The sequence below is a fragment of the Mirounga angustirostris genome, unplaced genomic scaffold (genome assembly GCF_029215605.1).
Source record: "Mirounga angustirostris isolate CCGP_5_RB_7025 unplaced genomic scaffold, mMirAng1.0.hap1 SCAF_3, whole genome shotgun sequence".
In the NCBI taxonomy this organism is placed as follows: domain Eukaryota; kingdom Metazoa; phylum Chordata; class Mammalia; order Carnivora; family Phocidae; genus Mirounga; species Mirounga angustirostris.
Genome location: NW_026991711.1, coordinates 2,115,542 through 2,389,618, shown reverse-complemented (window position 1 = coordinate 2,389,618; position 274,077 = coordinate 2,115,542). Strand labels below are relative to the sequence as shown.

At 51.4% G+C, this 274,077-nt stretch overlaps 3 protein-coding genes and 2 long non-coding RNA genes across 15 annotated transcripts; all 5 read left to right on the top strand.

The window, feature by feature from the left end:
• Positions 1-36,357: 36,357 nt before the first annotated feature.
• LOC135363806 (uncharacterized) lies at positions 36,358-58,515 on the top strand. The gene is made up of 3 exons (XR_010409874.1): positions 36,358-36,482; positions 49,158-49,361; positions 57,132-58,515. It is a non-coding gene; the product is annotated as an uncharacterized LOC135363806 (long non-coding RNA).
• Positions 58,516-75,274: 16,759 nt separating this feature from the next.
• Positions 75,275-76,282, top strand: LOC135363725 (uncharacterized). The gene has a single exon (XM_064585757.1). It carries the CDS (start codon positions 75,275-75,277, stop codon positions 76,280-76,282), a length of 1,008 nt encoding a protein of 335 aa, XP_064441827.1.
• Positions 76,283-79,255: 2,973 nt separating this feature from the next.
• Positions 79,256-210,227, top strand: ARHGEF7 (Rho guanine nucleotide exchange factor 7). 11 transcript variants are annotated; one of them, XM_045869716.3, is made up of 22 exons: positions 79,468-79,737; positions 109,985-110,071; positions 136,965-137,049; positions 140,975-141,105; positions 150,207-150,408; positions 160,426-160,514; positions 173,081-173,175; positions 173,391-173,486; positions 175,850-175,972; positions 181,595-181,733; positions 182,479-182,538; positions 183,146-183,292; positions 185,430-185,516; positions 187,871-187,949; positions 188,143-188,282; positions 190,953-191,177; positions 193,171-193,264; positions 197,682-197,771; positions 200,600-200,776; positions 208,550-208,649; positions 208,841-208,895; positions 209,777-210,227. In XM_045869716.3, the coding sequence occupies exons 1-22, from the start codon at positions 79,573-79,575 to the stop codon at positions 209,897-209,899; spliced, it is 2,589 nt and encodes an 862-aa protein (XP_045725672.1). In that variant the 5' UTR covers positions 79,468-79,572; the 3' UTR covers positions 209,900-210,227. The 11 variants fall into 11 exon arrangements, with proteins under 11 accessions (XP_054362386.1, XP_045725671.1, XP_045725674.1 ...); XM_045869721.2 differs by lacking the exon at positions 79,468-79,737 and adding an exon at positions 109,769-109,830; XM_045869715.3 differs by lacking the exon at positions 136,965-137,049 and having other exon boundaries at positions 79,449-79,737.
• Positions 141,118-149,906, top strand: LOC135363805 (uncharacterized). Its single transcript, XR_010409873.1, has 2 exons — positions 141,118-148,914; positions 149,440-149,906. It is a non-coding gene; the product is annotated as an uncharacterized LOC135363805 (long non-coding RNA).
• Positions 210,228-213,802: 3,575 nt separating the features above from the next.
• On the top strand, positions 213,803-252,381 carry TEX29 (testis expressed 29). Its single transcript, XM_064585895.1, has 6 exons — positions 213,803-217,996; positions 221,780-221,890; positions 232,395-232,464; positions 233,150-233,313; positions 234,042-234,194; positions 250,918-252,381. The coding sequence occupies exons 1-5, from the start codon at positions 217,939-217,941 to the stop codon at positions 234,080-234,082; spliced, it is 444 nt and encodes a 147-aa protein (XP_064441965.1). The 5' UTR covers positions 213,803-217,938; the 3' UTR covers positions 234,083-234,194; positions 250,918-252,381.
• Positions 252,382-274,077: the final 21,696 nt, after the last annotated feature.

Genomic DNA, 274,077 nt, shown 5'->3' with positions numbered 1-274,077 from the left:
TTATGGGTTATTTCCTTACAGTACTTTTCTTACCATGTAGTTTCATTTGTATGTATTCTTTTTCCATATATATATTGCTTTCCTTGTTTCTTTCACAGAATTCGGAATCCCAGTAATTCAACTTTAAGTAGGGAACCGGATGTCTGGGAAAATAATGGTGCATTAGATATCAGCTGGCAGCATTAGCCAATAAAACAAGAAGTTGAGCCCCTAATGCCTAACGAAGGGGAATTAATTTATGGTGTAAATGTACAACACAGTCCTCTATTCATACAGCAAGCGTGTTGACATGTGAATGCTGCACTTGGGGAGGTGCTCCAGATACAGGAAGTGAGGAAAAGCAGCAAGTTCGGTTCAGGGAGCAATTACTAATGCATGGGAAATGTGAACGAGACAGACTCAGTCTTCCCTCAAGGGGTTTCTAGTCTATTAGATGAGGCAAGAAAGACTATTTCAATAGTTGAAGCAATACCTTTTTTGTTTGGACCAGAAAGGTGGAACTATGCTGTCAACTCATGGCAAGCTTGGTCCACTCCAGAAGTCAACCATTTTTCTTTGCATAGACCATGCTGATTTTAATCTAATTATCTCTGTAAGGTGTATACCCTGGTAATGACTTCCATCCTTCCTAGGAAAGAGGAAGAGGAAAGAGGAATACCCTTTCCCATTTTGCAAAGGACGTGAACATGCCTTGTCATCTGTAATATCGAGGGGGAGGGACTACTCCACTGTGCCCGCTGCGGTTGACAAAACTGAGACACAGAGAAGCTGAGCACTTGCACAAGGACAAACCGGGTGCCTGGGGCAGAGCTGAGAATAATAGCCAGACCTAGTTTCCAAACCAGTTAGATTTTTTTACCCTTGGAATTTATTTTGCGTTAAGAGCCTTAAGGCCTAGGAAAATAAAGTAGGTTAGAGTGGCACCATACACAGATGTCATAGACTTCCTGGTTTTCAGAGTTACTAGGACTGTGTATATATTTAAGTAGCTGAAATAGATCAACACAGATATGATGATGGGTCCCTGCATGATAATTGTGGATATGAGAATTATAAGGGCTTCCAAATGCCAGTGTTCTAGTTGGTTGGTCCCAAGTTCTGCCCAACTCATTATTATTACCAGTTATATATTTTCTTCGGGATTCTTATTTCTAAAAAGCTCTGGGGGAAAAGGGGGGGGGACTAGATTCATCACTCAAGTGCTTCAATTTATTTGACAAAACAACCATAAATATGTGACAAAACATTCTCTCCTTGACTGAACTCTACTCAGGCTCCTCCGAATTTCAGCCAGTCTTAGACTTTTGGACTTGGGTGTTTGTCTCTGCATTGTCCAATTTTAGCAAGACTCCTGCTAACTCGGCTTAGCTACAATTCCCATCCCCCATACCTGATCGTCTTTGATATCTGATCAAGTTCCTCACCCCCCAGGCTCCCTGGGTGATGTCAGCTCACCCCTGCCTGCCTTCAGCAAGAATCCTGCTGGGTCAGTTTAGCCAGAACTAGCTGGTTCACTGGCCCTGGTGTTTTGTCCTGGTAGCATTTCACCCTCAGTCGCCCACCCAGGGTAAAGAAGTTGCCCCTGCTGTACTCAGAGCTGAGTCTGATCTTTCTCCCTACTACAAGGAAAATTGGGGTTCCTGCTCCCACTGCCGCAGTCCCTGAGTATAGTCCACTTTACTATGCTTTAACAAGTCTCACTGAACAGTTTGCTTGTTTTTAAAGATTTTATTTATTTGGGCGCCTGGGTGGCTCAGTTGGTTAAGCAACTGCCTTCGGCTCAGGTCATGATCCTGGAGTCCCTGGATCGAGTCCCGCATCGGGCTCCCTGCTTGGCAGGGAGTCTGCTTCTCCCTCTGACCCTCCTCCCTCTCATGCTCTCTGTCTCTCATTGTCTCTCTCTCTCAAATAAATAAATAAAATCTTAAAAAAAAAAAGTATTTATTTGACAGAGAGAGAGAGGGAGAGAGAGAGAGAGTGCACAAGCAGGGGGAGTGGCAGGCAGAAGGAGAGGCAGGCTCCCCGCTGAGCAGGGAGCCTGATACCGGGACTCAATCCCAGAACCCTGGGATCATGACCTGAGCCAAAGGCAGACACTTAACCTACTGAGCCACCCAGGCATCCCTGAACAATGTTTTTGAATAATAATCTTCTTCTTTAACATAAGCAAACTTTGGTATTTGAAGATATGATTCAGATACATGGAAGCAGGAAGACTCAAAACTCAATGTAGCAAAACGAAATACAACAAAACCCCTCTGCGTTGAGGATTGCATTGTGCGAAGAATTGCCCAAATGGGGCAGGGCTCAGGTGCAGGCACGTCCCAGTCAGAGACGCACAGAGGTGCCCACACGTTGCGTAGACATCAGTAGGGCTGTTTTCACACTTGGAACAGGACACGTCAAGGCTGTGCCACGGGAGATGAGATTGGAGAAGGTAGGACCCTTGGCCGTGATCGTAGTGGTTAGTCCTCGGCGTTGTGGAGAAGGTAGGACTCGGGCTATGCGCCATGCTGAGGAACCGCATGGGACTGGTGAGGGGCTTTGCTGTGGTGCCAGCTGAGGGGTGAGGGCTCTGAGGAAGGCCACGTCCCATGTGCAGCTGGCTCTGCGTGGGCAGCCCACTCCGACAGGGCCCGTAGCCTGGAAGACACGTGGGACAGTAGCCTGACTGTTCTCTCGCCTGCGCCCTCCCCACCATCCCCCTTCCTCCACGTGGCCAGATCCACCTTTTAAGAAGGCAAGTCAACTTAAAATTGGACACGAGAGCAGTGTCTTGGTCTGTCCTGGCCTCCGAAACACAGTGCCACAGACTGGCGGCTTTAAACAACAAAAACGAATTTTTTGCAGTTCTGGAGACTGGAAGTCTGAGATCAGGGAGCCAGCAAGGTTGGTTCCAGGGGCTGTGTGTGTGGGGGGGCTCTTCCTGGCTCACAGGTGGCATCTTCTTGCTACGTCCTCACTTGGTGCGGAGGGAGCCACGTCTCTGGTGTTTCTTCTCCTGGGGTCACTAATCACATCATGGGGGCTCCACCCCCATGACCTCATCCAACCCTGATCACCTCCCAAAGGCCTCACCTCCAGAGAGCATCACATCGGTATGAATTTTGGGGAGACCCGGACATTCAGTCCATAGCAAACAACTTCCCAGACTAACGGCATTCAGATACCACCCCCACGTGGATTTTCACCACATCTATGTGGATTTTTGTATCCACGTAGGATCTGTGCTATTAACAATTTTCTTAAAATAAGTTCACTTTTTAAAATTACCAACTTTATTTATGTTCTCTTGATGAAGAAAACATCAATGAGTTTATCGTACCAGTTACATTTTCTCACTACTCATTGAAACAAATCCACAACAAAATAGCATGTGTTCATGTGCTTCCCAAATCGCTTGGGATGGTTGGTGGTGCTTCACTGTGCCTTGGAAATTGCTCCCCAGAAATTGCTGGGCTTGGTTATGGCATCCCCAGGACACTGGCCCGGCTGGGCTGTGGAGGCTCCCCCATGGCCCCCAGCCCGCACTGCCAGGAATGTGCTCTACTCCACGTGCTTCTCCTTCCCAAAGCCTCCGCCCGATGACAGCCAAAGCTTCCCCTCCACTCCAGGAGTTCCCAGGTTTCTAGCATTTTCGTTTCCTCTCACCCTTAAATGAAACAAAAAGCCGGGCAAGTAAATGTTGCTCATTTTTAATCATAAAACCTTGATTGTGAACAGGTGTGCCCTGAGGTGGCCTCTTCATATCCTCTTGATGTGGCCTCTTGACAAGTAGAAACGTGCCCCAAACATGCTTCTGGTGGCTCCGGGTGGGGAGGTGGGCCTTTGTCTTCAGAGGTGGCCTCTCTCTGATCTGAAAGGGAGCCCCCAGGCAGGGCCAAGAGCTTGCTCTGCAAACAGGTGCTCTCTTGAATAAAGCACTAGACGGTGCCTTTCTCTCTCCCTCCCTCTACTTCTGTCTCTGTCTCTCTCTGTCTGTCTGTCTCTCCATATCCCCATCTCTGTCCTTGTCTCTCACTCTCCATTGTCACCGTATCTCTCGCAGGAGGACAGAGCCCCACCCATACTGAGCCTACGATACAAATTTGTTGAGCCACACCAGACTGGAGGCTGAAACAGATCAGTTGGTAGCCCCTCTTCAGAAAGGGGAGACCTGCTATGGACCAAGGATCTCAGTTATAAAGAGCATTAAGGGGCACCTGGGTGGCTCAGTCAGTTAACTGTCTGCCTTTGGCTCAGATCATGATCTTGGGGTCCTGGGACCGAGCCCCGTGTGGGGCTCCCTTCTCAGCGGGGAGTCTGCTTCTCCCTCTGCCCTTCCCCCTGCTCGTGCTCTCTCTCTAGCTCATTCTCTCTCTCAAATAAATAAAATCTTTAAAAAAAATAAAGAGCATCAAGATTCTGGAATCTTACCGGTTGCCCTGTATCTTACTTGTGTCTTGTGAAAAAAGTGAAAAAACTCAGATTTTTCATAGAAAAAACCCCAGTTCTTCCCCACTATGTTTATTCCCTGTATATCTCCTTTGCCTCCAGCGAACACTTTTATTTCTGACACTTGTGGTCACCAGATGTGTGGAGGTGTTTCCCCTGCAATTCTCTGCGACACCAGCTGGGGTCCTAGAAATCAACCCAAGTCTGATAACCGTCTACCCACAGATGGGACCAGACCCCACAGGTTAGGGGCTCAGTCCCACAAGCCTGCCCCCACGGCCCCTTCAGACACCAGGCACCGGCCCTGTTGTCTCCTGTGCTTCTGACTGACCCGCTAGATTGGAGGCTCCCACGAGCCCCTCCTTGGGTTAATTTGCTAGAGCAGCTCACAGAACTCAAGGGAACACTTCCCAGTTTATTAAAGGACCTTTGCCTTCAGATGTGGCCTCTGTCTGATCTGAAATTCTGACAGAGTAACATAATCCTAACCATCTGATGAGGTAACAGGAATAGGTTGTCAAATTAAAACTACTGTTGCCAAGGGGCTCCTGGGTGATGCAGTCGGTGAAGCGTCTGCCTTCAGCTCAGGTCATGATCTAAGGGTCCTGGGATTGTGCCCCACATTGGGCTCCTTGCTCCATGGGGAGCCTGCTTCTTCCTCTCACTCTCCTCTGTGCTCTCTCTCTCAAATAAATAAAATCTTAAAAAAAATTAAACTACTGTCGCCCATCATTTTCTAACAGACAAGACCCTTAAGTGAGGGAATCCCAGAGTGCTGAGCCTTCTGGAAAGACCAGGTTGGGGGCAAGGAACGCACAGGCCTACCAGGAGGTGAGCTGGGAGCAAAAAGATCCCATCAGCTGGGTCCCAATATGGTCTCTGCCTGGAAGATAGATGTGTGAGTGCCTTCTCTGATTGCTCTTGCTGGAACCCTGCACCCTGATCCCAGCCTTTGTAACGTGGGAACAATGTCTCCGGTAGCCGTGGGGCATTCAGGGAGAGGCAGTTCCTGCATTGGAGGCCCAGGCACTGCTGCGTCATGCCCCCTTTCTCCCTTGCTCCATCTCTGGGGACTGGACGAAGCATTAGGGTCTCCCTTGCTGGAGGGACCATTTCTCCATCTCAGGCTTCAGCTCGTCATTCATTAAAGGAAGACGATGTTCCCCGGGCTCGGCAAAAGGGTTGTTGTCAGGGTCAGAGGAGATTGCGGATGCAGATTTTGAAGATATAGGTTACTAATTGTTCTCCAAAGTACCTTTATTATTTCCCGCAACCTGCCCCCAACCCCATCAGCAATTTGTAAAAATTTTAGTTACCAGTTCTTCCAGGGATGAGGTATTGCTGTTAGATGTTTTAATTCTCTTGAAGGCTAAATTACCATTAAAGCCTCCAGGGGCGTGGTCAGAAACTGGCCACTCAGAGTGCACACCAGCTGCTGAGTGTCCCCAGGAACTGGCCTTTCTGCTGGGGCCCATGGCCCCTCAGGAGGTCACCTCTCCCAGGTGCTGCAGGCCACACGGCAGCTGGTATAATGGAATGCTGACCTGTGGCCGGGACACACTGCCCTCCCTTGGCCTCTTCATCCCAAATGTAGGGTGGCCCCTTCCTGTTAATTCCTCAGAGCACAGCAGAGAGTCGGCTGTCACCTTACCAAAGGTTTGGGTAGACTGGCAAGGACTTGCCACCCTACAGAGAATAACGGGGAACCAGCCCAGGGAGCAGAGACCAAGGGCTGTTCTCGTCATTCACCTGATTGGCCTCACTCCACTCCCTGCCTGCCTCCCTGGAGCGGGGGTAAGAAAAGAGTGTAAATCAGTGCTCTAGCTCATACCGTACTCACAAATCTGTTCTGTGTGGATTCGACATACATATGAAAACAAGAGTGAAAAAGATTTAGAAGGAAATGTGGGCCAAAACGTGGGCCATCTTTATGACCTTAGAGCAGTGAAGGATTTCTGAACAAGACACATGAAACCCAACTATAAAAGAAAAAATGGACAGATTTCATATTACAATTAGTAACTTCATTTGGACAAAAAGTAACAAAGTGAAAGATAAGCTACAGACCAAAGGAAATAGTCTGCAAGTCATTTAACAAAGAAAAGATTCATATTCAGCATATACAAAGAACTTCTCCAAATCAACAAGAGAGAGATGAAAGATAATGAAAAATGGGCAAAGATATGAACAGGCAATTCACTGGAAGGAAATATAAATATCCAATAAGCAGGACACTCAGTAGCCAGTGATTTCTCCTGTCTTACTGGATGGATTAATCCTGTCATCGGGCAAAAATTTGCAGGGATGCTCTACCTTAGGACAACAGCTCTCTTTCCTTTACATATCTTTCCAGCTACTGCGCATCTCTCTGTTTCCTTCATTGGCCTAACATCAAAGAAGTTATATATGGTTGACCCTTGAACAATGCTGGGGTCTGGACGCTGGCCGCCACAGTCAAAAATTCACATATAACATTGACTCCCCCCAGAAGTTAACTCCTAACAACCTACTGATGATCGGAACGTGAACAGTCAATTACCAGGGATTTTGTATGTCCTATGTATTATATACTTTATTCTTACAATAAAGTAAGCCAGAGAAAAGAAAATGTGACCTAAGACGATCCTAAGGAAGAGGAAATACATGTACAGTGTGAGCTGTAAAAGGCCCCACGTGTCCGGCACGGTTGCAGTTCCAGGTTCAAGCGTCAGCTGTGGTTGTTGCCTGGCATTCTGCTGGGCTGACGCTTGAGTCCCCAGCACTCCCTCCGAATAGCTCCTGGCAAGCTCATCGCAGCCTCCATGTTTGCCAGCCCACAGTCTCTGCTAGTCTTGTGTTTGGGGGTGTGCAGCAGCTAGGCTGCTGGCTCCTCCTGGGGACACATTGTTCTGTGGCTCTGCAGCTGTCCCGTGAGACCTCCGGATGCTCGAGGGCCCCAGCCTGGGTCCTAGACCCTCGGCTCTCTGTACTTTCTTCCTAGGCAATCACAGCAAATCCCATGCTGTCGAATACCGTTTATGTGCTGAAGACTCCTAAATTCATGTCTCTGGCCCTGACCTCTTCTCCCACAGCCCAGACTCGTAAACCCAGAGGCTTAGTTCTCATCTCCATTAGGATCTCTACTAGGCATCTCCATTTACCCCAAATAAAATTACCGAGTCACCCCCACACCTGTTACTCCCACTTACCACCCCCGCCTGCTCTCTGTCGCTGCAAAGGACTCAGAAATATCTTGACCCAGGGGCTCAAGTCCAGCACCCAGGGGCCAACACTGTGCTCGCTCCCACAGGCAGATCCCAGTGGCTCTCCTGTGCACGCACACCTTTCCACCCTGCCACCCCAGCCACGCTCTCCTGCCTAAACCCCTGTGCCTTCTTCTCAGCTTTTCCTGTCCAGCCACCAGAGGATCCTCCTCAGATGTAAATCCAACAATAGCACTGACTTAGAACCTGCCAATACCTTTTCACTGACGGTTAAAGAAAATCCAAATGGCACGGATGTGAATGTGGTTGGTGAGACTGCGGAACTGAATTTTACACTTTATTTAATTTTAACTTATTTATATTTGGATTTAAAAACTTCTACTGACTCAATTATTGGCAAAATTTTAAGTGTGTCTAAACAACTTAAAACCAACATGGGTATGGGTAGCTGCTCTTTCAGCTGTAACTGCTGTGAAATGTAAATGCCAATCAAATATTCCCAGGGAAAATTTAGTGCTCAGATCAAGATTGGCCGTACCCGGATTGCCAAGCCTTAGTAAGAATAAAAGAATATAAAATATCTCACGAATGATTTTTAATATGGAGTGCATATTTGATTTGTAATATTTTGGATACGTTAGGTTAAATAAAATATATTATTCAAATTAATTTCACCTGTGGCTAGTGGAAAACTCTTAATTATATATTTACATATATATATAATTATATATGTAATTCTTGCATTTTATTTCTCTTGGTCAGCTTGGCATGTTGGAAGCTGATGTATTATCTGTCCATACATCAACATAACTAGTTTTTTTTTTTTTTTTTCCTTCTGGGGAAATGTCAGCAATTTCTTTGGTTGAGTGCTGGGCTTGACCCAAGGCCCATTTTGAAGAAAGGAATGAGTATCTTTGAAGAGTGTCTCCACTGGCAGGTAATAAAATGCTCTGAGAGCCTCAGGAGAATGAGAGCATCTGAGCAAACGGGCGAGTGGGGAGTTCTGTCCCAGTGCGGGCCCTCGCTCCATCCCCTGGGCAGTGAGGGCAGCGTCCCGGGCTGCTCACTCTGGTTTTCTTTCTGTCTTCCTCCCTCCCTCTTGGCTAAGTATGCACGGTTGAAATGATAAGAACTAAATGCAAGTAAGTTAAATTTGCATAGGATATGACTCCAAGAGTACACCTGTCAGTTTAACGTGACTATCATGTAGTCTTATACCTGTTTATGCTTCTATCTCCCTGTAAATAGATGTGGGGAATGGTTTTTCCCCTGTGAGTTTCTGGGGGGTGAGATGTTGTGGACATGTATTTTTTTTTTTAATATTTCTATAGTACTTGACTTTTTTTCTGATACGCTTTTTATTTTTTATTTATTTTTAATTATGTTCAGTTGGCCAACATAGAGTACATCATTAGTTTTTGATGTCGTGTTCAACAATTCATTAGTTGCATATTAACACTCAGTGCCCATCACATCATGTGCCCTCCTTAATGCGCATCACCCGGTTATCCCAGTACTTGACTTTTTAAATGAGCATTTTTTTTGCAGGGGTGGGGGATAAAAGTAATGGTTCTTATGACAAAGTCCAGACCTTACAGAAATCCATAATGTAGAAAGCGAGATGAAAGCCCCGGGGATGGTCCCATGAGTTGTATGTTTATACACACAGAGAGATCTAAGTATTGTTACACATTATCTCCCCACAATTTTGAGGTCAAGTGGAAACATACTACCCACAGAGACGCTGGATACTCCGGAGCCCTCGAAACTTTTAGGCAGCTTCCAGCTGGTTGTGGGCATCTCCACTATCCTTTCTAACAGCTGTGTGGTTTGCCAGTGTGCCCCTGAGGCATGACTGATCCTCCCATCCTTTATAGACGATTGAGTCTTTTTTTCGTAATTAGAAGCAATGTTGCGGTGAACATATTTATATAGAGTTCTTGGCATACGTGCCTAGTTTTCTGAGATGAAATTTCTGGGTCAATTTTCGGCACAGTTTAATGGCTTTACATCCGTTTCCAAGTTACCAATCAGAAAATTTGGGCTAATTTACACTCCCATCAATGATGTTTGGAGACTACCTCTTTCCTCACATTTTAGGCCAATACCAGGTATTAATCATATTTTTAAATTTAGGAAATCTGATATGCAGAAATGACTCATTCAGCAAGTATGTACCAAGCACCCGCCACGTGCCCTTGTTAAGCTGCAATTCCGAAGTTATTCATGAGACTGCTCCTGAGAGTCTCTGTGTTTTAGGGTTCCATGTGTTATGCATTCCTGCAGAGTTGCCAGTTGGTATGCTTGGATTATTTGTAAATGTGTTGCTCATTTATAAGAACGTTTTATATTTAACAATACTGACTCTGTTACGTTACAGGTTGTCGTAGTTGTGTTAACACCTCCCTTTGCTTCGCCAGTCTTATCTGTTTTATGGACTCAAGTCTGACATCCTATTTTTCTTCGTGGTGTCTGTCCTTGGAGTCATGCCAGGAGAAGTCCGCTGAGATTATAAACTACTTCTGCACTAGTGATCAGGTTTATTGTGTCTGGGCTTCTGCTTTGGCGTGCACTCTGCCATAACGCCCGGGACGTTCTGACATTTCTGTTACAGCAGACGTGGCGCCGAGCTTCAGCTGTACGGGATGCTGGAGGCGTGGCAGGAGGATGCTTCCCCTCCTGGTCTGGGAGAGCTGTGTTTGCTCCTTCTTCCTCCCTCCGCGGGGACTGTGGCGGCGGGGTGGTGGGGACAGGCAGGGGACCTGGAAGCCTGGCAGCCCCTCACAGCCCCACCCGGGACCATCTTTCCAGGGACTGTTTGCTGCTGCCCTGCATCTGGGGGCCAGCTCTGGCTGTCTTCCCCACCAAGCCTGGACCCTGGTCTCAGGGACAGGCCCCTCGGAGTTTGTCCTTCGGCACCTCTCTCAGCCCTGGGGCCCCTTCCCTGTTCCCTCTCCCTCCTCACCCTTACTCCCAACCACACGACCACACGACCACACGTCCTCACTCTTTTTTTTTTTTAATGATTTTTTTTTTAAAGATTTTATTTATTTATTTGAGAGAGAGAGAATGAGAGACAGAGAGCACGAGAGGGAGGAGGGTCAGAGGGAGAAGCAGACTCCCCGCCGAGCAGGGAGCCCGATGCGGGACTCGATCCCGGGACTCCAGGATCATGGCCTGAGCCGAAGGCGGACGCTTAACGACTGAGCCACCCAGGCGCCCCGTCCTCACTCTTTCTGTTCAAGTTGCTCTGTTTACCTTACTGACTGGACCCAGATTGGCCCAAGTTCCCTTATATTTTCTTTCGGGCATTGTAATGTTGGTATTCTTGATATTTAAATCTTTAACTCATCTCTGTTGGTTTTCCTGTGTGGTGTGGGTTAAGGTGCTGACTTCATGCTTTCCCAGGAGGTTCGTACACTGTCCCCACTCCTCCCATGTAACTCTTCAATGACCACGTGTCGTGTGCCCAGCACTATGACTCTCTGAATTTCTGGCCACCTCGCTCCATCCCATTGAGGCTCTGTGTGTTCCTGAGCCACACTGTCTGATTCACTTTATAATAGCTTTATAATACACTTGCCACACTCTCTTTCACGTTTGTGTTCCAAGAGGAAATCTCAGTGATCACCACTAACTCCCTGTCCCCCGAATACTAGATGACCTCTGTCCACAATAACATTTTAAAGTAGCAGGAGAAAAGACTGCCATCTTGGGAAACTGCAAATGCTCACTTTTCCCAGAAGCAGAAAGGAATAAGGGCAGTCACGCGGTAGTTCGGGATTATCTCAAGGAGCCTGCCATATAGAACCTGTGAGGTGGTATGCATCTTCCCAAACCACAGCTCTCATACCCAGAGCCCACATGACAATTACATATTTTAATTTGCAGAACTGAGGGACGCATGCAGCTTCAAACCACAGCATCCACCAGGACTGACTGGGAGCACAGGTGGCTGCTCTGCCCTCTGTGGAGGACGGGGAGGAGTGAAGTGGCAGAGGCCGGGTACCTGGCGTTCCACATCGGACTGCACCGTCCTTCTCAAGACTCCTACATCTTCCTTCTCTCTGCCTTCACCGATTCCTCGATTCCTCAGAAGATGGCATGCCTTCCCCTCCTGGCCAGGATGAACCAGCCCTCACTGGGCTCCTGACCTCGGGTGCCACATGTTTGGAGACCTGCCCTAGGACAGGGGGATGCAACCCAGTGGGGGCTGGTGGCGCTGTGCATGGGGGCAGGGCCGGCCAGCGCGGGGGAGGGGGTCCTTTCTGAAGTCCACGGCCCCCCCCACCTCTGGATGACAGCCCACCGGGGGGAAGAAGGATGGAGAGTGTAGAGATGGGCGTGGGAGTTAAGCATCCTATCGCCTCTGCGTCGTCCAGACTGAGATCCTGAGTCAGAGAGCCGCGCCGTGAGCGCCGAGTAACCATCAAAGAACGTTAAGAGAATGGACGGCTCTGAGATAGGACTTTTTTCAGTTATGTCGTTGGCCAAGGTTTTCTCCTGGTCCACAGCTTCTCTTCCCATCATCATCACGGGGGGCGTCACAGCCCAAAGTCCCGGATTTGGTAGAGAAAGTCTTGATGCGCTCCCCTCACCCCTTCCCTGGCTTTGGTGTCGCGGGTAAGAGCCCTTCACCCACGTTGAGGCCTCGGGACTTTTCTTCTGTGTTGTCTTCTGAAGGATTTATAGTTTTCCATTTTAGAACTAAATCCGTCCCTCACTGCGAAGTAACGTGTCACTCCGTGGGCGACGTGGGTCTCGGTTAGGGTGCCGCTCCCGGCTGTGAGACTGCTCCGTGCCGCGTGCCGAGGGGCCGTCTTTCCTTCGCCGACCTGCTTGCGTCGCGGTCCAAAGGCATTTCTGTGAGTCTGTACCTGCCTTCCCTCTCTGTGTCGCTTCCCCACGTGTCTACCCCTCCGCGACCACCACACTCCCCAGGTGGTTGGAGCCTTTCAATTCTAGGGCGACAGCATTCCGGAAGTCTTTTATTTATTTATTTATTTATTTATTTATTTATTTATTTATTTGAGAGAGAGAGAGAGAGAGAGAGAAACAGCATGAGAGGGGATAGGGTCAGAGGGAGAAGCAGACTCCCCGCTGAGCAGGGAGCCCGACGCAGGACTCGATCCCGAGACTCCGGGATCATGACGCGAGCTGAAGGCAGTCGCTTAACCAACTGAGCCACCCAGGCGCCCTCCGGAAGTCTTTCAACATCGACTATGACGTCAGCTGTAGTGTTTTCTTGTAAAAAACCACATTGTTTAGATCATTCACACACCATCCAACTCCCCGGCTTCCGGTGTACAACGTGGTCTGTTCAGGGGGCTGCAGCCATCGCCACAACCAGTTTTAGGGCATTTCAACGACACCCCCCCAAGAGACATGCCACGTGGCTTAGCTGCCGCCCCTCAACGCCCCGGCAGCCCCTGCCCCAGGCAGCCACTAACGACCGTCTCCATGGATTTGCCTGTTCTACACATTGCGTATCGATGGAATCGTAGACTCTGCAGCCTTTTGTGTCTGGTGCCCGTTACAAGGTTCGTCCATACTTTGGTGCGCCAGTGACCCCTTCCCTTCCTGGCCAGGTGACGTTGCATCCTGCGCATTGCATCTTATGCATCCCGCCTGTTTGCCCACCCAGCAGCTAACAGATACTGGGGTTGTTTCTACTTTTTTGGTTATTGAGAATAATGCCACTATTAACAGAAGTGTAGAAATGGTTGTGCGGATATAAGCCTGGCTGTGGGATTGCGGGTTCCTGCAGGAAGGTACTGTTTAGCGGTTGGAGGACCCTTCCGGATGCGTTCCCAGCAGAAGTTCGGTCTTTCATTGCACCTGCAGAACCTGAGGGCTCAGGCTCTCCACGTGCTCACCAACACTTGTCATTACCTAGTATCTCCCTCTCCTAGCGGGTGGGAAGTGGCATCTCATGATTTTGATGTGCATTTCTCCAATGGCTCATCACATTCAGCATCTTTTCACGTGCTTATTGGCAGTTCATAGATCTTACTCCAAGAACCATATATTCAGATCCTCTGCCTATTTTTATTGGGTTGTCCATTTTTAAATTGTAATAGATCTTTTTTATATTCTGGATACAAGTCCCTTATCAGGTATATGATTGCAAAGAATTTCTCTTATTTTATGGGTTCTCTTTTCACATTTTTCATGATGTAGGTGTAGATACACGTTTAAACGTATTCCGTTATCTTTATTGTGGTTAGAAAAACTGTAACATTGGGCGCCTGGGTGGCTCAGTTGGTTAAGCGACTGTCTTCGGCTCAGGTCATGATCCTGGAGTCCCGGGATCGAGTCCTGCATCGGGTTCCCTGCTCGGCGGGGGGTCTGCTTCTCCCTCTGCCCTCTTCCCTCTCGTGCTCTCTGTCTCTCATTCTCTCTCTCTCAAATAAATAAATAAAATCTTAAAAAAAAAAAGAAAAGAAAAACTGTAACATTGAATTTACCATCTTAACGACTTGTAATGTATCGTTCAGCCGTGTTGAGCACATTTCCACTGCTGTACAACACATCTCTGGGAAGGGAATTTCCACCATCTGCCAGGGACCCGGGATGTCGACTCCACTGTTCTGGATGCTTGAACTTAGGTTAAAAACATTTTTGTGTGGTCACAACATTAAATCATTACACTTTCAGGTTTTGAAAATTGCTGTAATGAGAGATGTTATGAAGTTTAGAGGTGGAACTGGGGAGGTGAATTTCAAGCATATCTGTTCAACCAATAGCAAAGTAATGAAAGGAATTTTTCAACATGTTGTCCTATCTGGGGGCAGCATTGCTGTGTAAGTTGAGCCCAGCAGTATATCCTGGTTGCATCAGTGATAGCTGTCTGGGTTAGAAGGCCTGCCGGAGGACTGGCTCCACCAGGGGCCATGTGACAGTGAGTGATGAGAAAGCCCCCCAACTCCTCTGAGTGGAGACACGTGGAGGGGACGCCTCCCTCCCAAGCCCTGTGCTGAGGGCACACTGGCATTTCGTGCATCGGAACAACGTACAAGTCACAAAGAACTCTAAGAATGCTTGAGAGGCATGCTGGACTGAATTGTGTCTCCTCAAAATCCAAATGTTGAGGCACTGACCCCCAGTTCCTCAGAATGTGACTGTATTTGCAGAGAGAGTCTTAAAGATGTGATTATGTTAAAATGAGGCCATTGGGGTGAACTTCATCCATTCTGACTGGTGTCCTCTAAGAAGAAGAGATGGGGATGCAGATGCAGAGGAAAGGTCGTGTGAGGACACAGGGAGAAGGCCGCTGTCGGCATGCCAAGGGGACAGGCCTCCTGAGAGACCAGCCCTGCCCCTGAGCCTGGACTTCCAGACTCCAGAACTGTGAGACATTGAATTTCTGCTGTTCAGGCCGCCCTGTCTGGCAGGATATGCTACGGCAGACTGAGCTAATTAGTCAGGCAGGAGTCAAACCCAGAAAACAAGAACAGTGAGATATCCATTTACTGCTGGAGTGGGGCAGAAGGATGGTGCAGGAGAGGGAAAGGCTCAGAAATCAGGCGTCCTGCCTGCCGACTGGGCTACTTGGGAGTCGCGTGTCCTCCCTCTGCCTCAGGTTCCCAGGCTCGCGTGGTTGGACAGAAGCTCTCGGAGAGCCTGCCCGGCACAAACACGCTCTGATTCCAATCCCCCCGGCCTCCACGCTACGGCTGACTGACCTCAGGACAGAGAGGATCCGAGTTCTGTCTCTCTTGACAAGAGTGGACAGCCAGCAGTTACAAATAAAATGGAGTTTAGTTCAATCCCTATGGCCTTTAAAAATGGTGTTTTAGGAAGAATCCCAACCCAGTGTTAAGACCGGACAAAGGAAGCAGAGCTGTTGCTAAGACAAGATTCACGAACGTCCCCAAACCTGTCTTTCTGGAGCAATGGGGCAATCTGACATTTTAACCCAAATAGCACTTTCCAGCCTGGTCTCCACAGTACGCTGAACAGGGTAGGGCTGGCCCGTAGCCAGAACTAGTTTGGATATAAGACCTTGGAAGAGACTCTGACAGCCGCTGACAGGTCTGGTGCCCTCCCAGAACAGGCTGGTGGGTCAAGTCCTTCAGCTAAAATACCTGTACCCAGGCTGGGCCGGCTCCTGAAGTACTCCCATTCCCTCTGAGCCGTACCTACTCCATTTTGAGAAAGCGCAATATCAACACATTGAAATTACTTGAGATTGGGTCATTTCCTGAGGATTGGAAAACTTTTTTCTCTGTAGAGATCTTGGTTTCCGTCAGGGGTGGTATTCAAAATATTTAACCACCGTCAAGGTTGGATGCTGGCTGTGAACAGCCTGGCCATGCTGAGGTGGGATGTCAGCCCTGGCTTTCTGAGAGTCAGCCGGAAACACAAAGTGCGTACCTTTTTGTACAACAGATCTCTAGGGAATTGAGGTTCGGCCATCGGCCAGGGACCCAGCACGCTGACTCCACTGTCACTTAGATTGAAAACATATTTGTGTGGTCAAACATTAGAGGTGCCTAGAGACTCTGTCAAACGTTATTCTGGGTGTTTCTTATTTTTGGACAAGATTAACGCTTAAATGAGTAGACCGAGTAAAGCAGATTGCCCTCCCTGATGTGCGTGGGCCACATCCAATCCATCGAAGGCCCAATTAGACCAAAAAGCTGACCCTTCCTTGACTGAGAGGGATTCCTCCTGCCAGATGGCCTTCCAACTGGGACTGCGGTCTTCTCCTGCCTTCATGGGCAAATGGGAAACACGGGCTTTTCTGGGGTCTCCAGCTCGCCGATTGCAGATCTTGAGGTTTCTCAGCCTCCATAATTGCGTAAGCCAATTCTTTACGATGAATTTCTTTCTATGTTTTGTATGTATCCTGTTGGTGCTGTTTCTCTGGGGAAATCCTGATGATACATAGGTTCTGAGGTTGTTTCTTCAAAGTTCATCCTGTTAGACAACACAAAGCTTTGGACTCATATTTTTCAGGCTCAATTAGATTTTCATTTCTTTGTTATTGTTGTTTAAAAACCACATTGCCTCTAACTTGGTATTTAAATATGTTCGTTTTATTTGGCACTCCTTGAATAAAGTGATTCTTCTTTACACAAAATAGTGATTCTATTTTATTTTTCTTCCTACTGGTGGGAATGAGTGGCTGTCCCCTCAGACAGTCTTGGCTTCTCAGTTCAGACTCTATTTCCCCTTGTGCTGTTTGGATCCTCTGGACATTTGTTCGTGCTTCTTTATTTTTTGCGTGAGAGTTTTGCCTGTTTGGAAAGAGGAGATTTTCTTGAGAAATCCTAGGTGTTCCTAGGAGGCTGGTTTCATACCCTCCTGTGCTTTGCTTCCATCAGTGTGTACTGGGCTGAGAGACTGAGGGGGACAGGACAGGGAGGGTGCTGGACTAGCCACCTTGTCGTCCCTGACCCACGACGAACATCTTTCCCGGGGGTGGGTGTCTCAGGTGTGGCCCTCCCACAGGTCCAGGCAGGTGGGTATGTGCGCAGGTACCGCATCCGGCCCCCAGCACCCATAGGGGCTTTGAGTACGTACTTTGAGGATGAAGAAGCTGAGGCTTAGGATGTGCTGTCACCTGCCCAAGGTCACCCTGAGTTGACAGAGCTCGTCGGGAGTCAGGTGGGGTTCTGAACGAGGGTCAGGCCACCACCCAGCTCCCTGGCAGTGAGCCTGGGCCTCTGGTGCTGCACCTGGATGAGCAGCTTACCAAGTGGCAGTGTCCTCAGTTCCCAAAGGAGCCGTGAGAAGAGAAGGTCCCGGGCGGGGGTGGGGTGGGGGTGGGGATGAGCTTGCACGATGGACATCACCCTGCAGATGTGCAGAGGATGGTAGGGGACAAGATGGAAGCCAGAGAGATCGGGGCTGACGGGGCAGTGTTCCTTGCCGGAGGGAGAAGGGGAAGGTGTGGGCTCAGGTGAGGTTGGCAGTGAGCCAGGTGGGGGAGAGAACTGGCAGGATCTTGGGGAGCATGAGGCCATGACCCACACAGAGGGAGTCACAGAGAGAGGAGGACAGGGTGGGGGGCCAGACTGCACCCTTTAATGCCTCCCTGCCACTGTTTTCTGCCCGCAAACCCAGTGGGGGCTCCTCTGAGCTCTGCTGGCTGGGCTGGGGGGCCTCCTCCCCTCGGGGGCAGCCGGCTGTGGACCCACTCCTGTGACATCAGGCTCCTGGGAGGTCAAGGACCTTGGTCCTTCCTGTCCACCCACAGCTGGGGCCCCAGCCCTGGACCTCGAGGAGTGTCTGCTGCCCATCCCCCAGACATCCAGGCACAGGGCCAGCCTGCAGGGGCTTCATCAGGTGGAAAGGCCCTGCCTTAGACATTTGAGTCATTGGAGACTTTATTGTTCTCACGACAGAACTCTCCAGTCCCAGGGAACCGGGAGTTTGGTGAAGTCTCTCATGAAAACTGTCTAAAGCAGCAGAAATTGGCTGGATGTCAGTACCGGTCGGTGAATTTGCCGTGAATGGAGCAACGACTAACCTCCCTTTCTACCTCCGATTACACTGGGGGGAGTCCTGCTGGGGGGAGGGGCAGAACGGGGGGGGGGCTGGGATTTCAAGGCCCCAGGGCCGGCTCCGGCCCCGCAGCATCCAAGTGGCTCCTGGCTGTGCTTGGTGACAACTCTCACAACCGGGAGGTCTCTAGTGATGTGTCTGGGACTCCATCCTGGCTGGCATTTACACAAAGGGCAAGATGGCAGGCTGGCCGCATTGAGCATGATGGGGGCTTGGAGGAACAGGCGACAAAAGAGGGGAGACTCAGAGGGTCCCAACAGGCTGGAGCAGAGAGATGACCTAACAGTCCCCTGGAATGTGGGCTCTGTGAGGGCGGGGCTGTCTGTGTCTGCAGTGTGAAATCCCGAGAACTCGGAATGGTGCCCGGCCCGTGGTAGGTGCTCAGTAAACACTAGGTGAAGGGGGACGAAGCTGGCCAGGTTTAAATGTTTGGTCCTGCACTTGGATCTACAAGGAGCCAACGCATGTGGCTTAGCGGTCACATTTACAAATCCTTGCAAGTCTTCATGAACACTAGCTTGAAATTAGGGTGTGATGCATCCCCAAAACCAGCCGGTCTTAGGGTGCATCACGGGTGTGGGGTAGGTAGAAGGCTGGAGGTGTTGATTTGAACCACCTATGTGACTACAGAGTCTACGTGGGAGTGGCTGGGAAGACAAGAGAGGACTGGCCTGGAGAAGAGGCTCAGAGGTGTTCTGGAAAGTTCCAGGGAGAAGCATGGGGCCTGGGCAGAAGCCACCAGGGGGAAATTTGTGGACCAACTTCAGCAACTAGGAAGTTGTCTGAAAGGGAAGGGGGTCAGGGGATGGAGGTCAGGGATGCCCACTGGTGTGGGGCTCAGCCCCAGGTGGGAGGCTACCCACAATGAAGTTTGGGGGTCTTCCCGGGCCTGGCCGCAGGGTGTAAGACGGCAGCCCCACACGCCCAGGATGTGGCCCATGACTCCTTGGATTTGGACTTGGGGGGCCAGGAGTCCCACACTGACAACACAGGAAACCCACTGGGGGCTCCCTGCCGGTCTGCCCAGGGACTGAGTCACCTGCCCCTCCAGAGAGCAGTTCCCTGGAGCAGATGGTTTACGTCTCTTCACAGCGGGGGACGTCCCAGCAGGAGCAGACGTCCTCCACACTTATCTGTCACCAAGACGGTCCCAAGTTCCGTTTACCTAAAGCTCTTCGAAGGCTGTCAATGATTTTTTCCAGAGCTGCTAGGCTTTTAATCTGATACATTTTTTCTTTCTCCTCTTCTGTGGGAAAAATGAAGCACAATGTTCAAGATTTGACACACAGTGGCTGTCTAATTCCAAACTCGTGTTTTTCCTTTCAACCAGACTGTCTGGTGCTCTGCCAAGGCTCCTGGCCTCTCTCCTGCACTGTCTCCCCAGTCCCCATGGCCCTGTGGCCCCGTGGCCCCGTGGCCCCATGGCCCACCACGAACTTTCCATTCCCTCCCGTCAGCTCAGAAAGGTGGCGGGAGCATCAGTGGGATTTCCTCTGCCAACACACACTCTGTCTGCTCGTCAACAAGCATACACCAGGGCTGCTGGGTGCCTCTTTCCCTTTATCTTCTCCACCATGTCAGGCAACGTTCCCTAGAATGTGACAGCTATCATTAAGAAGCCAAATACAAGACGATGCTAAAAAAGGTCAGCCATCGGGCGAAGGAGTGTTACTGTCAGTGGCATCCTGCCACTTAGTAGCCCAGGAGAACTATTCCAGCCCAGGAAGGAGAGCCAGTGAGTTTCCGAGAGGTGCCCTGCTGTGTGGCCAGAATTTCACATTAGAGATTCATTCTTTGGAGCCTACTTTAAACCCTCTTTGCCTCACAATCCCGAGGCGTGGCTCAGGAGGACGGTGCTGTGTTCACTATAGGTTTATGTCTTTGGGGAAGGCAGTGGTGGGGCCTGAACAACGGGTCCAAAACACTTGGGGTGGCTCGGCGTGTGGAACAAAGGTGCAAGAGACCCACTGTCTGTGAGCCTGTCTGTGTGTCCATTTGGGGCGGAGGCTGGAGCTCAGGGAAGCCTGTCTGGGGGGAGATACCCCGCCTGCGGCAACAGGAGCAGGATGCATGTCTGCTCCCGGCGGAGCCTGGGTGTCGAGGGCCGAGCACAGAGAAGACGGAAGCCCGAGGGGTGCCCCAGCTGCGCTGAGCCGTGGGGGCCCCTGACAAGGTTGCAGGGACTGGCGTCGGACCATCTGTGACCTGCACCGTCATTTCTAATGGCTCAGCCTAATCTGTTAGTCCTCAGGGAGGTGTTCTGATAGGACGCTATAACAGGTGCTCCTGGCCGGGCCACCCCAGCGTGGTGGGGCCTGGGCCTAAGGCTAACGAGGCCACCTACCGCGCGTCCCACTGTGGGAGTTACAAGGCTCGCCCCCACCTTCCTGGGCGGGATCCTCAGCCTGCTCCCCACCGGGCAGAACCCGGGCTGCCCCAGGCCCCCCTTCCCCACCCCATGGTAGGTGCCCCTTTCCAACTCGTTGCATCCCAGTGACACGCCTGAGCAGAGGGGCGGGGGGCACAGTGACCTTCCATAGCCACTCTATCCAGGTGTTGCTGCTGTGATTGGGGCAGCTTTCAGAGTAGCCCCTCTCACTGGCTTCCATGGAGGGGGTGGTGGGGCGGGCTTCCCTCTCACCCACCATCACCCCACCTTCAGCCTTCCCTGCGCAGGGTCCTGGTGCCACAGTGCATCCCTGTCCCTCGTTCCCTCTGTCCCATTGGCTGCCAAAGTCTTAAGAAACTTCCCTACGAAATGGGAGAGAAAATGGACTGACTTTTGACGTGTGCACTGTGTGGGTCCTCTACAACGGGGACCCGGAACAGGAGCCCTGTCTGGCCGGAGGCCACTGTTGCTCCCCAGCTGGCAGATGGCCTTTGCTCGGCTCCTGGGCCACACGATGGACTCTGGGTGTGAGATTAGGCTCAAGGCACAGTGGCAGGGCCCCGGAGGTTGGTTTATTTCCTGGGAGGTGGGGTGGCTGTGAATGGCAAGCCACCCAAGTGTGGCTGGAGGACCTGAGACAGTCAGCCCCCACCCAAACCCAAGCCTGTCCCTGCCATCTGCCCAAATGGCTGGAGTTCCACCATTAGAGATGCATTTTTTGGAAAGATTTCCTTGTCAAGCTTTCTCTGCTCAAACGCTAATAACCACCAGCAGAACAGCCCTCTGAAATTTAGGGGGTCGATGGCAGTCACCCCAGGCCCAGGAAGTAGGACACACCACAGACTCAAAACCACTCTGTGTGTTCCTTCTTCTTCCCCAGGAGGAGGCGGCTGGAAGCATCTAACCCTACAAATGAGGTTGTTGCTAGGAAAAAGGATTAGGGTGGGCCCCAAGGAAAGAGGGCACATACACGTGGAAATGGACGTTAAGGCCACTGTTGACGGTAGCCCAGAGCCAGTGACGGATTTTGGGAGGTGGGCACACCCCTGACAGTCCAGCCAGAGCCTGAACAGTCCGCCCCCAGACCACCAGCTGCCTTCACCTGTCCCGCCTCTGCTCTCCCAGACCAGGATGGGGGCCGTCTCACACCCCCAGTTGGCTTTCCCGAAGCAAGCAGGTGGCTGGGGCAGAGCACGGAGGGGAAGGGGAGCTCAAGCAGCAGCTGCCGGGTGGAAGGTCACCAGGGGGAGGAGAGGTCACTTTATCCTAGTTCAGGCTGCATTTTTGTTAGCGTTTTCCCATGGGTGAAAGGTTGGCATTTCATGGAACTTATTCGGGTGTCCTCTTGCTAGTTGAGTCCACTTTCCCACCCATCCCGACTAAAACCTCTGCACGGAATTCATGAAGGCACCAGCTAAGGCTCCTGGAAAGATGGCAAACACAGGCAGGTGTGGAGGTGTTGCCCACGAGGGGGCGGATTTCACGGGTCTGTGTGCGTTTCCTTCCTGGCTTCGCCCTGAGGGTCAGCCCCGTTGCACTGTGATGCTGTGGCAAGGCCCCCAAACTCTGAGAGAAACCCCACCTTTCCGGCCGCAGGAAAAGGAACCCCTGAAAGCCCGAGTGTGCACCAGGGACCTCGGGAGGGGAGAACCCTGGAGAAATGGACTTCCTAGTTCTGGGTGTGGAACCCACCCGTCTCCGCCTCACCCTGGAGCTCCTGTATACACAGGACATTCAAACTAGCAGAGCAGACTCTCCGAGAAGTGACAGATTCAAACCACCACCCACAACTGGCAAGAGGAAATATACCCGGTAAACCCAACCAGGTGGAATGGCTTGCTAAAATCAGAACATCAGCGTTCTCCAGAGGGTTCGGTCGAAACAACATAGCACTTCCGATGTCCAGGATTCAATACGCCATTCCTCAACGTATGGAGAACCAGGGAAGCATCACCAAATTTTAGGGGGAAAAGTAATTGACGAAACCAGCCTCAAGATGACACAGATGTGGAATTATCCAGCAAAGACTTTAAAGCAGCTATTACAAATATGCTCCACGAGGTAAAGAAGAATATGAAAAGAGATTCTCTGAGGACAGCAGGGGAATAACTGTGCTATAGAACTGAAAAGAAATCACAGAGCTAAGAAATAAAATGTTGGAGATGAAAATTTTACTGATGGCTCCACAGCAGACGGAGACCACAAACCGAGGACCAAGCAGCAGAAATTATGCGAATGGACCTGGAGAGGAAAATATGGAAAGAGTGAGCAGAGTCTCAGAGACCCATGGGACAATATCAACAGGTATAATGTATGTGTAATTGGTGTCCTGGAAGAATAAGAGAAAAAGACTGGGGCAGAAAAAGTATTTAAAGGAAAACATCCAAGTAGTTATATAGATATTGAAAAATTTTAATTTTTCAGAAAGTTTCCCAATAAATGAGGCTTCAGTTCCAGATGGTTTTACTGGAGAATTCTATGGAGGAAGAAATAATCCAGACCTTGCTCAAACTTTTAGAGGAAACAAAGAGGCATCACAGGCTAGCCTAACTCTCACCAAAACATGACCATGAAAGAATGACAGACCAATATTTCTTATGAATTACAAATGCAAGATCCTTAGCAATATCTGAATACAGGTGAAAAGTGCTGAGCAAATCTTTGCAAGTAGAACAAAACAAAACGATAAACAAAATGATAAAACAAACAAAACTAAAGTGGGTAATACATCACGACCCAATAGGCCTTATCCCAGGAATGCAAGGTTGATTCAGCATCTAAAAACCACTGTATTTCACCATTTTAACATAATAAGGAAAAGGAACTGTCCAATTGTTTCAATACATACAGGAAAAGCCTTTGACCAAATCCTTTATCCATATAAAAACTCTCAGCAGAATAAGAATAGTGAAGAACTTTCCAGACTGATGAAGCACGTCTGTGAGAAACGTAGGGCTAACATCAGACGTCATGACAAAGGACCGACCTGCTTCCTACGGAGGCCTGGAAGAAGCTGTGGATGTGCTCTTCTATTTAAGACCTTACTTCTATAGTATAATGTGCAGTCCTGGGCCCAAGACAGGTTCTAGTTCATTTCTGCGAAGTAGAGGGTTTTAATTGTCCAACCCCTCCAATAGCAGTGGATCTTTGCTTGAGTCCTGAGGCTGTGAGTCTGAGACAGAGGGTAGATGCGGTGAGTATTTGCCTGCACCCTGGGGTTCAGGGCCTCGCTGCCCTCCCCCAGCAGCTAGGGTAGAAGAATTCGAGTGGTGGGCAGACTTCTGGCACGGCCCAGCAGCAGCCAGTCATCTTGTGCTCGGGTCTCCTGCCTTGCCCCCGCTCCCAGGAGAGGCCTGTGGAAAAGAGCTGGGGGATGGGGGTAAGATCCCACACTGGTGTGCAGCCCACATGTGGTCTTTAAGGATCAGCAAAACCTTAACTGCTTTCTTCTTACCCACTTGTATGGTACCACCCGAGCTCTGTCCAAGCGGACATGGACCTGGGTCCCGTCCCTCCATGGGGATGCTTGTCCCTCGTGGGAGCTTAGCCCACCCGGGGGCCTTTTGACTTCAGCTCTCTGCGGGACTCAAGAGAAGCCATGGTTTTGTTTGCTATTTGTCTTTTTTTCATTGTTAGGGTGGGCACAATGTTCTTGGCAGCTTTCTTCCTAAGTAGAAGCAAAAGTCCTGAAGCACATGTATTCTGTCCTTTCTGAGGTTCTTCTGTTACCTGCAGCTTTTGCTCTCACTCGGGGTGTGTGGTCCCCTCAAATATTCTGCAGAGGAATTGTAGGCTTCCCTCCGGCAGGGCCTTCACCATGCATGGCCTGCTGGAAGGTATGTTCCATTGTAGCACTTTTTTATTTGCTTCTCCCAAGTGTCTCGGCAGTTCGATGCCGGAATCCTAACACACTACTTCTCAGCCTGACCTGCAGGAAGGACTAAGCCACCATGGGCCTGTCTCTAAATTTTCAGGCAATATCAATAGACAATTGACTAACTAGAGGAAAATATTAGCTACATATATCACAGGCAAAAGATTAATATCCCTAATGTATAAAGAATTCCTAAAAATTAAGGTATAGAAAAAAGAGAAAAAGATGTTAACACATAATTCACAAAAATATACTAAAATGACCCATAGACATGAGAAGATGTTCCAACTCATTTATACCTACAGAGACGTGAACGAGAACAACTCTGAGATACCATTTCTCACCTATCAGGTTGTCAAAGCTGGAAAAGTATGATGGCTTACTCTGTCATCAAGGCCGCGGAGAAGGAGGCTCCCCCCGGTGGGAGCACAAATGGGCACAACCTCCTGTGGGCTTATGGGGTTCAAAAGCAGCGACATATATACTCGTTATCTCACTCAGCAATCCGTGGTGGATTTCTACCCTGAAGATACACATCCAGCAGTATGAGAATACGTATGCGAAAGCTATCCCTTACAGCGCTGTTTGGAAAGTATGGGGGGACAACTTAATGCCCACGTGTAGGACGGTGGTTGGATCAACTGTATTATGTCTGCACGATGCAGACATATGCAGAAGGATGCAACTGTAAAAACTCATCGTGAGGAAGACTTCCATAAACTGATGCGGAATGATTTGCAATACATATTGTGAGGTCAAGAAAGCCAAGTGCCAAACATCTACAGTGTGCTACCTTTCACCCATGGAAAAACAGGTTATAAGAAAATATGCACTATCATACCTCAGTGAAGTGGCTTAAAAACATTTAAGAAGAAGACATACGACATAAAACAGTAAACAGAGTAATCTGCAAAAAAAGGAGCATATACATGGACCTGCTCATTTATGCTCAAAGAAGTATGGGAAGGATAAGCCAGGAAAGGATGAGGCAGGTCTCTACAGGAGGGGAGGTGACAGGTGCACAGAAGGGGGAGGGGAACGTGTTAGAGGAACGAGGGGAGGCGGTGTTTTTGGATATGTAATTTTTTGTATTAGAATCATGGCGTGTTTCGTATACTCCGAAATACATCAGTAAAATCAACTTTGATGAAAAGGGACCCAAAACAGACTAGAACAAGTAAATAACAAAGATGGTGGGAAGAAAAGAACCAAAAAGGAACTTTGGAAACAAGTATCTGACTCTACGCTGTAGAGTAAAAAGTTACACATTATCAAAAGCAATGGCAACAGGCTGAGCTCCAAACAACAAAATCTGAGAAACAAAAGACATAATAGAAGTGGTTTATAACCCATTGAATAACCCATTGAACCCGATAAATAACCCTGTACGTTTACACTGATCTAAAATAAGTAAATAAAGACCTAAGAAGGCACAGTTCTTCCTTACGAAGGTAGAAGAAATGGCGGAAAAAGAAAAAAAATCACCTTTTGGCAAATACTATGGTCATAATTTTTGCAGGTAAGAAGCAATGGATGCTAAATTAGTGGGGAAAATATGGTGAAAAATGGGATATTTTTACAGTCTATACCTCCCCACAAAATACTAATTATTTACAAGTGGAAAAAAGAAATCAACTTGACTACAGAGAAAGCTGGCATACAGTACTTTGAATAAGGGCTTAAAGTGAGCACTCCGAGGAAGGAGCAATGCCTGCATCATGCACGTCCTCACGGGACGCACGGAGGAAGGCATAGCATCAATTCTTGAACATTCTGGCCTCAAATGCATAACCTGAATCTAGTCATGGGGAGAACTCGGACAGCCCCAAATGGAGAGAGAGTCTATGAAGTAGCTGGCCAGTACGCTCCAAGGTCATGAAGGACAAAGACTGAGCAGCTGCAGGAACCAGACGCGGTGGGTGACCGCCATGTGGCATCTGGATGGATCCTGGAGCCGCCCCCCCCCCCCCGCCCCGGCCGAATAGGCATTGGTAAGATCATTGGCAAAATTTGGATCAGGTCTGTAGGTTACTGGGCAGGACTGCATCAGTGTAAACATCCTGGTTTTAGTAACTGGACTCAAGTTACATAAGACGTTACCGCTGGGAAAAGCTCGGTAGAAGGAACATGGGAAACTTTCTGTGCTACTTCCCCAGCTTTGTTGTAAGTCTAAAATGATTTCACAGTGGAACTGTTGGAAAGGTCACATCGTCCGTGTTTTCCCTGTCCCGTTGCTCTCCTGTTACCTGTTACCCTCGCTCCTGCACCCTCGGGATTATCCGTGCACTCGGGAGCGCACACACACGCGCTCGCACGCACGCACGGCCACCCGCCTCCACGTGTAAGCAGCCAGAGATGCTCTGCCTATCTGCGCCAGTTTGCAAACAGATCTCTTTATTGAGGTGGACTGTCGTCAGCCTTGCTGAGGGCGCGGCACTCCATCAGCTCAGCGGTTTGCTTCCTGTCCCCTCTGTAGCCAGGAGGCTTTAGGGCAGGGAGTGGGGGAGACAGACCTGGTGCCCCCCCTCCAGAGAGGACGGCCCTCTTCCAGGGACGGCCAGCTCGGACCTCATGTGCGCCCAGTAGCACCATCCCTCCTGGGCTGCCGGGCAGTCGGGGGTCCTCCGCGGCCAGCCCACCCTACCAGGAGCTCTCATTCAGGCTTCTGTCGTGACCAGACTGGAATGCCAAGGGTTTTCTCTTCCCAAGAACTCCAGCTACCTCTTTCTGCCCGCTTGGTCAGTCCTGCCTGGGTGCTGGTTCTCGATCTACCTCCAGCCTGCCACGTGATGTGGGCAGTTTCTCCATCTGAGCAGTGCTCTCTAGCTAGGTAGGGCACGGACCCCGTCCGCCACCCAAAGCTGTCACCAGTGTAGGGAGGAGGCCACTATGTTAGATCGTGGCGTTTGCCCGGGGCCCGGAGGAGCGCAGCGCGCGTCCCGGCAGCTCGGAGCCTTGCAGGGAGGGGGCTCTGCAGAAGCCTTGGTGGCTCTCAGGGGTGTCAGGGTGGCGCAGAGGGCGGGTGGGGCACAGCGGTTGTCTGCTGCTGTCCATGCATGCACCACAGGGGTGGGGATTTCATGGTCCCTCTGAGGGTGGGGCTGGGCACCGGGACCCCACGAGCTGGTGGCCTCTCTGATCCCCGCACCCCAGACTCCATCCCTCGCCCCCACAGCTCTGCACCAGCTCAGGTCTCCCTGTCCATTCTTATCTCCTCCTGCTTCTGCAGGGAGTGCCCCTGGTGTGATGTGCGTCCCCAGGCCGGTCCAGCTCACAGGCTGTCCTCTGGTACAGACCCGCCCTTACCGTCTCCTAATGCAGGCCCACTGCTAAAAAAGTGCCTGGCTATATGCAACTGATGACCACTGGGCACTTTACCGAAGTCAATGGGTGGGACAAATCCAGGGGACCAGAATCTTCCTTGCAATGAGCGTCCTACTCTCGCTCCATCCCTCCAAACACCAGAGGCTACTCCCAAGGCTGGACTGAAATGCAGGTCCCAGCACCCCCCCTGCAGAGATGCTCAGTGTGGGGCTCCCTCCTCTGTGCCTGGTACCCAGGACCTGGTCCTGCCTCAGGGCCCAGCACCACACCTCGCAGGGCAGGTGTCCCCTGAGCTGCACAGGTGACCTTTCTTCTGTGTAGTCTTCAGGGTAAAGGAAAGATCTGTCACCCCCAGGCACCGCTCAGAGCCTTGGCCGACTGGAATCCATGTCAGCCACTTCGGCTGTTGGAGGGACGCTTCCCCCCACTCCTGGGGGCCTCCCTGGCTGGCGGGGGGCACTGGCTCTCCCCACCCGCCCCCGGGAGGGGCACTGACCTAGCTGGATTTGGGAGGGGCGGGCAGTGTGGAGGCCCTTCCTCTGGGCAGCCCCCTGCCTGCAGGGACGTTCCTGCCTTCCTCCTCCAGGCCGTGCTTTCCCGAGGTCAGAGTCATGGGCAGGGGTGGGCGGCTGGCGGTTCCTTGACAGAGCTGGAAATCTGCCCACATCGGGTGGGGCTGCCTCCCTGTCCAGCCACACTTTTCATCCTCCATGACGGGGCTGTCCCCATCTGCCCCTGCCTGGCTCCTCCGTCCTCCCCACTGGGTTCTCCACGCAGGTAGGGGATTAGTGGGTTGCATTTACCATTAAATGAAAGCCTGTCTTCATCCCCAGAAGAGACGCCCTTTTCATGATCCTTCTTATTAATATCCATCTTATAATTCTTTTTAGTGAGGGCACCTTTGATGAAGAACATGGAAAAAATAAGGAAACAATTGTTTGATTACACACATACGGACATTTTGGTCCACACTGTATTTTACGGAGTGCTAATGGAGTGTTCAAGTTCTACTGAAAATGTGCTTTGGCAAGTTAATATGTAGGAGAGTCAGGCATCATCTGACCGCCTTGCACCCAGCCGTGTGGGCCTCGGCAGATGTTGGGTGATGCTAATCCTAGGAACTGGAATTTACATCTGGATGCACAATTTCTAGACAAAGCTGAACTTTCTTGCTGCTGAATGTAGTTCATGCACTGCGTGTAGATTTCGGATACCCAGCTCTCCCCTTAGCAAGTGTCACCCAGACACTCGGCCTTGGCTCTCCACGAGCTAGTTTATGGGTCTATGTGCATTCTGAACACCATGAAGCTGCACTTTGGAAAAGCACGTTCTTTATCTTTGCTCACTACCAGCCAGCTGGCCTCGGGTAAGCGCTTCAGACCGTAGTTTTAGCCCCCGTGGAACGGGGTCATGGTCACCGCCCACTCTCTCCAAAGGCTTAGGTACGCGTCAGTGTGCTGGTAGTTGAAAGTTCCTATTTCCATGTGCCCCGTTTTCCTGCGGTGGCTAAACCCCATTCGCAGCCTGAGCACAAGACCTTGCTTGCATGTGCACCCCAGAGACCACCCCAACATAGAGGGAACTCGTCTCTGCCCGCCCGGGCTTGACCTCCTCGGTCTCGGGAAGGTTCTAGAAATGGCTTGCGACAACTGTTTCTTTCACGTTTCATTTGCTTTTGCCCCAGAAGTAGCTGGCCTTAAAGAAAGCAGAAAGATGGGATTGTGTCTTCACCACCACAGACCCAGGAATATATGCAATTATAGGTTTAAAAAGGTATACTTGCTTTCTTTCTTCATACTTGTTGATTTTGGTAGTAGTCTTCGTGTCATAAGCAATGATGAATTACTTGGATCCAAGATCTCTTGGACTAGAATTTCATCTTGGGAAAAGCACACAAGGACATCTTAAAGCCAGCGGTACAGGATCCATACCCTTCTGCTCTACGCGGACATGAGGCAGTCTATGAAGCAGGGACTAGAAACAGGGACTCGAGGAGCACCATGCAGACGGGATTTGGCTTCCTAAAGAACCTTGTCTGGGTGGGAGACCTCTGCCTCCCTCAACAGTTTCTAAAACCTGAGACCATCCAGATACCCTGGATGAATAAGCACTGTCCCCCAAAGACACGATGCTAGAAGCCTGGCCCCAGGTGCAGTCACACTTCTCGCTGACCCTGTCATTCCGTCCCCTCTGAGACTTTTCCCAGGCCGTCCCTGTGTGAGCACGGTGTCCTTCCTGATTTCTGCATGGTACAGCATTGCTTTCTCCCTTTGTGTCTTCCTGACTTCTCCCAGGAAGCTTTTAACATAAGAGCACCGGACTTCGTGTCCGACAGAGGGGACCCATGTTCTGGTTTTGCTCTCACTGGACCGTGATCCAGGCAGCTTCCTCCTGGAGCCTCAGTTTTCTCATCTGCAAAATGGGTCTGTGTTTATCTCCTTGGGCTTGTTAGGAGGTTCACATAAAGCAGTGTACAGGGACAGCACTTAGCACAATTGGGGACCATGGTGAAGGGCCCCCCATCCCCTTGCCAATGCGTCCCCCAGGGCACATCCGAGCTGTCCCCTGGTCAGTACCTCCCCCAGGCCCCCCCCCCCCCCCGCTAGCCATCCCTGTGCCACCCTGAGGTCTCCCCTCCCCGACCAGCCGGGGTCTCTGCCACACGCACGTGACGGTGGCCTGGCCGACGGCCTGGTGCGGGGAGCTCTGAGTCCACAGCCTCTGCTGTTCTCACCTGGTGGACTTCAGAGACACGGATGTCTCCCTCTCACGGCTTCCCGCTCTCCTCCCCGGGGGAGGTGTGTGTGTACGTGTGTGTGTGTGTGTGTGTGTGTGGTGGGGGTTGGGGGGTCAGGAGCCTCGGTTCCCCTTCTGGGCTTTAGTTGATGAGCCCCACAACGTCATCAGAAATCCCAGTGACTCTATCCTTTCTTTTTCCCAGGTAGTCGGGACCTTGGGTGGCCGGCCCACGGGATGGAGTGGGTGCTGGTGACTAATCCTGTGGGTACCGAGACTGTCAGACCCGCCAGGAAATTTAGGAGTATCGGCCACCACCTCTCCTGACCTGGGGGTGCTTCGTTCCTGCGGGGCCGTTTCCCGGGACTCGCGGTTGCCCTTCTAGGCCGGCCCAGAGCCACAGGACTGTGATTCTAGCTTCAAACCAAATTACACCCCTCCACCTTGTGCAACCAGTCACCCCTCCACACACATACCAGATACTTGATGTGAGGAACCTCCTTACCAAATACTCCAGCCACATTGTCGTCCAGAATTCTTAAATTTGATGGTATTACAGTGGTTGGACCTACGGGGGAAATAAATACCCTAATAGTTTAACAGTTCATTGAATTTGCGCCGACTCCTCTCTAAACAGTCTCCGTTTTGGGGCGCCCACCAGCCTGCTGCAGGGGAAGAGCCCTGCCCGGGGTTCCCAGGACCGGGCTCTCATCTGCAAAGTGGCGAGCAGAGTGGCTGTGTTTGGAGTGACGCGCCCTGCGCCAGACTCCTGCCCTCTTGGGCAGCGCTCCCTGGCGCGTCCCTCACAGGGGAACAGACGTCCTGGCTCCAAGGACGCCGCCCTTGCAGAGCTCCGAGGACAGCCGGCCAAGAGGGACACGCACGTCCTTGTGCAAAAAGCACACTGTCGCCTCCTCGCCGACTGGAGGCTCAGGGATAGGATCTGGGGAACGGGAGTGTGGACTGCTGTTCCCCTTGGGGTTCCCCGGTGGGGAGGGGGTCCCCCTCGTCAGCACAGCCATTCCAGGCGGTCTGTCTACAGGTAAGACGCGGGCTCTCCCGGGGGAGGGGGCCGGGCCAGACGGCAGACTTCCGTGGGCTCCCTGGACGCCTGAGCTGCAGCCTCTGGGACCCGCCGCGCTGGGGACCCGGCTGTGTGCGGTGACTGATGCGGGTTCCCCGTGGCGGCAGCACCAGCCGGGGGCTCCCTGCCACTCTTCTGGCTCAGAGCGGGGCGATCCTGGACCCTGTCCTCGACTCGAGGTCCAGGTCAGCCTCTCGTCCAGCCCCCAGGCAGCCACAGGCTCCCGGAGGGGAGAGGGCAGCCCCGGGACCGGCCGGGCAGGGCCACCGGCTGCAGAGCAAGCCAGCGGCGTCTGTAGACGCTCGGGTTCCAACAGTAAACCAATGACGCCGCTGATTTTCAAATGGGTTTAATGATGGACAATCTGCATACCAATGGACTCATCTGCGCGCAGAGGGCTTGGAACAATGCAGGAAATCTATGTAAAAAGGTCTGCGCTGAGATGACAATCGCTTCCCAGTGTGCTGACCTTCCGTAAACGAAGCAAACAAAAGTACAGTTCTCTTTGGATGAGGCATTAATGAGTCATTAAGAATGGGTACAGCTGCGTCTGCAGGCACTTTGTTAAAAATATTCTTTTCATTTTGTGTCTGTCCCGTCATTATAATGGAAGTATTGTGCGAGTCGGCCAGTAAGCGCGTGCAGAAAAATATTTATGTCTTATAATATGCGCACGGTTTTTAAAGTGCGTCGTCAACTGCGGTTGCGGGGACGTGTTTCGCCTGTTGTCACCCCCGACTGACAGTCTCTGGGCTTCGAACCGCCAGGCGCCGGAGTTACCAGGATCCCCCGGCCCCTCCTCCTCCAGATTTGCACAGTGCCCAACCTGGGCACCGGGGAGGGCTCCTGCGGACCTCTGCAGTTGAGCTCTGGTTAATTTGGGGCAAACGAGGCAAACCGGGCCCATGGCTGACGCCCCAGTCTCTCCTCGGGGTCAGGCCGACCCGTGTGGCCGACGGCAGCGCTGTCCGGGGAGGCGGTGAGCCCCCGGAAGCATGAACGGGACTTCAACTACCTCCATTTTGACCTCAAACTTTCTAATTGATGAAGTGCTTCTTTCCGGCTTATCTCTTCACTCAGGCGAGAGACGGGCCAACATCCTCGGATGGGAACCGACATTGCCCCTCGGGGTAAGGCCTGCCCGGGGCCGGCCAGACCCTGCCCGGGACGGACCGAGACACCGACCGGACCTTTCCGCCCACCTGCCCGCACCTGCCGGCCTCTGGCCCCCGTTTCCTCATAGAAGCCTGCGGGTGGTTTCGGCACCTGGGAGGTGTAGTCCGCCGTCTTCCCGGCTTCGGTCTCACTGAGATAAGCTTTCCTGCGTCCCCACCCCGTCTCTGTGCCTGCGCTTTCGGTCAGCGCGAGTGGCCACAGCTGGCCTTTGTGGGGCCCCTGTGCCCGGCTGCGGCCATAGGAACCCGTGTTCGCTTTCAGGAAAGGATTTCGGCCCTTAACTGGTCTTCCGAGCCGGGGCAGAGGCCGGCGGTCCCCCAGGGCTCCCCGTCTGGGCAGGAGAGCCGGTCTGGGAGGGGCAGGCTGGCTGTGGCGGCCGCAGGAGCGCTCCGTCCCTCCGCGCTGGGGCCCGGCCCCGGGGACGCGGGCTCGCGACAGTCGTGAGCAGGAAGGGGCTGGAGGGACGCGCGGTGCCGTGGGCGACACTCGGCCCCCACGTGTCACAGACCCTTCGGCTCCCACAGCCGCACAAAGGACACTCCTCTGTAGGCGCCTGGGAGCTCCGGCTCCTTGAGACAAGGACGCTGGGGACGTTCGCGTCTTCCCTGACCGCCTGCCTTCTCACCCCCGCCCCGGCCAGCTGGCCTGGCCCCTCGGGTCAGCGCGGGCACGGCGAGGCCGGGAGGGGGAGCGCCGTGTGGGGCTCGGGGCCGAGGCCGGGGGCCTGCTCCCAGGAGAGCCGCACCAACCCCTGGGGGACCCTCCAGGGCCCGCGCGTCCACCCCGGGGAGCTGGGGCTGGGGCACCGTCCCGGCCCGTTTCCTTCCGTCTTTGGGGACCTCTGAGGAAGGTGGACGAGGGGGGCAGGTGGCCTGAGCACGGAGCTTCCTGGCGGGAAGTGGGGGGTCACGGAGCACCCCTTCCTGCCGCCCTGTGCCCTCACGGCCTGCGAGTCCCCGCCTCCCCGGGCCGCTCTGATCCTCCACGCCGAAGGGGCCAGGACGAGGACGGGAGCCAGGGGTGCGCGGGGGCCCGCCGGGGGTGATTGGAACTGTCCCCAGCGAGGGCCTCTGGGACCGCGGGGGACTGAATCCGGCCCGTGCCCGCGTGTTAAGGACGCTGCCTGTGGCTGAAAACCGGCTTCGCTTAGCAAGAAGAGGTGTGCGTGGAAGGACGGGGCCCGCCGGACGCGGCTACCGCGCTCCCAGGAGCAATGAGAATACGTGTCGCGCAAGGTGCGGGACCCCAGCCGGTGTGCAGCTGACACCCGGGGTGCGGGTTCTTTACGCTATATTCCTCGACTCTGGGCGAGTGACACATTTTCCATAATAAAGGCGATTGCGTCCTATGGAGTTCTGGCTTAAAAAGGCTTCAAAGAGGGGTGCCCGGGGGGCTCAGTCGTTAAGCGTCTGCCTTTGGCTCAGGTCATGATTCCAGGGTCCTGGAATCGAGCCCCACATCGGGCTCCCTGCTCGGCGGGGAGCCTGCTTCTCCCTCTCCCACTCCCCCTGCTTGTGTTCCCTCTCTCGCTGTCTCTCTCTCTGTCAAATAAATAAATAAAATCTTAAAAAAAAAAAGTCTTCAAAGATAGAAAACGGTTCAGCGCACTCCATTCTCCCCCAGAAATAAACGATGAATTGGGAAAGGTAGGGAAGGCCCCGGGGGAGAAGCCGTGGTGGCCGGATTCAGCCCCGGGGAGGCGAGCGTTTCGACCGCCTCGATAATCCACTTGTGACCGTACCTGAAGTCATATTGATCGGTTGGAGCTTGGCTTCATGCCAGCAAGATAGCAGCAGGACGAACAGGGTCACTCCTCTGTTCCCTGCCATGTTCTCTCCAGCCGAAGGAGGAAGACCTTCCCCTAAGGCCCTCAGCTTCGCCCACCTTGGTCTCCACGATACTGTGGAATGTCCGGGGACCTGTGATGTCATGTCGAGAGGTGAGCCTCGTCCTGCCCTCTGTGTGGGGGAGGGTCATGCTCAGGGTCTGTGACTGGGAAGGAGTGGGAGGCTGGTTGGGCCTTGGAGATCTGGTCTACTTGCTCCTGTTTTGGGTTCTGGTTCCTTCCTCAGTCCTGCAGATCCTTTGTCTCTGTCCACAGCATTACCCTGGAAGCTTATTAGAAATGCAGGCTTGGGGCCCAGCTCAGATCTCTTGACTTAGAACGTGCATTTGCACCAGATCTCTAGGAGATACACGTGCCCACTAAATTTGGGAAGCACTGGGCTATGGTGGTGGTTACCGTAGCTCTGATAGGGGTAGAAAAGGTTTTCCTCCACCCTCTTATGGTTCCTCGATGGGTCTGAAAATTAAACCAACAGACACAGGTTAACAGGAGAAAAGCATACAAATATATTCAAGATAAATTTTATGTGAAACAGAAGACAGCATAAGGAATGAAGTCAAGAAGACAGAGTTCACGGAGTGTTTTATCCTGGGTTAGATGAGGAGTGGGCGGTGGTGGAGGAACAGGACAGGTGTAGGCAGGTGAAGGAGGGGAGAGTAGTGACGGGTGGGAAACAGTGAGGTCTGCTTGTTAGGGTCTCTGTATTCCTTTGTCTTCAGAGATATAGACACTCCTTTCTTCAGGGTATAAGGAGGGCACCTCCCATATGAGGGTCTTATGACCTGTTTCAGGAGACAACGGTGAGGTGTGTAGAGGTCAGAGTGACCTTCCTGTCGTGGCCATTTTCTCAAACTCCTACAGCTTAGTTAGTCAATATGCCACGGTGATCTATTTTAGAGTAACTTGTTCTGAGCCCCATCATTCTCCCATCTGAAACTTCCCAAGAAGGTTCATGTCCAGAGTAGATCATCCCATACCCATTGACACTGTCTCAAGGTCCTTGGCATTTGAACGGAAACAAATAGAAACTACGGTTAAAAGTTAGAACAAACCACAGAGTCAGTTTCTGAGGCCAGTGGGCAGTCATTGGAGACTTCTAGACTTTGGGCTCCAAACATCTCCAGATGGAGATGGCAATCTGACCTCTTTTCCTGGTTTGCAGTTTTTCAACGTCTCTGGTGATGTCATCAAGAGTTCCGGTGAACTTTCTGAGCAGCCCACACAGCCACCGTGGGAAAGTTGTCCAAACGTGAGCTGTTGCAGTGGTTCCTCTGAAGATTTTATCGAGTTTTCCAGCTTCCCCCACCAGGCTTCGGGAAAAGGACAGTTTTAATTTTTAGTCGTTCCAAGACAGAGGGTGGGAGAAAAATCGGAAACGTGGGTGCGGAGAGTGGTAGTGAGGTACTGGAGGAAGCTAGAATTCAGGATCCAGTCCAGCTGTACTGAGATGTAGTTGACATATAACACTGTGTAAGTCCAAGGCACACAGCGGAGTGATTTTATATATGTGTATGGTCCAGTTTACAGAGATGTAACAAAACCTTGAAGAGAACGAATAGGACTCGCATTTAAATGCCCAAGAAGATGTGCTATAGTTTTCCAATGGAACATCATTTTTCTCTCCTGAGTCACCACCATTATAAACTTTTGTCAACCCGAATAAAGAGGTAAACTGAGGCAAGCTCCACCGACCAGACCCTGAGCTCATTCGGGAACAGCGGAGGGATTGCAGCTGGGGAGACGGGCGCTGTAGCGAGCGGCCAGGAGCCCGTGGAAGGCCCGGGACGGCTGCACGCACGGGCGGGAGTGCAAAGAGGGGGCGTCCAGCCTGAGTCCCAGCAGTGAGTGAGTTCCCTGGCTTGAGGATGGAGACCGACCCATGGCGGGCACGCGTTGGTCAGGGGGTAAGTGCGGTTTTCTCTAAGTCCGGCGTTTTCAGGAAATCAGTCTGTCGGCTCTCAGGCTTTGTTTTCCTGAGGTGCAGGCGTGAGATTCCCCATTCCATACGTTCTGGTTTCGCTCTACACTGAAGCTCTTTCATGGTTTCGTGGGAGGAATGGTCAAAGCAGAAGAGATGTTCAGCCTTGCCTCGGTTAAATTCAAATAGATGAAATAAAGTTCATTAACATACATACTTCAGAAATGGAAGGCTTCATGGGCAGTCCCTGAGAATTTGTCAATACCCTGCTATCCACAGTGTCCTATAATGCTGTCCAGTTTTCCCACTTTGGTGGAAGTTCTGGGATAACAGGGAACAAGTTTCAGACATTATCTAAAATGTTGATTGGCCACTGTCTTTAATTTGAATCTAGCATCTTCCAAGCCAGTGGCTTTCAATGGGGGATACACACCAGACTTACCAATGGAGTTATTTTCTGCATTAGTGGATAGGATCACATGATTTTTCTTCTTTAGCCTGTTTATGGGACAGACCATATTAATAGATTTTTTCATGTCAAACCAGCCTTGCACACCTGGAATAAATCCCACTTGCCCATGGTATATAGTTCTTTTTATACATTGTTAGATTTGTTTGCCAACAAGTTTGGGGGAATTTGTGCATCCACATTCATGAGAAAATATTGGTCCATAGTTTTCCTTTCTTGTAATGTCTTTGTCTGGCTTTGGCGTTATGGTGATGCTAATCTTATAGAATGGATTCTATTCTCTGGAAGAGATTGTGCAGAAATGCTATCATTTCTTTCTTAAATTTTTTTTTTTAAAGATTTTATTTATTTATTTGAGAGAGAGAGAATGAGAGAGAGAGAACACATTAGAGGGGATAGGGTCAGAGGACGAAGCAGACCCCCTGCAGAGCAGGGAGCCCGATGCGGGACTCGATCCAGGGACTCCAGGATCATGACCTGAGCCGAAGGCAGTTGCTTAACCAACTGAGCCACCCAGGCGCCCCTCTTTCTTAAATTTTGATAGAATTCGTCAGTGAAATCATTTGGGCCTGGTGCTTTCTTCTGTGGAAGGTTATTGATTTCCGATTCACTCTTACCATGGCCCGTTGACAAAGTAAAATAACACTCTTGCTGCAACTATGTAGACAATCAGGCCAAACCTAATGAGACCAACCTTATTTTGTGATTAGAAGTAATCTTTGACATTATTATGATCACAAGGAAGATGTAGGGAAAGATTCAGAAAGACTTTGAAATGGGGAAAATATAAAAGCAGGATTAGTGGATGCCTGTCTAGTTCACCAACCAGGTTATCCCACTGTTTTTGGCTTTGAGCTATTCTACAACTCTGTGATTGATTTATTTATTTTTAAAAAAGATTTATTTATTTATTTGAGAGAGAGAGAGAGAGTAAGCATGAGCAGGAGGGGCAGAAGGAGAGGGAAAGAGAGAATCTCAAGCAGACTTCATGCTGAGCACAGAGCCAGATGTGGGGATTGATACCAGGACCCTGAGATCAGAACCTGAGCCGAAACCAAGGGTTGGACGCTTAACTGACTGTGCCCCTACAACTCTGTAATTTATATAGAAAACTGAGAGACTACAGATAAATTTTATTTGTAGAAATGCAAATTCTGTTAGGTGGAGTGCAGTTGATTATTACCCTATAGATATTGGTTGGTTTTGCCAGTTTTGCATCAATATTCCTTTACTACTATAAATGTGTAGTACTTTAAATTTTTGTTAAATTCTTCTTTAAATTTTTCTTCAACATCTTACTGGTTCCCTCATTAATTAGTGAGTTAAATAGACTATTTGACATGTGTTCATTTTATACTCTATATGAGAGTACTGATTTTACTTTTAAAAAATTGTCCTTTAACAAACATAATAGGATTTCTTCCCAGAAAATGCACATTGGCAGCAAATATCACCTGCAGTTTGGGGGTTTATGCCCCTGTAAGCCCACCAGTGAAACCCTACATATTCTCAAATGGCAGGCTGAGATGTCTTGGTCTAATGCACCATAAGGATTATATTTTGTCACCTGTGAAGCTGGGTTTAATGGCAGGAGGGACAGTTTACACATGTGAGTATCCCTGGCACAAAGGCTGGTGCAGAGTATGCATTCAGCATCGACAGGACAGCTTTGTTGGCAGGGCAGAGGAGCTTTGGCTCACGGTTGGATAGTGGAGATCCACGGCAGAGTTGGAGGTCAGAGCACGTGTGCTTGTTAAAGAGGCTTGATGAACGTCAGGCGTCAGGCAGGAGGCGGGATTCCAGTGGAGCCAAGGGAGTCTTGTTGACAGCATCCTACTCTGCATTTCTGGGTGGTCTCAACTCAAGTTTCCCTGTTACTCGGAGAGGTGGGGGAAACTGGGTTATGCTACGGACACAGTGTCAGGAAGGGATTTTTAATGGAGTTAAAGACCCTGTACAAAATCCAATGAAAACTTCAAAAATCACCTACCAAATTATCTTTAAGAATCTTGATTTTCAGTGTAGCCTCAGGATATAAGGTAACAGTAATAAGTAATACTGTGTATCAAGGAGTGCCTTGGAAAGGACCCAGGTTGAAACATCAGATGACCTAATTCTGTTGTTGGCCCTGAACTTGAGCAGCTTCAGGTGGGTCCTGTGGCGTTCTGTGTCTTTACGGACGTGGAGGGGTGCCTGCTCCACCCTTCTTGTGGGCTTGTGAGGATCAAGTGGGATAATATGTGTATTTAAATATCTTAAATATTGTGGAAATAAACTCTACCCAAATGAGAAAAACAAAGGCTGATTATTCAGAGCGGGCTCTATAGCAGGGTGTTGGCCATCATCCCTTGCATTTGGGGGAGACTGAAGGCAGGCCGGCGGGGGGAGCTTACAGTGGACACAGGGACAGCTCTAGTGTGCCCTGATGGGGCCAGGCACTGGCCTGGGGCGCTGGAGTAGTAACCAGGAGCGGCAGTCCCATGTGATTGGTTAGGGGTCATAGTTGGCTTTCTCTGGTTGGTCCTGAGTCGGAATCAGGGACACAAGTGAGGGAAGCTGTCAGTTAATGATCCAGCCCTGGACATTTGGGGCTGATGGCTCCAGAAGTTATTACTCACCCTCCTGGAGGGTCACTAGAGATGGCCATCTGGTGACGGCAGGTCTGACTCACAGCAGGCTGGCTTCCTGGGTTGTTTATTGTAGATAAGGGGCCGGTTTCCCAGGCAGGCTGCTGCAGGTTGTGGGTCAAAGTTCTATTTTTATATATGTTCTGGCTGTTGTCCATTTGTAGCTTCGGTTTCTCTCTGTGTATGAAAGACCTCAGATTCTGAAAGTGACTGAGCTGATTCATGAGACTGACATTCAGTATTTCTTAAGAGAGTACTCCTAAAGAAAACCCCAGAATATTGTTTGAACTAAGTGGACATGTTCCCAGAAACTGCCTGGAGAAGGGCGACAACTGGAAGTATTTAAAGGCTTCCCTTTAATCCACTGCCCGGAAAGCTGAATTGGGTTACCCATGAAGTTCTCTGCCCAGCCCCTTGCTCAGAGCAGGTGGACGGGGGAGGGGAAGCAGCTGACAGGAATTGATATCCCCAAGGGGCTCATTACCTAATTTTTATATCCAGAATCACAGAATTGGAAGGGGCTTGAAAAGTCACTTGTCTAGCCCTTGCCCTGCAAGAGCATTAGTAAATTGTTTTTGAAAAAGTTCAGCTGTGACTAGGACACAGTAATCTTCCTTGGAAGCCGATAGTGGGGTTCAAGATTCCAGAAGAGTCGAGTGGAATGCAGCCATGAAGAAAGGAGACAAGAAGCCGTGCCTGGCGGAACTAGCAGCTTCAGCCGAGAAGACAGGGCTGAGTGCACACAGGGCTGCCTGGAACCATCACTACCTGCCCAACAGGCTGGTGCAGTTGGTGCAGCTAGTGGCCTCTTGCCAGCAGACGTGGCCGCTTCTCTGACTTGGCAAGCATCACAACTGCATGTATTCAGAAACCTCTTGGCTAAAAGATTTCATGGCTATCTTCTGAGTCTTCACTTTCTTAGAAGCAGGCATTTCCACGTGCTTTCTAAATAAACTTAAAAAAAGTCTTAAACTTACATAAAATTGCAAGTTAAGGTACATACAACAAAACATGTTTCTTGAACTGTTTAGATACCGCATCACCCCCAAATATTTCAGTATGTATTTTTTTGCAAACAATGGCTTCCTCCTAACCAACTATAAAATATCTACCAAAATCAAGAAAACAACGTGGGTGCATTAAACATTATGTAATGATACATCCCGTAAGATTACCACTATCTAATCTTTAGATCCCTGTAGCATTAACCCTTACCCCCAAATTTAGCAAGATGATGGATAAAAATTAATAGAATCAAATACATAGCTTTTTTGTAATAACCAACTATAAGATGTGATAAAAAATATTCTTCATGTTATAGCAAAAACTGTCCTAAAAAAGGAAATAACCCTAACACACCCAACAGAAAATATGCAAAAGATGTCTGGTTTCAGGAAAATAGAACAAAGTTAGGTATTTCCTCTTAACCACCCAGAAACGGCCCCAGATGAATGCAAAGCTGAAAGGAAAACAAGAAACAGAAACGCAGAGTCTGTTGCATAAACATGAAGACATTTGCCACCCTCACCCTTCAAGCAGGAGGGAGTGCTGTTGAAGGCAGGGAAGGTCCCCTGGAGCTTAGGGAGTTTGAGCATGTGGCTAAAAAATAAAGAGGGACATTGCAGAACAACTTTGATCGTACCATTAAGTTTATATGTTTAAAAAAAAAAACCCACACAGAATGACACGACATAGTTTAACCACAATTTAAGTGTTTTCTGTGGGAACACATGCGTGTGAATCAAGCATGAAAGATCTGAAGAGACCATGCCTAGTCGATGAGAGCAGGGATGGGAGGTGGGGGTGTTCAGGGCAATGCTAGCTTTGTCTAGGATGCTTCAGTGTGTTTTGGAAGTGCTTTAAAATGCACTTGTATTGCTTATATAATTAAAATTTGATGAAAAAGCTAACTTAAAATGTTTCTGGATTCTTTCTTCTGTTGTCAAACAAAAGAGATTGGACCAGGCCAAATTCTTTTCCTCTTCCATGTCTCCAACTGACTTCAACTTGCAGAAATGTCATTAAAGATGGTCTGAAAATATTAGATAACTCTGAGAGAGAGAGAGAAAATAACCCTCTTGTTATTGGGATGTCATGACTCCATCCATATCCACATACAAAACAATCCATGGCTCAGATAAAGGCGAGACACAGGCTGGATGCCAAGGAACTTTGATAAAAGCGGAAGAATAAAAGCTCGTTTGGGCTTCCTCACAGCATGGCAGCTGGGTTCCCAGTGAGCCATGTCGGAACACATGATGCTCTTATGGCATCATCTAGTCTCAGGGGCCCCACAACCTCCGCTCAGCCACTCTGAAGGTCAAGACTGTCACAAAGTCTGCTCAGAATCCAGTCGTGGAACGTGCTGGCGTGATTAAAGGAGTGTCAAGGTCACATAGGTTGAGGGAAAAAAAGCGTGTGCTGTGAGAGACATTGTTGTGATCATGTTTGGAAATTGTAGCCTGGGACTGTGCTACATGCAAAAGCATTTGAAACGCTTGCAAACACCTGTGCTTCCCAGGAAACAAGAGACACTGGATCATCTGCTGGGAAACGAGTCACGAAACACGGGCCTTTCAACAGACATTAGTAGTTTGCTAGCTCGGTAGACAGGATCACCCAGGATGGTGTTTATCTGTCCAATTATCTATCTATCATCTATCTATCTATCTATCTATCATCTATCTATCTATCTATCTATCTATCTATCTATCTATCTATCTATCCATCTATCTATCTATCCATCTATCTATCTATTTGAGAGAACACAGGTGGGGGGGAGGGGATGGGGGAGGAGCAGAGGGAGAGGGAGAGAGAGAATCTTGAGCAGGCTTCATATCCAGTGCGGAGCCCAACACGGGGCTCGATCCCAGGACCCTGAGATCATGACCTGAGCCAAAACCAAGAGTCGGATGCCTAACCAACTGAGCCACCCATGTGCTCCTAGATATCTTTTATGTTAGTAATAAGGGTCTCCCAGCTACTTTTAATATTTTAACATTAAATTAATTTTAAAATTAATATTAATGTTTCAATATCGTACATTGATTGGATGTAAATGTAAGTGAAGTGTAACTAAAAGTTTCTCTTTCTTTCTTTCTTTCTTTCTTTCTTTCTTTCTTTCTTTCTTTCTTTCTTTCTTTTCTTTTTCCTCTTTTTTTTACTTCAGGCTGTAATGTGAGCTAACTTACCTCAGAACTATGCTTCTCAGTCCTGAAACAGGCCTGGAAAGAAGGGACAATCGCTGGTCACTATCCATGGAGTTTGGCCCCGATTGCATGTGAATGAAGATGCAGATCCATTTCCATTTCTTAAAGAAATTTGGTGCCATTAACTGAAATAGGAAGTCATAAAAAAGAGCTGTTTGGGATGTGTTACATACCCATTGTGACTCAGCCTCATTCCCAGTAACCCCTTTCTCCCCTGCTTTGCAGCGATGGGGTTGGAGGTCTGAACCACATCTGCAGATGTGTCGACATCTTGTTGGATTCTCCCAACCAGGGAGGGGCTGGAAGGCAGGAGGAGGGGAGAGGGGCTTGCTTCTGGTTTCTTTCAGGACCTCCTTAGGTGAACAGGTGCAGCTCCAGCATCCTTCTGCTGTCCCAGCCCCGATGGCATGTCAAATGTCCCTTCATGCTACCAGGCTGCTGGGGCACCACCTCCCTCTCTTGGATCCCCTGGTCCTAGGCGTGGCAGTTGCTTCTTGCAATTACTACTCTTACCTTCTCCTTATTCAACTTTCCATCCTCCATCACCTGCGTAACCAGTTCCCTGAACTGAAACTTGGTGCGGTTTCTGCTTGCCTGACTGGACGCATTGACTGGGCTAACGGGCCATCTGTTAGAATTTAGGTTCTGCGGGGTTCAAGGCTTTTCTGTTTTGCTCACTCTCTTCTGGAGAGAAGCACCACGGGAAGTACTTGTCAGTGTTCATGTGATGAGCCAATCTGGACAGACAGGCCCAGGAAGGAAGCAGAAATTATAGTGATTGAGCTTGGGAAAGACCCGAGGTCTAGGAATATAGATTTAAGAGCTGTCTGCACAATCGTGAGCTGTCAGCACAGGAAGGAAAGAGGAGGAATGTGGTTTGGGAAGAGTCGAACATGAGCCAGACTGTTTTATTTGCCTGGAGAGAGAGATGAAACTCAAAATGGAACAAAACCAAATAAAAGAAGTCATCAGTTATAGTTCAGTAAATTCTCCCCCCTCAGTTTTACAAAATGTGTAGAAAAGCTGTGAGGTTGTAAGGACAGTTTGGTTGCATTTCTGCAGTTGGGACCGTCCCGAGCCGTTCATCTTGCTGTGGCCCCGAGAGTTCAGAACAATCGAGAAACGCTGCAGAGAGGTGCCAGCCCTTGTCGTTTAGAATCTGGATTTGGTGTCTTGAAGAGTAAAGAAAAGACCACATTCCAAAGCCCGCATCAGATGTGGTTACTGCACCTGTTGCTGAATCCTACAGCTCGTGATGACGTGTGAAGGCAACGCGCTCCAAGCGCACAGAGGCCTCCGGGCCAGACACACTCAGGGGGGCGACTGCTGGTTCCTGCTGCGCTCTCCCCCTACCCCCCGGGTCAGGGGGTCAGGGTCGCTTCCCCCCGCGCCACTGCCTCTGTTTGTCCAGCTGCTTCTCTGCGGGGCCCTTCATTTTCTTTGACGAGTGCTTCTCAACCCCACTCGGGGGCCAGCTCCTTCCTTGCGCTGCCCTCCCAACAGATGGCTTTCCCATTCCGGGCCCCACACGGCGTTTCTCTGGGTCCTAGTGTGTTTGGAGTCCTCTTGGGCTCTGAGGTGTTGAGCCCGCACACTGCGATGCAGTCTGTATGCCTGTGTCCCGCGTTTCCCTGATGGCACCATTGTCCCCACCGCCGGCGTGTCGCGGCCATCCCCTGGCGCACAAGCCCAGCGCAGGTGGGGTGCCAGGCTCGGCTGCGATCAGCTGTTGGCACGGCCACTCTGTGCTGCCCCCACACCTCCCCTACTCTTTCCAGGACAAACCTCCCTGTGTTCTTGGTCAAGGGCTCCGTGGGCGCATCCCCTTTGGGAAATCGAGTTGTGCTGGTGTGATTGGGAACAGTCCGCGGGCCCCGCGTGCAGAGAAGCCCTATATCCAGCCAGACAGGTGGAGGCCTTCTTCCGTGTCTGGCTCCCAGGCCACAGGGCTGACCAGGATTTCTCTCGCTCGGCACATGCCGGGAGGACAGTGGAGGGCTGGGGTGTGTGATCGGTCACATAACGTGACCGATGGGCACGGTCGTTAGTGCAGGACATAAGCTCTTCCCGTCGTTGTGGGGTGGAAAATGAGCTGATCCCACACCTCCGAGGACGGCTTTCAGGACGCAACCGTAGCCTCAAAAGGATTTCTAAAGCCCCCTCAATCAATACTGCTGTGAACATTGAGGTCCTTTTGCAGATGCAGCTCCTAAATCCTTTGCTCCTTGTCCCCCTCCGTGCCCCCACACAAATGGCAACTATGGTCAAAAGGCAAAGTCCTGCTCATGAATAAAGCAACTGATTTTGGCATCTGAAAAGTAACAGAAATCAGAACTCCACAATGAGTCATTGAATAGACCAAATGAATTTAAATCAATCATCTTGACAGTAGGCTTAATTTTCGAAGAGGGTGTAATTTTACAACTGTTGATTGCTCAGTTTTTAAAATTCTGTGTGTCGGTTTTAACCCCGGAGTGAGCACAAAATGTTCTGGGCTTCCTCCCCAGACGGGCATCTTGTGCTTTGGGAAGGGCCTGCGGGGAATCCTCCCGGGCTCAGCGCATCCTCCCTCAGACTCCTGGGCTGCTTCCCAGGCCAGGGCCCGCCGTGTGCCACCCGCCCGGGGAGTGTCTGAGCGCCTGTGTGTCCCCACCAGGCCTCCGCACCAGGCGTGCCTTGCTCAGAATTGGCTACATTGTGCCTAAGTCATAATTTTCTTGCAACGAAGACTCACTTCTCAAATACTGGCTCCATGACGGGAATGACCAGTTAGGTAGCTACTCCGAGTATAAACGCGGTTGCTGTCCGGATTCATTCTCGTGCTTTTAAAATAGATTTGTTCGCCATTAGCAGTTCTTTCTCTGATGTGCGTCTCTCTGCCGAATGACGAAGCCCTCAGTGATGGCACTTCATGCCCGTGATGCCAGGCGCTGGCCCTGTCGGGAAGGGTGGAGCGGTTCTTCCTCGAGGCACTCCCAGCTGTGCCCAGTGATGTGCGAAGGGGCCCCCTGCCCCCAGGGAGCCCCCTCTGTTGGGCTCATGCGCCTCAGGCCCAGCTGTCCCTGATCCTGGTCTGCACCAGTGACCTCGAAACCCACCCGACGAGACACCCTGTCACATGTCATGCTTATTTTAGAACCTCGGCTCCCCTTACAGGGTCCTGCCCTGTCAGATGCCCTCGCTATAGTCATGACGGGCATGACGGAAGAGCACCCATGGCCCAAGCACCTAGATTTCCCTGCAGTTCTTACTTTTTACTAAAACCAGTGCGGGGGCAAGTGCTTTGCTTGAGAGGGTTAGCCCCCAGCAGGCCTGACTGGAGCCTGGCTCCACATGCCGGCCTCAGCCGGAGGGGCAGCCGAGTGCATGGCCGGAGAGCGCCAAGGGTCAAGGGTAGCTGCCTTTTGCCCCCCACCTCCACCCAGGCTCATCCCCAGCTGGGGACCCCCACTCAGCCTTTGCCCCCCACCTCCACCCCAGCTGGGGACCCCCACTCAGCCTTGCCTTCCCCGATCCCCGAAGGGACTTGGGAGAGGGCTCCTGGCCGGTTCTCTGCCACACTGTCTTTGCTGTGATCTGGCTGTGGCCACAAACAGAGGACGCCTGGGGCCGCCAGAAGCCAGATGAGGCAGGAAGGGTCCTTCCCCAGAGTCTTCGGAGGGCGGGAGGCCCTGTCAACACTTTGATTTTAGACTTTTGGCCCCTGGAACTGCGAGGGGGTACATTTCGGCTGTGTTAAGTCCTCCAGCGTGGCAGCCAGAACCAGAGCCAGAGACAATGACCTCCAGAACCTACAGGCTTGCTGAACTCTTCCAGCCGATGGGGACACACATGCACATCACGGGGCCCTCGGCCTACCCCCGCTCCCCTCAGAAAGGGTGGCTCTGCGGAGGGTTCTGGGCTGGCTGGCAACACTCGGCTCCCGTGCCAGGGTCCTCGTTAACCAGTCTGCGAGGGTTCTATGCTCACAGGACCACCGGGGACATGAAACTGCCTTCCCTGTGAATAGTGAGTCACACTAGAGTCACAAGTTTTGCGGAAGTTATGATATCTGAGTCCAAAATATTCGGAAGTTTATAAGTGCACTCTTGGAGTTGATTTAGAGTTTTTTCCACTGTAAGAATCTAGATCCAGTACTATGTCATTAGTAAACTAGAGGTGGTTTATTCTGGAAGGGAAAAGAAAAAAGACTCAGGCAGAACAACTGTTTTTCCGGCAAGTGTTTCCAAACCCCCCCTTGCCCTGAGCAGGTGGGAAGCCAGACGCCCCCTGAAGTGGGCAGGAAGGGAAGGGGCTCTGCCGAAAGGGAGGTGCTTAGGGTAGAGAGACGAGCCAATCGGCAGGCAACAGTCCACTGTCCAGAAATGAGTTTCATGAAGTTTTAAAATGATTTAACCCCCGAGCTTTGTTAACGTCAGGGGCATCTTTATTTGATTGAAACATTAATGAAAGATTCCACACGTGTTTATATTTGGTTACAAAATCACTTGTGTGGGCGTTTGCTCCATTCCTCTCATTAATAAGCTTGCCTTTGTTTACCCCTCTGTCCGTCCCACTCCCTCTCAAGAACGGAACCTGGAGTGTCCCTCTCTCCTGGAGTAGCCTCTCTCCTGGACTATCCCTCTCTCCTGGAGTATCCTCTCCTGTTAATTAGCCCTCCCCTGGATTATTCTCTCTGTACCTCCAGCTCCTAGCACAGTACTGGCAGAATAGGAGTTGTACAGAAAACACCTGTTAAATTGAACTAAATAAATATCAAAAAATCTAAACGTAACTTATGATTTTTAAAAAGTAGGTAATCAAATAGTGAGGAACTGATTGAGGAATATGAAAGGATCAGGATAAAAATGATTAAAGATGCTAAATTGTTCTATGGGGACACGAAAAAGTAGACTCCATAAAGGACAAGATAGATTTAAGAAAGAATTTACTGCATAAATTATATTTAAAAACAAACAACAGGGCGCCTGGGTGGCTCAGTTGGTTAAGCAACTGCCTTCGGCTCAGGTCAGGATCCTGGAGTCCCGGGATCGAGTCCCACATGGGGCTCCCTGCTCAGCGGGGAGCCTGCTTCTCCCTCTGACCCTCCCCCCTCTCATGTACTCTCTCTCTCTCTCTCAAATAAATAAATAAAATCTTAAAAAAAAAAAGCAAACAACAGACTAGAAGGATAAAGACCAATTAAAAAATGAGCAAAGGACATGGACAGATTATACACAAAAAAATATACAGAAAATAAATGCCCAGTAAGCCTACTGAAAAAAAGTTTATTCTTACAAATAACCAAATTCATGAAATGAAAACATTTTATCTCCCCCAATGAAATTGGTAATATCAGGTAGTTACTCACACTTATTATTTGCAAGGGTGGGATTTACACATCAGTGGGTGTATGCATCAACATACCCTTTTTGGAGAACAATTTGGCAATGCTGTAATGAAGCCTTTGATCATAATTTCTATTTCTAGGAACTTATTCTAAGGAGTTATCAATAATGTTTACATAGATTTATCAAGTATTATTTTAACATGATTATTTAAATTAGTAAAAAGTTAGAAATAACCTATATCTCCAACCATAAAAGATTTTTAAACTAAATGATGGTACATCCAGAAGATGGAACAGTTACCGATTTTAGAAAATCTATATTTTAGGGGCACCTGGGTGGCTCAGTTGTTAAGCGTCTGCCTTCAGCTCAGGTCATGATCCCAGGGTCCTGGGATCGAGTCCCACATCGGGCTCCCTGCTCAGCGGGAAGCCTGCTTCTCCCTCTCCCACTCCCCCTGCTTGTGTTCCTGTTCTTGCTGTCTCTCTCTGTCATATAAATAAATAAAATCTTTAAAAAAAAAAAAGAAAAGAAAATCTATATTTTAGTCACTCCACAAATATATTTATTGATATGGGAACAGTCATAATAATCATTAAATAATAAAAGGCAGACTACACATCTGTGTAGGATGTGTAGCAGGATCCTATTTTTTATATTAAAAAATTCTGTACATCTAAGCCCAGGCCAAGACTCACAGTCTGTATCTTTTTTTTTTTTTTTAAAGATTTTATTTATTTACTTGACAGAGAGAGACACAGCAAGAGAGGGAACACAAGCAGGGGGAGTGGGAGAGGGAGAAGCAGGCTTCCCGCGGAGCAGGGAGCCCGATGCGGGGCTCGATCCCAGGACCCTGGGATCATGACCCGAGCCGAAGGCAGACGCCCAACGACTGAGCCAGCCAGGCGCCCCGAGCTTTGCCATTTTGAATAGTTCTGAACAAGGACGCTGTTCTTTGCGTAAGTTGTGCAGATGAGCTGTTTGCCTCAAAGTCTAACATGATTATCTCTCCACTACTTACCTCTCCAGAAGAGAGTCTCTCCACCATTTCTGCCAGATCGTTTTCCGTCGCGGGGAGTCCTGGGCACTGCGGGATATTGTGCGGCTCCCCTGGCTTCTCCCCGCTGGATGCTGTTAGCATCCCGAGACTAGTTTGACAGCCAAGGATGTCTCCAGACATTGCCGGATGTTGCCCCAGCTTGAGACCACGGCTCTAGAAGAAGCACCACTTCTGTAAGTAACGGAGCAGAGGTATCCATTTCTCCGCCTGATGTGCATTCCATTTTCCAAAATCGGCCCTCATTTTATAATATTTCTATCCATACACAAATTTGTGGCACATGAAATGTCACATACTTAGCACTGGATGGAGAGGCCCATAACCTCCCTGACTGTGGATTAGTCAGATAAAATTCCAGCCTATGATGACAAAATGAGGTTACGATTCTTTACTTAAGGTATTCAGAATGCAAGATTTTTCTGGCAAAAGTTTTCTTGCAAATTCAAGAACTCAAGAACATCCTATGGCCAGTGTTTTTATAAAGCTCAAACATCTATTCTCGGTTTTAACTTGAAATGCAGCTGAAACGGTGTTCCTTCTCTTGATTTAACAAGAGTGATCGAAGGCCCACAGGTGAGGCGCGACAGACAAGGCCTTGCTCTGTGTCAGCTGGGGTCTCTCGGGTGCACGGCGCCGAGTGGACGGACACAGGAGGCCTCGAGAGATGTCAGGGTACCGTCCCTGTTCAGTGAAGCCCCTCTCTTTTTAATTTCTTCTCCACCCAATAAACTTCTTCATGTGAACATGTACATAAAGGGTTTTACAAAAGCAAACTGCCCACGCTCAAAGACTTGCTCTGAGCTTAGTTTCCACCTGGAAATGTGCTCCTTTACAGCGTTCCCATTTCCTCTGGCTCCCACTTTATTGTTGTCACTGCCGGGCGGGTCCCCACCTGGACCGCACCCCTGCGTGGTCGGCGGGGCTCCTCCCCGAGCTGCCTCCCAAGGCTCCTCCTTGCAGCTCCTGGACAGGCCAGCAGGCTCGAGGGCTTGCAGTTTGACATGGTCCACTTGGCTCCAAAGCAGATGGAGTTTCCAGGGTTCTCTGCGACCCGGGGAGGTCAGGGCGCGTTTCTTGCCAGGGCCTAGTAGTGTTTATCTTGGTGTGATTGGAAATGGAAGAGAAATCGAGGGCAGCCCTGTTACCCGGCGTGACGCCGGAGAACACTGCAGCCGGATAGAATTTTCCGCAGGCCTATCTGCTTCTGGAATTCCTTAGGGACACTTTGTGAGGAAAACGACAACTTACGAGCTGGTATTGACGGCACTATTAAGTGATGAATCATATTCACACTCGCACCTTGGCATCTTCAGAGAGGAAAAGAGCATATAAAAGAACCAACAACTTGGAGGGCAGATTCCTGACCTCAGCTGGGAGTGGGGAGTGTTCACATCACACTGGTTGGTGCGGTGAGGACATCTGGATGGGGGTCTTGGGTGAAGGGTCAGCAGGAGCTCTTTGTACTTTTGTGCAGCTTTTCTATAATTGAAATTGCTTCAGAACCAAAGTTAAAATAGTCTTGGAACAAAGTGAAGACTTGGCGTGTGGGGGGGTCGTGCAGGAGAGACGGCGGAGCGTTGGCCTGGCACCCCTGGGCTCACGTCTCGCTCCACAGCTCATAGCTGTGGGCCTTTGGGCCCGTTCCTGACCCCTGGGAGACCCTCTTCTCCCCCATCTGTAAAGTAGGGATCACATTAGCGCTTCCCATAGGGGTCATAACTCACGTGATAACTCATGCCACAGCTTCGTTCAGCGGTTAACGCACAAAACACTCAATAGGCGGTGACCGTAACGGACAGTGACTAGTGTCCTGGGGTGTCCATAGCACAGGGCCACATGCTGGGCGGCTCACAACGACACAAATGTATTGCCTCACCGTCTGGAGGTCCGAAGCCCAAGGTCAAGGTTCTGGTCACGTTGCTTCCGTCCACAGCCTCCCTCCCAGCCTCTGGTGCTGCTGGCCTCCCTCCGCGTTCCGTGGCTTCTGCTGCGCCACCCCGTCCCTGCCTTCACCTTCATGCAGTGTTCTCCCCATGTGGCACCCATGTCCAATGTCCCTGTTTTCTAGGGCCCCAGTCACAGCGGGTTAGGCCCAGCCTGATCTAGCATGCCTTCATCTTAACTAGTTACATCGGCACCACCCCTGTTTCCAGATAAGCTCATGTTCCCAGGTCCTGGGGATCAGGACTTTAGTTTACAGGTTGGGGGACACAATTCATTCAGGACAACAGTGTGACTATGAGCAGCCCCCGAGAGAAAACCCATCTTGCTCTGCGGGTCGGTGACTCCAAGCTGTTCTTGGATGGACGACACTTGGCCATTATTTGTTTGATTTCATAACATTTCACAAAGCACTCAAACAGGGCGGTTCGACCTTTCAACACTAATTAAAATTATTTGTATTTCAGAGCATTTGCGACACTTACCCCAGGTACCCAGGGATAGGAAACACTCTAGCTCACCATAAAGTCCCACGACATGTCACTGGCCTCAGAATAGGTTTGTATCCCTCAACGAGAAGGCAAACGTGAATATTATGGTCAAATGGGTTCCTTCAGGCTCTCTCGTTGGAGAGGTTTGCTTCTGTCTCATTTAGAGCAAGAATAAACTCTAGGTGGGGTCTGAAGAGTGAGGGTAGCCGCTGGGATTCTGTGATCTGGAGGGTGCCGTGCTCCTGGTGCAGAGGGCTCTGGGCAGCGACATCCCCGTGCAGAGAGACCAGAGGCCTGGGTTCTCCAGGGCTGATTGAGTGTGTCTGGTTTGGCCGAGAGCTGGGAGCATTGCCCGGCCTGAAGCACAGCCTCCTGGGCCCACACCTGCCTGTTTGCACACCCCCCAGGGCGGATACAGAGCCAGCCTCCAAATGAGAAGGTGCAGGGGAGACTGACTCCCCAGATGCACTTACCTGAAGGGGGAGGTCTAAGCCGGTGGTTCTGAGCCCCGCCTGGAAGCCTGTATGCGCAGGTATGTGTGCGTGAGCACTTACGCATTGTTATGACCTTTTAATTCAAGGTCACCAACAAAGACCCTTCCCTACCTATTTCTCTTCACTAGCCTGTTGACAATCCCTGACATTTTTGCCCAGAGTAATTTCTTCCCTGGGTTAAACTCTCCCTATGTTCCTGGAAAGCATTGCTCAGCTACCCCTCATCAGGCACTTACTGAGGTCTTGTTAATGCAGAACAGTTTGGGGACACTGGGTGTGACAGAGTTGGTTGAATCACGGGCCCTGCTTTTTAATTGATGTATAATCTCCTAAAGGAAGTTACTTGAAAGACTGAATGCAAAGAAGAATTACAGTAAATTGCATAGAAGAGGAAGGAGCCCTGTGTAACAAAAGTTTAATCTTCGGATATCTACACATTAACTAGATTTCTACTTTAATTCCTTTGTAGTCAGAGAACATACTCTTATAAGAATTAAATCTTTTGAAATTCATTGAGAATTGTTTTATGTCCCAGCATGTGGTCCATCTTGGAGAACATTCCATGCGTACTTTAAATAAATGTGTATTTTGCAGTTATTGGGTGTAGGGTTCTATACCAATTAGATCAAGGTGGCTAATAGTGTCATTCAGATCTTCCGTGTCCTCGCCGGTTAGTGGTCTAATTGGTCCACCAATTATCGAGAGAGGGATGTTAAAATCTACAAGTACAAAAGTGAATTTGTCTACTTCTCTTAATTCCGCCAATGTGTGTTTCATGTATTTGGAACTAACGCTGTCACACTTTTTGCACCCCCGGTCAGGGGCGTACTGGGACTCGGGATGGGCGAGGCGGGAATGTCAGAGAGAGTGTAGAGGTGCACATCTGCTCATCAAATTACATACTTAACTGTGGTATATATATGCAAATTATACACCAGTAAAACTGACCAAATATGTATATGTCTGAATGAATACAAGCCTTGTGTTTATCACATTTGGGAACTAAAACGAACCAGTAGCTATAATACTTTTAGCTAATGTCATTAAGGAAGTGAAAAAGTTTTTAATATGACTGAGTTATTCAAATAAATAAATATAGACGGACAATTAAATCTTCCAGTACGTACATAAGATGCCCCCCCCCCCCCCCCCCCGCCCAACCCAGCCCAGAGCATGCTCTCTACTCTCCATCCTAGCGTCTCCATTTCCTGGGCACCCAATTCATACCTCATCTCCTTTCCTACTTCTCCACGTCCAACCAACAGCTTAGTCCTGGAAACGTTGTTCCCTGAAAAGCCATGCAGGGTACTGCTGACTCTCTACCACCCCTCTTGGCTTCCGGTCTAAACTTGGCTCAAGTCCCCATGGGACCTGAAGAGACCACGTGACCAAGAGGAGATATGCCATTCTTGGGAAGAACTGTGTGGTTTTCCCCATTTATATGGACAGAAATCCAGGACTATGGGTGGGGATGGCTATTCAGGGTGTGGGACAATGGTGGAAGGAACATAACCCTGGATCAGGTTCAATTTGTGGCTATGGCCCACTAAGTGAGATTGTGTGTGTTTTAGTTTGAGAGGTCAGCAAGGGCTTGTGTGACTGGTTGGCTAAGATGTGACCGTTCCAACGGTGGCCCATACTTAATGAAATCAAAATGCCAGAACAGGCTTGGTGTGCTCTAGACGGTATCTAATGGCTTAGGGACACTGGAGTGTTAGGGTGGATTTATCGTGTAAGACCTGCTCACCCTGCAAGGGTCCAGAGGGCTCCCCTTTCACCATGACTGGCAGAAATTAATCTGTGGGGGGTGCCCAGTCAACTGGAGAGCCCTGTGATCATTCTTCTCTGAAGGCCAGACCTCATAGTGGGAAATAAAACGCAGTGGGAATAATTGGATTCTGGGAGGCAAGGGACAGGTGGGGGCACTCAACCACCAAAGGCAGGGTGGGCGTGGTCACCAGAATGCATAGCAGAGTCAATCAAAGCAGAAATCAGAATAGTCTGACATGCAGAGACCCATGGTGTTGGCTGATCACAGCATTCCCAGAGGTGAAACAGATGGAAAGCTGACTAACCCCCTCCTTGATCTGTATGAGGAGAATAGTTCTAGATTGAGCAAACGGTTCTAGATTGAGCTAACAGTTCTAGATCAAGTGACCAGTTCTATATTGAATGAACAGATGGGAAGCCAAATAAATCCCTTCTTGATCTGTATGAGCAGAACAGTTCTAGAGTGAGCAAACAGTTCTAGATTGAGTGAACCATTCTAGATCGAGTGAACAGTTCTAGATCAAGTGAACAGTTCTATATTGAGTGAACAGATGGGAAGCCGACTAAACCCCTCCTTGATCTGTATGAGCAGAACAGTTGTAGATCGAGTGAACAGCTCTAGATCGAGTGAACAGTTCTAGATTGAGTGAATAGTTCTAGATCGAGTGATTAGATCATGTGAACAGTTCTAGATCAAGTGAACAAAAAGTCTAACTTGATTCATAAAAACAGAGTCATGGTCCCTCGATCACTTCCCAGATTGAGCCAGTCCACAGAACCCCTTGAGTGAAGGAACACTGGGTCCCTTTCTGGTATATGCTGAGAATGTATACTGTTACCCTTTCTCCTGGCCTTCCCCCAGGGCCACTGTGTGCTGGGGAAAAGAAATAGTCAGATGTATTGGGGTCTCCTGGCTCTGAACTGACACTGGTTCCAGGAGATCCCAGACCTCACTGAAGCCACCTATCAGAGAAGGGCTCAGGAAGTCGGTGGTCAGCAGAGTTTCAGCTCAGCTCCCTCTCATAGTGGGTCCATTGGTGTCCCCCACCCTGTCGTGTGACTCTGGCCCTGGTCCCAGCTGTATAACTGCCACAAAGCCAGCCACCGCGGAGCCTGAAGCTGGGTGTTGCCTGCACACCACCAGGCAGACCACCAGGCACACGCCAGGGGTAGAAGGTAGTCCTGGGGCTGCAACGTTTGTGAGGAGGGTAAGCATAGGGACCTGCTGCTGCTGAGTTTGGCTTGCAGCCGGAAGTTCAGCTCTGAGCATTTGTCCGGGCTTTGGTTCCACCTGGTCTTGCTAATCTTGGCACCAGCCACCGAGGCCACATGCAGTGGGTGCTCTCAGCAGCTCTGTGGCCCAGGCCGTGGTGAGGCCGCTCTGTCCTCAGTGCCCTGGCTGTCACAGCTGCTACCCCTGCTGTCACGGCTTTGGCTCAATACTCTTTGTGCATGTTTTAGGATTTGTCACCAAGTTCCAGTCCACCCTTGGTTAAGTCAGGTCATTGTAGAACATTTGGTGATCTTCCTCTGCTATTTGTTGACAAAGATTCTGAGGCTGTGACCTCGCTTGGACTCCACGTTCCCTGTTTACTGGCTGCCCTCGTCTTTGCGTGGGGCACCGCCTCGTATTCTTGGTCGCGTTTCTGTGACAGTGACTCACCCCGTCCTGAACCCCTCCTGTGCTGGCACAGGACTGAGAGCGAATCATGTTCGCAAGCACCATCTCCGCGCCTTGAAAGGAATAAACTAGTTCTACCTGAAAGGCAGCAAGTTTAATAGTTTATTTAATATTTCTTGTTCCCTAAAATGGAAGCCATCGCATTTTATCTCTTTCCTTATCCTAGGCACACTTTCCCAATCATCTGGAAATAGTTATGTAAGTTTGTCTGAAATCCAACATGTAGTTAACGTTTGGGGGTCAGATCTCCAAGATGCTCTCGATCTTGTGTCAAAACGATAGAGCGTAGGATCAACTCTTGTATTATGATAAATTGAGAACTGGAGAAGTAGTAACTCGTCTAAGATTACATAAAACATGATGTAAGACCATTAATTTTTGAAGTACTCAGTTTACATAGGAAATAAAGACAGATGCATTGTGAGTAAAGCAAGCTCTGCATGGGCACAGGGTGCGCGGGTCTCATCCATCAGGACACACCCAGCTCTTAGCGCAGTGCCTGCCACATGGTAGGTGCTTAGGGAAAATTTGTTAGAGTGTTCCTAATAAACAGACAAGAGAGAAACAGCTCAGTCACTGCCTCGGTTGCTTTTGCTCATGGAAGTGTTGACTCTGTAAAATAGAAGATCATATGTTGTCCACAAGGAAATGTCAATTCATTGTCATAACTTGGTTATATAAATAGAAATATGAGGTGAGAAAATGCAAAGTATAGCAAGATGAATCTGGAGCTCTTTGTATATATCTTCTCTACTTTGCTATTTAAGATATGAGCTTCTAAAAAGTCTTGTTTTATCTTTTTGCTGGGAATAGAATTTAAACCTCAAAATACAGATGAAGGAGGGGGAATCTGAGCTCATTTTCCACACAAGATCCTCTAGGGATTGAAGGGGAAGGACAGAGTTCAGGGGCTTGGGGGTGCACGTGTGCACGTGTGTGAAGTGGGGTGCGGCGTGTGTGTGCGTGTGTACATGAGCATGTGTGGAATGGGGGTGTCGGGGTGTGTGCGTGTGCATGCATGGGTCCGTGTGCACGTGTATGTGCCTGTGTGCACGTGTGTGAAGTGGGGTGCGGCGTGTGTGTGCACATGTGTGTGTGTGTGTACATGAGCATGTGTGGAATGGGGGTGCCGGGGTGTGTGCGTGTGCATGCATGGGTTCGTGTGCATGTGTATGTGCCTGTGTGCACGTGTGTGGGGAGTAGGGGAACCGGGCTACACTGGAGCATGTATGTGTGTGCACATGAGCCTTCATGATGTATAATAGGTGTACACGTGCATATGTAGTAGGGGCTGGGGATGTGGGCACATGCATGTACGTGTTGGGGTAGGGGTGCTGGGTGTGTGTATGTGTGCGTGGAGAGGCTGAGCTCGTGGCGAACAGTAAAGGACGCTGAGCGGGAGGCCCAGAGCTGGGGCAGGGAGGGGGCAGCACGGGAGGCCCCACTCTCCAGTTCTAAGCACACGGTTGGCATACCTGCGCGAGGCGGGCTCGGGCACCTGTTTCCAGAACTGGGTGAGAATTTCGTTACTCTCCGGTGCCCTCTGGTGTTTCCCTTTTCTTCCAGACTTGGAGTTCACCCCCCTAGAAAAGGCCTGCCCTCTGGAGGGGCCACCGTGCGTGGTGCGGCCGTGCCGGGAGGAGCGTCCTCTACGCAGACCCTGCCGCCTGCAGATGGAAGACGCACGGGGAGCAGGGGGCTCACTTTCCACCTCCCGACCTGGGGTCGCCACAGCTGTTCACTAGCTAGCTGGTCCTGCTTGACCACATGGGTCACCTACCAGGCCACAGTTTTGTCCTCTTAAGTAAGGGTGGCCTGAGCCCCCACGGCTCAGTTCTAGAAACACCTGACTCTTCTCCTCAGCGTTTCTACTCCTGTGATGAGCCCCAAACCAGCCTCCTGGAGAGAACCAGGGATGACGGTCAGCAGCTGCCGGAGAGCCTGGTCCCCAGCGACCAGGGCCCTGTCCCTGCCTGCAGGGATGCCCTTAAAGACCAGGCCCTGGTCCTGTCCACTCTGGCCATGAACAAGGTCACCAGGGCTGGCCCCTGGGGTCAGAGGAGCGGGCGCCCTGGTTTCCATGGCACTGGCTTGCAGTGGCCCAATTCCTCCTCACATGTGTGTGTGGTTCCTCTGCACACACGCATGCACACACTCACAAGGTACACGCACACACACGTGCACACACACCCAGGCACCAACATCTCCCCTGGGTCGTGCCCCAGGATGAAGGAAAAGCCAGAATCCAGATGTTGGGAGAACATCCAGCCTGTGTCAGGGCCCGTTGAGAAGGGGTGGTGCAGGACAGCCCGGCTCTACCCCAGAGCTCCGCCCGTCGGGCCTGCGGCAGTCAACGCTGCATCTTCTTGGGAGCCCCTGTTTTGGACTGAGCATGACTAATGCAGGAGCGGACCTGGAGGAGAGTGGAGCGCAGCCTCAGGCTCTGCTCACACCACAGCCTCCTGGGCAACTGTGCATCGTGCTCCCGCGAGGGACACGGAGGGTTTTGGTCCCTGAGCACCCGGAGGCTGAACTGAGAACGAGGTACAGAGATGCCCTGAAACACAGCTGGGGGTGCTGTGGGTCTGCCCACTTACCAGGTGCAGTTGTTACAGCCTCGTTTTCACGTTTTCTGCGGGACTTGACTGCCCTTTGTACCCCCCCGGGAGCAAACACGAGCGTCAGCCCGCAGCCGCCAGCCGAAGGTCACGGATTCTACCCTGCACTTACCGCTGATGGTCAACAGGGGGTGTTAATCAACAGCTTTATCCTGTTCTGCTAGGTGGTAACTGCACAACTCAGAAGATCTCAAATTTCAACTTATTTATTAAACATAAATATCTAGTGTACTCCTTGAATCTTAGAGTACTTTTATCACTTTGTTAAATTTCACTTGTTTCCTTTAGCCTCAAAACAAATTTTCCTGAATGTCTACAAAGAGACTTTAAAAGATAGCAATATATATATATTTATTAATTTTTAAAAGATTATTTATTTATTTATTTGACACAGAGAGACACGGCGAGAGAGGGAACACAAGCAGGGGGAGTGGGAGAGGGAGAAGCAGGCTCCCCGCCGAGCAGGGAGCCCGACGCGGGGCTCGATCCCAGGACCCCGGGATTATGACCTGAGCCGAAGGCAGACGCTCAACGACTGAGCCACCCAGGTGCAGGCGCCCCAATATATATATATATATTTAGAGATTTTATTTTTTTTATTTATTTGAGAGAGAGTGCACACAAGTAGGGGGGAGGGAGAAGGAGGGCGAGGGAGAGAATCCTCAAGCAGACTCCCCGCTGAGCATGGAGCCGGCTGGACTTGGGGCTCCATCTCACAACCCGAGATCATGACCTGAGCCCAAACCAAGAGCTGGATGTTTAACGGACGGAACCCCCAGGTGCCCCGATAGTGATAGATTTTTAAGTCAACTTTTAAATTGAAGAGTAGCCTAGGTTCACAAATCATAAATGTGCTGCTGGACGACTTTTTACAATGGTAACATGTCTGTGGGACAACCGTCTGGGGCAAGATCTAGAATATTCCCAGAAGATTCCCTCATCCCCTTTCCAGAGTAAGTACTCCCTTGACCTGTTTCATCGTAGGTTGGTTTTGCTGTTTTCACGGTTTCTATTATTCAGTTATATGATGTGTCTGGATTCTCTGGCTGGAGACTATGTTCCTGAGATGGTCCGTGTTCTGAGAGGCTCAATATCACATGGGCAGTGTGTCACTGCAGTAAACTGTCCCCCTGTCAATGTGTAGCGCATTCATTCATCCAACTCTTGCCCACAGGCATTTGGGCTGCTCCCGGGCGGATCTGTCACGAGTCATGCAGTTTTGAGCATCCTTGTACGTGTCTTTCGGCGCGCAGGTGTATGCATTTCTGATGGATGCGTATTCAGAAGCAGAATTGCTGGGTCATAGGGTGCACGCATGTTAAACTTTAGGAAATACTGCCAAACAGGTTTCTGGAAAGTTGTAGCAATTTACACTCAGCTGGCCGAATAGGAGAGTTTCCATTGCTTTCCATCCTCCCCTCATGTGATTTAATATCATAAACTTATTCCTCAGTTTTCAAGGGTTTTGCCGAACAGTATGACGTTAGGTGGGTAGTAGGGGAAGAGGAGTGAAGGTCTAAGACCTGTGCTCAGTACAGGAGCTCACATATGGATGTAGCACACAGGCTGTCCTAACGGAAATCTTCAGATGTTTCTCAAGTGAGGGAGTCTCTTCATGATCGATGAAGGGTGCTGTGGGTGGACCTCTTGATTCTCGCACATATTAAGCCCACAGTACTTTACTATTTTTTAAAGATGTTATTTATTTATTTGACAGAGAGAGACACAGCGAGAGAGGGAACACAAGCAGGGAGAGTGGGAGAGGGAGAAGCAGGCTTCCCGCGGAGCAGGGAGCCCGATGTGGGGCTCGATCCCAGGACCCCGGGATCATGACTTGAGCTGAAGGCAGATGCTTAACGACTGAGACACCCTGGCGCCCCATGCCCACAGTACTTAAAACTGCTGCGGTGATTGATCTCCAAGCCATAACTGAGTATCAGTGTTGGGACCACAGAGATAGTCGAACTTCCCACGACAGAAGCAGCTCTTCCTAGAACCAGGGAGGCGTCTTCTCGAAGCTCGGCGACGTTCCCGCCATGCCTGACCGCCCCAGAGGTGACCTGGCGTTACCAACTGCATCAACTTTTCCATGCTGTTTGAGGATGGAGTCAGAAGATAATGAAGAGGAGGGAAGGAGAGAGCGTGGAGGTTCACAGCATAGAAGTAGGACTGGTTTTGCGTCTTCAGACCTTTGCGTGGAGGGTGTGAGCACGGGAGGCTGTGTGTTCTGCTCGAGCCCCGTTCACTCCGTGAGCACCGACGAGTTAGAGATGCTTCCAGAGTGACCAGAATCATGAAATACACTCTTCTCTAATGCACGTTAATTCACTCTTCTTTTCTGGACTTCAGGAGACAAAAGTTTCTTACACATACCACCTTTCTTTGGGAATTCTGGATGTTCTCTGGCTTAGGAAATACACCTGCCCGGGCTTCCAAATGAACACAGCTGTGTCTGCCCTACCTTTCTGGAACTTGGAACTGGGTGGATAAGCCTAACCGCACTTGTGACTCACCAGGGGCCTGAGGCTGATTTCTAGGATAAGTCGTGCCCCTCATGCTCTCCTCCCAACCCCGCCGCGCCTTGTGTCCACAGCCAGAATTCCCGGCTCAGATGAGAGGGGGTGAATTGTGGCCGTGGGACAGAGCCGCCGGCTCCACAGAGACCCATCTGTTAGGAGCACATTCTACCAAATGAGCAGACTAGTCATAGAGCATGCTTTTTGGAACCGAAATAGGGGTTTTTCCTATTTTTTAAAAAAGTTAGTTGTAAGGAAGTGTTTATTTATTGTAGTAAAACATAAAACCACATTAGCCATTTTAAGTGTACAATTCTGTGGCATTCATCACATTTCCGCTGCTGGGCAGCCCCACCGTCCATCTCCAGAACTTTCTCATCTCCCCAGATGGAAGCTCTGTCCCACAAATCACCAGCTCCCCATCCTTCCCTCAGCCCCGGATGACCTCCATTCTAAGTTCTGTTTCTGTGGATTTGATGACTCCAGTGACCTCATATGAGTGGGATCACACAGAATTGGCCCTTTTCTGTCTGACCTACTTCAATCAACATGATGCCTTCAAGGTTCATTCATGTTGTAGCAGGTGTCAAAACTCCCTTCCTTTATAAGGCTGAACCATATTCCATTGTCTGGATGGGCCACATTTTGTTTATACGTTGGTTGAGGGACACTTGTGGCTATTGCGAATAACGCTGCTATGAACATGGGTGTACAGATATCTGTAGGGATTCTGGCTTTACAGTCTTTGGGTACGAATTCAGTAGTGGAATTGCTGGGTCAGACGGTCGCTCTGTGTTTAATCCTTTGCGGCACCTCCGCACAGCTCCCCTTGAGGGGACCGTCTCACCTTCCTATGCTAAGAATTCTCACTGTGGGGGCGCCCGGGTGCCTCAGTTGTTAAGCGTTTGCCTTCGGCTCAGGTCATGATCCCAGGGTCCTGGGATCGAGCCCTGCATCGGGCTCCCTGCTCCGCGGGAAGCCTGCTTCTCCCTCCCCCACTCCCCCTGCTTGTGTTCCCTCTCTCGCTGTGTCTCTCTGTCAAATAAATAAATAAAATCTTTAAAAAAAAAAGAAAATCTTGAACTGAATGAAAATGAAAATACAACACACTAAAATATTGAGACGCAACGGAAGCAGTGTTTAGGAAAAAATGTAGAGTATAAAATGCTTTTATTAAAAAGGAAGATGAGGGGTGCCTGGGTGGCTCAGTCATTAAGCATCTGCCTTCGGCTCAGGTCATGATCCCGGGGTCCTGGGATCGAGCCCCTCGTCGGGCTCCCTGCTCGGTGGGAAGCCTGCTTCTCCCTCTCCCGCTCCCCCTGCTTGTGTTCCCTCTCTCGCTGTGCTTCTCGCTGTCAAATAAATAAAATATTTTTTAAAAAAAGAATTCTCACTGTGTTGCCAGGGACTTTTCCTTTGTTTGAAGGTTTTTAACTATGAATTCAGTTTAATAGATATAAGGCTATTCAGATGATTTCTTCTCGAATGGGCTTTATGAGTTTCAGTTTTTCAGGTCATTTGTCTGTTTAACCGAAGTTCTTTCTGGCACCTAAGTCCTCTACGGCCATTTCTGACTGTGAACAAGGTGTCACAGCACTTACATGGATAAAGTTTTGAAAGCGATGGAATTGGTGCTTGTTGTGTCCACTAGGGGGTCATCTTAGGCTCAGCTACATTCTTCGGCTCCTGAGAGTGCCAGGGCCACACACCGGACATGGGCAGGGGCACATCCAGCCACGGGGTGCAGGCAGGCACTTCCTTCATGGGACGCGGTCCAGGCAGAGGTTCGGGGACCGTGGCCTGGAGCCCCAAGGGACAGTTCAAGCGTGAAGAGACCAGACTCACACAGATAGGGACGCGGGGCCGCCCCCGCTTGACGGCCCCGGTTCTAAATGGGCACTGCTCTCTCTTGTAACCCCTCTCGGGGACAGTTTCCAGGATGTGCGGCCGTCCTTCCCCTCACCTTGCTGGTGAGGAGGGGACCCCCTGCCCTGGACACTGGGCACACCAACAGCAGCCCATAGTGACAGATGCTCACGGCACACAGAGTGAACGTTCTTGACGCTTAGAGCTTTAGGATCACATCGTAAGACAGACATATTTCTATTTACATACGTATTTTATCTGCAGAGAAGTATGCCAGAATGATTAATAAGTCCATTTAATATAAGGTAACATTTCACTTAGATAAATTCTGTGGAGATACCATATGAAAAATACAATCTTAAGGGGAAAAGAAGTAAAATGTAAAATGACAGACTTTTAAAGAAGAATTTGTCAGTGTATTTTGAGTGGATAAAGGTGGGGCGAATTTGTTATGGGGGTGGATACCACTGGACACCGTTCAAAGGGTGATGTGGGTTCATTTCGAGGTCAGTGTTGATAGCACTGAAAATTGCATCCTTTGCAACTATTGTAACTTACAAATAAAACTTTCAGATGTCAAATTAAAAATATGCAAGGCTGTAATAGTTTCTCATGAGTGAAAATATTTGAAAGCCCCTGTTCTAAACCCGAGCCCATGACCAGCATGGTGGCGCATTCTGGGGCGGGGGGAGCAGGGCGGGTATCAATTGCTTCAGTCACCTGCCCCATGGTCTGGGGTATGAGTGGTCCACTGCACTCCTGGGGAGCTGAGCCAGATGGCTGTTGGCCTTGGGGTGGCGATGAATGCACTTGCACCTCACGCTTCCGTGGTTTTGTAACAGTAATTATTAGTTTGAAGACAGAACATTACCAATTATTAAGAGCTAAGATATACAGGCACCACGATAATAATTTTAATGTGCCAGAAAGAGTGAATTTAAAATCCTATCCTGGGCTTTGGACAGCTGGGTTACTAATGAATTCCTTAGTAAAAATGGGTATCAAACATCTTAACTCTGGTATGTCCTCGTTAGGAAATTGTTCACATAGCTTGAGTTTCTTCCAAAAAAGAAAATCAGTGCACTAGCCCCTAGCTCGACAGCTTTACCCATCCTATCAGCTCGTTCAGAAGTCTGGCCATTGTGACGAATCAACTAAGAAGCGTGTTGCCACCGGCGGCCCCGGGGCCTCCTCCCCACGAGCCAGCCTGCCCTCCCAAAGCACTAGCCCACGGGGGGCAAGTGAAGGGCGGCCGGTGGCCCCGGAGGGGCATGCAGTCCCCGCGTCTCGGGCCACCAGCTGCGAGAGGCCGGCGTGGGCAGGGCAGCGGCCACGGGCCCCTCACCGCCCTCCCGGCTGCCAGCCCACGTGTGGTTTGGCCTGCGGTCGTCCCCCAAAACCCACGTCAGTGTTGGACCGACGGGCAGGAGACGCAAGCGGAGGTAGGTTGTTTCCCGCGGTGGAGCAGAGAGCGTTCCAGGGAGGTGGCGACTTGTCTGCAGCAACGCTGTTGCGATCTGGACCCACACTTTGCGGGACCCGCAGCGGCGGGGAGGACCGGGAACGAGAACTTGACCGCGCGGAGGCCTGGGCGGGACCAGTGAAGCAAGCCGGAGCGCCAGCCTACCGCTAAGGCAGAGAAAGGCAGCGGTCGTGGGGTGGGCGTCCGAGGCTCGCTGCCAGCCCTGCGGTCCCCCGGGGTCTGCGGGGGGAGCCCGGGCGCAGGGTGGCCGTCCTCCCTGCAGCCCCCCAGCCCTGCCACCAGGCGGCCGGGGGGTGCGCCCTCCCCATCGCGGACGCCAGGCCGCTTCTCGCCCCCGGCTCCATGCTCTGGCCGCCGAGTCCCCAAGGGCCAGCACATTCCTGTTGCAGAAGGGTGCCGCCCGTGTATTAATAAGCTGGCCTCCGCAGGCTGAAAACGGAAAGCGTCTTTACCCTGTCTCTCCGCAGGCTGCTTTGAACAGACCTGTCCACATGTTCCTTGCGGGCGCCCGGGAAGCGCTTTGGAGGAGATCTAGGGCAAGCGAAGCTTTTCTGGTCCTTTCCAGGTAGTAACAGAGAATCGCATTTGGGGTACGAAAAGGTCCTGGTGCCTTCTCGAACGTCGATTTTACCGTTGGTTTTACAGTCCAACTGTGCCCAGCTCAGTCTCTGCCTCCACCCAGGACTCGAGTAGGCTGTTTGGTGTCTTGTTACCTGCCCCCGGATCTTCTCGGATCTTCTCGTGGCCTCGCGGGCTTGTGCTGCCCCAGCTCCTGCATCAGGGAGACGGCAGGTGATGGGGGGGGCAGGGTCAGCGTCTCGGCCAGGGGGCAGTGCTCGGGGCTTCCTTCTGAGACGCCCCCACAGGCTGCCCCCTGCAGCTCCCTGCTGTGCACAGAGCCTCCCATGGCCGTGACCCTGCCCTGAGCATCAGGGGACCCCCACAGACCCTGCTTTTGGTGTCACACCCCCGTCCAGAGGCCCGGGGCCCAGGTGGCCCCGGTGAGGGTACCCGAGTCTGGATTCCGGGTCCTTGTCCAGCTCCGGTCCGGCCATACTCCAGCATCAGCTTGTCCCAAGGCCGCTGGAGGCCGCTCAGGAACCTGGCTCTGCACCCCAGCAGCTCCGGGAGCCGCGGGAAGCTCTGAGGGGGTCCCCCTAAGCTCCCTCTTGCTTGGGTGGGGTGAAGCACACACCTTCCACTCTGTGGTGGGAAGAGAAAGGTCCTCAGCACTCTTCCAAATGAGCCCCCAACCACCAGCAGATTCTCGGCCTGCTCTTGTTTTGCCCAGAGGGGGTGATGGGGAGGCGCGGCAGGCCCTTTGTTTTGGGGTGCCCCAGCGCCCTGTTTGCAGTGTGGGCTCCGTTACTCTACCAGCAGAGCTGGAGGCCGGCAGAGTGTCTGTCGCTGCCTCCCTGGGGTTGCTCTTCTGGCAGTTGGCTGAGAGTGGGGCCGAGTGCCCCCAGCCTGTGGCATCAACACAGTCTCTGTGAAGTGTTGAGATTTGACTTGATTCGCACAAATGCTCTCTCAGGCTCCGTCCTGCCCCTGTGTGCTCTTACCAACACCTCCCCCCAGGTCTTTAGGGCACACAGACACCCAGAGAGGCAGGCACGCCCCAAACATTCCCGCTTGCACACAGTTTCAGAAGGGCGCACTTCCAGAGTTGGGGTTCCTTAACTCCGGGCCTGGGACAGCCGTCCGTGCTCCCCGTGCACGTCCCCCGGAGGCACGGGATCCCCGGCGGGATCCTGAAGGCCTGAGGGTCAGGTGCTCCCAAGTAAGAAGAGCAGCGGCTGATGCTGCCCCTCCCCCGGGCCCTCCTGCTCCATCAGCGCTCAAGACACGAGCGCTGTCTGGGGTCTGGGGTCGCTCGGTGAACCCCTTGCAGGACTAAAGCATCGGGCGCAGGGTGGGCAGACCCCATGTGTGCAGAAGTGTGCCGGGGTGAAGCAGCATTCCAGTGGTGCTGGTCCTCGGGGAGCGAGGGGCATTGCACACACTGATACCACCCTCCGGGGGGCGGTTGAGGCGGTCACTCTGTTCCCGTGGCGTTGGGAATGGGTCAGGGGATGACCGTCGTTTGCGGTGTCTCCTGGTGGCCGCACCCCTGCATGGGCACACCCCGCGTTCCTTCGATGAGGGCGCTCTCCCCTGACCAACGCTGACGTAGGCTGCCTCCTCTTTCTGATTAGTCCCCGACCTTGGGCTCTGCCCTTGGCCTGTTTAGTCCAGTTTTAACAAGAATCCTGTGAGGTCAGCTTAGGGAAAGTCCCAGCCTTGATATGGGATTGAATCCCTCGACCCTTGCTCCCATATCGTGTCTTGGGGGGACCACCGGCAGAAGAGCCCCCCGTGGCCCTCACGTGTCCTCCTAGGGACTTTGAACCGACTGACCGCACCTGCTCCTTGGTATGAATCTCCACCCACCCTTGCCGCACTTGGAGTTGGGTGTGATCTCTGTCCCCCCTCCTCCACCCTTCCCAGTGGTTCCCCGAATACCGTCTTCCTTCGTCTGTAACAAGCGTGTGAGTAACTTTGTTGTTTAACACCCTTTCTGCTCTCCTGTTTCTTTTTTGCTTAATGACTTTCCCGGTGGGCTGATCCCCGCGCCCCATTCTTGCCTCCTAATGTGGCCTGGACTTTCCTCCCTCCTACGCCGTCTCTCGCCGGCTCTGACAGGCCGATCCTCTCTCCAGACTCCGGTGTCAGCCAGGGTCCCAGCAGGAGAACAGAAGCCGCGCTGGTTGTTTGAACAGATGCAATTTAGTCCAAGGAACCGCTGTCAAATATAAGGCACTGGGGGGCCACCAAGGCAAAGGGTGCTGAGGTTTCAGGGCAATCCTGTGGGGGGCTCTGCTGCCAGGCCTGGGAGAAGCAAGGGAGAGGTTGGGCTCTCAGAATGGGAAGTGGGGGAAAGCCTTGCTGAATGGGACCCAGACAGCCACGGGGGCGGGGGGGCACCAGGCTGCGGGCAGCTCAGGGGCTCTGAGGACGCTGTCCCGAACCTGGGGCTCAGCCCTCTGGGGCCTGTGCACGGCTGCAGAGGGCTTGCTTTGGGAGTGTGGGGACAGGCGGAAGTCAGAGCAAGCAGCCCTCCACCTGCCAGGTGGAGGGGTGGTGGGGACAGCGAGCCCCCCTCCCGCCTCCAGAGTCTGTGTGTGCGTGCCCACTGCGGGAGACAGCGGGGGCAGCAGGTGGGGGAGAGCTGAGATGCACAGGGCTCGGGGCCCCACAAGCCGAGTGAGCGGGGGCAGAAGCCCGGAAGTTAGCCCCAGAACAAGTGTGGTCCTTTATAGAATTAGCGCAGCTCAGCCCTGCAGGTCCAGGCGGTCACCCTTCCACCCCGGGACACACCTGCGCTGTCCTCCCACCTTGGAAACGGGCAGCATCAGGGAACAAATTCCTCACCATTCCCAGCACTGTCCTCGTGGCCCCTTCTGCCCTTCTGCAGGGGTTCGGGGATGGTCGCCGCATAAATGATTCTGGCTTTATTTTATCTATGCGTGTTTCGTACTCTTCACGTGTGCCCGCTCACTGCTGCCACGATGATCTACAAAGTTGCTGCTCTCATTTACCAAACATATGATAATGCCCCAGCTTCCCATAGTAATAAATAATGTTGCTATGGAAACACATACGCATATTATTTTTCTTCATTCGATGTGCTTCCTTCTCTGCACCCTTTGCTTCTAGATCACCTTTAGCCTTACACTGAAAATACTCAGCTCCCAGGTGCACGTTTCATGGGCCATTCCCTGCGAGCCTGACCTCTGTCTCTCTAGGCTTCCTGCCTGCCTTGTTAACCCTTGTGACTGACTGCTTTTCTACTGGGCTCCTTAGGCCAGCTTATTTCCTTAACTCTTCTTTGAACCCACATTTTACTTTACTGCCTTCATGTCTAGTCCATTTCCTTGAGCCCAGAGAACCCCCTCTGCCAGAAATTGTTCTATGGGGAGTGAGGCTTCTCATCCCTGACAAATGGGCTCATAGTCCAGGCAAAATCATGATGAAATTTAGTGCTTGGACAAACCCACAAGGCCTTGTACCCTAGGGACATCTCTGTTTTCAGTAATTTGTGGCTTTAAAGATTGGGTTCCATAATTCATCTGATGTACTGGTTTTCTGGAGTAAATCAAAAGAACAGGAAATGAGGCAATGAAAAATGTATCCCTTTACATCCAAATGGATAAAGCCGCTTATAAAACAAAAATTTCACGTAAGATTGATTTTGCTGCCCCCACATAAGATATGGCAGACAACTAATTACATCAACAAATATTTATTTGTTGGTATCTGCCTCTGTTCTTTTTCAAAAAGTACTCCAACAGAAAGAGTTTTTAAGTTTTGCAGAGAGTATAGGTAAAAAAAATACAGTGGGTATTTTTAAAGATAAAGCAAAACACCTCCTACTTCTAAGGCCAATGTTTATTTTAGGTTTTACAGAAGATCAACAGAGTTCTATTCCTGTCTGTTATTTTATATAATATCCAGTCAAGGGCACTGAGAAAAACACTCGTTGGTATCCCCAGGGTAAACACATGGGGGAGAACACAGATTTGTAAAACATTTTGTTTTCTAAAAGCCCTATTTTGCCTCATTATGACTTACACAAACAAAAATCATTGAAATAGTTTACTCTTCAAGCGCCTATTGCTTTTTTTAAAAGCAGCTCTACTCGGCCATAGGATATGTTAGGTTTGTGTGTCTTCTGCTCACACTTGCTGTTGAGCTGGCAGGTCTAACTCCGACGCTGCCCGGGCCCAGGGTTACACTCTGGGGAGTGCGAGAGCCCTCTAAAATTCCGTGCCTCCCAGGAGAGTTTTCTTAGCGTCACCAGATTCTCAAAGGTGATGCTAAGAAACCCAGCACTGGTGAGACCAGTGTGAAAAGCCTGTCTCAGAACCTCCTGTTCATGCCCTTGCTGGAGATCAGAAAGGTGTGGGAGTCTTTGCCCAGCAGCCCCACTGAGGGTCTGAGAGTGGCCAGGTGGGGCCAGGTGGGGCCAGGCGGGGCCAGGTAGCTGTCGCAGGGCTCCACGGAAAGCATGCTTCACTCCTGGTTCGGCGACGTGTTTCCATAGGGCTGCGTGCAGGAGTGGCCGGGGTAAGGAGTGGCAGGACGGGGACCCCAGGAGAAGACGGGGCTATGGGGGCTGGGGGTGAGCAGGGGTAGGCGGGGGGACCTGAGGATGTGCCCGCAGAGGGGCGCCGTGGAGAGGACAGAGCCGACAGGGAAGGCAGGCAGCAGAAAACCATCGGAGGACGGGGCAGGATCACGCTGTGATGGGCAGACTGAGCAAATGGGACTCAGGCGGAGTCTGTTCTGGAAGAAGGGACTGCAGGGCGAAGGGTCTGAGCAGCTGTGACGGGAGACAGGAAGGTGCCGAGGCCGGATCTTCCCGGGTCCCTGTTCATCTCTCCGAGAGCCGTAAACAGAGGCACAGTTGTTGTAACCATCACAGCCCCCTTCACTGTGAAGGGGGTATTTTTCCTCTCAAAATACACTTTCCTCCCTAACATTATAAGCACAAAACAAAAACACACTTAAGTTTAAAGTGTGACCCGAGAGAAGCCTTCCTGCAGCTGAAAGAAAGATGTAATTGCTGAACTGGCCCAGAACCTAAACAGGCAGACCTGCGGCAGAGTCAGAGTAGAGAGAACTCACGACCGGGAAGAAGCAGGAAGAATTCACAGGAAACTAACAGAGGCTCCAGGATGTTAAGAAACAGAGAAGTATTACATTCACGGCGTCAAAGCCTTCCCTCGACTGAAGAGAGATGGGAGGCCGGAGTCTGAAGAGGCTCATGGAGTCCCAGGCAAGGATGATGATAAAGCCATGTGCACACACATGCATGCATGCACAGGCAAACACGTGCACTTGCACACACACACGCACAGGCACACATGCGCACTTGCACACACATTCACACACATGTGCACTTGCACAATGCACAGCCACACACATGCATGTACACACACAAATGCACAATGCATTTGCACATGTGCATGCAAGCACAACACATGCACACACACCTCCGTGGTCACACACACACGGTCACACGCACACACATGTTCACACACAGCACACTCACATGCCCACACAAGTCACACATGCGCACACACAGTCACACGTGCACACATATGTGCACACACACAAATGCATCCTGATCATATCCTGATGAAAGTGCTGGTCTCTTAACAATAAGGAGAAAATCCTACAAGTTTCTCCACCAAAAGAACAAGTTATCTACAGAGAGCAACAGCCCCAAAGTAGCCCAGGACTCCCTACTTGCACACCTGAGGCTGGGAGACAGTGGGGGGCACGGCCATCTACCGAGAACAGAGAACTGCGGCCGGTAACTCTCCGCCCGTCCAAAACACCATTCACCGGTCAGGGGGTAAATGCGTGTTTACAAACATGGCCCCACCAGAGGGACATACCTGAGACTTGACTCCAAGAGCACATGAAGTCGAGGATGCATGAAGCAGAGAAGAAGAGGAAATGGAGGTGAACAGGATATGGAGATGCACGCACACACACGCACGCGCAGGCCAGGATATGTGCAATATTAGTGCTAAATAAAAACTCCCAGGAAAGATCTATTCTACAAATAAAATACTAGTGATGGTTTAAAACTAAACTAACTGATCACAAAGTACAATCGGGGGAAGAAAGGGGCATTGGGAATTGTGGGCCTGAGGGCCGATGAGGAGGAGAAGCTATCATGTTCCAGAAGCCGCTCTCAGAGGGCAGGTAGCAGGAGGAAGGGGGAGCTCATAGTGTTGTGGACTCTTACTTTTCAATATGGGGATTTGTGTCTGACAATCAGCTAAGGAAGGAGAGAGAGCCACTTATTAAATGGAAGATTATGATTCAGTTTTTAAATTTTAAAAAGAGACAAAAAATGGAATGGAGAGTGATTTGAACAAATCTTTTTTCTTCTTTAAACCAAAGCAATTTGAAAACACAGAGAAGAAAAATAGAAAACATCAATATAAAATGAATAAAAATTTATTTAAAACAAAATGAGTACTTTTTAAGTAAAGTAAAATGTTTTTAATGAACAAACAAATAAACAAACCAGAAACAGGCAAAGAGCCCTAGAAAGTAAGCCCCAGTTTATGTTCTTTACACAGTCTAACTCCAGGTGATGACGCGAGGTTGAAAATGCGGACCTGGGCACAAGGAAGAGGAAAACAGGAATGGAAATGGACGTTTTCCCTTCAGAGAAGCTGAAACTCAGGATAAAAGAAGTCATTGGAGAAGGATGAACCATATGAACTAACTTAAGGCATAATTTGTGAAAAAGATACAAGTCTTCACCTAACCTGTGCATTGAACATCATATATAACATGTTAAAAGGATTTAAATTTTAGGGAAACTTCATTTAACATCTGTGTCTCGGAGCATTGGGCATGTCTAACTGACAGAGGTGGGATGAGGTTCAGAGGCTTGGCGGGCAGGCTGGGGCTGCCGAGGGGTGGCCCCGGACGGAGCGGTCTGCAGCCTCCCTGCGCTGGTGACCCAGCACACGCGTGTGATGGAACGTACAGGAGTATACGGAAGCGTTGCCAAGACCCGAACAGTGCCCGCGGTTCGGTGAACCACATTACAGCCGTGCCGCACAGGGATGCGCTCTCGTTATGTGGCGCATCGTCCCTGAAGGGAGCTGGCCGAAGTCCACATGGGACCTCTCTATACTAGCTTTGAAACCCATTGTGCTTCTAAAATGATTTTGAAATAAAAAGTTCTTAAAAAAGCACAAAACCTGCACATAATAAGTATATCACCTCTTGAACAGAGTATGTACATCCTTTCGTATATATGATCATGGATCAGTCAATGTCTTTAGCCAACTTCGGAAAGCAGAGATTTCTAGGCTCAGCTGCCTAATCATATTCAATGGCCAACAAAGTCTCGATTTCCTGGTAATTAAGAAACATATTCTTAGATAAATATTTGATTGGAGAGGAAATCAAAGGGAGATTACAAATCCCTGTGGAGGCAATGAAGAAGGAGCTCTTCCTAATAAAACTCAGGGGCCCCGTGAAAGCCCTGTTCAGAAAGAAGAAAGCCATTGAGCGTTCATCCCAGGGAGTGAACCCTGGCATTATGAGGACCATTGTGGGTCTGGGGTTTTAGCCTGCGTGAAGGCTAATAGAATTAGCTGGAGGTCGTGGGTGACCGCCAGGTTGGACACCGGGGACCGTGGGACTCACGGCCAAGCAGGCAGCATGGGACCCAGTTTTGCTCCCAAGTCCAAGGTAATGCAGGGGTGGGCCCCAGGGGTGGGGGGTGGTGCCACACACACAGCTGGCTTGTGTCCCTGCCGCAGAGCCAGAGCTTAGCCACCCCAACCTTTAAAGGGACTGCAAGTACACTGGCCCAAACTGTGTCCCCCAGGAGACATTATTTTCAGTCTGTAGGTCAGCAGGCAAATGTGCCCTCTGCCCGGGGGTGGGGTGGGGTGGGGGCAGAGTGATGTCTCTATGTGTGAAGACGTTTGTTCCAAAACACTCTAGAAAGGACAGTCAGAACAAAAGCTGTCATTACCTCTGCCCAGCTCCTCAGAAAGGTGAGAGACTCGTGGAGAAACGTCTCCCAACAAACACGAAACAGAGATGTTAGGAAGCTTCTGAGCTCACAGTGATGCTTTACCAACTCTGCTGGTCTTCTTTGACGGATGCTGGAGCCCTGCCTCATGCTGCTGGACACCTCGATGTTGGACTCTGGCCTCCAGACTGTGAGAGATCAACTTCTGCTGCTTCTAAGTCTCGCGGGTCATGGTGCTTTGTTGTGGTCAGCACAGCAAACTACTACAGGGCCCCTAGAGTGTTCTTACTGCGGCTCCCACTCCTGAGTTCACCCTCTGTTGCAGACTGTCTCCCTCCCTCCCTCATCTCCCCCACTCCCTCCTTTGTGCTTCTTGGGCTCAACCCCCAAATACGCCTCCTGCACTGAAGCTCTGTCTCAGGGTCTGCGTTTGGGGGAGCCCAAACCAAGGCAGGTGGTTTCAAAGTGAACTTGGGAAGCGGACACACAGGCAGGGAATCCACACTCGCATCGCTCACCAGCCAGACAGCCCAGCCGCAGGATGCTTTAACTGTCAGGGCTCTCCAGAGAAACACAACCAGTAAGACATGTGTAAAGAGATTTACTATAAGCAATGGGCTCACAGGATTATGGAAGCTGGTAAGTCCAATCTGCCGGTGGGCCTGCAGGCTGGAGACCCAGGTGGAATCGATGTTCCACTTCAAAGGCATCTGCTGGAGGAATCTCCCCTACTCAGGGGAGAGGGCTGGTGTTTGTGGTCTATTCAGGCCTTCGACTGATTGGGTGAGGCCCACCCATGTTGGGGGAGGGCAATCTGCTTTGCTCAGTCTTCTGATTCAAATGTTAATCTCAGCCAAAACCACCTTCACAGACACACCCCAAATGATGTTTGACCAAATATTTGGGCGCTCTGTGGCCCCGTTGAGTTGGCACATGAAATGAACCGTCACAGACACTATTGCTCGTGCTGCATGAAGGGGTGCTAACCCTCCCCGTCTTCCGTGCCTCGCAATGGCTACACTCCTGTCTGTGCTGGACGGAGTGCGGAGCAGGTGCAAAGGAAGCATTAGTGTGTGGAGCCACCCCAGTGCCTGAGGACACGGAGCAGTGACAGTTGTGAGGACTCAGAGTCAGCTGTGGTCACTGGGAAGTCTCGGGAGAAAGACGTGACAGTTCTGGGACCTCACCCCTTGAACCCCTCCCCCCCGGCAGTGTGAGAAATCATCCATCCCCTGCAGCAAGAGGGCTCAGCTCTCATCATAGATGTGCCCAGTCTGCAAAGCAGTGGAGCTCCCCACCTGGGCAGACCTCTGGGGCTGAGTCCAGGGCTGGGTTGGGGGGGGGAAGAGTCCCTGAGACCTGGAAGGGGGGCTCTGGGTGGAGATTCTGAGAAACGTGGACCCCTGATTCCCTGATCTCTCCAAGCCAAGAGAAATGGCCCCTTTCCTTTGCTAGGGAAGTGCAGCCTTCCATTGCCTGGGATGTGCAAAGGCCCTGTGGCGTGGCATGGGGGCTGTCTTCACTCAAGGCTCTAGACCAACAACTGGACAAGCATCAGCAGGGCTGGAGGGCACACCACAGCAGCTGTCGGAGGAAGACTCGTTCGTCAGAGGCGCTGCAGGCATGTGCTGAGCTACCACTGCCTATGAGGGTGGGTAGCTGGGTGGGGTGGGAGAGGCAGATAAGGCCGAGGGTCTGGGCTATGATGGCGCTTCTATCTCAGGACTAGCACGCTGGTGCTGAGCCAGCCCGCGGTCCAGGCAGAGGTGGCTCCTTCGGCTGGGCTGCACTGAGGGTCTCAGAGAGCTTACTCCTCACCCAGGCAGCTAGAGTGCCTGAAAGAGGGCTACCGAGAAGACGTTCTCCCGACGCCCCGGGAGCCGGCACAGCTGCCATGCATCCTGCTGAGCGGGGTGGGCTGAGGTTGGGCGGGAGCAGGGCCAGAGGCCACGAGTAAGCTGTTGACACAAATGGCCCAGACCTCCGAGTCACCTGCCTCCACTGGCCGGGTTCCCAAAGCCGCTCGGCTTGTGCCTGTGACTTTGCTAACCTGGTGTGAGCCACGAAAGGACATACGGACTGCTGCCACGCTACCGTCCGGCTCCAGGCGGGCACAGGACGAGGGGAGGAGAAGCCCTCGGGTCACTGAAGCTTGGAGCGGCTCCCCGGTCCTCCGGGGCAGGCGCGCATGCATGGACGGGGAGGGTGGAGGGCTCCTCGTCTGGGGGCCTGGAACCGGCAAGGTGGGCCTCACAAGGAGGTGGGGGGCTGCTGTGGGTCCTGATTCCTGCCTCAGTCTCCAGAGAGCATCAGGGAGGAAGGCGCACCCAGCAGGCAGGCACGCCAACGGCACATGTGTAGCTGGGGCAGCCGCTCGGGCCTCGCCTGGCCCCTGCGACCGCGGCGTCAGGGGTGGGGGTGTGCGAGACCTCCAGCAGGGGTGGAGGTGTGCGAGACCTCCAGCAGGGATCCCTCTCACCCAGGCTGACCTAGCTGCCCGCAGTAGAGGCAGATTCTGACCACTATTCGGTAACACCAGCTGCTTGGCGGCGAGCTGGTGACGTCGGAAGCCCCAGGCCTGGAGGGAGAAGCAGTTCATCTCCCGGGATGGGGGTTTGCAGGGAGCCAACTTGCCGCTGACGTCCTCAGGTTAGAGACCTGCCCTCAGGATGCAGCAAATACGCCGCACCAACGGCTTTTACAAGGTGTCGTGCCCCAGGGTCTGGAAGCAGTGTCCGGCACCAAGCGGTAGAAGCAGCGTCGGCGCTGCTCACTGCCGCTCACCTCCGCCAGTGCTCACCTCCGCTCACCTCCGCTCACCGCTCACCTCCGCTCACCTCCGCTCACCACTCACCTCCGCTCACCGCCACCGCTCACCGCTGCTCACCACCGCCGCTCACCTCCGCCATAGCTCACCGCCGCTCACCACCAGTGCTCACCTCCGCCGCTCACCGCCGCTCACCTCTGCCAGTGCTCCCCACCGCTCACTGACGCCGCTCACCGCTGCTCACCTCCCCCAGTGCTCACCTCCGCTCACCACCACCCCTCACCGCCACCGCTCACCACCGCTCACCGCCGCCAGTGCTCACCGCCAGTGCTCACCTCCGCTCACCACTCACCTCCGCTCACCACCACCGCTCACCGCCGCTCACCTCTGCCAGCGCTCACTGCTGCTCACCGCCACCGCTCACCGCTGCTCACCGCCGCTCACCTCCCCCAGTGCTCACCTCCGCTCACCACCACCCCTCACCGCCACCGCTCACCACCGCTCACCGCCGCCAGTGCTCACCGCCAGTGCTCACCTCCGCTCACCACTCACCTCCGCTCACCACCACCGCTCACCGCCGCTCACCTCCGCCAGTGCTCACCGCCAGTGCTCACCTCCACTCACCACTCACCTCTGCTCACCGCCACCGCTCACTGCTGCTCACCGCCGCTCACCTCCCCCAGTGCTCACCTCCGCTCACCGCCACCGCTCACCGCCACCGCTCACCGCCGCTCACCTCCGCCAGTGCTCACCTCCGCCCACTGCCACCACCACCACCGCTCACCGCCAGTGGTCCACACGGGGCCCTTGTGCTTCCTGCTCTCATGACGTGAGGCTCTGCGAAGTTGGAGGCCACGCCCCAGGGGAGACCCGCAATCCAGGGGGATGGGAATGGAGGGATGAAGCTTAGCCTGCCCGTCCCCTGGTCAGAGGACTCTGGGGCCTGCCCATGCTGGTTCTCAGAGGCCCCAGGGGAGCTGGGCCCCAGCTACTCCCTACACATCTTTGATTCACTTCTGTCTCTTCCCTGTTTCACTTTCTCCCTTTCTTCATCTGTCCTTTCCAGGATTGCGTCCCAAATAAATTGCTTGCACCCAGTTGTTGGCTCAGGATCTGCTTCTGGGGGAACCCACACTAGGATAAGCTTCTGGTTGATGTGATGTTTCATAAAATAGTGTATTGGTAAGATGTCTTCTGATCCTGTGTAATTTTCAGCCATGTATGTTTATAAACTTTTTTCCTGCCTTGCACCTTTCATGTTTAGCATTTGACCATATTTATGCCAAATAAATAGGACACTGTTTAATAAAAGGAATGCCTTCAGTAACATACCTACAGTAGCTCAGATGAGCTTCATAGAACTGCTTCTTAATGCGTGTTTCCATCTACATGATGGTCTAATTCAATAACCTCCCCCCCCTCCAGTCCGGAGTGAAGGCCAATCGCCATCTGCCCATCTGGCTTCAGGTTGGGGGAGAGACCATCCTCCAAGTACCAACAAGCCAGCCAATGGATCAGCCATCACTCAGCTGAGCTCGGGTGGGGTTCAGCTGAGCTACTGGGGGCAGCTGATGGTGGGTCTACCACAGTGTTGACCAGGGCTGGGGCTCTGAGGGATAGCAGGGGCCACGTGGGGTGTGAAGCTAAACCCTCTCGTGAGAGATGAGGGAACCAGAGGAGGCATGCCTGCGCTGAGAGCTGTTCCACACTCTTCTGGGGGGAGTCAAAGAGCATCCACAGACAGGACCAAAATCCTCTCTCGACAACAACCTTAATTGGCTCCAACCCAACAGAACAATGAGTTCTTCTCCACAGCCCGTGCCTTCTGTAATGGGAACTTGGAAAAATGGTAAGTTTAACCAAATGCACACCTTGGATACTAAAATAGCTCAAACACCTAAAAACACCTAGCTTTGAAAAACGTTACTTTCTAGAATGAATCCCTTCCAAGTAAACTTTTTTGAAATAAATGTCCATCCAAGGTAAAAGAATGCCCCCAGTAGCCACATTGAAATGTTCAGGGACTTCTAAGATCAGTTACAGTGGGTCTCCCTTCTGACAATAATTGGCTGCCCAGTTATTGGTCACCTAATGCCACTCCCTAGAGCTGCCTTTCTTTAGGATTATTTGGTTGAGTCAAGTTGAATCTTAGTCTTGTTTATCAGATTATAAGCACCAGACCCAACTTAATGTAATTTGAAATTGTAATGGCTGTATTCTAAATTATTTCTTCAATTCAGCAGTAATGAGAGTAAACAGGAATCTCAGTGGACAACCATGCTTAGGTCAATACCCCTTTGTGTGTGTGTGTGTGTTTTAAGATTTTATTTATTTATTTAATAGAGAGAGAGAGAGAAAGAGAGAGAGAGGGAACACAAGCGGGGGGAGCGGGAGAAGCAGGCTTCCCACTGAGCAGGGAGCCTGATGCGGGGCTTGATCCCAGGACCCTGAGATCAAGACCTGAGCTGAAGGCAGACGCTTAACTGACTGAGCCACCCAGGGGCCCCAATACCCCTTTGTTGATAGTCTTTGGGCACAGACCTTAACAAAAGTCTTACCTGCTCTGTTTGCTGGAAAGCGTATAGAGAAGCTGTCTAGAAACAGGTGATGTGTTGAGTCCCATCTCTCTACCACTCGGGTGTGGTACAACGGGGACGAGGAGACAAACTCTGTAAGACTGCACTAATGATGGTGTGACGTGATGCCAGGAAGGAGCTCTGGCAGAGCCCTGGTGAGCTCAACAAGAGGTAACTATGGCCACCGAGGATGTGGCCGCCCTTTCAATGACTGTGTGTTTGCAAATGTAACTGCTTAGCTCAAAGCTGGAAATCCATGCAACTCATGATGGCCATTGAAGTCCTCTGGACTAACGATGGCAAAGAAAGAGGGAGGTAAGCCTGTATTTTAAAAAACTTCTATATGGCTTCTAGCCTTTGTCATTAAGTGGGCTAAATATGTGCCTGGCATACAGTAAGCTCTGCTAATGCTGTTTTCAACTGCCGAAGGCCTTCAGGGAAGCAAGTAGGGAAAGCCCTCGGGACTGTGGAGGGAGTAAAGGGACACACGTGTACTGGGCAGTGTCCTTTACGCCGTCCTTCCTGTAAGAAGGGGCTCTCTCCTGTGGTCATATGCGTGTGTCCAAGTCACTGTGGGACAGCTGGATGTCCGAGTTCTTCCAGTCTGGCGCGTGCACTCACGGCCCCGTGGCCAACCGAGCATCTTCGGGCCAAGTGGCCTGTTCGGACGGAGGCGTTCTCAGCCCTTCCCTCCCGGCCACAGACACACACACAGTTCAGGCTCTGCTGCTTTCCTGAGCTTCCTGCCACGGTGCTCCAAACGCCACGCTCCGTTTCAAGCGGGGTCACTCCAAGGTTGCTGGTCCTGCGGGGGGGGGGGCAGCCCGGCGGGCGCTGAGGTCACGCGCGCGGGAGCAGGCCTCCGGGCAGGGGCGCACGCAACAGCGGCGCGCTCCGGGGCGTCCGTGTCCCCAAGATCGCAGCAGCTCCCGGGAAATCAATTCCTCCCCGAATTAGGCCCACGTGCTCCCAGATTTAGTGATCATTTGTGTTCTGTAATCGCTGGCTTGCGAGGTGGCGGGGGAAGCAAAGGTCTCGTTTTCGGCACCGCCCCCCCGCCCCCCGCCCGAAATAAAACTGGCAAAAATCGAAGGAGCGCTCTGGGAAGCACTTGATACTCGAAGCTTCGGTGAACCAAGAAACTCAGTCAGGGGCGCCGCGCGAGGCCCTCCCGGCGCGCTCCGGCGTCCGCGGGGCGCAAGCGGTTAAGGCGGCCGGCGCCCCGGAGGTCACGGCGGCGCAGGTGGGCGCGCACGGCCGGCCGGGCGGGGGCGCGCGGCGGGCCCGAGCGCGGGGCCGCTGGGGCGCCGCGTCTTTTCTCCTCCTCGCGGTGATGTCATCGGCGGCGGCGGCCGGGAGCCGGGGGGCGGCGGCGGGGGCGGCGCCGGGCGGCCGCCGCGGGCTCCCGTGCCTCCCATGAGAAGGCCCCTGACGGCCGGCCGGGACGCACGCGAGCGAGCGCGAGCCGGCCGGGCCGCGGCGCCGCCCGGGCCAGTCGCCGCGCCGGCCTCTCCATGGGCCCGCCGGAGGGGGCGGGGGGCGCAGCCGGCCGGGCCGCGGCCGCTGCGAGGTGAACGGCGCCCGGACGGGCTCGCGGCGCGCGGAGGCCGGGCGCGCCGCCGCTATGAATTCCGCCGAGCAGACCGTTACGTGGCTCATCACCCTGGGGGTGCTGGAGTCGCCCAAGAAAACCATCTCGGACCCCGAGGGCTTCCTGCAGGCGTCTCTGAAGGACGGGGTGGTCCTCTGCAGGCTGCTGGAGCGCCTGCTGCCCGGGGCCATCGAGAAAGTAAGTGCCGCCCGGGCTCGCGCCCCCGCGGCGCTCGGGCCGCGGGCGGTGGGCGCCGCGGCCGCGGGTGCGCGGAGACGCGCGGGCGCGGGGTCGCGGGGCGCGGAGGAGCCCACGCGCCGCCTTTGTGCGCGGACCCGGGAGCGCGGCCCGCGCGGGGGGCGCGCGGGGGGCGCGCGGGCGGCGCGAGGCCCGGCTGGCGGGAGCTCGGGGCGCCATTGTGTGCGGTGCGGCTGGACACGGGGCCCGGCGCGTCCGGGGGGACGAGCCGGGAGGCCGCGGGGCAGGGGAGCGGCGGCTGCGCTCCGCCCCAAGGTGGAGTCGCCCCTCGCCGCGACCCGAGCAGAAAACCGTGCTCCGGCGCCGCGCACGGCTGCCTCCCAGGCTTTGTCTGAGCAGTTTTTGTCGGTGGTACTGAAGGAGAGTTTCACCTCTGCCTGATCGACCGACCGATTGCTGTGCATTTTTAAAAGATGCGGCAATCAATAGCTGAGGGCCGGCCTGTGGCAGGATCTGCTGCCTTCCCCACGAAAGAATGCCCCACGTCTCCAAGCGCAGAGGATGGCAGACCCGCGAAAGTCCTGGCGCTCTTGGGGGCTGGCTTACAATTCCAGATTTCGTTTCCAGGTCCATACCTGATTTTGAACAGAATCCCTGGTCCCACAGACCCTGCTTCTCCCTCCGTGGCTGGTGGTTTCCCCGGGGCTGGAGTGTGAACCTTGACCCTGGCCTCTGTGAGTGATTAAAGTTTGCTTTCCTCTCACACACACTGACAAAGCAGGGGCCGGGGCATAGAAGTGCTTCTAAAGAACGAGGTACCCCTGTATTTCAGAAACACTGCAGTTTTATCCTTTTTTTTTTTTTGCCAGTGCAGAATCTTAAGATTAACAGTTACTTAAAAGGTGTTAAACGTAGAAGCTGAAGCACAGCATAATTAGGGGGAAAAAAACCTTTAATTTTTTAAATGGGGTTGTATTGGTCCTAACTGCACACGGACACTTTGCTAATAAAATGTTAATTAGGTGACTTGAAAAAGTAAAACGTTTAATCTTAGAAGGTTGTGCATGTTTTGGTGCTGCGTTTTAAGGGTCAGAAAAGGTTTTATTTCATATGAATTTTGCATGCATACTAGTTTCAGGTATTTTTCTTACTTGGGACGTATGTATGGAAACAGAATCTGTATTAGAGTGAAGAGCTGCCTGTCTGTCCAGGAAATAAAAATGTTACTTGTAAGCGAACCTGATGTCACAATAAAATTATGATTTAAGAGAGGAATAAGGAGCCGAATCCGTTTCAGGGCACTCAGAATACTTTGTTGCCATCTGGATATCAGGACGTCTGGTAATAAAAGACAGATGTTGCAGGGCACTGAGGATGCACGCTCAGTTCACCCAAACATGCTTCTACAAAATGCAGTCCATGACCGAGAGTGAAGCTTTAAGAAACTTCATCTGCTGTCTGGATAAAAACGTGTCACTATCAATGCATGTTATTTGGCTTAATAACTGCATGACTTTGATTGGCAGACTTCAACCATCATTTTCTTGTACATTCTGAGATTTGCTTTCAGAACTGTAGCACTCCTTCTACCCTCCTAAAAGGAGGGGAGGAGTGAGGAGTGAATACAGGGTTTAGCTTGCAGGAGCCCAACTGCCACTGTCCCCCTCCCCGCGGCTCCGACTAACACTGCCACAATGCAAGTTTCACGTCAAGGCACAAATTATAGACAGAGCTCCTGATTCTCTGGTTCAAAGGTAGGTTTTTGGAGTAAAATATTAGCCTCTAAAAAACCTGGGGTTTCTGAAGTTTCATGAGCTGCTGCATTTCTTAAGCAGAGGTATTTCTTTGAGCTTGCACACCAAATACTGTGAGCCCCAAAGCAGACGGGGGGCAGCTTTCACCCAACTGTGTGAGCGTTTGGAAACCTCACTGAATATTTGTGGGGAGTTGAAAGGGCCTTCACTTGACCCCAGTTTGCCACATGGACACCCTGACGACTGGTTCATGTGGTGTGAGTAGCCTGCAGCATCACAGGTGGAAACAGACCATGAGGCTGGGGAAGGCAGGGAGTGAAGGAAAGTTTGGGGTGTCTCGGGTTTCCATGTGCTTTTCATCAAGAAAACATGTACTAATGTGCTTCTTGCGTTATGTTCATTTGTTCTACTTCAGAGCCAGTAAAAGGGGCGGAGAACCACGAGGACATTCATTTCGGTTCAGACTGTAAAAGTTTTCTGTTCGGGTTCCCCTTGATGCAGTCTGCTTTTCTTAAGGCGGAAGGTAGGGGTACGGGGTGGGGGTGGTGGTGGGGGCGCGCGGTGAATACACTCTTTATCCAAGCAGTTCAGAAAAGAGACACTCTCCATTATTGCCGCCGACACCTTCTCTGCTCTAGGGGAGACAAAGTGGGATTACATGGTTTCCCGGATCTCCGTGTATGAAGCTCTTGCGCTTTGATTTTCTCCAGTAACGGCTGGGACGTTATGCTGACCTGCTCACACTCATCCCTCCTGGGATGGGAACACACAAAGGCTGCAGAATCCAGGGAGCCCTGCTACCTGGAGCTCATGAATTCCCACTTTAAACATTTTTTAGACTATTTTGTCAGAGGGTGAAATCAAGATGTACAAGTTTTAGAGGGCGGACCATCACTAATAAACGCATTGACGTGGTGGGAGTCATGACACACTGCTTTAGTTTTGCTTATGGACATGGCACATGGAGTTGCTTGAGTCAGTGTGAGAATCTCAGGGAGCCTGGTTCTTTCTCCCTGGGCCCCAGAGCACAGAACACGCACTGATGGGTAACGTGCTCCAGGGAGATGCTCCCTCCATCCGCATCTGTCGATCACAGTTGAAAGTCCTGCTACCTTCTTGTCTTGCTAGATGTCCTGGGTGTTTATGTGAGTGTTTAGATTGGGTTAAGTTGTCAGGCTGGGTGTCTGTGTCCTGGGGCCGTAACAGAGCCCCAGCCTGGAGGCGCAGGCCCGGGATCGGGGTGCGGGCAGGCCTGCGCTCCCTTGGAAGGTGCTGGGGAAGGGGGTCCAGCACATGCCCAGAGTCCCCACGGCGTTCCCTGTGGTCTCTGCTGTGTCCTCACCTCCCCTTTTATAAGGACACCGTCATTGGATTAGGACCACCTGACCCCAGTGTGACCTCAACTTAACCAATTACATCTGCAGTGACCTTGTTTCTGAATAAGGTCACGTCCTGGGCTTCTGGGGGTTAGAACTTGAACATAGGAATTTGGGGGGACACAATCCAACCCATAGTAAGTCACATAATAAATCTGAACCCAATTTACTAACTACGTACCTGCTTGCAGGGTGCCAGATGCTATCTGTGGGAGATAAAAGGACCAACAGGTTCTTTGGGGACAGCAGGAGGAAGCCGTGAAAACAGGAGCGGTGTGAGGCCGAAGGAAACGAAATCAGAAAGTCAGCTGTACATGCAAGGGAGCAGGAATTAAGGAGTTTGAGCGGCCCCACCTCTGACGGTTTCTCTGACATGTGGATTAGAATATGGTTTGCATTTCCTCAGACTGTCATCTGGCAACCCTAGGTGGTCTTCTTCAGGTCTGCAGAAAATCAGCGAATTCGGATATGACATAGGAGGAAAAATGGCTTTTTCCTGATTGATGTGTGGCCTGCATTCTCATCAGTGCTGGGACTTCTGGGGCTGGGTGGGGGAGGGAGTGAGGTCAGCGGCCGCTGGACAGCAGTTCTGAGTGCCCACTGTGGGGAGCTTGCCTCTTCCTGGGCCCTTCGCCCTGAGGAAGAGGTCAGCGCAGGCAGGGTGGCGTGCTGGCGAGGGTCTGGCTCTGGAGTCAAGATTCCAAAGCCCACACCCTGTAACCGTTTGTAAATCCCGGTTGGTCGCCTGGGAAAGCACTCGTAGAGAAAACTTACAGAACACGGTATGTCCTGACTGTGTTTTTAAGGAGACTTCTTTAAACTTTGCAAACTGAATTATTGGTTCTATCAAATTCCTTCTAATGAAACAAAGCTTCCAGAATAGTTAGTGTAATAATAAACATCTGCTTTTGAACAAGCACATGATTTTAAAGTCCTCTCTCAGCCCCGCACCAGGGCGATTCTTGTTTTGGGCTTTAGGCCCAGAGCAGGAGGAAATTCACTGCATTCGTTGGCTCATTCCACAGTAAAGCAGACAAACCTGCATTCGGTGTAGACGGGGGACACGGAGAGTGATTTGCCAAGAGCCACACTAGCGCCGTGGCCTGGCCCGGCCTGGCCCGTGGTGTGCTCACTCAGGGACGTCTGACTTGGGTTTGGGAGCGCAGGGGGAGCAAGAGGGCCTGCGGTCCCGGGCAGTGGCCTCTCAGTCCTCCGGGAGAGTCTGGCGTTGGTGCTGTGCCAGGACCTCATTCTATTAATAGAAATAGTGCCCGCAGTGGCCTCCCTCCCTCCTTCCCTTGAGCACGCCCGCCTCACCTCTGGATACCTCTCGTAAAGAAACGGTGTGCCCCGCGTTGCTGACAGGGTGCTGAGCTGCTTCTCCGGGGCACCTCGTGTCGCGCCTCGTGTCGCCCCCGTCTCCCAGGCGAGAACACGGGGGCCCAGCAGCCTGCCGTGCCCGTGTTGCCCAGACAGCACTCGGGGGCAGAAGAGTCCAACCCAGGGGTGCCTGCTGCTGGGGCTGTCGGGATGGGAGCCACGCTCCTGCCTGGTTCGCGGGGAGCTCAGCCACACCTGGGATGAGGACAGGTAGCTCGGGAGAGCACCGCCCTCAGGCTGCCGCCTGGTCAGGACGTTCCTTTGCCCGTTCTCGTCTCTCACGGGAGGTCAGCCCTGAGGAATCCGGTGGGCTCCTGCTCTGGCATCTGATCGTCCTCAGGGGCTCCCGGGCCTTGCGGACCCTGGGTTTACTGGTGTGCGTCTCTACTGAGATGTGAAACCGCGGGCTGTATGCGTACGGACTCCAGGGGCATGTCTAACACTGTCTGCCGAGGGCCCGTCTCTGCTCCTCCGGCTTGGAATCGCCCGGGGGTGCGTCATCGTCAGCAGAAGGTAGCAAAGACACAGCGTCTCTTGGGCATCAACTCTGCCAGGGGCCCCCAAGACCCACTGGGCCCTCCCAGAGCCACTCTTAAGAGGGGTGGTCCCCATATGTGTTCCAGAGTCCCCCATTTGCTGTGTGACCTGGGGCAACGTCTCTAATTTCTTGGAGTCTTAATTTCCACCCAAACACTGGATTAATGATGCCTGCCTGGAGGGAATGGGCTCCTGGGGCAATAGGGTCATTAGGGGGGTAAGGGCGTGGACGTGAGGGGTTTCGTGCAGTGCTGGGCACAGAGTAGGTCCTCAGTACACAGTAGGTGTGATTATTTTATGAATTGACCCTGAAAACGTTTCCTGCTGTGGCCAGGAAAACTTGTAAGCCAGGATTGGAACCTCAAGGCCGCTCAAATCCAGGAATACTTTCTAATTCTCACAATGGGCAGATTCTTGCAACTTTAGGGGGCTGACGGCCCCTCCCCTCCCCGCCGACAGACCGCCATTGTCGGGCTGGTGGGACCACTGAATTTGGCTTCCGGGACCCCGTGTTGAGCGCCAGGCCCCGCGCAGCTGCTGGGCACACGGCTGCTGTAGCTCTGAGGGGGCCAGAGGGCCCAGCCGGCGGCTCGGGTTTCACACTTACAGAGCCGCGTGCACGGAAGGGCCTGGACCGCCACCATGCGCGGAGGGAGGGTGTTGGGGCCCTGTGTCCCCCGTGTGTGACTTCTGGCCTTTCCCGCCATCAGTTCTCCCCAGGTAGGTTAGGAACATTCATTTCCTGCTGTTTTTATATTTCGAACTTTAGCTCTGAATTTTAAAAGTTTTATGACCCAGACTGGTCGTTCTCAGCCCTGTTTTTGCAGGATGGTGCTGTGTGTGCTGGACTCTGAAGGCCAAGGGGAGAGGTGGGATGTTTAAATGGGATGTGTGGAAATACGTATTGATTGGCTTCCCACTGTGTGCGTGCTGGCCTACACATCACACACACAGACACACGTGAACGCACGTGTCGCCTGTTCCGGCGGGTCCGAAGAGAAACCATGGGTCTCAAGCGTAAAGCGCTTGTGGATTCTCTGGGTGAAGGAGTTCTCAGGACGCTGTCCAGCCCAGACTCATCATTGTGCGGCTGAGTCCGCCGACGCCCGTGGCGTGCGCTTGTGTGCGTACTGCACCGTGTGCAGAGGGTGACCCACACTGTAGGGTGCACGAACGGGGCCCGAGGACCGTGCTGGGGCAGCGATGCCCAGGGGCCGGCCTCCGCAGAGGCCAGCCTCCTAGGGCACAGAGATTACAGGAGTGGCCCCACTTCTTCAGGCTTCGCTGTCGCCACGCCCTGTGGAGAGTGACCTGGCAGTTCCCCTCACATCCACGGATGAAGCCCGTCTTCTCCCTTCTCGAGTCCCAGGCTGGCCTTGACTCGTTTTGGCCCATGGGCTGTGGCTGACGTGACGGGTGCTAGGACCTAGCCGAGGCTTCAGGAGGCTTGGCAAGTTTCTGTGCGCTCTCAGACCTGCCGCCACCCCGCAGACGGCCACCCCGCGGACGGCCCGGCCCTGGATGCCGGGGGATGGGAGGGCGCCTGGCGGAGGGCTCGGCTGTCCTTGCCGGGGCTGCCGGACGCGGCTGCAGCCTGCCCGCCCTGGAGGGAGCCCAGCCGAGACTGGCGGAGCTGCTGCCCAACACGGGGTTGACCCCTGCTGCCCGAGCACGCCCACCCGTGGCCCGAAGGACCGCCGGCTGACCCGTAGCCCCGTGGACAGAAAGAGACGCTCGCTTCAGCCTGCCACCGAGGTTTCGTGGCAGCCTCACTTTTTGTGCAGCCTCACTGGGGCAATAGGTAATGGGTCCAAGGCAGGAGAGTGAAGTTGTTATTTTGTACAGAACTTTAATTTTTATTACACTTTGAGCAGCTTTTTAAAGAGGGGTCAAAAATATTTTTTTAAATTTTCTTATTTTTTAAAAATATTTTATTTATTTGACAGAGAGAGAGACAGCGGGAGAGGGAACACAGCAGGGGGAGCGGGAGAGGGAGAAGCAGGCTTCCCGCCGAGCAGGGAGCCCGATGCGGGGCTCCATCCCAGGACCCTGGGACCATGACCTGAGCAGAAGGCAGACGCTTAACGACTAAGCCACCCAGGCGCCCCGGGTCAGAAATATTCTTAATATAGTCTCCAAACAAGGTGTATGTAACCCAGAACCAAAGTGTAGCAATTTAAGCTTCTTCTAGTTTATGTTAAATTGCTTCAGCCTAAAATGGGAATCCACAGTTCCAAGTTGGCTTTGGATTTGCATAGTTTCTTGCAACGAAGTCTGGTTGTGGCGGTATGATATTCGTTAGCAACACCTTCTTTACAACACTCTAGTTCTTGGTTATTTGTAAATACTCTGGCCCACGATGGCCTTTCTCCCTCACTTTTGTGCGACTCACTGCTGAGCTCCTATGCCAAGAAGATGCATTCCCACCTATTTCCTGTCCGTAAAATACTTTGTTTACGAGAGACTTTTTAGTATCCATCTGCAGCTAGCAAATTTATTCAGAAGTCTTTTGTCAGAAATACTGGGTTTCTGAAAAAGCCTGTTGCATGCCGAAAGATTATGAATTTGTTGTCATGTTAAGGAAGAGTGTTACAGTGGTTTTGCCGGAGAATTAGGAGTTTTAGAGGGCCTTCCTGGGATGAATGGCCTCTGCTGGTGGTGCTCCAGGAGACCATCAGGACACCTAGAATCTGATTCCAGGCCTTTATTTCTGGAGTGACCTCATTGTCATCTTTTCTGTGGGGCTGGAGAAATTGCCTCGTTCAGGCAGTCATAAACACTGGTGCTGGTCACAGATTTCTTCTCATGGAAACATGACATTTTCTGGTCACAGTTTTCCTGTTTGTTAATGCATTTTTGTTTCTTTTGAAAACAAGCTCTCTAAGTAGGATGTGGTCAAATTCTGGACAGGCTTGTGGTGAAGGTTAAACTTCCAGAAAGTACCACTGTACTTGTAAGTGACAAGAGACTGGAATTGAGTGTCTTCCACCCTGTCACCTGGTGACAAATGGAGAAGAATCAGAGTTCATTTATCGCATCCCTGACAAAGTGCATCTGCTTAGATTGGGTCCGAGTAACTACCATGTCAGGAATCCAAGGTTGGTTCTTCGGATAATAATAGTAACTGTGTTTTATTTTGTGTGAGTCTTAAGCATCTGCTTATGAATTGTTAAAAAATACTCTGGGAGTGAGCTAGGTGAGTACCTTACACATAATGCTTTTGTTGTCTATAATGCAATGTCTACTTTAAGAAGCTAGAAGAATATGGGCAAATTAAACTCTAAGTAATATATGAAACAGAATAATAAAGAACAGAATGGGAATCAGTAAAACAGAAAACAAATCTGCCAGAGAAGATCAACAAAACCAAAATCTAGTTCTTTGAGGAAATCAATAAAATTGAAAAACCTCTTAGAATGATAAGGAAAAAAGGAAAGAAGACACAAATGACCAATATGAAGAATCACTATGAGTTCTCCAGATACTAAAAAGATAATAATGGGATAGTATGAACATTTTTATGCCAGTCAGTTCTACAGCTTAGATAAAATGTACAATTTCCATGGAAAACACATTCAAGAGGAAATGGATGACCTTAGTAGCCCGACATCTAGTGAAGAGTTTAAAGTAGTTAAAAAGCTTGTCATAAAGAAAATTCCAGGCCACATGGCCTCACTGGTGAATTTTACCAAACAATTAAGAAGGACTTATATCCAGGGGCGCCTGGGTGGCTCAGTCGTTAAGCGTCTGCCTTTGGCTCAGGTCGTGGTTCCAGGATCCTGGGATCGAGGCCACATCGGGCTCCCTGCTCCGCGGGAAGCCTGCTTCTCCCTCTCCCGCTCCCCCTGCTTGTGTTCCCTCTCTCGCTGTGTCTCTCTTTGTCAAATAAATAAATAAACTGCCAGAGTGGTTAGAGTGTAAGACTGATCATACCACATGTCAATGAGGACGTGGAGGACCTGGAGCCCCCATCCATTGCTGGTGGGAACAGAAAACCCTATAGCGGCTCTGGAAAGCAGCTTGTCAGTTTCTTGCATTATTATACATCTACCAAGTGGCTTAGCCATTCCATTCCATTTCTTTCTTTTTTATTTTTTTTAAGATTTTATTTATTTATTTGAGAGAGAGGGAGAGAGAGCGTGAGTTGGGTGGGGGAGAGGAAGAGGGAGAGAATCTCAAGCAGACTCCCCACTGAGCACGGAGCCCCATGTGGGGCCTGATCTCACGACCCTGAGATCACGACCTGAGCTGAAATCAAGAGTTGGAGGCTTAACTGACTGAGCCACCCAGGCGCCCCTTAGGCGTTCCATTTCTAAGTATTGACTCAAAGAAATGGAAATATGCCTGTACCAAGTCTTATGCACAAATGTTCATAGCAACTTTGTTTTTTTAATTTATTTTTTGCAATTTTATTTTTAATAGCCACAAACTGGACACAGCCCAGATGTTTCTCACCTGGTGAATGGATAAAGTGTGGTGTATCCATACTAGCTAATACTAAGCAATAAAAGTGAATACTCTAAGAGGGATGAAAATTATACTGGGCAGAGAAGCTGGGTCAAAAAGTACACCCTGTATGATTCTGTGTACATAAAATTCTAGAAAATGCCGTGGGCTCTACAGTGCTTGCTTAGGGACACTTCAGGGGCACAAAGAGACCTTGGGGATGAGGGGACATTCGTCTTGATTCTGGTGATGGTTTCACAATGTACACGTCAAAACTTGTCAAATCGTGCACTTCAAATATGAGCACGGTGTGTCTGTTACACTAAGTTATATCTCATAGCACGTCTGTTAGAGCTCACTAAGTGTACGTGGCCGTATTCACCCTGTGTGTCATTAAGTTTCTGTTGTGTGTAACGGAGCTTCAGTTCATTCTACTGGCAGTCCCCTCCTTTTGAGCCTGACTGTGAATCCAGAAGACATGTATAGAATTTTATTGTATAAAGGTAAATAGTGTACTTGCATTTTATGGGGGGAAGGGGTTTACTCCCTGAGAGCTCATTTGTTCCTGGATTTGTTTGTTTTCTCATCAAATCCTTATTGGACATCTACTACACTGATTATGCTGAGCTCTGGAGATTCAGGGATGACACAACATAGACTTGCAGACTGTCTAGTGTGGAGAATAACATTAAAGAAGTCGTATGAATTTGTTTTACAAATTGAGGTACGTGTGCTGGGGGTAAGGAACAGGTTTTAGCTGAGGAACCTGGTTTACACTTGGCAGGTGGGACAGGTGATGTCTGGGGAAGGCTCTTCTCTGGAAGTGGTCCTTGAGTGCTGATGGACGAGTGGGCTGTAAGAGGGAGGAATGGGAAAAGGCCTGGGTGGCCACAGTGCTGGCCGGGGCAGAGGGTCTTAAAGATTTTGATGTTTTTTAGAGTTTTAAAGGGAAGAATGACACGGTTGGTTGTGGATTTTGAAAACAATAGGCAGAGCGTGGAAACAGACTGGATGCGGCCCGTTGTGGAGAGGGAGGTGGTTATGAAGCCTTTGGGAGCTGGGTTTCAGACGGGGTTCAGGGGACCCAGGGCGGGCATGGCAGCTCTGAGCCCCACTGCCCTTGGGGTGCTGGCTACACACAGAAGAGATGGGGTGTCTCTGGTGTGAGAGGCAGCCTGGGGGGCGCCTGAGGCTTGGTACCAGGTCTGGAATGGATGCAGTGGTGAATGGGAGGAGTTGGAGCTCAGAGAGGACACGGGGCTGGAATGTAAATCTGGGAGTCACAGAGAGAGAGAGAGAGAGAGAGAGAGAGGTGAACCGATGTGTAGCCGTGATGAGCTTCCTAGCACCAGCCTTGGGAAGTTGGACGGGGACGGCCCGGGCAGTGCTGCTAAGGAGGAACCTGGCAGCAGGTGCGGAGGCCTGGAGAGAGCCTGGTGACTGGAAGCCAGGGAAAGAGCACGACCAGTATGCTGTGGGTGTGAGGGAGAACCAGAGGGCTCTGGAGGCGTGCTGGGAGGGTGGGGCATGGGCGCTTGTCCCTGGGCAGCAGGCACGCGCGGACTGTCCCAGGCGAGTGCGCACCTGGTCATGGGCCACTGAGCCAGGGCGCCCGTGTGGAGTGGGGAGGGCAGGGACGGCTCTGGACAGAGAGGGGGGCAGAGGTTGTTGGGGGCAGTGCTGAGCCCGCGAGGGCGGCTGCTGGGCCAGAGCCCCTCATGTGCTGGGTGTGTGGATTCACGGCTACTGTCCAGGGGGCAGAGCAGGACCTCATGGTGCTCATCACTCTCTTCAAGTATGGTAAACAGAAGTTGACCTTGAGCTGGTTTTGCCTGAACAAGGATGCTAGAAAGCCGTGTTCCTTTCCATGGCTTTAGGGACAGATGACGGTCACATTTCCCCCTTCATTTTCTATGTGTTTTACCAGGTGTTCGTTTAAGTCCAGCGAGGGAGTGGAGGCAAAGCACTTGTCGCTGAGCAAGGCGGAGGTTTCCCTCTTACCTGAAATGTATCAATGTCTGGTCTCCGTCCGTTTGACAAGGAACTGCTGGAAAACACCTGCTCTGTGCCACGTCTGTTTGCAGCTGACCTTTGAAAGTCCAGATCTGTCGTAGTTCAGGCAGTTTTGGGATGTCAAGATGTAGTTTTGAGAATGCTTATGTTCTAGTTGAGGATTGTCTGTATTAGGTTATAAGGTTATGAATATACATGTTGTCTCCTGGGATTCGCTTTCTCTTTCTCATTTGGAAACTGCTCACAATTTGTTACATGTCATAATAAATGCAGGAAGAGAGATCAAAGTGAATAAATGCTATGTAGTGGGAATATTGTTCCTAAATCACAATAAATGTAAGCAACGTCTAGCTTTTGGGTACTAATTTTCCAATTCAAAGCAGTAAAACACGCACTTTTCAGGTCTGTCTCCATGTGTGGGAGAAGCAAGCCCACCAGTTTTTTTTTTCTCCTTGATCCTTTATCTTTGAGAGGCTGTTGGGAGAGTGTTTTTGGGAGCAGGGGTGGGGGTGTTGAGGGAAGGGGTGTGGTGTGCACGCACACAGCCTCCCTCGTTGAGGAGCTTCTGGGCTGACAGTTCCTGGGTCGGGCTGGTTTTCTTCTCTTACAGCTGGAGGTGGTCCATCACGTACAAAATGTTAGCATGTGCATTTCGGGTTGTCTCCAGGTCATGAGGGGCATCCCGTCGTTCGTGCCTTGGGTTTAGGTGGCTACGTGGGTCTTACATTTGAGGCTCATCAGAATCACTGGATGGCTTGTGAAAAATAGATTGCTGGGCTCCCCCCCCCTCCCCGGAGTTCCTGATTTCGTGGGCCTGGGTGGGTGTTGAGAATTTGCGTTTCTGACAGGTTCTCAGGTCATGCTGATGCTGCCGGTCCAGGTGAGAACCACTGACAGCCCCCCGAGCTCATCAGCCAGCAACACTGTAACCTGGACCAGCCAGATTGTATGCACGGCCCTTTAAGAAGACAGGAGACCGAGGTGTGATCACCTGGGGGCTTTTCCACAGGTGAGCACTGGCTGCTTGCCTACGTGGCTGCCCCCCTCACGCTTGGAAAGCTTCCTAACTAGTGCCTGTTAGTTCAAGACCGAACAGACCCCACGCTGCTTCCCTATGGGCTTTTGAAATGTGGGGGTAGAGAGGCTGGAAAGAAATTCTGCCTTGCGTTGGAAGGGGCAGTTGGAATTTATCTCAAAAATGGGATTCCTCACCTGTTTCTGTGCATCTAGAACATTCTTGTATAAACAAGAGAAACAATCTCTGAAGAGAGCAAGCTCAGCAGGTCTGTATGAGATCTGATGAGTGCGTTGCTTAAATTGAGGCACTTAGGGAGACATCCTTGAAATCTTTGAGTTAGGGCTGGGAGGAGCTGTGGCTAAACAGGACGCAAGTCACTGAAGGCTACGGAGAGACTTCAGGCTGGGCTTCTCTGCAACACAGGCTGTTAAGGGAAAAGGAAGGCCCCGTGTTGTTGGGTTGTGGGGTTTGGGAATGGCCTCCGGCAGGAGTCTGGGATGCCCCATCAAAACGTAGCTGGGCAGCGCCATTCTTCAGTGAGGGCTTCATGTGACTCATGATGCAGCTTCTAAGTGGTGGTGGGCCTGTGGTCCTTAAACTGGGACCCCTTGTTCTCTGAAGGTCTGGAGGGGTCTGTGCTGCTCACGCTGGCCTTCAGCTGATACCGAGAACACGTGCCTTGATTTCGTTCCAATTTCTGCTTTTCAATTAAGGAGCCAGTCAATCATTTTGTTACTGAATGTGGAGGAAACAGTGACAGTTTCTGACAGCCTCCCCCACCCCAAGGCTGGTCACGGGAAGCTTCTTGCCTACATGCCATTGCTGAGGTGACCTTCAGCGGCCGTTTCTCCTTCGGCAAAGGACGTCGGAATTGTGGACAAATGTCTTCAAGCAGCCATCCTAAAAAGGCTTCAAACGGCAATGACAGATTGTCTTGAAACAAATGAAAAAATGGGAAATCTCAGCAAAGAAACAGGACTTGCAAAAAAGAAATGGAAATTACAGAAATGAAAACGAGAATAACAAAAACTAACTGGATGGGCTCCTCGGTGGAGGACGGAGGATGGAAGCAGGGGACAACAGGCCTTGTCCCTGGAGTTTGCGGAGCCCGAGCTGGGGAAAGTGCCTGGGGCCATGGAGGGAGCCGCTGTCTTGGGCGTAACAGACACACGGGCAGAACAGTCACAGCTGCAGGTGGGCGGCTGCCTGCCTTCATTCCTGTCCCTCTCCTCTGCCTCCTTCCGTGTGCGCCTCTTCCCCACCTCCCTGAAATGTCAGACTCCCACAAGGTCTTCATTGGCTTGTTTTGGCTCCTTTGTGATACTTAGGAAACGAATATAAGGCAGCCTAGTCAACACATGGGGCTTGTGCCCAGCCGCATGAAGTGCTGGGCGGAGGGAGCCTGGAGAGGCCCGAGGACGCAGGCCAGCTGGGTAGGGGGAAACCCGACAAAGAGCTGGCGATTTTCCTTAGTGATAGAGAGGAGAGCTGAAACCAGAGAGCGGCTCTCGGCAGCTCCCGGCTAACTGATGCCCTGATACACACAGGATGCTGAATGTGGGCAGCCCTGGAGAGGGGGGGCCGGCAGCTGGCCCCGGGCTGAGCTGGCAGTGGTACGATGCACCTGTCGGTCCTGACAGAAAGGGTTAAGGTTGAGACTCACAGTAAAACCCAAGACTGGCTTTCATTCCTCTGTATCATGTTGCCTGCAGTGGTTATGTTTCCAAGTGTTTTTTAAGAATAGTTTCTGTCTCAGATATTTGATTCTCACATTTGACCAATGATACTACTTTTTTGTCCTAAGTGCTCGGTCAGCATTGCTCAACCTCACTTTTACTGAACAGATAGTATGTTGAATGCTTGGCTCTGCCAGGTGTTGACATTTTATCCAGACAGACGGAATACTCTGCATATGGAGCATCTCATTCCGCGCGCAGGTAATGTTCCGTGGAAGTACTGAGTGCACAAGTAGATCACATAGCCTGTTAGACCATGATAAGTGCTTTGGAGAGAAGTAGCAGGATGAGGGGGTGGGGAGTGCCAGCAGTTAGGGCAGACATTACTGAGAAGTGCCACTTAAACAAAGGCTCCACGAATATGAGCAAAGGAGTGATGTGAAAGTCTGGGAGATGGGATTTCAGGCAAGGGAGATGGCCCGTGCAAAGGTCTTGAGGTAAGAGCCTTCCTGGCAAGGTCTGGGAAAAGCAGAGGCCAGTGTGAGCTAGGGGAGAGTAGCTGGCTGATGAGTTCAAGGGGGGAACAAGCGAGCAGATTGTGCAGGGCCTGCTCAGCCATCATAAGGACTTTGGCTTAAAAAAAATTAAGAGGCTTTATTTTCTAGAGCAGTTTAGGTTTCCGGAAAACCGAGCAGAAAGTACTGAGAATTCCCATGTACTCCCACTTTCCCCTATTAACATTTTGCATTTGTGTGGTGTACTTATTACAATGGATGAGACAATACTGATACATTATTAATTGAAGTCCACAGTGTACGTCAGGGTTCACTTCGTTGTGCACTATGTGGGTTTGGACAAATGTCCACCATTACAGTGTCATACAGAGTAGTTTCACTGCCTTGAAAATTCTCTGTGCTCTCTGTTCATTCTGCCAACCCCTGGCAACCACTGATCTACTGTCTCTGCAGTTTTGCCTTTTCTAGAATGTCATATAGTTGCAATCATACAGGATGTAGCCTTTTCAGATTTGCTTCTCTCCCTTTGAAATATGCATTTAAGTTCCTTCTGTGTCTTTTATGGCTTAACAGATCATTTCTTTTTTATCACTGAATGGTTTCCCACTGTCCGATGCACCACAGCCTATTTATGCATTCACCACTAAAGGTCATCTTGATGACGTCCAGGTTTTGGCAAATAAACTGCTGCAGACATTTGTGTTCAGGTTTTCTCATGGATGTGTTTTCAGCTCTTGGGTGAAGCAGATTCACCCAAAAAGCAAAATTGCTGGATCTTATGGTAAGAAGATCTTAGATTTGGTAAGAAACCACCAAACTGTCGTCCAAAGTGGCTGCACCATTTTGCATCCCCACCAGCAGTGAATGAGGGTCCCTGTTGCTCCGCATCCTCACCAGCGAATGGTGTTGCCAGTGTTGGATTCTGACCATTCTAATAGGTGTGCAGTGGCTTCTCGTTTTAATTTGCAGTTCCCTGATGACATGGTGTGAAGCATCTTTTCATATGTTTACTTACCATCTGTATATCTTCTTTGGTGAGGAGTCTATTCAGGTCTTTTGCCCATTTTTAAGTTGGGTTGTCTGTTTTCTTATTGTCGAGTTTTAGGAGTGCTTTGCATATTTTGGATACAAGTCCTTGATCGTATATATCTTATGTAAATACTTTCTTCTGGTCTGTGGCCTGTCTTCCATTCTCCTACAGGACTTTGGCTTTTACTCTGAGGCAACTGGGAGATTTTGGGGGTTCTGAGCAGAGGAGTCATGTGACAAGCAGATTATAAATATGCAGGGAGATATTCCAGTTATAGTAATATGGAAGAAATAGAGTTCCTGAGTATATATTTGCAGCTTTATCTTTAATTAATGAAGGTCAGTTTTTCTAAGTGAGTTTTTGAAAATGTATTTCCCACCTACAGACACAACTCATCTTATTCACAGCTGCGGCCCATATACTCTGATACTTAAGAGTTTCAGGAGACAGCTAACGGTCTGTTTATCACCTCATTATTATTCACAGTTAACAGGAAACTCTCAACAGGCTGCAGAGTTCTGCAGGCATCCAGGCTGTGGTCCTCTCCTTCCCCTGGCCTTTCCCTTTAGGGAGGGTCTCAGCTGCTATTTATAGAGAAGTGCTTGCCAGTGCACGTCCTCAGCTGTTTTCTATCCCTTTAATCAGGTTTCTTCCTCTGAGGAAGCCTCCTTTAGCTTCCCAGTTTCCAAAATCATCCGGCTCTCTCTGCATGCCTCAAACCTCCCACACGCTATCATGTGGATTAAAATAGAGTGTGTTCTCAGGTGGTCAGTGTCCAGTCTTCTGACTCTGAGGCTTTAACTTGCCTCAAATGCAGCTTCTCAAGCAGCTTAAAAATGAAAGATTCCTTAGCTGAGAGGGAAGGGTCAGTGCACTGCTCCGTAGCTCCCACCACGGCCCTTTGATTGCGCTGTGTGTGGGTAGGGGCATTCAGAAGGCTACTTCAGAAGCCAGGATGAGGGGCGCCTGGGTGGCTCAGTCATTGAGCGTCTGCCTTCAGCTCAGGTCATGGTCCCAGGGTCCTGGGATCGAGTCCCGCATCGGGCTCCCTGCTTGGCGGGAAGCCTGCTTCTCCCTCTCCCACTCCCCCTGCTTGTGTTCCCTCTCTCGCTGTCTCTCTCTGTCAAATAAATAAAATCTTAAAAAAAAAAAAAAAAAGGCCAGGATGAATAGCTAAGGTAAAACAAATGGGGAAGAGCAGGGCAAACAGGGCGCCTGGGTGGCTCAGTTGGTTAAGTGACTGCTTTCAGCTCAGGTCATGATCCCAGGGTCCTGGGATCGAGTCCCGCATCGGGCTCCCTGCTCTGCGGGGAGCCTGCTTCTCCCTCTCCCACTCCCCCTGCTTGTGTTCCCTCTCTCGCTGGTCTCTCTCTGTCAAATAAATAAATAAAATCTTTAAAAAAAAAAAAAGAGCAGGGCAAACATAAAAACCCTCTGAGACATCTGAGAATACGGATTTAAGCAGTGGAATGCCATTGGTGGCTGCAGGGGTGGGAGAGGACGTTCTAGCCTGAGGTGTCTTGGTCCAAGGTAGGGCTGAGGTTGAGGCAGCCCCATGTGGAGAGCAGAATGCATGGCCTCTCAGGGCGGGGAGTGGGGGGACGGGATTCCTCCTGTCCTAGCAGGTTTTCAGCCCTACTTGCTGCACTGATATAGGGATATACAGCAAGTCTTTGGATTTATTTAGCGCCTTTCCATCAGAGATCACAAACCTCCTCCATAGGCTTTTCCACTGATGGACAGCAATTAAAGGTATCGCCAACCATTCTGAAATGTGTTGAGCAGAAATGGAGGCCAAAGGGTCAGAAACAATATAGAAATGAAACTGAAGAATAAAGCAGTGGCTTGGATTTGCAAAATGCTGTGCCGTAATTCATGGGTTATTTTCAGTAGATCACAAGCATGAGAATGAGAGAAAAAGAAGATTCTTCCATATGAACCATTGAAAACTTGAGATAAGAAAAATCTCTGATGACAAGGCCCAGTTTGAGTTGTTTTCTGAATTTGTCCTTTTCTGTTTTCCTGTATCAAGATCCTTCAAAGGCATAAAAAAATGGCAACTGCTTCCAGAATGTAATGAGACATGAAATAACCACGGCCCATCCCATGCACCCCTGCTTCCCTGGTGTCCGAATCACAGCCAGACCGAGCACGTGCTGCTTCCCAGATTACTCTCTCTTGACAATTAGTGCACACCCGCCTGTTTTGATCTAGCATTATTGAGGGAAGAAAATACAACTTCAGTGGAGATATTTGTTCTAGGTTATCTGATGAATGTTTTATGTTCATTTTTTTAAAAATCCGTTTTTGGCATTGGCATGAATTTTGGATGGTTGCCACCATCTCTGAGGTCTAAAAATGTGCTTCTAGAGTTTGTGGGAAGCAAGCCTCAGGGGACACATGAGTATAATTTAAGCCATGCAGTCTTGCTGGTCCTCTCCTTGACATTCCACATGTCTTGGATATATGAATTTAGTTTGCAAACTGGAGATTTTGTACATTCATATTTGTTTTTGCATTTTATTTTGGCTGGTTCCATACTAATGGAGCATATTTTATTTTTTTCCCAGATAAATGTAGCATCCGTAGAAGAATTGGGCTTTGGGATATGTTGAAGAAGGAGAGCAGAAGCAAAATATACTTTATTAAAGGCTTAATTTTTTCTTTCAGTAAGCTACTTCTAACCCTAGGCTATACATTTTTGGGAGATAATTTACTTATTGGGTATTTGGCAACCACGTCCTTAATTTCTACTGGATGGTTCTTTGTTTTCCAGTGGGTTTGGAGGAAGAGATGCCCAGTAGACTGCCAAGCGAGCTCTACCGACCTATATTTTCACTCCACTGAACATCATTCGCAGTAGAATGAGCACAGAGTGCTGCAGAAGAGCATAATCCCTGGTCAGGCGACAGCTGCAGTCTAATTATAATAAAATGGAGGCTACCAGGTAATTAGAATTAGAGGACCCGTGAAGTGCTAATTAAGGTGGCCTTAGGATTTTAACCATAGCATTGCATCTCCGCATGGGGTGTGTGTGAGGGGGGCTTCTACGAGGACCCCAACCCACTGGCAGCTGGGCTCTCCGAGGACTGTTTTATAATGGGGAAGGCATCTTGACCTGAGGAGAACACTAGATTGGAGTGTTTTTCTTCCTCTTCTTTTAGAAAATGTATCTATTAATAATACTTATGTGGTATAAAATTCACAGGGCACAAAAAAGTATAAAGTGAAAAGTTTCCCTTCTTCCCCTGCTCTCCAGGCTCCCATTCCTTTTGCTGGAGGCAACCCCTGTTAAAGGGGTCTGGCATGTGCTTCCAGAGAAATTTCATGCTTTTCTAAGCACCCATGTATTTTTTTCCTTGCCTTCTTTTTTTTTTTTACACTAAAGGTAGCATGTTACGTGTACGTTCCCTGTGTTCCCTTTCCCTACCTCGAAGAACTAGGAGGTCGTAAGCGGTCAGTAATCAAAGCGGCCACCTTTTGAAAGGATCTGGTGGGTGGGGCTCTGTTTGTGGAAATACAGTCGCTGTAATTGACTCCATCCTTTCTCTCAACGGTTTCCTATCTGCTGCAGCTACACGCGTCCTATCTTCAACCGTACCTCCAGGAAGCTCACTGGGTTAGGGTCCCAGCAGCAAACAGACGGCACACTGGGCAGAGGTTGCTCAAGAGTTTACTGCAGAGGGTATTGGCAGGGTGTGGGCAGGGGCGAGGACAGCCAGCAAGAGAAGCGGGGGCATGCCAGGCAGCCAGGAGCTCCCCTAGGCCTGGAGGAGACAGCAGGGGAAGCGGGTTACGGGAGCTTCCGCCAGGAGCTGTGGTCTGCGGTCATGAGCACAGCCGGCGGGCTGTTGGTAAAGGCGGAACCGTGGACTCCCTGTGGTCAGGAGCCCTGATTTGTAGCGTCTGCCCATTTCTGTGGTGTAAGTACTTGCACCACGGCCGGTTCCAGCTACCCAGGTGGTGGTTCTGAACCCAGAGCTGGGGTGGGGAGCACGTGGTCAGTTCTCGGGAGCAGCTCCAGCACATCACTGTGACACCTGGCTCCTGCTCGGGCTTCCGACTGGCTGAACCCCCGAGAAGGGAGAGCAGGGGAGCGTGGTAGCTGCAGTTCTCAGAGGTCTGCCTCCCGGAGCAGGCTGGGGCCGCACGCAGGTTGCAGGCATTTGGGCAGGTCACGTCTCTGCAGTCCCTGTTTCGTCGGTGAAGAACAGAACTGCCTCCAGTGTTCTCGGAGCCTTTCTTTTTTTTTTTTTTTTTAAAGATTTTATTTATTTATTTGAGAGAGAGAATGAGATAGAGCGTGAGAGGGGGGAGGGTCAGAGAGAAGCAGACTCCCTGCTGAGCAGGGAGCCCGACGTGGGACTCGATCCCGGGACTGCAGGATCATGACCTGAGCTGAAGGCAGTCGCTTAACCAACTGAGCCACCCAGGCGCCCTCTCGGAGCCTTTCTGTGCTAAGGTCCCAGATCAGTGAGCTCAGTGACCTAAGCGGGCCGAATGCTGACTGGGTAATGGAAGATGCCCATGGGGCCCTGCACTCAGGAAGCTCCTAACGGGAGATAAGGTGCGCACAAGCATTGCTGGCTAGGGGCAGGGGCTGCATACCGAAGCCCAGATGTTCAGAGGAAGTGTAGCTCTTAGTAGCTGTGCTGATGAGGTTGTTGATGGCAGAGACCCAGAGACTTTTGTTCTGTGGTTCGGAATTTGATCTCTCAGTGGGAGAGAAACAGAACATTTCTTGATTGATAGTTCAGCTGGCATCTGCCACTAGTTCTCCGAGTATGGTCCTGGTACCTTCAGCATCTCCTGAGACGTCACCCGTCCCCAGGCGTGGGTCCCACTGCAGACCTAGGGACGAAACTCCGGGAGGGCGTAGTAATGTTACCCTAGGTGTTCTGATGCTCATGTTATGTTTGAGAAACACTGAGTTATAGGAGATCCGCTTTCCAGACTTGGCTGAAAAATCAGTCAAATGGGGAATTCCAGAGACCCCTGCCCCCAATTCTGGACTTTACTTCAAACCTACACAGTCAGAATCTCTGGCAATGAGGACCATGGGCAGTTACGTGTTTCCCAGACAGCCTGCCCTGTGGCAGTTTTCCATGCTCTTGATCTCAGTTGTTGCGGGCACGGAACCTGCTTGAATTAGCTGCGTTGCTGGAAGTGCCTGTTCTTTCCCGCGAAGTTTTGTAAACTCAGACTCTCTAAACACTTTTAGCGAAGGCAGCTAGCTGCCTCAGTTGGCACTCTGCTCGGACCGAGGGTGGCTAGCTGGTTGTTCCTAACATGGAGTGGGTGGTAGAGAAGAGTTGAGAGGGAGGAAATGGACAGCTGTGGAGGTCTCTGAAGTATGACCGTAACATTGCTGGGATTTAGTTTATTGCAAATTGTCCGAACTCCTGACACATCCTTTATCAAATTGAGACAAAAGCTTATTCCCAAGGAAAATCACAATGGTTTTGGGACTGTCCATGCTTTTGACTGATTAGAGTTCTTGATGGAAAAGCCTGGAGTTAATTACTGTGGGAAATTTGGGACAGGATTTCTGGGCTATTGTTGGTCACTGGAAAGTGGCCACTGGAGAGAGCAGAGGTGCATTTATCTTTGGGTTGTGGAGGCGTTGGTGATTATATGTAAAGATGCTGTGCACATTCTTTTTTGGGGGGGAGGCAGAGGGAGAGAGAGAATTTTAAGCTGGCTCCACACCCAGGGCAGAGCCCAACATGGGGCTCGATCTCAGAACCCTGAGATCATGCTTTGAGCCAAAAACAAGAGTTGGACGCCTAACCGACTGAGCCACCTGGGTGCCCCGGTGCACATTCTTATACACAGCTTTTTGTGGACGTGTTTTCATCTTTCTCGGGTAAATGCCTAGGGGAGGAATTGCTGGGGCTTAGGTAACTTTCACTTCTCGAGAGACTGCCAGTTTTCCACGTGTATGCTTTCACACTCCCACCAGTCAAGTACTGGGCGCCAACGGCTTTCCATCCCTGTTGACACTTGACAGTGTCCGCCTTTCCCATATTATCCATTCTGGTGGGTGTGTAGCATTACCTGCGGTCTTAATTTGCATTCACCTGATGACTTGTTCATGTGCTCACTATTGCTCATATAGCTTCTTTGCTGAGGTGTGCAGGGGGACTGGGGACTGTCTTCTTTTGCATCATCTCTGATTTAGTTCTCCCCTGCAGTCTCACCCATGACCTCAGTGGCCCTTGATTACTCACTATCCTCAAAAAACACCATTGGCTTCTCAAATGTCACACCTTTGAAAATGCAGTTCCATCTGCCTCCACCCTTTCAGCTCCAACTCTGATGTCCTTTTTGTTGGTTAGGCCTCCGGCCCTCCCTTATGTGCACAGTATTTATGCTTCTTTTCTCTGTGCTTCCATGGTCCACTTGCCATGCTGTGTGCGATTCTTCCCTGCCTCATGGAGGGCAAGGCCCTTGTCTGTCTTCTTTGCAGTCATAGTGCTTATCACATGGTCTGGCATAGAGACAAGGTCCAGTATTGTTGAATTAGTTTATTATCCACCCAACAGCTCTGTGAGAAAGGCTGAGCCTTAAATTGGGGATAAGGGTATAAACCCAGAGGGGTCAAGTGACTTGTCCAAGGTCAGCATGTATGTTACAGGGTCAGGCAGTACTTACTACAGAGTTTTGACTCTTTTACGTTACTGTTTCCAAACAGGTGTGTTGTTTGAGGTACAGTATTCATGGAACAAGCTAGCTCCATGCACCCTTGTGCACGAAGGTGGAGACTTTTAAAGGAGTTCATGTCCAGTTGCTCAGCTTGCACATGCACTCACCTGTCGGAGAAGGTGCCTGAGATCGGGGAAGGCGACAAGCTCACTGAGCTATCCCAACACCCCCTTCTCCCACTTCACGTAAAAAGGCAGACCATTCACTCACTTGTTGTCTCCCTGAGGCACACTGCTGCAAGATGGAAAACCTCCCAGCCGTGTAACCAACAGACAGAGATACCCATGGTGCTGAGAAGCAAAGGGCTTTAGTGTCTGGAATTTTGCAGCTCAAGGGTTTCTACTTGCTCGCTTTCAGAGAGACTGCAGGAGACCCTAATCATGCTGTTAACTGATGCTTTCAAAATTTTACTTTCGGTTGATTAGATTGATTGTATCTGGACTTGGGCTCTGTGATTCAGAAGGCATCAAAGAATCAAGCTACAAAATAACAAAACTTCCAATTTTTATTTACTTATTTTTAGGAATGAGGTTTCTCAGTGTTTGCATAAAACCCCCTAAGACAGGAATAGGATTAATGCTGGACTGTATTTATTTCTAGCAGTAAGTGATAGTTGTCCATGAGTAAATGAGCTAATTAAAAAAACCCTCTGCATCTCATTAAGATACACATTTCCAGGTAAAGTTTTACATTTGATAAGTTTCTTCAAAAACTGTAGTGTATTGTTCCCATTGTTTGTACTCACAATAGTTGTGTTACTTTAGAAGGAAAACTGTAACAATTAGATCTTTATGGCTTAATAGTCTTTTTTTTTTTTAAAGGCTGCTTTTTGTGAAAGGCACACCTGTTTTTTTTTATTTTTATTTTTAAAGATTTCATTTGTTTATTTGAGAGAGAGAATGAGAGAGAGCAAGCACATGGGGGGGGGGGTCAGAGGGAGAAGCAGACTCCCTGCCGAGCAGGGAGCCCGATGCGGGACTCGATCCTGGGACTCCAGGATCATGACCTGAACTGAAGGCAGTCGCTTAACCGACTGAGCCACCCAGGCACCCATGGCTTAATAGTCTTAAAGGTGGAGCTGACTTCTGTGATTTGTGGTAGTCTGTGCTACAATCACGGTGAACACTGAGCTATCACCTTCTGAGCCACTGTTCCTGGGGCAAGTGCAGGGCTGCTTTCCTTGGAGCTCAGACCACAGTATTTTGTCTGCCAGTGGACACACGATCTTGGTTTTAGATGTACTTCTGTGTGAAGACAGCTCATTTAACATGTGCTCCTCACAAACAGCTGGTTGTGTGCGGTCTGTCCGTACGGGGCCATGCAGTGACTGCCTCCCCTGCTCGGTCGCACACGCAGCACACACACACTCTGCCGCATGGGACAGTCACACACGAAAGCATTACACAAGATGAAACGCTTGGGATCCTGTGAAAACATTAAGGAAAACCTTACTTGTGGTGCTTACACTGTGATGGGGCAGAGGGCAGAGTGGTTAAACCTCGTGACCTTGACTTGCCCCCGGAAAACCAAAGGAGAGTGTGTGACTGACTTGGCCGAAGAGGAAGGCGTCAGTGAGGCTGGCATGTGAGACCTGGTGTTTCTACCCCAGGAGTCTGGCTTTCACAACTTGGTGATGGTGTCAGCAATGTTCCCTCCCAAACTGGCTTGAAAAATTCCTTCAGCCTTGTCTGCTTGGCTTTTCGCCTCAAATCTTTAAGTGTTTCAGCGTAAGGGACGAATGCAGTGGAGGTCAGGCGCCTAAACGTGAGGCTCCGTTCCAGCACAGGGTCACACTCTTCCATGTCATTGAAAATTTTTTCCAGGGCAGAACTCCATTCCGATATTTTGGCTGCTGTGAGAGGGACAATTCTTGGAGTGTTAGGCTGACTTTCATCACCATCGTCATCATCACTGACTCCAGTGCCACGCTTTGCCATCTCATCCAGGTCTTTCTTGGTGGGTTCTACTGCCATTTCTTCCAAAATTTCTTCCACATCTCCCTCCCTCATGTCTCTGAAGCCTTCTCCACTTATTTGCTGTGCAATATGCATTATGTTTTTGACACTGTTCTTTATATTTTCTGTAACACCTTCAAAGCCTTCAAAATGTTTCACGCACTCTGGCCAAATATTTCCCCAACAGTTATTTATTTTTTTTTTTTAAAGATTTTATTTATTTATTTGAGACCGAGAGAATGAGATACAGAGAGCATGAGAGGGAGGAGGGTCAGAGGGAGAAGCAGACTCCCTGCCGAGCAGGGAGCCTGATGCGGGACTCGATCCTGGGACTCCAGGATCATGACCTGAGCCGAAGGCAGTCACTTAACCAACTGAGCCACCCAGGCGCCCTCCCCAACAGTTATTAATAGTAGCCTGCTTGACGCTGTCCCAGGCTGTGCTGATATAATCTATAACGTTGCGTATACCGACGGACTTCCAGTAGTCCATCATGGTGGTCTCCTCATTGGCATCAAGAGCCTCCAAAGCCTTGCTGTAAAGTTCCCTGGTGTAGTGTGCCTTGAAAGCTTTTATTATGCCCTGACTGAGGGGTTGGATGAGAGAGGCAGTGTTTGGGGGCATGAAGAGAACTTCTATGTCAGGGTGGGCATTTTCAAGTTCTTCATGGCAATGAGCTGGGGCATTATCTAAAATTAATAAAATCCTGAAGGCAAGGTTTTTGCTATGGAGATAGCGTTCAGCTTCTGGGATGAAGCAGTTGTGGAACCAGTCCCAGAATATTCCGGACGCCATCCATGCTTCTTTGTTCCACCTCCAGTGGACTGGCACGCGGTTCAGATTTTTCCCTCTAAGTGCTCGTGGGTTTTGTGCTCCGTGTACCATTAGGGGTTTGCACTTAAAGTCACCCTTGGCATTGGCGCATAGTAGCAAGGTTGCACGGTCTTTGAATGATTTAAAGCCAGGAGCCTGGGAGGCCATTTGCATTATATAGGTTCGTTTACCAACATTCTTGTAAAACAAGCCTGTCTCATCGGCATTGAAAACCTGCTCTTCCATATAACCCTTTTCATGTATAATGCTTAGCAGATACTTTTTAAATTCTTCTGCAGCTTCCTGATCCGCAGGACCTGCCTTGCCTACAAGTTTAACATTTTTCATGTGGTACCACCTTTTGAACCGTGCAAGCCAGCCTGCACTCGCTGAGAAGGGTTTAACCTTTTCCTGACCCTGGGTAACATGACTGTAAATTTCCTTGGCTTTCAGCCTCACAACAACACTGTCCACTATGTTCTTTTTATTGGTTGTCATCTCCTGAATCCACAAATTTAGCTGCTTTTCCATCTTTTCCATAGCTGCATCATGCACAATCGATGTGACTTTAGCACTTCCTGGAGTGGCCTCACGTACAGATCGGCGAATGTCCTCTTCCTTTTTCTGGATGTACCGTATTGTTGATTCATTAACATTGAATTCACGGCCAACAGCACTGTAACTCAGCCCTGCATGGAGCTTATCTAACACACGTATTTTCTCTGTAAGGCACATTACAGCCTTCTTGCGCTTTGGAGCATTAGACAGTACCTTAGCACTATGCTTGGGGGCCATTTAAAACAGCAAAATCAACAAAAATCACAATGTGAAAAATGCGGTGGCAGTGGACTGCGAAAAGGCCATGTGCTTACATTACCAGCTGAGATAAGATGGCAGAGCATGGCCTTCTTCAGGTTCAGCTAGGAATGTGTGTGTAAAGGCTGTTCAAATTTCTCACTGCTCTGCACATGTCCATAAGTGAGAAAGAGCCACAAGTACTGATTTGGGGTTACAAACAAATTTTATCAAGCAGGTGAATTTGCACAGAATCCACAAATGAGTATGGACTGTATTTGGATGGGTCTCTTGCAAAAGTGTGATCAGTAAAATTTTTTAGTATAAGAATGTTTTACTTTAGGATACAGTTATGTTGGGGGAAGTAGAATGGAAATGAGTTGAAGGAGAAAAGGATGTCAAATTTCTGACTTTTAAACAAGAGCTTGTTGAAAATTCTTTAAGACTGAGAATGGGTATTGTATTTCTATTGTATTTGAAGTCTACTGGACATTTTTTAAAGGTAACTTAGCAGTTTCAGAATGTCATCAGGACATCAGAAATTAAAACTTTGCAACTATTTAAAATTAGGAAGGATTTTAACTACATATTTGGTACATTTTCAAAATTCTTTTATAGAGAAAGCAGATGGACTAGGAAGCAGCTTTGGTTTAGCTTGTTCACTGGAAAAAAAAATCTGTTCAATTTGGAGGAAATATGTTGGCAATTTCTTCTAAGAATTTTTAAATTGTAGGAAAAAAAAAGTCTGATTTTTGTCCTCTTTGCACCTCTCAATACACTGGTTCTTTGTTTTGATTCAAACTTTAAAAGACCCGAGCTCCTTGAAATGAAACCAAAGTATTCCTGTGAGGCCTGATGGAATGTTGTGATTTCCCCCAAGAAGGACAAAAGTGCCTTGAATGTCCTCAAATGCTGAAGTTCTGGATGGTGCTTTAGAGTAACTCCCAAAACTGAGTCTTCTTCATATGCATTAGAACGACAAAGGGTCCTTGTGATGTCTCTGGCTTCTTTCTCCCTTGATTGCTCTGTATAATGGGTATTGCGCTCGGTTTTCTTGACCTTTCTTGCCTGGGGAGGCTGTCAATAACACCTTACACGTGTGGCAGGTGGCCCTAATGGTTCGGTCTTGGATCAAAGCACCAGGCAGCCTGCCCAAGCCCTCCTCGAAGCTCTCTGCCTGTGGTGGAGGCCACATACAATTTCTCCCCAGCTGACCTACTCGCTGACGTGAAACTAGCTGTTCTGGTTAATCATTAATGAGGCACATGGTAGGTATGGGGTGGGGAAGAAAACACTGCACTTCAATCCCAACATGCATAATTTATGTGCCAATTATTTTAAATCATCGTGATGGAATACTAGTTCCACTCTCCCAAGCGGGTGGCAGGGAAGAACTGAGGAAACACAGAGTTCCCTCCAGCCCCTTTGGGGTTTGCTCACCGCGGAGGCTGAGCTCTCCCGGGACCCGCTGGGAGGGCGGTGTCCACGGGATGAGGCCGAGGATCAGGTGCCGGGAGGAGGAGTCTGCGCGTGGGGCCAGGTGCGCCGTGTCCCAGGACAGGGATCAGGTGTCAGGACTAGGAGTCTGCGCGTGGGGCCAGGTGGCCGTGTACGAGGACGAGAACCAGGTGCCGGGTGGGGTGGAGGAGGAAGGGGCGGCAGACACGCGTGGCGCCAGGTGCGCCGGGTCCCAGGACAAGGATCAGGTGTCAGGACTAGGAGTCTGCGCATGGGGCCAGGTGGCCGTGTCCGAGGACGAGAACCAGGTGCCAGGTGGAGGAGACCGCGCGCTGGGCCAGGTGGGCCACGTCTGCGGACAAGAACCAGGTGCCGGGGTGGGGCGGAGGAGGAAGGGGCGGCGGCCACGCGTGGCGCCAGGTGCGCCGGGTCCCAGGACAAGGATCAGGTGCCGGGAGGAGGAGTCTGCGCGTGGGGCCAGGTGCGCCGTGTCCGAGGACGAGAACCAGGTGCTGGGGTGGGGCGGAGGAGGAAGGGGCGGCGGCCACGCGTGGCGCCAGGTGCGCCGGGTCCCAGGACAAGGATCAGGTGCCGGGAGGAGGAGTCTGCGCGTGGGGCCAGGTGCGCCGTGTCCCAGGACAAGGATCAGGTGCCGGGAGGAGGAGTCTGCGCGTGGGGCCAGGTGCGCCGTGTCCCAGGACAAGGATCAGGTGCCGGGAGGAGGAGTCTGCGTGTGGGGCCAGGTGGCCGTGTCTGAGGACGAGAACCAGGTGCCGGGGTGGGGCGGAGGAGGAGTCTGCGTGTGGGGCCAGGTGGCCGTGTCTGAGGACGAGAACCAGGTGCCGGGGTGGGGCGGAGGAGGAAGGGGAGGCGGCCACGCGTGGCGCCAGGTGCGCCGGGTCCCAGGACAAGGCTCAGGTGCCGGGAGGAGGAGTCTGCGCGTGGGGCCAGGTGGCCGTGTCTGAGGACGAGAACCAGGTGCCGGGGTGGGGCGGAGGAGGAAGGGGAGGCGGCCACGCGTGGCGCCAGGTGCGCCGGGTCCCAGGACAAGGCTCAGGTGCCGGGAGGAGGAGTCTGCGCGTGGCGCCAGGTGGCCGTGTCCGAGGACGAGAACCACGTGCCGGGGTGGGGTGGAGGAGGAAGAGGCGGCGGCCACGCGTGGCGCCAGGTGCGCCGGGTCCCAGGACAAGGATCAGGTGCCGGGAGGAGGAGTCTGCGCGTGGGGCCAGGTGCGCCGTGTCCCAGGACAAGGATCAGGTGCCGGGAGGAGGAGTCTGCGTGTGGGGCCAGGTGGCCGTGTCTGAGGACGAGAACCAGGTGCCGGGGTGGGGCGGAGGAGGAGTCTGCGCGTGGGGCCAGGTGGCCGTGTCCGAGGACGAGAACCACGTGCCGGGGTGGGGTGGAGGAGGAAGAGGCGGCGGCCACGCGTGGCGCCAGGTGCGCCGGGTCCCAGGACAAGGATCAGGTGCCGGGAGGAGGAGTCTGCGCGTGGGGCCAGGTGCGCCGTGTCCCAGGACAAGGATCAGGTGCCGGGAGGAGGAGTCTGCGTGTGGGGCCAGGTGGCCGTGTCTGAGGACGAGAACCAGGTGCCGGGGTGGGGCGGAGGAGGAGTCTGCGTGTGGGGCCAGGTGGCCGTGTCTGAGGACGAGAACCAGGTGCCGGGGTGGGGCGGAGGAGGAAGGGGAGGCGGCCACGCGTGGCGCCAGGTGCGCCGGGTCCCAGGACAAGGCTCAGGTGCCGGGAGGAGGAGTCTGCGCGTGGGGCCAGGTGGCCGTGTCTGAGGACGAGAACCAGGTGCCGGGGTGGGGCGGAGGAGGAAGGGGAGGCGGCCACGCGTGGCGCCAGGTGCGCCGGGTCCCAGGACAAGGCTCAGGTGCCGGGAGGAGGAGTCTGCGCGTGGCGCCAGGTGGCCGTGTCCGAGGACGAGAACCACGTGCCGGGGTGGGGTGGAGGAGGAAGAGGCGGCGGCCACGCGTGGCGCCAGGTGCGCCGGGTCCCAGGACAAGGATCAGGTGCCGGGAGGAGGAGTCTGCGCGTGGGGCCAGGTGGCCGTGTCTGAGGACGAGAACCAGGTGCCGGGGTGGGGTGGAGGAGGAAGAGGCGGCGGCCACGCGTGGCGCCAGGTGCGCCGGGTCCCAGGACAAGGCTCAGGTGCCGGGAGGAGGAGTCTGCGCGTGGCGCCAGGTGCGCCGGGTCCCAGGACAAGGATCAGGTGCCGGGAGGAGGAGTCTGCGCGTGGGGCCAGGTGGCCGTGTCTGAGGACGAGAACCAGGTGCCGGGGTGGGGTGGAGGAGGAAGAGGCGGCGGCCACGCGTGGCGCCAGGTGCGCCGGGTCCCAGGACAAGGCTCAGGTGCCGGGAGGAGGAGTCTGCGCGTGGCGCCAGGTGGCCGTGTCCGAGGACGAGAACCACGTGCCCCGTGGGGCGAGGAGGCGGCGGCGGCGGCGGCGGCGGCCACCGCGCGCGGGGCCAGGCGCGCCGCATCGGCCGGCGGGAGCGCGAGGCCGGATGGGCCGCGCGCGGGGCGGCGGGGGCGCGGCCTGAAGACGTCACTTCCGGCGGCGGCCCGCTTCCGGGAGAGGGTCGGGGCCTGAGATTGGTGCAGCCGGGGGAAGGAAAGAGGGTGAGGAGAGGCGGCGGTCGAGCGGGCGGGCGGGCGTGTGGGGCGGCCGGGGTCGCCGGTCCGCGTCCCCTCGCCCGGGGCCGACTGCTGAGGCCGCCGTGGTCGCGTGCGCGGCCTGCGCGCCGCCGCTCAGCGCCTGTGCTCTGTGTTGCAGGTTTACCCGGAGCCCCGGAGCGAGAGCGAGTGCCTGAGCAACATCCGCGAGTTCCTGCGAGGCTGCGGGGCCTCCCTGCGCCTGGAGGTGAGCGGGCGCGGGGCGCGGGGCGCGGGGCGCGGGGCGCGGGGCGCGGCTCGGGGGGCGGGCGGGCTGCGGGAAGGAGGGCCCGCCGCAGCGGCGCTCGGAGGCCTGGCTCGCGGGCCGCGCCACGGCGTGAGCGCGCTCCCGGGCCGGGGAGGAGCCGCCGTGTGCAGCCCCGAGCCTGGTCCTCGCTGCTGCAGGGAAAAGCCCCAGTGGCGCGTGGGCCGGTGTCCCGCCCCGGCGGCAGCGGCTTGCGCTCTGACGCCTTGGTCCCCGCCGTCGCTTGAGCTGCTTTTAGGGATTCTCCGGGGACCCGTGCTCAGGTCTGGGTCAGCCCCTCGGAATTCTCGGCAGGTAATGAGGCCAAGCCGGGCAGAAGCGAAAAGGGCCCGAGGGCCTGCCAGCCTCGCTCCTTTCTCCAGCCAGAAATCAGGTGGTTTTTACTTTAATTCGCAAGTCTAAAACGTTTGATTTTTAAAATTTACACATTTGATGTTTAGGCTGGAGACAAGCCAAGCTCTGTCTTGGGGAGCGTATTGGGCGGTGTGTCTTTTCCACGCTGGGTAACCTTTTGTCACTGTGCTAAATACAGTTTTTTTGTGGCCGCTCTCTGGAAACCTGTTTTTCAACTTAGTTTATTATAGGATTTTTCTTGATCTTGGGGTAGTGCTTTAGATCCGGAAATCTAGCTGTTTTTTTGTTTGGGAATTACAAGTCAGCGTGGTTGTGGTCGGTTCTGTGCCTAAGTCTTTTTCTGCCTGCTGCTTTACCACCCTTGCCTTTGTTTCCTTCTCTGAATTGAGGCGCGTTCTGTCGGGCTTGTAGAGAAGAGCGAATGAATGCATCTCCAACAGAACCTATTATGTAGGATGGTTCTGTAAAGGTTTTCCCTCCTAGAAGGACAGGCTTAGTGGAAGTTTCTTGGAGGAAAAAACCAAGAAGCCTTCAAATCTATGAGGAAATGTTACACAGACCACTTATCTGCTAATTAAAATTAGACAGGAATTGAGAGATCAAAATACAGTTCTTACGCATGACTGTGAGCGTTAAGATACCATAGTAGTAGTGATTGATGTCTGTGAGGAAGTCACTTACAGATAAGTGCAGTGCTTTCTAGAGATTCCAGAGACCGAAGGGCTGTTTAGGAGGGGGCGACGTTGCTTCAGAAAGCCTCTGCCATTTTAGCCTTGCCTTCCTTATCGGGCTGTGAGAATATGCTTTGCTGGTAGCGGTATTTGCTTTTCCCCGACTTTTGTTGTGAGATTGTATTTTCTTGAAAGCAAGTTTTGTTTATTGTTACCGTAAATTTGAAATTCAGTTTGCACACTAAGATGATAATCTCACACCTTCAGTGTGGGACTCTTTAAGAAGGTATTAAAGCTGAGTCTTAAAAATCCCTCATCCTTCGTTTTCCAGAGATTGCTGTTGAAATTTCATATTCCGACTATTCTTTAGAATAGTTCAAAGATGTGCTAGGAGAGGTCACTAACCTATCCTGAGCACCTAGAACGGTTCTTGTCATACAGTAGGCCTTCAACAAATTTGTAGTTGATAGTAATTTTTTATCTACAAGGAAACTTGGGTAACTTGTTTTTGAAGAGTAAATTATTTCTTCTAATAAACAGGCACATTGTTAGTATTCTTCCAAGCTCAGTTGAAAGTCACACTTAAAACTCATAATTACCTGAGATAATTGAGAAAACAGCACATCAAAACTCTCAAATTGTTGTCACCCCCCCCTCCCCCCACGCTAGAAGTCACTCTGAGAAAGTTCGGTGTGGTGTGAACCCAGCTTGGGCTTCCAGACTTGTTCTCATTAGTTCATCAGTGGTGTGAAGGGGCTGACCTGTTCCCGGAAACCTGGCCTTGCACACGGACCCTGTGCAGCGTTTTCCCAGGGGCTTTAAAGAAAATTATGTAGAAAGGGAATGGGCAGGGAAGGACCTTGCACTTTTGACGTGTGTTCCAGGCTTTACAGGTTTCATTTTTATGACATTCTGAAAGGTGAGAGAAACTGTTTGAAAGGACAGCCCCAATCCTTAAAACTGAGCTTGAATTCCAGATTAGCTTTTGTTCTAGTACGTGTCAAGGTGCTTTTTTCCAAGAGTTCAGAGTGAAATGTGTTTGTAATAGACTATTTTTGGTATATGTATTTTACCACCATTTTAAACTATGCTAAGATTTCTTAAAGGAAAAGAAGAATTGAGCATCAGGATTACTATATCAGTTATCTTAATTAGCTGTGGAAAACCAGGTATTTCCCCCAGTAGGTGGTTCTGGTTATTTCAGGGAGTTTTAATTTTAAAGGTACGGTTTGCATTTATTAAACCTTGAGAAGCAATTTAGGTTTTAAGTTGGAAAACATTTTTAAACTGGGAGAGAAAACAGCTGTAGGAAAACCACACATGTGGCTTGGATGACCTTTTTGTTTTTCTCTTTGCTACCCATCTTGCATCTTATTTGACTCTTTCATTTCCTTGAAATAGTATGGAATTTGATAAGAATTCAGGTTTTTTTCCCCCATATTCTTACTGGTGTAGTAAGGTAAGATCTACTGAGAGATGCCCCTGTTTAGAACTGTTTGGGTAATTAAGGTTGATACTTAAACTTACTGACAGAAGGGGCTGTCCCTGTGGTTCTCCAGTTACTTTTGAGAATGTTGTTTTGAGAGCCCCTAGTTTGCCCAGTACATGTAGCAAGGACAGAATTGTCCTAGACCTACGTGCAACATGGTGAAAGCGAATTTTGTTCACGGGGACTAAGTGCTCTATTGTATAGTTTTCCGGAGTCTCCATTTGGTCTCTGGTTTCAGCTCTCAGTTGTGTCTTTATTTGTAACCTTTTCTAAAGGACTGCACATGTTGCATGTTCTCCTCCGTCTTGACTTACCACAGCTGTGGCCTGGCAGTGAGGAAGCCTAGCCCGATGCGTCTGTTCTCAACACTTATCCAGTGAACCACTGTTGGGGCATCAGCATTAATCTTCAGATAGGGCACTGCTAGGTTAAAGGTGTAGGGGCTTTTAAATGCTTTGAACACTTGCCAAACTGTCCCCAGGGTTTTTCTCCTTTCACCTTGCCGGCAGTGGTAGGCAGACATTCCTTGTACCTGTTGTGTGTTTTCTTTACCTCTGAAGAATGAAGAAACTTCTTGGGATAAACGTTTGGGCTTTTTTTCTCCTATATCCTCCATGGTGCCCCCATTTCTGGGTAGGTGGTAAAGCAGATGGGGGACACTCCAGATGTCCTGCATTATGTGCTGGCCCAGGAGGACAAAGGTTACAGACCTCAGATGGTACCCGTGTTTCCTCCCGGCCTTTGTGCACTCTTCTGCTCAGCCCTGTCTGGGCTGGAGGGGTGGCTCTATGCAGGCTGGTGCTCCGGCTGCAAGAGCATCTCCCTCTGTGTGAGGAAGGCACTTTCTCTGATGTCCAGAGAACAAAAAGGAGTTCAGGCAGGCGCTCCAGCATTGGAATCAGCCGGGCTGACGGAGTTAGCGGGGAGGTTTTGGAAAACATTGTCTTAGGTGTTTCCACAAACATTCTTCAAAAATACAATGAAGGACGGATTCTTCTATTATAGTAGTATGTATAATGCTTGATGCTCTTTGAGATTTTTAGCCAAGGTTGTGATTGAAATTTTGTCTAAAAGAATATTTAAAAATAGGATCAAAATTAAAACGTGCTGACATAGAAACTTAAAACTTGTTGACAAAGGTTTAAGAATTAATTGAAACTAAGTCCAGAGTGCCTTTATAGTCCTTTTCCTAGGGATGGAGTGCCCCCAGCAAGTGTTACTTTTGCCTTGGATTGAGACAGGTGGATAGTTCAGGTGCTTACTGCAACTTTGTGTGAAGATACATTCAAGGCTGCGTGGCATATTTTCCTTAACTAGTCCTCTTCAGTATTGACACAGTGGTAAGCTGGAAGCGGTTGGTCATGCCATAGGGTTTGACTTTCACTGATAAAACTCTTGAAGTTTATTCACCATGCCTTTGTCAGATCTTGCCTTTTATTTAAGGAAGTTGAGTTAAATTTGGGAGGTATTTTCTGAACATTTTGTAGGTACTTAAAAGCAAAGAAAGTCAGATTCTCCTCATGTTATAGTTACATTTAACTTTTCTGGGCAAAAAGTGTCAAAGTTGACCCTCTGTCTTAAATCTTTGTGTCTTGCCAAATTATTTTGTGGGGTGAGCGATGAGTCACCTAGGTATCCAGGCTGCTTTTCCAGAGTAAATAACTAGGCTTTCCCCTCCGCTTCAGCTCTGCAGGGTAGCTCATCATCTTGGTAGTGCTGTTCAGCAGATACAGCGCGAACCACGTTCAGAGTTCTAACACTGGTGGTAACTCTGCATGAAGTAAAGAACGTGAAGCTCGTTTTAATAATCTCTTTAACCTAGGTTATCCGTAGTGTTCCAACATACAGTTAATCTAAAAGCACTGAGATCTTCTTCTCATGTTAAGTCTTTGAAATTTGGTTTATATTTGTCACACTCACAACTCTTCTCATTCCAGTTCAGCCATGTTTCACATGCTCTGCAGCCTGTGTTGGGGGGGGCAGTCTCTGTGTTGGACGGCCTAAGTCTAAAGATCGGTTAAGAGGCTGCAGTCTTTGAAATTCAGTGGACTGACATGTGTTGAATATAAGCCACGTGCCCATGCATTTCACATGTACTGTTTTGTTTACTCACAAATATCCTGCAGTTGAAGAGCTAGATCCAGGGTGGCTGGCAGGTCTCGGGGCCCAGCCCAGCAGGCGAGTGTGCACAGGACTGGAGGAGTTAGTCGCCGGGTGGCTGGCGGGTCTCGGGGCCCAACAGGATTTGTACTCCGGTCTGGTGGTTCCACCGAGCAGGCTCTTACGTGTGTGCGGCCGCCTGGAGTGCGAGAAGCTGAGCCGTGTGATGATGGCGAAGCCGCCCCTTTGGACTGCTTCCTGGCAAGGCCCATAGGTGCGTTCTGAGTTTAGCTGGTGGCAGGGCACGCCTTGTGGGTATACCCCCCACGTAGTCACGTAGGGCTCGGTGCTTGTCTTAATGTTCTGCTCACATCATCTGAAATTCTGAAGAATTTTGACTCAGGAGGTCTGCATTTTGTTTGTGCTGGGCCATACGTATTGGATGCTCTACCCTGGGGGTATGGTTCTTAGAGGTATACGGTAGGTAACAGGAATAAGCAGTATTTGCTGAGTGCCGATTATGTTCTGGACCCTGTTGTAAAGTGTGTATTGACCCACTTGATCTTAGGCAACTCTGCTAGTTGTGTCTCTAGTGTTTCCACGCTGTGGTTAGAAACCCAGGGCGCTGGGAGACAGGCACCTGCCCAAGGTCCAGTGCTGGTGATGGTGGAACCTCTCGCTGTCCTCGCTCGCCAGAGGCCTCCTGAACCGTGACAATCCTTGTGCCCCTCCCCGAAGAGAGGCGGGGGCAGTGACCTGGAGCCAAGGGAGAGGTGACGGGGACTCCCAGGCTGTGAATTCCTGTCCTGTGTGCTGTTGGCCTTAGGCCAACTAAAGTCTCGTGCATGGGCCCGGCAGGCTGGGTGAGCCCAGGGCGCTGCATCCCTGACCCCGGTGAGAGGAGGCCCAATCCTGGACCTTGGCCCGTGTCTGCTGCACTGTGGGCAAAGTGCCGCGAGGTGCTGCTTCAGCTGCAGAGTCAGGATCGCGTCCTCTGTGGTGCACTGTCCTGGCGGCCAAGGTGCCACATCCCTGTCCGTGGGCATGGCAGGACCCCATATGGACCCGCGGTTTCGTTTTCCTGAAGGATCCTGTGGAGAAGGCAGTCCTCCAGTGTTGGGGTGGACGAGGGTGTGGGAGCTGGCTTGCAGTTCCCCTTGGAGGACATCAGGGTGACGAGGGAGGAAGAGTCTCGGATTTGTATGTAAATTTTCAGTGCCTCCACAAAGGGGATTTTGCTAGATGCAGGGCATTGGGCCAGATACTCATGAGGTTCCTGCCAAGTCAGGATTGACGTTTTCAGTGTAGTATTCTGCCTCAACTAGCCACTAGTTCAGTGCTAGGACTTAGCCCAAGATGCTCCTCTCCCTTTTTTGGGCCCTTGACCGGGGGTGGGGGGTGGGGGATAGGGAGGTCCCTCAGGTCTGCTGCACCTCCTGGGACACCTGTTGAACATCATTATGGTGTGGCTGGTCAGCCAGGCTCACCTGCGTTGTAGAACTGCATCTTAACTAGTCAGTCAGCAAGGACTGGTCTTACTTAACATGTGCTCCCACGAGAAGGCAGTTGTGCTTGACTTCACGTGAGCACGCCACTCATGCTCTGCCGCCCCCAGCTGCGGGTGCACGCGCCCCTCCGCTTCCCCTTGGCGGGGTGATGGGATTTGGCCTTCATTGGCCATAGTCTGTTGAGCCAACTCACTATAGCCCGGGTGGAGGCAGAAAGTGGGGGGGGGGGGGGAGTTGCACCTGTGAAGTGTTGGAGCAGGAGGGGACATGCGGAGGTCACTGTGGTCTAGTCTCCCATTTCAGAGCAGACGGAGACCCAGAGATGCTTGTGGGGCAATGCATATGTTCCCAGGAGACTCTGCCAGAAGGGAGTTGGCTGTGCATCCCTCGGGTTTGCCTGGCTGGCTGGTGGGTGGAGGGGAAGGCCCAGGACTGAGGAGGGAGCGGTGGGATGGCCCAAGAGCCTCAGCAGGTGAGCTGCTCCTGCCTCCCCTCCTCACCCCGCTCTACCCAAATGCCACACTATTGCTCTTGGCCTCCTCTCCACACCTGCCGCCTGCTCTGGCCACCAACACCCACCGTGGCCCCGTGGCGATCGAGCCCCCCTCTTGTTCTTCCCCAGGCTGGTTTCTCTCAAATGCAAATCTGACTTCTCTCGTTTTCCCCTTGACTCCGATTCTGCTCTGGGTCTTAGGCTGAAACCCAGACTCCCTGGAAGTGAGGGGAGCAGTACAGGAGACCAGGGCAGTGTTGGGCCAGAGGATGTGGCGGTCCTTGCAGTCACCCGAGGATGCTGGCCTGTCTTCAGTGATGTGGGGCTGCTGGAGCAGACCCGCTGGGTGATCTGACCAGGATCGTCTTGGCTGCTGTTTGGGGTATAGACTACAGGGAGTCAAGGGCAAAAGCAAGAAGACCAGAAGGGGTGATGGCAGAAATCCAGGTAAGAGTTGATGGCCCTTGACCCATAGTGAGGGCAGCATCCGTGGCTGGAAGTGTGTATTCTCATTTCATGCAGAAGGTAGGGATGACTTGCACATGGACTACATGGGGTGTGGAAGCAGAGTCTGAGAGAACCAGGCTCTGGCTTGAGCAGGAGAAGCCGTTGCCTTTGAGACCGGGAATCTGCTGGAGTCTTGTGTGGTGCTTAGCCTCAGACCTATTGCAGTGGAGGTGTCGGTGATTTGTCGGTGGAGATCAGTGAGGTCTGACTCCAGCACAGCCTGGGCCGGGATGTCCGGTTTCTGCTTGTGCATGCACAGCTGCTTTCACTGCGGGAAGCACCTCCTTTCTCAGACTGATTTCGGGGGGCCTTCTGACAAGGCCGTGGGTGTCCTCATGGCGGTGGGCAGTGCTGACGTTGGCATGTGCTGGTGTGTGTGGCCAGGGAGCGTGGAGGGCAGTTCCTGTGCACGGGGTCATCGTGTACTTCCATCCCCAGGGCTGGCATGTAGAAGGCTCTTGTTTCAGCTGCTGAATGTGTGAGACCAAGGAAGAATGGCGGGTGGTGATAAAGTTTAATTCACTAATGTTGAGCTTTATGCACCTAAACGACTGCTGGTTCCATCTTCTGTAGCTCCTATCGCAGTGGCTGCTGGGCCATTCGGACGTGCTTGGGGTGGCTGTGCTTCTGTAGGAAGCGTGCTCTCAGCTACAGAGCGCTGCTGGAGGGGGGTCCGTGTGCAGGACCGTGACCATGTGCAGGACCGATGACTTTAGGACAGCTCAGTTGTGCTTTGAGGGTGGACTTCCTCTCCTCTTGGGCCAGACCTCAATATGGGTGCCAGGGAATTGGGTATGTATGACCGCCAGAAAGTGTGTGCGAAGGGTCAGCAGCGATGAAAGACACTCAGGCCCTTTGGGACTTGTTTTCTTTGGCAAAATACAGGGTTTGGAAAGGGTGACCCCCTAGGTCTTGGAATCTATGTGGTCACAGAGGCAGAAGGTGGGATACTGCAATATTTTTACATTTGACTGTGTTGATAATAGCTTCTTGCTCTCAAAAGGCACTTATTTTTGAAATTCTAGTTGTTTGATCTGTTCATAGATGTTGGGTTTTGTCAGAGCTCCCTCTTGGAGCTTCCTCATGAAAGGTGCTTATGTAAGAAGGGGAGGCCAGAGATTTTCCAGGGATGTGGTCAGGTCAGTTCAGACATGGGGCTTTTAAAGTGAGGACCTGCTTAGTTGAGTAGGAGCTGCAGGATAATGGCGTAGCAGTGGGTTCCGTTACCTTTCATTTGGTGACTTCAGTTGAGTGTGAAGATGTTCTGATCCATAATGTTTGTTACTGTGCATCATCTGGAAATGCATCTCCCACACTGTATTGTATACCTCAGGGAGCACTGCTGTGGCCAGCCCCGTCCTAGAGTGTAAGAGCCCACTGCTGACCTTCCTAAGCTCAGTGGGGAGAATTGATCTTAGAAGTACTTTTTCCAGAACAGCAAAAGCTGCTCATATAAGCTTTTTAAGGACAAGTTATATTTTTTCAAGATCGATAAAACTAATTTCTGTTCATTACAGTCTCCTGTGTTAACCAGATCTATCAACTGAAGTGAGAAATTCCTGTTTCTGCCAAAGGGAGAAACAACGTGAGTGTATAGATCTCTTAGAGGACTTTTGGTTTCAGCGAGTGTATAGCTGTTTGGTAGAATTGATCTCCGTCCTTGCATTTTCCTTGTGAGATAGCCGGCGTAGCGTACTGGCTTTCTCTCGCAGCCTAACAGATCAGCACAGATGTAGCAGCTCGATAGCACCGCAGCGAGGCCCAGAGTCTGGGGGGCTTGGCGGGCTCTGTGCTCAGGGTCTCGGAGACTGGGTGTGGCTGGCTGGGCGCTCCTGAGGTGGTCGGCAGAATTCACTTCTTAGTGCTTAGGACTCCGGGCCCTGTTTCCTGGTGCTGTTGGCTAGGTGTCCCTCTTTGCTCCTGGGGCTGCTCTGGTCCTCATCACAGGCCCTTCGTCTTCCTGCCAGCAGCGATGCACCTGTGTCCAGTCCTGCTGCACACCTCTGACTTTTCTCTCTGCTCCAAGCAGCAGGAGGCTGTTTGGAAGGGGCTCATAATTAGCGGGGACCCACCTACCCTGTCTCCCTTTGAATTCACTCAGGGTCAACGGATTAGCATCCTGAGGCACATCTGCAGAATCCCATTTGCTGTGGCATATAACAGCACTCCCACGATGATGTCCCGGGCTTTGGGGTGGATTTGGAGGACCTGTTGGAATTCTGCCTTGGGTGGTATTGAGAACAAGGCCACAGTATCTGGTGACCAGGGTGTCGTCCTCGCTCTGCACTGATAGATTGGTGGCCCTAGCCTCCTCTCCACCTTTAACCAAGCCTCGTGAAACAAAGTGGGGAGAATCGACTCATACCCCCCAGCTGCGCTAAGGGATTAATTGAGCAGTGTGCCTGAGATCATTGGGGTCCTTCCACAATTCTGGGGATGTCTTAGTGCTGATGTGACGGCACTGGCTCTGGGGGGACGTGAGGATGGGTAGAGATGGCAGGGAGTTGGTCGTGCGTCTGAGACAGAAAGAAGAGTTTGGTGTGGCAGGAGAGTGGGGGCTTAGTCCTGAGCACTCCCGGTGATGTCCCCCATTTTCTGACCGAGCCGGTGTAGCTGCGTTATGTATGGTTGGCTCATCGTCCAGTCAGGTGAACCCACGGCATACGGTGAACAGCACCTGTGATCAGTCCTTCTCCTCAGGATGACCCAGCCAGGCGTGCTGTGGTCCTGGGGTGGGCACGTTGGCGGAAGCGCCTTCTCTCGTCTAGGGGCGTGAGCTTGGAGGCGGCCAGGGGCATGTTGTCAGGTTGCATTTGGCTACTTTTACTCAAGTAAGAGCTGTACACGGCCTTTAGTTTGTTCTTGATTCCTCGTTCTCACGTCGTGCTGCCGTCTGTGGGATGGCCCAGTGGCCTCCGGCCCAGTGTCCAGCCAGCCTGTCCTTATCACTGTTCGTGCCACCGCCCCGCTGAAAACCCCCCCTGGACAGGTCCCCCTTACTCAGAGGCTGGTGTCCGGGAGCCTCTCGTGGTGGGTGGGACTTCGCACGACTTGAGCCTGACCCACGGCTCCTGTCCCTCCCCCCGCCTTGGACTTCCTCTGCCGGTATGTCGAAGCCCTCGCGATGTCCCGAGTAGCAGGGCCGAGTGGCCCGTCGGAGCGGAGCGGCGTGTGTGGTGTCAGGTGTCACACCAGTGGCTGCGTGTGTGGGGTTTACACGTGACGACTCCGCTGAGCTGAGCGCCGGAGCTCGAGAGGCGCAGGACCACGGCCGCGGCACTCGGCCCGTGCTGGGCCCGGGTCGGTCGTGCCTGGCGCGCGCCCGTGTGTGCTGGCGGCCCCTCGTGCGGCCCTGGCCCCGCCGCTTCCGTCTGGGGCTCGGTGCGCCGCCTCCGTGCTTGTGAGCGGGACGGCAGGTTGGGTGTTTGTCGGAGCTTCTGCTGTGTCTTGCTTCAGGGGCACGGAGTAGATGTTGGCGGAACTGGTGAAGAACCCGCTCGCGGAGCCCTGGCCAGGCCGGCAGTGGAGGGGGCTCGGCTTGTCTGTGGAGCCTGTCTGGTCCCTCAGCGGGACGCGCCCCACCCCAGCACCCCTGTTCACACCTTTCTGTCCGGTCAGTCTTAAGGGTTTGTTTTATTCCTCTCAGGGCCTTGCTTCATTGAGCCACTTGTAGCTGAAGTGCAGCTGGACAAGTAGCCTTTCTTCCTCCTGAAGAAGGTGGAGCTGATCCCGATGAGTGGGTGCGGGTCCTGCCTCTTCTTGGCCCGCTGGCTGCTGGCGGAGCCCGCTGGGGGAGGCTGGCAGGGGGCCTGGAGGTTCTGCTCTCCTAGGAAGCTCTTAAGTGTATTTACCACCAGAGACTTTTAGAATCAGGACTGGGGCCCGGTCCGAAAGCCGAATTTGCCGAGTGTCTGTAGCTCTGCCGTGAGGAGCTGTGAGGGTGTCCTGCAGACGGCAGCACTGAAGCTCCGTGCAGTTTCCGGAACGTTCTCCGCCTCCCTGTACAGAGATGGGAAGTTTCCTCAGGCCCCCCTCCCTGCTGTGGAGACCCTAGGAGGGTCTAGGGAAGGGTGGGCATGTGTGTGTTGAAGAAACTCTCTTGTTCCCTAACCTAGAAGGGGTCCAGATTCTTTGTCTTGTTGCAAACTGGTCCTAGTCCTTTGGTGGTTTTGGAAACAGGTCGGGTAGAGGCATCTGGTGGAGATGAGACGGCTTGGATGTGCCTTCTGCCCGAGTGTGGAGTGCAGGCAGGGCTGTGCTCGCTGAGCAGGAGGGTGGGCCTGCGATGTGCTTGCAGCTGTCCCCTTCGGGGCTGCTGCTCGGGGGGGGGGTTGGGGCTTGTCTGGGCTAGCTCGGCTGACCGCACACCTGTCCGTGGTGTCGCTGGGAAGGCTTCTCCTTAGCCTCAGATGCATCCTCACTGGCCTAGACCCCTGGGGAAGGTGTTTCTGTGTATGAAACATGTATTCTCCTGAATAATACTAGGTTACATGTGTATTTTTTGCTTTGCAGTTGAATAGGATGGCCAGTGTTGGCCAATTGGTGGGAAAATGTTTCATTGAGGGTCTGTTTCTTATTTTTCATTAAGGCCTTGTGAAAAAACATCAGTCAGGACCGATGAGTGGGAGCAACATGGATCTGGAGCTCAGGCATGTATGGTCTGAAGAATCCTGAGAGATTTCTCTGCCCAGAGAAGATGCTAGTCGCTTAGTGTGGTGCCTTCTGACCTCTTCTCCTTTCTCCCACTTTGTTTGAGGCTGATCTGAATGTTTTAGTCCTCACTGCCCTACTTCTGTTTTAAAAACAGACAAAATCCCTGTTGGCCTTCTGGGATGGGGGACCCCCTCTTCCTGACAGGTAGTTGCCCTGAAGCAGGTTGCGTCCCCGAGGAGCTCCCTTAGGTCCTGGGAACCAGCGAGAGGATCAGTTCCCAGAGGGAGTGATGACAAAGCAAAACCAAACCCGAGGCCTCTCAGAACACATTTAGATATGAAATTTGCCTTTAGTATGTTTTTTTTAAAAATAATTTTCTAGCCAAAATATGTATTTCCAACCTACTTTATATTAGTGTGTGCTGAGTGTTTTCTTGGGTAGTTTAAAGAAACTCCCTGGTCTGTCCTTGACGTGACAAGACAGGACTTGCTGTGGTGTTGGCGTTTCCCACCTTCTCGAGGCCGAGGGCGTGCGTCCCCTCCCGTTTAGGGAGGACTGGCAGGTTAGAATGGGTAGTGTCCACTTGAGGTGCAGAGTGTGGAGCTTTTAAAATACGGATTCCAGGGTCCCCCTGGAGAGTTTGACTTACTGTAAGTCCCTCAAATTCGAGTTTGGTGAGGTCAGGAGAGATCTGGCTGGGAGAGGGGACTGTGGTGATTTTGCCTGTGCTTGCAGGAGCCCCAAGGGTCCTGCCCAGCTGTGGACGGGCAGGGTGGGAAGTGCACTTTCCTCTGGACTTCTCCTTGCAGGGCCCGGCCAGCCCAGCGCTCGGGGTGGGGGGGAGGCAGCCATGGGGACCCTGCAGTGACGCGGGGCCTGTTGGGATTGTTCCTTTTGAGTCCTTGTGTGGATGGTGAGGGAATGCTTTTATTTTTACTTAAAAGATTCTGGGGGTAGTTGGGGGTCCTCAAATGAACCTCCTAACCTACCCCCTGCCCTTTTCTTGGAAAAGCTGAAGCTGACAGTGTGGAGTTTACTCAGTTTACCATCTAGACACTTTGCCCCTTTGCTCTGAGTATTTAGGTACTTTTATTTCGGTAGTCATTTAAAGTGTATAGTAGACCTCAAGATACTTGCCTCTGAATACCTAGCATGTCCATCTTTAAAATGAGAACTTTCTCCTTTAGTTTCCGGAACAGTCCTTCCACCTTTATCATTTATTAGGACTTTGACATTTTTGAGGAGGCCAGGGTGGTTATCCTGTGAAGTGCCCTGTGGTCTGCGTGGGACCTGGTTCAGGTTAAACATTTTAGGTAAGAATTCTACACAAGTGGTGATCTGTATTTCTGTGGGTCCTATTGGGAAGTGCTTAATGTGGACCCTTCATACTGCTGGGGCTAAGTTCTGTCACTTGGCTAAGGGGACACCCGCCGGGTCTCTGCACTTTAAAGGTGCCCTTTGCCTTTGTACTTAGTATGTAATCTGTGGGGTGGTGCCTCAGAGCCTTTCACTGGATGCTCTTAGCATCCCGTGATGATCCCTCCTGAATTAATTACTACCGTGGTGGCAGCCAGGTGGTCCTGGGCCTTTTGGCATGCGCTGCCTTTGGGACATCAGGTTCTGGTCAGGAGCATTGAGGGTGGTGGTTGGCATCTAAGACAGTTGTGTGTATTTTGGTTCTGTGGAAGAGATTACCTCTGCTTTCAAGAATCTGAAGATGATACAGTATCATTTGCGAACTTAGCCATTCACTTCTCAGCTTGGTATTACCTTTGTGCAGGCTTTCCATCCAGCCAGCCACAATCAGTCCCTGACTCCTACTCACGCCATGAGCTGCATTTTATCCATGTGGACTTCAGGAGTGAATAGGAAAGTTAATTGAAAAGGGAGAAACACATAGAGAAGACAGTGGTGTGTATGAGGAGGAATGATAGAAATGCAGAGAGGTAGAAATAAGTGTTTAAAACTGCATACCAGCAGCTCCATGGTAATGGTGACTGCTTGCTGAGGGGCTGCTAAGTGCCGGGACAGCCACAGCCGGATAGCCCTTACACGTGGAGGGGAAACTGAGCTGGAGAGAGGGTCAGCAAGATGCCCCGTGGCTCATGTTTCCTCGGTGGTGGAGTTGGTATTTGAATCCAGATTTAGAGAGAGGCCAGAACTTCTAAGTTGAGAATTCCCGGTCAGCTGAAACCAGGGAACAATGCGGGTGCAGGTGGTGGGTGCTCCATGCACAGGATGGCGAGGGGCCCTTCAGGGAGATGTGCGAGGCAGTCTGCTTCTTAACCGCCTTCAGCTAGAGAGGACCAGGCTGCACCACACAGCTGGGGGGCAGGATTGATGTGCGATTTAGTAAGTTTAATTGCACAGTTTTAGCGTTCTGCATATCCTCCCATCATTTTTGGTATGATGTATAACTCACTGAGTGTAGTGAGGGATTTATAACCTGGAAAAGACACAGAACCAACAGATCATTAGCAACTTTAATGCTTGAATAAATGCCATTCTTTTTTTTTTTTTTTTAAAGATTTTATTTATTCATTTGAGAGACAATGAGATCGAGAGAGAGCATGAGAGGGGGGAAGGTCAGAGGGAGAAGCAGACTCCCTGCCGAGCAGGGAGCCCGATGCAGGACTCGATCCCAGGACTCCAGGATCATGACCTGAGCCGAAGGCAGTCGCTTAACCAACTGAGCCACCCAGGCGCCCAATAAATGCCATTCTTTTTGGCATTTGCTAATTGTTTCTCAGTGGTGAGTTTATTAAATTGGTTATAATGTAAAATTTTTTTTTGGATCATTGTCAGGAGTTTAAAAAACATCAAGGACTGGGACAAGGCCACTTAGGGGATGGGAAGCGTGTGTAGTGGGTTTCACATTGTCCCAACTTTGACATCTCTGCCAAGAGAAGACCTGGAAACTTACGTTCTTCTAAGATGAAACTTAACGTGTTTAGGATGTCTTTCAGCATCTTGTTGGGATCGCAGTGTAGAACCAGCCCCTGAAGAGAGGAGAGGGCAAGCCCTGTTGCTGGGGGTGTTCCTAGGGAGACTGCTATTCTGTTTAGGTGGAAGGAGATCCTTTGACCATTTATTGGATAGAATGGGTTCAAAGAAATTGAAGAGAAGGTTTGAATTTCATTGCAAGTGGAGAATGGGGAGGTGTTTCTCCAGGTGATAATCCATGTGTACACAGTTGATGAGGATGTTCTTGAACTCCGCTTTGCCCTCACGGGCGCACATGTGCACAGCATGCTTCTCTGCAGCCTCAGGAGCCTTGTGAAGCAAGTAAAGTGGATATGTGTACCTGGGATACAGGGCAGAGGCTGTAAGTCCTGCAAGAGGGACAGCCGCACAGGGATGTAGAGAGAAACCCTTCAGATGGCCAGGCTTGAGAAGGTGAGCAGGCAGAGACCTGGGTGGGTAAAGCCTGCCGAAGCTTCCTGGCTGGCCTTGGTTGAGTTGAACCAGCGAGACATCCTGGATTTGATGAATTATCCTAAAGAGGAATTAAAAGAGATCTGAATTGTGGCATTCTGGGTCTTCCTTTCTTGGGGTATGTGATAACCTTGAACTTGGGCAAGTTTTAGTGTTGGAGATTATAATAGGCAGGGAAGGGTGCTCAGTCTAGACAGGTGCCCAAGCATTCTAGAACACACTGAGAATGGAGACCAGTAAATAACAGAGTGTTCCAGGGAGGGAGTGCACTGGCAGGCACATTTTAGTCCTGTTTTGTCGTGCTCATGCGAGCCGCCTTGGTACTTCTCTTGAGATCATCCTTATCTGAACATCTGTGTGGATGTTTTGATGGCATCTATTCAAGTCTCATGTCAAGCACCAACTACTGTCTGTCTTTGTTGACCACCTAAAATTTTTCTTACCTGGTGGAAGTTTTGTTTACATAGCACTGAGCAGTTTATTTTTTATTTTTTTTAGAGATTTTATTTATTTATTTGACAGAGACACATCGAGAGAAGGAACACAAGCAGGGGGAGTGAGAGAGGGAAGAAGCAGGCTTCCTGCTGAGCAGGGAGCCTGATGCGGGGCTCCATCCCAGGACCCTGGGATCATGATCTGAGCCGAAGGCAGACGCTTAATGACTGAGCCATCCAGGCACCCCTAGCACTGAGCAGTTTAGAGAGTACTTTGTCATTTGTCGTTGTAATAGCTGATTGTCACGAAGCCCTTTGGATTTTCACCTAAAAGTCGTCTTCTGATCCAGTTCCTCCTCTGTCCCACTGGGGCTCCCTTCCTTTGGGTCCTCACAAAAGGGAAGGATTTAGTATGCTTGCCCTTCCTCCTGGCTCCTTGCAATAGCTCTGTATGCCAGTTTTCACTAATTGTATTGTCTGGTGATTCTTAGTTTTTCAGTACTTTTAAAAATGTAAATAACATGCCAGAAACCTGTATTTTTCCGTTTGTCATCTTAGAGCCCACTCCTGTGCGTGACTCCACAGGACCTGAGGGGCAGGATGGAGAGAGGGGTGCTTTGTTATGGCCATGTGTGGTGGGATTGGCCATGTTCCCCCTTGGTGTTCAGTGGGCATAGTTAGTGTCTGGAAGTTTCCTGTCTGCTGCACTGCCCCTTTCCTGGTGCTCTGGCCAGAGAAGGCAAGCTTTTCTTGGGGCTGTTTTTTATACTCTTTGGTGCATCTGGGCTGTGGGGCTTTTTGAAGTAAAACAAAAATCCCACAAAACCCAGACAACCCTCTGCCATGTTTCGTGGGCCCTGAAGAAAGCCAATCTGCTTCCCTCCAGCTCTGAGTTATCTTAACATTTCTTTTGTATGCAGTGCCCAGGGCTTTCAGCTGTACCTTGCTGGAGGAGTAGGGCAGTGGGTTTCATCTCCTTAGTGTTGTCTGTCTGTGGGTTCCTATTCCTGTCCGTGGATAAAGGCCCCGTAGCTGACCTGAATGTGCAGCTGTGTAGCTGAGAGAGAGACAGGCCCAGGATGGCTTCACTGCAGGGCTGAGGCTGGGAGCAGGTGGGCGAAATCTGGAGGGAAGGGTCTGGATGCCCTCCATGAGCAGGTAGAGGTATGCCTCTGTGTACCCCAGGTGTCCTGTCTCCAGCTAGGGGTGATCTGGGCTTGAAATTGGTGCTGGAGCTCTTAGCGTATTTCATTTTGGGTAGAACTGCCTCCTTTTCCTCTTCTGTGTCATGTGGGTCTAGCAGCACCTGGAGCTAGTCACTTGTTAGGGACCCAGGGTAGGCAGCTGGCTGTCCTTACTGGGGTCTTTCCTTCTAGCAGCTTCTGGAGGAAGGCTCTGCTTTCCTGTCCTCATGCTGCTGCACTGGTTGAGGTGCTGGGGGGAGGGGGTTGCTTTCAAGTGTTGATCGGAACACCTGGCCTTTAGGAGCCCATCTACTTCCTGTTCTCAAGAATTCCCTGAAGCCTTCTCTAGATTGCGTATGGCCTTTAGCCATAGAGCCGACAGCACTGTGATAGAATCCTTTATTATTTAAAGCCTCTTCTGTCATTTTGGTGGATTCTCAAGATGGATGAGAGCAGTATGCGTGTTCACTTTACCATCTCTGAGACCTTTCTCAGAGTTTGAGTTTTGTAACTGTTGGCTCTAAGTTTTTAATGCAACGTACTCATTACCTTTCTGGCTCTGAAGTTCGTACCTAACTTACTTTAAGCTCTAGCAGGTCGTGCATCTGCCCAGACCCCTGTTTGGCAACCGGTGGAGGGCTCTTCTTCGCAGGCCTGCCTCCTTGGCTCTGGCAGGCAGACCAGGGGCCTGGCCTGGGCCGGTGGGGCGCCGCATCCGTGCAGTGTGTCTGAGACCGCTGCCCCTTCCTGCTGCCCCGCTTGCTGCGGACCTGCACACATGCACGCACGCCGCGGAGGAAAAATGCGGTGACTGATCTGCCTTCCGTGTTTGTTCTCCTGGGACCTTTGTCACCCAGTCTCTTGGAGCCTGGGAGCCTCGTTTTCTTCCTTCGTAAAACAAAGTCGTCATGAGTTCTTCACAGCACCCAGGGGCCTCCCTGCCTGGAGGTGCTTCAGCGTCTCTGGTGGTTTCTGCTTGTGACCATTGCTCCTCCATGGAGGGTGAAGACTGATCAGAGCTTTCATTGTGCTGGTTATCTTCCCGCCCTCCTTAGGATTTTGTCACCCCCTCTCTAACCACTCCCCCTCCTGGAAACTCACTAAAATATGTGTCTGGGGTTTCTTTTTACATGGGTGGTCCCTGTCCTTTTTCATGGTTGGGTGTTGATACAGTGGAAACCACAAAATCAAATATGCTGTAATTCTCATTTTAAAATGAAAAATCGTTTGGGGACATGTTGGGTGACCGCGGTATGTATTGATAGAATCCATCGTCAAACTAATTTTATCCCTGGAGTGTAGGAGTAGGCAGAATTAAGAACAAAACCTACAGAAGCCAAGGAGGCAAAATCCCTGCTGCGTCCTGTTCTTCACATATCCCCATCAGTATGGACCATTTGCATTAAACTTAAATAGCATGAGTTAAAGATTCTTCTCTACTCGTCTCATCACAAAATCAGATTCCTTTTGACAGTGTGATAGGACAAAACTATATTTTTAAACTTTGCGAACCACACTCCAGAACTGTGCCAAAAGTAAGTTTCTTGCATCAAAAATAGCATTCTCAGAAATGCCCTGGAGGAGCCGATTCATTGTGTTGAACGTGCTTGGCCAGCCGCACCTGTGGGGCTCTCTCTGCTAGCCCGGAGACTGTAGAAAGCATTTCTTTCTATTCCCTAGTGTTTTCTTCTTGGGTCTAGCCAGGGGTGTCCTCAGTCAGTGGCGTCTTTCAGGTGTGCATGCCCTACTTCTTCAGGAGGGCATCGTGGGCCAGAGGTGGTTGTGGTGGGTGGTCTGTGATCAGGCTGAGTTTGAGTTGCTGCGGTTGTTGAGCCTCTGGGGAGGGTGTGGACAGTGGCCGAGGTAACCTAAAGACCACCACTGCCGAGGCTTTCGGCATCCACCCCTGGTCTGCATCTCTGCAGCCCGGGTGCTGTGCGGACCCCTCGGGTTTGCCCTCGGCTCTCCATGCCACTCTGCCTCTGCGGATGTGGGTTTGGTCCGTGTGACTCCAGGCCAGCCACGTGCTGCTCAGATGGCAGGCTTGTTGGCTGTGGCCTGGGGCTGCTTTGCCTCACCAGGAAGAACGTTCCCGAATCTGCAGCCCACACTGAGGGAAGGAGACTGAAAAGATGGCCCCCAGCTTCCAGTTTCTGAGCTGCGGCTCTTACTTTCTTGACTTGTTAGTTACACTAACTGGAGCTGTCGTAAGCCAGTTTGAGTTTCACTGGCAGTTGAAAGATTTGACTGATGACGTCTTTATGTTGTATAACACAATCTATTTTGTGCTGTAAAATTTGCTTCTTTATTCTGTGGAAGATAGTTCTGATTTCCAGCACTAGTACTTCCATGAATTCGGAAGCCCACCAGTGTGGGGGTGGGAGAGCCTTGCAGGTCTTACTAAATTGGTGACCTTATTAAGGGAACCCTGTCCCCCTTCTTTGTCAGGGGTATCCTCACCCTGACAGGATGGCTGTTTGAGCTGACCCATCTGGTTAGAAGGTGTGGTCACTGGATGTGGGGAGAGAGGTGGCGCACAAGGGTAGGACTCCGTGGTGGATGGATGCGCTGGTGGTTTTCCGGCACTGTCCTCCCTCCTAAAGGTGGGGCCGCACTCGGGCCTCCTCACGAACAGTATGGCCGTGCGGGTCTGCAGTTGGGCAGTTCCTGAGTCGCAGGCACCGTGGTGTCCTTTCCATTGCGTGCTTGCATCCCTCCTCTTCATTGGCCTCACTGCTGTGCAGACTTGAGGAGGGGCCACTCTCCACAGCCATGGTTTGGACGCAGTCCCAGGGACGCCTTCAGGCTGCCTCTCTGAGAGACCAGAGCCGTATTCCCCCAGTGGGGCTGCTTGGAACTCCTGACGCCCACAACCTGTAAGGGAGCTGGTTTAAGCCTCGGGGTCTGAGTGACTTGTTTGTTGTGTAGACACGACGAGTAGTAGGGCATCTAGAGGTTAAGCTGGTGATGCCCTCTGGTGGCTCGTAGGGCACCTGGCCCAGGTTGTCCGTCTGTCCAGGCGGGTGAGCAGGAACGAGCTTCCAGGCTGGCGGGCAGGTTGCTTCTCGGAGGCTGCTACAAAGCCTCTCCCTTTAGCACTGACGTGATGACCGTGACCAGAGTTTGGGAAGGGAGGGAAGCTGTGTTTGCTCTGGAATGAGTAGTACTATGTGGGGAACAGTTGTTCCTATTTTGAATACCCTTTAGTGTTAACATGGCCAGACTCTAAGTGACCTAACTACTTCCCTTAATATCTTTGTTGTTTTGTTCGTTTCTCTCCCCTTCAAGAATCACTTCCGTTGGGGGAAAATGTGGCCTTTGGGTGCAGAGCCAGTTCTTGCCAGATACGTCAGTCAATAGCCCGCACATGTCCAGGGCTTAGGACACCAGAGGTTTTGTCTACTGGTTGGTTAGTTAGCTGCAGATAGGGTGTTGCTGTGCTCTGAGGCTCCTCTTTCTCCCAGGATCCAGGCTGATGCAAGGCCCAAACTGGAGCCGCTACCATTCTCCTTGAAAGGAAAAGACCAGGGAGGTTGGTTGGAACACCCCAAGGCTCCTCCAGCTTCTGCTTGGGGCTGGTGTGCATCGTCCTGCTCGGAGCTGGTGCGTGTCCATGTGCTCACATCTCGTTGGCCGGAGCCCATGGGAAGGCAAGGCAGTGGGTGGGGAGTGAGTGGGGGAGAGTGTTCACACAGCAGCTGCAGTGACCTTGAGTTAGACAAGAAGTTGGAAAATAGTGTGATGAATGTGACAGTTCTAGATCGGGTCAGTATCTGCTCTTAGAACTTATGCCTTTGAAACCTATTTATTTTATAACAATATTCTGTTGGTTAAGGCTTTCCTGAAAATCATGGTGGCTCCTTCTCCTAAAACAGTCTTCCTGTATCTAGGTCGAGGTTGATGCATTTGGGTGCGCTCGCAGGTACACACAGGGGTCACCCTCCTGGCACTGCCCTGCCGTGTGGATGCTGGTGACTCTTGGTTGACCTGTGTGCCACAACTCCATCTTCCTGTACAGGTGAGCCTTCCTGATTTCTGGTGTTAGTTCAGGAGCTAAACTGAACATTAGCTGAATGTTAAGTATGACCAAATAAATAAGGAACAGGTCAAAGTAGAATATTTTTAGAGGATTAGCAAAAGTTAAGGCTGGGAAGGTGAATCTGGGCCAGATATTCAGGTCTTTGACGGCCTGTGTTGACCCTTCTGGTGATGATCACTGACAGTATTTCTGGGGGTGAGGGGTCAGGGTGGCGGGTGCTCTGAGGAGCTGGTTTCTCTGGGCCTCTGCCAGGCAGATCTGGGAGGGACGCTGGGCAGGTGGCCTCTCGGGCCAGATGGCATCCTCCTGACCCAGATGGCATACCTTCTCCCTGCTGCCTTCCGCCTACAGCTGAGTGTCCCCACATCTGAGAGCACACATGGTTGTCCCCCTCTTCCCGAGGCCCTTCTGCTCTCTGGTGGCAGGTGCTGCTGACCCAGAGCTGGCAGCGTCCGGCCTCTTCCGCGGGCGGGTTGCAGCTCGTGCGGGTGCGCTCATGTGCCGTCCTGCCTTGCCCTTCGTCCTGGTTTGGATTGGGGGGCCATCTAGCCTGGTTTCTCTGTGGCAGTGCTGCTTTACATCTGCTCTCAGGGACTGACTGCTGATCAAGCCCCTGTTACCTCCGAGCGATGCGGTGTGGCCGGCGACCATGTGCGCTGCAGCGAGCGCTGTGTCCGGCGGGCTTGTGCTCTGTCTGGGCTCCACTTCATGTCTTGTCCGTGCTGCTTTGTTCAGAGCCCTTTGCATCAGTCTCCCCTTTCCTTCAAGGTTCTCTCCGAATTGTACCTTGTTCGGGGACATCCAGGACTAGCCGGTGTTGGTAGAGAAACAGCTTGGAGCCTTTGGTGGTGGCTTTTGGTGTCAGCTGGCTTAGTGATGTGCTGTTTTGTTGATGAAGCTAAGTTGAACCCCTCTGTGGGCTCCCCCAGTGGAGGTAGGGGTTTGGTCTGCGAGAGGAGCTGGAGGACACAGCTGCATCCATGCCAAGAGCCTGTCTCTGCCCTGCCCTCACTGCTTGGCCAGGAGGTGTCCCTGGAGGTGTCCATTGTCCCTGATGTCCTGTGCTGCCCGCCCACCTGCCCACCTGGGGGCGTTTGGCAAGCCCAGGGGGAAAAGTATTCTGATAGTTTTAGGAAGATTATGGCAGTGCCCTGCTTTGATTGAATTGAAGAGACTATGTTCTTGGCTAGAATCTTTCTGGTATTTGGCATCTTTCCCCTGATAAAGGAAGTCGCTAGTTTCGGGATGATTCTGTCATGCCTGTATGTGCGTGTTTCTCTTTAGACCTCTCTGCCTGTAATTGTACTTGTGGAATACACTTTCATCAACTTGAATTTCGGAACATTTTATCTTAATTTTATCTTAATCTTCTGCTTTTTTTGGTGGAGGTATTGGTGTAGAAAGCCACAGCTTTCGTTCCTTGGTGGGGTACTTGTTGGTAGATTTGTGGTCCTATCAGCTCATTCTGGAGGCTACAGCCGTAAGGGAACCCCATGTTCCTTGGGGCGTCTAGCAGATCCCAGGTTGGGGGCCCACCATGATGTGGGGGAGCGCTGCGTGTAGCTGGCCTGCAGCTGCCGCCTCCACTGTGCCGGGTCCAGGGCGGGGATGGCTGGCTGTCTTCGGGCTGCAAACTGTGTCGGCGGGTTCCTAGCAGCCCCCTCTGGGCTGGGGAGGTGGGACCCCCAGCCTGAGAGTCTCAGATTCAATATCCTTTCTCTCCTGTTGCAAGGAGGTCTGTCTCCCCAGTCAGGACCTTTAGTAGGGTGGCGGCCTTGGGGACCGCACCCCCCTGCTGCTGGTGGCGTCGGTCTGCTCTGCACGAGCCCCACTCACTGCAGCTGCCCTTGAGGCTTGCGCTGCTGACGCCTTCCCCTCTGCCCCCTGTGCTGCTTGGATTTTGTGATTGTTTCCCACTGTGTTAAAAATGGGCTGGGATGAGGTTCGCTGGGATTCCCACCCTGAGAGTTAATTGTGTGAAAAGGCTTTGAATATTTGAGTGTTGGGCAGACAGTGCAGGGAGTGACCGTTTTGTGGAAGCATTCGCAAATAGGGGTGGCTGTTCGGTGACAGTGAGGGGGCCCCCAGCAGCAGGTGCAGCTCACCCCAGCTGTGAGCAGACCTGAGTGCAGGCTGGGGGGCCACTCTTCCTCTTCCGTGCTGGTATATTTCCCTCCAGGAGCCTTGGGGTGCCACGGTGTCCACACCGTTAAGGTGGAAAGATGTGAGCAAGAGGGCTAGTCTTGTCAGGCAGCAGCTTCAGGGGTGGGAATTCTGGATGGGAACCCAAGCACTTTGATGGGGTCGGGTCCTCTCCTGTGGGAGCGGGAGCAGGAGCTGGGAGCTGGCTGGTGCAGAGCAGTGGAGGGCAGGGCCAGAGGGCGTGGGGGGGCGCCGTGTGCAGCATGCGGTGCGGACACCTGCACTCCCTTCTCTGCCTGGTCTGTGAGGTCTCTGCTCCAGAGCACCCCCAGTTATCGAGGATGCTTTTTTCTTGGTAGCTGTGTTTTAGAAAACAATTTTCTTTGGTAAATATAGTTACTGATACGTCAGTTTTACAGGAAACCACAGGCTTGGTGCGCAGGATTCAGAGTTTTTAAATCTCGTACATTCTCCAACATGCGAGACATTTGCACGTTGCTGCTTCCTGTCCTTGTTATCGCCAGTATATGTTCTTCCTTCCCATGCGAAGGATGAGGAACCGGAGGTGCTGAGGGCTTCCGTGCCTCCCGTAAACTGAGGCTGTAACAGGCAGGGGGCAGCCTTCCAGCTGAGAAGGGCGGGCAGCTCCCCTTGGTTAGTGCATACAGAGGTGCTGTTGAGAGCACTTCCGTGCCTCACTTGCAGCTCTGCTCCCTTCTGTCTTTCCCTGTGGTTTATGTTTGCTCTGTGTCACTCTTGTGTTTCTTTTGACATTAAATTTACTGATTTTTTAAAAAAATACATTATTTTGGGGGGGAACTGGTAGGATAATTTTACTTTGAGGATATTGGATTCTGCTATACATTTAATTCACTTAAATGTGAAAGTGAGGGTGAGTTTTTGGCAATATGCTTTTCCAAGATCTCTGGGATATTGAGTGTTCCCTCCTTACTGTCCGTATGGTCATGGGGGTGAGCCTGCCTGGGGAGAATATTCACACCTTCCTTGTTCTCCAGGGGCATGTTTCTCCCACTGGCTGCACGGAATTGCCTGGGGAGTGTTCAAATTTTGAAGGGCAGTTGCTCCTCGGAGATTCCGATTTAATTGGTCTGGGGTTTGGCTTGAGTATCTTGGTTTTCTAAATTCCTGGAGATCCTACCATGTGGCCTCCTCTGAGACCACTGTTCCCAGTGCCACTTGAGGAAAGGTGGACCTTAGGGTTTGCTTCCTTCCCTCCTGCTGGCTCGTGACCCCAGCCGGGGTGGCCGGGGGCTGCTCTTTGGGCAACATGGTTCGGCCATGACGTGGAGCGGGTGTGCTCAGGCACTGAGTGTCCCTGGATATTTAGTGTGCTGAGTGTCCTCCTTCTACAAGTGGGCTGACTTTTGCTGAGATCTTTCTGTAAGAGTCCTCATGAGACTTTGCTCTTGTTCCCATAGTACAAACTATATACTCGAAGATTTTCCTGATTTTGGTTTTTGTTGAATAGATTCCTGATTCAGGAAATAGTCTGCTGTCTCTTTCTAGAGAAGGGTTTTAGTCAAAACATTTCATTGATCCAGAATGTGTGTTTTTCCTCCGTGCCAAGCATTTGTCTCCTGTCATTGTGTGGTTTCCTGTTAAGAAATGTGGTGCATATGTGAATTCACTTAAGTTCTGATGTCACATTGAAGCCCATTGGCGGGCAGCCTCAGCCAACCAGACGCTTCCTGGTATCCAAGTAAGAAAGATATATAGTTCTGGAGTAACAGGAAACTTCAGTTTTCAACATCCTGTTTTTCTGGGTTTTGTGACTTGCTGCTGCCTCACCACGATGAAGGTTAGTAGACTTTTTATATAGAATTCTTCTCATAGGATGCCACACATTTAATTACTCTATCTCTAAAATGAGAGCTTTAGAGCTGGAAGACCTGCAGATTAGCTACTCCCACATTTCACAAGTGAGGGAATATTCATATTCTACATGTAAGGAAGTTGGGGCCTATTGAGCTTAATACTCTTAATTCTCTAAAAAAACAAAAAAAAATTTAACACATTAAAAAATGAAGGTGGACGTGTCAGCCTAGATCGCGCCCTCATTTGACTTGGAATTTCTTAAATATCACAACAGATGAATTACATTCTGTGTTGTAGGAGCTGATTCTAAAGACGCTCTGTTCTGAGGGATACCTTGTTCAGGAAGGGTCTGGCATGAAATCCGCCGCCTTGTGTATGTCCGCTGTGAGGGAAACGGCATCGGGACCTGTGTGCGGAATGCGTCGGTGCGGCCACACCTACACGCTAGGGCTCCGTTCAGTTTCTTTCAGCGTTTAGGAAGGCAAGCTGTGTGTTCAGCTCCTCCCTTGACTCCATGATTTGATGGCCTCCTTTTCTTGAAGTTTTTGAGTTTTTTGGTTTTTCTTCTGGTTGCCCATGTTTAACTCGACCTCATGATTTTTATTCCTTTCAGAAATTAAATGCAAAGACTCTTAACTGAAGATTTTTTGAGGGAGGCAGCAGTTGGATATGGAATGGCTCCTCTTAGCGACTCTTGACGTAGATGTCCCTTAGTGACATTTAGCACCACAGGGTGGACGGTGGATTGATTGGTACATTTTTCCATTCAGCAAGCATTGGAATTTTTACTCTGTGCTGGCCGTTTTGCTAGATGTTAGGTGTTGCGAAATCTGGTTTATAGATCTTACAGTGTAGGGCAGCATCCACTCATGGAACATAATGTTGTCCTTGTCATGAGTGTACTGGGAGAGCCTGGTTAGGGCACCTCACCAAGTGTGGTGGGGAAGCGTGGCCAGGAGAAGTCCTGTGAGAAAGAGTTGAGGGATGGGTGGCGGGAGGCAGGAAGAAGAGGGGGTTCCTGGCAGGATGTGCGAGGTGGAGGAAGAGGAGGTGGCAGGCAGCCTGGAGAGGAAGTTGGGGCCCTCCTCCTCCTCCTGATACTCCTTCCTGGGATGACTGGTGATGTTAGCGCGAGAAACTTGGAAGGCTGTTGACATGGTTTATGTTTGGGTATCTAAGTACATGTTTGTTACCAACATCTCTGAAAGAGATCTTTTCATCATTTTTCTGGTGCAGTTGTGGGTGATTTCACTAGAACTTTTTTGTGGAGGTTCCTTGGTGATCAGAAGCTGTATGTAGTCTTCAGGCGGTATTTGGGGGTGAGATCTGTGTGCATTGGCGCGTGGCACACATCGTAGAGCAGCTCTGAGGTGTCCAGGCAGGCTGTGCGTGTGTGTGCAGGAGCGCCAGGACTGACTCTCCCGTGTGCCTGGTGCGTAGGCGGCCGGGGTTGGAGGAGGAGGTGCACACTTCCATAGTCCTGGTCTGGCCTCAGTGCTGTGCCTGGAGGATGGAGGTGTCCCCCCCGAGCTGTCCCCCTTCTGGAACCTGCTTCTGTTTTCCCTTCCTCATGCGGTCAGTTCTGTGTTTCTCTTGCTGTGCTTAGCTGTGGAACGGACTGTGGCTGGGGTGGGATTGTGAAGCCAGCTCAGCTCAGCCCCGCCGAGGGCCGGCAGCTGCAGCTCCCTATAGCTGGGACGGCTCCTCCCCGGCTCGCCAAGGGGGTTTGGGGCCATGTGGGGAGTTGGCGGTTGTGAAGCTGGTCTCATGCCCTGTGTCCCGGATCAAAGCGTGCCTGAACGAGGGAACTCTGGTGGGACCCCTGCCCCTCTGCTGGAAGTTGTGTTCACTGGTCTGCTCCTTCGGGTCAGTCTGCATCTTTAGGACTTGCTCAGCGAATCCTGCCATGGTCCTCTCACTGCTGGGAGAACTTCATTTATCCTGCACCCAATGTATAAGACCCTACTAACTTGTTTAATTTTTCCTTTCAGACATTTGATGCAAATGATTTGTATCAGGGGCAGAATTTTAACAAGGTCCTCAGTTCCTTAGTGACTCTAAACAAAGTAACAGCAGGTAAGAATTTTTTATTGAACTTGAGGGGGTGGGAAGATAAAAGGGCAAAAACATTTGCTTTTCGGTTGGCAAGGCAAAAATGAACATTACTGAATTGTAAAAATAAGCTATCACATTACATATTTGGCTGTAATTTTTGCTGTGATTTTTTTTTTTTTTTTCCTTATTCGATCAGTCTTCCTCTTTGGGCCTCTGGTGGATAGCAGGTATTTTCCTTTCTGTGGGCAGAAAGATGTCTAGTTGAAACCGTAAGCAGAGGAGAAATGTTTTTCTTGTGGGCACATTCATGGGCTGTCTTCGAGCTAGAAGCACTTTCTCTGGGTTTTTATTAAGTTTATGCTGATCAAAGCTCATGTCTCGGGAGCAGATCCAGGGACTGTTTTTGAGGTGTGGTCATGACCAGGGAAGTGGCCAGTGAATTGGCCCCTGAAATAAACCCCTACCTGGGCTAGGCCTCTTGAGGGTGATGAGGATGCCCAGGCTATGAGCTTTGCAGTGTTGTGAGCCTGGGTCATCCCTCAGTGGAGGGGGCTGAATGGAGCAGAGCTCCCAGACACTGTGAGGACAGGAGAGCTTCTGTGTAGATTTCTTGGAGGGAGGCCCCGCCTGACCCCTGAGCACCGAGAAGCTCTATCTTTAGAGAGCTGTGTGGATCTAAAAGGACTTAGTGGCTCTTGCGTTTTAAAGTCCTTTTTCTTTTTCCATTTACCTTTATACATTTTTAGGTTCAGCTTTATGGGAACAAGAAGACCTTGAGGTCTCTTGATAAGAAACCTCAAGTGTATTTTGTGAGGGGCTCTTGTCATTTTCTTCCTGGTCCTTCAGATAGGGTGTGGGGGAACAGTCAGAACACTGTGGGCTGCAGTCCCAGCTTGGGGTGTGCAGCGCTCAGGGGCTCAGGTGCCCCTTCCTAGAACTTGTTTGCTGGGATGGCTGTCCGGGTGCCGTCTCCTGCCCGCGCAGAGGTGTAGGATGGGGGGCCGGCGTGGGGGGAGTGCCACCCAGAGCCGCTGCCTGCTGTCCCTGGGCAGGACTCTTGATGTGGCTGTGTTTTCCCAGCTTGACTGTGTGGTTTAAAGCTGAAAATCTCCTAGGGCTGTTGAGTTGGAAGTATCTGGGGGAATTGGCTCAGTTGATAGGTTAGGACCTTACGTGAGCAAGTGTGCGAGGTCGGTGACGATCTAAATCCAGGAGGAGGGAGAGAGACCAGGATGGAGAAGGGAAGGGGGTATAAAGATGTACATAGTTAGAATCATCCTACCACTTGATGTTTAGCAGACAGAACTTTAGGACATTTTATACGGTTGTTAGGCATTGAAGCTGCCTTCTTTATCCCACATTGTAATGGAGGTAGCTTTGATGTGAACCGCCAGACTAGGAAGAGACGTGTGTGACGGTGGGCGTAATGCAGTGACGGAAACCTTAGAGCAGATCATTGAAATTGAATGGAGGAACCAAGGCAGAGCGGGCACAGCTGCATGTCTTCGCCACGTGGGTCCTGCCTGCGAGCTGCTTTAATAGCCACCGGTGCCTCAGTTTTGCGGGTGCGTCCTGGGACTGCTGGGGTTCTCTGTTGGAGAGCGTGGCAGACACAGAGGCAGCCTGCCCCCAGGGCCTCCTTCTCTGGTGGCTGCTCAGGAGGGAGGAGGGCCGATACTTGCTTGGTCTCCGGGAAGATGGGGCGGGGGGGGGGGGGCTGCCATGGGGCAGCTTTGGTCCATGCCCTTGGGCGGGTGCTCCTCATCACGAACGTGGCCCCGATCTGACGTCTCCTGGGCATGGTACCGTTGTTTTTACCCCCTCTTGTGCACAAGTATTACTCCTGTACCCTTGAGAGCAGTGGACACTTAGATGTAAGGTGTTCTTGACAAAGACCTGTTTGGAAAGCTGCAAAATAAACCTGATAAACTTGGTACTCTTCCTTTCAGTGTTGACACTGGAAGCCTCTCAGCTGGAAAGGCCCCTCCCCCTTATTTATTTATTTATTTTTAGAGCAAGAGCGTGCCTGTGTGCAAGAGGAGAGAGGGGCAGTGGGAGAGGGGGAGAGAGAATCACAGGCAGACTCTGCACTGAGTGTGGAGCCTGATGCAGGGCTCCGTCCCATGACCCTGTGATCACGACCTGAGCAGAAATCAAGAGTTGGGTGCCTAACTGAGCCGCCCAGGTGCTCCAAGAACTTGTGCTTTTATATTGAGCTATTTGCTCTTAAATTTTGTCCCTGAAGTCTGCGTGATGGAAGTGACTGTGTCTTTTTAGATCTCACTTTTGAATGACTGAATAATAACACGGTTGCAGCTGTTGGTTCCAGGTTTGTAGGCCTTGTTGAGAAGAGCATGTTCATGTTTTCCCTTTACTTCTGCCACTTAGAGACCCTTGTGTTCTTTGGGTATATCGATGAACACTTGCCTTTTAACTGGACAGAAGACCGTGGGAAAGAAGGGATGTCCTGAGACCCTTCCATTACACTAAGCGGTCCCTTGAAAGGTAGCGTTAGGCGAGAACGGGGAGCACGGCACGTCGCCACTGTGGGCGGAATCCCCGGGAAGTGCCCCCGAGGAGCTGGTTTTGTCCTCGGGATTCCTGAGGTCTGGCCTTGCTGCGGTAGGAAGCACCGGCCATGACTACAGCCTGAGGCAGGACCTGAGGGTGGCAGTGGCCTGTTCGAGCGGCTCTGCCAGGGCCTTAGGACCGGGCCTGCACGGCTGTTCGAGGCCTGGGTTTCCAGACGCCGGCCTCTGTCTGTAGAGCCGGCTGGGCATCAGGAAGGACAGGCAGAAGCCCCGGCAAGCGGGCCCTCGCCACGTGCGCAGGCCTGCTTGGCCCTCGGGGAGCGCAGCCCCGGGGCTGGCGCAGCCCGCAGCCTGTGTGCTTCTCCCTGGGAGAGCTGCAGACGTGCAGCCGGCCGCTAGCGGGGCCTCGGAGGCCCGGTGTGAGCCAACCCCAGCAGCCCTGCCGGAGGAACAGGAACCGGAGATGAGCAGCTTGAGGATATTTCCGTTTTATTACTTTGCTTGCTTATGTATTTATACTTTATTTTTAGAGAGCGTGCGTGGGGGGGGGTGGGGGGGGGCAGAGGGAGAGAGAGAACCCCAGGCAGGCTCCGTGCTCGGCGCAGAGCCGAAATCAAGAGCCGGCTGCTTAGCTGACTGAGCCACCCACAGCCCCAAAGACATTTTTAAAGAAGGCCCCCCATATGTGTAGTAGTTTTAGGAAGTTGCTAGGTTTGTGGCTCTTGGTATAGTGATTTCCCTGGAAAGTTTCTTCATGGCTTCATCGGTTTTTTTTTAGTCCACTCCCTTCTGAGAAATGGGTTGCTAACATTTACTTGGTGGTTGGCCCAAGTGGAGTGTCTCTGCTCATGAAGAGACTGAGGGAGTGAGCTGAGCACTTTCATACCTGCTTACTTCAGTCCTTCCAGCAGCTTTGTGAAGTAAAGTGTGGCTGCCTTCGTTCTGAGGAAGTAATCCTCAAAAGGGTCCCTAGCTAAAAGCTCCAAGGGGATTTTTCTCTTTAAGTAAGAGTCTTTTCCTTTTGTTGCAAATAATTCCTGCTGCTTATTGCATGAAGCTCAGTCCTGGAGAAGTGGGTGGGCAGGGACAGTGTGTCGGGAAGCAGTACTGGGGGGATGCTCTGAATTTGAGAGACTTATGTTTTCCATGTGAAGGGGAAAATATTAAAAAGTTACAAAACCTTTAAGAAATTTGAAAGTTATACTAAGGAACTGATGAATAGTTCCGCCCAGTTAATTTCTGGGGAGCGTGCGGGCCGTTTCTGCGGTGGGCAGTCTGCCCTGCTGCACGTGCGGCCCGCTTCGTTGCCCCTGCCGTGTGTCCCCTGGGGCTGCCCCCGTTGAGAGTCCGGTGGGCTGCAGGGTACGCGCTTGCCAGCGTCTCAGCCCGCTCTTCTCTCTGCACGACCTTTTCAGACATTGGCCTGGGAAGTGACTCCGTGTGTGCCCGGCCCTCATCTCATCGGATAAAGTCTTTTGACTCGCTGGGAGCTCAGCCTTCGCACAGTCGGACTTCAAAATTGTTCCAGGGCCAGTATCGAAGTTTGGTAAGTTTGAATGAATGATTGGAGTATGTCGGGGAGATGAGTGTGTGCAGGTATGTCCAGGAAGGTCTGTATGCCCCTGAACTGGGCGCTGCCCAGCCGGAGGGCACTTCGGCTTTGTTCCCGTGGTCCCTTTGCTTGCGTATGGCATTTGTTTATCACCACATTATCCACATGTTACACTTGACTGCTTTTGAGAAACTTGTGTATTTTGGGGGCTATATTTTAAGAGTCCTTAGATGTGTTAATCTAGAGAGATGGGTGCTTTAAAGTGTTTCCCAGATCCCTTGTACTTTATTTGCTTTGTGCAAATGTACAGAAGTATGGGAATAAGAAATTTAGATGTGTAAGGAAGAAATGGCTAACAGCTAAAGAATCAAAAGGTGGTCTTTCTCAGCACGACCTAGAGTGCTTTCCTGAGTCAGGATGTGATTGGTGAAGGAGGGACTTCCTTCTAATGGCTGGTGGGGATGTGGAAAAGGAACTGAAGTGAATGGTTATCCTGGGAAGTGAAGAAAAATCCATGTCTGAGTTGTTAGGATACAGGCTGTGAGCAAAGAACATAGGGCGAAACCACGAAACTGGACAGAGATGAAGTACAGCACTGAATGGGGACCGTGTGCTGAGAGGCCATCCCGCGGTCCTTGTACAAACATGCGGAGCCCTCTTTGGAGTTACTGGGTGATTGCCCTTTGTCGTGTGACTTCACTTTCACGGACCACTTTAATAAACCTGTGTTAGAGACAGATGGTCTTGCACATGAGTCTAAAGAGAACCCAACTCTTGAGGGTTTAAGGACCACAGCTACGTTGTCTGCTTTGACACAGAAAGGAAGATAGTTAAGCTAATGGTGACCCTAAAGAAAGAAATAGGTTAGAGTTATATTTTGTGGAGGGAATTTGACTTTAATTCATGAAGGAAGGAGGGTTGAAAAAGAAGCTATGGAAGGCAATGTAGTTTTCTACATGTTCCTGAACTTTTTGAACACAAGCTAAATTGTTACTGGTTTCTCCTTAGAGCGGCGCCATTACTGTTTCTGCCCTTGTGCATGCTGTGCACGCTGTTCCAGGCGCTGTCCCTGCACTGCTCAGATAACCCTCCCAGTGACCCCACGGGGCACAGGCTTTAACGCTAGGTGAATTTTGCAGAGCACTATTGGGAGTATTTTGATTCCAAATTGAGGAAAAATACACAAACTACTTGAAAAACATTTTATTTAATTTATTTTTTTAAAAGGTTTTATTTATTTATTTGACAGAGAGACACAGCGAGAGCGGGAACACAAGCAGGGGGAGTGGGAGAGGGAGAAGCAGGCTCCCCGCAGAGCAGGGAGCCCGATGCGGGACTCGATCCCAGGACCCTGGGATCAGGACCTGAGCCGAAGGCAGACGCGTAACGACTGAGCCACCCAGGCACCCCTTGAAAAACATTTTAAATTTAGCTTTTATAAAATTTCTGGGGGAAAATGTAAGAAAACAAAGCACACTCTGGGTAAAATACCTGTTGCCTCACCCATTTACCTGTGCTAACTTTTCAATATTTTAGAACATGAATGCATGTGAGGTGGGGGGGAGGGCAGAGAGAGAATCCCAAGTAGGCTCTGTGCTGGGCAGGGCTCAGTCCCATGACCCTGATATCATGACCTGAGCCTAAACCAAGAGTCGAATGCTCCCAGGCACCACTACCTGTGTCCATTTTTAACTACTTGTTTTTGAGTACATGAAGACTAGATTGCAAATATATAATTTCAAGTAAAATGCAGTTAAATGTAATGTTGAATAGTGAATGTTACTGGGATCACAATAAGCATAGGATTAATTTTTAATGAGCTGGAGAAATTTTAAGTTACACCAGAAATAAAAGGCCCTGTGCCATCCCTCCTGTTTAGGATTGGAAGAGACCCCATTAGCTGCTGGTGAGCAAGGAGCAGGGGCAGGGCTTCTCTTACCACGCTGCATGAGGATGACTTTTGCCTTTAGATTTTTCTGCAGGTGTTCATAGTACTTTGAGGTAACTTTCTTGGGTTAAAAATTATAAGGATGGCAAAATATTCAAAGCTGGGTGGTGGGCACGACAAAGAGAAATTGTTTTCTTAATTTCACTTATAATTGTGCCAAAAAGAATAAAAAAGGAATAAACATAATCACGGAGGTGAAAGACCTGTACTGTGAACACTACAAAACAGTGAAGGAGCTTGAAGACGACACCAACAAATGGAAACACACCCCTGGATTAGAGGAGTCCATGCTGTTAACGTGCCCATGGTCCCCAAAGCAGTCTGCAGATTCGATGCAGTGCCTGCCAGAATCACAGTAGTACTGATCCCAGAACTAGAACAAGTAATACTACAGTTTGTGCGGAGCCACAGAAGACTTGAAATAGCCGAGGCAGTCTTGAGGAAGAACGACGCTGGAGGGATCCTAATCCCCGATTCCAGGGCACACTACAGAGCTGTAGCGGTCCCAGTACAGTGCGGGCGGAGGAGTCGACACAGATCAGTGGAGCAGAACTGCGAGCCCAGAAAGCCTACAGCTGTGTGTCTAATACAAATAAATATTATAGAAATCCGTGGCAGAGGAGGCAAGAATATATAATGGGGAAAGACGGGGTCTCTTCAGACAGTGGTGTTGGGGAAAACTAGACCACTTTCTTAAACCACACACAAAAATAAACTCAAAATGGATTAAAGATCTAAATGTGAGACCTGAAATCATAAAACTCCTAGAAGAAAACAAAAGCAGTAATTTCTTTGACAACGGCCATAGAAACCTTTTTCTTGGTATGTCTCCTCAGGCAAGGGAAACAAAAAACTATTAGGAGTACACCAAAATAAAAAGCTTTAGCACAGCAAAGGAGCCATCAACAAATGAAAAAGACAACTTGCTGAATGGAAGAAGTTATTTGGAAGTGACCTATCTGATAAAGGGTTAGTATCTAAAAATATATTAAGAACTTACACAAATGAACATCAAAAAATCCGATTAAAAATGGGCAGAGGACCTGAATAGACATTTTCCCAAAGACCTACATGTGGTCCAAAGACCCATGAAAAGATGCTCAACATCACGAACCACCACAGACTTACATCTCAGAACCACGGTGTGAGAGAACCCCTCATCTCCGTTGGAATAGCTAGTATCGGGAAGACCATTAGGAGGTGTTGACGAGGATGTGGAGGAAGGGGAGCCCTCGGGCACTGTTTTGGGAATGTAAATTGGTGCAGCCACTGTGGGAAACAATATCATGGTTCTTCAGATTGCAAATAGAAATACCGTATGATCAGTAACTCCATTACTGAGTATTTGCCCAAAGAAAACAAACACTAATTTAAAAAGATACACGCACCTCCGTGTTTATTGCAGCATTATTTGTAATAGGCAAGATGTAGAAGCAACCCAGGTATCCAGACAGATGAGTAAAGGTGGTATATATTCACAATGAAATATTACTTAGCCATAAAGAATAAAATCTTGCCATTTGCAATAACAAGGATGGACCTAGAGGGTATAATGCTGAGTGAAATAAGTCAGAGAAGGACAAGTACCACCTTAGTCCACTTGCATGTGTTATCTGATAAATGACATAAAAAGCAAAAACAAACCCATAGAGAACAAACTGATGATTGCCAGAGGGGTTGGGGGATGGGCAAAGTGCGCAAGAGGGAGAAGGAGAACAACAACTCGGGGACAGGTGGATCTCCAGCTACCCGTAACTTTCTATTTTGTTTGAAATTTTCCATAATCTAAAATCAGTTTGCGGCTTCCTGAGCATTAGTTTTGTGATCTCTCGATTGTGTACGGCACCGCCATTCCCAAGGCAAGGACTGGTGTTCTCAGGGTGCGCTCTCAAAGCCCTTGGGCGCACACACTGACTCCGTGCTTGCACCTCTGGTTGGGCAGGTCCCGCCTGACCACCTCGGAGCTTGCTGTCCTCAGAATCTTGCTTCTGGGTCTCTGAATCTGTCTGTTCCTGGACAGCTTTCCTGCTTGTGAGGTTGGCACGTTTGAGCAGTTCTAACGTTTTGTTTGTACGGACCTGGAAATTTTAACTTCCTTATCTTGGCACTTCCCTGTTGCTTCCTCATTACTCTTTTCTTGGGGTGAGTTCTCCCCGCTCCTCACCAGCAGCCTGTGCTGAGCTCTTTCTGTGCCCCTCTGCTGCACACTGGGCCCCTCCCCCAGACGGAAGGGCTCTGTAACTGCATTGGAGAGTGGGGGCCTCAGGCTGTGACTTGGGTCTTGTTTTTCCTCCTGTCTGAGGCTGACTTCATCCTCTTTCATTGGTGAATAAACTGGTACGGACTGCTATGGGGTTTCCTCCTGTCCCTCTATACCCTGAGTTTTCATCCCTTAACTCCTGGTAAGTATGACCGTGGGCTCCCGAAGTTTCCCCCCGCCACATCTGGGGAGAGTAGTCAGATGAGGAGGGGATGTGGTTGCTTCCTGTCACCCTTCACTTGGGGGAGTCCTGATGTAAGCCCTTAAAGCATTTTCTGTCCCTGTGGTCTCTACTACCTCCTGGGACTGGGGCCAGCCCTAGTCACTGAGCTCCCAGAGGGTCTTTTAGGCATGCAAGACTGTATATCTGTGTGTTCCTCATGGTTTAAATCTTCCCAGTTCCTCTGTCCAGCAAGCATGGGAATACTGGGCTGGTTCAATGTATTATGTGTCATCAATTCTGAGAGCTCTTTAAAACCTTTTTACACATCTGAAAGTAGCAAGTGTCTTAATGGCTGATGGTATGTCCTGACAGCATTTGGAATACAAAGGGGGCATCATCTAGTTGCTGGCATCTTCTTTTTGACGGAATACGTTCTGAGGAAACAAACTTAGAGAAGTCCTATTTACACGAGGTCTCGAGACTGGGAAATACTAGCCATTGGAGTAGAAATTGAGTCTTCCCTTGACAGGCTTTTCTTCTTTCAGTGAAATTATGGGTACTTCCAGGAAACAGAGGATGGAGTTCATATGAAGGCAGTGCTCTGGGATATCCTGGTTTTGGATTATTATGATAACTTCAGAATGTGGGATAAAAAAATTGCTTGGTGAGGATCTGGATGTGCACGGTATTGACAAGCAGGCCTTTGTGGGCATCGGGAGGTGGCTTTTAAGAACAGACGTGGTGGGGACAGGTTCCTGCTCCCAGAGGAGGTACTCTACATGTACTCCACCATTTACTCCCCTCACTGACCTGAAACCTACATCTAGAAGACAGCTTGATGAGTTTTTACAAGTCACACAATCCCATGTAAGATCGAGAAGCAGAACATGACCAGTGTCACCTTTGTTAGGTTTGCCTTTCCCAAAGGCATCTGCTGTCCTGATTTCTGACCGTGAAGATGACCTTTACTTGTTTTGTATTTGACATAAATGGAATTCCCCAGCGTATACTCGCTCTGTGAGCGGCTGCTTGGGCTCAGCCCATTATATTGTGGGCTGTCGTGGCGTGTCAGCTTGAACCCAGATACCTCATGAGCTTTAGTGGCAGGAGCACTTAGAAAAAGGGGAAGGAGAGAAATCCAAAATAAGATGGTGGTTAAATACGTGGTTGCGGTTTCCTGACCCCAGCGGCAGTGACTTGAGCACTCCTTGTCCGCGTCGGGCCGTGTGGAGTCCTTGTGGCCTCCTGTCTGGTGCACCCCCTTGCTGCATCTTGCTCTTAGCAGCATTCCTCAGAACAGCGTCTTACATTTATGTCTCTAGTAGGTGCTGGACCAGTGGACATCTGTGGAAGTAGAAATGCAGACCGACCAGGCTGGCCCCCGTCCTTCTGTTGTGGAGTGTCTGAAGTGGAAGAAGCGTCTGTGGTGTTTGCCTGACGTGTGCCTGAGTGCAGAGAATTTGCAACTTGGGGGAGTGTAGTTGACCTCATTTGTCCTGTTCCGGTCACTGTGGCACCTGGTTGCTGAGCCGAGGTGGATCGCTGGCTGTAGGGTGATTCCTGGGGGGCAGTTTGAGCTCCGTGGGGCCCGCTCTGTGTGTGTGCTTGCTTACGTGTTGTGTTCCGTTGTGGAAGTTGATCACCAGGATTGGCTCTGTGCAGGTTTTCTACAAAGCCAACTTGCCCAAGGTGGGTCACAGAAAGGAAGATGGTGGTGGATGACCCATGCAGGAGGACCGTGGTTTGCAGAGATGAGCTGACCCAGCGTGGCAGCCTGACCTGGCTTCCCTCCCCAGAGCGGGGACCGATGTGCCCTTTCTAGTACGGGGCTTCAGCTGCCCCTCGCTGTTCAAGTCTGCCAGCAAGCATCACATGTGAGGTGACTGGTTGGCCAGAGCTTTGTCTTTCAGTGTTGCCAGACGCTCAGGAGATTTCCATACTGAGCATTCTAAGCATTAAATGTGCAGTAGGTACGACGTGTTTAATTTACTAGAGAAGACATTTAATGGATGTATCTAACTGAGTAAGTTTTTGGCATTTATATTAACGTAAAATACGCAAGTAAGTGTTGAACATCTGCCCCTCTTGAAGCCCTGTCCCGCTGTTTGTGCTTCTCTCTTTCTCTCTCTCTTTGGTGACACATGAACCTAGTTTGGAATCAGGTCCTTCAGGACCTGGTGCAGCAGGAACCAGGCAGCCAGCTACTTCCCGCCTTTCCCGTTGTCTCAGTAAATGCCTGTGTGAAGCTTAGCTTCTTAGACCTGCCATGGAGTGGGGGTCTTCGGGTCTCATGCTGCACCCTGGGCCCGAACCTTCCTCTTGCCTGGGTTTCCCCTGTGGCTTCTGTTGGGTCCGGTCCGCGTAACGTCACCATGTCCCAGACCCACAGCGCGGCTGAGGCGTGTGCTGTGATTGCTCGTCCTTTCCTGACCACGTTTTGTTATCTAGAGTTAATAACTGTTGCCTGTTTGAGCTTTCTGTGCATCCTTGCGGACTGCAGCCCTGGTCTTCTGCCTGTTTCTAAGACTCTCCTGTACATTCAGACCTGCTTAGGATTTTTCACTTCTTCCCCGGGAACTCCCCTGCAGTCTTGTGGCCACTTGAGAGTCTCCTGGTTGTTGCCAGGCTCCTGCCAACTTCCGTCTGAGCTGTCCTCCTGCGTCACCCTCTCCTCCCTCTGACCCAGGCCCGTCCCTCCCTCCTCCATAGAGAAGACGTAGCGTCTTCTGTTTTTCCCTGGCTGATTCCCCTGTTTTGGAGGGGCACGTCTTTCAGTAACTTGACGAGAGGGTGCACGGGCCATGAAGTGTTTGAGAGCTTGCATGGCACCACATGCCTTTTTCATACTAATTCTAAGCTTTGCTTCAGTTTTCCATAGTGTAGTTACGACGTGACTTGGTTGGGGCTTCTTTGGGCTGCTTCTGCTTGGGGTTCACGCGGTTTCTTGACTCTGTAGGTTGGTGTCTTCTGCCGGGTCGGGGACATGTTTAGCTGTGTTTCTCAAACCACCTTCCGGCACGGCTCTTTCTCCTCCACGATCCCGATGACGCCAGTCTCAGGTCTGTCATTTTCCACACATCCCTGGGGCTCCCCGTGTTTTCACCACTGTTTTGAGTAAATTTTGTAAGTTCTTTTTTCTTTTTTGAGGTTTTCTGTCTCATTCCTCAATTTTGAGAGAACTTGTAATGGTTTTTGGAGCCTTTTGATGAAAGCCCTTTGTGATCCCAGCATCTGCTGCATGTCCGTGCTGCCGTCGGCCGCTTCACTGGTTCAGGCTGGGATTGTCCTGGTTCTCTGAGTGAGCGGTGCTTTGCCTTGTATTCTCGACACTTGGGAGGAATGCAAGGAGATGCTGCATCCTGCTTTTACGTCTGGTGTGTTTGCAGGCCGTGACCCTGACTGGGCTTGATATAATGGTCCTGTCCTGTGTTGGTAGGTTGTGCTTCCAGTGGTAGCTTAGTTTCCAGAGTCCTTGCGGGGGTGTCTGGTCAGCCTCACCCCCCCGGTATTGCTGGGGTTCCTTCTGGTCCCCGATGACCTTGCTGGATGGGAGAGGGGACATGCTGGGCCTGGGCCCTCCCCTGAGGCTGGCTGGAGGACGGGGGCACATGGGGCCATTGGCTGCCACCTGGTGGGGTGGAGGCAGGGACTCCCTGCCTGATCTTTGCTGATGTCACGAGTGCAGGGGGAGTGCTGGTGCTCCGTGGGGTATGGGACTACCTTTCCTGTCCCCGTGGGCTCCCTGGTGCAGGCAGAGAGGGCACAACCCTGCCAGGGGATGGGTGGGCCTGCACGCTGACCCTCTTTGGCTCCTTTCACCAGGAGATCAGGCTTCCTTGGGGGGATGTGTTTAGTTTACTCATGTTGGTAGTTTCTAGTGGCAAGGCTCTCCAGCACCCAGTCTGGGGTAGATGGGAATAAAAAGAAGCACTAGCCAGTCTGCCTCCCTCCTTTCAGCCTTTCAGAGATGGGCACATGTGCTTAATCTCTGAGGAAAAAAAGCAAATGAAAAGGAGATACCATTTCTTGCCAGCAGTTGGGCGCAAATGAAAATGCTGGGCAATATTCAGTGCTGGGGAGTGTGCAGAGAGCCAGCTCTTCAATACTGTTGGGGGAGTGTCGCTGGCTGTAAGTAGAACCTCTCTGGAGGGCGGTTTGGAAATTGGTACTAAAATTTAGAATGTGTCATACATGTTTTTTGACCTGAATTTAATGTGTAGGCTTATTTACAGGTGTGTTCAGAGATGTGCAGATAAGATAGTTTTAATGCAACCTTGTTTTGCAGTAGAAAAACAGTAGCAATAACCTTAGATCCAGTAATGGAGAATGAGTTAATGGCATGGCCATACAGTTCAGTTGCATGGTTGGTTAAGACTAAAGTAATTATGCTAGAAATGACCACACTGTGTTAACTTTTGATAAATTGTCGAGATGCTCCATATGATTTGATGTAAGTGTATGTATGAAAGTGTGTAATGTTAACGTAGGCCTAACCTTGGCCAAAATAAGGCCTTTTAGACCACGAAGAGGGTTTCCTCCGGGGCTGGAACCGGGTGCTGGTGGTCAGGGTACACTGTAGGAGGTCCCAAACCTGTTTCTGTACTTGAACGGTTGTTCTGCTGTTGGAACAGGGCGGTTATGCTCCGCTCATACTAGTCAAACATCATCTAATTTTATGTGAAGTAGACTCCGTGAAATTTTTCTCCCCCTTCTTCCCTTTTTAGGACATGACCGACAATAGCAACAGCCAACTGGTAGTGAGAGCCAAGTTCAACTTCCAGCAGACCAATGAAGACGAGCTCTCCTTTACGAAAGGAGATGTCATCCATGTCACGCGGGTGGAGGAAGGCGGCTGGTGGGAGGGCACGCACAACGGCAGGACTGGCTGGTTTCCCAGCAACTACGTGCGGGAGATCAAGCCCAGCGGTAAGTGGGGCCCTGCCGGAGGGGCCGCTCTCTGTCTGGCACGGAGCACAGACAGAAGGGCGTGCGCTGCACGTGGGGAGCTGCTCTCCGGGTGAACTGGGCAGAGGAGTCCTGCTCTTGCCCGCTGCTTCTTCCAGAGACGTTATCCTTGCTTTCCTCCGCCTTGGGGTGCTGGCATGAAGGGTTCATCCTTAAAAGGAGCATTTCGTTCAGTCATGATATCCGTTTAAAATAAGGACTTGGGGTTTGCCGTATCACATAGGCTGTTAATTTTTATCACTATGGGTGCTTTTGGCAATGATGTATAATTTGTTTTTTTTGTGTTTATATTTGTATAGTATTTTAAAATGCATCACTTTCCTTATGTTTTCTGTAATTAACATTATTGACTTCTAAAAAGTTATTCAGAGGCTTATATTATTTTGAAAGGGAATAGTCGTAGTCGGCACTTACTTCATTTGTGTTGTGTGATTCTTGAGGAATAGAAGTTCTGAGGCCGGGCCTGTGCTTTCTGTCAGAAGGGTGTGGGTGTGACAGTTCTGTCCTGGGCATGCGTCGCTTCGTGGCTCGTGTCATGAGTCAGCGTTAGCGGTGTACAAAGACTGCTGGGTTTATGAGTGTGGCTGTGTCGTTCTGGACTTCACAGATTCCTGCACACAGATGCCCCTTGAACAAGGTGGGCTTAGGGGTGCCGACCCCCCTCTGCAGCCCCAAATCTGTATAACTGACACCCCAGGACTTAACTGCTAGTGGCCTACAATTGACCAGAACCTTACTGATGAAATTAAGTATATTTTGTATGTCGTCATGTACTCTATCCTTACGATAAAGTTAAAGGAGGCATTGCTAAAAAAGCAGAAGGAACTGCGCATTTGCAGTACTACAGTGTCTTGGAAATGGACCCCTGCAGTTCCAGTCTGTGTTGTCCAAGAGTCCACTGTATAAAAACCCTTGTGCTTCTGTGGACTTGGCGCTAAGTGCCACCCTCCCAGCCCTTCTGACACCAGGTGGGTGGTGTCCGAGCAATTCGGTGACCTCAGAGCTCCCAGAACCCTGGTAATTTCCTAAGTGATAAGAGCACTGGGAGCATCTTTTGTTCTAATACTTGGTCTTTGATCATATTTCCTGATACAGAGCTCCCAGAACCCTGGTAATTTCCTGCGTCCCGAACCAGGGCGGGCAGACCAACATTTTTTCTATTTCCAAACCACATTTTGCTTATCCATTCATTTGTTGCTGGACATTTGGGTTGTTTCCACCTTTTGCTGTTGTGAGTAGTGTTTTGAACCTGGGTGAGATTGCTTGAGTCCTCTCCGTTCTCTTGGCTGTGTGCCTAGGAGTGCAGTTGCTGGTTCCTGGGCTGACTGGGATTCCTGAGAAGCCGCCATGCTGCCCTCCCCAGCAGTGCACGACGGTCCCAGTTTCTCCACGTCCTTGACCACACGTTTTTGGTAGTAGTTGTGGGTGTGAAACGGTACTTCACTGTTGCTGTTTTTCTCTAGTTGATAACAAATGCAGTATCTTCGTTCCAGTAAAGGTCACAGTAAATAAGTTTCTTGGTTACTGTATGAAGTGCTGTTATCGTGGCCTCATTTAGTCCTCACCACGACCCCAGAAGACATGGATATTCAGGGCCTAGGGCACAAATCCTCTTCCTAATGCATGCAGGTGTGGAGTCGGCTGAGCCTGTAGTGCTGGTATCAGGCTGATAGGGATGGAAATGTCGCCTTAATCTTACAGACTCAGCTTCTGGGGCGGACCGTTGTTCCTGGTCAGGCCCTGGGAAGGGCTGAGTCTAGTCTCTGAGCCCAGCTCCTGGCCAGTCCTGTAGTCTGCTGGTCATCCTGGGGCCAAGAGTGCTGCCCTGGGCCAGGAGCTGGGCTCCAGAATGCTGGAGTTGGGGAAGGGAGAGGGGAGGGGGAGGTGGTCTTTGCCTTTACCAGTGAGGGCAGGGGGTCACAGAGCTGCTGCTGGGGCCCGCCATCAGAGTGGAACCTGACTGGGCCTATCTCTTTTGAATCTGGGCCTTGAATTCTGCTATGAATGACTCATTTATTTTCTGTTTATTTATTTTTAAAGATTTTATTTATTTGAGAGAGAGAGAGAGCACGAGCGGGGGTGGGTGGCAGCGGGACAGGGAGAAGCAGGCTTCCCGCCGAGCAGGGAGCCTGATGCGGGGATCGATCCCGGGACCCCAAGATCATGACCTGAGCCGAAGGCAGACTCTTCACCGACTGAGCCCCCCCACCCCCACGCTCCGGGAATGACTCATTTTAATGGGAATCTTGGGCTGACTTTGAGTTGCCACAGGAAGAGTGCAAGTGAATTTTTACTTCTCAGGTATTTCTCCCCACGGAGTTTTGAGAGTTACCTGTTGACAGTTATATGGAAAAGATAGTCCGTGGGTCTCAAAGTCCTCCTCAGGTGACTTTGGGAGTTGTTTCCTAAAGGACTGGGGCGCAGTGTTGCTTTTGGCAGCAGGTGGGTTCACAGTGTGCTGTCACCTTGTGAAGTCTGGTCGTGCCGCACCAACACCTTGCCCGGGGGAGTGTGGGGCCAGACAGCTGCTGGGACAGATGCCGCTTGAAGAACAACTAGCCATTGCATGGGGGGTCGAGTTGACTTAAAGAAAAGTAAGGGGCACCTGGCTGGCTCGGTCAGTGGAGCCTGCGACTCTTTGATCTTGGGGTCGTGCATTTGAGCCCCATGTTGGGTATAGAGATTATTTAAAAATAAAATCTTTAAAAAAGAAAGCCATTACGTGTTTGTGTTGACTTATGTCAGGGGTGACTGCATCCTGTTCCACCAATTTTTACATCTTACCCGTGTTTCCATGTGCACGTGCATGAGAGAGACCCTTTTAAACACGTATGTAACCACATTGGGTCACGTGGAATCCCTGGTTTTTGTACTGAATGGAGACAAGTAACTTTGGAAAATTCCCTGTTTCTCTATTTTTTAAAGTGTAAAGAACACGTTTGCTCCAGTTGGTGATTTCTCATGCTAAGTATTCCTTAGCTGACGGTTGGACTGAAGGAATAACCTTTTGGGAATAACTTCCCGTGCTGTGTTCACAAATTATCTGAGTATATTTTAAGGAAACTTATCTCTTTCTGAGCTTAGTTGTCGGCATTTGAGACAAACGGGAAATCCCATTTTTACTCTGTCACTTTACAACAGTGGAGAACTTGAGGGTCACAATAACATGCTAGTATTGTAATTCCTCAGTTATTTCAGTGACTTTCTGATTTTGGATGAGGATTCCTTTCTGGAAGGGTGTGTTTCAGATAAACATTGTAATTCAGTGTAATTCTTCATTTTCTGTAAACAAAATGTGCCAGATCTAACTGGCAATTATTAAGGATCATTTCCTCGTAAAACAAAAATACGGACGTCCTTTAAATTGTGAGTTTCTTCTTGTTACAATTCTGATTTACGAATCTCGTTCTTGAATAAACACACCCGAGGTCTACCTCTCAGTGACCCCTTTTGAGCTGCCTGTCTCCAGGTGAGTGCTCAAGAACGTCCACTCGATCTGTCCCACTTCTTGGAAGTGTAAGTGGCCATGAGTGTTTGCCCTCGCAGCTGCAGACTGCAGCCTTCCTGTGGGGCTTCACGCGTGTAGGTGTGTGCCTTTGACCTGTGTGTGCTTGCTTTTTTTTAATTTTATTTTATTATTATTATGTTATGTTAATCACCATACGCTACATCATTAGTTTTTGATGTAGTGATCCATGATTCATTGTTTGCGTATAACACCCAGTGCTCCATGCAGTACGTGCTCTCCTTAGTACCCATCACCGGGCTAACCCATAGCCCTCTTTGAAGACCAGTGTCCCCCAAGAGTCTGCAGGAGGGTATTTCCAAAGCTTGCTGCGAGTGTGCTTTTCTCCCTGAGTATGTACCCCCTTATGGCAGGTACCCCTGTTATTTAGCATTTATCTTCCATGCACATTGTTTTGATATGTAAAAATAATGGAATTCTGCTTTTTGTACATACAAGGTGTGTGTTTAATGCGCATTCTCTAAAGAATTTCTTAAATTGGAGACCGAAGGAGAGAAGCAACAAAGCGGGTAGTCCTGGGGGAGAGGGACGTTGCTTGCTGCTACTGTTGAGTCGGTTGGTAGTCGTGGGCCTCGCTACAGGTCATGTGCCCCTGGGGCTGGGGCGTCATGCTTACTTTTGACATGGGAAAGTGACCTAAAACGCCAACTGGGTTTTGGGTGCAGCGATTAATTTAGTTATAGAAGAACAGCGGTATGAATATGATCTGCAAGGAAAGGGGGAGAGGTAACAAGTTTGTTTTTGTATTTCTGGAAGTAAGAGTGTGCGTGTGCGATGTTAGGTTTCTGAAGGCGCCCAGGATAAGGCGGCCCTGGAGGGTAGGCCTGTCTGCTCTTTCTTCCAGGTGTAGATGCGGTAACAGGCGGGAAGAGTTATCCCACATCAGAGTTGTACCTCTGAGGCACAAGTGGGGAACCTGGCATGACGTATGGAGGAGTCTGGGATACGGGGGTATGGAATTTTCCCGGAGTGTGGGAGTGAGTGTTCCTCTAGATTAACGCAGTGTGCGCTCCCCCAACAGCTGTGTGTGCAGGTGCTGTAGGGGATGTTCTGGGCATGGGTGTGGCCGTGTTCCAGTGACTGTGATTGAACATGCTGTTCCAAGGACGTGTCCCCTAGGGCACTTGACATAGAGTAGTTTGGGGGTCAGAGTTGATAGTCCTCCAGTATTAGGGATGTTCTTTTAAAGTTTTGTGTTTGCTTATAAAACACTGTCAGTAGTACGAGCCTGTAAAGACCAAGCCAGGAGGACAGAAGCCCCCGGGGATGCAAGCGGAGGTCCTGCTCTGCCCGCCTCCACATCCAGCCCACAGCTGCCCTCCAGCTCCCGCCCACATGCCGGGACTTCTCTGCGTGGATGTGTGTCCCCGAGATGCTCTCCCTAGGTGCCTTGTCTTCCCTTCCCTCTTCCTCTTAAGCTTGGGCTTTGTTTTCTTCTCCTGTTGCTTTCCCTTCATTGGTAATACTTGACAGTAAACTTGGTGGGTGCTCGGCTGTGACCCGCTCTGTAACACGAGTGCCTCCCTCGACCTTTCTGCCTTTGGTCGGCCGCGTTTTCCACATTCCATCAGCAGGACTGTTAGGAGTACACTGGGTTCCAAAACCACAGGCCACATCTGTTCAGCAGATACTTGAGTGAACTCTGTTGTGGGAACTGGGAGAATAACCGTGAAAAAACCGAAATGTCTTTCTAGAAATCGTGAAGCTTACCCGAGGCTCCCTGAATGGAAAATGAGGTGGAGTAGACAGTCGGGAAGGTGAATGTCCCCTGAGCACTCTGCCGGCGTTAAATAAAAGACTTAGAGGCGGAACGGGGCATGCGCTGTGTAGATCTTACCGGGTTCCCTGGGCCCAGTAAGCCAGCTACAGAAAGTCATTGTTGCGACGAGTTTGAGTCTAGGGAACTCCGACTACAACTGTGTGTGAGAGGGTAGGACTTACTGGTTTTGTCCGCTGTGATAATGGCCTAGTGGTTGGGTTTTAAAGTCTGAGTCTGGTGGACACTGTGAAGTACTGATGGTAAATTGCTAGTATCTGGGATCTCTTGTGTAATGCTTCCAGAAAGAAGAGGAGGGATCTAAGGGTTAACCGTTGAAGCTACAGAAGAGCGTAGACGTTACTCTCTCTCTCCTGTTTCTCTAATTCAGTTGCAGAAAAGCAGGGGCAATGTAATCCTACCGTGGAGGCTCCTGAGCGTTTACTCCTAGCGCGTTCTCGCTGGAAGAGCGGGGAGGACTCGGCACAAGATGCCGTCCAGGTCGAGGGCGCGTGGCAGCGAGGAGGCTGCTGACGGTAGAATGAGCCCGCACGGAGTGAGTGACGTGAGTGACGTGAGCCGGCGTGGGGACTCGTAGCTGAGGTGACCGCTGTTGTGCAGACGAGAGGAAGAGAAGTGGGAATTAGCCGTTCTCAGGGCTGCCTGCAGGCTCTGTTGGTCACTTCTGTCAGGGACGAAGGGGCAGCCGTGAAGGTGGAGCTTTCGGACTGGTTATTCCTAATCGCCCTCTTCTGTAAGCGTTCTTACTCCAGAGTAGTCACCGAAGGGAGCCCGTGATCGTCGAGTCTCGTGCCGGGCCTGTATCCGGCCGCCTTTGTCCGCCAGTGAGGGGGCGAGCACTGCTGTGTATGGTAGCACCCCCTCATTCGCGGGCCCGCCTTTCGTGGTCTGTTCCCTGCGGTCAGCCGAGGTCCGGAAGCAGGGACGCGTGTCGGGAGGTGAGTGGTAGCCTGACACGCTGTCACTCGGCTCACTTCTCAGTGGGCATTTTATCCCCTCAACGTCCTCACCTCACTGGGTGAGCACAGGACAGGGTGGCTATTGTTAGGGTTTTCGTTAATCTCTTACTGGGCCTAACATACCAATTAAACTTTATCATAGGTCTGTACAGAGAGGAAAAATCATGGCATGGGTAGGGTTCGGTATTCTTGGTTTCGGGCATTTCCCGGGGTCTTGGAACCTAGGTCTCACTGGTAAGGGGGGGGTCTCCTGTATGGGCCTCCCCAAGTGTCCCTATCTTCAGTGCTGCTTAAAGGCGCCATGCCCTCCGTCCAGGCATGGTTCTGATTCTGGAAAGCATCTTCTCCTGCTCATTGCTTTTGCTTTCTCCTGAAAATCCTATTAGATAGCTTATTTTGCCCTCTCTAGCTTTTAATCTGTTTTTCGTATGTTTTGTTTTGCTGGGCTTCATTCATTTGGAGTCCACTCCTCAGATGTTTGTGTTCACCACTCTCCCCTCACCAGTGATGGTAGCTGTCCGTTGAGTTCCGTTTTAGTGACCACAGTGTTCACTTCCAGGAATTGTTTCCTTATTTTCCAGGTGTTTTTTCATTTTCGTGGTGCCTTTATTCTTCCTTATGGTTCTTTCTTTCCAGGCGTCTTAAACATACTTACTCTGTAGTTGCCTAGGTTGCCCCATTTCCAGGTCTCGGGTACTAATTTCCCTCGCACGTCCTATCTGTTTACACTCTTGGCTCAGTTCTTCATGAGCTCATACTTTCTTGTTACAGATCTGTCTTTGCGGGTTCAGTGCGGGGGGGGGACCTGTGTACCCTGGCTTGCGGAAGTATTCCTACAGAGCGGAGGAACATTTGCTTCCTGAGGGGCTCCCGGAGTTTTTCTTGCCCCAGGCAATCCTGGTGGGCCTTTGGGGCTTGGTGTGAATTTGGACCACATACCACAGCAGGGTCAGGCTCCGGGTTTTGATTTCTCACAGGCTGCGTCTCCCATCACTGAGTAGCCAGCCCACGTCCTTGTTGTTTCTCTGGATTGGTGGGCAGGAGCTTTAGGCTTCTGTCAGCCCTAAGGGTCACCAAGAGATCCTCCTGTTTGAGTCTGTCTGGCTCCAGCCTCAGCCCCCAAGGACCCTCATTGTCAGTGCCACTAGGAATTCCCCACCCCCTTTTCTCATTTAGCACATTTATGTTTAAATTTTCTTGTTTTTGGTGGTTTTAGTTTATTGCAAGAAAGGGAAGATATGCATCCTCCGGCCCCTGGAAGGGCAGCATGAAATTACATTCTCATAATTTCCCTGCCTCTCAGTCACAGTGGATTGTGTCAATTCTTAGCTATCAGGTGGGCCAAAAAATGAGTTGTTTGGGGTTTTTTTTTTTTTTTTTTTTTAAGGGTACTGGGAAGGCGGAGTATTTTCTAATGTTTCCTGTGCGCATTTTTTGTTACGATTGGCCATGACTTCTCTGGAATATTACACATTAATGTATGTAGATTTTGTTGTTCCTGGTTTTTTTGGAGGGTGGGGGAGTAGGGGAGAAAGTGCTAGAAGGTTCCCTGAGGCTGCACAGGAGTTCCTGCGGTAAACCTGGGAACCTAGGCCCCCGTTGCTGTTCCACTGGGGTGGTGTCACCTCCGGGCATGACTGTCCTGACTGTCCAGGCGCTGGGATGAATGTGCGGCGGGCCCTCATGTGGCTGTTAGCGGGGAGCCTGCCGAGCCTTCTGCCTCAGTCTCGCCGTGTGAGCTGGTCGGCCGGGCGCAGAAGCCTCTTGCAAGCCATGTGTCAGATGTCCGTAGCAGACGGGCTTCCTTACACGGGGCGCCTTCGGTCGGCGGCACCGCAAGCCTGCACGGATGGCCCCTCTGTGAGGCCGCTCAGGACTGGCCCTTCTTACTTTAGGGCCCTCTGTCGAGAACGGCACACAAGTTTTGGGGAGATGTTCGCAAGCCCTTCCATCCCAGTAAGTTCCACGCAACAGCCAGCAAAGCTGTGGACTCCTTCTGTGAAGGGAGCAAAGACCCACCCAGTGTTTGGACTCTGCCTACGTTGTCTGGCTCTCTTCTGCCTACCCTTTGTTTGGATACAATGTTAGTGGCCTGAAACTTCTTTTAAAAAAGCTTTTTCCCTGAGGGTTCTAGAGGGGAGGGGGTGGGAGGATGGGTTAGCCTGGTGATGGGTATGAAGGAGGGCACGTTCTGCATGGAGCACTGGGTGTTATATGCAAACGATGAATCGTGGATCACTACGTCAAAAACTAACAATGTAATGTATGGTGATTAACATAATAAAAAAAATAAATAAGCTTTTCCCTTGTAGTTGTCCTAGTAAGTTAATTGAATACTGTCATCTGTGGTGTTGGGAGGTGTGTCTTAAGTGAAATGAGGCAGTTGGCAAATTATTTGCTTTTAAAATTTAAAGCAGATTCAAGGTAGTAGCATGCACGTTGGTATTTGTGGTCTCGATGGCTGCCATTGAGGCTCCAGTGCTCTCCCCTTTACTTTTATTTGTATTTGTCCCCTAAATTAGAGGTTTTAAAGATGAAAAGGCATTGTTGGGCTGAAAGCATGTCAGTTTTTTCTTCCGTGGTTGCACACCTAGCTACAGATGCAAGATTGTTCTAGCTACCACACTTTCCTTCCCAGATTGGTATTTCTTAGGGGTTCAGAAGTAACTCTTTTCTCACGGAGTTCTCTTTTCCATCCTGTGGGCAGAGAGCAGAATTCTTTCAACTGGAATAACACCCGTTTTGTTCTTCATTTTCAACCCCTTGGAAGAGCTTTACAGTGAGGCATTGAAGGAAGGTTTAGGTGGACAACTGCACAGGAAGGGGAGGGCCCACAGTGGGTATATTTTAGGCCTTTGGGGTTTCTGTTGCTAGGAAGATAATGGCAGTACTGGGCAGGCAGTTGGAATTAGGGGCCTGAAGCTTTGGGAGTGTTTGCGGAAGTGTTTGTGGACAGGCAGGTGGAAGGATGCTGAGCACACAGCACAGGACAGCAGAGGGACAGAATGTCGATTTATACAGGGAAGGTGGGTGAGGATGATACGAACTATATCCCTGAGGACATGCTCCTCAGAATTTCTCCTTGCCCTTGCTCCCCACCAGCCCGGGAACCTTGGAGGAGGACCGGTGGGCGACGTGCACATCCCCCCTGAGAGCCGTGTTCTCGGTTAGCAGACGCTGCTCTGATACCTGTTACACTGAATTAAAGCTGGACCACGTTCAAACACTCGCCTCCTTGCACTCATCACAGTTGCGCTCCCTTCGTCTCCGGTGCAGAGGTTCTTTTCTGTCCCTGCTTGGTGTGGCTTTCTGTCTTCTTTGCTTGTCACTTGGAGCCAGATCCTACTTGTTTAGAGAGCTTTGTGCGTTCTGAGTGCTTTGGATTTCTGAGGTGTAGTCCAGACTGGGGGTTGCCGACATCGGATTCTGCCCCCCCAGTGTTTTATCTTTGCTACACTCCTGAGCTGTGGGTGTAGCTTTGCTGGTGTTCTCTGACCTGCTGTTGGTGATGGAGCACAGTCTGTCAGGTACTGAGCCTGAACAGGGAGTATGGGCCGGGGGACGCTGGCTCGCTGACCTCAGGGAGCTGAACAGCTTCCCTCTTTGCATGGTGGTTTCCCTGGAGGCCCCTGGACCAGCAGCTCTGGGCCATGTGGGGCTGGTGTGTGGGGGTCTCAAGTGCTGGTCAGTAAAACTGTGTTATGTCTCCATTTCAGAGAAGCCTGTATCACCCAAGTCAGGAGCGCTGAAGAGCCCCCCCAAAGGATTGGACACGACTGCCATTAACAAAAGCTACTACAACGTGGTGAGTGACTGCACAACCTGTCTTAGGAATAACATGGGCTTTTTTGGATGTCTCTAAAACCCTGCAGTGTAGAAGATAGGTGAACCACATAGAACCTGGAGAAGGATACAGAAACCATGCATTACTGGCTGCGCAGTTACAACCACCAGGAGTGTTCTGGTGTACTTTCTTCTCGTCTGTTTTACAATCTTGTATTTTTGTTCCAGTATTTATGCAGCATTGTGTACCATTTTTGTCACATAATGTAGTGCCCCTCAGACCATCTCAGGTCTTCAAAGATGAGACCGTAAACAGGCGCATGATGTGATGTGAAGTCAGGCATCAGGTGCGTTTTACCTGTACTCAGAGTAGATCGTAAGTACTTTACATCAGTTACTGTTCCTGGTTTACTTGTATCTTAACAGAGTCTTTCCTGGGATAGATGTACATATATATCAAAAAGCTTGGAATCACAGGAGAGTGTCTACACGTACATAGTAAAGATGAGTGTTTTAGAATCTAAAACTGCATTTTGAAACTTAAGAGCAGTTTGTGAACTTCAAAAACACCCGTGAAGTCTAGTCTAAACCATTGCTATATATACGGCAGAAATAGGAAATGATACTCTTCATTTGGATAACCTTTTAAATTGCCGGCATATATCAGTGAGATAAACCAGCAAAGTGAACCTTGTGAATGTGGATCGGTCTTATTCTGTGGAAAATCTGCATTTTGGGTGTCCTCCCCGCTCCGAGTCTTCCAGAGAAAGTTTCCTGATGGCGGTTGTCCATCTGAGTGCGTGAGGCTGTGCGTCTTTGCCGTGGAGCGGCTTGGGGCTGGTGCTGCCGTGAGCAGTCCTGAGGGTTTCACGGACTCCGTGCTGCTGGTGGGAGAGGGTGAGGACGCGCGACGCTCTGCCATGCTCACCTGTTGCCGTGGCCTCTGCTGTGCGTCTGCATTCTCAGCGCGCTGCGCGTTCACTTTCCATCGGCTCCACATCTTACAGAGCGGTGTGAGCTCGGGAGGGTTCGTTGTCCTCCTCGCATCGGTTCGGTGCCGCTCTGCAGCGGGCCCCGGTGGGGGCAGTGGGTTGTAGCCGTGCGCAGAAATGCGGCCAGCCCCCGTTCTCACATGTGGATGCGGTTCATTGCTTCCTCTCCCTGCCTTCCCCCCCACGTCCGTGCTGCCTCTGCCTGCTTTCCCTTCCTCACTTCTTGTCCCGTGGCCTCCGTGCGATGCCCTAGCTGTCTCAGATTGGTTTTCTTCGTGTTGCCCCACGCCAGGCCCCTCTTCCTACACAGTCCTTCACTTGAGTCTCAGCCTCCGCTTCTCCCGCTTCCTGTTCTTTTCCCAGTCTCCGCTGCTCCCTCCAAGTGCAGGCTTCCACGCCAGCCCTGCGCGGAGAGAGCGCCAGGCTCCCCAGCACAGCCTGTACCCTGACTCGGTGGGCCACCCACCTTTCCTGGTTGTGCTCTGCCCTCCACGGCCTGTTTGGTTCTTTGTTGGAGGTTTGTTCCTGGAACAGGGCTCTGCTGAGGTCGTTGGTTTTTAGTGTGTATTGTGCTGTGTGCTTGGCTCCGTGCACAGAGCCACAGTAAGAGGCGTCTTGTGGTTCTTCAGGGTTTCACAGTACGAGAACTTGGGAGCTGCCTTTCCTCTTGTGTCCTTATGTGGGATGTTGGTTTCTTTCCAGGGGAAGGCTTCATGTGGCAAGTGTCAGCTTGTCTGTGTACCAGTACACGGTGATGTTCTGAAGGAGCTTGCTTCTCTTAGAGGTTAGAGGAAGCAAGTTAGCGCCCCGTAAACTGCTACCAGCTGCATTTCTCCTGTCTCCAGTAATTTTGCTCCCATTAGGGATTGTGTCAAAGTAGGCGACCATGCTTTTCCAGAAGTCCTGGCAGGTCGTTTTCCTTTGCATTTTATGCACGCACACAGACACACTTAAAGATTTATTTACTTATTTTAGAGGAAGGGAGGGAGAGAGAATCCCAAGCAGATTCCCTGCTGAGCATGGAGCCTGGTGTGAGGCTTGATCTCACGACACTGAGATAATAAACTGAGCTGAAATCAAGTCAGACGCTTAACCAGCTGAGCTCCCCAGGCGCCCCTTCCTTTGCATTATAACTTCTGTAGTCCTCTTCAGCTTGAAGCATAATCGGTGCCTTTTTAGATTTCTTTCTTTTAACTGTGCTTGTACAGCGTAGAGAACCTTCATATCACACGTGCTGTTCTGAGTCAGCTACTGTTTAATTCAGAATATGGGAAAACACCTTGACCTCAGAATCACGTCGAAATCATTGTTTACATAACGCTGTGTTAGTAAATAGTGCATGTGAAAATTGCAGTTGTTATGGACTTAGAATTCATAGAAATCACCTTTTAGGATGGCACTCCCATTTTATAGGGGAGAACACCAAAAGCTCTAGAGGTTAAAGGACTTGTCCGAGGTCACACACTGATTAGTGACTAAGTCAGGAATAAATTCCTCTTCTTTGAAGTTTGTATTTATAAATGACATAAAGTAAAACATAGAACAGAATACCACATGCAGAGCAAAGCAGAATAGATTATGCATTCGGCATTTTCATACTGCCTTGGGTGGTTCATTTTCATAGGGAACTAGGTATTTCACAGGAAGTGTAGGTATTTTTAACCCCACTGATTGGAGAAGGTTCTCCAAGAGGAAAGACTGTTCACGAAAGACTGGGTCTCCGCGTGGGCCCAGCGGAGAGCAGTGAGGAGGGCTGGAGGTGGAGGTACAAGCGTATTGAAATTAAGAGAGGAGACAGGCATGAATGGGTTGGATCTGTAACCTGTTTCTCCTGTAGGGTGGTCAAGACAAGCCAAAAACACGGGGGGTTTCAGCTGATTCTTGGTGACTTAAGACCGTCACAGGACATTCATCATGTTTCCTCTTGATGGGATGCCCACTGTGCACACGTTGAGTGTGATGGTGTCCGTGGATCTCTGAGGTGCTGTTAATGTTTCTTTGTTTCTTTCTGTTCTTCAGAAAGAATACTCTCTTTGTCCTTTTTGTTGGCAGATTCTTTTGCATTTCAGATCTAATGTTGAGCCCCTCTAGTGAATTTTTCACTTTATCACACCTTTCAGTTCATAATTGCCATTTGAGTTCGTTCAAATTTTCCATTTTTTTAAAAAAAGATTTATTTGAGCGCGCAGGTGTGTGTAGGGGAGGGGCAGAGGGAGAGGGAGAATCTGAAGCAGCCTCCCTGCTGAGTGTGGACCCCGACACACGGGGCTTGATCACGACCTGAGCTGAAACCAAGAGTTGGACGCTTGACTGACTGAGCCACCCAGGTGCCCCCACTTGTTTTTTTTTTTTTTTTTTTTAAGATTTTATTTATTTATTTGACAGAGAGAGACATAGCGAGAGAGGAAACACAAGCAGGGGGAGTAGGAGAGGGAGAAGCAGGCTTCCCCGTGGAGCAGGGAGCCCGATGTGGGGCTCGATCCCAGGGTCCTGGGATCACGACCCGAGCCGAAGGCAGATGCTTAACGACTGAGCCACCCAGGCGCCCCTACTTGGTTATTTTTATAGTCAAATACAGACTGTATTTGAGTCATCGTTTGACTTGCCTATTTTAGAGCAGTTTTAGGCTCACAGTAAAGTGGGGAGGGTGATGGAGATTTCCCGTGGACCTCCCGCCTCCAGTTGTGCACGGCTTCCCCCTGTGATCAGCGCATCTCGTGGCTTGATGGCGCTCATTTTAGTGCAGGATTGTAACCCACTGTCTGGATGGGCCAGTTTACCCATCACCTGCTGGAGGACATCTCCCTTCCTTCCAAGTGCTGGAAATTATGAATAAAACTGCTATAAACTTGCATGCGCAGGTTTTTGTGTGGGCATGTTTTCAGCTCCTTTGGGTAAATGCCAAGGAGTGCTGTTGTTGGGTTGTGTGGTAAGTTTAGTTCTGTAAGAAGCTACCACACTGTCCTCCCGTGGAGGATTCTTGTGGGACGGCTTCTCCGCATCTGGCGGTGTCCGCGGTCTGGGTTTCCCTGAGGTGCTAGGTATGCAGTGCTGTCTGCCTGCTGACGAAGGATGTGGAGCATCTTTTCACATGCTTATTTGCCATTTGTGTATTTTCTTTTGTAAGGTATTTGTTCAGTTCTTCTGTCCATTTTTAAAGTTGGGTTCTCTTACTGAGTTGTAAGGGTTCTTCATATATTTTGGATGAGTCTTTTACCAGATGTGTTACTTTTTCCCTTTAACTTTGTAGTTTGAGGATAATATGCATGGATATAACTTTTCTGGCATTTATCCTGCTTGGTGTGCTCTGGGCTTCCTGGGGTCTGTGGCTTGGTGTCTGACATTAATTAGGGGAAATTCTCAGTCATCATTTTTCAATCTCCTGTTCCTTCTCCTCCTGGGATTCCCATTACATGTATGTTACACCTGGTGCCGTCCCACAGTCCTTGGATATTCTCCTGTGTTTTCTTGTGTCTTTTCGGTCTTCAAGGATTCCTTTAGGTGCTGGAGCGTGTGGTTCTTTCTTCAGCGTGTCCCGTCTGCTCATGAGACCGTCACAGGAGTTCTTTTCTGTTAGTGTTTCTCTATCAGTTTGCAGTTCTTAAGATTTCCATCTCCTTGCCAGCTTCTCTTGCATGTGGCCTGCTTTATCTGCCAGATCCCTTAGCACATTAATCATAGTTGTTTTCAGTTTCTGGTGGGATCATTCCAGCATTCCTGCCATGTCTGTCTAGCTCTGATGCTTGGTCTCTTCAGATTGTGTCTTGCCTTTTGGTGTACCTTGTGTTTCTTGATAGCTGGACATGCTGTGTCAGGTAAAAGGAAGTGCTGTAAATAAGCCTGCCATGAGATGAGGTGTTGGGGGAAGGGGAAGTGCTCTCTAGTCCTGGGATTGCCGCTCTATCTGAGCGGGGGCCTGTGGACTTCACGGGTGTTTTTACATACCACCCCTGCCCCCACCACAAGATGGGATGGCTGCGGTGAGCTGGGGCTGGGTGTCTCCCTTCCCCAGGTCTTTGACGCGGCTTGGGCTCTGGCTAACACCCTCCCCTGAGGGCAGTCCTCATTAAGAACAGGGGCAGAGCACATTTCAGAACGGTTCTTTTCCGTTTCTCTGCTGGAAACCCAGGGGCATTTTCCTCTGATACTTTGGGAACCTCTTCAAACTCCTGGACTTAAATTTCCCAGTGTTGTGAGGGCATCTCTACAACTGGGTCTCCCCCCAGAGTTGTTAACTCTCAGCTTGTCTGCCCTGAGCCTCCAGCCATCCGTCAGTTCTAGTACCTGTTTTCCAGCCCTGTTGCCGGCTCTCATGCTGGTTCTGCCGGGGCCCCCAGGCTCTGGTGAGTAGGACTCCCAGTGTTTGCCTGTCGGCCTCGCCAGTCTTGGGGTTGGGGGTTTGCCCTGTGGGTCCTGTCCTCTCTCCCACCTGGATCCAGGACACGCTGATTTTTCAGTCTGTTCAGCTTTTTACCTGGTAGGATGGAGTGATGATTTCCACACAGAAACGGGCAGAATGGGAAGGCCCTGTTTGAACATGTTGATAGCAGCTGTTATGAAGCTTTTACCTGCTGAGCCCAGCTCCGGGGCCCCTCAGCCCATTTTCATGGAGTGCTTGGTTTTTGTGCATGGGTCACATGTTCTGGGTTCTTTGTGTATCTTGTAAATTTTCACTAAAAATTGGACACTTTAGATTTAGTAATTCTGGATTCTGAACTCTCCTACTCCCAGAATTGGTTGTTACTTTTGTTTACTGACTGACTTTGACTAACTCTGCAGTTTATCTCCCCCACAGCCACTGAGGGCTTCTTTTTGTTAAAGCGTGGCTTCCTAGTATTCATACTCAGAGCTGCAGAGCTTAGTATGTAGCCAATGATTGCTCAAAGATTGTGCTTAAATGGGCTTCCATTCTCTGCCAGCGGATCTGTATGTGGTCAGTTAATTCATTGGGGTGAGAGGAGGCTTTCTAGAACATAAAAGCAATGAATGAAAACAAAAGAAAATACCGAAACTGATTAGACTTCATAAAAGTTAAATAAATTCTTTGCCTTCGAAAAATGGAAACCAAATTACAAGTTAATTGGAACATTTGTAACAGTTATAACAACACAAGATTATCCTTCATGACTGAGGAGCTCATTAATGCACATACGTTAGGATTAGTGGATATATACAAGAGTATGTGAGTGGTATAAAACTGGAGATGTTGGAATCGTTTGGGCCGCCGTAACCGCGCCACAGACTGGGTGGACTCCTCCCAGTTCTGGAGGCTGGGAGTCTGAGATTTGGGTGCCAGCCTCCTTGGGGTTTGGCTGACTTTCCTCTTCCTGGTTGACAGAGGGCTGCCTTTGGTCACGTCTTCACGTGGCGGAGAGACAGAGCCGACCTCTTCATCCCCTTATGTATACTGCCCGAAGGCCTCATCTCCAAGGGCCACCACACTGGGGATTTCGGGATGTCCAAAACATATGCATTTTGGGAGGACACGAACATTATCTATAGCACTCTGACAGTATGGTTAAGCTTTGCATAAAAATTCTGATAGCAACCACTTACGTATCTGGTGAGCAAAGATTTAAAGAGAATCTTCACTTTGATAATGGTGGAAATGTAAATCCATAGTGCTTCTCAAAAGTAATATGGCCGCTGTGTATAGAATTCTGAAAATGGTCAAGCCCTGTAATCTAGTAGTTCTAGAGGAATTACCTAAAACGTGTTCAGTGATGTTTGTGCGAAGGTGGTTTTATTTATTTTTTTTAGGATTTATTTTAGAGAGTGAGAGCAGGGGGGAGGGGCAGAGGGGCAGAGAGTTCCGAGCAGACTCCCTGCTGAGTGCGGAGCCCCTGCATAGGGCCGGATCCCACGACCCTGAGATCATGACCTGAGCCGAAATCAAGAGTCAGACGTTTGACTGACTGAGCCCCCCAGGTGCCCCTGTGCAGAGGTGTTTCGATGGGATTATTATAGTGATAAATTGCAAGCAACCTAAGTATGTAGCAGCTCAAGAACGATTAAGGAACCAGTGGCACATACATTCGTAATTACGAAAAATGCACATGAAGCTTTAAAAAAATACCTGAAATACGTGTTTATGTGCAGTATAAGCAGAATACGAAATTCTAAAGGCCACAGGATTTAATGATGCAAAACCGTTGAAGTAAAAGTGTGCAGGAGAGTGTGGCTTCTCGGGAGTGGCAGACTTCGTCACTTGATCATGCAAGCCACGGTGGCTTGCGACTCTGGCACCAGAGGCCAGACTGTTGGAGACAGAAGCAGGGCGTCAGACTTGAGAGCTGCAGTGGAGGAAGTTCCAGATACTGGAAATCCGGAGTTGATCATTTTCTGTGACAAAGCCAGCCACCACTATTAAGTCTGTTTTCAAATGGGAAAACAGAAAGCAGTTTTCTGTGTCCTAGATCAGTGCGTGATCTGGAGAGCCCTTGCTGTGGGTGGCGGAGCTGGGGGTGCAGGCCCGTGGGTCGTGTGTGTGTGCCCGTCAGTGGGATGGGCTGGCCTGGGGGAAGCCCCCTCGCTGCCTGCACAGGGACTTCACTGTCAGATGAGCTTGGTAACGTTGGCCTTGGCCTGGCGTGTTGGCTTTAGGGAGCCTGGTGAGGTGCTTGGCCTTGAGGAGGTTTTCAGGGTTGTCAGGGAGAGCATGTAGAAGCACTTGGGGCATTAGGCATCACTGGGGTCACTGTGTTGTTTGCAAACAGGCATCCCCTTGAGGGTTACCTGGGAGAGCTACATTCGGGTGACAGGAAGCTGTAATGAAATGTGTCTGTGGCTTGCCTAAGCTTGGTGGATCTTAGCAGTGAAAGCACATGAGCTGCACCTGCAGGATTGTTAAGACCTCTTTCCAGCAGAGCTGAGAGAAGCTCCCAGACAGAGGGAAAGCTCTGGAGATTGGTCCTTTAGGGGGTGAGGAGTTTCCTCAGTCATCATTAGAGAAGGAGATTTCTTAAATATGTCCATCTGTGGAGACAGGTCCTCATGACCTTACGTGTTCAGTGGTACTGGCTCATTTTTCAGGTTCTGTCGAACGCTTTTATCGAGGGCATTATGTTGGTATTCTTTTATGTACAGGAACAGCGAGTAGAGAACTACTTCTCACGCCAGGGGTCGTGAAAAGGCAGGGTAGCTTTTTCTTTTGAAACATTGCAGTTATGGCAGGTGGCAATCACTAGCTTTAATAAATGTACAGTTATAGGTGTGCATTTTTCATAAAACGCTATAGCAACTTCCATGGGCCTTTACCGTGCTCTTGGTGCCTTGTGTCGCTTGGGGCCTCTGCACCTGGGCCAGGGGAGATCGGAGACCGCTGGCCCAGCATCTTACGCTCCCGTAGACCAGCACTGACCCCAGGCCCTCGTTCTGCTGCTTCTCCTTTTCCTTCTGCTTCCCGAGATTAACCAACACCTTAACCGAGATGGCTTTTCAGTTCTTCCCTCCTGATACTGGAGTCCTGGAACAAGTAGCACCACGTGGGAGTCCGGGTTTGGGCCGGAAGGCTGCAGTGCGTGGTTTGTAAGATTTCTTCTACCTTAAGTCAGGATACTCTTGAGTGTCACACCCTGTAAAATCCGCACACTCCCCACCCCCACCTCCACCATACTGCCTTTCTTAAACGGACCCATAGACATGTGCCGTCCCAGGTGGGATGTGGCAGAGCCAGGATTTGCACCCAGGTCTGCTGGGCGCCCAAGGTTGGCTCTTCACTCACCCCTGTTCGCTAAGCCTGGCTTCTTGCCCTGACCTGTATCGTCGTCGACCCAGAGCTTTTGCTGCAGCTGTTGTGTCGTAAACCTTTAGTGTCTGGAAGAAATCTATCCTAAGACCTTACGGATCCCCAAATTTAGAAATACAGTAATATAACGTCTTTCAAAAGGCACAATAACAAACTTTGATCTGGCACCTCCAGACTCTCCTGAGAGTTGGTTACTAAGAACATGCAGACATGAGCAAGCTCTGTTCAATCAGTAATTTCCAGTGCGAGTGGGTCCTTGGGGCTGAGGGTGTGGAGCTGGGGGAGGGGGGCTTGGAATTGCTTCCTCCAGCAGCGCGGCCAGCCCGTTCCTTCCTCTCCTCTCCCCAGAGGCTCACGTCCTGTCTTACAATCTGTTTTTTGAAAATGTAAGTACAGTTTAATAGACCGGGTTGGGAGGAAATGGTCAGGGATAATGTTTTCCTTGTGTGGTGGGGCCGATGAGGTGGGGGGGTTATTTCCTACTGTCTGATCCGTTACTGTCCCAGGGGCATGCTTAAGAACAAACCAGGGTTGTGTTTCTATAAGTAGGTTTTAGTTCATGATGATCTTTCATCTTGATCAAATCTCCAAGAAAATGTTATGCTGCTTAGGTAAATTAGTTCTTTATTTTTAAAGGACTCAATGACTTGAAGTATGAAACCTACCAAAATTTGCGGTGAATCAGTGATACTAAGTGCTCTGTGAATGGTGGTGGTAACAAAGTGAGTTTCTGTGTCTGTAAGGTAGTGAGCTCAGTCTTTGTTTTGCTCTGCTGCGCCAGCTGACAGTTCAGGGATTGTCTGTGTGGCCTGCCCGGTGCCCTCCTCCTGTGTGGCCCCATTGTCTGACGGCTGGGCTCTCCACGCCTCATGCCTGAGGGAGAGCTGGCGCTGGCGGAGCCCCGCCGTCCTCACGGCTGTGGGACGCAGGCCACTCCTGCTGTGAGCCCTGCCTGCGCTCTCTGGGGCAGCCTGCGTGTGATGGAGCTCTGCAGCGCGGCTGGGAAGTCACATGGGGTCCTGCAGCAGCCAGAGCGTGCAGAAGTCCAGAAGGGGGAGACAGGTGCTGATGAGCTGGGGGGGCTGGGGGGTGGCACGTGTGGCTCCTGGCCTCAGCGGGACTCAGCCAAGTCTGGTCGAGTGTTGGTGGAAAAGCTGAGTGTAACTTGGATTGTTTGGGTGGGGGGATTATAGAACTTGTCTTTAGCACTTACTTGAAAAGCACGTTTGTGACTGCTAGTTGACATTAACCAACTTAACTGCCTTACTATGGTTTTTTGGTAGAGGATTCTTTGGCATTGTTTCTGGTACATTCTTAGGGGAGGCTTTTATATCTGCATACTATGATTTAATGCTGTGATGGAGGAAATGCCATTTTATCTGACTCACAGTCATCCCGGTGATGTTTTCTTGTACTTACCGCCTCTCATTGTATAAAAGGTGCATGGGTTTTCAAGCACTCTAAGCAGCACTGCTAATAGTTTGTAATATTTGTAACCAACACATGAAATCACAGTTTAATTTTTGTTGGAACATTGAAGAACTTTCCATCTTCTGCATCGGTGACAGATTAAATTTTTTATTTTTTTTCAGTTCAAGGACTATTTACTTGGATTCATGTTACTTTTAAAGGATAAGGTCTGGTGTAAAGTATAATTTTCTGATGCAGTGGCTGGCGTCACAGTATGTTCTCTGTCCACCGTTCCTTTGACATTTGTGTCCAGTGACCGTTTCTTCGAAGGGAGACATTGTAATCCTGGGACCAGCACCCAGATTTTCCCACAAAGGAATGAACTCCCAGAGCAGCCCCTCCGCCCTCCGTCTCGCTCCCCCATTCTTGCATGAATAGACCCATTCAGGGGCGAAACCAGAGCCCAGTGTCACAGTGAAAGCGACTGATTCTCTTCATCTTAGATAGCGTAGCATGTAAGTTATTTAATCAGGTTTGCATTTACTTACGAAGGACTGTGCTCTCCCGAGGACACACAAAACAGTGAACAGACTAAGAATCCATGTTGTATGCATGTTACTGATGTTGAAATCTAAATTTAGCTGAATGATTACTTTTTTAATGTTTAAGCATATATATTTTAATTATCAACCTGGGAAGAAGACTGAGTGTATTTGTTTTTTTTTTTTTTAAGATTTTATTTATTTATTTGAGAGAGAGAGAATGAGAGAGAGCGAGTACATGAGAGGGGGGAGAGTCAGAGGGAGAAGCAGACCCCCCGCCGAGCAGGGAGCCCAATGTGGGACTCGATCCAGGGACTCCAGGATCATGACCTGAGCCGAAGGCAGTCGCTTAACCAACTGAGCCACCCAGGCGCCCGACTGAGTGTATTTGTATTTATTCTATACAACTTTGTGCGTGATTGAGGATGGTTGGTTTCGGAAGAGAAGTAGCACATCTTAGTGCATTTCGTGGACACTCTGAAGCACGTGGGATGTGATACTGAAGAAGGTGCTGGGCTGCTGACAGAGCGGGAAGGAAAAAGGGGATTGAGGAAGGGATTTGCGTTCCTTACTTACATCGGGTCTCCTGGGAGCCCAGATTCCTGCACTCAGCCTGGCGGCCAGAGAGGGCACAGAGGGGGCCGGGCTGTGTCCGATCCAGGTGCACACGCCCCACACGGGCTCTGCTCCTCACTAGCGCTTTGATTTTGGAGGATCCTTCCAGAGGACAAGACTGAAGCAGAGAGGGTAAGAGGAATAGTTTTCCTGAGGAGGAGAGCTACTGCTGGCCTTGTCTCCTCCCCGCCCTGCCCTGGGAGGGGCCTCTGCTCTTGGCCATTGTCATGGAAAGAGGCTTATTTTTTAATTCAGCTGTTTTGCACTTTTTTTAATTTTTTTTTTTTAAGATTTTATTTACCCATTTGAGAGAGACAACAGAGATCATGAGCAGAGAGAGGGAGAAGCAGGCTCCCCACTGAGCAGGGAGCCTGATGCGGGACTCGATGCCCAGGACCCTGAGATCATGACCTGAGCTGAAGGCAGACGCTTAACCGACTGAGCCACCCAGGGGCCCCATGTTTTGCACTTTTTATCTAACATAGGGTATCAGGAAATATTTTAAGGTTGATCTATCATTCTTTAAAGTAGTGGCTATTTAAGGGCTTTATACTGGTGGACTTTTAATTTTTAATGTGTATAGCATGATCTGAGACCATCATTCTCTAGTGAAATTGATTTATATTTGCTAGGCTCAATCTAAAGAGTAAACTTGATTTTATTATTAGTTGAAATATACTTTGCATATGTTAAAATGCATGGATTTTAAGGGTACAGTTCAGTGAGTTTTGACAAGTGTATTTATTTGTAACAACTACTCAAATTATGATACAGAACATATCTATCACCCTAGAAACCTAGGCCCCTTCCCCATTGTCAGTCCTCCCCCCTTCTTCTTTCTGCCCTCAACAGATCAGTTTTGCCTGTTCTTGGACTCCCTGTAAATGGGATAGGCATGGCATCCTTTTGTGAATGGCTGGCTTCTCCTGCATGACACCGTGTTGGAGATTGATCTGTGTGTGCGTGCTGTTGTGATGTGAGCAGATGGGGCATCACTTCTCTGATGATGGAATTCATCCCAGCCTCGTTCTACGTGTTACCCGTCCCACGTGTTACCCGTCCCACGTGTTACCCGTCCCACGTGTGCTTGGCAGTGCGAGGAAGTGAGCTGTGTTGCTGCGGGAAGAATCTGTTTACACAGGTTTTCATAGTTAATGGTCACAGGGAGGGGTAGCAAACACATCGGTATTCTGTAGAAGCAGCACGTGAGTTTGGATAGTGATGAAATTCCCAAAGCTGCTAAATCCTAACGGCGAATAATGCCATTTATCATTTGTTGTAGGTGCTACAGAATATTTTGGAAACAGAAAATGAATATTCTAAAGAACTTCAGACTGTGCTTTCAACCTATCTACGGCCTTTGCAGACCAGTGAGAAGTAAGTTGGATGATAAATTGTATTAACTGCAGCATAGTCGACACCTAGGCTGTTTGCTCATGTTCTCTGAGAATAGAGGATAGAATGCTGGTGTGATCCGGTGTACCAGTTTGTTTTAGATGTAGGGATTTTTAGTAGATGGAGCCTCTGGGCATTGGGAGCAGAGAGGGGAGTGAAACTGTATGTACTTTCACTGTTATTTTTCTTGGTTCTAGGTTAAGTTCAGCAAACACTTCATATTTAATGGGAAATCTAGAAGAAATATGTTCTTTCCAGCAAATGCTTGTACAGTCTTTAGAAGAATGCACCAAGTAAGTAAGACCCTAAAAATTTGCAAAATTCAGGTCATAGTACAACTGGTATTTAAAGAATCGAGTTTAATGTAATTTTAGAAATCACATTTCTAATGATGGAAACTGTTACTTTGAATCTTTTTGGTGTATCAACTTTTATAGTAAAAGTTGTGTTTTTGACTGTCTAGTGTTTATAGTAGGGGTCTCTACTGACTGTAGAGAAAGGAGAGAGACTTGTCAGGAGTAGGAATTTTTAAGGGGAGGAAGATCCCGTGCAGGTGGGCTCCTTCTGCACGTGTTCCTGGCCCTCTGGAAGCGGAGGGATCGTAAAGCACTATGTCTATAATGTGATGATCATGCTTGGTTTTACCTTTTCCATGGTATTTTGTGGGAAGTGGGGAGGCATGTTCTGAATGATTGGCCATCTGCTTCACTTTTTTTTTTTTCTGTGTGACTGTTTTGTTCTTGGTCAACATCAGACATATCGAAGGGTGTTTACTAAGTGCCTGCTGGGCGTTGGAAGACTTGAAGTCATAATGCACATGAACACAGTTTCTCGGCTGTAGGTCTCGATGTTGATTTGCCTGTGGACTTGGTAGAGGAAGGACATCCTTCTTATTTTTAAATTCTGTTTCTGTGTCAGCAGGACCAGGAAATTTTTTCTCTTGGAATCTGGTTGGTCTCTGGTTTTTCCTTCCCTGTAGCGTTTTGTCTTTCTCCCTCTTGGAAGTGGTGAGGGATGTTCTGCCCTCTGTGCCCCAGACCGACAGTTAGTTGGCCAGGCTCAAAGTAGGTTCCAGGTTTCCTCCAGGCTCTTGATCCTGGAAGGTGTGACAGGGAAACTGAAGGACACAGGAAGTACTGACTTTCAAACAGAAATTCACATTATGTTTCCTTTTGTAGCATTTTTAGTTTGTATAAAGTGGCATTAATTACCGGGCATGAAAAGAGTAGTTTGAGAATCGCTTTGCTTTCCTTTTGGTGACTGGAGGTCATTTGCCAGCAATGTGGGGCCTTTGCAAGAAGCCAGCCTCCATGTGTTTGCCCCCGCTTTTCCCAGTGGCCTTGGATAACGTGGACTAAATAATACTTGTGGAGTGCATTTGTAGCGCCTCTCTTGGGCCTTCCCTCAGGCTTGTCTGCACTGCACATGTATGGATCTGATCCCTGAAATTCAGGGAGAGCACAAAGGGGCCGAGAGTCCAACATCTCGTCAAGCTGCAGGCGTTGGAGTTGTCTCGGACCTCAGTGTGACCTAGGTACTGTTTTGGTCAAGTTCCTCAAGGGCATGGTGCGTTGGTGTTAGCTGCTGGAGTTTCGATGGTGGGACGGAGGGTTTGAGACTAGCTTCCTTATCAGCCGTTCCTCTTACCTTTTATCACGAATATTCTGAAAGTTCGCAGAGATTGGTGCAGAACTCAGATGCATAGTCCTAGGATTTCCCCCCAACATCCCAGCAGCTCGGGTTGAGCCAAACTGTGCAGTTTGTTCTCGGGGCTTAGCTGTCCCACATGGCCCAGCCTTGGCCATCATTGGCCCCAGAGCGTAGAGAGCTGTGTCCTTTCCTTCTCCAACTGCCAGTCGTCTCCAGAATCTTCCTCTCTGGCCATCTGCTGCCTTCAGACAGTTGGTTTTATCTTTTGTCCAAAGTTTGTGTACCTGCAGGAGAGTCCATTTGATAGGATAAGGTGGCTGTAACCTGAAGGGGAGCCTCCTCCTTGCTAGAAGCCAGCTGAGGGCGTGGCCTCGAGCTTGGAGTCTGATGGGCCTCCCAAGTAAGGACCACTCATCGTCAGTTGCTGTTCTTCCACAGTTGGTGCTGACCATCTCCCCTTCTGTTCTTTTTGTTCTTGTGAGTTTATGCCTGTTTGAGGCTCAGCACCTGTCACAGCCTAGATTTGAGAAGGGAGAAAGGGGTCTGTGGGGGGCTGGGCCTCCAGCTTTCACCTAAATGGAAGGAGGACTGTGGTGTTCGTGGTGTGTGTGTGCGCGCCTGTCTCGATGCTACCTCAGTAGCAAACCTCACCAGCCAAGTGATTTTATAATTCCCCTCTTACACAGAGCTGAAGGATTCATGGCCTCTGTTTCTCTCACTGCCCAAAGCTTTGCTCTGTGGGCTTGTAGCTGTGCCCAGCTGGCTCATGGCAGCCGGACGCCGGAGCAGAGATGGGGCTTAGTCTGCTGCTTTATAGCAGGGGCTTTCAGGGCCGGCACTTGCTAGATTGCTGGTATGAGCACGTGTTCTGGGATTTGTATATTTGGCTCTCGTAGAGGTGGTATACAAGGAGGTCTTCCTCACTCAAATTTTCTGTTTATTACTTGGCAATTTCCCTTCTTTCTGTAAAATTTAGGATGATTTCCCTTATGTTGCATATCTCTAGGTTGCCAGAAGCTCAGCAGAGAGTTGGAGGATGCTTTTTAAATCTGATGCCACAAATGAAAACCTTGTACCTTGCGTACTGTGCCAACCACCCATCTGCAGTGAATGTTCTCACAGAGCACAGGTACGCTCCCTCCGACACCCTCCTCTGAGGGGAAAGGACCTCTTGGGGTGCCCTCCACGTCAGCTCGATGTGGCCACGCGTTACATGAAATGCAGTGCTGATATCCGCTTGTCTGTTGAATGGTTATGGTGTTTTTAGTCTCCTCTTGAGCTGAGTGCCCGAGAGGCACTGGTAAGGGGTCTCTGAGGTGCTGAGTAGCATTTTTGGAGTAGAAAAAGGATGTTTTTTTGAAGTCTCCCTTCAGCCTGGAGCCCTTGGGATAGTGGGTTGGAGGAAGTGTTAGGATTCTGGAATGTAGTTGCGAGCTAACTCCAGGCTGCTGGAATCCTGTTTCTCTGAGTTCGTCGAACTGGAAGCACGGGGGATGGAATTAGATTTGCTGTAAGAGAAAATGCTACTTTTAAAACTGGGGCTGGGTTTTCTAGGTAAAAGTGTAAGTTGGAGATAATTGGCTTCGGTTTCTCAACCTGAAACCGAACTAAAAGAAGTGAAGCAGAAGGCACAGATCTGCCGCTGTTTTGGTGAGACCCGGCAGCGGAAGGAGGCAGAGGAGCAGCTCTGTGGCTGGGAGGCGCTGCTCAGTGGGGTGCAGGGGCTCCGTTTCTGCTTCTCAGAGGGACACCAAGTTTTACTAAGTGTGCTAGGAAGATGGTCACAGTTACTTTTGAAAAGAGCCATTTAAAAATCTTTTAAACTGTGAATGAAAAAATTGTTCTAGTAGCATTAAGGATAAGTTACAGTTAAATATTTAAATATTTCAACTTAAGAACTCTTGGTAAGCAAGCATGTTTGAGCTATTTATAAGCTGAGCTGAGACTCAAGGGTAGTGTCCCTGTGAGTGGGGCTGGATTGTGGGACCGTGCAGGGAGGGCCTCTGGCTCATTTGACTTGGTTTGAGCCCCAACTCCACTCAGCTGGCGAGCCTTGGGTAAGTCGTCTTGCTTCTCTGGGCTTTATTCCCTTCTCTGAAAGTGCCGACTGATGGGGTTATTGTAAGCATTAAGCAAAACGTGTGTGAACGGACTGGAACTGAGTGAGCGTGGCAGGTCTTCCCCGCGCCCCTCCCCCAGGAGACCCTGTGCTTTCACTGCTGCTCAGTGTGCTGACACACAGTAGGAAAGCCTCTCCAGTCCTGAAACGAGGCAGCAGCCTCTGCCAGGTGACAGAAGGAAAGGGAGGTCAGGATATATGGTGTCCACAGAAATGGAACCCAAAGAACCCCAGCCCTCTCTCCCCTAAACTCTTCCTCTTTGCCTTTCTGGGACGGCGGCTGTGTCCACACATACCTTCTGTTAAGTGCTCTGCCGTCACCTCCTGGGCATTAGAATTTCCATGAAAGTTGAATGTGCAAGGATTACATTTATATTTCTGAGAATTCCACAGGAATTCTTGACGTGGCAATAGGGGAGATAAACAGAAAGCAAATAGGATGTTAGGGTAAAACTGTCCTTTAAAATTTTTGTTCTCCTTCCTTTTTGGGGGTTGGGGGTTGATCCTCTAGGGTTGGGCTGGAAGTCTAGAGAGGGTGGGGTGGGCACTTTTGGGGACTGATTCTAACTAGATATTTTTCCCCATGGAATTAAGGATCTGTCCTGAAGATGGCATTTAAAGTGATTCAGATTGTTTACAAAAATGTTCAGACTTTGAAGGGAAATGCTTGCAAGTATGTGATGTTTATTCCCTCTTCTGTGCTATTACTTCACTGATTGTTTGTGTCCTAGCTGAAACTTAAGTGCAGCATTTTCCCAAAATAACAGGGAAGGAATACAGACAAGTTTGAGTGGGGAACCTCTGTACCGTCTCCATGTGGCGTGTCCTCGGGGTGCAAGGGTCACGGTCCTGCTCTGGCAGGGTGAGCCGTGAGAGCGGGCGCAACTCGGGCTGCCGGGACGTGCGCTGCCTGTGTGCCCTGCTGAGGTCTCTGGGCAGCGAGAGGCCCCGCCCTGCCCACCAGTCGGACCCTGCTTCGCAGGCGTTAAGTTGGTGAATTGAGGCAGGGTTGCAGTTGGCTGGGAGCTTCTGTTCGTGTTCACCACGTTTTATTCTGGCCTCTTAACCTGTAACCTCTTCCCTGCTTCCCTTACATTTGTTGCGAGTCTTAAAGCTGCCACACTTACGGGTTGATTAACCTATTTTTATGCTTGAATATACTTTTTAAGGATTGATTCAGGTGTACTGATGAGAAGTTTTAAAGGCTTTATTTGCTTGCAATTGTGTGATTGCTCATTGTGTTGAAATTCTGAGTGTGAATCTTGGGAATGCATAGACAGGGATGCCTGTTGTGTAGAATCAGAGCTGAGAGGTTCCTTTTGCATTTTCATGATAGTAGACATAGAGGTTCCTGGCTGCCTATTTTAAATGAGTTATGTGTTTCGTAATTTAGTCTGTAAATGAATTTTATTTTTTCCCCAGCACTGTAATTGTTGCTTTTTGCTTGGCTTACATGATGGTTCTCTGTATGAGTGTCCTTTTGTTGGCGTGCACAGTGTCCTTTCAGTAACTCCAGAGGAGATCTTCTGTATGAGGTTGCTAGCATCAGTAGAAAGTAAGCTGAAAGAGCCATTGTTTTGTCAGAATGGCCGTAACCAGCTGTTTTCTCTTGTTGTACTCAATTTAAAAAACTAAAATGAAATATGATCTATAAAGACTTAACTGTGTACATGTTCTGGCATTCTGAGATCATGGATGTTAAAAGAAGTTACTTTTGTTTGCAGAGATGTCATTTTAAATTCTTAGTTTTAGGGTGTTTCTGGAGGGGGCGAGGAGTGGAACTTGCTTAGTTCTGTTACTTTTTCTCTGCCATAACTACAGTTAGGAAATTTCATATCCAAAAATATATATAAAAAAAACAAAAACAAAAACAAAAAAACATTCCGAATGGACTTTCTTGTGGTTTTTCTTGTAGTAGGAAAGGCTCCGCATGGATCGTGTTTGAAGGAGTTGTGAAATACACTTTTCGTGCCAAAGAGTTCGGCTTTTATGGGCCTGTGCTTGATCAGTTGTTCAACACTTAGAGAAATGCTGCTCATGTATGCCTTTCTCCTTCTTAAGTCTGTCCTTTCACTCCACTGCTTTAGGGATGGGTAGGGTAGCTGGAAGAGACGGGCATTTGAGGAAGAAGGTGTGAGGGCCAGGCACCATGTGTGTGGGACACAGAAGAGTACAGCAGGGTCAGAAGGACCACACCAGCCACTCGAGTCCAGCGTGGGCCTCAGGGCCCTCCTCGGGCTCAGCCACCCTGCTAGCAAGGAGGACGGGGGCCTCCGTCCTCACAGGTGCCTCTGTAAAGGTGCATGATAACGACACCGGTGTGGCAAGCTCAGTGACGTGCTGGGGATTATGTACAGAAGCCTCTCGGATGCCGAGTGGAGTGCTTGTCCAAAAGTGGGTCATCCCCTACCCTCTGTCCTTCCCGATGCGTTCTCCTGGCTACCGCTCTCCCTTCCATCCAAGTTGAGCAGAAGGGAGTGGCTGGGAGAAAGCCGGCCTGGGAGCACTCCTCAGTTACCCACCCCAGCTTAGTGGGGAGGAGTCGATGTCGAAGAAGGGAGGAGGCAAAGTGGTGATGCAAACAGGTGCCCGAGGGTGCTGCTCCTGGCCCTTAGACCCCCACAGTGTCAGGGGTAGGCACTGGACCGATGCGTGGCAGGGTTGCAAAACCCTGCTGTGCCGGGCTTCCTGCCGTCAGGGGTTTGTCCAGAGAAAACCAGTCTCTGAAACATGTTAGATACCCACACCCCCACACATACCTCGAGAGAAAGCTCAGCAGCTTCTCTGATGATTTAAGTCACATCACTATGAAGGGCTGTCTCACAGGAATAAAATCATGAAGCCTTAATCTTACAGAAATGAGAAAACATTATGTGTGGTAAGTTTTTATAGCTTAGGATTATGTGAAACCTTCCCCTTTTTAGTGATTTGCCTGGACTTTGATAATGCTCCAAAATGTGTATATATAAATTTATTTGAAAGGTTGATTTTAAGAAATGGAGCAGTCGGTACAGATGGGCGGATAGGCAGGCAGATGGCAGGTGCCGTTCACCACGTTAGTCCCGTATTGTTTACACAGCCCAGGCACGCACTCTGGCTTCAGCGAGTGCCCCTTGCTCAACCAGGCCACCTCCTTTTCATAAACCTGACTTTAGGTAGAAGTAGCTGTCTAAGGAAGTCTTCGTGCTTAAGAAGTGTAAGACTAGTTTCATAATGATTGATTCCTTTGTTTTCAACCTGAAATGTGAAGCCCTTTATTTCTGAGTTGGTTTAGTTGAGTGAACTGCTTTCCCCGTGGATGCGTGAGATCAGTCGCGGTTGGGTCAGAGGTAGGTGGTGCCGACACCGATTCTTGTCCTCGCGTTTCCGAGCGAAGTCCTTTTGGTTGAACTATAGGAGACGGTCGTAGTCCTTTTGAACTAGCAGGGTATACATTTTGAGTGGATTTCGATACCGAAAGGGTGTGCATTTTCAGCAGGAGCCCTTATGCGGCTGGCTCCAAGGAGCTTGGGCAGTGGCAGGTGTAGCCGAGTTGGGGCTGGGGGGGCAGAGGAGCTGAGGCCGGGCTGGGGGTCCCTGGGGTCAGGTCAGGTCACCACACTGAGTTATAACTGCTCAGTTAACCTTCAGGGTTTTCATATTTTTTGGCTTTGCTTAGTGTTCTTGCCCGTAGGTGACATGGGGGCTCAGCATCTGAGTTGGTGTGTCCTCTCCGCCAGCTTGTCTGTCCCTCCCGTCCCCATGCCTGGAGTGATGTAGGGGCAACAGGAGAACAGGGGTGCAGGAGAGGCACAGGTGGACAGGTCCGGTCCCCGGCGTGAGTCCTGACGTGCGTGTCGCTGACCGGGCTGATGCCCACCGCTGCACTCCTGGCCTGCTTGGCCCGTTCCAGACGACGTAGCTGTTGAACTGAAACACTCAGGGCAGACCCAGTGTGCTGGTCGTGGAAGTTAGAGGAGAAATGGAATGAGGGTGACAGGAGCGCGGGAAGTGTGCGGGCTTTCAGCTTCTTTCATCTCTGAATATGCGCTCAGTGTCCTCATCTCAAACGTGGGTGACGTTCTTTATATATCGTGAGGGCTGAGTGAAGTGATGATGGAACAGTGCTTTTGAAATGGTAAAGCCCAAGTGGATCAGTTACTTGACTGCGCTGTCTCGGGCTCGTTCCTCACAGGATGCTTCCGGGGCCGTGGGCTGGACCGGTAGGCGCCTAGGCAGTGCCCTGGTCCAGTGCGTGGTAGCACTGAAGCGTCTTCTGCCTTCTTTTTTTTTAAAACCGCCTCGAGGTGCCCAGATAATCGAAGTCCGTTCTCGCTTGGAGAACGCTTGCTGGAATTTGGACGCTCCCGTGTGAACTTGCGGGGGTGGCCTCTCGTGAGTGGAATCGCCAGTGTTCGCTTCTGCGCGGCTGTTCTTGCTCCTGTCCAGAGCAGTCACGGCACGAACCCCCTGGGGTTGTCCCCTTCGGTGTCCCAGTGTAGCCAGCACCCGGGTGGCCAAGTGGGAGGTGTTAGAGACCCCGTTACCCCTCACCGGCTGGTGCTGCTGGTGGGCAGAGTGTGGGCCCCTGCCGGTGCGCTCGCGCTAACCGCCGCGCCGTCTGCTCTCCCCACGTGGCCGCCGGCTGCGCAGCGAGCAGCTGGGAGAGTTTATGGAGACCAGAGGCGCAAGCAGCCCGGGGATCCTGGTGCTGACCACCGGCCTCAGCAGACCGTTCATGCGCCTGGACAAGTACCCCACGCTGCTCAAGGAGCTGGAGAGACACATGGAGGTACTGTGCTGCGGGCCGGTCGCTCGGGATCCGATACCCAGTCAGAGAAACTCCCAGTCCACTTCCGGGGCCAGAACCCACCAGCGTGCTTTAAGGGGTTTGACGTAACGGAGTTTCAGAAATGGTTCTGTGAAATACCAAGTTTTCTGCTTATCCCAGCTCCATAAAAAGCATGTCGTCCTTCATCTCCTCTGTCACCCATTGCTGCTGTTAGAAAAGTCTCCAAAAACTAGAGAACGTTAATCTCGATGTTGAGTGGCACTGAGATGCCCTATGAGGGACACTTAGCCGCAGATGGTCAGGGCAGTAATGGTAAGAGAGTCCATCAGTTCCTCATCCAGATGTGTCTGTCTTTTGAGTAGTAGGCTGTAGGCCTGACAGACACTTGTGTCCAGGCTGCTGTCTGGGGGAGGGTTGGCACACTTTCCCTGTGACGAGTGGGCCCTGCGGCCCCTGCCCCGTGCCCACCTCCGCTCTGGGACGCCAGAGCCGCAGAGGCCCCGTGGGAGGCCGGGTGGAGCGGGGTGGGTGCAGACTCCTGCCTCGGGCTTCTCTCTCCTCACGCTGTTCTTTCCCCGGAGTCCAGCGGCTCTGCGAGAGCAAGAATGGCACTTTAATGCTGAGAAAATAAGATCTGCTGTGGGTTGAAAAGTGTTGGGAAAGTTTCAAGCTAGTCTGTAGAGTGCCTTTTAAAGAAAAAAAACCTTTACATTATGGAAACTAATAGTGTTTCTTCTATTCAAAGGATTATCATCCAGATAGACAAGATATTCAGAAATCCATGACTGCCTTCAAAAATCTCTCGGTAAGTGATTAAGCCAGATGTAATGGCTTTATCCCCCAGGCATTATTATGACAAGGGAATGTAGAAAAATTTTTTGTCACCTAAAAATGTCCGATGATAAAAGATACTGAGGGCTAGAATTTGGGTGTACTCAAGTAAAAATGAACATGGTAGTTTATTTACCATGGTGGTAAATTCACATGCTTTACTGGGCTGTGGACACCAGGAAAATTACAAATAGTTTAACCTTTAAAAAGGCACCGCATGTTTGATCTATAGTTACTTGTAAAGGTCCTCCTCCACGGGCAGTGTCTTTGGCGAGGATGAGTTCAGTCCCGCTCTGTCACCGTGCTGCCACATCCCCTGTGTTTCTGGAATGTGCCTCACAGCATTTGCTCTTGGTCCCCTGCTCAGCCTTTGCACTAGCAGAGACCAGTAACACCAGAAAATTCCAGTTTAAAACCAGTCCAGAGTGCCATGGGTGTTGTCCCTCTTAATTCCGTGCTCGTGAATTCAGCGCATCCTCATTCAGTGGACTATCTGTCTCAAGAAGAAACAAAGTAATATGGCCAATACTTGAGGTTCTGGAAGCTTCTGTGTCTTCTAACAGTGGTATTCTGTGTCTCAGGCCCAGTGTCAGGAAGTACGGAAAAGGAAGGAACTAGAATTGCAGATTCTGACGGAGGCCATCCGGAGCTGGGAGGGAGATGACATTACGACCCTGGGCAGCGTTGTGTACATGTCCCAGGTCATGGTTCAGTGCGCCGGGAGTGAGGTACGCAGGGCCCGAGCGCTGTGCGCCGTGCCCCCCTCCGCAGAGCGGTGGGAATGGAGTGGAGGGACGAGGTGGCTGTTGGACTGGTGGTGGTCCTGTTCCCATCCCCAGAGTGTCTTTCTTGAAACAATTTAAGATGCCTTGGGGGAAAATGGAGTTGAGAGCTGAACATAATTTGTATTCAGTATAATTTGTTTTGTAAATGCTTTCTCAGATTCCTCAGTGACAGTCAAGAATGTAAATACTTTAGAATGTTATGCTTTTATGATCGCATAATAAGCAATTTTAAAGGAATGTCAAATTTAATAGGATTCTTGTATCCTAATTTGGTATCTGCCTTTTGTCCTTGTGTGACATAAAAGTGGGTTCTGCTGTTAGTGAGGCTCAGCTCACAGTGGACCACTTGACCAGTGTAAGTCAGCCAGGACGAGTGATGATCAGCCTGTGTCACCTGAAGGGTGGTGTCCAGACACGACCTGCGTCACGGGTGTCTGCTGCAGAGCGGGATGTATGTCCCCACCTGCCTGGGCCTTCCTGCCGACGCGATCACTCTAGGAAGTCTGTCTTCGGTGGCTTAGATCATTCGGCCTGTTGTGTCCTCTCTCCTGGTTGGCAGTTGTGGAAATCCAGTACCTGGTGGGTTTGGTTTAAGTGAGAGATGAGTGTAGACTCTTGTATCACCACCAGGGGAAACCACGATTTGTTTCCCTGTGTGGGAGTTCCATTCACTTGCTCACCAAGCAAGCGTCTCTTCTGGAGTTTTGTCCTACCTTTGTGTGTGTCAAAACAAAACAAACCAAGAACAGTAATTAACATGATCAAAATATGCTAAAGACCCATTTGCAAACTTGAAACTCTTAGGACAGTAAGAAAACCGATACTAACGTCAGTTTGGGGACTGTAGGAAATCGTGATTTCTAGTCTACTACATTGACCGAAAGACTCCAAATCTTTCCAGAAAGTCTTTTAATCATGCACTTTTAAATGTTGGGAAATGTTTCTTTCTTTTTTTTTTTTTTTTTAAAGATTTTATTTATTTGACAGAGACACAGTGAGAGAGGGAACACAAGCAGGGGGAGTGGGAGAGGGAGAAGCAGGCTTCCCGCTGAGCAGGGAGCCCGACTTGGGGCTTGATCCCAGGACCCCGGGATCATGACCTGAGCCGAAGGCAGACGCTCGGTGACTGAGCCACCCAAGCTCCCCTGTTGGGAAATGTTTCTTTACTTTGTTTTTTTAATAATGTGAGATCTATGAAACATGAATAGGTGTGCTCAGACAGTGGTTCCAAGCCGTGCCTGGGAAGATGGTGGTGGGTCGGACAGGTTTCTTGAGGGGGCCTCTCCGGGCCTGGGTTCTGAGGACTCCCGCCACGCGTTGCACACCTCTGTGCACGGCACGTAGGAAGGGCTGTCACACAAGTTTGAAGTGCGCAACCTGTTTTCAAGGCCTGTGGCATGTGACTGGCACTGGAGGACTGCGGAAGACCCTGCTTCTGGACCCCTCAGCGTTTGCGGGCCGTGTGGAAATGGCCGCTCGTGGAAAGGGCCGTCTGCATTCTTTACATTCCCAGGAATCTGTCCTTTCGTCGTGGTTTCTCGGAGGCTTTTTTTTTTTTTTTTTAAACCTTTTTGAAGCAAGTGGTTTTTAATAGAAATGCTTTTAAGTCTTTCATGTGAACTAGGTAAGATTTATAGCATGGATGAAAACAACATTGAATTGATGTATCAGGCTTTAAGAGAAGTGCCAGGAATTATTAATAGACTAAAGTTGATTTTAACATTTTATCCTGTCCTCCTTCAGCTTGAAAGGTCCACCTGTTCTCCGCCACAACCCCCAAACTTTATGAGTTCTTTATTTTCTCTCAAACATAAAAAAAATTTTAGACTAATTAAAAAGAGTTAATGGCAGAGCTGAACTCCTTAACCAACTTTTTTTTTTTTTTTGAAAGATGCTACAGGGGCTACTTGTAAGTCTAAGACTTTATCATAATTTTGTTTCCATTTATTTTAGCTGATAGAATTTGGTAGAAACAAGGAACTATGGTACATGTTTCATAAGATCTAATGTAGATACTTGTTCTCACATCTGTATGTTTTAAAAACAAAATTACTTGGATTTGTTTGTTCTTTTACATTAGGAAAAGAATGAGAGATACCTTCTGCTCTTCCCAAATATTTTGCTAATGTTGTCTGCCAGTCCTAGGATGAGTGGTTTTATCTATCAGGTAAAATACATTTTAAATTTATATTTTATTGCTTACTGTGGACCTAAGAGTCTGTTCCAGGCGTAGTTTGGATTTTTGGGTGAAGTACTTCGTGTCTGTGCTCGCATTCTGTTCGTACTGCTGTACGCACAGCGTTCCTTCGTTTGGTATGGACACGTAGCTCCTGGCCACGTTTCTGTGGGCCCGTGCAGACGGAGTCTCGTGTTCATCGAAGCACAAGCAGGAGGAAACCAGCGACGTTTGCAGGCTGCCTCCTAAGGACGCGGGCTGCTTGAGGTGCCCACCAGCTGTGTCACCACCTGAAGTCCCGTCTCGGAGCTGCTGCCTTCCTGGCCACCGTGGGGTGGCGGCAGCGGCGGGCTGGGCTAGTGGGAGGGCGCAGGCTGGGGGGTCCCAGAAGCCGCGGCGCTGCAGGAGACCGGCCGGGGCGGCTGATGCGAGGAGCGGCAAGTGACCACTTAACCTTCTTCTTTGTAGTCGTCTTGCCGGCACTCTCTGAGAAGAGGGGTGAGCTGATTTAAGAAGAAAATGCAAGGCGGGGGATGCGTTGTTTCTCTACAGAAATTTACAGTGGGCTGTTACGTAGCTGTTTGCTGTCTAGTCGGTGCTTCTGGCGTCCCAGCCTTTTTTCTGTGTGGTCACAGAAGATCGGGTCCTCCCCGCCGCTCCCTCCCAGGTCCTGCTGCAGAGGGAGTCAGCCCTTTGTTTTCTGAGTTTCTTCAGACGTAGTATGCTCTCTGTCCGGGACACGAACACGGGTGACCCGGAGTCGAGGCGCCCGTGGCGTGTTTCTGCCTCCACAGAAAGCTTTGCCGCCCAAAGAGGGGCAGTTGTCGCCCACTTACTGCAGAAGGAGCACTTGGAGGTGATAAAGCTGCTGTGTGCAGGTGAACCCAGACAAACAGCTCCTCTGAATTTGTCCGTGTGCTGCGGAGCAGGCGTCTGTGGATGAGATGCCACCGACCCAGGCTCCCCCACACGGGCAGCTCTGCCTTGTTAGGCAGCCCCAGTAAGCGTGAAGCCGAGTCCTTCCCACTGGCCTACTCTCGCTTCATGTCTCGTACCCCACGAGGCTGAGGATGGGCCCTGCTCGGACCCGGGGGGCAGAGGTTGCCGTTTGGGGCGGGCTCAGGCCCCTGGCGATGAGGCTGGTGTCCACGCCACGTTTGCCCTGGACGTGGGCATTGACGTGCCCCTGGAGGCCTCATGCCCCCAACGGGACCCCACTTTCCCGTTCTGTGTAGAGTGTCCGGGGAAGGGTGTCTGGTGCTGTGACCCATGCTGTGGGTACCGTCAGTCCCCCTTTCTGGCTCTGAGGGACGGGAAGAGCTTTCAGTGCAGGCACTGCCGTCTGCTGGTGTCGGTGCCGGGTTCAACACGGGACTGCCCCTTCGTCCCCGTAGCACCTCCCCAAGCTTGCTTACACTGCTGCGTGCAGCATAGAGCAGTTTTCAAGTCTCCCCGACCGTGGAAGTGCCAAGCACAGTCCAGCGTGCTACTGGGTGAACTTCCGGACAGGCTCTGCTTGTGTGGGAGGGGCGGGGAGAGCACCGTGGGTGCCGGAGGGTGCGGGGCAGCTCCTCGGCGGGTCGGGAGTGCCCAGCCGGCCGTGGCACTGCTGCTGTCCCTCTCGGGCCCCCTCCCTTGCGGACAACCACTGCTTTGGGAGCTGCCGAGTGTCCCGCCCCCGAGAAAGCACCGACAGACTTTTCCTTAAGTCTCCATCACCGTGTGCCGCGGGAATACGTTTTGTTTTTAGCCATTGCTGATGCTTTGTTTGCAGCCCTGTTCTAATGGTGTCTGTCCACTGACCTTTCCCATTCTGGTTCCCAGCCGTTTGCTGCATTCTGTGCAGCGCTCGGCATAACTACCAGCTTGGTCGGTGGACAGTCAAGTGCAACTCCTGTGCAGTTCCTTTTGCTCCAACTTCCCCGTTTTGCCTTCCAACTCAGAACTTCTTCTGAATTTCTTTGTGAGGCAAATCAGTGCCTCCTTTGCATATTGCATCTGAAATAACTACTGTAGACTCTAGTTTTTTGTCCTAATAGGCCATGTTCTTGTGTCCCGGTGTTTATGTTTAGAGGAACACATCAGATGGAATTTGTTTTTGTTCTGGTTGTTGCTCTGTACCTTACTGCTGGCTCCATTTTTTTTTTTTTTTTGATTAGAGTGTTATGATTTCTTATTTGACCTAGAGATTTTGTAATATAAATGCATATGGCACAAAGAGCTTTTTTGGTTTACACAGTTCCTCTGCCATTTCTAAAATCATTTAATACTTATTTTGATAATGGTACCTTCTTTACTAGAAAAGCACTAATTGTTTTTTTTTTGTGGGGGGGGGTCTTTTTTAGGGAAAGCTACCAACGACAGGAATGACAATCACAAAGCTTGAGGACAGTGAAAATCATAGAAATGCATTTGAAATATCAGGTGATAGGCACAGACTTTGTGGATACTCTCTGTCACGGTGATGAGAGGCAGCTTTCCATTTGTGTGCAGATTCTTGCTGGACTGTCCCAAGGGCTGATGGTTAAGCGCTGTTCAATTCTACTCTGGGTGTGTGTGTGCCTGTGTGTGCTTTCTGCCTGTTTTCCCGTTTCAGCCTGTTTCTTCTCGCTTCCAGGGAGCATGATTGAGCGGATCTTAGTGTCCTGCAACAACCAGCAGGATCTCCATGAGTGGGTGGACCACCTACAGAAGCAGACGAAGGTCACCTCTGTTGGCAACCCCACCGTCAAGCCGCATTCTGTGCCGTCTCACACCGTAAGGATCCCTGTACTTCTGCTTCCACACTGGGGGGTCAGCCTTTGGTGGCTTGTGAGTGACTGAGCAAGTACAGTGAAGCGTGATCGATACTTGGACCGAGAGCGCAGATACGGGCCTGATTCCCTGAGGGTACCGGCGTGTCCGGCGGCATCGCTGATTGCCTCACGCTGCTGCCTCCTGGGCTCTGCCTGCCTGCACGTGGATTGCTGGCATCGGCTCCGAGGGGGGCCTGGGAGACCAGATTATGGGGGTTCTCACCTGAAACCTCAAGAGCCAGCAGTCCGTGGATTTTGTTTTTGTTTTTGTTTTTTTCCTGAGAATCTAATCATTGTTTTGATTTTAAGAAATCCATTCATCTTCTACTTAGAAGAGCTCACTAGCTCTTTGACTTTTTATTTTATTTTTTTTAAAGATCTTATTTATTTGAGAGAGAGAATGAGATAGAGAGAGAGCATGAGAGGAGGGAGGGTCAGAGGGAGAAGCAGACTCCCTGCCAAGCAGGGAGCCCGATGCGGGACTCGATCCTGGGACTCCAGGATCATGACCTGAGCCGAAGGCAGTCGCTCAACCAACTGAGCCACCCAGGCGCCCCGCTCTTTGACTTTTTAAATACTTAAACATTTCAAAGTATCTCAGCACAAAGTGTCCATGTTTAAAACCTCTCTTTCCTGGTATTTTATGCTTAAGAGACTGGTATCAAGTCCTTGTAACCTCCCTCAACTTTCTCCCACAATATTGAAGCATGCACACCTTTTGACAGGTGACCTGTGAAGGCACAGTATTTCCAGGTGGTCGGTTTTCCTCGCATCCCTATTAGATGGTCATGATCTTTATTTGGACTTTCTACCATGTGGTTCGTTTCTACATTCATTGTCCTTAGCAGTCAGGTTTTTGCTCAGGAAGAGTGGCTGTAGTGGAACGTCTTTTTTTTTTTTAAAATGATTGATTTATTTGAGAGAGAGTGCACTTGTGTAAGCGGGGGGAGGGGCAGAGGGAGAGAGAGAGAATCCTTAAGCAGACTCCCCACTGAGCAGGGAGCTGGACGCGGGGCTCAATCCCAGGACCCTGAAATCATGACCTGAACCAAAATCAGGAGTCGGATGCTCAGCCAGTTGAGCCACCCAGGTGCCCCTGTAGCGTAACATTCAGCTCAGTTTTATCTTACTTGGTTTCTCTTGACAGTTTGGAGGTTGAGACTACTTGTTTGCTTTAGCTAACATTTCATTTTGAATGGCTCTGCCATTTATAACTTCTCCATACTTTAAAAAAAAAAATACTAAAGAGGCTTAGCTTACATGGAACTAAATTTGTTCCAAAGATATTGTATGTATATGTGAATGTTTATAAAAAAAAATGGAAGTGCTTCTTCATATTGTCAGCAACACCTTGAAACCAAACAGAGGGATTTCACACCAGGTAAAACTTTGTTCTCTGAGCACTGGCGGTGTTTCTCACAAACAGGCATTTGAAATGTTACATATTTTTCCTAGAGAATTTCCTCTTTGAGGTGTTATGTATTCTCCCTGTGATCTAGCTGTGGCCAGCTGGAATATTCTCATTTTAGCATAGACCATTCCCTCTTTTGACTTTTTAAGGAGAAACAAATCCCAATATTATTTACTATGATGTTATTGCTAGAAGAGATGTTCTACGTAATTTCGCTTTGTGAATTACGTCATTTCAGAAAACTGTTATGTAGTGGTTGTATAGCCTGTTACAAGACACACGCACACGCACACATACACGCGCAGACGCGGCCGGGTTGGGCCCGTGGTTACTGCGGGAAGTTTCCTGCTCTTGCCCTGGGGTGCTGTGGCATTAGCCACTGCCAGGCTTCTCATTAAGCGTGTGTTTCACGTGGCAGTTCTTTTGAATGGTGATCTCACCCTGATTTCCAGCTCATAGAACACTTCGCTCTTTTATCAAGCATGCCTTATTGTTTTGGGTAATTTGAGGTCACTGGCTGATTTTGAGTATTATTTTATTGAACAGCTTTGCATTTAATTGTCACTGTAATGGAATATTTGGGGGTTTTCTAGGAATATGAACCCCATTATCTTTCTGAGAAACTAGATTTTATGTAACTTTATTTTGATTAAAGCTGGTTTTTCTGAGAAAATAACTTGTTTTACCCTAGGGATTGGCAAAATTTTTCTGCAAAGAGACCGTGAAATACTTTCAGCTTTACAGGCAATATGGTTTTGTACTTTGGTTTTATAGCCATCAACAGGAATGGGCCTGGCTATGTCTTGGGAAAACTTTTTAAATGGAAACAGGCATTTATCCCACCCCTAAATCACCAGGCAGTAAATATGTGACTGGGGAGAATTACCCTCCCCTATAACCACATTCTCAGTACAAGAAATGCCTGTTCTTTTACAAAATTCTGATCTATGCTAAATGGAACACCTTGTTGCAAATGCTACTCCGTGGCAAATAAAGGTGGCAGTGGGGTGCTTGGGTCTGGGCCTCCGCATCCTGTTGCCTGCTCCCCCAAGCTGCCCTGACGCATAGTAGACGGGTGCCCCAGAAGCTGACTGCTTGGGGTTGGAGATTAAAGAAATGATGACAATCTGGGAGTGTTTTAGAAATGGGCAGAACCTCGTGGGTCTGGTTGAGGGGACCCTGATGGCAGCTGTGGTGTTTCACTCTCTCTTCCCCCTGTAGCTCCCCTCCCATCCGATCGCCCCGTCCAGCAAGCACGCGGACAGCAAGCCGGTACCCCTGACGCCTGCCTACCACACGCTGCCCCACCCCTCCCACCACGGCACTCCACACACCACCATCAACTGGGGGCCCCTGGAGCCTCCGAAGACCCCCAAGCCGTGGAGCCTGAGCTGCCTGCGACCCGCACCCCCCCTGCGGCCCTCGGCTGCACTCTGCTACAAGGAGGTGAGGTCTGGGTGCAGGCGAGTTGCGAACTTGACATCTCGGCGTGATAGGTTGTTCTGTGCTTCATTCTGTATTTCTGTCTGTGATTCTGTGACGTAAGACAAATACAAACTCGCCTCAGAACCGTGAAGGTCCGCCTTGGTTCTTCTGTCCTTCCCTTCTGCTTCAGCTAGAATTAGATGCTCTGTGCCCTTCGCGGATGGGCCTTGTTTCCGGCCGCTGGGAGCCTGGAGCTCACCCACCTCGGGTGAGCCTGAGTTCACTTTGTGCACCTGATCCATGGTGGGTCTTGCCAAGGCTTTCTGACCCTTTTCCAGGTGCGAGTGAGGGCCGCCCCGGAACCCTGCGTTGGTCACCGGGAGCTATTTGAGAGGAAGAGAACATGCACAGATGAAAGTGGGAGCACACGGCTCTGCGTCTGCGGCATGTCCGTCTTGCATGGTCACACCAGGCTGCTGACGCTGCACCTGCGTTCAGGACACGAACTGCCTTAACTACCTGAGAAATACTTGCACTTGAGGAAGCTCATGACTGAAGTGCTGGGTGTGGTCATGAGCCTGTGAGTAGGCGTGCACAGCCTGAGTGCGAGTCTGAGCGCAGGGCGTGAGGTGGCACGTCCTGGGGCACTTCTTGTCCATCTGAGGTCGCGTTTGCCCGAGGCCCTGGAACCCCCCCAATCCTTGCCAGCAGCCCTACATGTTTTACGACCCACAGAAGTATTACATAGGTGATGACCTGTCCTTGACGTGTTTTTGTTAATGAATTTTGCTGTTTATGACCTCTGTCTTGCTGGTGATCACATGCCCAAGTCCGAGGTTGTTTTGCTGTGGGCAGTTATGTGGCGAATGTGGGGATCTGTTACCCATTTAGCTTGTGCAGATGGTGCCGGCCGTGCCGGTGGGGGTCTCCCTGCTGTTGAGGAAGGGTGGGCGGAGAGTGTCCGGTCATGGAGCACAAAGCATGAGGGGAGAGGTGTGGCCGTGAACCTGAGCATCTGGTTTTGCTGTCTGGGCTGCACCTGCTTTGCTGGACCCAGTGCTGGGGTAACCGTGGCCTCGTGTCCCTGAGCCCCTCCAGACCCTTCGTGCAAGTCCTGGGCCCACGGGTGGGGGGACGTGGCCTGCGTGAGCATGGCGTGCTGCCCGGGGCTGTGGAACACTTGCTGCAGTTACTTCTCCGGACACTGATTTCTGCCACATTTTTAAAAGCCTGTGCAGTTTAGCAGAAGAGATTTTGAAGAGCTACCTTCCAAACCCGAGCTGTGTTCCTTCTGTGCTTTTGGTCTGATTCCTCCCATGGCCCATGTCACGTTGGCTTCCTGTCGTGAGACTCACGAATGGTTTGTGTGACTTGAGTGATGCAGCAGTGAGACCTCACCAGGATCTCATAGATGCTTGGCCGCTGGAGCCTGCCCTGTCCCTGCGGACCTTCTCTGCGGTCTTTAGTCGCTGTGTTTGAGCGGGAAGGGGCGGATTGTCGCATCGTGCCTCCGCCATGAGCTCGTGTGCCCATGCCCAGGCGGTGGGGCCGCTGCTCTGTCGTCCGTGTGTCTGCACTCAGAGCCCACGGGCAGGTCGTCTTCCCTTTCCTCCTCTCTGGAGGCTTCTGCCTTTCCTCGAAAAATAGCCTTAGTTTTCCTGATGGCTTCCTGGTTCGCTGCAGCAGATGGGTCTGCTCCAGAATTAGCAGCACGTGTGCATCTGCGGCTGGGTCGGCCCGCGAGCCCGCAGCACCTCCACACCGTGTCGTCACAGTGCTGACGGGTCCGAGGGACACGAGGGTTTTTGTCAGAGCCTGTGCCTCTTGCTTTTGCTTTTATATGAATGCTCAGCAGCTGGCCAAGGAAGCCCAGCACGAGTAATGTAGGGAGTTCTTTACCTTGAGCGGCTGTTGAAACTTCTATTTCATGCTGTCAGTGACTCTCACCGTCACGCCAGGATAAATTCCTGCCTTTGGAATATGTCAGCACTTTTTCCCCTTTTTCTTTCTCTAGGATCTTAGTAAGAGTCCCAAGACCATGAAAAAGTTGCTACCTAAGCGCAAGCCTGAGCGGAAGCCTTCCGACGAAGAGTTTGCACTGCGGAAAAGTGAGTACACACCACGTGTGGCTGAGGACACGGGCCCGTCTCGGGCGCAGCGCGCACGGCGTAGACAGAGGGCTGGTGGCTTTCCGGAGGCGGCAGCTGTTGGGGTCTGAGCCTTAACGTCTTGTCTAAAGGACACTGAGGAGCAAGGGTGGTGAACCCTTCCAGCAGTGATGCCCACGAGCAGGAGAGCTGCCTAGTGATGAAGCACATGCGTGGTTTTCCCCTCGATGGAACGGCTTGTGGTCTCTTGGCCTCTGTGATCATTTGTTCTGGGAACCCAGGCCAGGGGTGCAGGGGGACCACCTGTTCTGTCCGGCCCCCTCCTTGGCCTGGGCTGCACCAGGTGTCTCCACATGTCCGGGGGACACCCCCACTTTGCTCCGCAGCCCGAGGTCTCGCTTTTCCCTGTATGCATGTCTGACCCTCGCTGCCCGGCTGTGAACTCGGGAAATGCCGGAAGTGGCGCTGGATTCGGCACTTGATCTCCCGAACAGCCTCTCCCATGGGAGATGCTCCGTTGATTGATGGTGAGCAAGTAGAGCTATTTCGAGAAGTGACTGGAGAGATTGTGCATGTGCCCACCCGCTGCTTCCCACTGCCGAGCCGGTTTCCCGGTGCCACAGGCAGGAGGGGCTCCGTGGCCGCAGACGGCTGTGGGACTGTCTGCACTGCAGGAGGACCTCAAGGGGGGGACGGCCCAGGCAGTGGCAGCCTCAGGGAAGGGGTGGGCTCTGCCTCCTTGCCGCTGTGGCCCGGGACCTGTCACGGGTCTTCCTGACTTTGTGGAGCATTGCTCTTTTTTTTTTGCTGTATTTATTTGGGACCTTTCAGGGATTCATTTATAAAAGAAGACTCGTGGCAGAGGTGTTTGTAGTCAGAACGTGAGTGTGGCTGATGTCACTCCAGGGAAGGGGGCCGCTTGGTTCGGGGGCTCTGCAGGATCCCTGGAGTCCAGGGGGCCTGCATGCGGGCCGCCCCCCCACTCGTCCTGATATGGGTGATGAGCTGGAAGTGGTAGATGCAGGGAGGGGCCTAGAGGCAGCTCCACGAACGTGAGCGCTCACACCGCTCGGCACTGCAGTGGGCACGGCGTCACTTGCCATCATGGCGGTCCTCCCCCAGATCCTGAGCATGCAGAGCAGGGTTGCACTCCCAGGACACTAATGTATGGGTGAGGAGAGAGTCCTGCCTTGGGGGCTCTGGAGCCGGTGCCTGGGCTGCTTTCTCCACCCAGTGCCCTCTCCCCACACCTCCCAGCTGCGCCCTCTAAAGTGGCCCAACGGCCCTCCCTCCCCCACCCTTTGCACCAGCACACTATCTGCCTGTTTAGCCTCCTGTCTGTTTCTACTGAAGGGTAGGTCCGTGGGACAGCAAGGAGCCCGTGGGGCTCACGTGGGAGGTGGTGGGGTTGGTAGTGAGAGCTGATTCCCAGAGGCGCCCTGAGCAGATGGGCCGCTGCAGTCCTGCTGTGAGCGGAGGGTGTGATGGGCCTTGCTTTGAACACGATCGCTGACTGCTGTGTTGAGTTCAGGCGAGCAGAGGTGGGAGTAGGGAGGCCAGGTAGGAGGTGGACTGATCCAGGTGAGGAAGATCGGGTGGTGGCTGGCCCAGGTGATGACGGTGTAGTGGGCCAACGTGGACAGAGTTCAGATTTCTTTGAAGAGGGAGCCTGCAGCTGTGGTTTCTCAGCCGGGGGTGACTTTGCCCCCTCTGGAGATAGTCACGTCTGGAGGCCTTTTTGGTTGTTACACTTGGGTGTGGGCACTGCTGCCTTATAGTGAGTAGAGGCCAGGGATGCTGCTAGATGTCCTAGAGCCCACGGGACTTGCCCCCCCTCCCCCCGCGCAGTCTTGCCGAGGCTGGGAAGGGTTCCTGCAGGAGGAATCCCAGGCCTGAGGCTGGTGGAAAGGCGGGTGGTGAGGATTCCGGAGCTGCTCGCCTGCTGACACGACTGCTCAGGCCATGAGATGCGTTGGTGGGTCTGGGGAGCTGAGGAGCCAGTGGAGGGAACTTGGAGGGCCCGGGGGCTGAAAGGGAACCAGGGATTCCGTGTGGGTTGGAGGAGAGATGTCAGCCATACCATAATTCCTGTACCTCTCTGGTGCTCCCTGGAGTCACACGGAGCTTTCCCGAGTTCTTTTAGTCTTGCTGACATTCAGAGTCCTGGAAGTTTCTGTTTGTGGGGTGGCCTCTGCCACATAGGGACTGCGAGGAAAGCAAGCTCGGCGGTAGCCATGAGCTCCGTCCTGGGGAGGCCAGCGAGCGTCCTTTCTGGGGTCCGTGCTGCCTCTGGGCGTCGGGTGATGCATGCGTACCGACTCACCTCCAGCATAGCCGTCTCATCCTATCATCTGGACAGGTAGGCCCAGGCACAGATTGCGGTCCCCTGGGCAGAGGTGGAACGACGTGCCTGTGAAGTTGCCGTATTCAGCAGGTCCTGAAATGAAGTGAGGAAGACCCTCTCTTACTCCTGAGGGAGGAGCTTGTCGTGTACATGATGGGCTCCAGTCAGTGGCGATAAATCCATTTCTCAATAGCTCTTCAACTCTGGGTGCTGAAATTTGTATTTTCTTTGTAAATTTTATTTTGAGTGTAGTTGACCCACAACGTTAGGTTAGCTTCGGGCGTGCCCCGTGGTGGTTTGACGTCTGGATGCTCTGCGAGGCCCAGCACCAGTGCGGCCCCCGTGTGTCGTGAGCACACAGCGCGTCCCACCATTGAGCGTATGCCCCGTGCTGGGCCTCCCATCCCCAGGGCTTACTCACGCCTTAACCGGAAGCCTCGATCCCCCACTCCCCCTCATCTGCTCTGTTGACCTAACCCCGAGCCATCAGTTCTCTGTATTTACCAGTCTCATGCTGCTCTTTGTTCGTTCATTTGTTTTTATTGTAGATTCCACATATGAGTGAAATCATGGTATTTGTCTTTTTTAGTCTGACTTACTTCGCTCACTTGGTGTAATATACTCTTTGTCCGCCCATGTTGTCACAAAGGGATGCATAATATTCCTGTGTGTGCGTGCGTGTGCGTGCGTGTGTGTGTGTCCACCACCTTCCTTATCTGTTCATCTCTTGGTGGACCCTCGGGTTGGCTGCTTCAATAACTTGGCTGTTGTAGACAATGCTGCAATAAACATACGGGGGCATGTATCCTTTCACATTAATGTTTTTGTTTTCTTTGGGTAAATACCCAGTAGTGGAATTACTGGATCATATGGTATCTTAAGAAAAACAAAGCTGGAGATACCATAATTCCAGATTTCAAGATATACTACAAAGCTGTACTCATCACAGTAGTATGGTAGGTACAAAAATAAACATATAATGCCAGTGGAACAGACTAGAGCCCCAAACCCATGATTACATGGTCAGTCCGTGGCAAAAGAGGCAAGAATATATCATGAGAAAAAGAAGAGTCTCTTCAAACAATGGTGTTGGGAAAACTGGACCACTTGCTTACAGCATACATGGAAATAAACTCAAAGCGGATTATAAAGACCTAAATGTGAGACCTGAAACCCTAAAAATCCTAGAAGATACTGGTATTTATTTTTAGTACAGCATATTTGATTTGCCTTGTATATATATCTTACTCTCATAAAATGTTGAGGCTTTCTATAGCTTCTAAATACTTAAGCTTTCTGTTCTTCCACATTTTTATTAGAGTAGGTGAATCTTAGAAAATACAAAAAAATGTAGAAAACGTAGTAAAACAGAGAAGAGGAATAGTTCACCCCATAGCATCATATGAAGTCTGCTATGTGTGAGGCACCGAGTCTGGGACTGATAGCACTCGATGTTGTTAGTCTGGAAGCTTCTCTCCTCCTCCATGCCTGTGGTCTGAGTACACGAAGCCAGTGTCTGGAGGGATCTGTGGTTGGACAGTGCTGGAAGAACACTGACAAGGTCTTGGTAGTGCTTTGTGACCATCCGGGATGAGGATGGGATGAAATCTCTCGTACGAACGGGGGATCAGAGGAAATGCTCTTTCTGGAGCTCTCCAGGGTCTTCATGCTGCCCGCTGTGGGCTCCCCGCTGCCCCATCAGCACTGGGGATTTCCAGACTTCCTTATGTTTGTCAGGCCAGTGGGTGAAAACCTGAGGCTTGTTTTGTTACTTCTTAGCAAGAAGAAGCCTCTTCTCTTAAGGTGTTTTTGTGTGACTTGTTTGTTCCTTGCCCTTTTTTCAATTCCAGCATGGGAGGATGCTGTTTTTCCTATGGACTAGTAAGACCACTTTTACATATTTAGGGTACTAGCCTTTTGCTAGATACGTTGCACATAAAAAATATTTTAAAAACATAGAACTGTTTTATAAATATTAGAAAACCATTTTCTGATAAAAGAAATTGTTTTTTAGTTCATGACCTGTTCTACTTGTCACTTTTAGCTTGATTGTGGCGTGTCGTGTCTTGACAGGCACAGCCGCTTTGGAAGAAGACGCGCAGATTCTGAAAGTCATCGAGGCTTACTGCACAAGCGCGAAAACGCGGCAAACGCTCAACTCAAGTAAGTCTCACCATCTCAGACTGCGAACTGCAGCGGCTCGCTGGGGTTAGAGTCCCCATCCAAGGGGCCTGTGCTGGGCCCTGTGTGTGGCCGTCAGTGAGGGACACCTGGCTGGCCCGCCCGGCGCCCCTAAGGCCCCGCAGAGGGGCTGAGCTGCCACTAAGAGGACGCATTTCTACAAAACGTTCTGCTGGGGAACTTTAAGTAGGAGGTGCTGCCAGGGTGTAGAAAGCTTTTGCTTAGTAAGAAGATGTGCTTAGAAGACAGAAGATGGGTTCAGTTATTTCTAAGCTCTTTAAACTATTGGTTGATAGTGGGACTTTCTTCCTTAAGATTCGTAGAATTGTCAAAAATATAAATCTAGAGCAAGTCTTTTTTAGCAGTGCCCCCACCCCCCGCTTTTCTAAATGATGCATTTAAACATTTTTGGAAGTGGACCCCAACTAATTTATGTGGTGGATTTCAGCACCACTGAGTTTCCTGTATCTTTATGCACAAGGTCTCAGTTGAGGAACCTTAATCTGTCGGGACAGGAAAAGGTGGGCTCTTTTTGTCTTTAACTTCCCAGCGTTTGAAGGTGGAGTGCAGCACGGGGGTGCAGACGCAGTGGGGCGCGTGGTTTGTTCAGGAGAAAGGGTCGCCTTCCCCTCTCCCTGGGGCCAGGACCACAGGCACCACAGGGTGTCCTGCACTGTCCTTTCTGGGTGGGCTTTTTGGGGTTTGTTTTGGTTTTGTTCGAGAACTGGTTTATGTATTCTGGCTTAGAAACTGGTTTCTGTTAGGTTGTGTGTCTTGGATTCCCTTTCTACCCTGACTTTGGGCACATTGCTGATCACTGCTTCATTCCCACCACCTCTACTTTGGTGGTTCAGATCTGCATCCTGGCTCGTGTCAGACTAGTTCTGATAAAAAGGACAGGGGGGAAAGGGAATTTTCACCCGCTTTAGCTTTTGTTAAAGATGGCGACAGCTAAAAAGGGCTGGCAGGATTGAACCCCATGGGCAGTCTGCAGATCACCTAGAAACTTCCCTGTGGTCGGTGTTCTAAGTGTCTGGTGTGCGCATTGAGACTCTTGTTTGTCCTTGTCCTGTGAGAACACTTACTCACAGTAACTGGTCAGCAGAGTGGGGGAGACATGGAAAGGCCTGGAAGTGGGGTGTACATCAAGGCAAACGGTCATTTGTAAATACAGTTTGTCTTTTGATACTGGTTTTATAGGTTTGGTAAGAAACCGTTTTAAGTTTTAGGTTATATAAAATGTGGCCATAGTGTTTTGGGTTTTGAATTTGAAATTTTAAAGAATTCTCTCAAATTACTTGAAATAAAATTGTGACGTGGTAGTCTCAGGTAAACAGACCAGGTAACGTGAGCTTTGTGTGTGTGTTGGTGAGAGCTTCATCTGTTCATCAGGGAGACGGTGCCTCATGATGTCCCTGTGGCCTCGCTGCTTTGGTTGCCTGGAAGGGACGGCCTGTAGACCGTGTGGGTTATCTGTCATCTGTAGCATGTGTCTCCAGTTCTCCCGTGTCAGAGAAGCTTTGCACGATACGTGGATTTTTATTTTCAGCTGATGCTACGGGCTAAGCACTCTGGGGCCTCGTGTGGCTGTAACCCTAATACTCTTAGGACCAGGTAGGATAGGGGAAATGGATCCTTGATGCTGGAAAGGTAGGTGTGGGATTACAATGGAGGCAGCTCTTTTCATACTACATTGCTTAGTAAAAACAGGATAATATACTTGACCTAAAATTCACCTCCTTTCAGTGTATGTTTGGATGCCAAGAAGACATTATAAAGCCAGACATCTTTGGTATCGATTTCTGTCTCAAGGAAGTAGTGACCTTCATTAGACTCCAGGGATTTAGTTGAAGGAATCCAAACTGGCCCACTGCTTGTTCTTGTTATGGTTTGGGAATGGAACGCCCTTGGAGCAGAAACAGGACTAGGACGGAGCCCGCAGGTGCTGTGGTGTGCCCTGTCTGTCGCGCAGTGTCCCTGCATGCCTCCCTCACAGCTGCCTGGCCGGTGCCCTCGCTCCCAGCTGCTGACTGCTCTTGGGCTTCTCTCTGTTCTCCCATCTTGTGCCCACTTTGTCTGTCGCCCTCCTGTTAACACAGTGGCTCTCGGCTCATCGTGTCTCTTGTCCTGCCGGTAAAAGGGTCTGCATCAGGACTGAGAATGTTTGAACAGGCCTCCCACTTTTTCTCTTCCCCTGGCCGAGCTCTGGGGTGCAGTGGCAGGAAGGGGGGGCGCAGAGGGACCCGGACCCCGCGTAACCCTTTTCTCCACTCTGAAGTTTTTACAGTGGTGGTAGTTTGATAAGGTAAGTTTAGACCCCACCATTAAGATGACTTCTGGGGAGTCTAGTCTGGCAAAGGGAGAGCTGAAGAAGTCAGTCCAAAAACCCTCTGAAGCTCTCCTGCTTCAGTATGTCCACCTCAGAATAAGACACAGCTCCTAATGAAATGCGTAAATGGCTCCTCTTACAAATGTCCTGAACGAGGCTCACGGTTGGTAGACTGGGATAGAATTGTTGACCTGGGAAATGTCTGTGGAAGTATCTGTGGACATGGGCTTATGTGAGGGACCGTTTGGGAACAATATTGTGACTTAGGTTTATTTAAATAATCCAGTTTTACTCTGAGGGTTGTGCTATTAAAACCCACCGTAAATAAGGAGAAATGAACATTGTTGCCAGTTTTTAACAATATTTTCTCTCTTCCTTCTCTTCCCATCACCTTTTGCTTTTGTTTTCATGTTTTTGGTTGTGGCTCTTCCTGTCCGTCCCCTCTCCCCTCTGCCTGTCACTCCATCCCTCCCCGTCGTAGCATGGCAAGGCACTGACCTGATGCATAATCACGTCTTGGCTGACGACGACCAATCAAGTCTAGACTCCTTGGGTCGTCGCAGTAGCCTTTCCCGTCTGGAGCCTTCAGACCTCTCGGAAGACTCTGACTATGACAGTATATGGACAGCCCATAGTTACAGAATGGGTTCTACATCTCGTAAGAGCTGTTGCTCATATATCTCTCACCAGAACTAATGCACTTCTGAGCTTTTCTTAACAAATGCTTGTTGTATCGCAGCCTGCTTTTCTTAGATGTTTTCTTGCTGTTCCTTGTCTTTTATGTGATATTTTAACAACTTTTGAGAGCATTGCTGATATTTCCCATTGTACTGTGTGGAGGCCCACTTGCCAGCTCGACCGTCCGTTCGAGCTGCCGCGGTGGAAGGAGACGGTGCGCTCACGGGGCCGCGCCCGAGGGCCCTCTCCTCCGTGGGTGGTGGTGGCTCTCCAGCTCTGAATGGTCTGGGTTCCTGTTCTCAGTGTAGCACCTGTCTCATTTCTTTGTGGATACAGCTGTGTGAGCACTTTCCTGTTTCATACGAGACCGTACAGGTTTGTGATCTAAGTGCCAGCACCTCAGTGGCGACTCTGGCCTCACACAGGGTCTCAGTGTTCCGGGTGCAGCAGCCCCGCTGGTGAACGAGCTGTGGAGAGAGGCCAGGAGAGCGCGCTGGGAGCGTGGGGTCAGCTCAGACAGCCGTGTCCTGAGGAGCCCCCAGGGCGCTTGGCCGCCACGCGGGGCTGTGTGTGGGTGTGGCTCATCGGGGTGCCTCAGACGGCCGTCCCACGTCCCCGTTTGCCCGGGGTGGGGGCGGGGGGCGGGGGGTCTCCGAGGGCCGGCTTACTGTCAGAGCTCAGACCCTCCCCCACAACTCACACCCGACTCTCCTTACTTGGAGCAATCGCTCTTAACTGGCGCTTAGCACACTCATGCCACTCCGCTGAGGATTCAGGCCAAACTCGGAAGCCCTCGGCCTCTGAAGGTGTACATGCGACTCCGTTCAGAGCCAGGTGAGTGCGTGGCTTCAGTCCCGGCCTGGCTGTCCCCCCACATCCCTGTCACGCTGCCTGCGACGGGCACGGGCTTTGTTTTCAGCGGCTAGCTGCCATGAAACTCCGTTTACAGCAGCCCGTCCTCTGTGACCCCCATTCCTGATTGTCACGGGGACATCTGAGTCCGTTGAAGACCTCGGTTGCCATGTCACTCACTTACAAGAACATCTCGGATTTGGAGGGAACTCCCTCACTTGCCTGGGATTTGTTGTAAGGAGATTTCACTCGCCCCTCTCAGACGAGTTTCTGCTTCAGAAAGAACTGAATGTGACCTGTTACATTCAGTCGTGGCATCCAGATCCACATCTGGTCATTGTTCTCTCCCGTGCATGCTGTACTTGGTGTTAAAATGGAACCTCAGGGTTGTGTTTTAAGTATTCATTGAAACCAGCTTCAGAAAACAAGATGCCATAATACGTTGGGAATAACCTGCTTTCCTCTCCTCGGGGTGGCTGTGATCTCTGTCCTCCCCCGACCCCCAGCAAAGCCCCGTAGCCAGTGTGTGATCTTGTTTGCGCAGGGACAGCCGGGCTGCGGCGCCCTAGTCGGCTGGGCGCCGGTGGACCCTGGCGGCGGCGTGTTGCCTGGCGGGTCACACGCCTTCAGTACTGCCTGCGGTGAGGTCCTGAGGAAAACCAGGAATTCCAGACAGGTCTCTTGCCACACAGCTGTCGAGCTGCTCGCGCCATCTGGAGATTTCATACTTTTATATCAAGTAGTATAAGTAAGAAAGTTGAGGAGCAACCTTAAAATTAGTCAGAGCCCAGTATTAACCCACGGTAGAGATGGGGTTTCTATGTATTCAGCCAAATAGTGGAAGTTTGGGAGAAGTAGGACTACGAAGTTCATGCAGTGAACTTAGCAGCAGTTGTTGTGTTTTGTACGTACAGTGGCCGCCTCTTCGGACGCTAATGTAGAATGTCTGTCTGTCTGCTTTGAGGCTGCTGTCGGCGAGTTGGCGTAGCCGCCTCTGCCAAGAAGCCTCAGTAAGCGCGGGGGCGCTGCGATACTTCCTTACCACCAAGTGTCGTGTGGGTCGTCCTCCGGAGGCCTCTCACGTCCTGTCCCCCGAGGGCTGACGCTGTCCCCTCAGTCCTCTGGTACCAGTTAAAGCCACGTGCGCGGTGATTTTGCTGATGCTGGGATCACTGCATCACACCGCCCTGGCTTCTGGTTGGTTGGGCTTGTTTTGAATGTCTGCACCATTCACTCTTGTGACCTGGTTGGAAGTGTTAGTGCCCCAGGCCTGGAAGTGGCACCGGAGGGCGGGGACACTCCGTCCGTGGAGCTCCAGTCACGGTGGAATGGAGTCTGCTTGGGGCAGCTCCGTCCTGGCCGCGTGCGCAGTTAGTGCGTAGCGTGCGGGCGTGGACCCTGAACCCGCAGGTGGGTGGAAGCCGTCCGGGGCCTCCCGTGGGGGCCTACGTGGTGTGGACCTTGAGTTTACCCTCGCCACGGTATATAAGCTATATTAAGTGTGTGTTTTGCGTAAAATTGCCAAAACACAGTAATGTGTATAGAGTGGTATAAGACCTTGAAAAAAATCTCTATATTGTGTTTTTTCTCTGTGAATGGGAAAGCCATTTTTAGCGGGTGACGGCCATTTGAAGACTCCGTTGGATGTACACCTGAAGGTTGCATTGTACTCTACAGTATGCATATTGTCTGTGGTTGCATATGGCAATGAAGTGTTTGTTTTATAAAAAAGACATCTGTTATGTACAGTTGAAATAAATTTTGCATTTGCTAGCCTGTGGCTTTTAATATTTGTTACCTGGGGGGCGGGGGAGTAGCATAGCTTTTGCAACTGAATATGATTTGGCTGTTCTCCCGTATGTTGTCTTCCAGAGGAAGGCCAGGCAATGGGACACTTTCTGTCTGCTTTGATAGAGAGACATGCACTTCCTTAGAATAAATACCTTCTAGACGATACAGGGTGACTCCCGACACGCTTTTATTTCCTTTCTCCCTCTTTTTTTAAAGAAGTTTTCGGTCCCTGAAAGGCTTGTCTTCAGAAAGAAGCACTCTTGGTTTTGCTGTGCATAAATGGAAAAAAAAAAAAAAACAAAAAAACCCTAACTTTAATAGATTTTTTATTTTTTTAAGACTAAGGTCAGTTTTAATCTTTGTTTTATAAAGTGCATGCCCAGCTGGCTAAGAAGTGAAAAGGAGTGTCCGCGTGGGGCTAGGGAAGGGTGCAAATGGTAAACAGATGCAGATGGTTCCCTAAGGAGATTCCTCACATTTTCCTAAGAAAAAAATTAGAATCCTATGATAGCCATAAATAACAAATGATCTTTGGGAGAGATTTTATTAAATAGATTTCTTTTAAAAGTTGTAATATTTTCCTTCATTCTGAAAGTTCAGTTTCGCTTGAGCATAATTAGGTGCAGATTTTAGAAAGATGATGAATTAGAATTCATGGAGTTCTGCCACAAATGTACTCGACTGCTGGCCAGACGAGCAGATGATCTTTTCTGACAAACACCACGTTTAGGCTTCTGACGCAGGCTGACCCTGTCACGCATACACACGCGCGTGCGCACGCACCCACACGCTAGCCCTTGGGTGCCCCGGAGTTGACTGAGCCGTGTGTTCTGTCTGCGTGTCCGGTCAGGTGGCAGTCTAACCACGGAGAGGCGCCCGGGCTTTGAGTCCCCTGCTCTGTGCTGCTCAGGCAAGGCCTCTGTGCGGCACCGGCCCTCACTAGATGTGTGTCCGCAAAGACCCACGGTGCTCTGAGGGGTGCAGGTGTTGTAGGGGGCAGGGCTCCACGTGTCTCCGGCTGGTAGGTCACACCTCCGAGGGCACAGGCTCGCCTTCCTGTCTCCCGCCGTGCGACAGTGTGCAGCTACCACAGCGTGTCCATCCGTGGCCTCCACAGCCGGATTCTGCGGACACGTTCTCCGGAGTCCTCCAGTTGGAGAAGTGCTGGACTGGTGCTAAGTGCCGATGACAGCTCATTGTAGTCACCCCTGCACTGAACAGCAAATCCAGCCGGCACTGGTGTGCATGTCCTTCTCGATGCAGACAGGGTTCTAGGCTAGTCCAACACCCCTTTTAAACCGTGACACACACAACTGGAATGTTGCTGAAAGGCGCAGCACTCAGGCGACTTGAGGAAATGCTGAGTTAAAGTAAGTGGGTATTTCTACTACACACCTGGTGAAAACCGTCAGCGTGCCCCATGTGCACGGTGGACCTTCCAGGAGTGGCCGTAGCCGTCGGCATTTTCCGAGGCGATGTGGTGCAGAACCCCTGTGTTAGAAGGTGGAGGGACAGCAAAGTACCCCCAAACCGAGAAGGCACTTTGAGGCTGGAAAAGGAAGCAGGCGACGCCATACGGTTTACACAGAGCGTTATTCCGGGGGGGCCCCTTACTGATGGGGGGGCCGGGCGGGTGATGGTCCAGGTGCCGCACGGCTACTCTCCAGGAAGTGCAGACCTGAGTCCCCAGATGGTGTAGACGAGAGGGCTGTGTAGCAGAGGCCGCTGTGGGGGGCCAGCGTCCGTGTGCCGGGGGTGGGAGGGGAGAGACGTCTCTCTGCTCGCTATGTGAGCGACTTCAGGCACGTTCCAGACGAGCGCTTCCGGTCAGGGCGCACACTCCCTCCCGGGGGCCTGGAGCAGTAGCCCCCCAGAGAGGTCACCGCACGAACGCCAGCACGATGGACTACCGACAGCGCTCGTACCCGTTACCTCCTGGAAACGCAGACCTTGAATGTGCTGGACCATCATGAACCCATTCATCTGTGTCTCAGCCCCTCTTAGAGGATTTTAAATAAAGTGACAGAACATTCTTGGCGGGTTCTGTTGTTTTGCCAAACTAAGTAATTCAGGGAAAACATGCTGTGATCCCTCTAAAAATACCCAAGGGATCTTTGAGATAACTTGCTAAATCTACTTTGTAAAACTTGGCTATTTCTGTGAGAACAGACTTATAAACCTGGCTGGAGAACATTCCTCTATTGAATTTTCTGAAAAACCAAGTTTTCTGTCCTTGTAGGAGGAACCTCTTCCACTGAAACTGGGCGCATTACTAGCATCATATGGATTTCTCTGCAGGCTAGTAAATGGTCTTCATTTTCCACACCAGCATCTTTCGGGAATCAAGCCGTTAAGTCCGTACATTCTGCCTATGGCATTCTCAAATTTAAGCTTGTATGATAAATCCTGGTGTGCTTTCAGTGTATTTCCAAAAGTAACCGCCGCGTGTATGCAGCTCGAGTATTGCTGCTCACGGGCTTTCGTCCCCTGACGTTCCGTTACGTAACGGTAGCGGGTTTGAAGGCTTTTGTTTTTGTGACTTTACCTGGTAAAATATATTAAATGTGATTCTTAAACTCTCAGAGCAGCTCTGCAGAGTTGGCTAGCTCCGTTCTGCTTTACGAGCCCTGGGCCTCCCTACTCGTGCGGACGGGACAGCGCCTGCCGTCTGACCCTTGTCCTTACGACACAGGTGTCCCTTGTTTCTCCTGCTGCTTGAAGCTGGGAGCGCCTCACGTCAGCGGGCAGCCCAGGAAGCTACAAGGTGTGAAAATAGCCGGAGAGAGAAGCGAGGAAGCCCGTTTTCCCACAGCGCTGCCCGGTGAACTTCTCATCCTGTCGTGTCCTCACATGGATGAGCTAATGAGACGTCGTATTTCCAGCTGGGGGTGATGGACACACAGCTGGGACCTGTTCTCATCTGACCGTAGCACAGAGCGGGTGGCAGGGGCGGGGGCACTTAGGAGCCAACTAAGTTGACTCATGACCTCTCTCCATGGCGAAAATTCACTGAAACCGTTTTTTCCTACACCTGTGGTATACACATTTGAATTTTTATGACTCCCTTTGTTTTTCTGGGGAAAACAGCACATGAGCTAACTAACTCTCCTGATGAAAACGGAGGTAACGTTGCGTGTCTTGGAAGCACGGGATGTTCCACGGCCTTCAGAATTCTCACCTCGGCTGGTACCGCTGAGCTTTCCCTTATTTGTCCCATATACCAATTTCCTTCCTAAGCAGTATTTTCCGCTGTGGCCCAGAAGCCCCCGAAGGATCTAGAAGATGACGTGCCTGGAGTCGGCGCTACTCCAGGAGGCCGACTGTCAGCGTGGTGATGTCTTAAGAAACATGTCCCTCTCAGGAGCTGTGTCTTGAAGGATGTTGCCCCCTGTCTGAAGAGTAATTCCCCGTGGGGATGGGTGACTGTGACGGGGTGGGGGTCTGCCCCCTAGTGAGGGGTACAGCAGAGTGACGCGTCCCAGTCCCTGGCAGCGACGGGGCCGGACAGGAGAGCTGCGGTGCGCTGATGCACACCCACACACCGGCTGTTGCGGCTTGTGATGGAAACCTAAGTGCCCCGTCCGATCGGAGCACTGAAGTTACTGATGCCCCGACGGGCCCTTCCTCCCTCGGGCCGGAGACGTATGTACGTGCCGAAGCGCGCGCTGCGGGACACAGAACGGCACTTGCTTGCCCGGAGTTTAATCTTCTCGTGCTTGGGACGGCACGGCAGGAGGTGGTCCGCATCCGAGCTTTGTCCAGTTCCTGCCGTTACGTGTCACGGTGAACTTGGATCTGACGTCCTTCCCAGGCTGTGCGACGGGAACGGAGCAGGTTGTGTTGTCGTCCAGGTGGCAGCAGGGAGAGTCGAGGCCAAGGCCCCGTGGCCGGCAAACTCCAGCCCCCTGCCCTGTGGCGTGGAGCACTGTGGCCGTCAAGCTTTGATGGTAGTTGCTAGTCCTGTTCAGAGGGGATTAGGCTGACACTGAAGTGCTGGTGAAACTATACTTCAAACCCTATCTTTAAGAAAATCGGTGTCCTGCTGAATGTCCCCATGACGCGAGGAGGCACAGCCATCGTAGAGTTCGGCAGACCTTGCGGAAGGCAGACTAAAGGTAAACCAGGAGACAGCGAGTTGTAACAGCATCTCTGTAATCCGTTAGCAGCCGTCCAACACCAAGTGTATTTGTTTGATGGAGAAACGTTTATCAAAATACCACTTGCAGGCGTTTGCATTCTGTGGTAGATTCTTGCCTCAAATTCGCATCTGATACTTTTCAAAGATAGAAGTTGTTTCAAAGTTTAAGAAAGCACTACCTCAGATTTTCTTTTTTGTGTCCTTAAAAAAGATGGGAGTCTCCTTTCTTACCTGTGAGATATTTGGGTTTCCCGGTTTCTAAAGTACCCGTCCCATGGCGCGTGTTCCTCGGGACGGGGCCCAGGCAGGCTGCAGTGTGGGCCCCGGAGAAACGGCCCACGCCTCCCTCCAACATCGTCAGCGCTTTACCGCCTTCCGCTGGGAAAATGTGTATGTTCCAGGGAATGTCAAATGAGGTTTTTACGAAAGAAGTAATAAATCTCAGTTTTTCTAAACCACGTGTCTCAACCTTTATTTTTACTTGTTGTTCTAGAGTTAAGCATTTCGTCAGCTGTTTGCATTTATGAGCACTCTGTGCGTGCCACTGTCTGGCCCATCTTTCTAAAACGCCCGGAATGATTGGTCTCAATGTTTGATTCAGATGTTCCCCCCAATTTTTTTGGTATTTATTCCAAAACATACAGGGCACTGGGGTCAGGACCTTGCTACCTGTGGAAGATTTCAGGATTTGATCCCGATTCATGAAGGAACCGAAGCTTAATAAATCACCAAAAGGCTGGTGCTTCCTTGCATCTAGATGCTTTAGGCATGAGAAGGACTGAGTTCGCTAGGCAGAAGTGGAGAAAATTGGTAAAAAGCTGCCCTTCCCGTGTTGTATCTAGAGAGTTTCATAACACACGATCCCCGGGATTTAATAGTCATGTTTAAGTTGTGTTATTGAGTCAGGTTTTCACTTCCACCACGGCATTCACCTGTGGGTTTGTTTGTGTTTCTGTTGTTTTAATATCATAGGTTCACGCAAAGAGTCTGCTCCACAAGTTTTGCTTCCAGAGGAAGAGAAGATGATAGTTGAAGAAACCAAGAGTAATGGTCAGACGGTGATCGAGGAGAAGTAAGCGACCCCCCAGCATTTCAGGGCGGGGAGGTGAGGGTGGGCGCTAGCCTTAACCGGGCTGCTGCAGGGCGCGCGGAGCGGGACGGTTAGCGGGCAGGGCGTTGTCGTGCCTCCTGGTGGAGCGCTTCCGTGCGGCGGCGTCCTCACTCCCATCCCGGTTCAGGTGTTGGTCCCGTTTTCTGTTTCAGGAGCCTTGTTGACACGGTCTATGCGTTAAAGGATGAAGTCCAGGAGTTGAGACAGGTGAGTCCTAGCCAGCTCTTTAATCTTGTAATGGGGTCAGAGGAAAGCACCGTGTGAAAAGCGAGGCCATCTGTCCCTATGCGCGTTAGCACCGAGGGACGGCCTTTCTCTGTGCTCCAGGGCCAGTTTGGTCCCCCGTGAATGGGAACAGACCAGGAGATGAATTCTTAAAGTGACCTGTTCAAACTTCGTACTGTACTGTGGGCATCATAAAGCATCTCAGGTCCTGTTGGAATCATCATTTAAAACATCCAAAAATCCTACTGGGATGTTCCACCGCTTGCTGGTGGAATGCACGGTTCTTGTTCTTATAAAGTCAAGTGAACTGGGCTAAGTGACCGAGTATATTTTGCGTATTTTGGGTAAAGTACGTTACACACCAGCTTGTGTCTCCGAGGAGTGCATGGTGAGCCCTGTATGCGAGGCGGGGGGTTGGGGTGCGGCGCGATCTGGGCCTGGACGCGCAGTTGGCCGACCTCGCTGCGTTCTCGCGGCTTCCACGTGCTTCTTTTCCGAGTTTGAAGGGACCCTCAGCAGTGGTAGGTATAGGTCTGTGCGCCTCGGGGGTGATCGGGTTGAAGTGCGGGAAGGCAGGCTCGTGTAGCCTTTCAGCCGCTGCCACCGTTTTTCTGTAAGAAGATTGTAAGATCTTCGCAAATGTGGAAAGGTGCACGCAGTTCCTTTTGTAACTTTCATCCATCCTTTTGTGAGTTATGCGGAGATTCTCTCGCTCAATAGGGCTGTTCTTCCATCTGTGATTGGTCCTGCTCGTAGGAGCATCTGGGTGAATATGGCGGATTCCAGCCTGGGATCACTCCTGGGAAACAAGTCCTCTTCTGTGCCCAAGACACTCAGCCTCCTGTTGTTTGCTTTGTTTACAGGATAACAAAAAGATGAAGAAATCTCTGGAGGAGGAGCAGAGAGCCCGCAAAGACCTGGAAAAGCTGGTGAGGAAAGTTCTCAAGAACATGAACGACCCTGCCTGGGACGAGACCAACCTCTGAGGAGTGTCGTTGCTTCTTCCTCCGAGACCAGCTGGGAGACCAAGCCGGGAGCCCCACGACCCTAGCCAGGGTGACCTTCAGGGCCGCGGGGCAGGGCTGGACAAAAGTCATCTTGCTTTCTGGGCATGGAAAAGCCGGAGTTTATCCCACAAATAGAAACGGTCACATTGTTCCTGAAGAATCCAAACATGAGGTGTAGACCCTGGGGGTGAACTGCATTAATTTTACTCTGTTAACATCTCAATTACCTCATTTTGCAATAAGTGCAGTGACTACAGATCCTGGTGTTTCAGGCTTTTATTGATCTATATAAATAATTATACATACACGTTTCTTGTAAATACTCCATTTTGAATGCATATCTGTGATTGTTGTACCTGGGCTGATCCCCCGTGCTAGAATTTCCTTGTCACTAACCTTTCGGGTCCCACAAACAGCAAGCTGTGCTCACGTGCTCGTGGGAAGCAGAGGCGCGAGGGGGCCTGGACGTGGTGCTAGACGCCTCGTTGGTTCGCCACTGGAGCCCCACGTGCTCCGGGAGGACCCCCGCCTTGGGTAGGCCCGCGTAGCCCTGTTTGTACCTGCAGCGGTCCCTCAGTAGCCTTGAAAGCCTTGTGTTGAAGCAGCGTCGCTGTCACCGGCGTGCGGTGGCCCCGAGTCGGCGTCCCGGCTCAGTGAGGGAGACTCGGGCCTCAGCCACCAACCCCGGGAGGTCCCCGCGCCCGCCATGTCCAGCTGCCGGCATCCGCGATTGCCTGCTGCGTGTGAACGGCGGCTGTCGGCGTGCCTTCTGTGCTCGGGGGAGAGCAGACTTGTCTAGACAGGCTGGTTTAAGAACGTGACAAAACGCACCGTTTGTCTCCACCCCCCCCACCCCCGAGAAAGCTCCACCAGAACCTGTAAATAAACCGCATTATTTATTCCGTATTACCGAGGCCGAGGAAGGCACCCCAAGGATACCGTGAGCGGACATGGCAAGTGCCAGGTGGGAGTCCTTGTCAGGCCTCTGTGAACTCCGACCTCTGTACCAGCAGCGTGCAACAAGCCTTCCGTGCTCACTGGGAAAGAGAAAGGTTTCCCTCCTTCAGTGAGAATAAAGCAATAGAAATTCTGCCTAAAGTACTCAGTTTAAATGCCGGTCCGTTCCCCCCGTACCTGAACGGCAGTGGGGACAGGGAGGAAGCCTGCCTGAGCCTGAGCCCCGCCCCGCTGACTTCTCTGGGCCGGGGAGGTGGGAACCTCAGAGCCCCCGGGCAGGGCCTCAGCCATGGAGCCAGCTCGTTCCGCCTCGCGGGCAGGACACCGCGTCCCGGGAGCTGCTCTCTCCGCTGCTCTCTTCCGAAGAGGTCGGCTTCCAGTGGAGAGAATCTGGTCCCTAGAACGAGTGTTCTGTCTTTAAAACAAATAGCACTACAGACTTCCCAGAAACAGCCGTGTGGCACCAGGTGGGACTTGGGCCTTGCGATCTGTGGGGTCAAGCAACCCTTCAACTGCCTGGGGATCTTCTGACGCCTTGGAACGGGGCGGCTCTGGGGCTCCTTGGCCTGCTTGCCGGTGGCTCCTGTCCAGGTCGGGGCTGAGCACTCGGCCCACCCGTCTGCGGCTGGCGGGCCGTTGCTGGAGCTGGGCCCTCCTGGCTGCGTGCCCTGCAGGTGTGTGCGCGGCTCCGCATCCGCCTGCCCTCGTGTGGCCTTTCTGGTAGAATTCCCAGCTTCCTGCACTTCGCATTTTGTTTACTAGTGCTAGGACTAGAAAAGAGCCTTTTTTGGGGGAAGCCTTACTTTACAGTGCTTTTTGGTGACGCAGAAGACCTTGCCATAGAAAACACTTTGGAGTGTACCGAAGTTTGCGGTCTTGCACTCAGGGACGGTCTTCACCCCGATCTCTCCACCTTTCTCTGACGGGGGATGTTGCCGGCTGCCTCCCAGGACGGGTCTCCTAAACCTGCCTTAACTTGACTGCAGCATTGAGTGGGAACGCACGTTTCTCCCCGTCCCCACTCTGATGGCACCGTTGGGACTGTTGGGACGCCTGGCAGATCCACTGTTTCACTAAGCTGCTTAGGGCGCAGAGTCTGAGAGCTGTTCTGTCTACAAACCTGCGGACCGCTTCCGTTTCCCTGAACTTCCCTGAACTTCCCTGGCTGGGGGCTGGCGGCGGTGGGTGGAAGGGGCCCCGTTTACCCCGAGGGCGAGGAGATAACGCACTTGCGTTTCTGCACGATGTTGAGATTTGGTGGCGGAGACTGTCCTTGGGGCTCCCGCTGTGTGTGTCGCATGCGTGCCAGGCCCTGGGACGGGGGGCGCCTCAGGGTTTCTGTCCCTTCCCGCTGCCCCCGCGCTGGTCCGTAGGCTGCACGCACGGCATCCCTGTTGACAGTCGTGGGGCCCGTCACATGAAAGCCACAGGCTGTCCTGGCCTTGACTGCTCCTGCTCCGTCATTGTCATTAAACGGACTTTCCTTACATTACAATGTTGCTGTATCTTCTGTGACCTGCTGGGGTTTGGTACATGTTACCTCTACGCTTTCTTCTTAAATCTTGAAAAGGTCCGGTGTAGATGTTTGATGTTGGGAAAATCACATTTGCCTTTAAAATCTAGGGCTTGGGAATAGCTGAAGAGACGTCGGATTAGAAAAAGGAGGGTTGTAGGGAAGGGGAGGGGGAAGGAGAGGGAAGGAGTAGCCGGGCTGTGGGCACAGCCCCTCGGCCGGCTGTAGAATAAGGACTTCCATCCTGGAGGACGCTCGGTAGCCCGTCTCGCGGGTGCGGTGAGGGAAGCGTCCTCCAGGGTTTCTGGGGGCCTCCTAGGACAGGTGTGACGACAGTGCTCATGTGCCCTTCGCTGCGGGCACCCCGTCCCGGCGGCCGCCCCGTCCCGCTGGGCGGCTGCAACCCGTGTGCTCCTGCCCGTGCAGAGCTCCGGCCCTTCAGCCGAGGAGCCGAGCGGTGCGCCTCGCAGACACTGGGGTCGAAGAAAACCTCGTCGGGTGACTTGGTAACCGCGCTCTTGTCCTCTTTCTCCGCGATTTTAGGGAGACCAGCGATGGCCCACGGATCCTGCGGAGAGACCAGTGTTGCTCGTACCCGGCTCACATTGGCCACAGCCCCGTACTGTCCCCGACCCTCCAGAGGGCGGGCCACCCCCGCAGCCACGCACCCGGGAGCCCGGCCATGCGCCCTGGACACGGGGTGGCAGGCTGTCCCTGGAAGGGGCGCAAGGACTGGGTGACACAGCCGCTGCCCAGAGTGCCCTTGGGCCCGGCTCTGCGTGCAGCCGTGCTGGCCGCCTGGCCGCCAGGAACCCCAGTGCAGCTGGTGACCGGAGCTGGGAGGGTTTCCGTGACTTGCGGCTGGAAGAAGTCCTTCGGGAAGTCCCTCGTGTTGATCTGCGCTGTGAATGGAATGGGCGCTCTGTCGGGCCTCTTCCAGTTGTCTGACTTACGGGGGCAGTTTCGGCATTTGTGTTTTTCATGCTAGTCTCCACGGTAATACGTGCTCGTAGGGAAGATGCACAGGGGTCAGGTGAGGAGCACGCACCCCCTCTCCCAGTAGCCTCTCCTGCTTCCACGAGAGTAACGACCGGGGTGATGGGGCTCGTGTTCCCCCTCAGTTCTTGCAAGCAGATGCAAACACGTGTCTGTGTGATTTTATTCCCCACAAACAAGCGCACATTGACCGTGTTCTTCCGTCACTGGCCCTTCTCTTAAATCCCTGTGGGAATAATGGGCCGCCGTACCACATCATAACAAGCCTGCGGTGGATCGAAGACCTGGATAGGAAGAACGGAACTTGAAAGGGTCAGAATACAGTCTTTTTTTTTTTTTTTTTTAAAGATTTTATTTATTTATTTGAGAGAGAGAGTGAGAGAGACAGCACATGAGAGGGGGGAGGGTCAGAGGGAGAAGCAGGCTCCCCGCAGAGCAGGGGGAGCCCGATGTGGGACTCAATCCCAGGACCCTGGGATCATGACCTGAGCCGAAGGCAGTCGCTTAACCAACTGAGCCACCCAGGTGCCCTGAAATCAACCAAGATCTTTAAAACAAACTAGCCTCAAGGGGGTGGGGGTGGCCTGGCTTTCTCCCTAGTCCTGGGCTGGTGAAGCGTTTGAGATAGCCGTGTTCGAAGTGGATGCTTTTGCAGTCAAAGCTTACATCAGGTACTAGTATTACAAAACAGAAAACAAGTGTCAGGGCTTTGCATTATGTATGCTTGCTGTTTGGCAGTGTGACCTCCTTTTCATTTAATGCGATGTCCTGGGTATCAGTCATTTCATGTTGGTTCCTAGAGACCGATTCTTGGTAAGTGGATGTGTGGTATTCATTGTAAAGATGGCCGTAACTTATTTTTTTTTTTTAAGATTTTATTTATTTATTTGAGAGAGAGAGAATGAGAGAGAGCAAGCACATGAGAGGGGGGAGGGTCAGAGGGAGAAGCAGACTCCCCGCCGAGCAGGGAGCCCGATGTGGGACTCGATCCCGGGACTCCAGGATCATGACCTGAGCCGAGGGCAGGCGCTTAACCGACTGAGCCACCCAGGCGCCCGGGTCAGAATACAGTCTTACCGTACTTCAGTACGTTCCCGTGCAGGGGCGTGTAGGCTGCCCCCTCGTCTGGCAGCCGCACGAATACCCCGCTGATGGAATGTGCCGGTTCATTCCAGTGACCTCTTAGGTATTGGGGAGGGGCGGTGAATGTCCTGTGTGCAAGCAGGTGAGTATTACAGTGATAGCATTAAGTTCCGGAAACATTGTGTCTTTTAATTTTGATAAAATTTGCCAGATGCCTAGAAGGCGTTTCAGAAACGACATCCTTGATCTTGCGCTTCTGAAGGGAGTTGAGGTCTGACTGCCGTCCACAGCCTTTCCTTCGCTGCTGGTGCGTTGGCCTCCGTGCCGTGGAGTCCCTGGGGAACACACTGCTCAGAAAGGAGGCTAAGGCAGCGTACGCCCACCAGCCCGATACTCCCTCCATAGAGCAAGTGAAACTGGTCTCAGCGACCCCCCAGGACCTCCTCTCTGGCCCTGCCTCTCCCCTGCAGGTCCTCCGGGCACAGGGTGCTCGGCCGGGCCGGGTTGGGCAGGCGGCCTTCCTCTCTGGTGGCTGGGTGCTACTGGCGGGTGCCCGGCCCGGCGCCGGCTAGACACAACAGCTGTGATGCGGACCCGCCGGTGCTCCGAGGGCCCAGCGTCCAGGGGTGAGGGGGGTCCCGCAGGCTGGCGGGCTCACACGCGGTTCCGTGGGTGACTGCGTCTCTTTCGTGTCCCGTAGCCACGGGAGGACTTGTAGCTGGCCTGGCTGTCCCCGCGGCTCCGTGCCGTTCGTCGTGAGACGCTGTTTGCCGTGCCCCTGAGGCCTTTTTGTACGGGGAACGTGGAGCCCCTGCAAGGAGAATACATGGTCGTGGTCCCCCAGGGCTGGTTCCCGTTCCCGGCCCCGTGGCCCCTGGCATCGCGGCGCCCGTCACCGTGCCGGGGAGCGGTCGGGAGGAGAGGCTAGGGGCCCCTCACTTCTGGTCCCTCAGTTACCAGGGAAGCCCTGGTTTCCTCTCGGAACACAGCAGATCACGTACTTCAGCTTTCACACGTGGTTTCACAAAGTTGCGATTCTGCGGCTTCCCCTTCGGCCACAACCCGTTTCTTTCCCTGAGCAGATAGACCTCTCGGGAGACTTGTCCATTTCCTCCCCGCTGGGCTTCCTCCCCCGCTCCCCCCGTCCTTGGGGACATCCCCGGCGCGCCCCGGGCCCACCCAGCCAGGCCTCCGCGGACGGGCTGTGAGCTTGCGGGTTCCCCGATCCCGGGCCCTACGCCCCCCAGGTCGGCGAAATCCCTTCACGGTGCTAGTGAACGGTTAGGAGTTGGAGTTCTCGGCGGTGGTCATGGCTCCTGGTGGTACTTTAACTCTTTCAGAAAACCCGTGACAACACCTGCTCCCCCCGGGAAGGCCTCACAGTTGACAGGAGCGAACGTCTGCCGACGAAAATGAAACGTGTTCTGAGCGGCCGCTAGTCCTCACGGGGGCTTGGGGCTCACAGACTAACTCCGGCCACGCCGGCTGCTCCGTTGGTGGCAGCAGCATGGTCCCAGCCACGGAGGGGAAGCAAGGCAAGTGTCCGGCCCCCAGAGGAGCCGGGCGCCGACACCCCTGCCCCGTGGACGAAGCCGGACACCGGAGACCGCACACCCGTGCCTCCAGCGATGCGTGCCGAGCGCTGCGGGCCTCGCTGACCGGAGGTGCGCCGTGCGTGACGGGGCAGGGGCGAGGCCCTGCTCGCGGGCGCGGGGTTTCTTCCTGGGCCGATGGAGACATCCTGCAACGGGTTGTGATGCTGCAGACTCTGCAAGTGCCCCGAACCCACTGACCGGTGCACTTGCCGTGGGTGAAGCGTTTGGCCCGTGAACTGCATGCAGTGGGCGCCAGGCTAGCGTGTGGGGCTGTCAGAAGCTCTCGGGGCGTGGGCGCTTCCACGGAGCTGTCGTCACCCTCGTGCTACAGACAAGGAAACCGTGGCGCCGAGGCCGGGAGCTACGGCTGGTGACGAGGGGGACCGAAGCCCGCTTCCTTGTGGCGTGAGCCGTGGGAGGGACGGGCACTGCCGGACCTGCGGGCTCACCACCGCACCCCAAGCTTTCCAGGCTGCTCTCGCTGGGGGCCCGTCTCCCGCCCACCCCACGTGGGCCGCCCTGGCTGCCCTTGCGGCCCTCTCCCCTCTCGCCTGCACCCTCTGCTCCTCTCTGGCCTGGTTGTCACGGTTCGCCTTCCCCCACGTCTCCCTGGGGCCCCGCTCTTGGGGTCGCAATGACAGGTCCCAGCACAAGGCTACCCTGACTCCCGCTCCACTGGCTCAGCCTCTGGCAGCAATGCGGCTCCTGAACCCCACGGGCTGGCCGTTCATGGCCTCCACAGCCCTCCTGCCATGTCCTGTGGCCTCCTTCCCACCTGCAGCCTGCCAGCACTCAGCCCTCCCCTATAGGTCCCTTGCCCCCAGCGGCCCAGGCGAGGGAGAGGGACAGTCACCTGGCACCTGGGCCTCCTCGCTGCTCCCATACCCTTCTCTGGGCTGGGTACGGGCCTCCTTCCTCTCCCACTCTTCCGGAGCTCCCACCCCCCAGGCCTGCCTCATGCAGGTTCTGTGGCCCCAGCAGGCTACTTCCCCAAGGCACACAGATGGCTTTCCAACCCACCGGCTGCTTGTCACGCCCTTGGGACCTCAGCCCTGGCTAGGCCAGTCCCCTCAATCCTCAGGTCTCCCAAGTGTGCAGCCTCTTGGTTTCCCCGATTGGCCAAGCCTGGCTGACCCCAGGGCCTTTGCACTCGCTGCTGCTTCAGGCTTGCATGCCTTCCCTCACTTCCTTCCCACACTGCTCAGATGCTGCCTAAGCCTGAGGCCGCCGACTTACCCCACGTAAGCAGAGAATCAGTCCTGACTCCGTGCTCTGCTTCTCCCCTGCAGCACGTGCCTGACCTGACATGGTCTGTCTCCTTCTGTGGGGCTACACGTCCCTGAGGGTGGGGGGTTTGTCTGTTTTGCTCACTGTTGCATCCCAGCAAACGTGGACACCCCAAGAAGGACGACCCAGGAGTGAGGGCAGGACGCGAAGCCAGGCCTGGACGTCCTGCAGAAAAGGGTCTTGGGCGGGGGGTTCACGGCCCCCCTTCCACTCGCCCTCGGCCCTGTGAGCATCCCGTCCATGCTCCAGCTGCCGGCGTCACCACCCTGCCCCCCGTGTGATGTCATGGGGCTTGTGTGACGTCACAGTGGACAAGGCGGGCCTGCTATCGGCTCCAGACTCCACTGGTGGGAGCAGTGGAGGGAGGAGGTGCTGGTTTCTTGTTTGATCCAAAGTTGTCCGCTTGGAGTGTGAGAGGGCTGCGCGGCTGAGGGGGCTTGGTTGGGGACATGGTCGCCAGGTGAGATCCAGGCCCGCGCTGCCTGGCCCCCTGTTCCTGCCCCCCCTGCCCATGAGGTCCCACCTGTGCTAACCCGTTCTATCCCCCAGGTTCCCTTGACCCCCTTGTCTGCCCTTCGACTGCTACAATGAGATACGCACCAGAGTTCAAAAAGTCCCCCTCGCACCTCCTGAAGAAATTTGCAGGTAACGGGGAAGGCCCGCCGCGGCCTGTTTCACTCCACGGTGGTGGCCGTTACTCACCAGGCTGAGCCAGGGGCGGGGGGCAATGGGATGCAGGAAAATGCTGTGCAGCCTTCGTTTTCTTGCAAGTGTCCGTAGAGACGTCTGAGCCGGAGGTGTTCAGTGTCACAAACACGTTCAGCTGGCTCACGGGGCCCCAGGGTCAAAGACGTTTCCGTGTGACGAGCCACATGGACGCTTCCATCTCAAAACGTCTGTTGCAAGAGCGACTTTCTCTTGAAGAGAACACGTTTCTCAGCAGGAAAGCCTACCTCCCCCATCCTGGGTGCCCGGGGTCTGCGGTCAGACACTCGTACTGGGCCCCGGGGGAAACCAGGGCAGTGGGGCCCGCGAGGCTGCCGGTCTGAGTGTGCATGCATCCACGTGGGGCCACGGAGAGCCACACAGGGTGCCCTGCGCGGGCGAGGAGGGAGGGGCCGTGCCCCCCGGGCACGCTGCCGTGTGACTCAACTTTTCTTCTCGGGGGAGCTTGTCTGCTTGCACTGTGTGATAAAAGATAAGAAAATGGAAGGAAAAGAAATTTGGTTTCTTCCTTTTTTTCTTTCTTTGGCTTGGAGCCTGGACTGGCGGGGGAGGGTTCTGGGCTGGCCAGGCTTCGGTGAGACAGTTTCCCTGTCGCTCGGCACGAATCCACCGAGGACTGGGCTGGGGCTCACTCGCTGGGACGCCCTTCCTGGGGCCAGTCTCTGGGGCTCCATCACACAGGGCAGCCGGGACATGGAGGTCAGTGGGTCTGGCTCTGAGCCGGGCCGCGGGGGGCCCGCTGGAGGGGCTGTGGTTTCTGATCCACAAGACCCAGGGCAGAGAAGCGGGCTGGCCTGAAGTTGCCCCTCGAGTCTCCTGGCGGAAGCACCCACATGGGGGACAGTGTGTTCTTAGGGCCCGGGAGTGGACAGCCTCTCTCGCCTCTCTACTTCAGGGCTCTGGGACTGGTGGCCCCGGGGCAGTGGCGATGGAGAGCGGTGCCCACCCCCTCTCCAGGTGTGGGTTAGGGCAGGTTGGTCACTCAGGTGTACCGAGGAAAGCCGGGGTCCCACCTGTGCTAACCTGCTTGGGGCGGGAGGTCGTCTTCCCTGTCCTCACTGGACGACTTCCAAGGGCGCCGTCAAGCCCCGGGGGCAGGTGCCGACTCTGTGCGGGGACCCCCCCGCCCTCCCCCGCAGAAGCGCTGCCTGCCCGGTGTTCTGTCCTCAGGGGTGCGGCTTTAGCTCCCCCACGTCTGGGCTGTCCTCCTGCCGCCGCTGGCAGGGATGGCGTGGCTCAGGTGTGCACCTGAAGGCTTGCACAGCCTCGGGGCACCAGCCTGGGACCGAACATACGGGTGAAGGAACGAGGGAGGCTGTCGAGATGACAGGCAGCCTCCGAAAGAGGGCCTGGCCGGGGCGGGGGGCGGGATTGGCCATCTTCATCTCTGCCCACCATACCCCAGCTCGCCATGCCTGGCAGGTGCTCGCCAGGTGGGTGTGGGGAGACGGAGGGGTGCACCCAGCCTCTAGGGGCTCAGGTCCACCTAGGCAAGCAGGGTGCCGGCCTGGGGCTCAGTCGCACGCCGTTCAGACGGCGTCCTGTTGAGGGCAGAGGGCGAGCCGGCGGGTCCCCCACCCCACACCAGGGTGAGTTACACCTTACGGCGTGGTTCTGCGCGCCGGGCCCTCTGCCCGCCCCGAGGGTGGAAGACCCGCGCTGGGCTGGTGGCGGAGCGACGGCCAGGGTGTGCTTGCCAAGCTCGGGACTCCGGCCGTCCTTCATCAGCTGAGCTAACCCCGGGCCAGCCCCGGCCCTAGGCGGTGAGCTCTCTCCACGGCTCTACGGCACTTAGTCCTTCCAGAGCCCCACCGCCGAGACCGCCCCGCCCCGTCCCGTCCGGTCCCCGTCCCGTCCCCACTGTAGAGAAGACGGGGCTCTGCCAGGTCACGCGCCGGCAGCGGGGGAGGGGACTTGAGCGCAGGGACCTGGCGTGTGGCCTGTGCTCTTGGCCCTTGTGGCTGGATTACGTGGCCTCTCAAACCAGCGTCCTTTCCCTCGCGAGGGGCCGTGACGTTGAGAGTAGTTCCGCGACCGTGCCTTGTAAACTGTGAAGTGCCTTACAAGTGCCGTGTGTGTGGAGTGGCCGCAAGGAAAACGTGGGGCTCAACAGTGGGCCGGTCTGCGGTCCTCCCCTCCCACAAGCACTGTCCCCTCGTCTGAACCCTCCTGTCTCCACCCTGCGGACGGCCGGCTGGGCGCTTTCCAGACCCCAGCTCTGAAGGGGTCACGCCAGGGATGGAGAAGTAGACGAGATTCTTCTGGGGGCAACTTCCCAGAAACACACCCAGACCGCGGGGGAGGTCCAGGTAGATAAAACAGCCCTGGGAGGGTGGGGTGGGCACGGAGATCTCAGATGTGCTGGGAGACTGACCTTCTGCACAGGTGCTCTGGGGACCAGCTGCCCTTCCAGACTGTTCCATGAAAGCAGCCGGACTGGGAAATCACAGACCCACGTGTTCTCATGCGGGGAGTGATGTTGAAGAGAAGAGTCATTATGAACAAAATTATGCCTCCACAGCTTGTTTCCTGCCTGTGCTCTTTGCTGAAATAATCCTCTGCTGTCATGGAGCACCTTGGAGAAGCCTAGGTCCTCTGGCTCTGTGAAGACAGTGGGGTGATGGGGACCCCAGCTCTCCTGGTCAGCTGTGTGCTCTTGGGTTTCCTGGAACTTTGTGGACAACGTGGAGGGGGCTGAGCACACCTGTGTTTGCCACCACGCGGGCTGTCATCCTGTGGGGCCCCTGCTCTGAATTGTGTGGGAGTCGCCCACGAGTGCGGTGGTGGCCGTGCTCCCCAGGCCGCCACCGTGAGGGCCTGGGCGGGCTCCCTGCAGCCCAGACCCCATCGGAGGCGAAGCTGGGCACGGCTGGCATGCCTTTAAATGGATGACACGCCCTGCAGGGCGACTGAGCACTCGGTGACCAGCTAGTCTAGTGGTGCTAGACCACCGACTGAGCACTCGGTGAGCACCCTGGCCAGCTAGCCGGGCTCCGGGAGAGGGCAGTGGTGCAGGAGGGTGACGCGGGCTTCTCTGTCCCCTGAGCCCGCCCAGCCTGGCTGCTGTGCGCGCGGTGGCATTCCGGCCGCACGCCTCGGGAAGGAGCGGGAGGGACAGTGGGTTTCTCTGGAGCCCCCGCCCTCGGGCCGGGAGACCCCAGCAGGGTTTGGGCAGACACTGCTGCCTGCTCCTGAGGGGACTCACGGGTCCTCGAGGCTGGAAGCGCGTCAGCATTCGGCGCTGGGATGCGTCCCCCGCCGTCTGCGCCGCTGGGCCCACAGCCCGGATACCAGCTTGCTTGCTTCTGGTCAAAACTGACACTTTACGTTCTGTCCTTTTAAATTATGGAATAATCTTCAGCCTGAGTTGATAACTTTAACTCACCGTGTGCTCCCCGGTGAATTAGTCACACCTTGTGCCTGCGCCCCGATGTCTGTTGTATCCGATCTTCGTCTTCCGTTTGCTTTGCGGACGCCGGTCCCAGTGCCGCTGAGATGCACCATGTCCTCCGTCGTTAGAGGACCCGCATCAGTGCCGGCAGTTAACTCGACATTGTTTTGTTCAGAAATCGGATTCATCCTAGGCCTTGGGGGAGGGATTTGTATGGTGCATAATTAAACACGTCACCCCCCCGCGCCAGCCTCGAAGCGCCCCTGGCCACGGGCTGGGGCTCCTGGCAGCGCTGTGTGTCTGCTTTGCAGTGTGTGACATTCCTCTGTACGACGTCTGTGACTACAACGTCACCAGGGACCGCTGCAAGGAGCTCGGCTGCTGCTTTTATAAGGACGTGTGCTACGAGAAAGCCGTCCCCGGTGAGCATCCGCGCCCCCCGCCCCAGGCCGAGCAGCCACCGGGGCCCACGGCTTCGTTCCCCCGCGGCCCCCGCTGCGCCCCGGTTCCATCACTCTGGCGAGTTAGCGGGGCGAAGGAAGTTCACTCCCAGATGGAGCTGAGCTGATACAAGAAGGGTCCGGGAAGACCCTGGGCGTGCGGGGAGGGGGCAGAAGCCGCTGGTTCGGGGCGGGGCTGGCCGCCGGCTGTGCCCGAGGTCAGACCCCACGGGGCTTCTCCAGAGCCCTGTCACGGTCAGCACAAAACCAGACCCCACTGAGTGCGCCCTGACCCCGGGAGTCGGGATGCGCCTGGGACGGCGGGGCCAGCAGGGCGTCCCGAGACGGGGAGGCTGTGGGAGCGGGGGGAGGCCACCACCCCCACAGGAGGGCCTGCTTCCGCCGGGGCTGAGGGATTCACAGTTGAGTGGGGGAGTTAGGTGCGGGGCAGGGTACAAGCCGGGATGCCCTGGGGGAAGGGGTCTTCTAGTTACACCGTCTGGGGCTTTGCTCACACTTCAGAGCTTTGGGCCTCTCGGCCTCTAGAATTTCCTAAATTAGTATTTCCAAACCCTCACAAAATTCACTTGATGATTGATGTGTTTTCTTGCCCTGTTTGCGGCCCTTTTAGAAATGAGGGTGCTTGGCTCTAGGAGAGTTTGGAGAGGAATGGGGTGTGTGGGGGGGGGCGGCCTACACAAGGTCTTGCCAGAGAGGAGGAAGGTGCCCCACAGACAGAAGCTGGCACGGGCCACGGACACTCAGCAGCTCCCATGCTGTGGGAGGACGTGTCCTGGGCCCTCCCTGTCCCAGGCCACTCTCCCCTGTCCTCACCTCCCCAGTGGATAAAGGCACGCTTGTGCCGGGAGACTGGAAAGGTTTCTTGTTCTCTCCTCCGAGCCCCAGGCAGGCTGAGCCCTTGGAGGTGAGACGCAGAGTGAGCTCTCTCATTCCTGGACATGGGAAGGCCTAGGGAGTCAGAAACATTCATGACTCATAACTGTTCCCAAGGAGTGACCCATGGGGCTGCCTGATCCCACAGACCCCAAACCCTAAGCCAGCTCCTTGTTCAAGAAGGAAGTGACGTTCTGCGCAAAAAGATCGAAGAACCCAAAGCATCCGCAGGGTCCTGGCTCACCAAGGGGGTGCATCTGTCTGGCTTTATGGTGAAGATTTGGCACTTAGGGCAAAAGAGGAGGAAGTTTGGCTTCTCAGAAGGAGGTGAAAGCAGAGGCCACAAGAAATGCCATTAATAGCTGAGAAGATTTTCTGATGACAATTTCTCATCCAGATCTTGAGTTGGAAGGCTTGGGACCAGACTCTCCTTACTTCTCTCTGCATCTGGGAGACCAGAGCAACCCTAGGATCCCACACCTTTCCCTGTACCTGTAGATAGAAACAGCTGGAAGTTACCTCTTTTTTGGTTATTTTTATTGAGATAAAATTCTCATACCGTACAACTTACCCCTTTAAATAAAGTGTACAATTCAGTGGTTTTTAGTGTCTTCACAAAATTGGGCAACCATCACCACTATCACTTCCAGAACATTTGTATTAGCCCCAAAGAAGCCCTGTACTCATCAACTGGACGATCCCCATCCCCTCCCACCTCCAGCCCCTGGTGACCACTGACCTGGACATTTCACATTCATGGAATCATACAGTATGTAGCCTTGTGTGTCTGGCTCCTTTCACATGTTTTCAGAACTCATGCCCGTGGGAGCAGGTCAGCACTGCATTCCTGTTTATGGCTGAGTAATACTCCATTGTAGGGATAGACCACACTTGGTTTATCCCTCTGTTAGCTGATGGAAATTTGGGTTGTCCCCACTTGTTAGCTACTAGGAACATGTGTGTATAAGTTTTTGCATGAACATATGTTTTCACTTCTCTTGGGTATTTACCCAGAAGTGGAATTTCTGGATCATTTATTAAATATACTTAAAATGTTTAAAGAACTGCCAAACTATTTTCGACAGTAGCTGCACTGTTTGACAGTCTCAACATTACCTAAATTCCAATTTCTCCGGATCCTCACCAACACTAGTTGTCTGTCTTTTTGATGTTCGCCGCCATGATGGATATGAAGTTGTGTCTCACTGTGGTTTGGATGGTATTTCTCTGATGAGTAATGATGTTGAGTACCTTTGCATGTGCATTTGGCCATTTGTATGTCATCTCTGAAGAAGTCTATTCACATTTCTGGCACAGTTTTTAACTCGATTAATTGTCTTTTTATTGTGGTGTTGTAAGAGCTCTGTATCTATTCTGGATAGTAGACCCTTATCAGATATGTGATTTGCAACTACTTTTCCCAATCTGTTGGTCATCTTTTCACTTTCTTGATAGTGTCTCTTTGAAGCACAACATTTTTTAGTTTTTTTTTTTTTCTAAGATTTTATTTATTTATTTGAGAGAGAGAATGAGATAGAGCATGAGAAGGGGGAGGGTCAGAGGGAGAAGCAGGCTCCCCGCCGAGCAGGGAGCCCGATGCGGGACTCGATCCCGGGACTCCAGGATCATGACCTGAGCCGAAGGCAGTCGCTTAACCAACTGAGCCACCCAGGCGCCCTCTTTTCTTTATTTTTTTAAGATTTTATTTATTTATTTGAGAGACAGAGAGAGAGAGAATGAGCAGGGGGAGGGTCAGAGGGAGAAGCAGACCCCCCACTGAGCAGGGAGCCCGATGCGGGACTCGATCCCGGGACTCCAGGATCATGACCTGAGCCGAAGGCAGTCGCTTAACCAACTGAGCCACCCAGGCGCCCTCTTTTCTTTATTTTTTTAAGATTTTATTTATTTGAGAGACAGAGAGAGAGAGAATGAGCAGGGGGAGGGTCAGAGGGAGAAGCAGACCCCCCACTGAGCAGGGAGCCCGATGCGGGACTCGATCCCGGGACTCCAGGATCATGACCTGAGCCGAAGGCAGTCACCCAACCAACTGAGCCACCCAGGTGCCCACATTTTTTAGTTTTGATGATGCCTCGTTTATCTATTTGTTCTGTGGTTGCTTGGGCTTTTGGTGTCGTAGCTAAGAAACCATTGTCTAATCCGAGGTCACAAAGATTTACATCTCTGTTATTTTCTAAGAGTTTTATGGTTTTAGCTTATACATTTATGGCTTTGGTCCATTTTGACTCAATTTTTTTCTTCCTCGGTGTGAGGCAGGGATCCAGTTTCATTCTTTTGCATCTAGATATCCAGGTATTCTAGCAGCATTTGTTGAAAAGACTATGCTTTCTCCATTGAATTGCTTTGGCATCCTTGTCTAAAATCAATTGCCCATAAATGTGAGGGTTTATTTCTGGGCTCTCAGTTTTATTCCACTAAGCCAGTACCACACTACTTTGATTACTATAGCTTTAAGATAAATGTTGAAATTGAAAAGCATGACTTCTCCAATTTTGTTCTTTTTCAACATTGTTTTGGTTACTATGGGTTCTTTGCATTTCCATATTAATTTAGGACCAGCTTGTCAATTTCTGGGGAAAAAAATGCCCTCTGAGATGTTGATAGGGATTGTGTTGAATCTATAGATAACTTGGGGGTGGGATATTGCCATTTTAATAATGTTAAGTATTCCGACCCATGAACAAGGGATGTCTTTCCATTTATTTAGGTCATCTTTAATTTCTCTCTGCAATATTTTGTAGTTTTCCATGTACCAATCTTGCCTTTCTTTTGTTAAATTTATTCCTAAGTATTTTATTCTCTGATGTTACTGTAAATGGATATATGTCCTTAATTTGATTTTCAGATTGTATATAGAATCCTAGTATAGACACAAGAGAATTGAAAGGTTGCTGGAATATAGAAATGCAACTGATTTTTGTATTGTGATCTTGTATCCTGCCACCTTCTTGGACTTGTGTATTAGTCCTACTCATTTATAGTTGATTACTTAGGATTTTCTAGATACAAGAGTGTATCATCAGCAAATAGAGATTTTTTTTTACTTCTTTTTTCCAATATAGTTGGTTTGATTTCATTTTCTTGCTTAATTGCCCTGGCTGGAAACTCTAGTACATGAGGAATAGAACCAGTGAGAATGGACATCCTCATCTGGTTCCTGATCTTAGGGGGATATTTTCAGTGTTTCATCCATAAGTATGATGGTAGCTATGGATTTTACCAAAGGTCAGGTTGAGTAAGTTCCCTTCTCGTCCTAGTTTCCTGAGTGTTTTTATTATGAAGGGATGTTGGATTTTATCAAATTCTTTTTGGGCATCTTTTGGATACCTTAGTGATGCTCTTTATTACTCATATGGATTTGAGTTACTGTCTAGTATCCTACCCTTTCATCCTGAAGGACTCCCTTTTAGTATTTCTTGTAAGGCAGGTCTGCTAGTGATGAATTCTCTCAGTTTCTGTTTGGGAATGTCTTAATTTGTCCATTTTTGGAGGATAGAGTCGCAGTGTATAAAATTCCTGATTAGCAGTCTTTTTCTGTCAACACTTTGAATATTTCATCATCTTGCCTTCTGGCCTCCAAGGTTTCTGATGGGGAATCTGCTGTTAATCTTTACGTTTCTTTATATATATCATGTTGCTTCTCTTCTGTTTTCAAGATTCTCTGTCTTTTGACTGTTTATTATGTATCTAGGGGTGGGTCTCTTTAAGTTTATCCTAATCATCAAATTTAGGAAGATTTGTCATTTCTTCAGCTATTCTTCTCCTTTCTCTCCACTACTCCTGGGACTCCCGTTGTGCATATTGGTCCACTCCCTGGTATCTCACAGGTCTCTGAGGCTCTGTTAACTTTTCTTGATTCTATTTTCTGTTGCTCAGATAGTCTCAGCTGATTTATCTTCAAGTTTGCAGATTCTTCCTTTTGCCTGCTCAAATCTATTGAACTCCTCTAGTGATATTTTCATTTCTGTTACACTCTCAGCTCCAGAATTTCTGTTTTGTTCTTTAAAAAAATAATTTCTGTGTCTGTAATTGGTACTCTCTATTTGGTGAGATATCATTCTCCTACTTTACCTCTTCCAACATGGTTTCCTTTAGTTTTTTGACCGTATTTAAAGTAGCTAATGTAAAATCTTTAGTGAGCCAACATCTGGTCATCCTCAGGGACAGTTTCTGGCTTGTATGTGTGTGTGTGTGTGTGTGTGTTCGTACTTTCTTGTTTCTTTACATATCTAATATTTTTTTTATTGAAAACTAGACATTTAAAAATATGTGGCAACTCTGAAAATCATGTTCACCTGCCTCACCAAAGTTGTTGTTAGCATCGTTTAATGACCTTTCTGAACTAACTCTGTCAAGTCTGTATTGTTTGTGGTTTGTGACCATTGAAGACTCGGCTTGGTTAGCTTACTGGTCAGCTAATGACTGGAAAATCTGCTTAGATTCTTGGAAACAAAAAGTCTCAATCTTCGTGTAGGGGCCTTCTGTGTGTGTTGAGGTACACCTTCAACAGTCAGCCAGATAGTTTCCAACTGTGCCTTACTCTTTACTTCATGCTTACACAGACTCAAGGTAAGCCAGAAGTGAGAGTTTAGGGCCTTCTCAGCTATTTCCTAAGTATGTGCACAGCCTTGGGCATGCCCATTGCCCTCTGGATCCCAAGGAATATGTTACAGCTTTTCAGACCTCCCTACAAACAGATACTTCCCCAGATTTTCCTTTTAAACTTTTTGGTCGACCTATTATCTACCCCCAACTGCTATCAGCCACTTTAGCCATCATGATTTTCAACAATTGCCTCTGATTGTTTTCAACAAATGCCTGAGAAGAAGCTGTTCACACTAAATTAGCTCCAAGTCAGGTCAAATAAAGACAACCTTGCAAGTGAGATCTTCTAGCGAAGCACCGGCTGGATCAAATAATGACCGTTCTTTGGGGCTGGGCTTTGAAGAAGCTCCAGCCCTGCTCTGCCCCCTTCAGAGATGCCAGGCTGCTAGTGGTCACCATGCTTGTGGGCTGTTGGGTTAAGACTACCATGGAATTGGAGGTGAGCAGAAGCAGGAATAGGGCCAGTTAAAATGTCCACATTTCACTGTTCTTACTGACACTTATCTGTTCATCTGCAAACTTTTGATTGGTTAATTTTCAGAGTTCTGAAAAAGTTTATTCTGATAAATGTTGCCAGTGTTCGCATTGGTTTTATGGAGGAGGGGTTGGGGAGGGGGCTTCTTTTCTACCCTTTTTTTTTCTGATGTCACACTGAAAATTCCAGACTTTAATGAACCTCAGGTCTAATTGCACACAGTTGGGTAGTAAAAGCTGCAATGAGACACAGCACTTTGTTTTTAAATTTGTTTATTGTCCTCTCCTTCGCTCATTGTGAAACCTACAACCTGTAGCCAGAATCTTACCTGAAAGATCCTCTAGAGCCCGGGTCTTCCAGTGTGGAATGGCCTATCATCCAGCAGCTTGTGCTCCGGGGTACGTGACAGCTATTCCTGAGTTGAGGGCATGGCACTGGGTGGTGGTTTGGCCATAATTTGCTGCTTTTGGCATTTGTCACCTTTTTGTCATTTTGTGGCATCGGTGGTTTGACACACATCTCACTGTTGGAGGGCAACAGACGAGCACATCGTGGAGCTTTGCTTCTTGGCTCCCGTGTCCTAAGCACTTATGTATCTTAGTTTTTTGTTTACCATTTGGGGCTTCTAAAAGCAGGAAACATTCACATCCAAAGGGCATTTGAATTTGTTCTTTCAATATTCCACATATGAAGATGCAGAAGACATTCAGTTACTAAGTCAGGTCTCACATGTGGTCATAGTCTTTGGCTGTCACTCCGGTTTCCTCATGTCCCAGTGAAACGGCCCCAACAGCATAAGGTGGTGAGATGGAACCTGGAAGGCAGATCGTGGCTAGCGAGGACACACAGACTCAAGCTGCTGCCACTGCTTTTCCCATCTGTCCCTCCCCTGAATGTCTTCTCATGAGAATTTTAGGAGAAAGTTAGCCATTTTGCACATGTTAGTATGTAATCCAAACATAACGTGCATTAATATTATTACCTCATGTCTGTAACTCATTTGAAAGATGAGCCTTATTCTTTATAGCACCTTACTTATTAGTGTCTGTAAGGAACCCAGAAAAGAACACAGACCCTCAGGAGTTTTTTGTCCGGGCAGGGGGTTCACTGTTGTACAAGTAGTTACGTCATTTTTGCATGGAGGCAAATGTTAGTCCTCTTCCCATCCATTCAGTTTTAATAAATGAGTTTTGTGGGCTAGGCTTTATTTTAACTTCTGACTTCTTTCAAGCTTGAGAGGTTGGGCCATCTGTGGGAAGAGTCTGGGCAGTGAGCCCTACATTTGGGTTCTCACTGTGCCCCCAAATTATTTTTCATTTCCTTGACATCTTTCTCATTCAAGACGGCAAGTGAACCTTTGTGCTGTGTAAGTTGTAGTATTCAGTGACAGGGTATTATGAGTTCTTTGTGCACATAATTCCATGTTATGAAAACCTTTCACCAACTTCTTAAATTGGCTGGTTTGAAGTGCACATTGTGTTATGGCATAATCTGTATTATTAAGAATATGAACTTGGGGAATTAGCATCAGATCTTTGAGAAAGAATTGGGAATTCAAAGAGAATGACTTGCCTTCATTCTTCAGTCTTGATTTAGGGCACATTATTTAACATGTCACTTCTTCTAAGTGTTTGACTTCTGTTTCTTCATGGGACTAGCTGAGATGATTTCAAAACTTTTAACTGTATCTGGGGGCGAAATTACCAAGAGATTACTTAAAGATAATAATGCTTTCTTCAGTTGTTGCTATTTTTCAGTGACCAATCATAATATATGGTTTATGATAAACCATATATATTGTTGATAGCAAATCATGTGCTGGCCAGATCCTGCGCAGAGAGGCTCACAGAGACTCAGCCTCTGCCTCCAAGAACTTGACACCAAAGACTGAAAATACTTACACGTGTAAAGATTTGGAAGATATACTGACAATCGGATATTCCAACGTTGTCCGTGTGTGTCTCTTTCACGGCTTCACCCACATAAATTCTAAATTTACTCCATGAACCAGGACACAAAATCACACTAAGGAACATACATGTCCTGGAATTCGAGAATTTGAGGGCTCTCTTCTTGTCCCTTAAAAGCTCCTGGTTTGATCATTTCCATTCAGTTCATTCAGCGTCATTTAAGTGCACTTTCTCTGTGCCATGCCCTTTGCCACACCCTCGTATTAGTTACTTATGCTGTTTAACGAACTACCCAGAACTTAGTGGCCTAAAGCGACAGCTTAGAGGCTTGGCTGGGTGGTGTGGGCTTGGCGACTCACGAGGTGGCAGTCATCTGAGGGCCAGACCGGGGCTGGAGGGCCTGCTCTGAGACGGCTTGCTTTGCTGGCGAGTGGTACTAAGGGTTAACAGGAAGCCCTTTTTGTGCCGTGAGACCTGCTTGCCTGTCCTTACGACATGGTGATGGCCTCTTCCCAGAGCTGGTGGCCCGAGAAAGTCGGGTAGAAGACACAATGACTCTGACCTAGCCCCGGCAGTTACACCCTGCCCAGTGCCCTTGGTTCAGAGGTCAGCCCTATGCAATGTAGAAGCGTCTGCACCGGGGTGCGAATACCAGGAGGCAAGCATCCCTGCAGGCCATCCTGCAGGCTGGTTATTACAGCCCTGGAGATGGAAAGATGAACTGAGGTGAACACATTTCCACGGGAAACGCATCAGTGAAAGAAAGAAAGCAGCTGATTAGAACAGAGCCTTCAACAAGCAGCTTGCTGCTTGGTTCACTGCTGTGGCGTGCTGGCCACCCCACAGGCCAGGTCCCACCGCCCCCTCCAGCCTCTCCCTGATGGACCCTTGACCGTGGAGTGCCCATCGCATGTATGGCTGACCATCACTTACTGAGCTCGGATCAGTAGGGGACAAGTAAGCATTTGGGCTGCTATCACTGAGCGGTTTGGCTTCAACCCCCTTCAGTTCTCTGACTTCAGCCCCCATGTTAAGGATCCTGGAGGCCCCGTCTGTTCTCAGAGACGCTCTGGGTTAGTCCAGGGAATGCAGTTCCCACTGGAATCGCTCTTCCATGCCTGTGAGGCAGCTTTCTCTGCAGCTACTGCTTACCTTCTCTTGTGGGTTGAATTTTAACCCCCCACCCCACCCCACCCCGCCCCCGCCACCATCGATGCCTTGAAGGCCAAACTCTGGTACCTGTGAATGTGACCTTAGTTAGAAACACGGTCTTTACAGATGTGATTAGTTAAGATGAGGTCACACTGGACTACCATGGGTCCCTTATAAGAGGAGACCTAGAGATGCCCAGAGCACGCACAGGGGAGAGCGCCCCATGAAGATGGTGTCCCAAGGGAAGCTGCCACGTGATGACAGAGAGCCAGGTGAGGGGTCTCCAAGCCGAGGACACCAAGGAGCGCCGGGACCTGCAGGAGCTGGAGAGGCAGAAAGGAGCCCCCGGAGCCTTCTGGGGATGCCACCGTGGACTTTGGCCTGCACAGCTGTGAGACCGCATCTCCCTGTCGTCTGAAGCAACCCACTGGTGGCATTTTGTTACGTCAGCCTCCGCACGTGAATGAACCTCCAGGGACGTGGCATCTAATGGTGTTACTGCTGGTTAAGGACAGGTGAAAACGGTTTAGAGGAGGAGGTAAGAGAACTGGAGCAAACCCTGTTGCTTGAGGTAGGGGTGTGCAAAGAAGCCAGTCTCTGCCCTTTGAAAGAGTGAAAAGCAGTGCGAGACGAGGCATGATGGTAATAATACGATAGGGACACAGCACGAACTGCGTGCCAGGCGCCGTGTCGGGAGCTCCGCCTGCGTCCCGTCCCGTCCCGACCTCACCCCAACCGAGAGGGTGCTGGTCGCAGGGCCTCCACTGAGCGTGCTCATGGGGGCTGCCTGGGCACCAGGACCCTGGGACACAGCCCCTCGCTCTGCCTGAGCCCAGGAGCCATGGACCCCAAACGTCAGTCCCAACGGGAGAGGCACCTGCAATGGAGGGCCCCCACGGGAAGGCTTCCCCGGGTGGGGGCGGGGGGAAGGGGCCCAGAACGTTCCCACAGCTGGAAGCACGGGAATAGGGGCTGCTGCCCAAGAGTCACCCTGGAGGCCCAGGTTCTTCTGTTGGGTCGAGTCTAGAGAAGACAGGGGGACAGGGGAAGGCCCTCCTTAATACAGAGACACTCAGCCAGTGGAATGTGGCTATCAGCCAAGAGGCATTCTCCTTCTCTTCAGCCTTGGGACAGCTCACCCTAATGTTGAGGAACCGTTTCTGGGGAGTTGGGGTGGGGGGCCCCCGTTCACGGGCGGCAAAGGGGCTTTTCTGGAGAAGAGACAAGGGCTCTGCCTGCACTGTCCCCACGGGCAGGCCTCAGCTGTCCTCTGCGTGGCCCACGTGGAGCCTCACGTGTCTGTGGGGCCTTGGAGTCCTCGGCAGCGGCCCGGTCGGGGGCGGTGGTGGAGGAGAGGCCACGGGCAGCAGGGGCAGGGCGCCACCTGCCTCGGGCGGGAGGCCTGACTTCCGTAACGGAAACTGTTTTCCAGTCTATGTGCAGCTGTTCTCTGCCTTGATCGTGATCATCGCCGGGGCCTTCATCATCACTATCATTTACAGGTCAGTCGCTCCTCCACTGAACGCACCTGCAGAAGGTGTGGGACGCAGGGTGGCGAGGAGCGGGTGGGGCTGTCGCAGCCAGAGGGGCCCAGCGGCTCCCCCAGAGCTCCTGATGACGCCCCCAGCAGTTAAGGAGCTCCGACATGGTCCGCGTCCTGCTCGCCCCCGTCCGCCCACGAGCGGGGCGCGGGGCTCCCCGCCCGGTGTGTCTGCAGGGCGCTCTGGGCTGTGAGCCACGGTGTAGACGTGCTCCAGACACGAATCTCCCCTCTCATTTCGGTGATGAGGACACAAGGCCACGGCAGCTGGCGGCTGCCCACGGTCAGAGCCTGGATTCATCATTGCCACCCGGGGCCGAGTGACCCCACCTCAAACCCCCTTACGACACAGGAGCCACGGAGACTAGCATGTCACTTTGTCCAGAAGCAAAGAAAACCCCTCCCCTGCTCTGAGCGGTGCCAGGTGATATCTTGAGTGACCTGCCTGCACACTCACCTTGTCCCTGTCTGTTCTCGCCCTTGGGCATCTGGACGCCACGCACGACCGTGTGTGTGGTGCACACATCAGAAGCTAAAGTGGGCATGGCTACGGCAAAGCACGTGTGCCCCTGTTTTAGGGAGGCGTCCTGGTGAAGGACTGGACAACCCATTGAGTTGTCCGCCTTCAATTTCTCTGTTGCCCTCAGAGTCGTTCAAGAGAACAGGAGAGAAAAGGAAGCGCCCACGGGCATACCTCTGTTTCCCAAGTCCAGCAAGACAGCGGAGGCAGCCCCATCAGGCGAGCAGGCGGCCTCCCAGCCCGCGAGTATGGAGCCCTTGGACAAGAGTGAGATCATCAGGGAGGAGGACGGTAAGACGGCAGGTCGTCCAGGCCCAGGGCACAGCTTGGCTCCCGCAGAAACCCCGTCCGGGACAGGCCTGCCCCGTGGCGGGCAGGGCAGGGAGGCGTGCGGGCGGCCGCGGGGCTGGGCGAGTCAGCACCCGCAGACCGAATCGGGTGCTTCCTGGCGGGGGTGCGGGAACGCGTGGCCCAAGGGGTGGGAGCAGCCCCTCAGGACCCGGCACCTCTGCTTTTGTGTATTTATTAACCGTCTCCGGAGGGGAGGGCTTTGGCGGTTGCTTGTTGCTCTTCATAGGTGAGCACCTGGCCAGGTTAGAGATGGAAGCACCCTAAACCCTCAGCTCTACCTCAGGCTGTGTGGACGCGTGCTCTCTGGGCCTCTTGTTCCCCATTAGTCGCGAAGACTCGGTTTCACCGGAGCAACCGGGCAGAGAAAAGGCCTACCCAGACACCTTGTAGGGTCTGGACGGCTGCCCCTGCCGAGCTGTCTGAGCCACGGTACTTTCCCGCAGGGCAGGACGTGCACGCCCTTCTCGGGGGCTTCTGCAGAGCGAGGCCACGAGAAGTGGAGACACTTCCCCTTTGGTGACAGGGAGCCAGGACAGACAGACTGTTGACCAGACTTGTCTTTGACTAGATCATGGCCACGTAGATGTGTTCGCAGACCTGATGACATGTCCTTGGGACTGCTGAACATTCATGCAGAAAACCCGCTCTTTGTTTGATCTTCAATCCAGCTTCCTTGACAATAATGGAAGAGGAAGAGACTGAGGACTGAGGGCACGACGAAGCCGAAGTGAAGATCGGCAGAGACGCCCACCTGGAAGGGCCCAGCCCGTGAGCTGCCGTGAAGTGTGTGATGCAAAGAGCACAATGAGAAAACAGTAAAGGTATTTTCAGTGCTTCCTGTCGTAGTCACTGCGGGCTTTGCATCTTCGGGCAGACCCAGCCCCGGGGGAGCGAGGACGCTAACTGGGAGCTCTTGGCGGCCAGCTGCGCCGCTTGTGACCGCTGCTGGGGCCCTGCGAAGCCACCGCGCCACTTCTCAGAACACAGGCTGCACCTGCATGGGGTGGGCTTGTCGCTCCAACTCGCAGGGCGCTGGGGACCTGCCCAGCAGTGAGCTGTGCGAGGAGAGGCCCGGCATCCACCTCTGGGAGGCCCAGGCCACCCGCTGCAGCTTCCTCACGGCCCCTCTTCCAGGGCGGAACGCACCTAGGTTCCAGAGTGACGGGCAAGCACTAACTGGGGGGGATGCAGCCCAGGGAGCCCCTTGGTCTTGGAGAATCTCTGCCTTCCACCTTGAAAACTTGTGTTCTCCAGAGCCGCTGTGGCTCAGGCATCCATACGTTGTAGGCTTAATACATACATATGTGGGTGTGCATGTGTGTGCATACATCGGTGTGCATGCATGCAGATATATGGGTGTTCACTTGTGCACATATACATGCACACACACATATGTGCACAGGTACATGCATGCGTGTGCCTGTGCACACACGTGCGTTTACTGTGGGTGTGTGCGTGTGCACACATATTTGTACGTATGCACGCACATGGATGTGCGTGCATGCATGTACACACACGTGTAAGTACACACTTGTGCATGTATATAGTGCACGTGCACATATATGTATGCATGTACGCGCGTGTGTGTATGTGTGTACATATAAACAATCCAGTGGAACAGACATACTCTGCTTAAAGGGGTGACCGCTCAACACTGACGGTCAGGGCAGCAGGTCAAGCCCGGCGGGCAAGTGGGCAGGGCCCGGCTCCGGGGGTCTCCAGGGCAGCTTCCCTGGTTTCCTGCTCTCGGGGCTTCCTTGTCAGAGCTGCCAGTGGGTCGAAGTTCATCGGTTCCCGTCAGCCTCAGAGTCATGGAGGGACCGGAAGGGAAGGATCGGTGCCCCGAGGAAGAGCGTGTTATGGCTTCCGTGGGCTGGAGCAAATCTGCACACCGTGAACAGAAGGGGCCTGAGCCACATGGGCCATTTTGCATTGTTCTGAAAAGTAAAATAGATGAAATGAAGTAGTACGTTCTGTTTAACCCAATGTATCTGAAATGTTATCCTTCTATCTTCCACAGTCAGGATAGAAACACGAGGAACACGATGCTTCCCATGTCCTTTGATGAATCTCTGTGTGTTTTATACTTTGAGAGTGTCTCAGCCCAGACGGGCCCTGTTTTCAAGGCCTAGTGTGGCCAGGGGCTGCGTGTTGGATAGTGCAGCTCTGGAGGCAGGAAAGGGGCTGGGGGACCCGAGGGCAGCCCACCCCCTTGCTCACAGTCCCAGGGCAGTCATGGGCGCAGCAGGTGGCCGTGAGACTCGCTGCGTGGCGCTGGGTTGGCCCAGCCCCTTCTCTGTGGGGCACCCTCCTGCCCCGTGCCCCCTCCTACCCTTTGTGGAGCGGCCGGTTTAACCCTCACCTGGGTTGGGAAGGAGCATCAGCTAGTCGAACTGAGTAGAATAGACTCCATTTGTGGGACTCTATGGCTTCTTACGTTCTTACCTCCTCCTTACAAAATTCTATTACAGAAGACGTGAAAAATCCAGAAAAGAAGATAGAAATACGTTGCCCGTGTCCCCACGACCACGAATGACCACAGTTAGTACTTGATCACACACACTGTTCACTCCTTCTCTGACCCCACAGTATGGTGAGGCCAGCCTGTCCCTCAGGACAGTGGTAGACACTGGTCTTTGGTCCTGGTGATGGTTCATTTTAGGTATCAACCTGGCTCAGATATTTATGCGAGCATAATTCTGGGTGTGTCTGGGAAGATGTTTCTGGATGAGATTAACATGACGGCTCAACCTAGTTTCGGTGGGCCTCATCCAATCAGTCGAAGGCCTGAATAGAACAATAAGGCTGATCGTCCTGTGAGTAGGAGGGAATTCTTCGTGCCTGATTGCCTTTTCAACTGAGACACTGGCTTTTTCCTGCCTTTGATCCAAACTGAAGGATGGGTTCTCCTGGCCTTGAGCCTGCCAGACTTCAGACTGACACAGCCGTGGCTCTCCTCTCCTCCAGCTTGCTGACGGCACATCTGGGGACCTGTCGGCCTCCGTGACTGCATGAGCCAATTCTTTAGAACCAATCGATCTCCTGTTGGCTCTGTTTCTCTGGAGAACCCCGACAAATACCCCCAGTGTAATGAAGAAGTTGGCCTTAGCCCGAGGAGAGGTCTGGTCTTTGTCGCTGGTGCCTGGGAGGTGATCTCTGTCCCTTGGTGTTTCTCGAGGGCTAGACGTGTGTCTGTGATTCAGGGCGGGCCCCCAGACAGTTGATGCTAACAAGAGGACTCAGGGTGGAGTCGGCTGCACCAGAGACGCTGACCACGGGACATTAGCCCACCCTCTGGGAGGGAAGAGGGCTGGAGATTGAGTTCAACCACATGGGCAACAACGCAGTCAATCCTGTCTATATAACGTAGCCCTGCTAAGCACGGGACACTGGGCTGGGCTGAGTGCCCCTGGTCGCTGACCCTCCTGGATGTGGTGGGAGGGCGATGCATCCTGTGGGACCCTCCACCTCGTCCTATGCATCTCTCCCTTTGGCTGCTGCTGATTTGCACCCTTTTGTCACAATAAAACTTCAGTCGTAAGCATAGTGCTTCGCTGAGTTCTGTGAGCTGTTCCGGCAACTTGTGGAATGCAAGGGTGGTCGTGAAGGCCCCCGGCTTTGGAGCCGACTGGTCTGCAGTTTGGTGGCCTGGGGGCCACAGACCTGAGGCTGGTACCCGAGTGAAGGCAGTCTTGTGGAAACTGGCTAAACTGCCCCGGGCCCCCTTCCTCACGGCAGCGATCTGCCCCTGGGCCCCACGGCTGGCGGCCCACGCTGGGGGAGACAAGAACCCACGTTCTCTTTACCCGCCTCATCCTGTGAGGGCACAGCCCGGAGTGCTCATCTTGGCCTTGTCGATGCCCAGAAGGAGGGAGAGATCCGGCCGGGTCATGCAGAAGGTGGGGGAGGCCCGTCTGACCTCGGGGGGCCAGGAGCGTCCTGCCTGAAATGTTGGCAGTGTTTTCTGCCCTCCACGCCGCTTTTCCAAATGGTTTTGTGCTTCGCCGCCGAAGCCTGTTGCGCGGTCGCAATGGACACGCCATGAGACCGCCTCCGCGATCGGCCTATGGGACCTGACAGATTATGTAATAATCCTCACCGTCCTCCCTTGTCTGAGAGTAAAAACGCGGTATTCTGAAAGTCCGGCGGCATACACTATAATCTGATCTTTTGATGAAGCAAAGAAAAGCTGATTTATTTTTAGATAATGAACTTGCTGATAAGTCTTAATTTGGATCCCGTGTGTTTAAGTGCCTGGTACAGGTCAGCACGTCCCCCGTTCCGTGTGTATGTGTGTGTTGATATGTCACCCACGGGGACGTGGCACTTCCCGGGTCGAATCCACACAGAGCCTGCTGTTGATGCTTCACAAAGGAGAAAAATAAAGTCAGAGCATTTTCTTTGGCTTACAGCTCTCCCTTCCCTCCCGTGACGATCCCCTCTTTGTGCTTCTGTCTAGGTGGCAAGCAAATAGATTTTAAAAATGAACCTCAATCTCTTGCCTTCCCAGAGCGATTTTAGAAATGAAATGTAGGTGCCTAGAATAAAGTCCCCCCAAAGTTGCTCTGCTGTGAGGGCTGGCCAGCCTCTCTGGGGGCCTTCCTTCTGGACAGCGGCTGGGAGTAGAACAAGCACGTTTATATCTTCACGTCTATGGACATCTCTGCAAATAGGAAGAGACTCCAGAAAATTGGCCGAGGCCTGGATCTGGGGAGGGTCACTGGGATGCTCCATGGAACCGTGGCCTCGGACGTTTGTGGCCTCATAGGTGGCGCGGGTGGGCGGCTGACGTGGGGACGGAGGTGGAGAGCAGCCTTTCCTCTGGCCGCTGAGCGAGAGTCTCAGCCTGCCTTAGAGTGGCACATGATCCGTCCTTCCCTGCATGTGCCCAGTGCCACACAGCGCCCACTGGGTCTGCGGGGGTGGCAGGGAAACTGCTAGGATCCCAGACAAAGCCCCATCCTCAGTGGGGAGAGAGGATGGGCAAGAGGCAGAACAGCCCCAGGGATGTCCGCACCTTGACCCCCTGTGAATGCGTGGGTCACTTCGCAGATGCCAAGCACTCGGGGTCCTCGAGATGGGGAGACCGTCCTGGAGCGTCACCTGGGTCCTGAGAAGCAGGCTCTCCCAGTGGTGGTCAGAGGGAGAGGTGCCTGTGGAGGGAAGGCGGAGGAGGCGATGCTGCTGGCCTTGCAGGGGAGGAGGGACGGTGGGCCCGGGCGCGGGCGCTGCTGGAAGCTGGATTCAGGGGAGCGGAGTCTCCCCAGCACCCTCCCCGCAGCCCCGTGAGGCCTGCGTTGGAGACCCGACCTGCAGAACTAACACATCTGTGCCATGTGGCGCCGCAGAGTGGGTGGCAGTTTGTTATGGCTGCAACAGAAAGTGAGGACGGTGCCGCGGAGATCTGAGGGCGGAGGGGCCACTGGGAGTCTCCATCTAGGACCTCGGGTACCAAGTGTGGTGGTTCCAGCTGCACCAGCATCCCCTGGGAGCTTGTTGGGAGCACACACCACACCGAGTCAGGACGTGCGGGCGACTGCTGGCCCGGGCCGTGGAAGGTCAGGAGCCATGTAGAGGCACGTAGGGCCACGCCCACCAGGCCAGTGTTCATGAATCCAAAGGGAGAACAGTGAGCACAGTTGCAGGTTTCCTCTTGTCCTTCACCCTGGTGGGTGCGGGTATAGACAAGATGGAGAGCCGGATTGAGCAGGGTTATAGTTTAGCCAGTTGAGCGTGCCAATAGGAGAGGGGAAGAGGGTTAAGAGTGTCTAGAGAGAGGGAAGTTCTAGTCAGAGGACCTTGGAAAATAAGCTGGGTGAGGAGAGATGTGGATCCTGTGTGGATCCACATCTGTGTGGATGTCCCCACCCACACAGGTGGGGACAGGGGACAGGTGAGAGGTCAGCTCGAAGGGGAGAGGTGGGAACCTGGGGCCAAGTGTGAAGTGGAGGTGACTGGTCGTGACAAGGTCAAGAACAGGTCTGGGTGCCTGGCTTCCCTCGGTGCAGGGTCTTCCTGGTGGCACCGAGAAACCTGCCCCCTGTGGCTGCGGCCCAGGATTTCACCACTAAACGTGTGCGGCCCATGGCGTCCAGTCCTGCGACTCCAACTGACAAGACTCCTCCTGAGGTCGCGTGGAGCTTGGGATCCCACCCAGGGCCAAGGATCTATTTTGTGGGTGCAGCGAGGTGCTGACTTCCATTTCTGCATAAACTGGCTCTCAGGTCCGGAAAGGGAGAAACCCTCTACCCTTTGGTCATGGCTTTCCTCACCCAAACACCTGGTTTTGCTTTGAAACCTCTGCCCAAGGCCAACAGGAGTTGGAGAGCGGCTGTCCCCTCTGCCTCTGTCCTGGGAAAGAGATTGGAGGTATTAACACAATTTCTTCCTCAATTCACCAGTGAGCCCATCTGGGGCTGGTCCCTTCTGTTTTGGAAGGTTGGTGTCTGTTTCTTCTTGTGTGAGTTCTGGCAAATTGTGTCTCTCCAGGAACTGGTCCTTTTCATCCATCTATCAGATTCGTGGGCATAAAGTTGTTCATGGTTTTCCCTTATTACCCTTCTAATGTCTGTGGGATCTGTGGTGATGTCTCAGCTTTCATTTCTGATATTAGTAATTTGCCTTCTTTTTACTTTTTTAAAGATATTATTTGTTTTAGAGAGAGAGTGTGAGGGGGCGGGGCAGAGGGAGAGAAAGAATCTCAAGCAGACTCCATGCCCAGCGCCAAGCCTGGCATTGGTCTCGATCTCATGACCCTGAGATCATGACCTGAGCTGAAGCTGAGAGTCAGACGTTTAACCGACCGAGCCACCCAGGCACCCCCATTTGCCTTCTTTTTTAAAATCTATTTTTTGAAATACTCTCAAACTTACAGAAAAGTTGCAAGTTATAGTACAAAAGTTTTTTTCCCCACTAAACCGTTTCAGAATAGATTATTGCCATAATGCCCTTCTCCCATATATTCTAACATGCATTCCCAATGAATAAAAATATTCTCTTACATAATCATAATCCAACTCTCAATGTCAGGAAATTACTATCAACTTTACCATTGAATCCTTGGACCCCACTCAAATTCTGCCAGTTCTCCTACCAATGCCCTTTTTATCCAAAGGATCTGGTTCAGCTCCTCTTCCACTTAGCTGTCAGGTCCTTTTCGCCTTCCTCAGCCTGGAACGTTCCTCAGGCTTCCCTGGGCTATCATGGAGAAGTCACTTTAAAAGATCACAGGGCAGCTGCTCAGTAGAATGTTCCTTATTTGGGGTTTGTCTGATGTGTCGTCATGAATACATTCAGGCTGTGCATCTTGGTGTGGATGTCATGGAAGTGGCACTGTGTCTAGTCATAGCGTGTATCAGGTGTCACGTTAAGTGGCCCATTGCTGTGGGAGCCATTTTTATCGCTTGGTTAAGATGACATCTCCCAGGCTTATCCACTTTTCTTCTTAACTAGTATTTTGTGTGTCGGTGCTTTGAAATTAGGTAAGTATCCTCCTTAAACTTCCTATTCATTCATTCACGTCTGTGTGGACTCACGGTCCAGTGGTTTCATGCGCTGTGGTCTGTTACTAGCAGTATTTACTTTGGTGTTTCAATTCTCTCAAGTTTGACCAGGGGAAGCCCCCGCAAGTGGGCTCCCACGTCTCTGGCATGTCACCATCCTTCTTTGAGAACCTTACTGCTCTCTGACACAATGCGATTTTCTGTGTTGTCTGGTGCCTTCCCTGCCCCAGCCTTGGGTTCAGCGGACCATCCCAGGAGCACTGGGAGGCCGGGGGAGGAGGCCGCTGCCCCCAGCCCCTCCGGTCACCCACAGGCTCTGCACTGACGAGCCCTTCCCAGGCAGCCCCCCATCCTCCCGAGCAGAGTCAGTGCCTGTCACCACAGCCCTGCTTGTGCAGCCACAGAGTCCTCCTTCCTCTTCTCCTTCTTTGTTGAGTTTTTAAAAACTCGCTTATCTATTCTGCTTCAAATTAATCCCCGACTGTTGCTTTACCAGACCATTAGTTGTTGCAGTGGCTGGTGATTACAGACGTGCATCATTTCTCTCCCAGCCTTTTTAACGGCCAATTGCTATGGCAACCATATTATGGAAAATTGCTTTGTCTCCTTAAAATACCCTTCAGAAAAAGGTCATTCAGTATTAACACTTCCATCTAAAACCAGCAATGTAAGCAGCACTAAGAACGTTGTCATGTTCTTCCGCGTGTGCATGTTTTCAGTCGTGTAATTTCAGGAAACTCTCAAAACAAGACTAAACATGGGAGTGCATGAGCTCTAAAGCTCGGTGTGCATGCAGGTAATTTGAAAACGTTCCTTCTGGTCCTTAAGCTTGCAGGGCAAGCTTTACTGGCTTCTTATGGTGACATTCTGCCATCTCCCTGCTCCCGTGTGGTTGGGATGGTGAGAGGCACCCACAGTGGACGCACAGACCCGCTCGCTTGGGCGTTGTAACAGCCCACGGTGGGTCACGCGATGGGACCCGTTGTTGTTGTTTTCCACTTAACCTCAAGATTTTTTTTTTTTTTAAGATTTTATTTGTCAGAGAGAGAGAGAGCACAAGCAGGGGAACAGCAGAAGGAGAGGGAGAAGCAGACTCTCTGCTGAGCAGGGAGCCCCACCATGGAGTCGAGGCGAGGTGTCTCATGTGATGTCCACAGGACGGATTGTCTAGTTTTCCCTTGTGACTCAATCCAGGTGGCTCATTTCGGTGAAGCTGCTGCAGAGGGGACGGACGTGGGTTGTCCCTGCGTCACTGCAGCGGAAGACTAAGAATTCCTCAGGTTTAATCATGTGCCAAAGATGACAACCAGATTTCTCCAGTGTGAATAGTTTGTCCTCTGGGGAGTTGGTAGGAAACCCGTGGGGTGATTAGTCGAGGCCGCACGACTCTCTGTTCCCCAGTAACCTTGTGCCTGCAGAACGGGGCCCTCCCGTTGTGTCGCACCTGCTACATTTAGTGACTGGCTTTCTTTTGTGAAGAAGAATTTCTCGGGCGCCTGGGTGGCTCAGTTGGTTAAGCAACTGCCTTCGGCTCAGGTCATGATCCTGGAGTCCCAGGATCGAGTCCCGCATCGGGCTCCCTGCTCAGCAGGGAGTCTGCTTCTCCCTCTCCCACTCCCCCCTCTTGTGCTCTGTCTCTAAAATAAATAAATAAAATCTTAAAAAAAAAAAAAAAAGAAGAATTTCTCTCTCTGGCCTTTAAAAAAATAATTCACTATGGATTCAATTATTGCTTTTAATTCAACGTATTCTAATCTAGTACCATTTTTGTTCTTTTTGATGATCAAACTCTTCCATGTCCGGCCCGCACAAGTCTTTTTGGCACACCTTGTTCGTCTGTCAGTGCCTCTCTGCCTTCTGACATAAAAGACGGGCCAAGCCCACTTGGTTCTTTCTCTGCCTAAGGCCTGGAATGACTGGATCTCCCCAGAAGCCTTGGTTTCTGTTCGTGAGCAGGGGCCTTTACGGACAGAGAGCCGGGGGGTGGGTGCACGCTGCTCCTGGGCGGCGGCGCTTCTGGCCCGGGGAGTGGACAGAACTAGAGGTGATATATTCTCACTTACACCCCCACTCAGGCCCACTGGCACAAGGTTGTCCACGCGCGTATTTCCCTCTCTTACGGTGAGACTCTGGGTCCCCCGAAGTGTCACATGGGTCAGCCCCGGGCTCTCCGCTACAGTGGGCACAAGCTCATTTCACAATCACTACACCAACGCACTGCCAAAAACAAACTTAAGAAAAATTCAGGACTTCCTTGCAACAATTTTTGTCCTGAGAATACATTGCACAAAGTGCGAGTAGTCAATAGTTCAGTTCTTAGTGAACCTTCTTTTTTATTTGTTTTTATTTTTAATTTTTTTTGAAGATTTTATTTATTTGAGAGACAGAGAGAGAGAGAGAATGAGCAGGGGGAGGGGCAGAGGGAGAGGCAGAAGCATATTCCCCGCCGAGCAGCGAGCCCGATGCGGGACTCGATCCCAGGACCGTGGGATCATGACCTGAGCCGAAGGCAGATTCTTCACCGACTGAGCTACCCAGGCGCCCCTGAACCTTCTTTTTTATACAAAAGGTGGTATACCATATATACTCTTGTATTTTCCTTTTTTTAACTTAAAATATATCCTGGAACTCACCCTGTATTAGTTGATAAGGTTTTCCTGTTGGTAGCCGCATAAATCATCAGGTGGCTGTCCTATAGATGATCTAATTGGTTGCTTACCGATGGGCACTTGCATCATTAGACATTGCAATTAGAAATAACATCCCAATGAATAGCCTTGTGTGTTGGTGAAGATGTTTGTTAGGGCTGGTTCCTGGAGGTGGGATCTCTGGGCGAAAGGCTGCAGGCACGGTTCTCTTCGGTTTTACCACAGGTGGACTACGGTCAGCGTTCCCACCGGCCACGTGCACGAGGGCCTGCTGGCCCCCAGGGTGTGTGCTCACACTTCTGAATTTCTGTCCATGTGATGAGTGGGGTATGGTATCCCAGTGTATCCGGGATTTCATCTGTATTTATGAGTGAAGTTGGACATCTTTTCATACATTAAGGGCATTTTGTATATTGTTTTTTTGCAGACTGTTTATGTATTTTATCCATTTTCCCTTTGGATATTTGACCTTTCTTTTCCTCTATTTTTGAGAGCATTTTATAGGTGAGGGAGGTTATTAACCCTTTATCTGTGAGAGATGTGCAGACTTCCACCAGTTTGTCTTTCGCTATTTGACTTAATTTACAGTGTTTTTTGGAAACTTAAAAAGTTTTTATAACCAAATTAATAAATCTGTGCTTTTATCGCATATTAATTGTTATAGTTTATTTATTTTTTTAAAGATCGTATTTATTTATTTGAGACAGAGAGCGTGTGAAAGAGAGTACAAGCCAAGGGAGAAGAAGACTCCCTGCCAAGCAGGGAGCACGATGTGGGGCTCAATCTGAGGACCCTGAGATCATGACCTGAGCTGAAGGCAGACGCTTCACCAGCCAAGCCACCCAGTTGCCCCAATTGTTACAGTTTAAAAAGCTTTCTTCTCATCCTTCATGTCCAGATTATAAAAGAACTCACGCATGTTTTTTGCTCTATGTTTTCCATTTCGATCACTGATCCATTTGGTCTTTATTCTGGCATATGATGTGAGGTATGGACTGATTTCTGCTGCCTTGTACATGGCCGCCCAATGATGCTGGCATCCTTCGTTACTACAGAGTATGTTTCTCCAGCAAGCTGAGATGTCACTTTTCTCCTGTGCTACGTCCCCCCACTTGCGTGAGAGTCTATGCCCGCACCTTTCCACTGGCCTGTCTGTTGACCAAAACCACAGTTGTAATTATTGAGGCTTTTGGGTGTGTTATAATACCTGGTAGGACTAATCCCCCTCCTTGCTCTTCTTTTAGAGTTTTCCTAGCTGTTATTGTATGCTTAATTTTTCACTTAAACTTTAGAGTCAATTTGTGTAAATCCAGAATAACACCGTACTGGGGATTTTATTTCGATTTTGTTAAATTTATATACTATCTCTAGGAGGACTGGTGTTTTTATAATATCGAGTTATCCCATTCAAGAACAAGGGATGTTTTTACATTTGCTAAAGTCGCTTTTGTGTTTTTAAAGGTGACTTAAAATTATTTCCATATGGGTTTTGCATCTTTTCTGATAAGTTAATTCCTAAGTACTTTATCCTTTTTGTTGTTTTGGTAATAGTGAGTTCTCTCTTTTCTTCTCTTGTTCATTGGCTGGGTGTGCATACAGACATGCACATACACACACGCACACACAACACACTCACTGTAGATTTTTAGAGATTTAGTTTACATTCTGTTTTTTTTAATTCTTTTGTTATTTTTGGTATTGAGCCTCTTCAGTGTTCCTTTTATTATGATGACATATAATTTCATCATCTGCAAATGAAGTTCTATTTCTTTACAAATTTCTAATCCTAGAATTCCTTTTTCTTATCTAATTGTATTCATTATATTTCTAATTGATTGTTAAATAGTGGTGCAGATAGTGGCTATTCTTGCTTTGTTTCTGACCTTAGTGGGAAGTACATCTACCATTTCCTGTGAAGACAGATGATGATGTAAAGGCTGACTTTATGTACACACATGTGTATATCTACATGCATGCTTAGTATGCACACGTGTGTGTGCATGTGTGTAGGTATGGATAGAGATACACATACAAGTGTGCATGTGTGTGTTTAGAGAAGTGTACATGAATTCTTACTGGGTATTTTTTATCAGGATTTTTTTGTGTTATGGAGAAAACCATGTAATCTTTACTTTTATTAGGATGGCAAATTATATTAATGGATTTTCTGGCATTGATCAGCCTCACATTCCCAGAATCAGTTCTACATGTACATGATGTACTAATTTTGAATGTGTTGTGGATTGTGTGTGCTAATCTTTTATTTAGGATTTTTTGCATTGATATTTATAAGAAATGTGGGTCTATAGCTTTCTTTTTGGTGCTATCTTTATTGCTTTTGATGTCAGTGTTCTACTTGCTTCAGGAAAGAATTTGGAAGTTTCCTTCTTTCCATGTCCTGGGACAGTTTTATAATGCTGAGTCATCTTGTATTTGCCAAGTACATTCCCTGTGAAACTACCCAGGTCTTGTCTTTGAGGGTGTTCTTTGATAACTTCATGTATTTTATCTGTGGGAGTAGGGTCTGTTCAAGCTTTCTATCTTTATTTGGGTCAAGTGTAGCAAGTTGTATTTTCCTAGGAAATTGTTCATGTCATTTAGGTTTTAAAATGAATTTGCAGAGACTCATACAAAATAGTTCTTTTGAGTTTTTTATGTTCATTTGTTTCATGGTTATTTCTCTCTTGTCACTTCTCTTCTTTATTTTCCTGATTAGGAAATTATAGAACTGTCTGTTCATTTCTTTTAAAAGAAACAGCATTCTGATTTATTTAATAGTTCTATTTACTTTCTTTTATACTCCATTTGTAGTTCCATCTAGTGGTATTTAATAAACATCAAATATTTAGTTTCTGTTCTGTATCACATTTGTTTTTAGCCTTATTATTTTATTCCTCCTCCTTTCTCTCTGTTTATTTTATAGTTATTTTTCCAACTTTTTGAGTCTGGAACTTAATTTTTTTTTTATTAATTCTGTTGGTATAATTATTTAAAGTTATAAAATTTCCCCTGACCACTGTTATAATTGTATCCCATAGATTCTGATATGTAGTGTTTTTATCACACTAATTTTTGGTAATTGTGCAATTTTTATTTGTACTTTTTGGTCAATTGTTTATTACAGGTTTTTTTTTTTTTTTAATTTCCAAGAGAAAAGACCTCTTGGTATTTTGATTCCGTATTAATTTCCAACCTTTTAAAATTTCTATTAGAGATTTATGTTTGTATTTTATTATTAGATTTTATTTGTGACTAATAAGTGGTAAACTTCTGAACCTGGCATTTGAGAAGAACCATGTTCTCTATTTTCAGAGGCAAAGTTTAATAATTTATCATCATATCTACTTTATGGATGATTCCATTTCCTTTCTGTTTTTTGTCCTTTTGACCTTTCCTGGACTGAGAGGAGATGTTATCTCTGTAAAGTAACTCTTCTCTCCCGTGGGTTAGTGGGTTTTCCCTTCCCATGACCTCTTTGAAGTTCCCACATCACGAAGATGGTTCCTGTGTGAGTTGTTACATGCACACCCATAACAGGTATGTCTTCATCATGAATTGTTGCTTTAGGCACCAGAAGTGGTGGTTTTGCCTCTTTAAATGCTCTTTCTGTGCTTGACTCTTGTCCCGAACATTTGTGCTCCCGCTTTCCTGTTGGCTGTGTTTGTTGCCAGCTGTTCACCCATTCAGCAACACAAAGCACTTTGTTCTGGACGGGTCTTTGGGATCTAGCATCGGTCGGGTTCTACGCTGTGAACCAGTTTGAAAATCTTTGAGTTTTCAGTGTGATGTTTGATCTCAACTGTGTTATATTATTAAATGTGATATTTACAGTGTGTATTATAACATATTCTATTTCCTTCTCTTTTTTACATCTTGTCTTTTTTTTTTTTCTGGTCATTAGGAAGCGTGTGTCTGTATTAACAGTTACGTTTACTGCCTGTAATCTTTTTCCTCACATAGACTCTGATTTTTATCGTCTGTAAGTGACTTCTGCTGACTCCTGTCACCTCTGCAGCTGTTTTTATATATTTATTTTCCCCATTTTTATTTTTTGCTGCTGTCTTGTTTCTACTTTGCAAGATATTAAACATCTACATACTATTCTTCTATCCCCATTCCCACCCTGGTGTTAGTTTTAGATCAACAATTAAATATTTTCAATGCTCACTATCAGTCCTTTTGGTCAGTACTTTCTTTGGTCAACACTTGTTGGAAGAAGTTTGTCTTTAGTAAACTCTTCAGAGGAGCATCGAGGCACAATATTTCATGAGCTCGTGAACATTGCGTTTTCCATAACCTGAGTCTTGAAGGACAACTTGAAAGAGCAGAAAATCTTTGACTCCTTCGTTCTTTCCTTGAGTTCTTTAAAACGACTATGAATCTACTGTCGTGTTTGCATTTTGCTCTCAGGTCATCAGATGCTAACTCAGGTTTCATGTTCTTTGCTTTGGGAGTCACTTGTTTTGTTTACCTGGAGGAACAAAGGATTTAAAAAACACCTCTAACCACTTTATTGGATGTGTTCTGGTTTTGACCATTTCAGGTCAATTTTATTAGCTACACGTGGGCCCTTTTCATATACAGATTCAAGTCACCTTGTATTTCCACAGAATTGCCTTCTTTATGGTTTTATTGGATTCTACTTTATAAATATTAGCTACTTCTCATTGTTACCTGGTGTTCCTTTTGGAACTCCGATTAGCTGCATATTGGACCTGCTCTGTGCATCTTCTGTGTGTGTGGTTTTCCCTTTGGCCCTTTCACAACCTTCCTGTGTTATCCCCATTCTCTTGTCTATTTCTGTTCCTGTCCCAGTGTCCCTGTCACATACTCAGTTGAATATGTTGTCTCTTGGGCACCTAATAGTTTAATTTTTACTTGTTTTCTTCAGTGTCTTCCCCAAATTCAGCAAATTCTCATTTATGTATTTTGATATGAATTCTTCTTGTTTCGTTTTCAGCTTTTGGATTCTTGATGTGAAGTTTTTAAACTGTTAAAGAGAAAACATGTTTGTTTCATAGTATTTACTTCTGGTTGGGTGCCGCTCACAGCTCTCCTCTGCTCCCTGGCCTCTTGCGCGGAGATTTCACCAGCTGGTGCAGCTGTGGGTGCGTGTGATGCACACAGTAGGCATCAACTCAATGAGGACTTATCGAGTGGAAGGAATGGGGGGGCACTTGCCATGGGGAGGCTCCCAGGGCCTCCTGTCTCTTTCCAATAGTGGAACCATCATGCAGAGTCAGAGCTCTTGTAACCCCATCAAGAAGCAAACCTCACGCACCTGGGCTGGGGGCTGGGCGGCTGGGGGAGGGGTGGGCACTGCAGAGCCAGCGGGTGTCTTAGAGCTACAGGAGAGACAGAGTTTAGGCTTGGAGTCAGGCAGACCTGGGTTTGAATCCAGTCTTTACCCGTGGCCCACTGGGTCACGTGGGCAAGTCATTTTGGGTCTCTGAGCAAGCTCACCTCACCAGCAGATGTGACTCGACCCCCACCCCACACCTGGCTGGTCCGCAGGTGACATTGCTCCTCTCAGAGGAAACTGCTCTGTGCCGTGCACTGCTCCCAGGGCCGGCTTTCCTTCACAGAAGTCCTGTTGCTCCCCCGGAGGGAGCCAGGCCTGCACTCCGACCCCGGCCTCGCATTGACGGTCACGGCCCAGGGGTGAGTGCAGATGCCCGGGCTCCCCACACGGGGGGCCACAGCTCTCTGGGACAAGGGACAAGCTCTGAAATCCCACTGGAAATAGATATTCGAATTTCTGGATTAATCCTTGAAACCCTTCTCTCTGGATTTCCATGTCCTTTGTTTCCATTATCTGGATCATCTTCTCTATCTCTGGCCCGCCAGCCGAGGTGGAAGCAGTCTCCTACTTTGTGTTTTCTGAATGAAAGACGTGTCCTCCGTGGCGTCCTCTTCTTGCTCACAAAGCCGGCATCCGCCATGTTGTCGGTCGTGCTGACTTTCGAGGCCAGTCTCCGCTGCTGCTTTCTCAGTCAGCTGTTCTCTCCTATCCTTCCACCTGGGATTTCCCAGGGCAGTTGGGAAAACATACAGAAGGGCGAGAAGCCTGCCCTCTCAGGCATCCCCCCGCAGACGGCCAGGCCAGCACCTGGACGCCGTCGGGGTGTTCTGTGTTCACTTTCCGTGGGCACTTCCCTGTGGCACCTGGACGCTGTCGGGGTGCTCTGTGTTCACTTCCTGTGGGCGCTTCCCTACGGCACCTGGATGCCGTCGGGGTGCTCTGTTTTCGCTTTCCGTTGGGCGCTTCCCTACGGCACCTGGACGCCGTCGGGGTGCTCTGTGTTCGCTTTCCGTGGGCACTTCCCTACGGCACGTGGACGCCGTTGGGGTGCTCTGTTTCCACAGAGGGCCTTGTTGGCTGCTAGGTGTTTGGCTGGCCTGGCCGTCTGCGGGGGGATGCCTGAGAGGGCAGGCTTCTCGCCCTTCTGTATGTTTTCCCAACTGCCCTACTTGTCGATGGTGCCTAGGCCTGGCCTCTGGTGCTCTGAGCACTGACGGGAAGGACGCTGGCATCTCGCGGGCGGAAAGACCGCTCCCCAGGCTCTGTCTGCAGGGTGGCGTCTCCCCTTCACGCCCAGCCTTGCCTCGTGTCCCTCAGCCTGGAGTTTACCGTTCAACCTCCTGAGAGACTAAACTTCCTGCCTTCCGCGGGGTGGAGGGGCTCCGTTTCCAGGCTGTGGAGCCAGGGGAAGGGGCCTGGGGGTCTAGCTGCGTCTCGGAGCTTCGACAAACCCGTGTCCTCCACACCCCACCCCTCCCCTTCCTTGGGAGACTCTGGAGCTTCCAGTTCCTGAGCCTCCTGGCGGCCCCGGGGGGTGGCTCAGCCCGCGGGAGTCGCCTCTTCCACCGTAGCGCTCAGATCTCACCGACAGCTAGTCCTCCGTCAGGTGCCACTGCCTGCCTGCTTGCCACTTGCCCCTTCCCGGCCCGCACGCCCCGATCTGCCACCAGCGCCCTCCAGGTCCGGCCGTCCTTGCAGCGCGCGCCTGCGGCTGAGGCAATGGGAGCTGCTTTCTGGCTGCTGTCAGGCTCTTTCTTCCTTCTATTTTTTGCTTTGCTGCCCAACCCTACCTCTTCCCTTCTTCGCGTCTCCCTAAGATGTTTAAATTCGAAAGGTTGTCCTTTGTTGTTACAAAAACGCATCCTGCCCGGAAAATTTGGAACCTTCTCAATGAAAGCAAACACGAGTGAATAGAATGAGGGCGTGTGTGACTGCACGCACACGCGTGACCGTGCGGCTGGCGTGAGTGCGGGCACGACGAGAGGGCAGGGGTCCGAGCAGTCGAAGACCCGATTCACAAGTTTACAAGATGCCAGAAGCAAGGCTGTAGCTGGGATGCTAATTTGCTCCGATGTGTGCATGTCACTCATAGCAGGTTGGGCCCGTGACAGTCTGACGCTGTTCTCAGGAAAGGGAAGGACGCAGAAGAGGCCCATGTGATTGGAAAGCCAGCTGAGATCTGAGGCGGCCGAGGACGAGGATGAACCGTTCCCTGCACAATGGCATCGGGTGAAGGTTGTATATAAGGTGGCCTTATTAAAGTGACAAGGCAATTTAATTCCTTTGTGCGCGATGATTCTACTTCATTGATTTACAATGGGAAGGATATAATTTTGCTAGTGTTGGCAAAAAGCTCAAATGTCAGCCTTTTCAAATTACCATACTTGCCTTGTTCAGGATGAATAATGAATAAGTCACCTTTTGTCTACAGTTAAATATTCTTGAATAAATACAAAGAACATAAAAGACATAAATGATTGCCTGATTTATATTTAAAATAAAGATCAACATTGTGATAAATGGTTGAAAATGCTGTGTGAGCAGCAATATGACTCTCCTGGCAATTACATTATCAATGAGGGAGCGGCCCAGGTGCAGGTGGTTGTTGGGGTGCCCACCCGCTTACCTGTGAAGCCGCGTCAAGCTGGGGGCCGGAGGTGCCTCGTGAGGGGAGCCCGGTCTCCTCAGCACCCCCACGTCCCGCAACCCCGGGGCCCAGGAAGGGCAGGGAGCCCTGGGCCCGAGGCCCTGGGCGTCAGGGAGGGCAGAGGCCTCGACGGAGGCTGATTCATGCTGCACTGAGGATGGCCGTCCGTCTGTCACCTTTGGAAGGGGGTTTGTAAGAACCGCTGGACAAGAGTGGGAGAGCAGATTCGTCCGAAAAATCTGCCAGTCCGTGGTGAACAGCTGACATGGTCAGGTTCTGTGCAGCTTTTGGAAAGGGGCAGACTGGGGAGGGCCTCTCATGGTGAACACACAGGCCTACATTACGCTCCAACGAATATGGCAACTTCTACTTCAACATGAAAACAATATCTGATTTTTATTAAAAATGTGTGTATATGTGGATTAGATTAACTTTCTCCAGTTTTCTGAAGAAACAAAACCAACAGTATGTGTGTCTACAGTGGAATAGAAGTATATGCATACATCTGTGTGTTTGAGAGACGTTTATCTTAAGGAATTGGCTCATTGCGTTGTGGGGCTGGTACATCTCAAATGCACAGGGTAGGCTGGAGACCCAGGGGAGAGCTGGTGCTTTGGTTCACGTCCAAAGGCCGTCGGGGACAGAGTTCTCTCCCCCTGGGGGGACTTCCATCTTTTTCTTTAAGGCCTTCAACTGATTGGATGAGGCCCACCCACACAATGGAGGGTCATTTCCTTCACTCAAAGTCTACCAATTTAAATATTATTTGCATCTAAAAAATAACTTTGAGACTTCCAGACTGATTTTGACCAAACATCTGGGCACTGTGGTCTAGCCAAATCAACATATTAAATTATCACCGTATATATATATGTATATATATATATATGATTGAAATAAAATACATCAAAGCACTACCAACAATTATCTCTGTGATTTTTCTTTTGTGTCTATTTACATTTTCTAATTGTTTTTGCAATGAACATGCTGTATTTTTCAATGGAGAAATAATACAGCAAAATACATGTTTAAAAAAAATCTTGAGTTCCAAATCTACTGTGTGAAATCCACTTGACTCTTGGTGCTCCCAGGACCATGTTCAGTGGGACATTTTCCCTTTCACCATTCGGAAGCCCCTCCTCTCCCTGCTGTGCCTACCACAGACGTCACCACAGAGCCTCTGGAGGCTCACGGAGTCTGGGGGCAGGGGGTCAGCATCCCTGTCTCAGCGCTTCCACCGAGCACGGTGTGTCCGTCCCTGGATGCATCACCCACTTTCTGGGCATCCGCGTCCTCATGCATCAGTGCAGGTTTGAAGAGGGGGGCATCTTGGGGGTCCTAACGATTGTGGGGTGAACTGAACCGGCGTTTAGAGGCCTGAGTTCCGCGGTGCCAGGCCTCTGGTAGTGTGCGGAGCTGTGCTGAAAACCAGACTTGCTCTGTGTCCCACACACTTTTGAATATCCTACGAGACGTTCCTGTAGGTGGGAAAATGGCCGTTAGCTGAGCTTGAAAGCTGGTGGCATCTTGCATATGCACACGACGCATTTTTGCTCACTTTCAACATCCGCTTGTTTTAACCTCTGAGGACGCAGCTGCAAAGGAAACTGAGGAGCTGTAGTACCTGGTGGTGTGTGGGATTTCCCGGGACCCACTCCGCACTGTAGGACGCGAGCCCGAGTCCCGCCGCGTGGGCCCGCCGCCCTTCCACACGGGCTCACGCCCTCCTCCTCCCGACCTCCACGCGCCTGGGCTGGGTGTACCTGTTACCTTGCTGTGCATTACTCTCATCGCTTATTGGTGTTAGGGTTACCGGTATAGATGTTTTGAAATTCAGATGTAGGAAGAGGTGTGTCTATCCCTTTCACTTTAGGATGGCACAGGAACTACTCCCACTTGGGTCAGCTGGTGGAGAACCACCGCAAGATGGTGCTCCGTAAAAATCACGATTCTACTGTTCTGTTTTAGAACATCTGGAAACACCTACATGTTTGCCCTCAGTTTATTAGACAGTGTTTTTTTTTTTTTTTTAAGATTTTATTTATTTATTTGACAGAGAAAGACACAGCGAGAGAGGGAACACAAACGGGGAGTGGGAGAGGGAGAAGCAGACTCCCCGCCAAGCAGGGAGCCCGATGCGGGACTCGATCCTGGGACTCCAGGATCATGACCTGAGCCGAAGGCAGTCGCTTAACCAACTGAGCCACCCAGGCGCCCGACACAGTGTGTTTTTGACGTTCCTTTGTCCCTATTTGTAGTGGAGAAAGAGGGAGAGGGTCCCCAGGAGGCGCTGGGGTCTCCCTGCTTCCCTCCGCCTCATCGTTCGCTGGATCTTTGAGACAGCCCCTTGACGGGGTCCCCATTACTTCTGCCTTCACTGCTGCGCCCCTCACATGGCGGCCAGGTCCCGGGGGCAAGAAAGATCAGCTTGTTTGGTTAGGGACCGCCAAGTCCTGACCCCTAGGTTGGGTCAGGTCCCCTGTTGGACATTGTGGCTGCTTTTGGTTTTCCTTCCTGGCACGGATCAGAGGCTGTGGATCCATGTGAATGATTGTGACTGTTGATTAGTGTCCCGCATGCGGCCCAGGTCTGCCCGCACACGGGGGGTGCCGGGCGCCTGTGACAGCGGTGGCCTCGGGACTCGGAAATGCTGCTCCACGTTCCTCTTCCCGGCGGGGCGCCTCGCTTGGGGCATCGAGGTCACTCCATCTCTCTCCTGCTCAAACGAATGTCACCGGGCGGGGCCGTCCCTCCTGCGTCCCCATCCCCTCCCTGCATTATCCTGACGTGGCAGAGACAGCGGCCCCATCCGTTCTCTTCCGTGTGAGGCCATCCTCGTAGTCACCCTGAGAGGTTTGTGAGGAGGAGAGGATGCGTGTGTGTGCCTGAGGGTGTGTGAGTGTGAGTACGTGCTCACATGTGCGAGAGTGTGAGTGCTGGTGTGTGTACGTGTGTCTGTGAATGTGTGTATACGTGCGTGAATGTGTGCGTGGATGCTGGTGTGCCTCTGTGTGTGCATGAGCGTGAGCGTGTCGGGGGAGCAGGGCGTGCGTGGCCGAAGGAGTCACGGTCGGGCCAGACCTGGCCCAGCAGGGGCGCGTGGACGCAGGCACCGACGGGCCGCCGCGGAGGGAAGTCCACGGCGCGGTGAGGAGCAGGGGGTCGAGAGGAGAGGAGAGAGGGGCCGGGGAGGGGGCGCCCAGGGAGCGCTGCCCAGGTCCCAGATTCCTTCTCCGCTTGCTCAGGTGCGGGAGAGCTTTGCCGCTTCCCGGGACGGTCGTCCCCACGAGAGAGCCGGGCTTGCTTCCGGGGAGCCGAGGCTCAGCTAGAGGGGGCCTGGCATCGGCGGTGGCTGTCCGGACCCCTCTCCCGGGCCGGCCCGTGGCGGCCTCAGCTGGAGGAGAGCGGAGGGGGCGTCCGCGGGTGAAGACAGCGCTCCGTCCTTGTTTCCAGACGAGGCACGGGACGGTCACCAGGAGGAGAGCAGGAAGCCCACCGAGGAAGGCACCGTTCACGCCGTGTTTGCCTACATGCTCAGCACACCCTGAGCCTCCAGAGGGTGCTCGGCGCTGGCCCCTCGTGTCCCAGCTGTCCTGTCGCTGGACGTCACGTCCGGAGCAGGGTGGAGCCGGAGTTCTGTGACGTGCGCCTGGCAGAGTGGCAGGCGTGTGGGGCTGGGAGAGCCTGGGGGGCCCGGCCAGGGCCCTCTTGCAGGAGCACTTTAGATGGGCTGGGGGGGGCCCTGCTCCTAGGAAGAGGACAGACGGCCACTTCAGGACCCCCAGATGCTCCCAGCTGGTGCGGGAGGGGGCGTGACGGGCAGCGGCCTTGTAAGGACGCAATTCCAGTGCACTTCAGCCCCCCGGAGATGAGCAGAGGAGGGAGCCCTGCGGTGAGCTCCCTGTGGTGGCCGCACCGTGGGGTCAGCCCAGGGAGGGCAGCATGCTTGTTTTTTTTTTTGTTTTTTTTTTAAAGATTTTGTTTATTTGACAGAGCAAACACAGGCAGGGGTGGGGCGGGGGGAAGAGGGAGAAGCAGGCTTCCCGCCGAGCAGGGAGCCCGATGTGGGCTCGATCCCAGGACCCCGGGATCATGACCTGAGCTGAAGGCAGACGCTCAACGACTGAGCCCCCCAGGCGTCCCTCCTGCTCCGTGGGGACAGGACTGCTGCTTTGCACGGGGATGGAAGCATGCCAGCCCCCAGGTTGAGATCCTCCGGCTGCAGGAACAGGGAGAAGCCTTTTGCATCCGCTTCCTTCTCTGATTGTTATATTCAGGATGAGTGTGTGGGGAGAAGGCAGAACCGGGGTTCGTATTCCCTGCGGGAATGTGAGTGAGGGGCCCCTAGCTGGTGGACAGCCTGCACGAGCTGACAGAAGCGCGGGGTTCCCGGCAGACGAGGCCGACCAGGCTCTGCTGCTCTCTGCCCTCTGCCCGTCCCTGGGAAGGTCTCTGGGAAGCAGTTCAACCTTTTCTTTCTGCGACCATGCTGGCCCGCTGAAACACTGATGAACTGATGCTCGTTCACGTGGGACAGTGTTGCTGTTGCAGTGGGGAGTCCTACGGTCATGGGCACTTGGCCAACGCGAACGACGCGTCTCCAGTTTCCTTGGGGACGGGGCTCTGCTCGGGGCACTCCACGCTGATGGCAAGCAAGGGAGGCTTGGTGGAGGCTTGCCCATCCTGCTCGTGGTCTGCAAGCTCGTGGCCCTGCAGCTGCCTTCTGTGGGCTCTGCAGGAAATGGAGAAAGAAAAGGACAGGTGTTCGCAGACAGCAGATGTCCCTGGAAAGACCTTCTTGGGCACCTCGAATTTGCCTGAATTTGGAGAGGGTGCTTGGGTTTGGGCAGAGGTGCTCGAACTGGAAATTGCCTTGAGCTTGCTGAGCCCAGATGTCTGCGCCCCGCCCTCAGAGGTTCCATCTCTAGAGAACCAAGCTTGCTCACCCTGAGATTTTCCACCTCTTAGAATAGAAATGTGCAATATGCTTTGTGCTGAATTTAAAGGGAAAGTATTTGTGATTTCGGATGTGCAGGGGGAGCCCATGTTGCGTGAGTGTCCGTGAACCACAGGGAGGGCTGCTGAGGGCGGGACGGGTGCTTCCGACCACGTCCATGGCCAGGAGCCCAGGGCCGGGGCCGGTGTCCGGTCTGCAGGACAGAGGGTGCACCCCTGCCGACATCACAGAAGGCTCTAGAGTCAGGCCAGGGCTCACCCTTGGGGACAAGATGCCGTTCTCATGGTTTCTGCAGGCCACATCCCTGCTGGCGGAAACTCAAGCCCCATCGTATGTAAAAACAGTCCTTTCTGCCTCCGTGGCTCCTTTCCTTCCCACATGTCAAACTGGTGCAGACGCGTTTCATCCTGGCCCCACCACCAAGAGGACAGGTGTTTGACGGGAAGCACATTTCTTCCACAGACGGAAAATTTGGGACGTGACATTAGGATGCATTCTGCTCATCGCTATGGCCGAGTCACGATGGGACACAGGCGTCCAGAATCTGGGTGGATGGGGCCTGTCCACAGCCCCTAGAGTGCCAAAGAAGCTGGGCAGGGCGGGTGATCCGTAAAGAACGCAGGAGTGAAGTCACGGGGGAGCCGAGAGACTCTGCATGAGCTTCTCCTGCTTCCTCATTAGTAGCCAGGACGGGACGCTCGATGGCCTCAGCCACCAGCATGTCCTCAGGGCCAGACCCCCTCTTAATGTTTCATTTACTCCTCCTGACGAGCCCCTGAGACAGGGACAGGCAACCCGCGCCCCCCACTTCCCAGCGTGAACAGTAAGGAACAGAGAGGCTGGGAGACTTCCCAGGGCCACACAGTTCAGGATTCCTCTCCTGCTATCTCCCAGACCACCCCTAGGCCGCTCTGTCCCGAGACGAGCCGTCCGACCACACTACCTGGAAAGGCACCTCCAGGCCAGCAGAGGGTCAGGCTCCAGCCCTGCGGGGGACCGGCTGCTGGGCTGGTGCAAGAGCAGGAGCCGAGGGCAAGCGGACGTGAGGTGTCCTGTCGGGGGGACGTGCTGGGGACCCCCCCAGCCCCCAGAGAAGCTGGGCTGGGGGCACTGGGGCCTGCACACCCCGTCAGTGGGAGGACCGTGTGCAGGTGGTTGGGGGCATGGGGCTACCCTGGGAGTTCCCCCAAAACTCCTGGGTTCGGGCGCCCTTCAGCCATGCTGTGGGCGGGAGGAATTGGTTAAACCTTGAGGTGCCAGGCCTGAGGTAGCCCGAGGTAGCACACCCTGAGGTCTGCTCGGGGTGGGCCGAGCCTCGCCCGGTCTCCAGGAAGTCCCCTCCCTCCTTCCCTCCCCCTCCCCGTCCTCCCCTGTCTCTCTGCACCCAGTGGGTGGGATAAAGCCTTAAGGACCAGCACGCACACCTGGGAAGGGGCAAGGTGGCCCCTCCAGGCTTCGGCAGCAGGGGCTGTGGGGTTGTCCACACCCAGCAAAGACCCCAGCACACACCGAGGCGGGTGGTGGGCCCGAGAGCGCACGAGGGAATTGCAGGCTGGCTCGGAGGGGTCAGAGGGGCCCGCCAGAGGGCGGGGCTCGTGATTTGGGGGTGGGGTGTAAGCAGGTGCTTTGCTCTGGATCGGATGCTGTCAGGAAGCATCGGACCTGGAAGTGGGGGAAGCTCGGAGCAGGCTGACATGTGCCGGGCGGGAGGCAGCGTGGCTCCTGTGGACCAGGGGGCCGGGCGTGCATTCGTGGCTGTGCACGCGTGGACTGGGCTCTGACGTGGCTCGTGGCGTGGTGTGTGTGTGTGTGTCCCACCAGAGAGCGCCCGGCCGTGATCAGCGCTGCTTCTGTCTCCTTTCTCCGGTTCGCAGGCTCACGTCCACGGTTAGTACTCCAGGCCCGACTCTCTCCTTGAGCCACTCACGCAGCTGGACTGACCACGGACCTAGCAGCGTTGAAAAGCTTCCGGCCCCTCCGAGGCCTCCCCTGGCTTTGTAAGAGGGGGTTCCCCAAGTTCTGTAAGCGTCAGGCCCCACCGTGGCGACCTCCCAGCATCTGTGTCTCCTAAGTCGGGGTCTGGCCGGTCCTCCTTCACACCCACGGGCAGCTCTGCTCTTTCCGTGGCCGTTGTCCTGGGAGGATACAGACACCAACACCGAGACCACCGAAGCCCCCGCCACCATGCAGGTGGGGCAGGGGTCCGCTGTAGAGTATCAGCCACCGGCCAGACTCTTGCAAGCTTTTGTCTGAGGAATGGGGCCACGTTGCTAAGTCTGCCACCTCCGTGAGCCTCAGTTTATCCACCCAGGACGGGAGAGGGTACTGGATACAACCATCTCCACGACCCCTCAGCCCTGGAGTCTAAGACGGGCCCTTTGAGAGCTGAGGGTTTGACTGTCTAATGATTTTGCAGGATGGTGGTCCGCATGGGCATTGGTGTCCTGGGAGAAAAATCCCGGAGCAGTGGGATGGAGAGAGTCCTTGGCCTGTTCCTCATCTTGTCAGGAAGGTGGGTCCAGAGGCTAACGTGACTTCCTCTAATCTAGACCCGCAGCTTGTCCTTGGCCAAGCTCAGTCGCTCCGGGTGTCACGCCTGCTGGGTGTTGGCCTGGGGCGGTGTGGTTCCCGCAGTGCGCCTCGCAGACACCGGCCCATGGCTAACTCCCTGGGCACGGAGGGTCCATTTCTGGGCGGAACGCATCTGTGGACTACAGCCAGCCCAGATGAAAGTCGAGATAACCGCCTCATGGGGCCAAACGGAGAGGAAAGCCTAGCCTTGCTTGGGACATTTTGCCCAAGTGACCCGTGGTGGTGTTTTCCGTGCTGGGCATGGACGCTCCGTCTGACGTCACCCGGGAGGTGGCAGAGAGCCATGGACTAAGCACGAAGCACGCGCCCGGGGCGGGCCTGCACGCTGCACCATTCGGGGCATTTCCTGGGCTCTGGGGACTTCTCTGCCATTTCGTATTCTGCCTTGCAATTTGGAGGTGCCTTGGTCTTTAATTTGGGGTCGTTAAGACACTAATAAAAACCCACTTCTCCAGAATGCCGACGGGATCCCAGCTGTCCTCACCTTTTCTCTACTGAGGTGGTGAATCCTTCCTCATATCAAATGCATTCTAAAATACCCAATCTGTTCAGATTAAATGCAAAACAGATCAATAGAAGAATTTTGTTTTATCTAAGGGAAAAAATAGCTTTGTCCACTGTCAAGGGTTTCTGGTTTCATTAGGTTGGACAGAAAGCAGTAAAATCCCCTCCTTTTGCCATAATGGGCTTAATGCACTTGAAGAGTAAATGTGGGGTCCCGAGCCTCCTTTGTGCTTTGCTCAGCCTTTGCTGTACGCGTCCTTTCTGATCTTTTGTACACCTGGTCCCTTTTTTCTATTTAAAAAACCTTCACCCAAATACCCATCAAATGTGACTGCATTAAATATAAATACATCCTCCCTCAATTGTCTACAAAGCTGTGTTCAACGGCTCTGCCAAGAAAATGCAAAGCCAACCTTTTAAAGCCTTATTTGAAAACCTGGAGGAAAATTACTCCCGGATTCAGTTGATTTCATAAATAAGTAAAGGAAAAAAATAAATACATAAAACAAAAATCGACTCCACTGGCCTCAGCTTTCATTCTTGGTCTGCAGGCAAGAATATCTAGAAGAACCACCTCTTCCCCCTCCAACATTTTAAACTGAAGTGTGAACGGCGCTCCGAACCAGGCCGGGCCCTCCACCCTCTCCGTGGCCCCACCAAGGCTGGAGGCCGTGGGGGTCCTTTGTTTACAGCATTTGTGGCAGATTGAAAGGGGGCTCTTCTCCGTCCGCAAAGCCCTTCCAACCAGAGCGGGTCTGCGACTCCTTGCTGTGCACCGGGGCTGAGCCGGTGGTTTGCAGTGGCTAATAGAGCATGGTAGCTGGTCCTCGTCCCCAGCCTGAGCCCGGTCCTCCAGAAGCCTCGCATCGTCCTCCCCTCCTGGAACACTGCCGCCCCAGGGAGCACGCCCAGGCCCGCCTGCTGGAGGCTGAGACGCGGGGCCCTGCCTGGAGCGGCCGACCTGCAGAAGGGGGCTAGCTGGTGGCCGCTGACTGTGGGAGTGTGTCAGCGCCCGGCCCGGCCGCGCTCAGCGTGCGCACCCACAGGACCGTAACCTAAATGGGCAGCTGCTGTGTCCGCCTCCCACTAGGCCTGAACCTGACAGTCATAGGTTGCCCTCTGTTTTCCTGGTTTCTCCTGAATGGCGACTGAGGCACAGTTATGCTGGAGGTTGGCATACCTAAATGCCCCCATGGAGGTTGGTGATGGGCACCCCTCCGGCCTCCCGAGTCCCACTCCTCTGCCACCACCCCAGCTGGGGCCTCCTGGGCAGGTCAGGTTCCCAGGCCGCAGTTAGTCTCCCTTCTTGGATGGTCTGCACCCCTGTTAGCTGCTCTGACGGTCGCCCCAACCAGTGGTGACCACTGGGCTGGGCTGGCACCTGGCCCTCAGCTGTAACGTCCCCTGACGTCCCGTCCCTCCCCTTTCTCGGACCCAGTGGAACACTGGGTACTTCGCAGAGGCTGGCAGGGGAAATGTCTGTTTCCGCTGGGGCTGCGACACCGGGGCTGGGTGGGGTCACCACAGGTCCAGTCCTGGGGCCGGTCCCAGCTCACGCCTGTTGCCTGGTGGGATTATTAGTAGCCTCCTACTCGGGCGACAAGGACACGGTCACCATGCCCCGAGAACACCCCCAAATCTAGTGGGGCCAGGAGGGTGGAGGGCAGGGCTCCACGGGAGGTCTCTTGGGTTGGGCCTGGGGTTGGGACGTCCCAGTTGGAATCATGCTGTTGGGTTGCGTGTGGGGGCCTCGGTTTCCTTGCCTGTGAAATGGGGACAAGGGTTCAGTGCATCGTGAATGGGGTGCTGGGTTCAGTAGATGCTCCATTGCCACCGAATGACTCAGGGAAGCCTGGCCTGGGACCTGGGCTCAGGCCCAGAGTCTCCGTGGGTGGATGAGACCGTGTGGCGCAGCGGGGACTTGTTTGGTGTTGAAGGAGCCGGTGAGATTTAAGGCGCTGGGTCTCCCTTCCTGCAGCTCTCCCTGGGTCCCAGCAGCCATGACAGCATCCTCTCCCTGTTGTCCGACCTGCTCCCGTGGGCAGGCCCCACCGTGTCCTTTCTACCTCTGCTTTGAGGACACACTCTGGGGAAGCCGGACCTCTTCTGTCTTCGTCCCCAAGACACTGTCCACAGTGCGCCCGTTTCAGGCACTCACCCACTGCAGCCTGCCTTTGAGCCAACTGGACTTGCTGTTTTCTTCTCTTTCCTCTAGAATATTCCGCCTCTGAGAGCGTCTCTTCTCTGCGTCATGAAGAGGCTTCGTGCCATTGTACTCTAGCCGACAGCTTCCGCCTTCCCACTGAAAACCCTTCAACAGTATTTATTTCCTTGCTTTGATTCGGGCACACAGAAGCGGTTCCGGCGCTTCCTTCCTAACTGTGTGTGTGCCCGTGTGTGCGTGCATGTGTGTGATGAAAAGGAACTTGGCATCCGCACATTGTTCTAGCGATTTCTGCCCAGCTGACCATCAACTCATGGCTTTTCTTAGGCTAAGTCTGGCTCACGAGGGTGGTTTTGACTTGGGGGTAATATTTTGTTTTCTGTAAGAGGAAGGATGTTTCCGTTTTGGAGCCTGTCTTCCCCCACGCTCAGGACTAATCTTGCCGCACCTCTTCCAGAGGATCGTCACACTGTGCTCTCGGCTGCCCTCGGCAGCTCTCCTTGGCCCTCAGCGTCCACAAGCCCCTCGCTCTCTCTCTGGCCTTCAGGGATCTCTGGTTCCCACGCATTTCCCTGCTCCCCCTCTTGTGTGCCGTACTCTGACCTTCATTTCCCTTTGCCCTGCTCCTCCCGAATGCTCGTGCCGCTCTGGATGTGCTAGCGGATCACGCAGAGTGGACTATGTTCAGGTGAAGGAGACTCTGGACTCCGGTGACCCTCAGGGCAGGTGGATCCGAGCTGAGGTCACATTAGCCCACCTGTCCTGCGCCCCAGTCTGGAGGACGGTGAAGTTCCGCTGATGATCTGGGCCCCACGCCGCTGCTTCTGCAAGGAGGCTCGAGCTGAGCGGGTTCTGCACTCACACTGTCCTGGTCAAACTCGGTGAGACAAACAGAGAGCTGAGTGTCCCCGCTGGGGCTGCGTCCACGGGACAGGGAGGTGCACTGGGCCATGAGGGAACCATGCAGGTACGTCCACTCTTGAGGACGCCCGGTTTGTGGGTTTGCAGAGTCTGCACAGCCACAGTCCAGGCCAGTTCCATGTGGACCCCATGCCTCTGCCCCCATCCAACCCCAGGGAAAGGATGTGCCCAGCTGGCCAGCCTCCGCCTGGTTACACCTCCAAGGCAAGTGACCGTGGCCTGGACGAAGCCACAAATACACTGGCTGAGTCTCCCCCCACCCCCCGTGCCTGTGGGCACTCGCTCCAGGTTGCTCCCTTGCCTTCAGCCCCTGTGGCTCCTGTCCTCCATCGTGACCAGTGGCCCTTCCCTCCTGGTTTGGCTGGCTCCTTCCCAGCAGGAGTGCCCCCCCATGCAGGGCCCACAGAACACCTCATGCAGCCCCCTCCCATCTGGACTTGGCCCTGATGACGAGCTCTCGGGAACACCACCCTTTGGGCTTTACCGGCCCAGGGTGGGACATGGGCAGGCTGTGCAGGATCTGAATCCTGGCGAGACTTTATGGGACGCCCCCGGGAATATGGTGGGGAAGGAGTGTGAGGTCATCAGGCCCTTCCCTCATAATAATACGAGCACCACTTAGGTTCTGGTCTGTGCCATTCAAATAGGTGTAAACTTATAAAGGCGACTTAGGTACCACCAAGTCTGGACGGAGTGTGTGGCTCGGAGACACTCCTGGTCCATGGCTCTGGGTTGCCACACTTAGCAGGAGAGGCCTCGCAGGGCGGTTAGCTTATCCTAGCCGCACTGTGGTCCTGTCTGCGTGGAGTGAGGGCATCACACTGAGTTCTGAGCGGCGGGAAGCCGGGGCCTCCCTGAGCCTCCAGGCCGGCAGTGGTCGCCACGCCTGCCCGCGCCTCCCTCTGGTTTGTGGAAGGGTGCCTCAGGCGCGTGAGGAGCACCTTGCTCAGGGAGGTCCCTGCGAGCATCAAAGGTGCAGGCGGGTGCCGGGGGGAAGAGAGGGAACGAGGTAATAAAATGTCCCAAGTGAGCTGGCTGTCGCCCTCGGCGGGGAGCAGGGCCGATGCTGGCGATTTCTAAGAGTTTGACACCCCAGCAGCTTGTGGGTTGGCTCTCGGGGATCCCACAGCTGCCACTGCTCAGCAGCCCTGCTAACCCTCCATGCCCAGACCCCCACCTCCAAACCAGGGGGAATGGTAGCAGCTGCTCTGCAGGGTGGCTGTGGGCTCTGTGGGCTCAGATGCATAAACCTCCTACAGCACAGGGTGCCCAGATACCTGGGGACAGCGCCCTGGGTGTGTCTGGGAGGGTGCGTCCGGATGAGCGTTTGAATTGGGGACTGAGTGAGGCGGGTTACCCTTCCCAGCATGGGCAGCCTCCTCCAGGCTATACAGGGTCTGCCTGGAGCAAATAGGAGGGCACGTTGGACCTTCTCTTTGCCTGACAGGGGAGCCTCAGCCCTCCTGGGTCCCAGGCCTTGGACCACTTGCATGGGGTCTCCTGGGGCTCCAGCCTGCAGAGGGCAGGCAGTGGGACCTCAGCCCCCATAGTCGTGCAAGCTAACACCTGATAAATCTCTTTGTATCTCTGTCCCGTTGGTCCTGAAGAACCTTGACCGTTCTCGGTAGGGCTCACCTTGGGGAGTGGTGAGCATTACCACTGTGCAAGTGAATGGCCTTAGCTCTGCTCGCCTGGCATGCCTGGGCAGCCGCTCTCCATTCCAGCCAATATGGGACAAGAATGACCACTAACACAGGGAAGTGCTAGCCAGTGTTTGCATTTAGTCTCTGGCCCCGTACCTGTCACAGAGGCCGGTCTTCATCGTCATCAGCCCATGGTGTGACCCGGTCGATGGGCGTGCACGACAGGGGATATGGGCACCTGGCCCTGGGTCAGCCATGCTGGCTCTGGAGGTGCTGATGGGGCCGGCCTTGTGCAGGAGAGGACAGGCTGGGAGAAGGACCCCCAAGGCAAAGCGGCTCCTACACTGACTCGTTCACTTGAACTACCTCTGCTCTTTCTGCCCTCAGCCTCATGTTACTGAAAGCCCTAAGCTAGGCCAGCCTTGCTGGCAGGCCCAGAGAGGGCTGCAGAGCTACCGTGTGCCTGGTAGACAGTGCAGGGATGTGGGCTCACACACTGCACCAGTGGGGTGTAGTGAAAATGCATTAGGTCTTTGCCCCCAGGACCTGGCACAGAAATCCTAAAACCCTAGGAAAACTAAAACCCTAGAAAACCGTAAAATCCTAGGAATATCCTTTGTTATTCATAACAAACTGATGAGCTGACTCTTGCCCCAGGAAGCAATCACTAGGTAGAAGGTTTAGGACTTCAATTTCCCCCCTGAACTCCTGGGAGGGGAGGGGGACTGGAGATGGAGGTCAATCAAACTCCAGGTAAAAACTCTGGACTCCTGAGGCTCTGAGAACTTCCTCCAGGGTGGCCTGACTGGAGAGAGCACGGAAGCTCTGTGCCCACCCTCTCCCCAGACTTTGCCACCATGGGTACCTTTTCGTCTGGCTATTTATTTGTATCCTTTATAAAAACACAGTAATCCAAAACTGTTATAGGAGTTGTTCTCCTGAGTTATAGGAGTTGTTCTAGCTGATTACTGAACCTGAAGGAACCCCCAAATCTGTACCTGGTTGAGCAGAAGTGCTGGCGATCTGGGGACCCAGAACTGGGGGGACTGCCTTCTGAGGGGGCTGGCCCTCTTGTAGGACTGAGCCTTTCACTGGTGGGGGTGGGCGAACTGGGTCATTAGTGTCAGAACTGGTTAGAATAAAAAGACATGAAGTCAGAGTCGGAGAATTACCATTAGATCGTACTGGGAAGCATCTGACTGCTCCATGGCTGGTGAGTACCATGTGTTCCCAGCCCCAAAGCCATGTGTGTTCCTCCTGTTGAAATAGTGCTTGTCCCAGAACCCATCGCAGGTCAAGCCAGGTGCTATCTTGCAGCAGGAAGGCTCCTGAGGGTGTGAGTGGAGCTGGGTCACTTAGTGCCATTCTCCAGGTGATCTGGATGCATATTGTGGGTGAGAGGTAGATCTCAGTGGTAGAGGTAGATCTCATCTCCCTTCAGGCTGCAGACAGGTGCAGCTGGTGTGTGTACTTGATCAGATAGCCACGTGTCATCCCAAGTATTGCCTGAAGGCTTGAAAAACAGCGCCCGTCCCTGGAGCAACAGCACTGGGCAAGTTCTGAAGTTGCTCGTCGAAATCCAGAAGGATTTTAAATAGAAATTTCCGAAATGAGGTAATTTTATACTTTGGGTTGAGTGTGGCTCATTTCTTACTGCTGTATATTTGGGACTAGAGGATGAAGTGGCTCATCCTATCTGGACTCGAGTCTTCCGATGTGCATTTATTTTAAGAGCTTGTGAGCCAGCTGCAAGGAGCCGGCTTCTCTCTCTTGATAACCAGAGGAGAGAATAAAAGAGGAGAATAGAGAAGGGGCAGGTACTCAACCAAATCACAGATTTCAAGCGTCTAGGTCATAGTTTTGAAACATACAGTAGAATGAGATAAAGACTGGACAATGCATAAAAAATTGGAAGTGATTTTATCCTGGTGTAATTTTTAGATGTGCTTCTTGAACAGTAGATGAGGAACAAGTTTAATGACAGAGTCTCAGGCTTCATAAATGTCTAGTGACTCTTGAGTCTCATATGACACCATCAGACTTTGAAAAATTGTCTTCCCAAGGCAGCCTGGCTGCTCGGAGGAGACCGTGAGCAGTGTTACGTTATACGCTCCAATAATGGCATTACCGAGTGTCATTGTCAGCAAGGATGAAGGGACCGCTTGGGGATGGACTCACAGGGACTTTACTGCTTGTGCTAACCTGATTATTTCTTTGGCCTCCTTACTTGCACTCTGTGGCGGGGTTTGCTTTTCCAGGGGAGGGTCTCAACTTTGCATGGAGGGCTGAAACATCAGGACAAAGGAGCAGGACATTCTGAACATTTTGACGACCTGATCTTTTAGGAGCCCAAATTATATGGTTATTGATTTCAGATAGTTGAAGACATTTCCTCATTGATCAGTGCTTCTGCTCCTTTTCTTCCAAATACTGAAAGGCAGGCAAAAGCGCGCAGTTGCTTGGGTTTGCGTGCATGTGGAGTTGGGGTGGGGAGAAGAAACTGAATCAGAGTGACTGAAAGAAGATCTAAATTGTTTGAAAATGTGAGACTTCATAGTTTTAAAGATCCTTTATTTATTTATTTTTTAACATAAACAAATTTATAGTATTTGATTTCATGGTCGTGTTCCCTAATTTTATTAACTTTTGGCATTTGCCCGTAGTCGACATGAGATACAATATTCAAGATTTTGTCTTTTTTTTAAAAGATTTGTTTGTCAAAGAGAGCACAAGCAGGGAGAGTGGCAGGCAGAGGGAGAAGCAGGCTTCCTGCGGAGCAGGGAGCCCGATGCAGGACTTGATCCCAGGAGCAGGGAGCTCGATGCAGGACCCTGAGATCATGACCTGAGCTGAAGGCAGACGCTTCACCGACTGAGCCACCCATGCGCCCCAAGGATGATTTTGTCTTTCTTAGATAGCTCATCCATCCATACTCTCTGAAGGTGTGTCCTGCTAGGTTTTTTACTGAGCAGCTATTATGGACCAGACTCTGTAAATCCAAAGACAAGTGAGCAGGGCTCCTGGTCCTCCTGGAGTTCATGGTTTGACCAGGAGACTTAGCCAGTTGTCCCACGAGCAAATCACATGTCTATCTGATCTTTCTGGCTTTGTGGACATCACAACAGCTTGGAAGAAGCTTCCTTTCGTTTTCAGTGGTCCCTTGGTATTTATTCTGAACATAACGTCAGTATGAGGGGTTGCATATCTCATCTATTTTGTGCATTCCTTCATCCCCTCAAGCTAAGACTTATCAAAGGCTACGAACACCCTTCCTTACGAATTAGCCTGCACCACGCGTACAACGGCATTCCTGAGCCGAGCTGGCTACATGGCTGGAGGTCCATAACCACGGTGGGCGGGGTCTCCGCCGCTAGGTGAGGGAGGAGCTACAGCTCTCCAGGGGACACTCATCTCAAGACCCTGTCATTTCCATGGTGTTGTGCATGGTGGTTCTGTTCAATGCTGGTCAACTTCTCTAGGTCACTTGGCTCTTATCTGCCCAACTGATAGCAGAGATTTTCTAGCCTAAGGAGGACTAGGGGCCACCTGTGGCAGTGAGTTAGAAAAGCAGATTTCCAGGGCCTTGCAACAAGCTGGACCCAGAAACCTGTACTTCTCATAAAGTCCCCAGGTGATTGTGGCGTCAACCAGGTACACAGTTGTCCCTCTGTTTGGTGGGCCCCCAGGCCCCACTGGCCAGCTAACTCCCAGCCTGGTGTCCTCACTCCCCACTCAGCCAGGCCTGCCTGCCTCCTGGGAACTCTGTCGCTCCTTCACCAGCCTCAAGGGTCACCTTTCCCTGGGACACAGGCTTGGGATCCCCAAGGTGTGGCCCGCATCTCTGCTCTCTCTGCGACCTCCCAGTGCACTCCTGTCCTGCTCCCTGCAGATGCCAGTGGATAAACAGTAGGTGCTCACTAGTGTTTACTGGTTATTGATAAGGCCACATCCCTGTTCTACTCTTCATTTTTGTCTTAGTCAGCTTGGGCTGCCCTAACTAAATACCACGGGCCGGGCAGCGTCCAGAACAGACATGAACTTCTCGCAGTTCTGGAGGGTGGGAAGTCCAAGACCCAGGTGTCTAGGGAGCACACGCCTCCTGGCCCGCACGCGGCTTTTCCTGGTTGCACGTGTGCAGAGAGGAAGGGAGAGCTGTTCGTCTTCTCATCAGGCCACTGATCCTGTCAGGTGAGACCCCACCCTCATGACCTCATTTAACCTGAATGACTCCTGCAGTCCCCGTGTCCACAGTCACACTGGGGGCAGGGGTCTCTGTGTGTGCCCTGTGGGAGGACATGACTGCAGAAGGCCTTGAGTCAGAAAATGGATGAAGTTGATCCTCATTGCTCACACATCTTGTGTCTCTGAACTCGCCTACTTACTAAAATTTAGGGGTAACCCCAGATTTTGCACAGTGGGGCATGAAACTACCATTCCCAGCGAAGTCGACCATCACAATACCCCTGCTCTTGGTTTGGTTCTTGTGCTTTAAAAATGCATCCTAGTTAGGGTTTGAGAGCCATGTTTTCAACTTGCGCTGTTTCTGGTGTGGCTTTGGTGTCTGAAGTGGTCTCCACGCACGGTGCAAGCTCGAGGCAGCAATGAGCCTCATGGAGAGAATGTGCGCGCGTCTGGGAAGCCTCGATCAGGCCCAAGTCCCGGGCTTTCGGCCACAGGCGCGATGTCAACAAATGGCAGCATCTGTTAAAGTGTCTTGAAGCAAAACACATATCACACAAAGGATGATCGGTTTGATGGGTTTTAATATGGATTGATCGGGTGGTGAACATGTCATAACCAGAGGCTTGCAGGCATCTGGCCTGCGTCTCCCCTGGGGGCACTGGCTCGCGGTTCTCGGCGGATTATAAAACATCACCGCCATACAGATGTGAAGGATATTCGAATGTGGACTGGCCTGTATTTTGTGAACGGAACCGGCAGTTTCCCGGGACGCCGGCTGACTGTTACCAGCCCGGTGCCGAGTGCTCACAGAGAGCCCATGAGCGCTTGCGGGAAGTCGGGCTGTGGGCATGTGAGCTGTGACAATTGTCGGACACGGTGGCTGCTCCGGAGCGATGGGGGGGGACATGTCGTCGAAGACGCCATGCCCCAACCAGACATCTTCCCGTGTCTTAGCGCACAGCGAGGCTCCGCTCGCCCGGCGGCCGGGGAAGGAAACTCCAGCGTCGGACGTTTGCCTGCGACAGGCTTTAAAACACGGAATGGCCAGCCAGGGTAGTTCTACCTTTCTTTGGTTTGTCTGGTTTGTTTTTCCTCCCCATGGGGAACGGGCTTTTTATTTTTCATTCGGTCATTTAAACAGTCTTACTTGATTTCGGACGTGGACTGTCTCATCGCTTGTGACAAGAGTAGTCCAGACGGTCTACTTGGGGTTGGCATAGCACGTGTATAAAGGAGAGACCCTCTGAATCAGTACCCTCTGAGCTGGTGGGCAGGGAAAAATCAGGGCCTCGTCCCAATGTGCTTGGCCAAACTTCTACCCCCATCAACTATACCCATAACGTGAAACTTCCATCTTAGTTATTGATGGGTTTTGCCTACTGGCCCAGCTTAGAAGTAAACAGTTCTGGCTAAATCCTGCTTTCCTACTACAGCACAGAAGACGACACGCTCCTCACTTCAAGTCCCAGCTGTACCACTTGGGTGGGCCTGAGGAGGGGCTGCCCCCTGGCTGATAGGTCGCTTTTTCAGGGCGTCCTTCCAGTCCTGGTTGGTCCCGCGTTGCCTGAGGCGCTGGCGCGAACGGGCCATTGGCGGGGGCACCTGGAATGCCACGTTATTACACCGTAGATTCTATTTGCATAATATCAAGTGCAGGTTTCTTTGGCAACCCTGCTAGCTTAGCCATTATTGCTCAAATTTTAATGAAAAGAGAAGTGCCATGCGTGTGGAGAAAGCCATTTTAGAGGTAGCTCCCTGTATCATTTAAACATTTGCCCCCAAACCGTTTTTGTGAGCAACCGAATCCTTGCAAACTTCTTGCTTCCTTGGGGAAGGAAAACAAACCTGCTGGCAGACACATACCGTCTGGGCGGCCCCAGGACAGCCGGTCCAGGTGCGAGGCAAGTGGGTCCAGTGTCTGGGACACTGGGCCATTGTCTGCAGCTGTGGATTTTCCCACTTTCGGTGGAAGAATATTCCGGGGCACAGGGGAAGATCCTCCTCCTCGGAGCCCGGGTCAAGCCTGGCCCCGTGTGACAGCGGACACCCAGCGGCCCCCAGCTGTGGCTGCGAGACGCGTTAATTCCTGCATGAACTTCGTCCCCGGGTGTGTGTTTTTGGAGCGTGCCGGGGTCACATTCAGCCTCTACATTCATTTTTATGATAATTCCGAGTAAATTGTGGTGCAATAAACTCTTCAAGCCTGTCTTTCTTGTGAAAGCCGTGAATCAATCAGCTGTGGGCTTTTTTGGGGGCTTTTCAATGTATAGTGATCATTTAGATTTGACGTGCATTGTGAGACCTTAGCTTGCGTCCTGTCCCCGGCCTGTGATTAATCCCAGCCTCTGCTATTCTGAAGTACTGTGAAGGGTGGCGGAGAAATCATTGTCCTCTTCTGCTCTGTTATTGCACAAAATAGCAGCGCAATAATTTTTTGTCAATGTTTTACTCTAAAAGCTTTCTACGTCAGTTTTGAAAAGGAAGCAATAAAGCCCATTCAATGGTATGAATAAAAATCCTTTGAGGGTTAGGGCAGAGCTTCTTTTCTTCAGCTGGTAATCAAATTGGAGCTAAAATGAAATTGAGTTTTCTTATGAAAATAGCCTTTGTTGCTGGGAAGGCTGGTAATTCATAAACAATAACCTGCTCTTTTGTGTGGATAATAATATATTCATGCTCTTTCAATAGGGTAAAAGCCAGACCTAGTGCATCATGGTACAGTAAAAATAGCTCGAACGGGCTGGCTGGAATGATCTCGGAGAAGGAACGTGGCGTTCGGCGACGTGGGCTTCCAGCATCCCTCAGAAATGGGACTTTGCCTGGTTTGTGCACCGGTGTTGGTTGTTGACGTGTTGCCGCCACACAATGTTGGGCTAATTGCGGATGGTCTCCAGCTGTGCTCATCGCTGCGGCTGCCGGCGACCCAGCCGGCTGCCACAGGACCTTCGTCATTCGCACACGCAGGCTCTCGGCGCCCACGAGGACTGGAGCGTCCCAGAGCCCTGGACCGGCCCGGCAGCTGCATGCGGGGCACGGCAGGTAGGCGGCTGGGTCCCCCCTGCAGGAGGAGGGGGTGTCCTTGGTCGAGGGGGAGAGAGGGGTGATTCGGCAGGGGCACAACCACTGTGCTTTTTCTGCCGAGTGGTGGGGGGCGTGCAGGGGGAGGGCGTCTGAACCACGGTGACTTCCAGCTGGTTCGCAGGTGGAGCCCACAGCCGCTCTGCCCTGGAGCCGGCGCGGGACCCTTCTGGGGGGCGCGTGTGTGCAGCCGCTGGGACTGTCCCCTAGGACCTGGCACCTGGGTGCGGGGCGCTGCGTGACCCAGAGGCGGCACGCCCGTGTCCCCCAGTGAGATGTGCGTTTGCTGAACTTAGCTCGGGAGCCCCCCGTGTGGGAGGAACCTGCCGTCGGGGCTCAGGTGGGTCTGGAATCGCCACCCCCGGACGTGTCGCTCGCTGTTGCTACTTGGACAACAGTGACTTCTGTTCTCTCTCTCAAGTTGGTAAAAAGTTACGTTTTGGTGATCGCAAAAATGTGTGCCAGCCCCACCTTTATGTTGGATTGTGAGAACAGCCCTGGTGTTCCCGGACCCAGACCGAGGGGCCGGGGCCACGGAGATAAAGGTCCTTTTCTGGTACATTGAACACAGAGCTGTGAGAATAATGCAGCATGAAGACGCCTTGTTTACTGAGGCTGCAAACATAGAAAGAAGGTGCTTTCTGATAGATGCCCTAGCTGTTCGTTTGGGGATTGTTTTTGGTTGCGGCTTAAGTTCCATTTTCTTGGCTCTGAATATCATTCCATGGACAAGGAAAGAGAAAGAGAGAAAGAAAGAAAAGAAAGAAGGGAGAGAAAGAGAGAGAAGAGAGAGAGAGGTGGGGGTGGAGAGAGGAAAAACCGTTTGCCTGCTGAGAAATGTACAGGATGACGTGGGCCGTGTTAGCACTGGTCAGAATAATGTCCTTCTTGCTGGATTTTGATAGTGGGGCGGCCTCGGCCCTTTTATATTCACTGGTCTCACTCCGGGCTACCGTTTTTGTGAAGGTCCCACGGAATCATGTGTTGTTGTTGTTGCCTTTTCTGGTTTACGTTAAGGGCTTTGCAAAGCCCATCCTCGGTTCAGGACGGAAGAATGCAGAAATGGAGTTGAAAACCCTGGTGGGCAATTTTAAAGCCAAGTGCTGAACTTTCAGAGATGCTGTGTCAGTGACCGGCTCGCCCGCCGTGGAAACGAGCCAAAAGCGACGGTGAGGGCGCTGCAGGTGTGTTCATCCGCACCCTGGCAGGCAGGGATGTGTGCTGGGCCAAGGCTGGAGAACAGGTATTTTTGTGTTGTTTTGGTGTTTTAACAATGAAATTGTGTGCTTAACAAAAGGACTTTTAAGGCACAGTGGAAGCTGACAGTTGTGGTAATATATGTCATTATCCAGTGAGTCTACGTGAGTGTGCGTTTTTATGCTTTACTTAACACACCTCTGTGTGTTTTCAACTCCAACAAATATTACTTCCAAGGAAGTCTTTCACAACTAGGATTCTAATTGTATATATTTTACTCAGCTGCAGTTAGTCTGCGCTTTCAATATCATGAGCACCTTAAATTCTGATCTTAAAATCCATTTCACTTTCATTTTCTGGGGGGCCGGGGAGGGGGGGAAGCCAGGATTCTTTTGGCTTTCATTGTATACTTTGTCAGGAAAAGCCCGGGCAAGCTCCAGCTTACTTTCTCCCCCTGGCAAGAGAAGCCTCTGGTGGCTTTATTCTCATGCTAAGGTTGAACCGCGTGAAAGAAAAGATTGCTAATTGCCAGAGAATCAGCTTTGGGCTTCGCGCGTAAAGGAAACGGTAAAGAAAAGTTCTGGAGTGTTTTCGCTGTGGAAGGAATGGTGCAGAAATCGACTTCATTCATTGTGCAAACCATCGCCAGGTAGCACGGCACACTTCCGACCAGAAAACTGCAATGTTCTTTAAGTAGCCGGTGGTCTTGATGAAAAGTTCTCCTTTGAATAATTCCTATCTTAACGTGGCTTTGCCTCTTCTCTGCCTGGGATGCGCATGGCCAGCCCTGGAGGAATAAAGCGTTCTGTTGGGGGGGTGTGCGGGGCAATCCCAGCAGGGCAAGCCCGGCCGGGCGGTGTTTGGAAAGCGGAAGATGGGCACTTGGGACGCTGGTCCCGTGCCTGACTCTTCTCTCCAGTTATTTAAAAAAGATGCAAGGAGGTTGCACTTACTGCCCCCCCTTTGCACGGCCCGAGGGCCTGTTCTCTGCTGCCGCAGTGAAGGAGGTCACTGACTGAGGGGTGATGGGCGGGGCATGCGGTGCCCCACTCATCTCACGCAGCCCTCCTCCCCCACGCAGGGCACGAGGCAGGCCTTCAGGAGTGGGGGCCTCCTACCCAAACAGCCTGCAGACTGGACCCCAAGAACGGGCGTCGCATGGAGGGCCAGTCTTCCTCGGCAGAGACGGTCTACCGAGTGTCCCTCAGCAGAGAGAATGCAAAGGCGCCCTCCCCTCTCCACCGACCCCTCCCCAGCCGAGCCCTTCCATCCCTGGCGTCCTCCCCACCCAGCCCCATGATGGGCGGCCACCTCTGTTGGAAGAGGAGCTGCTCTTTTCTTTCTGAAGACGCAGGGTCTGGGGGCCG

Coding starts and splice junctions, on each gene's coding strand:
- ARHGEF7 (XM_045869716.3), top strand. CDS start 79,573: ATGAATTCCGCCGAGCAGACCGTTACGTGGCTCATCACCCTGGGGGTG. Junction 193,265..197,681: donor AGAGTTTGCACTGCGGAAAA/GTGAGTACACAC, acceptor GTGTCTTGACAG/GCACAGCCGCTTTGGAAGAA. Junction 208,650..208,840: donor CAGACGGTGATCGAGGAGAA/GTAAGCGACCCC, acceptor TTTCTGTTTCAG/GAGCCTTGTTGACACGGTCT.
- TEX29 (XM_064585895.1), top strand. CDS start 217,939: ATGAGATACGCACCAGAGTTCAAAAAGTCCCCCTCGCACCTCCTGAAG. Junction 217,997..221,779: donor CCTCCTGAAGAAATTTGCAG/GTAACGGGGAAG, acceptor TCTGCTTTGCAG/TGTGTGACATTCCTCTGTAC. Junction 233,314..234,041: donor GATCATCAGGGAGGAGGACG/GTAAGACGGCAG, acceptor TCTTCAATCCAG/CTTCCTTGACAATAATGGAA.
- LOC135363725 (XM_064585757.1), top strand. CDS start 75,275: ATGCAGCAAATACGCCGCACCAACGGCTTTTACAAGGTGTCGTGCCCC.